This window comes from Pituophis catenifer, unplaced genomic scaffold (assembly GCF_029215685.1).
Source record: "Pituophis catenifer annectens isolate HBS135680 unplaced genomic scaffold, rPitCat1.0.hap2 SCAF_6, whole genome shotgun sequence".
Taxonomy (NCBI): domain Eukaryota; kingdom Metazoa; phylum Chordata; class Lepidosauria; order Squamata; family Colubridae; genus Pituophis; species Pituophis catenifer.
In genome coordinates this window covers 43,027,552-43,315,909 of record NW_027256886.1, presented here as the reverse complement: position 1 = coordinate 43,315,909, position 288,358 = coordinate 43,027,552, and the positions used below count along the sequence as shown (strand labels likewise).

Sequence of the window (288,358 nt, the reverse complement as noted above, 5' to 3'; positions counted from 1 at the left end):
GGAGAGCTCAAACTCATCCTCTATGCTGTCTGCAGGAGAAAGAAGAACCTCAGAAGTATAGTAAGACACAACCTCAGTCCCTTTCTCCTTTCCCTCACTCCATCTTATTTCCTCTTGAAAATACTGGATTTTTCCAATTCTCACACTGACACAAAAGGGCTCATTACATTTGACTGAACATAAGAATAAATTTCTCTTTAATTTTCTAATAGAAGAATGTATTTCAAATATGTATGCATGCTACAGAACCTCTGTAGATACAGTTTTAAAATAGAGGCACAGTCAGAAATTCAAAGCCCCAGTGATCACATCCTAGGCTAGAGGAAGAGTAGACTTCTTGTCTATTCATAATAGAGCTATATCAACCAAGTTCTCCTGTTTATTATGCTTAAAAGGAATCAAAATGAGAAAAATAAATTTCAGGACAAGTTTATATGGCAACTGGAGGCTATAGCTGACCCTATCATCCATGAGAATAAGAAATAAATAATATATGCATAAAAAACTTGGAATGTTTTTAGACTATCTAAGGCATATATATCTACAAACAAGTGGGAGAAATATTTATAGTGGGCAGCAAAGCTATAAATATGCTTTGGCTACTCAAAGAACTGTTGCACCTAAAAGATATTCCTGCATTATCCAACTCTGCACTAAGGCCAAACTCAAAAGTCTCTTAGTGATTTAATGCAGACAAAAAAATGAAATTTCTCACCTTCTAAGACAAAGGGTAGAAAGTTTCAGGCATTAAAACATTCAGTCTTTTTGTTAAATTGCTGATAGATCATTTATTAGTTGCAAGGCAAGTAAAACCATAAACTAATTAATGATAGCCAAGAGAATAAATGTTAGAGGCAACACACAAGCATTGCTACATATGTCTCCACCAGTTTTCTAGGCTCAAATACAAATATGTAAATAGAAATCTGAAGCTGTGGAACTCTAATGCTTATCCTTTACTCGCTATGCATATTGACATCTGTAAATCACAGAGATTCTCAAGGCTATTTAGTCAATCACAGCAATGAACTTAATAAGCTATTGAAAATTGCAAAAGAACCCTTGTATTTTCAGTTTAAGACAATCTTCAGTATATTACTTGCAGTATATATGGAAGGAAAATGTGTGAGTGCAGATAAATACATATACAATAGATATATTGCAAAGCTCCCTAATGAGTTAATATTTTTCCTACGGGCTAGGATAAAAAAGTGTTTAAAAATCAGAAAAGAGTGGAAAGAAAAACAGTTTATTTTTTATCATTTGGACTATTTAAACTTTGCACAAATCACCAAAACATCCTGGAAGAATAGGCCAGGCTTTGACAGTAGCATACAACTATTATTACTGGCAATGAGTTGAGCAATCTGCTGAATGTGGACGTTAAGCACATTCTTAACTTGTATCTGGCATGATGTTAATAAATAACACAACAAACCTGTCTACGAAGCTTGGTTTACAAATAGGCAAAGGAAAGGATCCACCTCACAGCAACAGTTAGCCAGTAGTTTAGGATTAAATACACAACCTTGATGCCATAATGGTTCTGCATACTGTAGTAAGCACTTGCAGCATGTAACAAAGACCCAATTCCACCTCAAAGCAATGGTACAATATTAGTGGCTCAAATCTGAAAATCTGCCTTGGGTATCCATTTTGTATCTTAGGTATTACTAGCGTATCATTATTATACAATATAGATTTGATCTCAAGTTTGTTTTAAGAAAAGAACTATCTAAGGATTTTATATAAATTCTATACAGAGGGAATCTTTTCTCCCCCTTCCTGGATATTATAATGTCACAGCACAGAGAGCATAAAGAGGCACAAAGTATCACTTGCTTTCGCTGATTGAGGGGATGGATTTAGGCTGGCGGCAGCAGGGGAGCAGCTTGAGGAACCGCTGCTTCAGGGCTTTTTTAGCATGACCAGATGGATTGCCTGGAAAAAAATGACAATCGCCACAAGGAATTAACATATCACAGCATCTTTTATCTACCCCAATCATTCCCTAAGTGTCAGTCATAATAAACATGGAATAAATCAGAAAAGACAAGCATGCATAATATCAGTGCTGCCAAAAAAAAAAAAAGTCCAACTCGGTTACAGCACAAAATTCCCTTAAAACAAATAATTATTCCTCTCAATCAAAATGGATTGTAGGAAATTGTACAGTAAAAAGATAAGAAAGGAAGGAGCACAGATGTTTATGTATCCTCTTTTCTCCCAGTCGCATTTAGAAGTCACAATTTAACAGCCTCAAATCCACTTACTGTGCATGCAGTGACATCATGAAAAAACTTTATATCTGGGCACCACTAAGAGTAATACATTCGAACAGATTTTGTGGAATCAAGGAATTGATACTTGGAAACATACTGTTATGCCCTGCTGCATAACTGCTAGATAGTTAATAAAATTAATAATATAGTTGAATCCTGCCACATTCTCAGATCAAGCATGAAAATTAAACAATTGCAAGGTGACTTTTTGCTTATTTATTCATTTCTTCCTGCCATTTGTAGTGTTGTACATTAAGGAGGCACAAAACTGCATTTGTGTCCATACTGATGCAGGTCTTAGTTTTAAAATGTACAGTAATTCTAAATCTGAGAAAACTAAACTAAAAGGCAGTTAGAAATATATGCATGTTTGGAGCAGGTGTAAAAAAGTAGAAACAAAAATTAGAAAAGAACATAGTAATTTGAGCAAAAGCACTGAGAATGCAGCAACTGATCATGCATTTCAAAAGAATAAGTGGTATAGGAAACCACTAACACTGTGTTTCGTTTGTTTTTGCTGTCCTGGCTTTCATTAGTTCATTACCTACTCTCTTGGCAGCTACTTCAAATAATAATTGCACTTGAAATAATAACTTTAAAAACTAGTCACTCTCTTTCACACGTGCACACATTTTTGTCCTTGTTAAGATCTAATGCACATATTAAACTGGTTGATTTTTATCACAATATTAACTAGAAAGAGACAGATGATTCCTACACAGAATATATATATCATTTATCACCCTTTTATAAGCACACACCTGGAAAGCTTAGCTGCATTTGCAACAGTTGATGAGCACACAGCTTTATGAAATTGCCCAGAAAATAACCTCTAAATGGATAATAAATAATAAATCAGCCCAGAAGCAAATATAGCTTCATTCTGGTTGGCATTTTCTAGATAAAAAGTACTGCATAAGAATCTGCCAATTTCACTTTCCATGGTTAGAGTTCCTGTAAGTTGCTTAATAACTTATGTAGGGACATCTTAAAAGAGTATCAAGCATGACTTTGGCGAGCCTTTTTTTTTTTTTTGCTACTATATCTTTAATTTTCAGAAATGGCTACAAGAGCTAAATTATCCCTTTACTATCTTGAACAGAAGTCTACCACATGCCTTTATCTGTCCATCACTTGGGTTTGGACAGATTCCTTGATAATCCTGGAAACATATTTCCACCCCATTTCTTAGCAGTAACCTGAATAACAGAACCTGAATAGCAGAAGCTTCTTACTTTGGCCTGTTCTTTCATGCCATTTTTTTCTATCTTGATCCTTTGTTTAGCATCCTGTAATGCTCCCCAGATGTTAGCTCTGGTGACTGGACCAGAGGATCGCTTTCAGTTTTGATATGTTACTCTTACATTTAATGTGTGGGAGGGAGGCATTATCCCTTTCTGATACATGCTACTATATCCTATTATAGGATTGTTTGCCTCATGGCAATAGACTTTAAACTCTCAGCTAACCTGAATTCTCTGTTCACCTTCTTAAAAAGTAATCATATGAAAAAATATTATCAGTGGGACCATATCAAAAACTAATCACCAGCTTAAAGGAAGCTGGGATGCCAAATGTAGAATTTACTATAAAACTTCAGAAGGAACACAGCTATGTAAGTATCTGAACATTCTGAGTTATAATCAAATCACTTTCAATGAAACTGAAATTCTCCTAAGGAGAATTTGCTTTATAAAAGAGATAAAGCCATTGTAGTTCAGTGGTTAAAGTGTGAATTAGCACCAAGGAGACCCACATTCAAGGCCATCCTTAGCTATGGAAACTCACAGGATGATTTTCAGCCAGTCCTCCTCTCTTAGCTTAACCTACAGTATCTCAAATGCTGTTATGGGAATAAAATGAAGGGAAATTCCCAGGTAAACTGCCTTGAGCTCTGGGTGGAAAATGGATAGAATTCTAACTAATTAATAATATATGACCTTCTGAACAGTTATTATAGTCCCTTTGAGGTCAGCCATTAAAAATGTAATTTACCCCAGAAAATATGTTCAAAGAATAGAGTGGATTAAATTTACTGTAATACTGTGCTGATTTTCCTCCTTTCTCCAGGGTCAATACCAATCAGTGGTGATTGGGGTGAGCCTGCTCTCAACTCCTACTGTGTGAGGTGCTGTAGGGTTCACTGCTATCTCCATTCCTATTTATATTTATAGAAAGCCACTGGATAAGCTCATCCATCATCATGGGGTGAAGTATCATCATTTCCCTGATGATACTCAGTTATACATGTCTGCCCCTGGCAAACTGAGAAATTCTGTTGATGTCATATCCTGATGCCTGGGGATGACAAGAGTCTGGATAAGGCACAAAAGACTTCAGTGGAACCCTGGCAAGATTGAGTGGGTGTGGGTTTGGGACCTGCCAATTTGGGGACTATATCATCTTTCCTCCTGAGTAGAGTTGCACTGCCCAAAACAGACCCAGTGCACAATTTGGGGGCCTACTTGGAGGTCATCCTGAACTCGGGACTCCTGTTTGAAGAACAGGTGACAGTCATGACTAGGAGGGCCTTTGCACAACTTCATGTTGTGCACCCATGTCTGGATTGGGAGGCTTTGCTTATGATTACTTATGCTCTGGTCAACTCCTGGATAGACTACTGTATGGGGCTTTCTTTGAAGAGTATCTGGAAGCTTCAGCTGGTACAGAATGCTATGATGCAGGCAGTTACAGGTGGCCCTAGACTGGCATTTGTTATACCTCTGCTCTGTGAGTTGCACTAGTATCCAGTTTGCTTCTGGGTCCAATGCAAGGTGCTACTTTTAACTTTTAAAGCCTTTCATGTTGTTAGGTTAAGTTATTTGAGGGACCACTCTTCCTGATTAAATCTGCCAAGCCCATCAGGTCTAGCAGAAGCATATTGTTGGTCCTTGTCTTTTAGGGCATTATATTTGATGGGACTCAGGAGACGAGCATTTTGTATTCTGGCACCTGCTCTGTGGTACCTTAAACTCTAGTACTGAAACTGCTGGTAATTTTCATTCAGACATGTTGTATGGGCGGTGTGGTCTTATAGGTTACTCAGTTGATTCATATTATAGCTTCCAAGCAATTGAGTATAATTTATTGACACTAAATTTAGCACCTATTTTTAATGCCAGATAAAGACACTATGATTCTCAAATGCTTTAAATTGCTATCACTATGCGTTCAACTATTTTATTGCTTCTGTCATTGCCCCCTTATTTTTATATTAAGAATTTATATTTTAAATATATTTTAAATGACAGACTATTCTGATGACTATAAATGAACATGTTAAAATACATAAAGCATATGTATAAAATATTAGAGAAAAAGAAAGGAAGATCGCTCCAAACAATGGAATAGAAGAGATAAGTTACTCCAGTTTTTCTGCAGCATTTATAAGTCCCTTAAGCTTCCACTTGTGACTTCAACCCTGAAAATATAAACTAATGATTATCCCATTTATATCTAAATGAGGATTCATGCCTCTTGCTGTCTATATTACAATTGTATTTCATTTTTTTTTCTGCATTAACTTTTATTCTAGTGACAGGTTTCTTCTGTTTCACACCACTTATGGCTGGCGAAAAGCATTATGTCTCTATATTTTTACACTACTGGAAAGGGCAAAATTACTTTAAATCCTAAAGAAATGTTATATCACTAACATTGGTCAGTACCCTTACAAAACATCTAATACTGCTGTAAGGATCAGATTATACAGAATAGGTGACACCAAGGGGTTCCCTAAATGAACCCTTGCAAAACTGTTCATCTGATGGCAGGTAGTGTGATAGACAAAGAAGAGAAATATACTGCTGAGAAATTGATAAGACTAAAATAAACTGACATCTCAGAGTAAGCAAATGAGAACAAACCTGGAATGTGTATAGTTTTCATTATCTTGTTTAAAATTCTCATTGTTGCTTTGGCTCTTTGCAACTGGGCTTGGCAGCTTTTTGATATGGGTAAAAATTCCTCTTTGAAGTGTATGTGAGTTCTCAGTAATTATATGCTGCATTTGCAAAACAAGATGAGAAAGGTATTTTTTAATATTTTAGTTCATTTTCCATGAAAATAAATTCCGAAGAGTGGACATGAAACAAATAGGAAGCATCAAAACGGCTAAAAGCCTTGTCACTCTAGCTGACAATGGTGTTTTTGATAAATGTATGTGCTTTTCTTTTAAAGAGAAGCTTAGTCTACCCTAAAATTTACTAAATTTATAGTTTGGATTTCATTGCAGGCATTACAAGAGGAAGCTGCTTCACAGTGTGGATCAAGTTATTCTCAGAAGCTCCATAGTGCCTAATATAGCAATAGCACTTAGACTTAGACTTATTTATTTATTTATTTATTTATTTATTTATTTATTTATTTATTTATTTATTTATTTATTTATTTATTTATTGGTTCTATTTATATGCCGCCCTTCTCTGGAGACTCAGGGCGGCTTACAATGCGTTAAGTAATAGCCTTCATCTTTTGTATATACCTGCTTATTAGGGCTTTCAGCCCCCACTAAATGGTGTTTTTTTTTTTTATACAAAGTCAGCTTATCGCTCCCACAAGATGGGTCCTCATTTTACCTACCTCGAAAGGATGGAAGGCTGAGTCAACCGTGAGCCTGGTGAGATCTGAACTTGCAGTAATTGCAGGCAGCTGGTGCTACTTTAACAGCTTGTAGTCAACTGCGCCACCAAAGCTCTTGGATATAGCGCTTTACAGTGCTTTACAAGCCCTCTCTAAGGAGTCAGCATATTGCCTCCAACAATTTGGGACCTCATTTTACCCACCTTGGAAGGATAGAAGACTGAGTCAACCTTATTATAAATGTTTATGTTGAACATGAACCCAAGCAAGAAAGCGGCATTTTAAAAACAAGGCAGGTCCTGGAAGCGCCTCCTCTGATCTCTCCAGCAAGTGATTGATATATGCCAGCGTTCCCATTCCTTATCCAAGATGTTTTGAAAGTTGCTGGGAAGTGTAAAGGGGGGAAGATCAACCCCTGATTAGTGGTAGCTTCTTACCACCTTTATTCACATTTTTATCCCACAGCTGGCTCTTTAATTGTGCCCCTTCTTCTTAGTGCACAGAATCACCCTGTCAATTTCAATCAGGACTTTTGTCTAGTATCCATGATAGACTTGATTATGTGCAAACTTCTTGTAGTTGGACTTTTATCTTTTCTTTCCTCCCTGCAACTCTGTCACATCCTCACTTAGGCACACACTTACTCTGTTTCCTGCCAGTTTTTCTTCTGAATTATTGATGCCAGCATTTTAAGAGCCACAATCAATAACACCAGATTTTCAACCTGCCCTATAGTCCCTCTTTTTTCCTATTAATATGTCAGGTTTTGGACCACCAATGAGTTAGCCAGTTTGTGGCTTCTGGATAGTAGGAAAGATGGCAATGTCCTTCAGAACAATGGGTTCCAAGACAGCACTCCAGATACCATTAATCCCTGGCGTTACATGGCATGGTTTGTGGTGAAGCCTCCCTAAACTATTAAAACACAACATTTTTGTATCTATTTAAAAAAAGTTTTTATCAGAAGTTGTGTAAAGTTAGTATTTTTGTGTGATTAGTTTACACTCACAGCTTGCCTATTAAAGAACTCGTAGTAGTCCTTGATTTATGACCAGTCACTTAACCATTAAAGTTATGACATACCTCCCCAAAACTACTTACAACCTATTTTTAAGTTATGAACGCCCCCACACAACATGGTCATATGATTGCATATCTGGTTGCTTGGCAACTGACTACTTTTACAACTGTCTGCAGTGTCCTGTGATCACATGAATGTGATTTGCAATGTGTTTTGCTGATTTCTGGTATTTACTTTCTGTTTCTGGCAAAAAATACACACCTTGATTCATTTAACAACCATGGCATTCACTTAATGATTATGCCATTCACTTAATGACCATCAAAGATAAAAAAAAATGGTCCAGTCAAGTGATTTCTTGACTTATAACTTCTATTACCTATGACTGTAATTCCAGACTCAATTAAGGTCATAAATCAAGGATTACCTGAATAGCTTTTCAGCAGCTATTGTAAGCGATGACTATCTAACAAACTAAACTTCCTTTTAGTAATTTCATCTTAGACCTCTTTCATCTCCATCCAGTATATAAAAAATGCAGTGAGAAAATCTATTGTTCAATAATCTGGCAATGACAATTGTACTATTTTCTCTCTGAATTAATAGATTGGTAGAGAAAAGAAAGACATTGGGAAGATCTGGAAAAAGTTTTTTGTATAATAAAGTCTCTTTTGCTTATAATGATTACAGTAAAGGTTTACGGTGTATTCTTTCCCAGAGTAGTGCCTTCCAGATGAAATACAACTTCCATTATTTTCTGATAGTATGATTATATCATGTCAGCCCTGTGAACTACACTATATAAAGTTTTCAAGCTATATTTAAAATAATGAACAGAAAGAAATCAGACATCAGACATGATAATTCATGTCTGGCCTAACTTTTAAATTTGAATTTTAAATGGGGGATTTTAACTGTCGGGCCAAATTGCTTAATATATTTTTAAATTGTTCTTAAATTTTGTATTGTATGTTTTTTATCTATGGCTGTTCACCGCCCTGAGTCCTTCGGGAGAAGGGCGGTATATAAATTTAAATATTAAATTAAATTAAATTAAATAATTAAAAAAAAAATCAACGAGAGAACATTTTACTAGCCCAGAACACTTCCTTGTTGCTGGCTTCAAGATGGTCATTCTTTGGGGGGGGGGGAACCCATAAGACACATTATGTAGCTGAACTCAATTTATTAAGGAAAACAATAACAGAGTTGGAAGGGACCTTGGAGGTCTTCTAGTCCAACTCCCTGCTTAGGCAGGAAATCCTATACCACTTCAGACAAATGGTTTTCCAATATCTTCTTAAAAACTTCCAGTGTTGGAACATTCACAACTTCTGGAGGCAAGTTGTTCCACTGATTAATTATTCTGTCAGGAAATTTCTCCTTAATTCTAGATTGCTTCTCTCCTTGATTAGTTCCACCCATTGCTTCTTGTCCTGCTCTCGGGTACTTTGGAGAATAGCTTGACTCCTTCTTTTTGTGGCAGCCCCTGAGATATTGGAACACTGCTAGGAGTTTAACAACTATTTCTTAATCACCATAATCTTTAGCACTGTTGCTTGCTACATCTCAGTAGTGGGTTTCAATTTCGAGCACTACTGGTTCGCTCTTGGGCGTGGGTGCGTGCTTCTGCGCACGTGATGCTTTTGCGCATGTGCAGAAGCTTCTGTGCATGCGCAGAGATGTCTGGGTAGGTGGGCGGAGCCTCCCGCTGCCACTGCTACTGGTTCGCCCGAGCTGGGGCAAACCGGTAGCAACCCACTACTGATACATATGTTAATTAACCTATTCAAGATTGCCTATCAGTGTTTCTCAACCTTGGCAACTTTACGATGTGCGGACTTCAACTCCCAGAATTCCTCAGCCAATGGGATTGAGAAGCACTGGTGTATATTATGTTGAACAATTGTTTTGTGAATGACAACTATCAATAAATAAATGACTAATTTTCTGTTCTCATTTTATTTTCCTGTGTTTTTTCTTTTACTCCCCACCTCTCCATCTCTCATGAGCCATGAAAGCTTATGCTATAATAAATGTATCAGTTTTAAAATGCATCAGATTAACTCAAAGAATTCTCTGGAAACTTGTAGTATAGGAAGATGATTGGTTGTTTTCCTTTTTTTTTTCATGCTGCATCAACAGTCTCCTGATTCAGCAACTCTCACCTTCCTCATTTTGTCCCTTTTTCTGTTGGGCAGCAGTCAAGAAAAAAATAAAAACAGCCCACTCTTTGGCACAACCACAGATATAGGGTGATTGATTGTGGTGGGCTGATGAAGGGATTCTATCCATTAAAGTCTGTAAGCCACTAGAGGATTTTATTTCACTAGGGAGCATGATGCAGCAATGCTTAGGAACACCCTTATGGTCAAAAATAACACGGGGAAAGAGGCAGAGACAGTTTTGAGTGCCGGAGACATGAGAATCAGTTTGGGCACAGTTGCAGGGACTGACCTACAAGAGTGTTCCTTAAACCGCTCCAACAATGTGCTTCCTTGTTGGGAAGAAGGAAGTCCATATATGCCATAGAAATCTGGAGCATCGATATATATATTCGGTTCTGGGCTTTTTTCTTTTCTAACAGCTAGCAAGCTCTTACTGCTACAAAAAACCTTGGTTACGTAGGGAAAACCTGACTAGAAGAAAAACACACATAAACCCTACGAAGAAGTAAGAAAATTGATACTGTACCTTTACAGGGAGGATACATAAGATATGGGTGTGGCCTACTGATGAAAGCAAACGAGCTAGAAATGGATCTATTTAGGTCTCTCACCTAGCAGTAAGAGCTTGCTAGCTGTTAGAAAAGAAAAAAGCCCAGAACTGAGTGGATGTGATTCTACTGAGCTGGAGCTACAAAAAACCTTGGTTACGTAGGGAAAACCTGGCTAGAAGAAAAACACACATAAACCCTACGAAGAAGTAAGAAAATTGATACTGTACCTTTACAGGGAGGATACATAAGATATGGGTGTGGCCTACTGATGAAAGCAAACGAGCTAGAAATGGATCTATTTAGGTCTCTCACCTAGCAGTAAGAGCTTGCTAGCTGTTAGAAAAGAAAAAAGCCCAGAACCGAGTGGATGTGATTCTACTGAGCTGGAGCTACAAAAAACCTTGGTTACGTAGGGAAAACCTGGCTAGAAGAAAAACACACATAAACCCTACGAAGAAGTAAGAAAATTGATACTGTACCTTTACAGGGAGGATACATAAGATATGGGTGTGGCCTACTGATGAAAGCAAACGAGCTAGAAATGGATCTATTTAGGTCTCCCACCTAGCAGTAAGAGCTTGCTAGCTGTTAGAAAAGAAAAAAGCCCAGAACCGAGTGGATGTGATTCTACTGAGCTGCAGCTACAAAAAACCTTGGTTACGTAGGGAAAACCTGGCTAGAAGAAAAACATACACATACATACATACATATATACATTATACATATATACATATATACATATATATACATATATACATATATATATATAATAAAAAACACATACAAAAATTGGAAAGGGTCTTGACTGGCACTTCTCCTTCCTCAACAGGTCTTCTGGGGAAATGCACAGTTTTGTTCTAACTCTGGTAAAAAGAGAATCAACAGAATTCACCAACTAGGGATTCAGTCTCTCAGATAAACTTATCAGGCTAATGTTTACCAGGAAAAAAATAATGCAGAAGAAAGCAATTCTGCCAAGTTTAGGAGTGAATAAAGCTTTGATCTCTCCTAATACAGTGAGGTTTTAGGCTATATTTATGGTATCGTAAATAGTATCTCAAGTTGACTTTGGCTGGACTAACACAACATATTTTGAAAGTGGACCAAATGTCACACTAAATCCATACTCAGAAGCCAACCTGACTAGCAGCTGATATTTGTTTCAGTACTGATGCTTGTTTCAAACACCCTACAAAGCACCTGATTAAACTGGATGATAACACAACCCTATCACGCATCCTTCCCCTACGTGCCCAACAGAGTATTTGAACCATGAGGAGACATCATTCTGTCTAATGACAGGCAGAATCATACAATTCAAAGAAGTCATTTAGATTATCAGATCCAGCCCCCAGCTCAATAAAGTAATCCAGATTAAAGCAAGAGATGATTGTCTAACCTACCCCAAAGTATGTGGGTAATTAAATTCCAGTGAAGGAAAGTAGACTGCTTCTCAGGACAATTGATTCCAGAATCAAACTTGTTTTAGCAATGTTTTCTTAACATTGAAACTACCTTTTTCTTCTTACAGTTTGAGTCTGTTAGTCTGAATCTTGCATATTCTATTCTGATTTATATTATCTATTTATAAAATTTATATAGTTGCCCATCTCACTGAAGCAACTTGCGGCGGTGCACAACAAATGAGTAAAACCACGTATTAAAAAAGCCCACAGAAAAAACATAACAATTTTATTAAAAATATAAAAATCACATTAACAGTAAATATTATAAAATAGAGAAGCGGAGAATGGATTCTGACTCTTTTCTATAGCACAATGTTTAATTTATTATCCCGTCATCTGAATACTACCCATTTCACTCAGCATCTTATCACCAGATTTAGTTTTCAGTCCTCTGACCAACCGTTACCTTTGTCTGAACCTTCTTAACATAAATAGCTGGAAGCATACACAATACCTGAGGTGCAGTCTAGCTAATGCAATGTAGAGTGGAAAAATAATTTCCTATGCTTTAGAAACTGATCTTTTATTAAAGCAATTAAGTTGTATTTGCCATTTTTTGCAGTTATATCACACTGCTGATTCATTTTCAGTTTATAATTGCCTACAGTTCCAAGATCCATTTCATAGCTATTGTTACCTAATCTTGTACCCTTTGTATCTATCTGTGCATTTTATTTTATTTTTCCTTGAAGAGCTTTTAAATAATTCTTTGGAAATGTGGAACCCTTCTATTCAAGAACAATATACCTTTGGTCATCAGTGTTGGGAAGAGAAAATAAGAAATGGACAGATATTGTCTTTCTATTTCACTTGTGAGTTTTTAGATTGGACTTTACCATGGTGTGCTAAACCAGTCCTTATGGCATACTTCTTATTCAGTGTTCAAGCCTTGTTCTGCCATTTTTAGAAAACAGAGAGACTGATATTGATGAATATCCCTTCTTAACCTTTGTACACCTGACAAAAATTCAAGTACCAAGTGCTCTTCTTTCAATGGACGTATCTTTTGAGTATTTGGTGGAGAACATACACACACAAACTAGACCAGTGATCGCTAACCTTTTCTGGACTGAGTGCCCAATGCATTTCCTAACCCCCAAAATGCAATGCATGCGCAGCCCCGGTGCATGCATGTGCCCCCCGCACACATCCTGTGCATGCATGCAGGGCCCCCCATATGTGCCCCGTGCATGCACGTGCAGCTCCTACCCGTGCCCCACCCCCATGTATGGGCATGTGGACCTCCGCATGCCCCCTGCCCCCTGTGCATGCGCGGCAGAGACCTGAAGACCAGCTGGCTGGCGGGAGGCGCACGCGCAAGCACGGCGGAGCTGAATTGGGGTGACAGCTTTCATGCCCACAGAGAGGGCACTACGTGCTACCTCTGGCACACGTGCCATAGGTTCGCCATCACGGCACTAGACCAATGTTTCTCAACTTCAGAATGTTAAGATGTGTGTTGAACTATACCCATTTAAAAATTGTTGAGGTTGAGAAACACTGCAATAGACAGTTCTTCTGATTACTTGGCAAAACTCAATTTCACCTGATTTGGAAATTGCTCCTGTTCCCACTGCTTTTTTTCTTGTACATGGTCAATCTATTTCTCTGTTTAGGAAATATTTCTAAAAGGATGATCCAGCAGGTCGTGGGTTATCTAATTTGCTTTAAAACCCTATTGCAAAGAACTTAAAGAATCAGGTATGAATAAATTAATCTCCTTTGGAATGTCCAGGGCTTACCTTCTGAAATTTGCAACTGCTTGTTCCCTCTTCTCTAAATAAAGGCACCACCTGCCCTTTTGCTGAGGTTAGCAGGAAGTGCAGGTCCACACTGTGTTTAATTAATTATAGTCTGATTCAAGAAGGAAACCCCTGGAAGTTCTTTTTAGAAAACTGGCTGGGAGATGGGGGACAGATTCAAGAAGCTGTGAAGACTTTTTGCTTTTCAGACTCTTTCTAACTGTATTTTCAACCTGACAATTCTAAATATGTCAAATTGCTATTCCTTTCACTCCCAACTATCCTAATCTACATAAATTAAAGTTATTGGTAACTCAGTATGATGAAGTCCAAGATAACTACATAAAATCAAGTTAGAAAAGGCTGATCTGCAGCCATGGATGTCTGTAATTACAAAGGCATATGAACCAACTCATATAGTAGTGTCATAAAGATGCATAAGAAAAAAGAATGAATCTCTGCAGCAGGATTTGTATCCCCATCTAGAAATGCAAATTTTCTATATCTTCTACTGTGTTATAAAGAAATGTGCATATCAGACTAAATGGGAGGGTGGATACTTTTGCACTTCTATGTCCAAATTTGTGTGTTCATGCTTTATAGAAAATTCAAATTCTCTCATCACTTGTGCTGAAAAACCGTACCATAACTCTCATCATTCTCAAAAAGAATAGCTGTAAGCATGCTGGTTGGGGATGATGGGGAGTACAATGCAACTCCTCTCAGGGCATCAGGTTGGGTAATGCTGCCATGTGCACATAATGAACAACTGCATTCATTTTGGTATAAAACTTATCTAAGAAACCCTGAAGATAAAGTCTGGCTTAGTCCACACCTTGTTTCCACTAGTTAAATCAACTGGAAGTGACTGGAAGTTCTTTTCCAGCAGACAAATGTCTGGAAAATTCCAATGTCAAAATAACCAATAGGATTCTGGGGAAAAAACTATGACCAAGATGTGCATAAAGATATAATAGCACAAAACCCAATGCTAGAGGCAAAGGGGAGGTCTTATTGTCCCAGTAAAACATAATCTGTTTTCATGGAACTTGAATTGATGCCAATAGTACAAAAAGTCACATAGAATCTAAATTCATACAGGTATTAATGGGCAAGCAAAATGTAAACTGGCCTAGAACCTTCTCATTTACCCAATTGTTTGGTACTAAATTGCTTCTTTAATTTTATTTAAAGATTTTAGATCATGTCCATAATAAGCAATTGTCTAAATCACTGGCAGGAACATAAAAGCAGACCATCATTAGAGAAAATGTATGCGCTAATTCTTTATTTACCCCATATCTTATTCCTGTGCTAAAGAAAATAAATAGATTCACTTAATTATGTAGAGATCATACATTCTATAATGTCTCTAGCCCTCCAGTAAAAGAACCAGTGAGGACACCCATTCTTTGCCTATGTCCTAGAAGTTCTAACTAAAAAAAAGATGCTTTCCTGATCTTTCTGAAAAAAAGAAAAGAAAAAGAGGACAAAAATGAAAAAGGGAAGGGTATAGAGATCTCAGCAAACTTTCAGCAATGTATACAGATTTGCCTCCTACTAATTAACATATATTATAGAAAACTCCCTCTGGACAGTCAGTCCAACTACTCTACATCTCTAACAAAATGAAAACATGCATATAAAAAACCATTATTTTCACCATATACTTCACCTATTCCTATTCCTACACAGTCCATTTATCCTTAAACATGTATACCATACCAGAAATATTTTTCACATGTGCATGAACACAAGCAAAAAAGGACCAATTTGGCATGCCTATTCACATACCAGGTACAGAGTTAGAGAAGATACTGACACCAAGTACAGCCCTAAAAGTTTGCCACGACTGGTGCCTGTTTGACGGACCTGCCTGCTTTGAAATTTTGTTTACTCCAAGCTATTTCAATCCTCAAATGAACACTGAATAGCAAGAAAATACCATGGCTTCCATTTCTCTCATCCAAGACTGGCTTTGCTGCTTATTCCCAGAGTATGCATCCAAAATCATGTCCTTTGGCTGCTTCCACCCCATATGGGCTGTGCTCTGTGCCCCATTTCTATATCCTTTAGCATCCATTTAAAGTCCTCCAGCAGAACCTCTGCAAGTATCGTCACTATGTAATAAAATATTTAACTACTCATTATTCTGATTAGAATGATCATTTTCACTAAGTAAAGCAGACTCTGATACCAGCCCTGGAAGTATGGAATTACTTCCCTCTCCCTCCCACTTTCCCTGTACATTACCTTCCAAGGAGACAGGCTCAAAGAGCCCAAATTGCTCCAGCACTTTAATGAAGAGGACCAGAACCACCAAAACAGCGATCATCTCCAGACCTTCCAGGTTCATGGTGAAAAGGACTCATGGCATCCAGCCCCCAGCCCAACCCAATCTGTTCCCTCACCCCAAGTTAGCCAGGGCTACCCACACGGTTGTGGATTCTTGCATCCTATGCCTCTGCTTTCAATCCTGCTGTGTAAGATCACTCTGCATCAGAATCTGTACTAGGGCATCTCTGGCCCTCCCCAAAGGACTTTGCCTAAAGAAGTCACAGAGGAGAAGAAGAAGAGGGAGTTTGCCCTTATTAGCTCAGAGGCTTGGACTCTAAGCTACATTTGCTTGGCTTACAAAGAAGAAAAAAGGCGGGAGGGAGTGTGGCAGACCAAAGAAAGCTTATATGAACAGAAGGGAAGCGAGATGTGCAGCAGGAGCCCTGCCCTCCCATCCCATTCCAATGACACCAACTAAATCGATTTGCTTAATGCAGTTGCTAAGGAGATGGGAGAGTTAAGAGGATCTTGGCTTACATTCAGGGAGGTGGAGTATAATTGGGGAGGGAGTGTTATGCAGAGTCCCTCCCTTGTGTGACACCTCAGTATATCAAATCCCAGCTCTCCACTGAGAAGAGACTTGGGCCTAGATTGACTGCTCTGGTACAACTCCTGGGGCAAAGGAAAGAACTTAATGTCCTGCAAACTTTCAGAACAGTCTCAGCACTCTGCTCATCATCCATAATTCCTTCATACCCAGCCTACCCAGACACCGATATCTTATTACATGTGGCCTCTTCCCAATACTTCTTCCTGTTGTTCTTCATAATCCTTTTAGACAAATTCTCCATTATTTCAAGTATTTTTGCTATCTCACCTGGGGGAGAGACAACAATACTAGTACTTCAAACTAGTTAAAATAAAATAAAGTAAAATCCATCAAAGTCAAAGTATCAATGATAAACACAGAGGAAACCCCAGCAGACTTTTTTAAAGAACTGACCTCTATGGAAATACTGCAGATTTCAGGGTTTCCTCTTCAAAAATGTTTCATTAACAGTTAAAGGGATAACTGACTGGGGGAAGATGTTATAAATGGCAATAGGGAGATATATTTCTTCATGTTGCTTCAGCTGCTATCTGTAAATTAATATACAAAATACACAATACCAAAAATTTAAAAGCTGCCACTTCTGCAGCATGGTTAAAGGAAATTGCCAAAAAAAAAAAAAAAATAGCGTTCGTCAATTCTTTAAGCACAAAATGTGCCAAACATTTGTAAGATTCCCTTCTTGTTCACCTGCCAATTACTTCTATTTCAATTTTTTACAGCGTGATAGGAAAAACATAAATTGTTGTTATTGTATGGCTCCAGATGTACCGAAGTGTCTGCAGTCCCAAGATTTTCTAATTACCAGCCTAACTGACACCTGATTCAGTATGCTGAAGGATCTGCCTGCATCAAAGTCAAGAAAAATGCCAGGCCTGGTGCCAGGATTCAGAAAAAGGAGGAGGCTCTACCCAGACTATGCACATCACTCAGATAAACATAGCCCAGGGGAAGCTGCCAGGCTGGCATTGGCGTCAGCTCTGCAGGCAGAAGAAACTTAAAACAAGAGCCCCAACTCTGGAAGGCAGGAAGAAGGCAATGGTGCCCCACATCACAAAAGCTGACTTCAGTTGGTTATTATCTCTTGAATAGTTTTACTCTCCGGTTACTAACACATTACAAAAAACACAAAAATAGGAGGAAGAGGAGGAGGAAGAATGGAGTAGAAGTGACGATGCTGGCCTAGAAATAGGGAGATTGTGAGTTCTAGTCCCACCATAGGCCTGATGAGAGTCAGTTTGGTGACTTTGGGCCAGTCACTCTCTCTCAGCCCAACCTACCTCACATAGGAAGAGGAAAGAGTATTAGGTACACGTTCATACCTTTGAATTACCGATAAAGTAATAAAGACTGGATTTTAAAAAATCTTTAAACATGCCTTTAAACATTGGAAAAATGAGTGACCGGATAAGTAGGTAGGTAGGTAGATCTTCACTTTGTTTTTTGCCAAATTTTTTAGATGTTCCAATATCAAGAATTGGATGTTACATTGACGAACTTGGCTGATGAAGCCAAAGGAAAGCCATATGTGAAAAACATAAACTGAGATATAGTAAATTTTAAATATATGCAGAATAATTATAATAACCATACCTGTATGGAAGATGCAGCAGATAGCATGTTAGAATAAGTAAAATAGGAATGTAAACCTGGAGCATCAATAGTTATAAAACTTAAGTTTGAGGAAGCAGGCCTTTTTGCCTGGAAGATGAATACTGAATTGGTACTGAAAGATGTCGGAACACCTGATTTTCTACCTAGTGCACAATAGCAGTGCAAACATGTCTTTACTACAATAAAGCAGCTTGTTTTCTGTTCCTTTGCAACACTCGTTACGTTATTTAATTTTAATCCTATGTAGTGACGTAAGGTACACGATATAAGTATAAAACATCCACAGTAATTCTAATCATAAAACCAAATGAAAACAGGGACTTCTTACATAAAGTAAAAATAAAAATGCTGCCTACCTTCTACATTTTTCATGAATTGCAATTTCCAAATACTTTTAAAGAGTTGCTCCATTTACAGCTTATTCTGGTAATCAAGAAAGGAAGTAAAGAAAGCATGAAACTTAATGGAGTCTTAATAGTTTCATTTAAGGGATTCTGAGTCTTTGTATCTTCCGCCCCCCCCAGCTGCTTTTTCTGTGGATTTCTTGGTATTCTCTGAGCTTGGTTGTTTGCTTGCAAATGTTTTGTTACCAGACTAGGTAACATCTTCAGTGATAGAAATGAGTGGGGTTTGCTCTCTGTTTATATACCGCAACCTGCTGTTAGTGTTGATGGGGTGCTGCTTTCTCCTTGGTAGTTCCTTCATTAGGCTGTTGTTTACTGCTTGAGCTACGTATGTTCTCTGCTATTTCTTTTCCTGTACCAGTTTTGGCTAAGGTCGAGGGAGATGTAGAAGATGGCATGAACAGCAAGAGTCAATGTTGCAGCACAGAAAGATCATTGCCCCTGCATTCTAGTCCCTTCTGTCCTATCTGACTTTTCTTCTTGTTCCCATTGCTGACCAAGCACGCTCAGCCTGGTCCTTTCTGAGGCAGCTGCCGGCCACGGGAGGCTTTCTTCCCCATGAAGATGACCTCACATGACCAGCAGTTGCTTTGCAAAGGGCTAGGGCAGGCACGCCTGTCAGCAGCAGGAGCAATAACACAGCAAAATTCAGCTGGGGAGGCCGAACGCAGGGTGGTGAGGATGACTGGGACTGGGCTGGGGCTTTCCAAGGTGGATGTGGCTTTGTGCCATGCTGCTGGGGCTGGCTGAGGCTTTCTGAAGAGGCTGCAGCTTTGTTCCGTGCTGTTGGAATGGTTGGAGCTTCCCACAACAGCTGCGTGTTTTGTGCCATTGCTGTTGGGGAAGGCTGAAGTTTCCAGGGGTGGCTGTGATTTTGCACCACACTGCTGGGGTGCGCTGAGATTTCTTGGGGCAGCTGCAGCTTTGTATCATGTTGCTGGGGTAGGCTGGGGCTTCCCAGAGTGACTGCAATTTTGCACCCTGCTGCTAGGACAGCAGGGGCTTCTTGGGGTGACCACAGTTTTGCACTGTGCTACAATTTAGGGGCTTTTTGTACCTCCAGATTAGCAGCACACTAAGAAACCACTGATCCTCAGTAAGCAAACAGCTCCAGAGCCATGCAGGAAGAGATGACGGGGAGGGGGTAGAATAGGCAGTTTGGGGGATTTCAAAAGTAAACAGTCCCTTATCTTTCTCAGGGCTGAGAGAGGCCAAGCTGGAAATGGCTTGGATTGGAGTGAGTCCTTGCCTAAATAGTGGTAGAATTGGGTTAACAATGGGCAACAGGAAGTGCCAGGATTGTTGTCACTAAGTGATGCGATTACATGACATTGCACTTTAACACTGCATCACCTAGCAATGGAAATGTGGATCCCAATTGTGGTCATAAATTAAGGACTACCTATAGAGGAAGGGGATTACAGAATAAGATCTAAAAAGTTGCATGTTGTATGTACCACAGACAAAAGAAATTTAGACATAATGGCTGCATTCAAACAACAAAGAAAGCCAGTTTGGTCTATGGTTAAGGCACCAGCCTACAAACCCTTAGGCATGAAAGCTGGGCCAAGTGATTTTTGGGCCAGTCGCTGTCTTTCAGAATAACTCGCCTCATAGGATTGTTGCAGGGAAAATAGGAGGAAGAAGGTGTACTGGGTATGTTTACCATCTTGAATTATTTATGGAAGTAATAAAGGTTGGATAAAAATAAAATTTAAAAAATCCTGATCATGAAATTAATCTATTTTTTAGATTCACAAAACACATTGAAAATAACTAACCAGATATGCCAAATTTATAGAACAATTAAAGTGTTAACTATAAATTAAAACACAAATCCAGCAATAGCATTAATCAAATTTAGCATATTGTACAAATGTAGCTGCTAGGGAATCCTTTGGTCCAGAAATACCTGAGCAACTTGTGATATATTATTGCAATACTGTCTATCCTGACAGGTTATCCCATGGTAACTGATTGCTGTTTGTTAGAGTCAGCAAACAGCAAATACTGTTTATTACTAAACAGTAATAAGCTAGCTCTTAATGTTTCATTCTTCAGCTATTTATACTATCAATATCGCATCTGGATTCTGTACCAGGGAAACAGGTACATAGAGATATATCTAGAGCAGGGTGGCCTCTTGTGGCCATCTGGCAGAGCCAGATGCAAGATGAGCAAGAAAAATTAGTGGTTTGGAAAAAAGATAACTGCTTAAAATAGAAAAGGAAGGTAATTGCTATCTATCCACACCGTATCATTTATTCCTCCACATTTTTTATTCAGGCTGCAGTTTTATACTATTTATCTATCCTGGGAGAAGTGGAAAAACTAGAAAGCCTGCTTTCTTCTCAATAGGTATGCATAGGAATGAATGCCTGTAAATCCAGACTGCAATTCAAAACTCAGTTACTCAAAAGTAGGTAGAGGTGAATTCTAAGTAGACCTGTGGATGATTGGGCTAGTGCTAGAATTTCATCTAGGTACAAATTGCAGTTGGCTTATGAGAATAAAGAAGCAAGCAACCAGTGATTTTCTGTTTTCAGAAATATAAAATGCAGCCATTTATCTAGTACCAGCAGGCTTACAAGTGTAATTCAAGATGCTGGCTGTCACCTCATGGCCTAAGAACCGGTTATCTAAGGGACCGTGTGTTTCCATAGTTTCTGCCTGACCTGCATGATCAGGCAGAGTTGGCATGTTCCTGGTCCCATCTGTTAAACAGTGTCATCTGATAGGATCTAGGAAGCATGTCTTTTCTGTTCCAGCACCTGCCCTCTGGAAAAACATTTCCTCTGAGTTCCATCTGGCTACCACCCTGTTCATGTTTAGCTCTGCCTCAGGACTTTGATTACATTGAATGGTGGATTCTGTATACTGTACTGTTTTTAGAATGGATGATTGCTTTTCTTCCCAACACCCGTGTTTTTTTATATATATAATTTTTGGTAAAGATTTCATTATTTCTATCATTCGGAATGATTCTAAAGTTGGATAGCCTTATAAAATACATACATACATACAACTTCTGATGTTATGAAATTACCTTGGAGCTCTTCTAGTGCAGCTTCCTGCTTTGAGTAGGTATTTTTATACTATCCTAAACAAATAGCTATCCAAACTTTGCTTGAAAACCTGCAATGATTGAGGACTCAAAACTCCAGTAGGTAGGCTGTCCACTGTTCAATAGATCTTGCAGCCAGGAAATTCTTCCTTATTTTAAGTTTTGATCTCTGTCTGTAAAGCTTCTACCCATGATTCTTGTCCTCAGGAATCATGGAGAATGGTCTATATCTTCTACCTTGTGACAGTCCTTCAAGTATTTGAAAATTACTATCACATCTCTCCTTAGCCTTTAGGCTAAGTATATCTAGTTTCTTAAACAGTTCTTCATAGGAGCCTCCAAACCCCTCACAATCTTTCATCATGTTTTATTGTATTTTCATGACCAGATCTGGAACCCTGCATTCCATATGTTAGTTAGTTCCATAACTGAGGCTTAAAATTTAAAGAATAATAATTGTGCTATGCAAGTCTTGTTGATGGGACAATTGAAAGAGACTTAGAGGCAGTGTCTCGCCCCCAAACAGCAGAGGTCCTCTTGGCCTAGCCCTGCTATTAGCACAGGCACAGGAGGCAGAAAGAAATTCAGAATTATATATAAGAAGTATCCCATCAAACAGTCACATAACCTTTTGTACATGATTCATCCATTCTACACTCCCAGGAGGAGAAACTTTTGCAAAATATTGCACAGAATATACAAGGAAGGCATAAAGAAGGTATCAACATGAAATTACTTGTATCAAACAGCAGGGCTTACGACCAAAATTGAGCCCAAAATTTATGTTGCTAAGTGAGACATTTGTTATCATTGTCTCAGTTATATTTGTTAAAATTAAGTGAATTTTACCCCATTTTACAACCTTTCTTGCCACAGTTGTTAAGTGAATCACTGCAGTAGTTAAGTTAGTAACATGGTTGTTGAATCTGGCTTTCCCATTGATTTTGCTTGTCAAAAGGCCGCAAAAGGGGATCACATGACTTTGAGACACTGTGACTGTCATAAATATCAGTCAGTTGTCAAGCATCTGAATTTTGATCAGGTGATTATGGGGAAGCTAATGGTCATAAGTGTGAAAACTGGACATAAATCAGTTTTTTCAGTGCCATTGTAACTTTGAATGGTCACTAAATGAATAATTGTAAATTGAGGACTACCTTTACAATACCCTCTACTCAGTGGTAAAATCCTCCGCAGGTTTCCACCGGTTTGCTGCCCACGCATGCGCAGTGCACCCCAAATGCACGCTTCGTGCGCATGCGCACTGTGCACCAGACACATGCTGTGCATGCATGCGCAGTGCACGCCAAATGCATGCTTCATGCAGGAAAAGGAGCCTTTTGAAGGTAAGTAGAACAGCGAGGGGAGGGAACAGCTGTGCCGCGTGATTTAGATTAGCTAGAAAGCAGGATTTCCTGCTTTCTAGCAAATATAAATCGTGCGGCACAGCTGATCATCGGAAATACCAGTTTGGATGAACCGGTAGCTTTTTTTTACTACCGGTTCACCCGAACTGGCTCGAACCGGTAGCATTTCACCCCTGCCTCTACTGGCCTAAAAAGAGAGTCACTTTAAAAAAGAGTTACAAAGTATAGCAGGTACCTAAACTAGGCTGATTTTTTAGCCATGATGTCCACAAGGAAATCTGAAGTTTTGAACCAGTTACTTAATAGACTAGACTAATTTAGAATCAGATTTAATATTCAACACCCAATAATGGACCAAATCTTGAACCATCTCTGCAAAGATGAATCTCCTATAGCTATTCATATCCCCAGCCATACAAGAACAAAAAATGGACGATTCTAAGACTTCAGAATTAATGAACCTCTCTTAAGAGCAGATTCAGCTTTGAAACTTTTTAAAAACTTTGATTGCAAATGTTTGCTACAATAATAATTATTCTAGTAGAAATAGTTAACAGTTAATTTGATCTGTACTACTTTCAAAAAGTTCATTTTGCATCTTCCCACCCCAAAGTCAGATTACTCATACTGTTCTAAGCACTTCTTAAAAGTTTTCATACAGTGATGTAGCTTCTTTAGGGCCCTTGGACATAGCAGAGCAATCACCAATCTGCTTGCAGAATGAGAATTCTGTAACTTTGGTTTGCTAATAATATAATACTATTTAATAAACTAGATATATTCCACAAAAATTTTAATATAATCTAATTGAATACATTGGTTTTTAATATAAGCTCCTGTAGTTATAAATAAAATAATTTAAGTCTTTAGCCACCCATAAAAGTATGATTTTACCATTGTTATAATGATTGTAGGAAAGTTAAAGCATTTAAGATAATAACATACTTTTTACAATTTCTTTCTGAATATAAATAAGTTTCAAATTTTATCAATGTTTCTTTTCTCCATTTTAACGCTTATTATGTTCAAAAATTATGCAAAAAGATTATGTTTCAAAGAAAGGTCTTGGATTGTGATTAAAAATAGTTAAACATTTCAACTTCCATTAGTATAATGGTATGTGGGAATGATCTTGAGAGACAGAGGAAAGAGATGCTGCCTAGGGAATGATTAGATAAGAGGATGCACAGTCCACAGCTACATAATGGGCAGAAAGGCACTTCCCTAACTTCTCAGGCTGAAAAAGAGACAGCAGGATATTTGTACTATCAGACTTGAAAGATTCCATTAATGTAGCCTTACAATAATGTAGGATTAGCTCATCTGGTCAGTTTCCCTTCTGGACTATCTAAGAAGGCTGACAATTATACAGCACTGTACAGTGTGCAGCAGATGAAGTGTCCAGGGTGCTGAAACTGTTGTTCATACCTGTTCGAGGGACAAGATTCGATACTTTGATAACACAGCTACCTGAATAATAAACAGTATTAAGTTGAAAGAAGTTGCGTTTATTTTATACCTTCTAAAAATTCACCTCCTCTTGTGAAAGACATGACACTGCAGGAGACACAAACATTAGCACAAACATTTTCAACTCCAATGGACTAGAAACCAGGGCGCATTACTGGTAATAAGGACACATTTCTTTCTATCTCTCCCTCCTTTCATTCAGATTGAGTGCAATAGGATATTTTGGTCTGACTGGTGTAACCATCAAATCATGCCTGATAGGATATATATAAACTCGTGTTAACCATGAGTTTCCTGATTAAATTGCAATCGCATAGGAAGGAAAACAGAAATAGCCCAGAAATGAGATCACAACTGCAATACACAGGGCTGAAAAGTTTTATTTATACATTTGTTAAATGTATATCTTCTTTGAGGATATCAACGTAGCATACATACCATTCTTCTTCCAATATGTACCCAGGGCAACCCTATGAAATACAATAGGTCAGACTGCGAGAAAGTGACTGACTCAAAGTCAAAATAAAAAGGCTATTAAAGAGGAAACTTTGTTTCAGAAGAGAAATTTGTTTTTCATACTACAAGTTAAAATGCACAAAATTGTCACCATAGTATCAATATTAATTGTGTTCACACTGGCATCTTATTTATGAGTTATGCTATATCCTTGCCCACATATAAAACCTTAGTAGATAAATCTACTGTATCATATTAATGCATATAAGTAAAGTTCCTGATGTTAAGTGAAAGCTAAGCAGAATTTTCTCATTTAACAAAATAATATCACATTTATCTCACTGCCCACTACTTCAAAATCTATATTTAAATCATGTGTATAAAGCAGTTGGAGACGTATGTGTGTTAAATTTCATATTCCTATTTTCAGGTATAATTAGTAATTTCATGAGTCAAGTGCCTGTAGAAACTGTCAAGACAGTCTTATAAAACTGCAAATTAGAACAAAAGACTGCACAAGGAAGACATTTCTTAATTAGCATTCATTAGGAACTAGATTTAAACAGCCATTGAATTTACAGTAAACAGAGACAATAAAAAGAACATATCTGATAAGCTCAGATTTTGCAGTTTTTTACTCAGTTCTACTTTCAAGATGGCTTCATTTTGATTATGGAAATGACCATAATTACCATAATATAAAATTGAGCACATGTTTTTATGATGCTTGACCTTTACATATGAGGATTTAGCTGATTCTAATTATTAAGTTGGAATTGATGGCAATCTAAACACAGTGGACAAGCTATCAGTAGAGGCATCAAGAAATATTTTATATTGGCCATGCTAACTGCAAATTCTGGGAACTGTAGTTCTAGTGTTATCTAGAGTGTTGTCTAATTGGGAAAGTCTGGTATAGATCATTAGTAAAAAGCAATTCCATATGTGCCTTTACTTTATATACTTTGTACATATAACATTAAGGTCATTGAAGCAAAAATGAATAAGCAACATTACATCAGTGCCACTGGTTTATTTCAACATGTTCAGGAGTCCATGGAAAAGAAAAGAATGGATGGATGGATTTCTATAGCCGCCCATCTCAACAAGTGACTTTGGGCAGCATACATTATAATGTAACATGGAGCAAGGTGGCTATGTGTTTACAAATTGTTCCTTTTTTTGCATGGAATATGAGTAGAGAAGCACAATGACTTATATTGGTGCAATACATACAGCAGCTCAGGGCAGGGCAATAATTTTTGCTCCTTATTCTCATCATTTCAATGCCAGTAGGTCAATTCTGATTGCAGAAAATCTTCAAATTATTTTCTAGAATTGGGGAACAGAACTGACAGTGTGAATGTGCCCTATATCATTTATGAAAATGAATGCATATTAATTCTATCTTTAAAAAAGGTCTAACATGCATTGTTGCCTCTAGACAAATTGAGCAGCACATATAAATCTAATAAATAAATTGTCCTTTGTGTACATGCTAAATAAATAATACACATTACAATAGTAACGACTTTAGAATACCATCTAGATCAGAGATCTTCAAACTTGACAGCTTTAAGACTTGTGGACTTCAACTCCCAGAATTCTCCATGCTCCATGCTCTATGCTGGCTGGAGAATTCTGGGAGTTGAAGTCCACAAGTCTTAAAGCTGCCAAGTTTGAGGAACTCTGATCTAGATAGAAATAACCTGCTGTCCTTGAATCCATCAAACCCAGAATACAAAGGTTTTAGCTACAACAACATAGGACTTTATATAACATGGTAGAATGAGATCACCTAATCTAGTTCCCTGCTCAGTACAGGAATCCCCAGAAAGAAATAACATTGGATGAACACAAAAAAGTTGGCAGCACATGGTAGTGATTTCCTTCCTTAAGCTCTGCTCATGAAATACTGTATAAGGCCTTGTCTTAATTGTTTCCAGAATCACTGACTCTGTACTCTATACGCAGCTCTGTGTTTCCTGCTACATCTGTCTTTTGGACAGCTACATGCTGATTAGAAATGAATGACTACAAGGTACATAAGGATCTGTATTACTCCTTCTTTTTTGGCAGTTCCTCTGGACTCAGTCAAAGGGATATAATTTAGGATAGTGACACTCATACAGTTTCTCCCCAAAAGCTGAAACTAGAAGCAAGGCATAAAGATTTACTAAATTCCCCCACTGAAGCTCACTTTTTTTCTTTTCCATTATATGGTACCTCAGAATTTTTCTACTACTAAGATGGACTATGCATTAACATTCAAAAGGAAGAGATAATTCCAGTTCCATTACATACAATTATAAGAGTGTTCCTGGCACAGGAGCTAGTTACAGGACTATCCCATTAAAACATCTGCATTTTCTCTCATGCAGAAATATCTTTGGTCTCAGATTCCCATCCTTATAATGGAAGTGATAATGACTTTCTTCACAGAGATATTTGAAGCAATGAGATAATGAACAGTAAAATACTTGGCACATTGAAACTGTGAACGAATTATTTATAATGAGTGACATTACTCTGAATGTTTTACACCAGATTCATAAAGAAATTATCAACAAATATCTCCAATAATGTGGAACACACAATCTACAAATTAGGTAGGATGAGATAAGACTCTAAAATGACCTTGGTAGTTTTTTAAACAGTTTTTTGTTTTAACAAAAACAAATAAATCACATTTGTTTTCCTATTTATACCTGGTCTCCTGGTCTGACTTGATTTCTTAGCAGCCTTGAGTATCACTGATCATTAAATTTTTCTGAGCTACAGGTAGTTGCAAGGAATGGGGGGGGGAAACAGTGTTTTGATGTGCTTTTCTCTTCTGAGTGGTCAGTCTAATCAGTAGGGATAGTAAGGAGAAGTCAAGCCATCAGGAAATCTGCCAAATGATCTCATAGGCCTTGGTTCTCAGTCTTCTGTTGTTTAATACCTTCATGAAGCTGCTAGAAGAAACCAACCATCAGCTTTTGGTAAGGCATTGTCAGCGTACTGATAATACTCATTTATACATCTGAACTCTGGGCCAGGCAGACTTGAGGAGCCAGTGCTTTGAGGATGTTAGAATCTGAATGGGGAGAAACAAAACTGAATCTCAATCACTTGTCATGATGATGGATTTGAAAGACAGTTATTTCCATGGCTAGGCAGTGGAGTTCGTTCTCCAAGTCAGAGGTTGTTGTGACTCCGACCTCCGAGCCCATCTTATCGGAGGGAGAAGACTCCGAAAATGAAGGAGAGGAGTTGGCAAGGCCTCCCTCTCCAGGAGCCTCCTCTCTGGCAATGCCTCAGGTGTCTTCCAAAGGAGAAGAGATAGGCCAGGAGCCAGGCACTTCCGAGCAGCCGCAGTTAGACAGCAACGGAGATAAGTCTTGGCTGGATCCCCAACAGCGTTGGAAAGACAAGCGCACACAGCAGAGAAGGAGGCGTGCCAGAAATTAAGCTGAGTCACTGGACCACACCCCACAGTGGATAAAAGGGGGTGTGTTGGCCATTCAGGCTTTGTGATGGACAAAACTGAAAGCTAGAAAGTCATTCTGCATTTCTGGAACTTTGTTATATGCTCTGCTTGGACTGATTTTGTGGACTGGACTTGACTATTCTTTGGCTTTTGTGGACTTTGATGTTTTCGGTCGGAGGAGATAAACCTCCCTTTGTAAGTAAAGACTGTTGGCAAGCAGCCACTGGGTTGCTGCCAATTCTGTTATCAAAGGAAATTCTTGTCTGCTGGTTTATTTTAACTCTTAGTTGACTGCTGGTGTGCGTGTGTGAGACGGGGACAGAACAGAAGTGAACTGCAATCCAGGGATTCACTTGGATTCATAGCTTGATCAGCAAATGAAAGCTGTGGCCAGGAGACCCTTTATACAGTTGTATCTTGTGCACCACTTGCACCTATGTGTGGAATAGGTTTGCTTTAGTTGTTTTGTTGCTTTAACTCATTCCCCACTGTGTTACCCACAAAGACTATTTGGACGTTTCAACTAGTCCATCATGTTGTGGCCCAAGTAATCATATACATATCTAGGTTTGTGGCGACATATTCATTGACCCTTATTGATTGTAGTTTATTTTTTAAAAAATTTGATTTATATGCCGCCCTTCTCAGGAGACTCAGGGCAGCTTACAATGCGCTAAGCAATAGCCTTCATCTTTTTGTATATTTATACAAAGTCAGCTTATTGCCCCCACAAACTGGGTCCTCAATTTACCTACCTTAGAAAGGATGGAAGGCTGAGTCAACCTTGAGCCTTGGCGAGATTCGAACCTGCAGTAATTGCAGGCAGCTGGTCTTAATAAACAGCTTAATAACAGGGTGCCTTAGACCACTGTACTACCAAGACTGTTTAATAATTCAATAAACTGTGGTGATAAAAACTATGATTTAACATGATGTGTGTGTGGAGTCTTAAAATGGCATGTTTTTCCTGGATTCACAGTGTTTTTCATTACTTGGGCAAGAAATTAGTGGTAGTTTAGCTGTGGACAGGAATTCAGGGATGTTTTAAAAACAGAAAGTGATGGTAATTTCAACAACTGTACTGGTTAAATCAGTGTGGTGTACTGTTGGGTCATTTTCTTGGTGCTGAATGACAATGGCTGAGAGAAGGCAGTAGCCATATGCCAATAATCTGGTTCCTTCTGATAATTTGAATAGAGTCATAATAACTCATTATTTTACTAATGCAGTAACTTCTTTTGAGCCCTATAGCCCCTCAATTTACTGAACATAGATCTCTCTTTGGGAAATGAGGTATCTTCTTGATGCAGAAGATAACCTTCCACTCTCCAATTAATTGACAATTTAAATAGGTACAATTCTTCCAAGCAAATCTCTCAAAAAATTCCCTTATATTCAGAAGGGAATACAGCTAGAAAATAGAGGCATCTCTCTGGTTCAGCCTTCAATGAAGATCATTCAGCATCCATTTAAAATTGCTGTTCATTCCTGTCCTGGAGATACTGCCTCAGACTATGTCCAATCTCTAAATAGTAATGTTTCACTTCACTGTTCCATATGTGTGTATGTTCATGTGTACAAAATTGTACTGTAAAATAAAATGGTAAAAAGAAAACTCGGTCAAAGCTTCTGCAATTTGTTATGCAATAATAAAGAATTAGGAGCTGCTTCAAAGAATGGAGAGCAAAGGGACACACCTCCCCTCTCCAATATTGCTAGCATCACAGACATTAGCATGACGGAAGAAGAGATTATGGCAACTCTCTGTAAAGTGTCAGCTAAAGCAACCCTGGAAAATTGATACAATTGTAGTCCCATCTCTAGGGTTTTACAGACGTTATGGCAAATAATATCTACAAGTCTCAATTTTACAGGCAAACTGTTGGAAACAAAAACTATGTTTTTTATTTCCCTAACAAAGTGAACAGACAGTTGTATATGATGCATATAGTTCAGTCTGTCCAGTTCCAGGAGTTGAATAAGAAAGCATTAAATTCAGAAGCTAAGCTTATTTAACACACATAACACAGTCATTAATAACTAAGGAGGGCATATTCAGAATGCTTCACCCTACACCCCCACCCCCATGGCAACTGATACTGGAATTTAGATTTCAAGGTTTTCAGAACAAAAGAAGGAACTGAGTTCCACAAATTCTAAATGCAGAAATTTAGATGCAGAGAATGTCCATCAGACCATAGATCAGTTTGGCATGAGGGTTTTTTTTTTTTAAAGGGAATTGTGCTGGTTTAGAAGGAAGGCCACCATAGCCCAGTATTTTATTCCCACTATGACCAGTCAGAAAAATCTATAAAATACGGTATAAGTAAAATAGCCTCCTATTAAGGATGCACTTTTGCAACTATAGCAAGAAGAACATTGCTTTCAACACAAAACACTGATGCACGATCATTATCTGATCATTATCAGAAGTCATCAATATCCCTGAAAAAAAATTAAGTCCTTGTGGATCATTAGCTTCCTATATGGTGGGGATATTCCCAAGAAAATGGGTACCTGAGAAAGAGTAGATGCTACTGAAGACAAGTAGTTTATGCAAGATATATGCTGATAGTTCAGAATGGAAAAAAGACTAAAAACAAGGGAAAGAAACCAAGAGTGAAGGAGGTTGGGGGGCCCTTCTCCCACTTTCACAGACATGTCTGTCTGCCTGCCTGCCTATTTGTCTGCTATGAAAGAAGCCATTCCTTTCTGCCCACTGCCAGGTCCTCCCAGCCCACACCTACCTTCAATGCCACTGAGGATCTTGAAGCATTTTGTAGTGAACCAGTAGGATATGATCAGGAGAATGATGATTAGGGAGGCATACAGGAGGCTGTCACTATGGGGGGATTCCTTCTCCATATCGCCATGCCAGGTATGTCCCCTCTTCTCCTTTTGCCTGGGCTCCCTGAGTCTCTGTTACATTAGCTTCTCCAAGGCAATCTAGAGCTCTCAGCCATGCACATGAACCTGGCTCCCCTGACCAATTACGTTAATTGCTCTCCTCCAACACATGGCGCCTATCTAAAAATAACTGGCTGGCCCGAGGGGAGCTGGGGGGGGGGCGTACAAGAGATAGGAAGAGAAGATATGTTATTGGATCAAGATTGGGCCCTGTTCCACTGACACTTCCTCCATGAATTGGCTGCCATTCTTATTTCTCTAATGCTTGAGCCTTTTTCTGTTCCACAGCAATCATTTCTGCCTGGCTGATCAGAATTTCCCCCTTTGTTTTTAGTGAGCTTTAATAATAATGAATTGGAAAATCTTAAACTGTACTTAATGATACTACATGTATTCAGTGATTACAAATGTTTGGCCGTTAGTGGGTTTTTCTTATTTTTCTTCGGCCTTTCTGGGAGACAGTGTAACTCTCCCCTCTGGGCAATATTGTCCTTCAGGAGTGTGAAGATAAGGAGCCAGAACCCCAGTGGTGGATTTCTACCGGTTCGCCCCGGTTCGGGTGAACTGGTAGTGGCAGTGGCAGGAGGCTCTGCCCACCCACCCAGACGTCATGTGTGTGCAGAAGCGCCCGCTTCCGATTCCGAACCGGTAGCAAACATAAGTGGAACCCTCTACTGCAGAACCCTAGCTATATAATCTCAATTTTCTCTTGTATTCATATTTGATTCTTCCTCATATAGTCCTTCCTTTAATACTATAGCCTACAGCTCAGGATAGTGAGTTGGTTCACTATCCTAAATCCAGAGATTAATACTTTCTTCTTATTTAGTCCAGAAAGCCATAAAAGGTTGCCTATGACACCCTCAACATAGCTTGAGAACATGTGATGCTGCTAATTTCCTAAGCTAACAGGCACGGAATTGGTCAGCAGTTGTAATATCATGTGTATAGTGCTCTGAAATTCATGGTTGTAGAAAGGGGGAATCTAAATTTATTAAACAAAGAGATTCTATCAAGTTAGACCAATGTTTTAACTAGCTCAGTAGTAGTAATATATGTCTATGATTTCTTTCTCAGCCATATCTAGAGAACGGATAGAATCTCATATCAGTTGCTAGTGCAGTTATATTGAAATTACAAATTCAGAAGAATTATTTTGCAAAGTTACATGTGCAAATATATTTATACACAGAGTCATTTAATTTTCACTCACCTCCAAATATCTAAAACATTTGCATCTAAGTACAACAATTAAACAAATGGACAAAAACAGTTCAATAAAGAATAAAAACATCAGTTATGTGAATTGTGATAGATCACTGGCATCCTTCAGTCTCAAGAGACTATGATATCGTGCTCTGGAAAGAGGTCCTAAAACAGCATCTAGTGTGACTAAAAAGGCCAATTTGAGAGTGGCAATCCCTTCCACACTGAGGGCAGATACATTCTGTCTCCTGCCCAGCCCCCAGATTTTGCTGGTTCCGGGACTGCCTCTTTGCCTCAGCCTGCCGAACAAGTGTCTCTTCGAATCGGAGAAGGCCATGCTGTGTCTTTAGCCTCCAAGCTGAACAATCAGAGGTCAAGTTCTTAATGTCCATTCCCAGGGCCTTTAAGTCCCTCTTGCAGATATCTTTATATCACAGCTGTGGTCTCCATCTGAGGTGCTTTCCCTGCACAACAATACAGGAGATCTTTCGGAATCCGACCATCAGCCATTCTCATGACATGCCCCAGCCAGTCTAGACATCTGGGATATTATTGTGATAGTAGCTCTATCAAAGTAATTCTCCTGTCTTATGTTTACAATCATTCATCAAGCTTTCGTATCGCATAGATGTCTTTCTTCTGGCATGTGTTCAGCGATAATGATAATCAATCTAGCAGATACTTAAAAGGGTCACGAGAGAACTTCAGCAATAACACCAATATTTGTTTGCATAGCAAATATCTTGGATATTTAATATCTTGGATACTTAAACACCATGGATCAGTCCACAAGACTAAATAGTCTTATCACTTTCTCCTTTGCTCACAGAAACACAGCATTTGTATTACACTAATGCTCTTTATTTCATTGTGGCTGCAGTGAAAGGCAGTTAATCTCTATGAAGATACAAACTATTGTCTAAAATGATCATTTCAAGAAATGTGCATGGTAAAATAAGGAGAAATAAGGCCAAGAATAAATGGGTGCTAAATGAAGGTGGACTAAATACAAAAGTGAAAGAAGTACGGAAGAAAATGTGTTAGAGATGGTTTAGTCATATAGAAAAAAATGAGTGGAGATCAAACTTCAATGCACATCTGTGAAGAAAAGAATGAATGACTTAAGAAGAAGGGATAATCAAGGAATTTCACATATCTAGTAATATTAATTTTGAGTTTAATACTACAGGGGTTTGAATTTGTGCTCTTTTAACTCATTATTTTTCTGGATATTTTATTCTGTGTTTCTGTATTATTTTTAATGCTGTTAGTTGCATAGAGTTCCTTGTGCATAGGCAGCAATATGGATTGAAAGAAAAATTTTAAAATATGGGACAGATCCTAAAAAATACAGTAGTGAGCATTTTTAGGAAGAAAAGACAACGTATGTAATAATGGACAAATGTAGTAAAAGCAAGAATGGTTTGCTAAGACAGAAACGTATTTGTTGTTGTTAATTGCGAAGTCGTGTCCGACCTATTGCGACCCCATGGACAACGTTTCTCCAGCCCTTCCTGTCCTCTGCCATCCTCTGGAGTCCATTTAAGCTCAAGCCGACTGCTTCAGTGACTCCATCCAGCCACCTCATTCTCTGTCGTCCCTTTCTTCTTTTGCCCTCAATCTTTCCCAGCATTAGGCTCTTCTCCAGTGCGTCCTTCCTTCTCATTATGTGGCCAAAGTATTTGAGTTTCATCTTCAGGATCTGGCCTTCTAAAGAGCAGTCAGGGTTGATCTCCTTTAGGACTGACCAGTTTGATCGCCTTGCAGTCCAAGGGACTCGCAGGAGTCTTCTCCAGCACCAGAGTTCAAAGGCCTCAATTCTTTGGCGCTCAGCCTTTCTTATGGTCCAACTTTCACAGCCATACATTGCAACTGGGAAAACCATAGCCTTAACTATACACACTTTTGTTGGCAGGGTAATGTCTCTGCTTTTTAGAATGCTATCTAGATTTGCCATAGCTTTCCTCCCCAGGAGCAAACATTTTTTAATTTCTTGGCTGCAGTCCCCATCTGCGGTGATCTTGGAGCCCAGGAAAATAAAATCTGTCACTACCTCCATTTCTTCCCCATCTATTTGCCAGGAATTGAGAAGGCCAGATGCCATCTTAGTTTTCTTAATATTGAGTTTCAAGCCAACTTTTGCACTCTCCTTCTTCACCAGCATCAAGAGGTTCTTTAGTTCCTCTTCACTTACTGCCATTAGCGTGGTATCATCTGCATATCTGAGGTTGTTGATATTTCTCCCGGCAATCTCAATTCCAACTTTTGATTCATCTAGCCCCGCCTTTCTCATGATGTGCTCTGCATATAAGTTAAATAGGCAGGGTGACAGTATACAGCCTTACCAGACTCCTTTCCCAATTTTGAACCAATCAGTGGTTCCGTGTCCAGTTCTCACTGTTACTTCTTGACCTGCATATAGGTTTCTCAAGGGACAAATAAGATGGTCTGGTAGTCCCATCTCTTTAAGAACTTGCCACAATTTGTTGTGATCCACACAATCAAAGGCTTTAGCATAGTCAATGAAGCAGATGTAGATGTTTTTCTGGAACTCCCAGCTTTCTCCATGATCCAGCGTATGTTGGCAATTTGTTGCTATACCTCTTGTACAATGTTGCTAACCTCCATCCATAATTCTTCAGGCACTCTGTCTATCAGGTCTAATTCATTAAATCTATTTGTCACCTCTACTGTATATTCATCAGGGATATGATTTAGTTCATACTAGAGTGGCCTAGTGCTTTTCCCTACTTTCTTCAATTTAAGCCTAAATTTTGCAATGAGAAGCTCATGATCTGAGCCACAATCAGCTCCTGGTCTTGTTTTTACTGACTGTATAGAGCTTCTCCATCTTTGGCTGCAGAACACATAGTCAATCTGATTTCTGTGTTGACTGTCTGGTGATTTCCATGTGTAGAGACGTCTCTTGGGTTGTTGGAAAAGAGTGTTTGCTATGACCATCGTATTCTTTTGACAAAATTCTATCAGCCTGTGCCCTGCTTCATTTTGTACTCCATGGCCAAACTTGCCTGTTATTCTGGTTATCTTTTGGCTTCCTACTTTAGCATTCCAATCCCCCATGATGATAAGGATTTTTTGATGTTAATTCTATAAGGTGCTGTAGGGCTTCACAGAACCGGTCAATTTCATCCTCTTCAGCACCAGTGGTTGGGGCATAGACTTGGATTACTGTGATATTGAATGGTTTGCCTTGGATTCAAACTGAGATCATTCTGTCATTTTGAGGATTGCATCCCAGTATTGCTTTTCGTATTCTTTTATTGATTATGAAGGCTACTCCATTTCTTCTGAGGGATTCTTGCCTGCAGTAGTATACCTGATGGTCATCTGAATTATATTCACCCATTCGTGTCCATTTTAGTTAGCTGATTCTTAAGATGTCAATGTTCAGTCTTGTCATCTCTTGTTTGACCACATCCAGCTTGCCTTGATTCATGGATCTTATATTCTAGGTTTCTATGGAGAAAGAATCTTTACAGCATCGAACTTTCCTTTCACCACCAGATGCATCCACAGCTGAGCATCCTTTCGGCTTTGGCCCAGTCACTTCATTCTTTCTGGTGCTACTAGTACTAGCCCTCTGCTTTTCCCCAGTAGCATATTGGACACCTTCCGACCTGAGAGGCTCATCTTCTAGTGTCATATCTTTTTGCCTTTTGATACTGTCCATGGGGTTTTCATGGCAAAGATACTGGAGTGGGTTGCCATTTCCTTCTCCAGTGGATCATATTTTGTCAGAACTCTCTGCTATGACCTGTCCATCTTGGGTGGCCCTGTATGGCATAGCTCATAGCTTCATTGAGCTATGCAAGCCCCTTCGCCACGACAAGGCAGTAATCCATGAAGGGGCAGAAACATATAGACAGATATAATGAGTACTATTGATATAAATACAGGTGTAACTGCATTCTCTTTCCATTTTTTATTAAATGCCAATAATTTTTGGAGATACTAATTCTTCCTTCTTTTCCACAAAATGTCCTGGAAAGGAATAGCAGGAGACCACATATATATGTATGCAATTCTACTGAGGTGTATACAATACATATTTAATATGCTAGATGTAGGCAAAAGAGCTAAATTCATTAGAATTTAGCTAAATTCATTAGAAAATTTATTAGATAGAAATGTTACTAAATAGATAGAAATGTCTATTGATCTAAAAAAGTAGTGAAAACCTCTCCTGGAATGATACTCATTTCCAAACAAAATAATGATTATGTTGAGTAAGTTGAATATTTTACAACTGAAGTTAATATATAGTACTATCATATATTTCTACAATTGTAGAAATGTAAGATAATGACATCTAGAGTGTATACATTTATGTTACTGTACCACTGAACACATCTAAGTTTGAAGAGCTTGGGATAAGTCATGTGATACCTGTGCTTCTTGCTTGCCTCTACCTTTTAGTCACCTGCTTTTAGTTGCCACTTAACTGCCATTAAGCAGAGTGAGGCAGTTGCTTCACTCTGCATAATGAAAGAGTTGGCCCTACTATCCTACTATACAATAACCTCAAAACCAAAAACCTCAAAACCAAGTGGAGAATTGTGACCCTCCAGTACTGCAGAACTAAACTCTCAGCAACCCCAGCAATGGGTGAGGATTACAGAAGTTGTATTTATGCAGCATTAGTTTCCCCAATCCTACATGCAGTTAATATTATTATTCCATTCAGTGCAGGTGGCAGGATTGAAGTTCAGAGAGAACTGATGAGCTAACACTACAAAACTAGCTCATGGAAGAAATAGTATTTGACCCACGGGCCCCTAGATTCCTAGTACAGTCTTTCAGTCACTTTTAGCCAACTCCTTCTGCATCCCCTTTCTGTTTAGAGAAGCCTAACAGTCACGAAATAAATTTAATCAAATTTTTCTTTTTCCTTGTATTGCAACAAAATAATTTCTGTCCATCCTTACATAGAGCTCAAGCCCAAGAACCAGGTGCTACTGTCTCTCTTTTCTCACTTCATCTGTAAAATATAGCTAAGCACGTATTCACTTTCTTTCTCACATATATACACTCAGCCACCCACCAGTTCCCTGGCAAGACAGCACTGGCATAGAGCTAAAATTAGCCAGTCACCCACCTGTCTGGGTATAAATAGAAAATTAAAGCAGCACATAAGCAAGGTTTCAAACTCTCTGAGCCCCAGCTGGGTACCACAATGCTTGATGCCTACCCTAGACTGCATTGAAAGCCAGTCCCTCCTGTCAGAGAGGCACAGGCATTTTGAGTCAAAGCCATTGCTATTAAATATAAAAGTCAAACAGAGCATGGGTTTCCATCCAGCACTTATAAGAATCCTGCTTAAATATTCTCCACCCAAACAAGTGTTATCTAGACTCAGTGGACTGTAACCCTGGCTAGCCACCAGCTCTGATCCTCTTTGCTAGTTAGAGACAGGAGTCTTAGTCCATCTCATTCTGACAATGCCAGATGGAGAGAGGATCAGCTAAAGATGCTAAACAATTGATTATCCTACTGACAAACTCATAGCTTTTGGTATGGCTCCACAGTGGCCTCTAGAACATCTGGTAAGTTATTCCAAGTTGAATGATTGGAATTTGTAAGTCTGTGCAGGGAATAACAGAAACCTTATTCCCAAAGGTTCAGATACAAAAGAGTTAAGAGAAAGAGAAAAAAGAGTTAAAAGAACCTCAGAATCTAACCTGTCAATCTTAAGTAGGAGGTAGAATCTATCAGAGACCAGGAAAACTGAATGCTACATAGCCAGATAGAAGCAAGAATCTCAGCTTTTAAAACAAGATCAAACTCATGTGTTGCCTTTTCTGTCTGGCTCAAAGCCATATAGACACTGATGTAGTGGTTAATGCATAAGGCTAGAAACTGTGAGTTTTAGTCCTGCTCTGAGCATGAAACCAGCTGGGTTACCTTGGACCAGTCTCTTTCTCTTGGCTCTAGGAAGGAGGCAATGGCAAACCCTTTCTGAAAAACCTTGCCAAGAAAACTGCTCAGGCAGTCTTTAAGAATGGAACACAATTGAATAGAAGGGGGTTGGGGGGGGAATCCAAGGAGAGGAATTGGAGATCCGGGAAATGTATAGCAATCCAAGTGGAAACTGGATGCTGAATTTTATTTTATGGAGAATGATCTGAGTTGTGTTTCCTTTATTATTCATTGCTTTATTTTGTTCTACCTGGGTTCTGCATATATGCATTCTTGGCTGGAGAAGCAGCCACTGAGATAAACCTTAATGACTTCTCTCTTTCTTTTTTTCCACAGCTTCATTTTCCATTTAGCTTGTTAATCCTGATGTTTATAATAAAATCACACATTTTTTTTTCATGAATCTGCCCTTTCATCCCAGGAATTTAGCCTTCATCACATGATCCAAGTACCATAGGCTACAGAAAAAAGAAGAAAAGCAGAAGCTAGTAGCAGCATTTATTGATTAAGCTCTTCCCCCAGAAATAGTGAGAAGGGGCAATGAGTTTATGAATGGAGGATCCAAAGAACCCATAATGGGATCCAGGCAACCTGGTTTATCAAATTCCTGTTGATGCATGTACCAGCATGTCTCATTGCAGCCTGATTAGATGGAATACAGCTTTTGTTTCCCTAAGAAGCCTCTTCCATATATTCCCATTTATACAATGACAAACTAGACTCTCTCTTTCTAACTCTAAGTTTCTTTTAATAACCAAGTCATTATGAAGTCATTAACTTTAGCCACCAGACAATTCTTGACTTCTTTGGCTAGAGATACATAGAGATACATAGCTTCCTTACTTAGACAAAAGAGCTCAGTTTCTCCAAAGGGAGTGTAAGGGTACCTTGTGGAAGGGGAGGAAGGGAAGAGACGGTTTTATTGAAATCCAGGCTGGAGAACCAGAGGGTCTTTGTGAAACTATCCTTTGCAAACTCCAAACACATCCTGATATCCAAGAGCTGATTCAAGCACATAATAAATAACTGGTTTAGGCAGGCTGACTGTAGATTTTACAATCATATAGATTGGGTCAGTATATAAACAAGTGAAATAAATAAGAATTTGGAATTCTTTGTCTTTCTTACATTCCCCTTTTCACACTAAATCCCTTTTCTACAGATTTGCAGTCATTGATTTAATAAGAGAATTTCTCGTTAAAATCTTCTCACGTGAAACAGTATGGTTTTTTTTAGCTATCCCTTGTCTTTCATGATTGCCACATTTATTTCTGTCCCCCCCCCCGAAGGATGAACTGAAGAGAGAAATTTTGGTAGAATAGCTAAAAATGAAGGTAGACTGACTAGGGAGTGTGAGGAAGTTCTATTCACTGGGGGTAGTTTGTCATAAACATATTTTATTGCGCAGCTCTGGGAAGAAATGATCCTCCCTCTAAATCTGTAACAACCTCAAATTTTCATAATCTGACCCTCAGGCTCTATTCAGAAAGAAAACCCAAAGAAGTGAATTGCGTGTGCACATGACTGCTCACAGACAGAGAACGACAGGACAACTTGTTTCATAATACAAGAATATCTCAAAGAGGATATTGCAGTATATACATCATTTTATAATTTATATAATGGCAATGGATTCTGTAGAAAGTCCTCAGTTGCAACATGGATCAAGACTTAGTGACACTATAACTGCTTGAATACTGTATCCTGCTTTGGCCATAGTTAGCTCATCCTTCTCCATTATGCTACCTTCGATATATGTTGGCTTCCATGTCCCATGGTTGTCAACTATTATGATGAATATGTTAGGAAGGAATGACTGGGGTGGAATTCCATAACCTCTACAAGGCATTATGTTAGGACGGGCAGGCACTGTTGTTGTGAGCCTCTTTTCTCAGAGATGCTCATTCAGCCAGATTATTTTCTTTGCTAAGGTGATCTAATGAAGTATTATCATTTTTAGTTTTTTTTTAATCTGTCCATTATCACAGTTAAATTTAGGTCACTGACAGTTGAATCTTATTATAGAACTACTGATCAGAGTGAAAGTCGATTATTAATAAAAGTACATCCAAATATTGGCAAAAGGCTATTTTTGGCCACTGGTGTTTCTGCTTCAATCTGGTTATTTAATTAAGAATCTTTTCTCTTTGTCCAATGTCACCTATTCTAAGCAATTTGCAGGATACAAGACTGCCTGGACTATGAAATACCAGGAAAACTGGTTGCCATTGAACACGTAATATGTGAATGTATACTAAGAAAAATGCAGAGGTTTTTTTAAATTCACTATAAAGTGAATGAGACTTTGGTTAAATAAGATTTCCTGAAAAAAATCCTACTACAAAAAAAGAACTGAGTATTAAACTTATTTGACTGTTAGCAACTCTGAAGCTCTTTTAACAGATAAGTAAAAGATGTAATTATAAAGTAAGAATGCAACCGTGAAGAAAAATATGTTTCAGAAAATTATGTTCAAATAAGCTATGTAATAATTACATTTAAACAAGCTGGTTATTTTGGATGGCACACTGCTTACGTTTTTAAATCTCTGAGTCTACCACATTACTCTAGTATGATCAATCCTACAAACAGGACAGACATCTGTTGCTAATGGTAGCCCCTTTTAATAAGTCAAGTCTTCTTTCGGAAAAAGAAAGACAGGAATTTAGGACAGAATCCATGGTATCTTCAGGCGTGTAACCAATAGGAGCAAAGTGCATCTGAAAAATCACTTTGCACTTTATGTAGTCTGTAGTTTAAAGGAGATTGAAGATTACAGAAGATCAAGGGATATCTGTGTCAATTCTGGTACCACCCTTCTCCACACTAAATATATAGCTTTTAATCAAGTGCCTGAAGATGTATCTTTGCCTTTTACAAATTGCTCTCATTCACAACTGCAACTCAATTCTCTGTGAGCACAACCTCAAGAGGTCTGTCCTAATTCACATGTCTTGGTGTCAGGTAGGCAAGATCAGGAACACTTCCCTACAAAAACAAGTATTTAAGGGTGCAGAGCCAAAGGAAAAAAGTTTAGAGGCTTTCCCATTGTTTCCAGAATGCAGAGAAGTTCTGGGGAGAAATCCTAACCCAGCAATGGCATTCCTGAGGCACTTAAAAGCTTTCTCAAAGGTGATACCTAGGTTTCCAAATGTCCCTCCCATATATTAAAAACTGGATTATAGTACACTGAGCTGCTCATACATTATATAGTTTTATATCCAGTTTATGCTTTGTGATTCATGTGCCATGAATTTTGTTCATACTAGGTGTTCTCTGCAGGGGTTTTCCTCATATGAAACAGTCTGTCCCCATCTCCCTCCCCCAGGAATGGAAAGCCCCATCTTTTAGAAGTTCTAGGAATTAAATGCTGTATTTCTCGTATGCTTTGGCTTTTGTATACCTCTTGTATACTGGCTTTTTAAGGGTTAGGGTTGCTTTAGACGGGTGTCAAACTCGCTGCATCATGTTGTCGTCATGTGACATTTCACAGCATTTTTTCAATTCGCGGACTCGGGTGTGCCTGCAGTTTGACACCCCTGCTTTAGAGGCCTACAAAGAGCATAAATGCAAAGATTGGTGGCAAAGTTACTTCTTCATCTCAATTGTAACTGTGCATCGTTTCTCTACAGGCGGTCACTAAATGAGGACTATTTGTTTTTTCACACATGCTATACTTCATGTACTAATCACATTCAACTTAATACTTTCACAAAATACTTCATACTTTGAGCCTGTTAAGTTTATCTTAAAGATCTTTTCTAAGGCAACAAACTCGCAATATACTTCCTTTCTCACCTTTCTATGTGTTTCTCAATGACTTTCTGAAGAGTAAAAATCTGATGTGTACACCTTGTATCCTTATAAAGTTGAACTCTCCTTCCCAAATTTTATTCACTGAATCCCCTTGTAGCTCTTGTGCTTTTTTTTGCTTATGAATTGAAATAGAATAATTCTGCTGTTCCACTTCACAAAAGAAAAAAGAAAATTGCACTGGCCTGACAATCCCCCCCAATGATTCAGAGCATGCCTGCTACTTGACTGAGAACAGGATGCCCAATCTTTTGAGGACAGGAAGGCACATTTGGCTTTTGAGTGATATGCTGGGGGCCACTTCCCCCAAAGTGGCCAGCTGGGATCAGGGCACCTATTATAGCATGGTGTGTGTGTGTTCTTAAAATGACAGCAACTACAATTCTTAGTCAAGGTGATTTCCCGTGTATTTGATTATATTTTTTTACTGTATGTCTTTCAGGGGCTGCATTTGGCTCTGAGGTTTCAGTAGTAGGAAAATCAAGGCATTACTCTAGGAGGACTTTAGGTAATAAACAATACAGTAACAGGTCTAACATGCTCCTTTCAGAGTTTGTGGTCCTGGCAAAGGAACACCCTAAATGATTAAAACCACATTTTTGAACATTCAGTTACCATTTGAGCACTAAGCAAGCAGTGGCATGGATACAGACAAAGTAGAATAAATTGCAGGTTTATTCTAGTTCAACTGTAAAGCACGCTATGAGATCAATAGGACACAAGGCAGGAAATTTTCTTTGCGATATTGAATTAAGCACTTTGCTAACACATTTCAACATGATGCTGCCTGACAGTGCATTGATGATCAGCATAAATTTCTCTATGAGCACATATGCAGCCGGAGATATCATCATCATTTAGACTTTCCATTTCACTCTCCGGATCCTGGGAATTAACTTAAAATAGCCCTCATGATAAATTGGAGTTAGTAACTCCACAAGATAAAACACAGATAAATTGTATATATAACTAATACATCAAACATATATATTACTTCTATTGTTTGTTCATATTTGGAATAAAATAAACATTGTATACTAAAGTTAGAGCTGAGAGACACTGCAGATGGATGATTAGGCTTCCAACAGAAGAAACACACACACACACACACACACACACACACACACACACACACACACAGAGTTGCCCTTCAGTTTTTCAAGTAACAGTCTTCAGCACCATACTATGTGCGTGTGACACAAGTTTGCCCATGATATGGTTTCCTGACTTAACCCAGTTTCCTCTGTTAATATGGTACTCTAGACACAACATCACCATATCAACTGGGTTCACACATAATCTAGGACTAACATGTGCTATAGCATGGGTGTCAAACTGGTGGTCCATGGGCTGGATATGTCACACGCAGGTTATGCCCACCCCAGCTCCACAAAGGGGAAAAACGTCACAAAACGTCAAACACATTGATGGCAATGTGACGCGGTGTGTTTGACACCCTTGTGCTATAGTATATCATACTATAAATATGTAAAAATAACCCATTGGGCCTGGGCCTGGATAGGTCAAAGTCCATTGGTCCAGAACCATACTCATTTATGCAGCCATGAAACATTAGGTCCCTCTATAGATAACAGAGCAGAAAAGTGATCAAATAGTTTGCCATTCCTTTACAAGATGGAGGATGCATGATTAAGCCATGGAGAATCTTTGAAAATTACCAAACAGTCTGGGGAGAAAAAACCAGGGTGTAAGAGTGCAATGATTCTGCAGATCAGGATAAAGATAGATTAATACAAAGGAAACATGCAGCATTAAATGATAAAGTAGGTCAGAGGACAGACTAATATATTTCCCAACAACTGCCTCCTTCAATTTGGGGATTAGAGGCAGAGGGTTATGGGAATTGTAGCCCAATGCATCTATAAAACACCAGGTTGGAAGAAAGCTAAAGTAAGGCTAATCTGTTCTAGCTCCTCTTCTTTTCCCTGATACAAATAAAAGTATGGACTACTGAATGAAAACTCAAAGGAGGGGAGCTCCAACCCAAAGACTGGATCCATGAGTTCTTTAACCTGGCTCTCCTCCCAGAACATCTCTTGAGTAGATGCAATTCCATTTAAGCAGCAAAGCTTTGTCTCTCAGTGAAGAAGTTGACTAATTGCTTTGTAGAGAATGGTATGGAGAAAGGACATGGGAGCCAACACAACAGTTCTCTCAGTATGGAAAGAAGAATTCTGAAATAGGGTGTGATGCTTAACTACCAAGTTATCAGTTGACCCTGGTGATCTCAAGCCAAATGTAGTCTGGTACTGAATCACAACAGAAATATGCCTATTATCTAAATCCAATGTAATTCAGTTCCATAATTTTCTCCCTATGGTCTCCATATAATGTCTACTGTATGCTGTTTTCTTCCTTCTCTGAAGAACCACAATAACCTACAACTGCAATGGGGGTACTGGACAAGCTACAGCACTTTCCCATTCTATTGCTTGTGGAGCTCAGGTATTTTTTTAAGGCCCACCACACAAACACAAAAGATGTGTAGGCTCTCACCATCCCTGTACCTGCTATGCCAACCACACATGTCCCAATCCATCCCCCCTCCCGAATGCTGGGAACTCCTACCTTGATATAAGGTCCCGGTTACAAACTGGTAGAAGAAACGGATCGCTCGCCCCAGCTGCTTCTTGCATCGTTGCTGGCAATGAGCCATGGCATTAACAATACAGTGGCAGGGGGGATACCTGGCTGTGGGCCCCCAGGTTCTCAGGACCAGGTGAAACCTAGTAGAACTTGGAGAGAAGAGTGTCTTTTGCTCTCCGCTATCACACAGTCAGTATTCAGGCAAGAAAGTCAGAGCCACCATTGAAGGCAGAGAGCTCTGATCTCTAACATGAAAGTTTGGACTGGATTGAAAAGATCCAGCTGAGATCGGTGGCTGGCTGAAGGCTTCGGGAACGCTAGAAGAGCAGAGATGACCAGCCAACAAACAGACACGCCCAGAGCCAAAGCTGGGGTGAGCTCCCACCAAGGCGAGAAGATCGCAGTGCGCTCCAACCTTTGGGGCGAAGGCAGGGACTAGCAGCGGCCGTCGTTTCAGTCTAGGCGATCCTTTCAGCTCGACGAGCCTTTCCAGGACGCTCTGTTGAGCTGGAATTTCCAGCAAAGTTGCAACGAAGAGCGGACAGCGAAGCTGGAGCTGCACCAACAACGCAGCGGTTAATCGGCCGTCCTGGTTGCTCGAAGCGGGCAGCATCCAGCAGTTTCCCACCCCAGGCGGATGCCTTTTCGGATCCTTGGTCGCTTTGCCTGGCATGACATCTTTCTCCGCCACACCCAGTTCTCCATAAGGCAGCTGCCAGGAAACCAGAGGCAGTACTAGGTTGGCATGGCAATGGTCTGACTCCACAGGTCCTGCTGACCAATGGGGGTGCTGCTTTCCCCCCCTCCTCCTCCCGGCTCTTCTAACTGGAGCCTCCCTGGATGTTCCTTCCAAAGCACTCACTCAACTGCTCTGGACAACAATGGAGCAAAGTGACTTCTCCAACTCTCCGGCTGAGCAGAGGAAGAAGCCACAGATGGCGCAAACAAAACGGCCGCGGGAGGCATTTGCGAACGATCAAAGCACTCTGTGTCTGAAAAAAGGGCCAACATCACGCGAAATTTGCACTGGCAACATTTGCAGGAACGGCTGGCACAGCCGGAGCTCTGCCCCCTGAGCTGGAATAATTTAGAGAGGTCTGCATTTTTTTTTAAGGGAGGAAAAGGGAGTTGAAGAACTTACCTGAGTGGTTTCTGAAAATAAGATGTAAGAAAGGGATTTGGTCTGGGCATGAAAGAGAGAAGACTACAGGAATCAGAAACGAGGAGCTGGCTAAAACATGATTTGCCTGCTCAGATGCTGCTCACTTTTTGAAATTAACAAAAAATGCAGAAAACCCCAATAACTTGGATGAAGGCAAACACTCTCTCTTAAATGCTCTATTTCCTGGAAACTACATGGAGGAAGCCTCTTGTCATTTACATTTCAGAATGTATTTCTAACTTCCCAGTCTAGCTCCGAGCCCTGACATTTCCTGGTATTTTCCCATCCAAGTTCTAACCAGGTTCAATGCTTAACTTTTTAAAGATCAGCCAAAATCACATGGTCCTACCAACTTGTGGTTTTACTGATATTATCTAACATATAGGTATGGTTTCACATGTAACATTAAGCCATGTACATATATGTAAATCCAGACACACATTATGGCTGAGTATTATCTGTGGCCCAGGCCACTTTGTAAAGTATATCAACCCATCCTTTTTAAAACCCCAGTTTAGCACTGTATATGAACTCAGCCAAAGACATCTAGATCAGGGGTCTCCAACCTTGGCAACTTTAAGCCTGGCGGACTTCAACTCCCAGAATTCCCCAGCCAGCAAAGCTGGCAGTTGAAGTCCACCATGCTTAAAGTTGCCAAGGTTGGAGACCCCTGATCTAGATGTCTTTGGTTGAGTTCATAGATAGATGATGATAGATAGATCTAGATAGATGATCTAGATAGTTAAAAAGAAAGTAGATAAATTCTAAATATTATAATTTAGCACAATGGCAAAGTATTGTGACTCCTGTTGGTCTAGATAAAAATTATTTCTTGCCTTGGGGGGATTTGTTTCAAAAAATAAGGCATATAATTTTTCTTTGAATATGCTACATAGAGGAGCTGGAATGATCAGTTAACTTTCTATATCCAACAAGCACTCAGCAGAATCGACAGAACACTCCTTTCTAGTTATTAAGAAGCTAATTAAGAAAGTGATGGAGAAAAGGGACATCTAGTGGCAATTCATGGAAGTCCTACTCCTTTTTTCATAAGTGATTATTTCCTTGTGTTACAATTACAGGATTCAAGCTTAGGAACATTTCCAAGCTGAAGGCTCAGTCATTCATACCTTGGTCACCTCCCTGCTTGGATTACCGCAATGCAATGCACTCTACATTGGGCTGCAGTTGAAGAATATTTGGAAGCTTCAATTAGCACAAAATGTGGCAACTCAGGAAATTATGGGCACCTATTGTTTGGCACCTCTGCTCCATGACTGTACTGGCTGCAGGTCTGCTTCCAGGTATAATACAAAGTGCTAGTGGTTACTTTTAAAGCCTGTTATGACTTGGAGCCGGATTATTTACAGCAGGGGTCTCCAACCTTCACAACTTTAAGACTTGTGGATTTCAACTCCCAGAATTCCCCAGCCAGCAAAGCTGGGAGTTGAAGTCCACAAGTCTTAAAGTTGCCAAAGTTGGAGACCCCTGATTTACAAAACCACCTTTCCCTTGTAGTCTCCCTCCCTCCCTCTGAAAGATCTGGCAGAAAAGACATGCTTCAGATCCTATCCAGGCAGGAATGTCACTTGGCAGGAGCCAAAAAGAGCCTTTTCAGTTGTGACACACTCTGGAACCTCTTATACCCATAGGTCAAATTTGCTCCAATCCTGCTGATGTATTGCAAATTATTTAAGACATGGTTTTGCTATTTATGGTATGACAAGGTTAAAGTAAATGTTGATTTTAATAACCATTTTATTAGACATGCTATCCTAAGAGTTTGTAATAAGTATAAAACAAGGTTCTCTGTGAAGATGCCTCTTTGGGTGTGTCCCCCGGGAAACTATTTTTTTTAGAAAAAAAAATGGTGGTGAAGCCAAACTGATGGACTTATGGTCAATTAATACTGTGTTTCCCCGAATCGGAAACCTCTCCAGATAATAAGCCCAATCGGGCTTTTCAGCGCATGTGTTGAAATAAGACCCCCACCAATAAGCCCCCCGCCAACTACTTACATGCATGCACAGCTGGTCCTGCCATTTCCTCTGGTTTCTTGCTGCGCAACCAAAATGAGTTGAGGAGGCGATGCCGGAGGGGGGAAAAAGGGGGAGGAACATACCCTCCCCTCCCTGTTCTTCACGCTGGCAGAGCGGCTAGCCGCCACTGCCCTGACATGTCACTGCCTCATGGAGCAGGACTCTGCAAGGCTTGTTGTGCCATTGCACGCATGAACTGCAGCACCACCACGAGCTTCATCATACTGGCACAACTGGCATCCTGCCGCTTGCAGTTGTGCCAGTATGTCAAACCTCGCGGCAGTGCTGCCATTCATGCATGCAAGGGCACAAGCCTTGCAGAGTCCTGTTGCATGAGGCAGCGGTGGCAGCGCAATGAGTTTCACAAAGACTCATTTCTGACAGGTGGGATGGGGGAGAAGCGAGACGCGTGGAGCGAGACATGGCTCCCTTGCCGTCTCTTCTCCCTCCCCCCACCTTGCTGGGTATGGCAAGGCTCCTGCTCCTTGCTTAGCCACATGCCCCCTTTAGGGATGCAATTTGGGGGTGGCAAGTGGGGTGGGTGAGAAGCGGGATGTGCGTCTTACCTTTCCAGCTCCGTGTCATTCCTCGCCATTGTGTCCAGGAAACACGTTGTAAAAGAAAACTTCTCAAGAGTTTGAGAAGTTTGACTGAACTCGTGAGAAGGTCTTTATCTCTTAAGTGTTGGCATCTGCTCTGGGCTATTAAGAAAGAGTTGGGGGCTGCTTCCTGCTTCTAAAAAACATGTTTCTCCATTTCTCATTTAGGGAAATATAATATTCTGCCGTTTTTAATATTTCCCAAAATATTTTCATTCTTTGGGTGGGGGTGGGGGGCTTCCCACAACATCTTAATACAGAAGATTCTGAAAGTGAATATAACAATAAAACCAGAAATTCTTCTTTTGGGTTTAATGGATAAAGACATGGGGGGGGAAATGGAACTTTGACGTTATAAATGTTGACTGCAGCAAGATTATTTTATGCACAAAAATCGAAGGATGTTTTGATTCTCACAATGGATGAATGGCTGCAAAAGTTGATGGCGTTAGCAGAGATGACTAAACTGACTGCTTTGATTAAAGAAAAAAAAACTACAATTACTTTTGTTTCTACTTGGAAATTGTTTCTGGATTTTGTGCTTCAGGTGAAAAAAAAATGAAACATGGATTTTAGATTTTACCGATTAGATAGGTTGGTTGTTATAGAAATGGCCAACTTATATTACTATGTAAAAGTAAAAAGTTGAGATTTAATGCTATTATCTTATTCTATTGCACCAAAGGGAGTTTTCTTTCTTTTTTCCTTTCCCCTTTCTCTCCCTTACTTTCCCACAATTTTTTTTGTAATTTTTTTGCATTTTATATTATAAACCAATAAAAAATAAAAAATAAAAAAGACATGGTTTTGATGGAATCCTGGAATCCTGATAATTAGGGCAAGCTTGTTTCTTGGCATATTGATTGTGGATGTTTCTTATGTATCATTGCTTGGCTGCTATTTTGTTTGTTTCTTTGTTATATGTAGTTTTGTTTATTGTTTTACTGTTTTAATTGTTAGCTGTTCAGAGCAATGGTGAAATCCATTTTTTTTTACTACCGGTACTGTGGGTGTGGCTTAATGGGCATGGTGTGGCTTGGTGGGCATGACAGGCAATGGGGATTTTGATACTGCAAAATCCTCATTCCCTCCCCACTCCTGGGGAAGAATACTGCAAAATCTCCATTCCCACCCCATTCTGGCCCAGCCAGAGGTGGTATTTGCCGGTTCTCTAAACTACTCAAAATTTCCACTACCGGTTCTCCAGAACCTGTCAGAAACTGCTGGATTTCACCCCTGGTTCAGAGTCATGCATCTAAGATTGGCAGCCATATAAATTTAATGAATAAATATCTATCTTGTTCACCAATTACAACCTATTCTGGGTTGGACAGCCATTCTTATGTAGGGTTCGCAAATATCTGAATAGACAAAGGAGGACATGGACAATTGGAAAGGAAGACGCGGGGGACACAGTAACTTTTTCTTTAACTTTTTAAGCATCTGCAACAAAAATTAGTGTGAAAAACAGTAAAATATGTACTTAGGCCTACATGTTTATGAAATTACTTTTTCCAGCATCAGAAAGACTAGTTTTTTCAATTACAATATTTTTCCAACAAATCTTTATTTTCAAAAACTTATGCTAGTGACCATAGAGAATCAATGACAAAGTGCTTTTTAAATTTCACCATAGAAATGTATGATGAATCATGTGATTTGCAGACTACAGTGACCATAGATTTGAAGGGGTGGATTGAAGCTGATTGTTGAATCAGGAAATAAATAACATAAATCAATCTCTATTGATTGGTAACTCACAGAATTGGTAACCCACAGGTATTACCAGTGCAACACATATAAAAAGGAATATGTTGTAAAAGGCTGCTCTCATTATATTTATAATGCTCAAATATGGGAAAAGCCATTCAGAATCCCCTAGAACCATAAGATGGGTGGCAGATAAATTTAATAATAAAAAACACATGAACTTAAATTATTTTATTACAGAAAGATATCTGTTTCTGTAGATCACGTGAAGTGTTAATACCACTTTATAATGCCTTGGTAAGGCCACACTTGGAAAATTGCATTCAGTTTTGGTCACCACGATGTAAAAAAGATGTTGAGACTCTAGAAAGAGTACAGAGAAGAGCAACAAAGATGATTAGGGGACTGGAGGCTAAACATATGAAGAACGGTTGCAGGTACTGGGTATATCTAGTTTAATGAAGAGAAGGACTAGGGGAGACATGATAGCAGTGTTCCAATATCTCAGGGGTTGCCACAAAGAAGAGAAAGTCAAACTATTTTTCAAAGCACCTGAGGGTAGAACAAGAAGCAATGGGTGGAAACTAATCAAGGAGAGAAGCAATTTAGAACTAAGGAGAAATTTCCTGACAGTTAGAACAATTAATCAGTGGAACAACTTGCCTGCAGAAGTTGTGAATGCTCCAACACTGGAAATTTTTAAGAAGATGTTGGATAATCATTTGTCTGAAGTGGTGTAGGGTTTCCTGCCTGGGCAGGGGGTTGGACTAGAAGACCTCCAAGGTCCCTTCCAACTCTATTATTTTATTCTATTCTATGTTTGGTGTGTGTGTGATTTCATAGGTACAATAAAGAATGGGATGGTTCTCATGGTTGGTATACAAATTAAGGACAAATATAACTGGACACCGATAAGAACTCTGAATAGGTCTATTCCTCTACATCTAGAGAAGGCCATTCAGCAGTCTTAAAGAGACCCACTCCTAGGGAAATTTGGATTGGAAGAACTGTCACTGGATCATTCTGAGGAATTTGTTCATCATTTGGAAGAAAAAAATATGTTGCCCCCATATACAGAATTGGATGTCAGTTGGCAGATCCAGTTGAGGTGACAGACAATAGTAACCTTTCACAGCTATTAGTCTGAGGCGATGATTTCTGAAAACTGGCTCATAATTTGTAGGAAGTCCTGCTTTCTGTGGCCAGGAGTACTTCATCACAATTGCAACTGGTGCATTAATAATGATTATTTGTGGTACAGGTAGTCCTTGGGTTACAAAATTGGGACTGGGAACTCCATTACTAAGCAATGTTGTTATGAAGTATGATATCTCGTTCCCACGTTGCTTAGTAATGGCAATCCCACCAGTCCCAGTTGCTATAAATAAACGAGAATCATGAGAGTTGTTAAGCAAGGTTCACATGCGACTGCAATTTCTGATTACATGCCAACTTCTTCATTGGTTTGCTTGTGGGAAGATGGCAGGGAACATTGGAGATCGAGATCATGTGACTGTGGAGAAACTGTGTCAAAGGAGTGACAAACTGTGCTATAGAATTCCTAGAAGCCATCATAACCCCCCCCCCTTGTTCAGTGCCATTATAATTTTGAACAGTTGCTGAATGAATAGTTGTAATCCAAGGACTATCTGTACAGGAAGCACTGAACATGGTCACACATGCCCTTGTCACTTCATGATTGGATTATTGCAATTCGCTCTATGTGGGGCTGCCCTTGAAGACTAGCTAGAAATGTAAACTGGTTCAGCAAGCAGTAGTCTAGGTCGTGTCAAGTATTTGGAGATTTGCTGAGGTAACACTTTTATTCCAGGAGTGACAACTAGTGACTACTGGCTGTGGGAGACTTCATTGGAAGATAAAAGTTTTGTTTTGTTTTGTTTTTAGATCTAACTCTGCTGATTAGTGCTATAATGAAATATATTGCTTCTTATTATTTGGGTTTTTTATCCACTATTATCTGTTGTATGCCACTTGGAAAGTGGCTTAGAAATACTAATAAATAAATAAATAAATAAATAAATAAATAAATAAATAAATAAATAAATAAATAATAACATTTAAAAAAAAACCTTCTCCATAGATGATAGAAAAGATGGACAGATGTAAAGATAATTGCAGGAAGACCATGAATGAGGAAAAAATCAACCAAGACTCCATTGACCAAGAGAGCATTATCTACCACCAAACTCCAGATTCCAGGAATTCTGCTACAGTAAGATGAGAGACATCATTATTTATGGGTCCTGGTTAATGTTGCAATAAAATTGAGTAGTGTTAGAATTACACATCTTGGCCAGCCTGCATTTCTCAATCTCTTTCTCAAAATAACCTCACACATGAATTTGATCAATGCAAATCCAGGGATTCTTTAAGGAAATGTTAACTGAATAAGAGAAGATCTAGAAACCGTAGGGAAAAGTGGCTTAATAATACTTGAATTTTTATTAAGAAAAAGCTGACAGTAATCAAGTTCATAGCCTGGATTTCATAAAAGCAGATTTTAATAAACTCAGAGCAATGATTAATATGATTCCATGCTAGGAGAAGCTAATGAGAAGAAAAGATCAACATGGCTGAAGTTCCTTTAAAGAGGAGATATTAAAAATGTAGTTGGAAACAATTCCAGTGGGGGTATAAGGAAAATACCAGAAGAAACTAATTTGGCTTCACTAATGCAAAAATTTGGAACTCAAACATACATGAAGAAGAAAGGGGGAACAAATCACTTGAGAGGAATACATATGTAGATTATACCAGAATTGTTATGTAAATTGTTGAGAAAGCTAAAGTTAAAAAGAACACGAGGTTAGAAAGGATGTACCAACAATAAGTTTATTTAGATGTCTACAAATTAAAAGGAAGAGGGGGGAAAATCAAAGAACCTGTGGTCAGTGAATGCAGCAAAAGGGTATCAGATAACAGAAAAATCAGAATTACGGAGCTTATATTTTAATTCAGCCTTCTCTAATAAAAAAAGGTATGGGTTCTATTAAGATGGTTGAAAGTATGGCATGATACATAACAAAGGAATGCTTATTACTTTGAATAGATTCAGTTCCTCAAGGCCAAATTATTTAATTTGGTTATGTACAACCTTCCTGAAGTTTGAAGGCTGAAATTTTATGTATTACCTTTAAGAAATTTTGGAGAATGGCTAAAGTATTAGGATGACTGGAGGAGAGAATATTTTGTCCCTTTTTTCAAAATGGAGAAAAACAAAAAACCAGAAAACCAGGTAATTTGACATCAATATTTGAGAAGTTTCTAGTACAGATTATAAAATAATTGAGCTGTAAAGGTCTTTTAAAAAAGCAGTGATTATTAGAAGTCAGAATGGATTCATTGTCAAATTAATCATATTTCATTTCTGATTGAGTAGTTTTCTTAGCAGTCTATGTAATAAACACTGTACAATCTTATATATTGTTTTTAATAAAAAGCATTTCACAAACTACCTCATGTTTGATTAACAGTTAGCATGGGTTGGATGGCATGAAAATTAAATGGCTGAAAAAGAATAGTGATGGAGTTCTCATCAAAGATATCTCTTCAAACTAGAATAGACCATATTGCTACAGCATTCAGTCCTGGATCTTCTAAACATTTTTATTAATAACTTGGATAAAGAGGTAGAAGGAATGCTTTTTAGATCTGCAGGTGACAAAAAAAAAATGGTGAGTTTGATAACACCCTAGGAGAGGGAGATAAAACTGAGAACAATCTGAACAGGTTACAGAAACAGATTTTTAAAAATGAAATTTTACACTGATAAATACAGAATTCTTCAATTAGTAAACAAAAATCAGATGCAAAGATAAAGGGTAAAGGAAGCATTGTTTTCAGGGGTGGAATTCAGCATATTCGGTCCGGTTCGGGCAAGCCGGTCGCTCTGACGATCAGCTGATTGCCACACCTCAGCTGTTTTTAGTGCTTTTAACACTGCTTGTAATGGTCTTTTCTAATGGACAGCGTGTGTGTGCAAGGCACACGCTCAGTGAACCGGTTGTTACACTGGTTGAATCCCACCACTGATTGTTTTATAATATAATTGTCTAATATAGTTGTCTTATATTTGGGAAAAGCTGCTGGAATGGACGTTGACTAGAAACTAGAGACGGATGGAATTTTAAGATTATCAGCATTTGTATGGTTTCCAAACCACAGGAAGGCAGACACCCCCCACCCCCAATATTATCTTGCACTGGATGGACCTCATTTGCAGTACTGTAAGGATACAGACAAAATAAAATGATAAAAGATTGTCAAATTTGAAAACCAAACCATAGGAAGAGATAGGACTGGGACTGTTTTGGTTTGAGAAGACTAAAGGAAAATAATCCACATTATAGGATGTGGAACAATAGTAAAAAGTAATTTTTCTATGCAATAGTAACAAATAGTAAAAAAAAAAAAAATAGTTCATTAGATTTCAGTTCTATAGTCCACCTGATAAGTGGACAACTTGATTTAGATGCCTTTTGTCTGCAAATTAATGTGGGGGGGGGAGAAGAAGGAGGTGGAAAAAACACTTAGAGCTTTTTCTTTTGAAGTGATTGTACATTATAGACTGAAGAGACATAATACGACCACAAAGGGGCACTAACATTCAAGAAACTGAAACAGTTAGATGGCTAAAAACAAACCATAAAAGCACAAATAATATTGGGCATCTGACAGCAATAAAAAGAAGCAATGATTATATAGTGTTCTTTCAAGATTTCACAGTACTGTGCAATGTTTCCTGACTTTCAGTTCCATAGGTGTTATGGTAGCTGCTTTGTTCTCTTCAGTAAGAAAGCAAGTGGTATGTTTCTGAACTAATGTAGATAATTTACTAACAGAAATTATAATACAGAAATCCTTGCATCCACTTTTTTATTGCTATTTAAAGATGCAAATATAATTTCTAAGTGTTTTTATTTTCCCCATAATAACTTCATCCTCCCAGGATCTCTTTCAATCAAAATATCTTCCAGCCTTTCTTCTTTTCTTACTGGTTCTATGAAGGAGTGAAATCCAGCAGGTTCTGACAGGTTCTGGAGAACAGGTAGTGGAAATTTTGAGCAGTTCAGAGAACCGGCAAATACCACCTCTGGCTGGCCCCAGAGTGGGGTGGGAATGGAGATTTTGCTATATCCTTCCCCCAAAAGTGGGGAGGGAATGGGGATTTTGCAGTATCCCTCTCCTGCCATGCCCACCAAGCCACGCCCACAGAACCGGTAGTAAAAAAAATTGGATTTCACTACAGGTTTTATGACAATAGTACTCCAAGATGAGCAATTTGTCATTCACCTATCTAATGAGGAAACTTAACAAAGCTAAAGCCATTGAATATCTTTTACAAATTCAAAGGTATGTTAAGAAGGCACATTAAGATAAAACAAGTGGTAAGGGACATTAATCATGTTGACATCCAATGGGAGACAAACTCTCTCAAATGTGGTACTTCCAGGAAATTAACATAGATCAACATAGGGAGGAATTTCTTAAAAAATATATACTAAATGGGTTAAATAAAGAAGACAATAGCAAAAGAAGCCAATTTAAACATACTTCAGTTCAGAAGAACTGAAAACAAAAATGACATTTATAGGAGGTGGACAGTAACAGATCAATATAAAAGAACACATATAGATAGCCCAGAAATGTGCAAATAGTGCCAAGAGAATGAACCTTATTGTAGAACAATGTGAACAACAACAAAAAGAGCATGTAGCATAAGTTCAAAATAAAATGATGAGAAAGAATCAGGAATTCTACTAGTTCAGTCTTTTCCACCAAGAAAGTATGTGTTGTACATGGCAATTCTAACGAGCAAAGAGGAAGAGCAGACCACTGAAAATATCAGGGTCATAGAATAATTATTTTTTTTAATGTGTTTAAATTTTCTAGACCAGATTAATTCCTGATGGTTAAACAGTGTCTATTAATTTTGAAGTAGCCTGGAGAACTAGCGATTTATCAGGATTGAAGAAAAAAAATGCTTATCTTCAAAGAGAGAGGGAGGGGGACGAGAGAAAAGAGAGAATGATCTGGAAAATTATATAATATTTTGTAAAGTTCTATAGAAGTTTTAGCTGTAAAACATCTTGCTGTATTATCCGAAATCAGCCCTGATTTTTCAGTACTAAGTATTGCCTATCAAATTTATCTCCTTGTCATTGAGTAACTTATTTAACAGATTTAGGAAATGCAATGCATGAGAGAGTGAATTCAACAAAGTATTTCACAAAGTACTCCATGATATTCTGATTAAGTAGCTATTTGACTGTGGGCTAGATAGCATGAGAATTAAAGTGTATAGGTGGCTTGAAAATTATATTCAGAGAATGATCATTAATGGTTACTCACAGGTGCCTGAAGGCTGTTGGGACCTGCATTGGGAGAAAAAGACGCAAGGTCATCCTGGGGAGACCAAGTAGCTGTGAGTCCTTGTCTACCTGGCTCCAGGGACTTATCATTTTTGGTCCAGAATAGAGCTATCTTTTTCCGTTCAGAACATGTGTGTAATCTGAGCATCCTCCTGGACTCTCACAACTTATTGAAATGGATGGGGACGATCAAAGAACTAATGTAAAATATCTGAAGGGCACCAGGTTGGTTCAACCTGATTTAAGAGATTCCTCAATTTCAGTAGTTGCCTAATTTTGCCTTATTAGTACAGAATCCAACTATGTGCCGAGGTGGAACAGTGGTTAGAGTACAGTACTGCAGGCTACTTAAGCTGACTGCTAGCTGCAGTTCAGCAGATCTAATTTCACCAGCTCAAGGTTGACTCAGCATTCCATTCATCCGAGATGGGTAAAATGAGGACCCAGATTGTTGGGGGCAATATGCTGACTCTGTAAACCACGTAGAGAGGGTTGTAAAAGCACTATGAAGCAGTATATAAGTCTAAGTGCTATTGCTATTGCTATTGCTATTGCTATTGCTATTGCTATTGCTATTGCTATTGCTATTGCTATTGCTATTGCTATTGCTATTGCTATTGCTATTGCTATACAAGTATTCCTCTCACCAATATGGAACCTGAATCTCACACTTCCCTTAACATTCTAGAGTAGAGAGAGCATGACCTGTCTATGTTTCCTCTTCTCGCAGAACACACATTGGATAATGGTAAGACTTTTGTGAACTAGAGTAGCACTTAGGGACTCAGAATTTTGCCATTCTTCTCTTTCCCTATCATCCTTTCCTTTCTCTTATTATCTAAAATGGATGCTGGGCATGTTTTCTCAGATACCGTATACAGAACTACATAGAAGAACAGACCTTGTCCTTAGACTAAGACCTTATACCAAGACCTTGTTTTCTATGGGATATCCTTTGAAACTCTTGTCAAGGGTGTTGCCTTTGCCAAGAGAAATACTTGGCAAAGAACCAATTTTCCTAATACAGAAGCATCTGGGCTAGTGCTAAACAAAAGTATCCTGATAGCATAGGGAATTCATAATTTCTGCTAGCAATGAAATGCGTATTAGCACATCTGGTAAGAGCAGCAGCAGGAAAAAAAAGTGTGGAAAGGTAGGGCTATCAGGGATTAAGTGCTATAAACAAGGCTGTCAACATTATCCAGAAATTCAGGCAAGGATCTTGCCTCTGAAACTACATGGGAACATCAGATACAGCTCAAAATAATGTCACAACTTTATGCATTAAATAACCCAAATAAACTGAAGTTAAGAAGGAAAGAGAAGGACTAATATGCATCCTGTTTTCTTGTGCCAAACATTTAATAAACATAATAAATAGCATACATAATAGATTAATATTTAGTCTCAATTTGCTGAGCTAAAGAATATTTATATACAGCAGCAACACAGCACTGAAGCTTTTAATTTCATAAAAAAATAGCTGATACCCACCAAAGAGGGAATTGCACAAAATTTCTGCCTTAAAAACTACATGCAAACTATGCCAATGACTCTGGGACTGGCCACCCAGCTTCTTTGAAGACTTTCGTTGAGCAAGAGTATGCATTTGCTTCCAAAGATAATATGCTTTAGTCACAGAGGTTTTCCTTACTTGAGGCACTCCAAATGTATTGGATTCTAACTCTCATAATCCCTAGCTGATATTATGGTAGCCTGGGAGCACAAAGGGTTTCTAAATCAGGCAGAAAAAAAATCTAGGTAAAATGATTAAGATCTGTCAAATGTCTCATACTGTGAAAAATTTAAATTTATATCTTCATGAAAAGTACATCATTATTTGCTTTCATACCTGCAGTTGTGAAATTCAAAACCATTATATAAAATAATAAAAAGAGCCATCATTTCATTTATTCTATTGATGAAAAATGTATTTTGCATGTACTTAATTTTATGAAATTTTCTAAAAAGGAGCCATTTGGACTGGGATTTTAAGAGTCAAGAGCAGGAATCTGGAGCTATTTATATTTCCAATTTTGCAATTAGTTCTGCCTCTGAACTCCATGCTTTCCTACTGCTCTTTGCTTTCATCAAAACATTTCAAAGTTCTTTAAAAACAAACAAACAAACAATGAGTTGCCTAATTGAACCAAACCAAGATATCTTCCGTAATTTAGTAGAAGCACAGAACTAATGTTTTCAAAAGATTGGTTAAATCCAAAGTTAGGACGCACATTCATATTGCTGGGACTGTTTTCTCTGTGGTTGTTGAGGGGGGGGGCTATTCCAGCAGTGGTATATTTTGGTCCAGATCATTCAGATCATCCAGTAAGACCAAAAGCTCAAAGAAAGTACTATTCATAGAGTCAAAGTGCAGCATCTAAAAACCTTTGAGAAATGATCTACACAGGCAGAAGATATTTGTCAGCAAGGACAGATATGTTCTTGAGTAACCTCAGGACAGCAATTGTAACACCATCTTCCATCCCCCCAAGAATGACAGCTAAAAAACCTCAATTAAATGAAGAAGGTGTAAGGCTAAGAAAATAAATAGGGCAGATAACAAGGTTATTTGCATAGCTATTAGCCTCCAGGATTTGCAATCATTTTGATGCTGGGTGTGCTGTCATTACATGTCATGTCATCATATGCAGGTTGGGAATTAATCATGGCTCTCTTCTCTACATTTGTAGAGAAAGCTGCAACCATTACTTTGCAAAAGGTGCTCTGAACATAATAGATAATTAAGTCAATTGTGCAGCAAGCTCATTAGTTTACTACTCAACCTCTCCTGACAGACACATCACTTCACCACACATTTTTTGCACTCATTGGGATTTGCTGGTTATTGCAGGAAGTCTCCAGCTGCTCACAAAAAGCAAGAAATCCTATGGTAGCTATCAGCTTCTCTTTTCGTCTAATTCAGCCTTTAAGCTTCTGCCCTTGAAATGTGCTAGGACTACAGTTCTCTAAGCTGGCCTATGAGAGTTGCAGTTTGAGAGTAGCAGAGTTAGGGAAGGAGACAGAACTAAGTATACTTGTTGTTATTACATAAAGCAAAGAGAACATGTGAAACTATTGCATCGTGAGTCTGGAAGTGTTTCTATAGATGAATCCTTCTCACATTTGGATCCAGTGATGTGAGAGAAACTAGCCACAGTCTCTTGGTTCTGCATTCAGACTATGCACCATTAAGTGCATTCAGCCCCAAGCATGAACAGTCAAAATAAGAATGCTTCTAATTGCACTGTAACATCAATTACATAGAACTAAAACACCCCTGGCACCATGTTGCTGAAGATTATTCTATATGCTTTGCTCAGATTAAAAGACTGAAAGTTTCTATGCTACTAAAAATGTCTGTTCAATAATCAAAAATGAAGGAGACTGGGACAAAACAGCTGAAAATAGAATATCAGAAAATAATGATTTAATCAAAATAAATTTGATATGTATGAAAACAAAACTTAAACAGTTATACAGTCTGATAGCTAGGAATAGAAAAGAGTATGGTGTCAAATAGAAAAATGGGAAATACTTTTCTCCTTAAAATATTGGAACAAATACTCCAAAACAGGGATAATCTCATCTTTTTTCCTCTACAGACCACTCAAAGAATAATTGAATACAAATATGATAATCATTTTCAGATTTATGAAGAATAGTCACAAAAGGATAGGTAAACAACCTCTTTTCTGTTGCTCCACTAGGTTCAAATTACAAGACAGACTTAACAAAACATTAATATGAAGAATTCTCTGATAGGACTGGCTGTTTAGCAATGAACTAATGTTAGAGGTCTTTAAGAGCTGAGGTGGTGCAGTGGTTAGAGTGCAGCACTGCAGGCTACTTCTGCTGACTGCTGGAGCTTGCAGTTTGGCAGTTCAAATCTCACCGGCTCAAGGTTGACTCAGCCTTCCATCCTTCCAAGGTCGGTAAAATGAGAACCCAGATTGTTGGAGGCAATATGCTGACTCTGTAAACCACTTAGAGAGGGCTGTAAAAACAGTATGAAGCAGTATATAAGTCTAAGTGCTATTGCTATTGCTATTAAGCATAGACAACTGGCCCGTAATCAAGAATGCTGGAGCAGCAGATCTCTCTACCTCAATGTGATTTTAAGGTCCTTTAGTTGTTTAGCAGCTCCTCTCCCCAGTTAAAAAGTTGCCAATACATCTCTCAACTACTACTGAGTTTTTGTTTTCTTGATGAATTATATAAAACCATTCAGCAGTTATATCTTCTTTAATTTGTTTTGTAAAAACCCAGGGAGTCATGGGAGTCATAAGCATGTCTCTATGGACACGTAGTCCCCAAATCTCCTCTTCCGAAACAGTGCTGGGATGACAATTGCTGATGGACCAAGATGAAAATTAAACATCCTTCATTCTCCATCTTCCCAAAGCTTTTGCATATTATTTCCCTGGACCTGGTTTGTTCCTGCTTTAATCCTCCAAATATTTTTCTCCAGAAGAGAAACTTTCACCAAACTTAGCAATTGAAAATGTGGTCTGATATTTCTTTAATATCTAGAGAAAATCAAGAGTATAACTACCAAAATATTATAGACCTCTTTCATTTTTTGAATAGTGATTATAAACTTGTTAATACAGTTTTACCTGAGAGACTGAAGAAGTATATACCACAGATTATTCATAAAGATCAGTGTGGATTTGTACTTAATAGACAAATGAGAGACAATGTTAGATGTGTTTTAAATGTTTTAGAGTATTTAGAGGTTAACAATGAAAAAAGCAGCTTTGTTCTTTTTTAAATGCTGAGAAAGTTTCAACAATTTGAACTCAAAATTTCTATTTAAGATGATGGAATATATGAAATTTAGACAAAACTCCATGACATGGATAAGAGCAATATAAGCTCTTTGCAATAAGCTCTAGTGGCTGTGAATGAGTAATTATCCAAACTAGGCATGATTCCGAAACGAACCAGACAAGGTGGTCCCATTTCACCACTCCTACTCAAAATAGTTTTAGAAGCCTTGCTAAAAAAGCAACAGGGCCAGAGAATACAAGGGATAAAAATTAGCCAACAAAGTTATAAATGAAGAGCTTATGTGTTATGCCGTGACAGAAACCACAGAAAAGGAAGTTTTTTCACAGCCCTTGGTCCTAGTTTTCTCCAGTCCCGCCAAGTTCTTCCTGTTCTTTAAAAACTAAACTATTTCTATCTCAAGCAGAAGGAGGGTGTGTGTGGGTAAGTTTGTTTGTGACCTAGAAAAACTCTTTCAGATAGGATGTATGTGTAGATGGTCTGGCAGGAGGGGCAATTCTTGGAGTCATAGAATGTTAGTGACTGGGCTTCTGCCTGCTGTTTTTTGGGCAAAAGAGCCAATTGTATGGGCATCTAATCAAAAGTCCTGTCTTATCAAGATGGCTTGCATGGTCTTTCTAGTTAGCACAAACATTAATCAATTTCAGATATTTAGCCCTAAGCAAATTGCTCACTTGCTCATATGTGTAAAGGTATTTGGTCACAATTAATATGACATGTTACAAAATATAAGATAATACTGAGAAATGTGTATTTCTACAATAATCTATATTTCGAGTCTGGAGAGAAGTTGCATCAGGATCCCAAGAGCTACTTAGTAAATTAGGAAGGATGAGGATTGCTTCTGTAATAATATCCAACCCCAAATGCTTAAAAACAGTAACTACATTATCCATTTGGAAAGCAATTAAAACTTTTATTACGTGGTGCTTAAATTAAGAAATCTAATTGTGGTACTAAGTTAGACTTCTGTCAGTGTCCATTCTCTAATTATGCTATTCCCTTTCCCAAAATATTAACATTCTTCCCCTCACACACACATTTTCAACATTTTGTCTTGAACAAACATAGATCTAAACACAGGGATACAATCTTTTAGGTAAAACCTCCAGATCAAAACATGCAGTTTTACTTATCCAGAAATTAAAACAAAAAGAATGATGATAGAGTTGTTACCAGACACTTGTTACTGGGAAAATAAAAAAGAGTACTTGAGTATAACAGTTATCTAAGGAATTGGAGTTTTTAAAAACACAAAACCACAAGACTAACAAATTTTTAAACAGCTAAAAATTGAGTTTATAAAGCCAAGACAGCTTCCATAAAAGGCATCTCAAAACTAACATTGGGAGCTCAAAATTTGTCAACACTCTTTCTCCTTCTGTCCTGGCCACTTTTTACAGAGGCATGATTGAGAGCATTTTAACAAACTGCATCACTGTTTGGTTTGGTGGCTGCAGTGCCTCAAATAGAAAGTCCATTCAGAGTGTGGTAAGGACAGCCAAGAAAATTATAGGAAGCTCGTTTCCTGTCATTCAGGATACTGCTTATAAGCGCTATGTGCTTAGAGCTCAAAGCATTGTTAGAGACCCACTTCACAGACTGTTTCTGTTGCTCCCCTCTGAGAGGAGGTTTCGAAGTATCTCTAGCAGAACTACCAGATTCTGTAACAGCTTTGTTCCCTATGCCATCCGTCTGGTAAATTTGCAAGATTCGTTTCTCTTGCCGTGAACATATATACATCTGAACTAGACTGTATTGTTTCTCCGTGTCATATAATATATATGGGTATATCTTTATGTATGTATGTATGTATGTATGTATGTATGTATGTATGTATGTATGTATGTATGTTTATATAGTGTATATTAGAGCTGGAGACCCTTTCAGAGCTGTATGGAATGAAATTTCATTTTAATGTATGCTGCTTAGTGTACATTCAAAGCAGGGGTGAAATGCGCCCAATCCGGTAGCGATTGAGGCGGGTGGTTCAGAGAACCGGTAGCAAAAATCCCTGCCCCCCCCATGCCCAGCTGAGCCGCACGATCATCAGAGGCTTTTTTTTTTTATTTTTAAAAGTATTTTTTCTACAATCTCTTCGGCTGAAAAAATGCTTTTAAAAGTAAAAAAAAAGCCTCTGATGATCGCGCGGCTCAGCTGGTATCATCAGATGCTTTTAAAAGCATTTTTTCTACAACTTCTTCGGCTGAAGAGGTTGTAGAAAAAAATGCTTTTAAAAGCCTCTGACGATCCCAGCTGACTTGCCTGATCGGCAGAGGCTTTTTTTTCTTTTAAAAGCCTCTGACGATCCCAGCTGAGTTGCCTGATCGACAGAGGCTTTTTTTTCTTTTGATGTGCATTCTAGATAATTTCTCTGGAATCATGTACCAATCATACTTCATGTTATAAAACTTCTCTTTAAGGCATTTTCATAAAACAACATAAATTTCAAACACTTTAACCACATATTTTCCCATTGATTCATCTGTATTTTATAACTAAAATTATTAGCCTGCTTTATCATACATACAAGTAGCACATTACACAAAGCCGTGCAAAGGCCCTCCTAGCCACATTTGTAACCTGTTATTTAAGCAAGTTGTGACTGTAGGAGAACCCCAATCTGTTCAGGGTAGCATAACCTGATCCAGCACCAAAAATTCCATAGTCCCAGAACCGGTTGGTCTCCAAACCCAAAGCCACTCTGTCTTTCCAGGGTCAGCTGAAGCCTGTGCTGGAGCCCATCAAGATCTCCACAGCCTCCAGGCACAGAATAAGACAACTACAGAATAGCTTGATTTGCCCAGGACAGAAATGAAGAATCAGTGTACTGATGATATCTTATCCATGGTGACAGATGAGGTCAGCCAGAGACATTATGTACATTATGTACAAGTGGTCAAAATAGGAAGCGTTCTATTAAATCCTGTACCTGTTAATAGTGGTGTTCCCCAAGGCAGTGTTTTAGGTCTAACACTCTTCATACTTTACATAAATGACCTTTGCAATCATATTAAAAGTAACCGTGTTCTCTTCGTTGATGATGTTAAACTATTCAACACCACTGACAATGCAACTACCCTTCAAAAAGACCTTGATTATGTGTCAGATTGGTTTAACAAGTGGCAACTTCAAATCTCAACCAACAAATGCTCTATCTTGCACATTGGCAAAAAAAATCAAAACATAAAATACGAATTAGATAGACATGACCTTGTAGATGACCCTCACTCTGTCAAGGACCTTGGAGTACTCATTTCTAAATATCTAAGTGCCAAAGCCCACTGTCACAACATTGCCAAAAAGGCATTAAGAGTTGTTAACCTAATCTTGCATAGCTTCTTCTTTGGTAATATTGTACTACTAACTAGAGCATACAAAACATTTGCTAGACCAATTCTCAAATACATCTGCCTGGAACCCGCACTATATACTGGACATAAGTACAATTGAGAGAGTCCAGAGATATTTTACAAGAAGAGTCCTCCATTCCTCTACCAGCAATAAAATACCTTATGCCACCAGACTTCAAATTTTGGGTTTAGACAACTTAGAACTACGCTGACTTCGGTCTGACCTAAGCGTAGTACATAAAATTATCTGCCACAATGTCCTACCTGTCAATGACTACTTCAGCTTCAACCACAACAATACACGAGCAAATAATAGATACAATATAAGAGCCTGGTGGCACAGCAGACTAATAGCCTGTTATTAACATTCAGCTGCCTGCAATTACTGCAAGTTCGAATCTCCCCAGGCTCAAGGTTGACTCAGCCTTCCATCCTTTCTAAGGTAGGTAAATTGAGGACCCAGTTTATGGGGGCAATAAGCTGACTTTGTATAAATATACAAAAGTATGAAGGCTATTGCTTAACACATTGTAAGCCGCCCTGAGTTTCCGGAGAAGGGCGGCATATAAATCAAATTAAAAAACAAACAAACAAACAAACTCAAGGTAAACTGCTCCAAACTCAATTGCAGAAAATGCGACTTCCGTAACAGAGTGGTCAATGCCTGGAATGCACTACCTGACTCTGTGGTTTCTTCCCCAAACCCCCAAAACTTTAACCTTAAACTGTCTACTGTTGACCTCACCCCATTCCTAAGAGGTCTGTAAGGGGCGTGCATAAATGCACCAGCGTGCCTACCATCCCTGTCCTAATATTCCTTTTTACTCTTACTCTTTTCATGTATTCAAATTATACATTTACCTATTATCTTATATATGCTTGACAAATAAATAAATAAATAAATAAATAAATAAATAAATAAATAAATAAATAAATAAATAAATAAATACATACATGTTTAACAGGAAGGGAGAAAGCACCAAATCCTAAAACACTCCACACAGTATGGACCAAAAGTGAGACCTCTTGTCCGCAAACTCTCCCTACTTTGCTTTGCTTTGCTTTGCTTTGCTTTGCTTTGCTTTGCTTTGCTTTTGCTTTTGCTTTTGCTTTTGCTTCTTACTTTCATGGGAAAGCATTTGTCAGGCAACAATTTGTTCCTTTTTGCTCCTTATGGCCTAGAAGAATTCCTTCTGCAAATTCTAATGATAACAGACTTCTGCTTTCAGATCAGCTGTTGCCTTTTGTCAGCATTCCACAATAGCCATGAGACCAATCACTCCATGTTTTGGTCTATAGAACAGTACTACACCACTGACATTGCTTAAGCATTCTGATTACCTACCTAAGTAGACCTGTCCCTTGCAAAAACATTCCCATAACCCGAAATTTCCCTCAATAATACTTTCTCATGCTCAGAATTCCCCTCCTAGCAAAACATTAGCCTTTAAGTCCTGAACAGCTTCCACAAACATTTTGAGACAGCCCCCAATTTAATAGGGTGTGCAAATATAATTCTTGTTCCCATCCATCAGCATTTTTAAAGGGTATTATCATTATTTAGGGGCTCCTAAAAGTAGTTTGTAACATCTTCTCATTGTGTACAACAGGACCACAGGAATCCAGCTCAGAGTTGTCAGTGGCATCTTTATTGAATTTCCTCAGTTCCATTGCATAGACACAGGTTGATCCAATTCTATGGTAGTGTGCTTTTTGTACAGTATTTCTCAAGTATATTATATTGAATTTGGGGCTAAACTTTTGCCAAGCTGCTCTGTGTAATGGGATGTTTGTATGCATTTGACAAAAGGAACATGATATTCTATCTGAGAACTACTCTCTTAATTTGTTTACTTGAGTTACTTCATTGTTCTAAAAGGATCTTTTTTTTCATTCATTGCATCTATATTTTGCCATGCCTATAAAATGTCCCAAAAGTATACAGCGATGAATCACAATGTTACCTTAATTATATCCTGAAACTATCTTGCTTAGAATTATTTTCATTACTTTCTTCCTGTTCCTCCTGCAATGGGGAGTGGGATATGAATTCATTTATTTTACACTACATCTATTTCTACACATGCAGAGAGAATTAATAGAGACAAATATGAATGCCACTGAAGAAGCTGCTCCCCCCTCCACACTTTCAAATTCTTGAATATGGAGTAACATCTGCTTTAAGGCTGAAGGCCAGCATCATTTTTGGTTGCTTGAACACTTGGCAGCTGCACTCTCTGGGATATAGTTCCCATGACTTTCAATGTCCCCCTTATAGGTGTGATAACATTATAGCATTCCATCAGGGGGGTCAGATGCCAAATGCCTCCACTTCTTCCCTCTGCCACAGATTAAAGAATCCTTTATCTGATGGCTGAGTATGACAACCTCACCAACGGTATAGCCTCTGTACTTTCTTCCCTTATTGGTGAGACTTCCAGGCTGGATTGCAGATGGCTGCATCTTCGGTTCTTTTGCATCCATCTGGCTGGTACCCAAAGCATCATACATATCTCAACAAACTATGTAGATTTATGTGATGGAAAGTCTAACAAATGCTGGGGACATGGAGTGGGGAGCAAGATCTGTACAAGAAGAGCCATTATAACGGGAAAAAAAGATTTCTTAGTTTAGGAGAGGAAGGGGGAAGTGAGAAAGACACTCAGAGTAGTTCCACTTTAATTATGTTAGGTAAAAATTGATCTGGATAATTGCTTTGGCAGGCTTTCAAGATTGATGTCAAGCCCTTTGAGGCTGACAAACTTGTGAGAAAAAAAATCACTTCAATTTCTGGAATTAATATTATTACTAACAGGGTAACATCATACCTGAGCCTCTGAAAGTCCCTCAAGACTTTGTTGTGCATCAAGTCCAGGGACTCCAGGGGAGTGGTAGACTGACTTTGTTATTATTAACATCCCTTTGCTTATTATTTCATTGTCTTCACTTGGTTTTTACAGTTTAATAATAATCAAGATTACAATTGTTTTAGGCATTTATTAATTGTTTTAGCTTTCTTGTACATCTCCCAGAGACACTTGTTTTGTGAAATGGGTGGTCATATAAATTAGATAAATAAATAAAAATAAAACAAAATCTGCTTCACTGAAAAGGATGTGCTTGTTCTTTGTCCTTCACTTCTGAAAGTGTTGGATACTCACATCAGAATTCTCCAAATGGATAAAAAACATTGTTAGTTGAACAGACCAAGCTTGGCATCCAAAACGTTTGAGGCCTATTTCAACATCTGCAGCTTTCCTTAGTCAGAGTTTTGCTGGTCAATTGCCTTCTATATTTTTTTCAAAGCTGTCATTTGTCCAAGCCCAGATAGATGCAGCCTAACAACTCATTGAGTTGCTGACTGTAACTAAAGATATTAGATCATCATCTGTAAATTCATACAGCCAGCCTTCAGGCTCCACTTGGTGACATATAATACCTGGGTTTCTTGCTATCAGATCCATTACATTGGCCTCAGAAACTGTTAGCAAGAGGCATGCATAATCATGCATGCTATGTGCGGTAGGCAGAACTCCTGTCAAAAATCTGCTTGCAACAGGAGATGTAGAATGAAATCTGTGCAAGTGTATAATTCATATGTATGAATTCACATATGATTTGTTGCAATATTTTCAGGATCAGACTCAATAAATTTAGTAAGAGTTAAAGGTTTAAATATTTCTCCTTTTATTTACATTAGGCATTCTATATTCACTGAATATTCACAGATAGAAGCAAGGAAAATGGGTGCATACAGCTCCTTATATATACAATGGGTGGAGCTAGATATGGGAATGGTGAATTATGAATACATTAAGAAGTGAAGAATAAATTAACCCCTGATACCCCGTTCATATACTATTTACACATTAGAGAATAAGGCATTTACATCTGACAAATCCCCCTCTAAATGCCGATTCGTTATGCTACACCAATTACATTCAGATTCAGGACAGTACAAAACATATAACTTAGAAGTCAAGTATTTATGCTGCTTAGAAGGTAAAGGCTTTGTCAATATGTCAGCTAATTGTTCTGAAGTTTCACAATGCACTGCTTTAATAAATCCATCCTGAGATAATTGTCTCACATGTTTAAATTTTATATCTATGTGTCTGGACCTTTGCCCAATGGCGTCAGATCTAGATATTTCAATAGCTGCTTTATTGTCTTCATGCATAACAAAAGGTAAAGCAGGTTTTTTCCAAACATCTGAAATTAAATCATTAAACCATACAAGGTTATTTGCAGCTTTAGATAAACAAACATATTCTGCTTCTGTCGTTGAAGTGGCCACTAATTCTTGTTTACCAGTGTACCAGTAAACTGGACAGTCATTTAAGAGGAATATATAACCAGATGTACTTTTTCTACATGAGGTGTCTCCAGCCCAATCCGCATCTGCGTAACATGTGAGCTTTGGTTCTTTATTATTGTTAGGTTCTAACATTAAACAAAAGTCTAATGTATTTTTCAGATATCTTAATATTCTTTTAACAGCTTCCCAGTGGTACATTGTTGGCTTGCTGACATGTCTGGATAATAAATTGAGGGGTAAAGCGATATCAGGTCTTGTCCAATTAGATATATAAAGAAGTGAACCTATGACTGATCTATAAAATGTGTTATCTTTGAATTCAGGGGATGATTCATCAGCATTTCTTAGGAAGTCAGTCTGCATAGGAGTATCACAAGGTTTGGCATCACTTAGATTGCATTTGTTTAAGAGCTCTATGATCTTATCTCTCTGAGTAAGTTTGAATCCTCTTTTAGTCTTATTAATTTGAACACCAAGATACTTATTTACTTTGCCTAAAGATTTCAATGAGAAATGTTCATTTAGCTTAGTTACAAATGTTTCTCTTCTCTCTTTATGTTTTCCTATGTATAAAATGTCATCCACATAGATCAATACAAACTCTATGTAATCATCACCCTTTTTGACAAAGAAACAATTATCAGCGGTGGTGGCATTGAAGTCCATAGTTTTAAGTACTTTTACTAAACAATCATACCATCGTTTACCAGATTGTTTTAACCCGTATAAACTCTTGTTTAACAACTAAGTCTCATTCTTGTTTGTGTATTGACTGTGAGGTGCTCTTACATATATTTCCTTATCTAGTTTTGCGTGTAGATACGCAGTCTGTATGTCATATTGGAATACATCGAGATTGAGTGCTGATGCTACTACTAGAGCTGTTTTGACACTCTCAGTTCTTACTGTGGGGGAATATGTGTCAGTATAGTCCTCCGGATATTTCTGTGCATAACCTTGTGCAACTAGTCTAGCTTTGTATAGGGTATTGCCTCCCTCTAAGTTTTTAATTTTATATATCCATCTAGTACCAATAATTGTTTTATCTTTTGGTGCAATTGCAGGTGTAAATACGTTTAATCCTTGTAAACTTTCCATCTCCTTTTTCATTGCTAATTCCCATTTTTCTTTTTCTTTACGAGGAAGTTTTAACACTTCCTCATATGTATTAGGTGTAGTTGACTCACCATCCATATGCATTATGTAATCTTTGTATTTATTTGGCATCTGATTTCTGGTGTTTCTAATTGTTTTTTCAGGTTTACTATTATTATCATGCAAATATCTTGCTTCCTTTTTTGTTAGTGTATCTGTCTTTATTTTGTGTTGGCTATTTGTCCATGTTTTGGTTTTGTTTCTATGTTTGTTGATATTTTGCTTTTCTATAGTCCCTTTCTCTTGAGATTTTGTATCTTTGTTGTTACTTGGAAATATTTCATTAAGATGTATTTTAGACCAGTTGGCCTGCTCATGGAACACAGCTGTTCTGGAAACTATAAATTTGTTATTATTATCAATGAATCTGTACCCTTTAGTGCCTGTCTCATATCCCATAAATCTGAGTCTTCTGGACACGTTTTCTCCCTTTCTTCTTAATTGCTTAGGTATGTGTACGTCTGCAGTGACTCCAAATATGTGCATGTGTGCCAATTTTGGTTTCCTGTTATACATCACTTCATATGGTGTCTTATTTACAATGCTGGACCAGGTTCTATTCTGTGTGTAATTGGAATAATGTAGGGCTTCTGACCAGAATTGTTTGCTTAAGCCAGCATCTTCCAATGTGCATCTAATCATGGTTTGTAATGTTGAGTTCTTCCTCTCTACAATTCCGTTCTGAAACGCAGAAAATGGACTAGATGTGTAATGTAACATTCCTTTGTCCTTCAACCATTGGGAGAATTCTTTAGACATGAATTCACATCCCCTATCTGTCATGATTTGTTTTATTTTGATATTGTGTTGTGTTTCTATGCGTTTATAAAATTCTTTAAATTTCTGAAAGGTTTCATCTTTGTGTTTTAATGTATAAACAAATCCATAGCGACTATAATCGTCCACTATGGTCAAGAAGTAACGTTTTCTATAAGTGATTGATGGAGTTAGTGGACCAACTAAGTCCATGTGTACTAAATCAAAAATTTTGTTGGTTGACCTAGTAGATTTTTTTGGCCTGGGGCTAGTTTTTAGTTTTGTAGATTTACATACTGAGCATTCCAAATAGTTTTCACAATTTTTTATTTTAACACCTTCTGCGTGTTCAGTCATTTTTTGTACTACAGGAAAACTGGCATGTCCTAACTTCCTATGTAAGATGTGAGCACACTCATCATGAATTGGCTTACCTATTTTTGGTTTTTTTTCATTATGTGCATCTTTGTGATCATGAGATATTTTACATTCATCATTGTCACTGTTGCTAATGTTTTCATCATCTACTTCAATACAATCTTCCATATTTGAATCAATGTTGTGCAACCATTTTTCCTTTGTTATTAGATAAGGTAGGCCTCCTTTAATCATCACAGTGCCTATATCTAATTTATTTTTCTCCAAAGTCGCTTTTCCTTTAGAAAAAACAATGTTAATATCAGAATCCCTGCTTAGTTTTATGGCACTTAGTATGTTATGAGGTATTTCAGGTATTAGTAATACCCCCTCTATTTTTCCTAGGCCAGGTAAGGTTACATTCCCTCTACCTAATACTTGAACCTTTTCTTGGTTAGCTACCTTTATTACAAATTTATCTTCTACAAATGAAGATAATATATTTTTGTTATTAGTGGTGTGATTAGTTGCTCCAGAATCAATAAGCCAATTATTGTTCTCATTCTGCTGTATGTTAATGTTGTCTTGTTTATTTAACCCATTCAGTGAACCAGATTTTCTATCCTTTGAATTATCTCTGCCCCCTCTATTCTCTTTGTAATTTGGTGGGCTTCTATATCTATGTCTATCCATGGAAGGCTGTCTATAATTGTATTTGTTTCTATATTCTGACCTATGTCTTTCTTTTGAAATTTTGGGGCAATCTCTTCTATTGTGTTCCCTGGATCCGCAGTTGTGACATCTAAAAGTCTCATTATATTTTTCTTGAAAAGCTACTTTTCTATATGGTTTGTGTTCTATGTGATTGTTAGAACGATTCCTTCTTGAATTGTCTTCTGCTATTAACTTATTGGATAGACTTTCTATGGATAAGTATCCTAGATTGATTGTGTCTAAGTGTGACATATAATTATCCCATGATGGGTCAAGTGAGTTGATGATAACACTTTTCATTGTTTGGTCTGAAATCACCTCCCCCCTTAAATGCAGTTCAGCTCTTATTTTGTTTAAAGATATTAAGTGCTCACTTATGGAAACCCCTGGTTTTATCCTAGATGAAAAGAAATCTTTAGACATCCTTGTGGTGGTAGCTACACTGTCACTGTGAAACAAATTGAACATGCATTGAATAATTTCTGAAACAGTCAGATTTTGCTTAATGCTGTGATACATTGCAGGAGATACACTAGAAATTAATAAGAAAAATGCTCTATGGTGTAAACAGTCTAATTTTAGAGTCCAAGGTCTTTTTGGGGGACTAGTGATAAAAAACAGCAAGTTTTCTTTCATAAAGGCAACCTGGAGTTGCTGATACCACTCTTGCAAATTAATGCCATCAATTCTAAGTTTTGGAAAATCGCTAGGTAAGTCCCCAGTATTGTTATCCCCACTACTTACAACTGGGGGTAGTCCATGGTCTCGTAAGTGTTGAAAGTCACAGGATGGAGTGGGTATTCTGTGCATTAGTCTGAGTGGTCTTTCCTCTTCATAATGTCCTCTGTAGTTCTCTGTATTCATCTGCGCATGTGCGTTGTTCATTTCTCTGTCGAAGCTGCCAGGGGAAGCCTTTGTCGCTGCAGTTTCTTCGTAAGGTTCCTCCTCCGACGATTCGGTCTCCGTCTCTACCTTGATCGTTTTGCTGATAGCTGATGCTTGCTTCCTTTCGCCAAAGTCGCTCCGCTTGAAGCTCTCCACCTCTGGAACCGTCTGCGGCGTGGGAGAAAACCTGCAGGGTCCTCTGGGCTCAGGTGTTGTCATTCTTTCTGCACGAATTGAGCTGGATATGTTCTGGTTTGTCTGTTTGCTTGCTTGCCTTTTTGTTTTTGGATCATTGACTTCCGTTGATTTTTTTGCCATTTTTAAATTTGAATCAGAAGTTTTAAATAGTTGTCTCTTGGTTGCTTCGACTTTCAGTTTAATAGATGTTTCTTCTGCGTCCGTATCTGATTCTTCTGAAAAATAAAGATTTTCTTTACTATTTTTTGTACTGTGTGATTCTTTTCGCGCCAGAGATTTTGAATGGTGTATCATGATTGGTTCTGCTTTGCTTGTCTCAGTGGCCGGTTGAAAACAAGATGGCTGCCATTCGAAATTTTGAGCGGGATCTCTGTTCTTTCTTCTTGTTATTTTTTCTTTTATAGATGGCTCGCTCACCGTTTTTGTTTCTTTGAATTCAGCTGTCTCGATGCTATTCTCTCTCGCTGCTCCGCTTTCTTTCAAGAAGTTTCGAAGGTCCGCGATGAGATCGTAGTCATCCTTTTGTTTTTTTAGTATTCTCAGTATCTCTGATCTGAGATTGTTGCTTTCTATTTCTTTATCATTTTTGGAGTTTTCTTTCTTATACATGTTTATTTTATTGAGTCAATTAACCATCCTCTGCTACCAGCTTGTTGCAATATTTTCAGGATCAGACTCAATAAATTTAGTAAGAGTTAAAGGTTTAAATATTTCTCCTTTTATTTACATTAGGCATTCTATATTCACTGAATATTCACAGATAGAAGCAAGGAAAATGGGTGCATACAGCTCCTTATATATACAATGGGTGGAGCTAGATATGGGAGTGGTGAATTATGAATACATTAAGAAGTGAAGAATAAATTAACCCCTGATACCCCGTTCATATACTATTTACACATTAGAGAATAAGGCATTTACATCTGACATGATTAATAAAAGAACTTCAGTTACCAATAAGTAACCAGTTCTTCTTGCACTTATTTAATAACAAGGTAGAGTAAGGGAAGAATATAAATATATATTTGTTTGCAGTTATTTAGTTGCATTCTGATGAGCCTTGGTAGTACAGTGGTTTAATGCACCCTGTAATTAACACAGCTGCCTGCAATTTCTGCAGGTTCGAATCTTACCAGGCTCAAGGTTGACTCAGCCTTCCATCCTTTCTAAGGTAGGTTAAATGAGGACCCAGTTTGTGGGGGCAATAAACTGACTTTGTATAAATATACAAAAGTATGAAGGCTATTGCTTAACGCATTGTAAGCCGCCCTGAGTCTCCGGAGAAGGGCGGCATATAAATCAAATTAAAAAAAAAAATGGGTGTGAATTTTTCATTATGCCTCAATTTAATCCCAAGAGAAGAGAAGAGAAGAGAAGAGAAGAGAAGAGAAGAGAAGAGAATTCTTTATTGGCCAAGTGTGATTGGACACACAAGGAATTTGTCTTGGTGCATATGCTCTTGGAGTACATAAAAGAAAAGATACATTCATCAAGAATCATAAGGTACAACACTTAATGATAGTCATAGGGAAACAGTCAATATAAATCTTAAGGATACCAGCAACAAGGTTACAGTCATACAGTCATAAATGGGAGGAGATGGGTGATAGGAACGATGAGAAGATTAATAGTAGTGCAGACTTAGTAACTACTTTGACAGTGTTGAGGGAATTATTTGTTTAGCAGAGTGATGGTGTTCGGGAAAACACTGTTCTTGTGTCTAGTTGTTCTGGTATGCAGTGCTCTACAATGTCGTTTTGAGGGTAGGAGTTGAAACAGTTTATGTCCAGGATGTGAGGGGTCTGTAAATATTTTCACAGCCCTCTTTTTGACTTGTGCAGTATACAAGTCCTCAATGGAAGGCAGGTTGGTAGCAATTGTTTTTTCTGCAGTTCTAATTATCCTCTGAAGTCTGTGTCTGTCTTGTTGGGTTGCAGAACCAAATCAGACAGTTATAGAGGTGCAAATGGCAGAGTCAATAATTCCTTTGTAGAACTGTATCAGCAGCTCTTTGGGCAGTTTGATATCATGAGGAAAGCCTTCCCAGAGTGAGTGAAGAACAAGTAACAGAGGACAAAACAGATAGAAATTCCTTCCATCACATCCAATTATAAAGTATGTTCAAGAACTTAGACAAATTCAAAAGAAATGTATAAGCATATTGAGAAAAAAAATAAAAAAGAGAAGATTCTTTTACATAGAAAGAAAGCTTTTGAGAAAAGATAACACAAATTTTGGCACAGCACTAAGCAGAATCCTAATGAATCTGGACGTCCACTGAACACAGTTGAGAATTGATTACTTTATAGGTATAACTATATCAAAATTCACACTGATCTCTAATCCAAACTAGTGCCATCATTAAAGAACACATTACATTAAAGTGGATCAGATTTTTGGTTGGCTAATACCAAAGAATGACACAACTAGGATAAAAACTTTTATAGGTCAGCAAACTTCTTTGTATCATCATTGACAAGAGTATTTGATACATAGAGTCAAAAAGCATACGTCCCTTCTCATTGTTTCTTCACTCCCTATGTAGACTACTTTACAATAGTTCATTGCAGAGATGACCAGGGCATGAGTAAATGTGAGTAGAGCCTCACAATCCAGAAATGGGTACAACTAGCATACAACTTGAAGTTATACAAAGGACCTCCTAGCTACAACTACCAACTGCTCCAAGTTGTACACCAGGTCTGCTTGGGGCAGTGCTGTCCCATTCAGCACCAAAGGTGGTAAAGACCTGGATTCAAAAGGCCTAAGACCCAAGGCTACTCATTCTTGCCAGGGTTCATTTAAAATTGTTATTCTCCATCCATAGCTCCACAGCCTCCAGACCCCAGGACAAGACTTCAACAGGATCACTTAATTCACCAGGGGGTGTAGATGTATAAAAGAATATCATTAGCATACTGATGATACCTCACCCCATAAATCTGGAAGGGAAGTGCTTCCTCAAAATGCAGATGGAATGTGCATTAAATTGTTCATCCATTACAAAACATCCTTGCATGCAGAAAGCAATTGCTAGTTTTTTATTTGGTCTTTTTCCCTCAAGATTAATGCTTCCTGTACATATTGGTTGTACTATATTAATTTTCTGAACATTAGGTTGGCTCAAAGCATAACACCAGGACTTGAAACAGCGCTGTCCCTTTGTGCACAATTACATGACTAACTTCTGACAATACTCCAACCGAAGTCTTTTGATTCATGAGTTCAGAACCGGTATTGTGAAACCATCATACACTACAGAGAGGTAAAAAAGCTAATTCTGATTGTACAAGTAGTCCACACCAAAATAGAATTCCCATCTGTTGATCTAATGGAAAGCCAGGCTGCCACTACTAATCTTTTTCTTTAAATCCTGGTTAACTGTGATGCCATGCTAAAAATGGACAGTTGATATCATGCTAAAAATGGCCAGTCCAATGTTCTTTCTGGTTTGGAAAATTTTGGCCTATCCAAATGCCACTTCTGAATATAAAACTATGAAACATTATCAAGTGCTTTAAGAAACCCCCCCCATAGAAAAGTAGGGTTTAAAGTGGGTTTAAACTTTAATTTTAAACAGCTGATATTTCATATTTAAAAATTTGGGGAACAAGGAAACAGGAAAACATATCTGGCTTTTAAAACAAGCTCTGTAATATTTTCTGATCCAATGGGAACATTTCAGGTACTATACTGTCCTACAATTATTCAATTACATCACTAATATTTTATAGATCCTACCCAGCTAAGATTCTGTCCAGTTGACCTGGGTGTTCCCCAGCCTTCTTTTCCTGCTTTCAAGATTCCACACGGAATCCTGAATGAGTTTTCAGATAGGTAAAATATTTGGAAGACAAGCCAAATTAAAGTCTGTGTCCTACCAGCATAATATTATGCTTGTTTTCTTCAGTTTTGCAGATAAGCATGCAAATAAGCATGTTAATAATCACCAAGCAGGGAGCCATTGCTCGACTAGAGGCCTCAGGGGTCCAATTAGTGGCACAGTTGTCCTGCCCCTTGGTGCTTGGGTGAGACACATTAAGGTTCCAGAGGAAGCAGAATCAGAACTATAATTATCCCCTGAGATATACGTGGATAATCTGCATATTGCTTGTCACTCAGCAGATAGAATGGTTGTTGGGTGACATTTGAATTTCCCAAGTGCAATTGATGTAAGTCAACAACAACAAAGCAAAAAAAAAAATACAGGTAATGTACTAGCAGGATGCTATATTTCACTGAAAAACAAGAAAGAAGTTAGGTCTTCAACAAATGCTGGCCATTACATTCACTAACTTCAGCTGGATTTGGAGAAGACACTTACTGTATGTTCTTGTAAGTTTTCTGATGGTTGATTTCTCTAGAATTGCCAAATAGCTAGATATGCTGGCACAAGGGCATCCCTTGTGACAAAGGATGAATCATCCTTCACACCGTGCAAGGCTATTTATAAATTTAGTGCATAAAGCTATAAAATCACATCTTTTGGATAATAAAAGTGAAGCTGGGCAACAGATTTGGGATGATAACTTCTCCAAATTTCTCTAGAGGGAAGAGAAATTTTCCAGCCATTCCTCAAGGGTAAGAATCCCCCGCCCAGTGATAACAATATAATCACTACTAAGCAAAGAAACAAACAAGCAACAACAACATGGACACATGGGAGAATTTCCCTAACAATGTAGGGATGTAGGGAATTTAGGTTGTAGAGAAGATGTGAAAAACCAGGGCAACTGCAAGCCAATGGAAAGAAAACAATACATCCTTAATGGAGCTCCTCAGAGATGGGTAGTCAGATGTTATTCTATGGGATTCAAACCCTCTGTCAGGAACTGAACTCACAGACCTTCACACAGATAATTATATACAGTGCATTAACTTCAGAAACTATCCAGGTTTTAGTGCTTGGTGGATACAGCAAGGCATACGCTAAAAGATTGTCAGAATGGTTTAGACAGCCCATCCGCCCTTAAGCTCTTAGACTAGAGAGAGCAGTTGTTACATTAAATCATGCCCCTGTGTATGGGCTTTTAATGGACTTTTTTTTCACAGTGCATATCCCATGTGATATTTTTTCAATTATACTGACTATTGGAAAGCGCCATGTAACCAGTTTCTTCCTTACTGGGACTGTGGATATGACAATTTCTAAAACAACTTAAAAGTCTATGCATTTAGAGAGAAAGTTTGAACCCCATAGAATAATATCTAGCTACCTATATCTGAGGAGTCCTAGTCATGCAATGTCTCCTGGAGACCAGTATAACCAAAAATACCATACAGGGTATACATTGTGTAAAAATAAAGAAAGTTCCCTCTTCTTCAAGAGGTGGTATTGTACATGGGAGCATGACATTGTGTAATATCTGCATCTCTCTGCAATGACAGCTTAAGGGAAGATGTATTGTGTATTGTGTACAGTATACCATTCTGATAAAGCTTAGACAGTTGAGATGATTAGCTGAAAGTTAATTAGCTCAACTCCTGCTCCAGAGGAAATGCTGTGATAATTTCACTGAGCTGCCCCTAGGCCTATGGAGTGGGCAGTTTCTTATCAAAAGGAACTCCTGCCTTGCCTCCTCTTGCATCCTGGGGTGTCCCCTCCCTCTATCAGCCAAAATGTTAGGGCCCCTCGGTGCTCTCAATATGCCACACTTGCATTCTTTGCTTGTTATCTTCTTCCCTAGGGATAGCAGGCAAGATGAGATGAATATGGAGAAAGGGGTAGGATGCTGGCCACCACTGCTGGCCACCACTGCTCTGTTCTGCAGACAAGTAGCTTAATAGTGAGCCACAGAGAATATTTATATGATATTGTGGAAATAAGGTGGAATTAATAGGATGAAGCCAAGGGGGCAAACTTCTCGCATAGAAACAACCTCAGGCAGTGACAGTAAAACACAAACACCATTGCTAAATTCACATGGAGATTGTGCCTGAATAAATTGAAAGGAGTTGGAGTCATACTTTTACAGTATAGGAGGAAATATATTCATGACTTTAGTTGGAATAGAAAAGGATGGTTCAGAGATGGAGATGTTTTTAATAAAGAGTGTATGACTCATAAGAATTGGAGGGGGGGGTTACATTTAAAGGAGCATCTATTTAGAATTCAAATTATCCTTCCTGCTATAACAGCAAGCTAGTATGTTGTGTTCATGTAAATCTAACCAGAGTTAAACATACATTAAGTGGAGAGCCTCAATTAGAGATCTGATATTCAGCAAAGCTCATCAAGCTTGAGAGCTTCATCAAGTGAGGCTCAGGGTCCCTACTCTCAGTGAACAATTGAACTATTACACTATCCCAATGATTTTGAATAGTCTGCAAAATTTTCTTATTCAACAAGTAGAAACAAGGCTTCTAGTTGTTCTAATTGTAGCCTGTATATATAATTACATCAGAACATCTGAGAAGAAATATAAAGAGGGGATTCAATAGCTGTAGTGTATATGAAATAGATGTGCACCCTTCCCGTGGTTCCATTGCTTGATCCTCACTGGGATAATCCCTATATGGGATTAAAATTATGCTGGGCGTTCTGATCACAAAATTTTAGTCTAAGGTATATAGTTCTGTTCTAGAATAGTTTGATAAAACCACAAAACTATTAGTCCAGTCCTTTAGTCATCTTCTTGGGATGCCCCAACAACCAGCCACAGAGAACATCATTGGGTCTGTCTGTCTGTCTGTCTGTCTCTCTCTCTCTCTCTCTCTCTCTTACACACACACACACACACACACACACACACACACACACACACACACACACACACACACACACCATTCTATCTCATCCTCCCATAACATTTACAGTCTTGGAGGACCATAAAGAAGCTGGACCACAAAGAGGCGTTTCTTTTTCTGCAAAATCATTCAGGACTTCTTAAGGATTTCCTGAAACCTGGATCAGGACACTAGGAAGAGAGCAGTAGGGGAAGTGTCCAATGGAAGGATGTGGTTGCTCCTGTTCAGACTGAATATTTTTCAAGCTGTTGCAAGAATATCTCTTTACAGGCAGACTTTCCTTAAATTGGCTCAGGATCAAACCAACATAAGCATAGGCCAGGAGCAGCTTAAATAGGAAATGAGGATATGCTACTAGTTGCATTCCTGCACTTAGTTTACCTGGTATTAATAGGTCATGGCCTATTTCTAATGATCTGCCTGGAGAGCCAGATGTTTTCAGATTCAGAGAGTCCCTTCCATTTGTCTAATAAAATGATAACTTATCATGACAAAATGCCTCAACCAAGAGACAGAAATATTTTAGTTTTAGAAAATAAGATAGCAAACAACTAAATTGAGACTTCCTTTGAACTCCAGGCTCAGGCTAAATGGATCTCCTTGCTCATGCTTCTGGATTGGCTAGTGCATCACAAGCTCAAAATTCAATGTGAGCAGAGACAGGTGTATTTCTGCAAGAACTTCTGAGGAATCATAAAAGATTCCTCAAGATAAGAAAATTGATGAACACAGACTAAATTACCAGTGAGCACCATTTAGAATTGATAAACTGAAAAAAGTCTACTAATGATGATGACATAGTCAGTACCTCATCCTAACCTCACTGGCTTAGATCTTGTTTCCAAATCCAATTCAGGTTAGCAATACTGGCATAAAATCCTAAATCGGTTAGGACATGGTATTTGGAAAACTATCACCTTGCACACAAAGCAGTGTATAGGTGACAAACTTCTAAGAAGGCTAGATGTTTTTCTGTACAGCATTTTGATTCCCCAAATAAGATAAGGGAATAAAGTATGCTAGATTTTTTTTTTTTAAAAAAAAGAACCTACTTCTATACTTCCTTTAGGTTTTAGAATGTGGCAGTGTGATTTTGGTCTCCTGGCAAGATTTCATTTTATTCTCTTTTAATCTGCAGAATTGATTAAATTTAATCTAATGGTGTGTCATATATATGGCAATTATTTCAGAAACTGATTCTGACTTTGAAGAAGATGCTCCAGCAGAATCTGTGGAATGTTAGCTTCAGGAGACAGAAAATCAAGAGTGACATGAAGTAATCAAAACCAGACACCACAAGGACAGTTGGAACAGTCAGATCAGGATAACATAAGACAGGGGTGTTAAACTCGCATCATCACGGCATCGTCATGTGACGTATAGTGACTCCCCTCCGCTAAACCGGGCTGCGAGTTTGACAGCCCTGACATAAGACCTCCCAGCCACCACTTCCAGCAAGTAGAGTGCAGAGCAAAAATGTTCTGTGAGGTTTCTTGCCAAGTAAGAGAGTAAATCTCTTGATTAGCAATAACTGACTGCAGCCTGATTTAAAACCCATGTTGTTGTTTTTTCTGGAAACAATCATTTGATTTCTGGTTCCTATGTGACAATGTGTATGGACTCTGCCTGTGAAATTCTGACCTTTGGGCTGGCTGACAAACCTGACCTGTCTCTTGGAAGCTTGGAATAATTTTGGACTATTTTTTCGCATGCTTCTCTTTAAAAAAGCTAACCATTCAGACAAGCATCTGTCAGAGACTTTGTTTTGGTTTGCATGCTTTGACTGTTGTTATCTCTTTGACCTTGAGTAACTGTAAACTACCATAGGAACAGTCCAGGACTGTTTTTACTGGTTTGCTCGTGGGTGCTCTCTCTGTCTTGCGTGCAACGCTTCTGCACTCCCGCCACCGCCGCTACCAGTTCACCTGATCCGGGGCAAACCGGTAGCAACCCATCACTGGAACAGTTAATATTTGAAATCAGACAGGTTCAACAGCAGAATAGTTATGGCCAAAAGGATACTCTATACCTTGTTAATTATGTTATAAATATTAAATGCATATTAATATGGAGGCCTCAGAACTGCTTGCAATCCACTTTAAGGCACTAAGACTTTCATCATTAATCTATTAATGAACAGCTATAGGGAACAAGACTTAGACTGTGATACATACCTTTCTAAAAAGATTTCCTTATTCTTCTCATCATTTTTATCAGCTTTTAATTATCCCAGCAGGCAATTTTCAGCCAGGATTTTAAAGAATATTTTAATTTGCTGATATTATATATAGTTATGTGGATGAGAGGAAATTTAACTAGTATAAAGAGTAAGTTAAAGGTTAAACTCTCCCTTTCAAATGTAACAGACCCACGTCAGATTCCTTGAGACTGTTATTTTTAAACTGGAAATACCTGCACAGTAATCTATTTGTGCATAGTATATATAATCTCCTTTGGCTCTAACTGCCATTGTGGAATTCATTAGAGGTGTGTAGCTTCAAGGATTTTACAAGGAGGTAAAATGCAGAGGACAATTTGCTGTCAGGCACTGGATTTCAGGAGGCAATATCCTGAAATGAACTGTATTTTTCATGGAATTTCAACAGCAATTCAACCTCAGATACAGCTTTAGAAGCAGGAAGCAAACAGCTGAAAGGTTCAGGAAAGAACACAGGAAAACTAGAGGCAGAAGAAAGTATACATTGTATGTGTTGTTTAGCTCCTACTACATTACTGCAATTGTGGTGAATACCAGTAGCTCGGGTGTAGGATGAGGATAAAGACCCATCAAAAGACCCATCACACTGATGACTCACAGCTGATCCATCACAAGACCCTTACTTGACACACCCACACCTGAAGATGTTACCTAGCCTGGTAACAAAATGTTCAGAAACGGACCCACAAGCTCGGAGAACAAACCTTCACCCTCCTGGGAACAGGTCCTGAGTCACAAACTGGAAGCATGGACACTTCATTCACTAAAGTGTGTGACAGCCACATTTAACAAGAGGCCATAAGCTATTCTCAGCTGTTGCCAAGGTGCCAGCTATTCTCTACGGTGTCCCTTTTGATCATTCAGCTGTTCACAAGCCATTCAGTCCCTTGGTCCCATTTCTTATTTGAAATTTTAAGTGACTTCTCAGCAACATTTTCTTTCTTTTTAATATCTAGGAGTGGGAATTATAACATTCTGCATTAACCCTTTGCTGGGAGGCCCTGTCTGCATGCTTTCCCCCTTCTTTCTGAGTTAATTACAGTCTTCCAGAATTCCCAGGGCCATAAGGTTTGCTTTTACAGCCAGCTAATTAAATAACTGGGGAAGTGTGAGACCATAAGCACTTCATTAGCTAGAGTTAATCACATTATTTAGTAAGCCAGGAAGCAGAGATGACTGGAGTACCAAGGGGCTACTAGTGCACCCAGGTCAAAAGGAGATAATAGTCCAAGATGGTGAAGAGCTGACTCACCCTTTTGTAGCCCAACCTAGTATTTTTTTTAAAAAATGGGACATTTATTACGTTATATGTTGTGCCTTTGGAATCTTTTCTAGCAGGAATCCCTCCTCCTTCTAGGGCTGTTGTATTTTGGTTGTGTGAATTTGGATGATCCCCAAGATAGCAACAGGGAAGAGCAGCCTTCTGACAATACCTGGATTTATCAGCCCAGACACGGTAGTCCCATCTCCTGCCTTTCTCTGCATTCCTGCCACTTCTTTCCCAAACAAACAACCCACCATGAAGCTACTGAACCTCTGGGTTGATACCACTTAGGTATCAACATTGCCTAAGGAGATACATTATCTGGCAAGCTGGGGCTGTTATTTGATGAGCCAGGCCAGGACCATGGAGTCAATGATAATATGCTGATGGTAAAATGATGGGGATACAGAAATCCAGGCAACATCATTTAATCGTATGGCCTCCATTTTGTATGTGCGTGCACGTGTGTGTGAAAAGTCAAGATGGAGATTGCAAAAGTGGAAGCCCTTTGAGTTCTGCAGTTCAAATTCACACAGATGCCACAGACACTTGTAGTTGGGCAAATTAATTTCTTTGGGGAACATTTAAAATCTGAAGATATCCAGATTCAAGTCCACTGACACTCGCGAACCTTTCTGGGTGGCTTTAGCCAAGTTCATTCTTCCCAGCCCAGTCTACCTCACAAGATTGTAATAATGAGGAAATACAAGAGAGGGGGTAGGGAGGGAGGGGGAGAGAAGGAGAGAGAGAGGGAGAGAGAAGTAGGTATACTACCTTGGGCTCCTGATGGAAACCAACAAACAAGCAAACAAGCATGTTCACCATTAACAGAATCTTCCATCTGAAACACAGATGCATATACCCCAGTAGCAGTTCAGGCAGTGGTGGGATTCAGCCAGTTCGCACCACTTCGGGAGAACCAGTTGTTAACTTTCTGAGCAGTTTGGCACACTGGTTGTTGGAAGAAATCATTAGGGCAGAGAACCGGTTGTTAAATTTATTTATTTATTTATTTATTTATTTATTTATTTATTTATTTATTTATTTATTTATTTATTTAAAATTTCTATACCACCCTTCTCCTTTCGGACTCAGGGCGGTGAACAGCCAAGTAAAACTCTTTATATACAAAAGTTAAAATAGATTTAAAATAATTAAATAATTTGGCCCATAATTAAAACATTTCAATTTAAAACCAATTTCAAATTTTAAAAACCCCATCATAAAATCAGGACAGCCCGGCTAACTGAAAGAGGTAGGTTTTAAAAGTCCGGAGGTCTGGGATCACTCGTATCTCTGGGGGTAGATTGTTCCAGAGGGTAGGTGCCACCACAGAGAAGGCTCTCCCCCTGGGGGTCGCCAGCTGACATTGTCTGGCCGACGGCACCCTGAGGAGGCCCTCTCTGTGGGAGCGAACTGGCCGGTGGGAGGCAATTGGTGGCAGAAGATGGTCCCGTAAGTACCCCGGCCCTAAGCCATGGAGCGCTTTAAAGGTGATCACCAACACCTTGAAGTGCACCCGGAAGTCCACCGGAAGCCAATGCAGCTCGCACAGAAGAGGAGTCACATGGGAGCGCCCCGTCGCTCCCATAATCCCCTGCGCGGCTGCATTCTGCACCAGTTGGAGCCTCCAGGTGCACCCCAAGGGGAGCCCCATGTAGAGAGCGTTACAATAGTCCAGATGAGAAGTGATGAGTGCTTGAGTGATTGTGCGTAGGGAGTCCCGATCCAGAAAAGGGCGCAACTGGCGTATCAGGCGAACCTGATAGAAAGCCCCCCTGGCCACGGCCATCATATGCTCTTCTAAAGACAGCCGTGCATCCAGGAGGATGCCCAAGTTGCGGGCCCGTTCCGTGGGGGCCAATGATTCGCCCCCAATAACCAGCGATGGCATCAGCTGGCTATACCGGGACGCCGGCAGCCACAGCCACTCGGTCTTGGAAGGGTTGAGTTGAAGCCTGTTTCTCCCCATCCAGACCCACACGGCCTCCAGGCACTGGGACATCACTTCCAAGGCATTGTTGGGATGGTCTGGGGTGGAGATGTACAGCTGAGTATCATCAGCGTACTGATGGAACTCCACCCCAAAACCACGGATGATCTCACCCAGCAGCTTCACATAAATGTTGAACAGAAGGGGCGAGAGGACCAACCCTTGTGGCACCCCACAAACAAGGCGCCTCGGGGTCGACCGCTGCCCCCCTGTCAACACAGATTGCGACCGGTCAGAGAGATAGGAGGAGAACCACCACAAAACGGTGCCCCCCACTCCCAATCCCTCCAGCCGGCACAACATGATACCATCGTCGATGGTATCAAAAGCCGCTGAGAGATCTAACAGGACCAGGATAGAGGAATAACCCCTACCCCAAGCCCTCCAGAGATCATCCACCAATGTGACCAATGCTGTTTACGTGCTGTACCCAGGTCTGAAACCGGACTGGAGCGGATCTAAATAGACAGCTTCATCCAGGTACTGGGGAAGCTGTTGCGCCACCACACTCTCAACAACCTTCGCAATAAAGTGAAGGTTGGAAACTGGACGATAGTTAGCCAAAACAGCCGGGTCCAGGGAAGGCTTCTTGAGGAGGGGCCTCACAACTGCCTCTTTTAAGGTGGCCGGCAAGACACCCTCACTCAAAGAAGCGTTAATAATCCCCTGGAGCCAGCCTCGTGTAACCTCCCGGGAAGCCAGCACCAACCAGGAGGGACACGGGTCCAATAAACATGTGGTCGCGTTCAGCCATCCCAAGATCCTGTCCACGTCCTCGGGACCCACAGGATCGAACTCCTCCCAGATAACACTCTCAAGGCCTGCCTCAGTCATCTCGTCTGAGCTAACCCAGTCAGCAGCCAAGTCTTCCCGAATCTGAGTTATTTTATCATCCAGATACTGTACAAAATCCTCAGCTCGGCCCTGCAAGGGGTCATCCCGCACTCCCAGATGGAGAAGGGAGTGGGTCACCCTAAACAGGGTGGCTGGGCGGTTATCTGATGACGCGATAAGAGCGGCAAAATAGCTAGATTTCGCCGCTTTTATCGCCACTAGGTAGGTCTTAATATGAGACCTTACCAGTGTCAAGTCAGATTCGGATTGGCTGGCCCTCCAACTGCTCTCTAGGCGTCTTTTCCGGCGCTTCATCTCCCTCAGCTCCTCGGAGAATCAAGAAGCTAAGTGAGTTCGGTGCCGGGTCAGAGGCCGCAAAGGCACGACTCGATTCAAAGCCCCAGTGGCCGCACTATCCCAGGCGGCCACTAGGTCTTCAGCTGAGTCATGAGCCAGAGTCTCAGGAAATGGCCCAAGCTCCATCTGGAACCTATCAGAATCCATCAGGTGCCTGGGGCGGAACCACCTGGTCGGCTCCGCCTCTCTGCGACGGGATGCGGCGGTCAGAAAGTCAAGTCGAAGAAGCGAGTGGTCAGACCATGACAAGGGTTCAATGCCTATATCCCCTGTATCAAGGCCACTCAACCACTGACCAGAGAGAAAAACTAAGTCCAGAGTGTGTCCACCTATGTGAGTAGGGCCATGAATTACTTGGGTCAGTTCCATGGCCATCATGGAAGCCATGAACTCCCGAGCTACCTCAGACGTTTCACCGATAGATGGCAGGTTGAAATCCCCCATGACCACAAGTCTAGGGGTATCAGCCGCCACCTCGGCTATGATGTTGACGAGTTCGGGCAGGGTCGTTGCCACGTGGCAGGGAGCCAGGTACATGATCAACAGACCCATCTGGACCCCACGACCCCACTTCACAAAAAGAGACTCACATCCGGCTATCTGAGGTACAGTGGTCTCCCTCGGATCAAGACCTTCTTTTAGAATGACCGCTACCCCCCCCGCCCCTGCCCTGAGCTCTCGGCTGATGAAATGCACGGAAGCCTGGAGGGCACATATCCATGAGGGGAACCTCCCCCTCATGGCCCAACCAGGTTTCCGTAATACCTGCCAGGTCCGCTCCCCCCTCCTGAATTACCTGAATCCCACCACTGAGTTCAGGTACTATAAATGGAGAACAGGTCAGGAGCAGCATTTGCTCCAAACAGGGAACTACTTTGGAAGAATGCAGTGAGGGGGAAAGCAGACCCAGTATTCAGGAATCAGCATTACAATAGAAAAGGAAGCTTTCTGAGTAGGAGAATGGAGGGTTAGGCAGTTGCTAGGCTACACATACTGTTATCAAGCTAGTGCTGCAAAGCAACTTCATTGTACAGAGTAACAACCCCTAGCAAACTGCCAGGATGGTGGCTCTGCAGGTGATGCTCTGCCTTGCTGTCTGGAAGGGCAGGAGAGAGCAAAACCCTCGACTCTGCAGCTGCCTCATTTAGGCTGCGAGAATAAGTGGTAGCACTGGTCGTGAGGCCATTTCTCAGGGCAAACAGCATTTCCCATGCCCAACAAGAGCATGGCACTTATCCTGCTAAGAGAGGGATTGTTCCTTGTGCATGATTTAACACAAATGCTTTCAGAAGAAAAAAACCAGCACATTTATGGCAGGTACAATATGAGTATGTGTGAAAAGCCAATTGATTTTTTGTGGAAAAAACTGGTTCTGGCTACAATCTACAAAATGTGACTTTAAGATGTGGTTCAGTCCTAAGGTCTTAGATAGGACATAGCAGGAGAGAAAGCTGGCTATATGACTCGGTTTGCAGCCTTGGCTAACATTGCTTATCTCCCGAGTCTTTTGCTCCTTTCTTTATTAATGTAGGAGCCCTACCAGCGCAGTGGTTAGAATGCAGTATTGCAGGCTAACTCTGCCCACAGCCAGGAGTTTGATCCTTACCAACTGAAGGTTGACTCAGCCTTCTATCCTTCTGAGGTCAGTAAAATGAGGCCTAGGTTGTTGGGGGAAATACGCTGAAATTGTAAACTGTCCAGAGAGTGCTATAAAAGCACAGTGGAGCAGTATACAAGTCTAAGTGCTGTTTCTATTTATTTTGAGGCAAGGAAAAGCAGGGTTTTCTCCGGCAGAATTCAAAGCTCTACCTAACCAAACAAGCAAGCTAATAAACATGTTTACCATTAACAAAACCCTCCCGTTGAAACATGGATGCATATACCCTAGGAGCAGTTCAGGTACCACAAATGGAGTACAGGTCAGGCCCGACATTTGTTATAAAGAGGAAACTACTTTGGAAGAAAGCAGTGAGGAGGATAAGCCTTGGGATTCAGAAAAACATCCACAAGAAAAAGCCTGCAGGTAAAAAACTAATCAAAGCTGTAGAGCTTTGCTGACCTTTTTAGTTATATAACAAACTAGCTCTGAACCACATTAACAAATTGAGAGGAGAGCATAGAGATCCTCCGGCATATCACGGGGCTTAAGAAGCAACAGAGGAAGAAGAGCTCATAACCAGCAATAAAAAAACATGCTGGGAAGAAGCTGGGCTCATTCAACATGCAAGTATTAAGTGAAATAGGTAATATGCCTGTGGCTTTTCACATTTCCCCCCCAAACTCAAGCACTGTCAAGCAGAAAATAAAGAGCATGTAATAGATCCACAGAGACCATGGATTTAGCATGTGAGGAGTAACCTACCTCTGCAAATTAACATCACTGCCACCTCCCTATCCATCATATCTCATCTCCAGCAAAGCAGATGTATGGAGTGGCAAATTCTTAAATCTGCTATTTCCTTGGTACCATTACAAGTGGGAAAATTCTGCCCTGAATCTTTGCTTCTGGAGGCGAAGGCGCTCCCAAGCATCTCCATCTCTTTGCCTTCAGAATGGCCTAGCAGGGTATTCTCCATATTACTAGTATCCACTGGCAAATGTTATTAAGATGCACAAAGCATCTTGCTTTACTACAGAAACAGAGGAAGCAACCTCTCACTTTTGAAATAACCTTTGAACTGGCCCTTGGCTGGGTTGCCTTCTGCTGGAGTGTATTTCTTCTATTCCTTTATGTCCTCAGCTGACAGTCAAAATTGGAGCATTACAATTTTCAAGAAGATTTCACATCTTCATTGCTGCAGAGTATTGGGGCCATTCTCAAGGCAATTCAAACTTTCATCATTGGAACTCATGCCATTTGGAATTCATTGACACTTCATTGGAAAAAATGAAAGAGTGAGCATATCTGGCTTGAATATCAAATGAACCCAGCTTTTTTCCAGCAACTTCTGGGAGGTTGCAGTGTGGCATAGCTGAACAGGTCAGGGAGGAAGAGCAGTTTCTGGAACAGCAGGTGCAATCTAGGATTGTAAAATTGCCTGGATTACAGCTTTACAGGGATCTCCAAAGTTACAGGCTTTTGAGAAAGACTGACAATATAACGTGAATACAAAAATCTAGAAAAGGGCCACATGATTATCCACATGGAGGTTAATTTATTTAATCTAGCTAAGATTCAAACTCTGGTGCTGACCAAATGGTAGTTGGGAAATAACTTGCTGGGGGGAGTTGTGGACTTCTTAGGCCCCTCAAATTAGCTTGGGGTGAGAGAATTAAAAATTGATCCATACATTAGTTAGGCATTAGGAGGAAGTTAGGCTAATTTACATTGCCTTCTCTACTGTTTGCATTATTTGTTCTCTTTGCATGAGGTGAAGAACAGCTATTCTGAAATATTTGCTGTATGGCCATAAAACAACCAGTTGCTAAGGACAGTTGTGTATGTAATTCTATGGGACACACAATATTGACACAGCGAAGTAAGTGGACCTGTAGATGAAAAGGTAAATAACACCACTATAAATCTGGTTTAAAGTGCAATTGAAGCATGTGGAACTGGAAGCAGCCTTAGATTACTTCTCTGTTTATTCCTGCTTTCCCCCTTTTTCAACATTTATTTCTCTTCTGCTGAATTTTACATTGTAAATTCCTTCAGGCAGATTTGGGAAACCAAATGACTACTTTTGATACTATATTAATAAGGACGTGTTAAAATTATGACTGAAAGGGAAAAAATCCTCATATTATGTTAAATGTTTTTTTTAATAGTACATGCTCAGTCAGCTAAAATAAAGGGTTGAAGTGCATTTCTTGCAATGATTTAATGGAAAATAGTTGTAATAATTGTCTATGGAAGCAATCTAATTTCTCCTTCGGTTATTGGCAATGATGCCACATTAAATAGGATTCAATGGACTAAATAATAAGAACACAAATGCTCTCATATTGTTAGAGACTCTTCAAAGGATATGGCTAGGATGTGCACATAGGATTTGCAAAAGAGACTCAAAGGAAATCATAGTTTTTCAAAAGGAGGCTAAAGCTAAAGTCTTGAGCTATATTGTGGTCCTGGAATCCATCTCTTATTGCATAATTCCCAAGAATGCAGTAAGAGTAAATCCAGTCAGAAATCCAGTATTGCTCAGAAGAGCACCAGTTGGGTGCCAGAAAGCAATATCACCAAAGCAGGGGTGAAATCCAGCAGGTTCTGACAGGTTCTGGAGAACCGGTAGTGGAAATCTTGAGTAGTTCGGAGCTAGCAAATACCACCTTTGGCTAGCTCCAGGATGAGGTGGGAATGGAGATTTTGCAATATCCCTGCCCCAGGAGGGAATGGGGATTTTGCAGTATACTTCCCCTGCCATGCCCACCAAGCCACACCACGCCCACCAAGCCATACCCACAGAACCGGTAGTAAAAAAATTTGTATTTCACCACTGCACCAAAGGCCTCCTCATGAGAAAAGAATTAATCATCTTCTGAGAATGAAAGAGAGATATCAGTTCACAGTGACCAAATGAAGTTCAGGAAGCCCTGAGAGGGGCGGGATATATAAAGCCAACACCCTCCACTGAGGTTTGGTTCTATTAAGGTCCATCGTTTGCCTGTTTCTGTTCTCCAGTACTCTTCCTGTGTCCTAGATGTAGCTCCAGGTTTCCAAAGCTCCATTTTAGTCCTAATTTCCACATTAGGTATGGTCCTGAACATGCATACATGTATTTCAGAGCCAGATATTGTCTAAAATAAAAATTTAGATGCTACCAAATCCTTCGGTAGTAATCAAAAATGGGATTGGCCAGTTCCTTGGCATGTGGCAGATGGCACAATATTTTTGCTTATGTATTTTCAGTTCATTACTTCTGCCAGGTCAACAAATTTATAGACATAAGTCATTCCTAGCTACTCTGGAAAGTGCTGCATCTCTACCAGACCATGCTACAAATATTCACTCTTTCAAATTTCCAGTTATTTCTGTACTTGAGTCATTCCAGCTTTTAACTCAAATAGGTTTGTTGCATCCCTTTTGCTGGAAAGAAATTTCTATCTTCAAGTAACCAATGCCAAAAACATGTCTGCACTAGAAAACAAAAGTGGATTGAGAAAAAATATCCCTGGTCATCTTTTTGTTCATCCAATTCTAGCAAGTTTCTCAGCCAAAACATACTGGTACCTCATATCCCCTTGCTGGATTTGATTACATGAGTTCACTCCCAAAGGAGCTTTTTCAAAAGGCAATTGGATTTTGTTTTTCCTTGAAGATGTTTCACTTCTCATCCAAGAAGCTTCTTCAGTAGAACAGCCATGACCTGGATGTCTGATAATCTCCGTAACATGCATGTTTTGGCAACTTGTTTAAATGGGATATGAAGAGCAAGCATCCTTGAAGAGCTAAGTGAAATAAATTGTTATTCCTAAAAGTGTTCAAAAAACAGTATCTGACAAGACAAATCATTCAGGCCTAACGATTTGAGCAATCTGAATTATTATATGCACTCAATTTCTGGGTCTCAGCCATCAATTTCCAAAGAAATGGATTAATTCTGTTTCCCAAGAACCTTAACCAATGCCAACTGCAACCATTCCATAGTTTTCTCCTGCTGTTCTCTCTGCAGCCTAACTTCAAGGACATGATAACTTTCAAATGTAGTGAAAGCAAAAGTACAGGGAGTAGATTCTTAGGATTATAAGAAGCTCCAACTTTATGTTTGCATTTTTTTTCCTGTTCTTATAATGGTCTCTTTCCAGCATTACAGAAAAAAATATATCATAAAGCTTTCCAGGATAAAAGTGGGTTAGCAACGAATGAGCCAGCTGCCTTCAATTTTGAGGCTATGCCTTTCTAGTAAGTTGATCTATGCATCCAATAACCTTTAGGCAATATAGCCAAAAGTTGGTATAGGGTTGGAGAAGCCTGCCATAGTAGTAGCACAACATCCATTCCATAGGCAATATATTTATTAGACCAATAGATATTTTGCAGAGAAATTATAAAGTTTTTTAGTTTGCAAGAATACATCAAGCAAGATTGTTTGAAGTCAAGGGACAGCAAGACATGGACTGCAGATCTTTGAGCCAATTCTGTACACAGCTATATTCTAAAATGGTATGAGGGATTGTCTCCAGATATTCAAACTGGGTTTGATCAATTACATGTGGTGCTGTATGACACTAGACCCTCCAAAGTTTACTAGAAAAAAGAATAAATTCCTCATTTTGAAAAATATAAATTACAGCTCAAGGGCTAGGCTAAATACTAATTTTGAATAATATTAAAATGCAAACTCCCATTTTTCAGATTCAAGGAGACAGAAATTAGAAATTATGGTATCAGAAAAGTATCAAATATCTTCTCAAAGAGGCAATTTTCATCTCTGAAGCTATATCTTTCCAATGAGCCCATGCTGATTTTTGGCATTTTTATGCAACCCTGACAGGATTCATTACTTTTATTATGAACGTTTTGGCCCATTGCCTTAAGTACCAACTTGTCATTGTTGCACATGGATGTTTTGGCTACAAAGAGAATCTAGACCCACTGAATTATCACCACAAATTTAGCAAATGGTAGGAGGAGGATGCTGTTCAGCAGTCAAGTTGGCTTCCATTTCATTTATCCTCAAAATAACTCAATAAAATAAAATAGATTGGGTTGAGCTAAGAAAACTATTTGTTCAATACTGTGTGAGCATTATCATAGCACAGGTTTCCTATGTTTGATCCAAGGTAGGCAGCCTAGACCACAGAAAAATGCAGGGATAGAGAAGGCTAATTGATCATTCAAGGTATGAGCCCTAGATCTATATTATGGTCATTACAGTACATATTTCTTGAATGTCTTTATTTGCAGGCACAAATTATAGAAAAGAAAGAGGAAACAAAAGAAAATGCATTTTGTTAGCTTAAAGCAGATGAGTACCTTACTACGAAGAAATCCAAAACAAAGAAACAAAGGATTTTAAAATTTTTCTTTCACTAACATATTTTCCAACTGAAAGACACCTGGTAATGCATTTGCTAAGAAGCTCTGTTTCCTCCATTCTATATATATGGAACTATCATTTTAAAGTAAGATGAAAATTGATCCTAAACAGGTTGTATAACAAAAAGTCCATTTGAAACACAGTGATGTCTCCATTAAATTTTTAATGCTGTTTAATTGGACATTGATTTATAAAATAAAATATATTTTTTAAAAAGTTAATTTCTGAAGTATTGTGATTGAACATTATAAATCTCTTGCAAAAGAATAAAATCAAGTGGCTAGGAAGAACTATTCTATAAAGATAATTGATTCAGGAATTTATATGAGTTGTTGAATTTTTGATGTGAGTTCATAAAAAATAACTGGTATGAGTTTGGCTTAAATTCTCTTTATATGGTCAATGTAAATGCAATATTTTTTTGAATGAGTAGTAGACAAACATATGGTAAGGGAAACATAATATAGAGGACCAAACATTGCAACTACCAAATTTGATATGCCAATATTAAAATATGATATAGTTTTAGCTATAAGAATTTAAATACTCTGTTTACAGGCTGTTCTGTGGACAATTTGCTGAGGTCATAAGTTGAGGACTATCTATATAGTTCTCAAGGGAAGAGCTTTTTTCCAAAACTTAAGATATGAAGTTTAATTAGTAGAAATGAAACCCTTAACAACACATTGATGAATGTCCTATTCAGAATGCCTGCCAGGTCATTCTATACCCAGTCTACTCCCAACCCCACTAGAGTTGAATTATATAACCTACTTAACAATAGTTCATCAAGCCACAATTGAATGGGATTGTATCACCTCCTAAACCATAAACCATCACTTACAAATCTTGTGATTGTGTTCACATGATACCATGGTGAACCTTGGTGGCGCAGTGATTAGAATGCAGTACTGCAGGCTACTTCTGCTGCCTGGTGATTGCCTGCAATTTAGCAGTTCGAATCTCACCAGGCTTAAGGTTGATTCAGCCTTCCATCCATCCGAAGTCAGTAAAATGAGGACCCAGATTGTTGGGAGCAATATGCTGACTCTGTAAACTGCTTAGAGTGAGCTGTAAAATACTGTGAAGCAGTCTTCTTCTTCTTGTTGTGCCATGTCCATCATCAGACGTTGGCAATCATGTTGGCAATCCTATTTTTGTCAACAGCCATATGAAAAAGTGCTGCTGAGTTTTGTCCAAAGCAGTCCCTTAGGTTTTGAAGCCATGATGTTCTTCTTCTGCCTGGGCCTCGTTTGCCTTCAATTTTTCCCTGGAGGATTAAGTGAAGGATGCCATATTTTTCTGGGTGTCGCATCACATGTCCAAAATACTCTAACTTTCGCTTTTTAATGACTTTGATTATTTCCCTTTGCTTTCCCAGGCGGCTTATCACCTCCTCATTTTGTTAACCCAGCTTATACGTAACAGCCATCTGTAAATCCACATTTCAAATGCTTCTAGTTTCTTCAAGTGATTTTCTGTCAGAGACTAACTCTCTACTCCATAAAGCAGGATAAAAAATATGTAACATCTGACAAGCCTGATTTTCAGTCTTAGGCTTATGTCGTGACTGCAGAAGACTTTTTTCATTTTGAAGAATACTCTTCGAGCTTTCTCTATCCTTGTCTTTACTTCACTGATCATGTCCCATAATCATATACTGTATATATACATTATATTCTGTGAAGCAGTATATAAGTCTAAATCAGGGGTGAAATGCTCCCGGTTCAGACCGGATCGCCTGATCCGGTAGCAATGGAGGCAGGTGGTTCGGAGAACCGATAGCAAAAATCCCTGCACCCCCCATGCCCAGCTGAGCCGTGCAATCATCAGAGGCTTTTTTTTAGTTTTTAAAAGCATTTTTTCTACAACCTCTTCAGTCAAAAAAGTGCTTTTAAAAGTAAAAAAAAAGCCTCTGATGATCACGTGGCTCAGTTGGGATCGTCAAAGGCTCTTAAAAGCATTTTTTCTACAACCTCTTCAGAGATTGTAGAAAAAAATGCTTTTAAGAGCCTCTGACGATCCAAGCTGAGTTGCCTGATCGGCAGAGGCTTTTTTTCTTTTAAATGACTTTTTCATTTAAATGACTTAAATGACGATCAGGCAACTCAGCTGGGATTGTCAGAGCCTTTTGAAAGCATTTTTTTACAACCTCTTCACCGAAGAGGTTGAGGAAAAAATGGTTTTAAAAGTAAAAAAAAAAATTGGCCACACCCACACAGTCACATCCTCCTTCTACTAAGCCACGCCCACAGAACCGGTAGTAACAAATTTTAGATTTCACCACTGGTCTAAATGCTATTGCTATACCTAGAGCCAAAATCAAACCTTTGCAATACATTTGTGTGATATGAACTCAAGGACGTTTAGCACGTTTGCATCATATCAGACTATGTTTCTTGTGATTTTCTGGTTAGGTATTTTTGTATTTCTACAAACCTTGCCTCACTCCTAGCCTACGTATACCTTTCTTTGTAATCTGACAGTACTACTTTAGCTTTGCCACTTCAATTGCTTCTGAGCACTCTAAATGTTTCCGTAATGTTAATGTCAGCTTCTACTTCTTTAAAAGGGGGGTGCTAGTTATCCCTGTATACAGAATGAGCAAATCATAGCTTGTCAATAGTTGATGAGCTAAAATCTCATCAGTCCTGCTGAGAAGCTGATGAGATTTTAGTTCAAGAACAATGGACAAGATTATGATTATGAGAGATGATGGAAATGAACATTTAATAAGAACTGGATGTCACAGATCACCCAATCTTGCACAGATCCTTTACCTGCCTGGCAGTGGTGGGTTCCTCCTGGTTCGGTCCAGTTCGGCCGAGCCGTTAGCGGTGACGATATGATGTCACCGAACCGGTTCTCCCCCACGCCCTCCCACCCCACCCACCCACGTTATTCTTACCTTTTATTTGGTCCCACCCCCAATCTATTGCTGCCTCCTGAGTCCCAGCTGATGACTAGAGGGAAAAAAACTGTTTAAACTCTTGCCGCGGGGCTTCAAAGGGCCGTCCTACAGCTGATCAGTGTTAAAAAGCAAACAAATGAGTCGGGTCGTAGGTACGAGGACTGGTCGTAAGTGCGAGGACCTTCCAGAAATGACTCTGACCAGCTAGCCATGCCCATCTAGTCACATGACCTCCAAGCCACACCCACAAAATAAGCCACGCCCACAGAACCGGTAGTAAAAAAAATTAGAACCCACCCCTGCTGCCTGGTGTCCACCAGTTCTGTTGAACTACAATTACCATAACCTTTATCCAGCAGATCTGAGCATGAAGGAAGTTGTAGCCAACAGATCTAGTGAGCACCAGATAAGGAAACTCTGTATCATGATATATTAAAATTGTGTACAGCATAGGCATATTAATTGATTGGATAATGAAATCATCTTATAAATCTTAACGAACTAAGCTATAAATATATATTCTGTGCATATAACCACAAAACTAGAAAAATGAGGAGGAAAATCTTTGCTTAGAATGTTATCATGTAAAAGACAGTGAAACATAGCTATGATTTCAGAAAGCAGAAAAATTACACATAGCCTCTTCATCCTATGAAAGGTGCATATTAATGAGCATATGCTTTCTTTCTTCACTACAGTACATACATACACACATACAAATATACATAAATGCATACATACATAAAATACTAACTTCTTCATAGTGCAGATTCAGTCCTACATAAATATTGGAGAAGGTTGTTCCTCAAGCAATTTTGCTTGCGAAGTGTCCCATGATCTTAACCTTATAAGAACTCTGTAATCATTTTTCCTGTTCAGCAGAATTATAAATTTGGAAGAGACAATTTAGGACATCAAGTCCATTCCAGATCAGTTCAGGAATCAAATTAAGACACGTTCAACAGATGGCAGTGTCTACTCGAACAATTCAACAAAGGAAAATTCACCACCAACCTCAACAATTAATTTAGCTGTCAGACTGCTCTTACAGTCAAGGATTTCTTTCTTCACATCAATCTAAAATCTGTCCTCCCTTTACTTAAGATCATGATTCCATGTCTTGCTCGCTAACACAACTGAAAATAGATCTTGATATTTTGTGCAGAGAATGAAGATATCTTTTAAATCTTAACCTGCTAAGCATTTTTCAGGTACTGAAAAATTAGTTACAATCTCCCACTGCCCAGTGATTTGACTTCCCTTCAAGATTAACAATACTCAGTTCCTACAATCTGTCAGTATAAGACGTAATTTCTAGTAGTCTGCTGATTATTCTACTTGTTCTTCCTTATGACTGTTACAGTTTCTCTGAATTTTTCTTAAAATATCTGGAACTGGACACAAGAGTAGTCTGATTAATGCAGAACATAGTGAAACTATGACTTTCCATGATTTGGAAACTGAATATTGATGCAGTCTAAAATTCATCCATCCATCCATCCAAATATGATTCCATATGAACTTTAGTGGATTACAAGAGCCCACATAAAATCAGAAGTCACAATGCAAATTCAGTCAATAAGCAATCGATGTGTTTAAAACCCCGGAATAATCATAATATTGCACATTAACAATTCTGCAGAAAAAAACTATTTTGACTCCCTTCCTAAACATCATCAGGGAGGGCACCATCCTTAAGTGCATTCCTCATTTTTGGCAATACAACACTGCTGACACATACGTATTCAGCTTGTGATCAGCCACGATTCCAATATCCTTTTACAGAGACTATTCCCCAGACCTGTGGCAATGAGCTTTTCCTCTTGTTTCCCAGTTGATTGGAAAAACTGCTGCCTCAGCAGCTTAACTCTTGCTGTGCCTCTGGAATGAGGTCAGCCAACATGCAGCCTTCTTCAAGGGGGATTGGGGAGGAATCCTGCTGGAAGGAAAATGTGCACCTTGACAAAAATCCTTTCCTCCCCCCCACAGCTGTTAAAATGATAATGATAACGATGTAACAATAACAATAATATTGCAGACCTAGTCAATATTATGCAATTTAATATATTCTATTAGGTTATTAGCTATCCCTTCAATTTGTGTCATTTACAAATTCAGTAACGTTCTTTCCACTTCTTTATCTAAGTTATTAATGAGTACCAGGCCAGGGGCATCTCAGCTGATATCTCACTCCAGTTTGATGACAGACGATTGATTAGCACTCTTTGACTATGGTTTTCAAGCATCATTAACTGTAGATTCATCTAACAGATATGCCATCCAGCCCATAATTAACAAGTTTGCTGATCAGCATGACAGGGAGTCTTTTTCAAATGTTTTGCCAAAGTCAAAATATAAATTGAAAGCACTTCTATAATCTGTGAAGGAAATTATCCTTTCAAAAAATGAGATAAAGAAAGGCTAGCAACACTTGTTCTTGAAAACCTTTGCTGATTTCTAGTAATTGGTGGAGTGTATTTAAGATGCTTGCAGATTCATCCAGACCATGAGCAACCTCTTTAGTACTGAAAGATGTAAACTATGCAGCCCTGAGACCTGAACTCACACATAATTGCCTGGTAGAATGCATCTCCTCTTCCTACAGAACACTGACCCAAAATAGGATTTGTCTTATTATTTCTTACAGTTTGCCATTTTCACTGATCAGATGGTATGCCGTTTCCTTTTTCCTTCCTTTAGTTTTGAAAAGGTACAATCCTTCTGTAATCTCTCTTCATTCTGAGCTTTAGCTTTTCCAACACCAAATCTATAAATTTGGACTACTCGATGGATCTTTACTTGATGATCTTCTTCCCCGCCCCCCCATCTTTTACATATGTGACATTTTTGATTTTTAGATTTTTGCTGAGCTTTTTGTGCATCCAGATTGTCTTGGTCTCCTATCTGGAAACATTTATCCTTCTGCTCTTAGCATTCCTTCCTCCTCTTTTAAGGAACCCTGTTAAAAATCCTATTGAGACTTAACAGGTATGTAAACATGAATTAAGGGATGCGGTGGCTCAGTGGCTAAGACGCTAAGAGATTGTCAATTGAAAGGTTGGCAGTTCAGCAGTTCAAATCCCTAGTGCCGCATAGCAGGGTGAGCTCCTGTTACTTGTCCCAGCTTATGCCAACCTAGCAGTTCGAAAGCACGTAAAAAATACAAGTAGAAAAATAGGGACCTCCTTTGGTGGGAAGGTAACAGCGTTCCGTGCACCTTTGGCGTTTAGTCATGCCGGTCACATGACCACGGAGATGTCTTCAGACAGCGCTGGCTGTTCGGCTTTGAAACAGAGATGCGCATCGCCCCCTAGAATCAGGAACGACTAGTACATAGTGTGAGGGGAACCCTTACCCTTACCTTAAAATGACTTAAGAAAGAATTGTCACCCTTTGTAGGTTTCCTAAATTTTGCCCCCAGCCCCCTGGTTTATAGGATTACAATACAACAGTCCCCCAGTTGAATTGCTGAATGAACAACAGTCATTCAGCAATTCAACAGCCCCCCAGTTGAATTACAACAGTCTCCCAGTTGAATTGAATTGCTACTACCTATCCCAGGAAGATGTAACTCCACTGACCATTTGTATTATACTGCTATCCTGACTCTGGAGTCATCTTCTTGCAAATGGACATTCCCTGCAATTTCTGATCAGTAAGGGCAGCCTACAGTCTCAATTATATTAATAGCATCTCCAGTTTCCAGGATGCCACCAAATTTGTCTACAATTGTTCCAGAGTCCAACAATCTTTGAAGCCCCTTTCAGCATTTACTATATAAAATAAATTTTATACTGTAAAAAGAGAAGCTATCAACCCAGTTGATTAATCACCAGCTTTTCAGGGTAGCAATCTGCCTTAAACCAAACTAAAAGCACTTTGTTTAATGAAACCATTGCTGATAAAAAAAGAAAAGCAGGAAAGGTGGGGGAGGGGTGGGATAAAATGCCATTCATTAGAAAAACCAATCTGCCTTTACTTTAATCTGACCCAAAGTTCCCCAATGGGTAATTCTCATTTTAATAATCTCATTTAATAATATTTTAGAAATTCTTTTCCAAAATTGTTGGTACTCTTTAAAGGCTACATATACAGAAACAAGTCAATCAGAGTTGAGATGAGAGGACATACCTCCCAGAAAAATCAATCATTCTATATTTGTCCTTGCTGTTCACCCATTATTTGAATCAAAGGATTTCACTCACCAGATTTTAAAGTGAATATGAATTTATGCAACACAACCTCTAAAAAACACATCTGCAATTATGCTTAGAGTTGCTCTTTCTCAAGATTTGCTATGTTCCTAATATTGTAATTGTATTGCAAAATTTACTTAACAAATGTCTTGCTTAGTGACAGAAATTTAGGGCTCAATTGTGGTTGTAACTTGAGACTACCCGTACTTTGCATGGAGCAATTTGCAGAAGTCAAGACAGGTTGCAACATGTTGTGCATAATTATCACTAAGTCCAGCAGGTTCAGGAACAGTCAGGGCTGGCAAGTGAGCCATAGTAGCACAGATCCACCCCTTGCCACCCCTCTCTCACTATCTCCTATTCCCAATTAATTCCTTTCCCTTCACTATAGCCTCTTCGCTTTTCCTTCTGTTTCTAACTTACCTGAAAAGATTTTTGTTGTTGTTTGGGGCACTTCCCACAAGCCTCACCTTAGCTTTCTGACACAGTTCCCCACAGTATTTGGTGACAGTCTTTTATCTTTAGTTCTTTATCCAAATAGAAGAAATCAAATCAATCTTTATTATGGACATAAATCAGCATAATGAGGGTGGGATACAGTCAATTAAATCCACTGCAAATCCACTGACAGCTGGAGCCAGAGTCAACTAATGTTTCCTTACTCTCTTCTTTCTGAAAGACTGCAACTTCATCCAAGAAAGGCCTCACTTTCCTTGAGTTCAGCTTTTTCATTACTGAAAGAGCATCTTCATTTTATTCTGCCCCATCCGGTTCATTATTGGGATTAAGCAACATTCAAGGATAATGATTGCTTTTTTAGAGATCACCTTGACAGAAATATGGAAGTACTGTTGCCAGGATGATGAGGGGTAAAGCATAGTTTAAATCCACAGCAGACAGATGATATTCAGAAAGACTCAGGCAGATGCTTCCCTAATTCACTGAACCATAAGAAGCAGGAGGACCTACAACACAATCAGACACACAAGACTCTGATATTATAGTCAAACTCAATAAAAGTAGTTTTAGTCTTTCTATGAAGTTGATTTCTTGATCTGATCTACCTCTGCTGGGCAAGTGCTACAAAGCTAGATATCATTTGCGTATTAGTATCACCCTACTCCAAAGCTCTGAAGGACCTCATCCAGCACTTACATGTTTAAACCAAATAGCATGGGGAACAATAAAAATTAATGTCCTGGGTTCAAACATAAATCCTGACAAGAAGCACTGGAATTTGTAAAACTCTACCTCCACTAGATAACCCAGAATGATACCATGACACTATGAAAAGTTGCTGAAAGGTCCAGGAGAAATAGGCTTTTCCCACCTAATTTCAGAATCAGGTTATTCAAGACAACCAAAACAATCTCAGCACTACTATATTAGCAATATAATTGAAATGGGTCAATTTAGAGTTGCAAAGCTATCACTTTTTCAGTCACTTTATCCAAGAATGGAATATTTGAGATCAGCCTATAGTTACAGGGACTTTTTGAAGTAAGGGAGGGCTGTTCAGTGGAATTCTTAAAATTGTCTAAAGAAGGCACAGATTATGAGTTGAGTTTATTTAATCATCTGGGAATAGCAAAAGATCAAGCAAGAAGGTGACAAATCTCATCTCTCCAGATACTCTGTACACATCCTCAGGATCTACAAGCTGAAAAGAATCTCAACAAGAAAATGCCAAAAATTACATTCCCTAATAATGGAAGCCAAATTGAGGCAATCTTTATCCACAAAGAACAAGTACTACTTACAATGAGCTTTTGACTGCATTAGACTCACTTCCTCAGAAACAGTATTAAGACTCTCTTCCTCCTTGATGTAGGAGAAACCGTAGGATATGAAAAAGAATTGCTGGCCTATTTGGTGCAGATGCAGTCAGGGGACAGATTTAGGCCCTCTTTGATGCATCCACTGCCATGGAGCAGGACTTCATATGGGCCTCAAAACATTTCTGTCTTGCATTTGTGGATTCCTCACAAACAAAAATGCTCGAGCAAAGAGAGTGCTTAGGAGAAATAGTGTTCATTATCCAAGCCATTTCCATGTTCAGAGCAACAGGGCTTCGTCAATATTACCAACAGTCAAAACAGGAAATTCTCCAAGCCCATTTGAGAATTTTTCTAGAAATATCAAGAACCTGCAGCACATTATTAAACTGATTTTCCGGCTCTGCAGAGATTTATAATAACTACCAATCTGAAACTCATTAGAAAGTGATCTGTCCATGACAATGGAGTTACAGAAAACTCCTCCTCTTTCAGACCACTAGCTCCACCCACCCAGAAAACCAAATCCAGTTTGCATTTTACTGCATAGGAGCATGAAATCCTGAGCCCCTCCCGACTGGGCAACTTCAGCCTAGACAATAAATTCCCAAGACACTCAAAGCACTGCCATGATAGGGATAGTATCTGAAAAAGACATTATTATACAGGAGAGTAGACAGTACTCAGCGCTTTAATCCCATATGATGAAAGTCTCTTTGGGTTTGGTCAGACATGAAAAAATTAATCCCTTCAGACAGATAACAGGGACAGGGAAAACAGCTGATTCTGCTAATTTTGAATTTCCTCAGAATTGCTCATTAAGTTTGCATAAGCAGCAATGCAGATATTCTTTTTTTTTTTTAAAGTTTTTATTGTTAAGGAATTATAGTACAATTCCACCTTTCTGGTTTCATGGTGTTAAGAGATGGAGATACCATTGAATTAGAACCAAAAATATTTCTCCTGGGAATCTTGAAGACAGAATTTGTATCTTGTCACACATATAATAACAGCAGCAAGAATCTCCTATGCTCAACATTGGAAAGAGAAAAAGTTGCCATCCAAAGAGCACGTAATTAGGAAAATAATGGAATGTGACGAAATGAACAAGCTGACGTTAGAAATTAATGATAGAGAGGAAACTGACTACTACAGCGTGTGGGATATGTGGTATGAGTGGTTAGAGAAAAGAAAATTGAAGTGAAGACTGAGAGAGATAAAGTTCAATTTGATGATTAACTAAATGAGTATATTGAAAGGAGTCGTACTACCGGCAGTAGGAAATAAAATGGAGTAAAGATGCAAGTTTATGTAAATAAAATGTAATAATATGTATTAAGGATAACATAAGTAAGAAATCCTACGGGCAGTACCTTTTAAATTAAGATAACGAAGCTATACCATGTAAATAATAAGCAAATATTATGTATGTGTATATGTATGTGTATATTAACAGCAATGCAGATATTCTTATTATTCTCCTCCCTAATCTCCAGATGAAGGAAACTGAAGCAGCCATTTTGTTCAAAGTTTGGCCATGTAGACTGGAAATTAAGGAAACCAAGGACCAATACTTCAAAAAGAAATCAAACTATGGAAAGCTGAAATTAGACTTCTTTTTATTCTATTTTTCAGAATTTACACAGTACTATATTCCCAATGTAAATAAAATAGCACAAGCTGCTCTCACACCTCATATCAAATTTGTTGCTGGAGCAATATTTTCTCATTTATTTTTTTGTTTCTCCAAATGGAGAGATCCTGATTAAGATGTCTTGTTCAATTTTTGCCCAACTCAGACAGACTGAACATTGGAAAGCAGAAACAGAAAATACAAAATATTGTCCTCCCCATGTCTTGAATAATTCAAATGTTTTACATCACAAAAACAGCCTTCAGTACTCAATTGCACGCATACAGTACATCTGCCCACTAGAAAAATGAACATCTCATTTGAAATTGAAACCAATTCAATTTGGGTTAAATTGTGAGATTGAGATTGAGCAACAAGAGAGTTTCCAAGCCAGGAAAGCAAAAGAGACCATAGTCTCAGAAATAGACAAAACACATAGAAAGAAAGCGATAGGCACAGAATACATATATCTCTATAATCTGCACAGGGCAAATTTTAGTTCACAAGATGCAGCATCCCCAATTACAGCAAACTATTTGGCCCTTGAAATCTCAAAGTCAGCAAGATAATGAAGAGTGAGATCATTGAATAGTCCTGTCAGCATCCAGAAGTTGCCCAGAAATCACCTCCATCATGAGCAAGTGGTGGAAAGCTCTCTGTACATGAGAACCATTATCCCCACAGACTTCAAGGTGTGAAACCAGACAGTTTATGTGAGAATTGGCAAGATTTTACCAGTGACCAAAGCCTCTTACAAACACATACACATGTGTACACGTGCAAACACACACACCACCCTCATATATATGCAAGGTATCATAGAACTAGCAATACTTCATACCACCTTGCTTTCTAAATATGTGTGTAATTGTATATTTAATACAGTTACATCATGGATACAGTGATCAGAGCTCTTCTTTTTAGGCCATAGAAAGGAAGATGACCCTTCAAAATATGCCACTTTAGTTAAGAGGCAAGTAGATGGAACACCAGGTCCATGATGCTGTGATCTGGTAGCCAAACTGTATGTGAAATACTGTAATTTTAATTGCTTCCTCCTGGGCAGAGAAACAGTTGAAAGTGATTATCACGCCTCCATTTCTTTGTCTTCACAGTGACAGGACCATACTCCATGCTTGGCCTACAGTACATAATGGTACGTGGGAATGTCCTTGGGAGACAGGAGGAAGAGTTGCACACTGGACAACGAATGTGTGAAGATATTTCAGCTCACCGAAAGAGAAGCATTTCAGAAGAGGCCCCCTCAGGTTTTCCAGAGAGTAAAAGGAAAGGAGGAGGGAAATGCCTTCAATCTTGCTAGATGCTGTTAAGGTAACTTTACAAAAAGGTAGAGCCAGTGGTGGGCTGCTACCGGTTAGGACTGGTTCAGGTGAATCAGTAGTTCCGACCTGGGCTGGCCCCGCCCACCTGCCCTAGTGCTATCACGTCCTATATAATTGCTGGGTTTTTTTATGCCATGCATGTGTGCGGAAGGCATGCACTCACATTTTTTGTTCCGGTTCTTACAACTGGCAGCAGCCCACTCCTGGGTAGAGCTAGTACTCCTGCTTGTGCTTCTTGTCTGAGCTACCTTGCAGGGCTAACAGGCTTTGAACCACAGTTTTGCTATGAGGAAATTCAGGACAGATACTTTGCTACCTTATACATAAGCCTGCGCAGCATTCCCAGTTTTGAAAGAAGCAACATGACTTACAGTAGCTCTTTACCTGTCACTGTAAGGGGGTGAAGTAAACGTAGGCCTTGTCAGCATCCCAAGTGCATTGCAGGCTGTTTCTATAGTGATCATTCACCCACTGCCAAATGCAACTGTCTTTGCACCAGCTGTTCAGCAGCAACTGCATGACAAAGAAGTTGCAAGGTAGCTGGCTGAACACTCTGGGGAAATCAAGGCACACTGGTGGTGAAGTGGCTACCAAAATAGAAATGTATGCACCTAGGATGAAGACCAGCTTTTTCCTTTCCCATGTGTAGCTGAGATTGTCTAAAGGTCACGAGGGATCAGGACTTGGGAACTAATGTCCAAGCCACAGGTCATATCTTATCTTCCTTCACTATTAACCTTTAAACTATCAGCTGAAGAAAAAGGTTATATTTAGTGATATACCTTTTGTGTGCTACAGATTTAGATCGTACTAGGGGAGGCTTAAGATGGGGTCAATCAATCATTTTCATGAAGTTTGAAGACAATGTGATTCAGTCATTGCTGCCTGTAATGTAGTCTTATTTATTCACTGCTTCACTGTTATTTTGGCTAGAAGAGGCTCTACCGATGCTTATATTGCATTGAAAGCTTTAAGAAATACAATATCCCCTAGGACTATAGAAAGAGAAAAGAAAAAGGAAACACTAGCAGTACTATAACACCTTCAAGTTAGAAAACAAAAACATACCACTTCCAATATTACTAATGAGTGGCATTCAATTAAATCACTGTATAATAATAACCTTATTGTTATAAATTAACATCTTGAGTTAGATTTGTATTGCATTAATGCTTATAGATTCTTCTTCATGCATGCAGCAATGTTTTTTAGCATTTCCATTGCTTACAGGACCACTTCGAGAGCTTGTGGATTTTCAGGTGGTACTACTGAAAGGCTATTCATATGAATAAACTGCACAGCTATTTCTGCAAATGCTTATCATCCTGTTTTAACCCACTGCAAGGTGCCTCTTCCCCTAAATATGTACCCTATAATGTACTAAAAAAAATAGCCAAGTATTCATTACAATGGTTGCATATATACAGAAAAATACTCTGTACAGTTGTTTACAAAGAATATTCAGTCTGTTTTTACAATAGCTGCAAATGACTATAAATGAAAACAACAACAGTACCTATTTTATAGCTTATTTTAAGATTTAGTAACAAGATAAGATGTTGTTACTAACATTCTCTTGAAAAAGCAGATTGTTGCTTAGCCAGATGTAATGCTGAAAGTGAACTGCATTTTCAATTGGCATTATTGTAATGCCATATTTAGACTCTAAGCAGAGTGAGGGATATGAACACAAGATTTTCCTGACCACCAGACTGTTTTTTAGAGAATCTTAAGGCCAATACCAAGAAGTTGACAGCTAGGGCTAAGAATCATTTCTGAAATTATTTACTTCAGGAGGACTACATAAACACAAATTGCTGTGTTTGCCTATTCTGTATCAATTCACACAACCATCCTTAGGATTTTAATAAACTTGGATTAACTTTTTTTATTTCAGACTTGTTACTTAAAGCTTTTTACATAGACAATTGGCATAAAACATCTCTGCTTTCTTGGAAAACCTTTATAAAAGGGATTTACAAATGAAGCTTGGCCAAGCCTCAATGTAGACTTGATTGGTGAAGAAAACAGTTCTCTTATTTGTCTATGGAGATTCTCAGTCATCCAGGTCATAGTTATCCCAAAGGTGATTTTTCAAGAGGCAACTGGACTTTCTTGTTTTTCTTTGAAGATGTTTCGCTTCTCATCCAAGAAGCTTCTTTAGCTGTCTTCAGAGCCGAAGACAGCTGAAGAAGCTCCAAGAAGCTTCTTGGATGAGAAGTAAAACATCTTCAAAGAAAAACAAGGAAGTCCAGTTGCCTCTTGAAAAATCACCTTTGGGACAATTTTCCTATTTGCACACATCACTTCATTTCATGAGATTGACAAAGATGTCTGACAAAACAAAAAAAGATAACAAAACTGAATAAACTGCTGAAGTTAAGTATTGTTTCCCAAAAGATTGTTGGGTTTTTATTAGTCCTTGACTTATGACCACAGTTGGGAACTTCCATCACTAAGCCCTGTACTTCAATGAATTGCATCTGATTTTATGAACTTTTGTGCCACAAACATTAAACAAATCGCATGGCTGTTAAGTGAATCCAGCTTCCCCTGTTGATTTTGCTTGCTACCCAACCCATGGAAGGTCATAAATGGCAATCACATGATCTTGCGATGCTGCAACAAAATACATGCTGGTTGCCATGCACCTGAATTTTGATTGTGACCGTGGGAATGCTGTGACAATTGTAAGTGCAAAGCCCAGCGATCATTCACTTTTTTTCAGCATTACTGCAATTATTTCTTTTGCGTTACAGTAAATACAATATAACAATGATAGATTTAGAAGAGGAAAAAAACCAGAATTAAAAGTAGAGTCAAAACATGAACAACTTGAAATTTGTAGGTAGGCATCACTTTGTTACCCCAAAGTAAAGAGGATTTAATTTATTATGAGAAAGAAATAGAAAATGGGAAATCCAGATACATCTCAACCAGCATGCTGAGTGAACTGATAGCTGTGAAGGGGAAAGGCACTTCTGTTTTCTTAACCTTAAGGTGGAGAGTGTGCTCAAGAAAAGATTAATCCTAGGAAGTAAGACAATGCAAAACTTAGACTTGATTATGAAGACTAAGGATAATTCAATAACAACAAAAATTAGAAAAGTTAAAGCAACAATATTTCAAGCTGCAATATTCAGCTTTGAAAAGTAGACACTGAGAAAGGAAAGGGAAAGAATATAGGTATTTCAAATTATGGATTTTGAGAAGGTTACAAGGGGTGTCACAGATTGTAAGAAGGATCAATGCATCACATCTGGATCAAATAAAGGCTCACTGATTTCTTGAGACAAAAATAAATAAAATTACTCATTTTGGCATGTGACACAGGTGGATAATGAATTAGAAATAGTATCCTAATATCCTAATTAGAAATTAGGATAATGAATTAGTGTTAGGTAAGACTGAAGGAAATAGAAGAAGGGAAAGATGATCAATAAATTAGCTGTAGGGGTTTGAAAATGGAGCTGGAAATTTGAGAAAAGGGTACTCTGGAACAGCATCCCACTAAATATACCAATGGTGCCCTCTCTCCTCAGGTTCTGAAAAGTCTTTAAAATCTGGATTGGGTCCCAGATCTGAGATTAATGTATATGGGGTGGGGGTGGGGATATTCTGCTTTGTTTTAATGATTGTTTTTAGTTCAAACTGTTCAACTTCATTTTATGTTTTTAATTGCTTATGTTAATTCTTATGTTAATTGTCCACTGGAACAATAACAATAACAATAACAATAACAATAACAATAACAATAACAATAACAATAACAATAACAATAACAATAACAATAACAATAACAATAACAAGATGCTGGCAGCAACCCATATCAACCATTAGCACCAGTCAATTGTATTTGTGACACATTTTTAAATGTTCAGTTGACTGAGTTTCATGTTTAACGAGTAAAAGAGATGATGATGATGATGATGATGATGATATCACTATAATATCAGATCTGCAAGTTATTGCAATAATAATAATAATCAAGCATACCTTGATAGCACCCAGGTAGTTCTTGGCGTACTATTATAAAGAAACACAGGAGTATAGGAATTTTAGAATGCTATCAGTTTATTGTTTTCAGCTGTGTTCCTCACTTTTGCACATATAAGAGGCTGGAACTTGGACTCTTGGAAGAAATATCCATTTCCAATACTATCAATAGGAGATAAATATTTACAGAATTTTCTTTACAGCTCAATTGGGAAATATTTTCTATAATCCAAGTAATACCAAATAATAAATGCATGTGGTCTTCAGAAGCCATGGTTTAAGTTTTCATAAGTATTTTGTTGTATTTCATGGTCTCTCATTAAGTCTCTGGATTAGCTATCTCTTTTCCCAGTGCATGCATAAGAGCTGTACATAACAAGCTGCAATGAAGATGAATGTGAATGATTCAACGGAACTTAATAGCAAGGTAATGTGTGTTGACAGAGAGAAGGTTGACCAAAAATAAAGAAAATGGGAAATGGCACTAGAGCAAAAATCACATATATTCTTTTCTGCAGTTACGATGTGAACTTTAGCTGCAAGAGAGAATTTATCCAGTTGTAAATGGAAATGAAGAGATGATCAAAATATAACATGTAGACATTCACTTCATGTGTGCTGCATAACTGAGTGTCCAGCATTTCATTAGACAGTAAGTTTATTATTATGTTATTTTTATTCATTTGCCCCACAAATGTACAAGAATTGTGATCAGTAGCTGTCTGTTGTTTATTGTTTATAACTTTATCTTAAAAATAAAACTATAGGAAAAATTAAAAAAGAAAAAGAGAGGAGTAGTAAATTTATGGTATCAAAAGCCAACCAGGGATAAATGGCTTTATTGAGTGTGTGGAAGGGAGAGTTGAAAAACACAAGAATTCTTGACTTTAATTCTGCTTCGGTTCTCTTCAGATAAAAAGGGTATACGGAAATCCGAAGACTGATGAAAAGCAAAGCTCTTACTGGGCAGAAAAATATGAATGGCACAAGATCAGGAGGTCCCACAATTAAAGGTCACAACTGGGAGGAACCCAAGTTCCTTTTCACTTCATTTTGATTTTAAATCATATTGATGCGTTGAAGTCACTTGAGAGACAAGAAAATCATGTGGGCTCTGAATTTCTACTGAGCTCAAAATATCTCTGTGGCTGAAGAGCCAATTTTGCAGGCATCAAATCGCTTGAATGACGTTCAGGGGCAACAGAGAGAGAAAATTGCTCTGCCGTGCAGAGGAGAGCCCAGCAGCACTGACAAACTCCAGCACCGTGGACAGTACCAGATTTGAAGGGATTTTGTTAGTTCTGGGAAGAAGGAAGGCATCTCGCCTACTAGCCTTCTATATAGATATGGGGTCTATGCTTTTTGTAGTGGGCTAAGATCCTCTAATAAATAATACCTATTTATTAAATTTCCATGCCGCCCATCTCTCTGGTACAGAACAGAGGCAGCAGAAAGACGTGGATAAATTCCTTCTGATTTGAATTTTATTTTATTTTTTTAAATTGAGGACTTCATTGTCCATCTCAAGGGGATCTTGTCCAACTTCTACATTGGTTTACAGACTTTAGACACAGGAGTAAGTTCATTAAGATCTCCTTAGAGTCTTAGGGGAAGGCATCGCAGCCAACATTAGCTCCAGATCCTGGACTATTTTAAGGAGCCAGGCAATGAAAGGTTCCGTTCTCCAGCCTGTAAAATCCATTCAGTCATGCATACCACAGACATAAACCTTCACCTACTTTGAAATGTCCAGGGACAAAATCGGCGCCGTAACCCAACCCCCTCTCCTCGGCACCATCACTTTGTGCAAGTTTGGTTCAGAAATGGACTAAAGAACCCCTCCCTGGATGGTGAGAAGAATGCACGAAGGAAAACCCCACCTTTGGCAGGTGGCGGTGGGTCGACAACAGTTACTGTGTGGGACCTCTTTCACACTCCACCCAGTTTGCTGTTAAAGGGATGCTGCATCTTCCTAGCCCTCCCCCTCCCTGCCCCTCCTCAAGCCACGGCGGCGGCTCTCAGCAGAACGAGCTGCCAGCTCGGGGTGAACTCACCGGTTAGTTGATCGTAGGAACCATCGAGGTCCCGGGAATCGGAAAGGCTCTCTTTTCTGTTCTTGCCGCGCATCTTGCGGAGCGGAGACGCCCCGAGGATCCGGGACAGGACGGGACCTGGCTGCACACCTCCCTTCGCTTTACAGCTTCTCTTTCTTGCCAGGTGGGGCGCCCGGGGCGCCCGGTGCCGATGCCTCCCTCCCTCCCCCTCTGCAGATCCTCCTGGCGGGGGCGCGGGACGGGCAGGGGCAGCCGGCGTCCAGTTCCCCGGCAACAGAAGAAGCGCAAGCGCCTTCTTTCCCAGCCGCCGAGCTGCTCCCCCACCTCGCCCGCCAGCTTCTGTGCACCGCCGCTTGTTTGCTTTTCCGGGCGGGCTTCTTCTCTGACCGCCTGTAGCTGAGGCGAAAGGAGAAGAGCCAGACTCCGTTCCCGGGCTGTGTGCCTTTCTCCCCGGGACCGCCTTGAGCTCCCTCTCGCACCAGAAGGGTTTAGTCCCGTGCGCCAGTCCGGGGCAGAGTGTGAAGCGCTCCCTGGCACTCGACTCAGGGGCAAGAGGGGCTCCCTCAGGGGGAAAAAAAGAGAGAGAGTTTCCCTCAGACACGTGTCTTCATGGGCTGGGAGACACGTGCACCTGTACACAAACGCGCACGCCGGCGTCGTTGAGAAACTGGCGCAAGAATAAACGTCCTCCCACACTTCTGGCGGAGCCAGAGACTCGCGGGGGGCAGGAGCCACCCCAGCGCTACCCACTCGGCCTCGCGCGGAGATCCCTGAGTACAGGAGACGGGGCATGGAGGTGGGGGGAGGGGTGCTTCACCCAGGACTGAACGAATCACGCCAACAAGTGCTTGCGCTTCCTAACACACCTCTCACGCTCCTGAAGGATCCGTGCCGGCCAACTGACACGCTCCACTGAACCTTCCTCTACCTCCAGAAGAGCAGGTTAGCACCCACCCACCCCCCACACATAACCTGCTGTGAACCAGTTCTTAGGAGAGGGTGTTTGTCATTTTATTTAACAAGCTATGTCGTTATCCACTCAGCCAAGCCTGGCTATAATGGAGATACTGAGATGCAAACACCTCATCTGTTGAATTTCTGTCTCTGGAAGCTGCTAAAAACAGAGGAGGCCTGGCAAGGGGTGTGGGGTGGGGGGAGGCAAGTCCTGGGTCCAACTGAAAGGAGGAGGGGGTGAGAGGGAAGGGAACTGTTGCTGGAGGAAAAGAATCTGAGAAAGCCAGAAGGCTGGCAGAATTGGCCAATGGCTACTAGAGAGCCTGTGGTCCTATAGGTTTTCCACATCCAACTGTACAGGATAAGGACATCTCTGAATCAGCTCCTCTGAAAACAAACAAAACTGGCTGGGAATGAGTTCTGATCCAATGTATCTGGAGGGCTGTTGATCTGAGGGAGCTTCTTCTCCAGATGTTCTCCAGAAGTCAGAGACCCAACCTTTAATGTATTCTGTTCCTATTGAACACACGAACAGGATCACAATTTCCTCTGGGTTCATGCCCACTACTCCTATAATGAGGAATAATTGGCACTGTTATCCTCTACTCTACAGCATTCTGAGGAAAAAAACATTCATTTGGATAGGGTTCCTAGAACCAGTATCCCAAAGGCCCATTAATAGCCTGATGACCACTCCTCCCCCCCACTTTCCATAAGTAGAAAAGGAGGTAGAAGTGACTTGCCTGCTGTATCACAGAACCAATTTCATTTTGTCTTCTTTATCATTCATTCTGGCAATTTTGCTCTTCTTAAATTACGAAAGTATAGCTTGAAAATGCAGCCATAACATCTTAATTTCCCTTAATTCAAATGATCAATCTCAGTGCATAAATACTATACATTCTCTGACCTTTGCTGTTCTGTTTAAATGCCAGCCCATTGATACGCAGCACTAAGCCCCTATGTGACATTATGGTGGGTAAAATTGCTCAGATGTTCTTTCCTAGCAGTGGCAAACCAGGAAAAAAAGATGGTAGGTATGGCAGAATATCTCTATGGCTGAATAAATGCCAGAGTAATCCAGTAAATTCCTTGGCCAAACTCCAGTGTTTTTGCATTGACCTTTGTTTGCGCCAACCATATCTTCATTAGGATCACATTCATCACTGATAAAGCCAGATGAGATTGACAGGGACTGCCTTGAACAATATGTTCTTCTTTCCGTACAGGTAGTCCTTGTTTAGCAACTGCCTCAATTAGCAATCATTCATAGTTAGAATGGTAATGAAAAAGAACTTTATGGCCAATCCTTGCATTTATGACTTTCATAAAGCAAAAGAAAGCTGAAGTAAGATCATAAGCAGAGTCACAATTTCACTTAGCAGACACTTCAATTAAGAATTGAGTTGCTAGTACCAATTATGGTCACCAAATGAGGATTACCTGTATTTGTTTTCTTGGAAGTGGAAAATAATTTTGTAAACTTCTCTACCGAACTTGGGAGAAAACTACAAATCACTTCACCAATATTTGGGCAATAAACATTTCTTAGATATCAAGTTACACTTATCTGAGGAATTCACACTTCACATAATTGAGCATTTGTTTGTGAAGTGCTATAATAGAGATAATTCATATAATTAATTTTTTTCCCATTGTTTCCCAAGTGGAAACAGTGACCAACACCACTGTTGATGACCAACACTATAGTTCTACATATGAACATAAAGAGGAGACAGTAAGCTTTAAGGGTCTTATTTCACAAAAGTGGGACCAAATGACTTCAACTAATGGCAAATTTTGGCTGTTTTGAGATTGAAAATGGCCTCTAATATAAAGGGAAGATTCAGCTGCTTGAAGCAAATCTGAAAACATTATAGAATAAAAGCCATGGTGGTGCATGGTGGTTAGAATGTGGTCTTGCAGGCTAACTCTGCCCACTGCCAGGAGTTCAATCCCAACAGGCTCAAGGTTGACTCAGCCTTCCATCTTTCTGTGGTCAGTAAAATGAGGACCCAGATTGTTGGGGGCAATATGCTGACAATATTGCTTAGAAGGTGCTGTAAAGCACCATGAAGCAGTATTTAAGTCTAAGTGTTATTGTTATAAATGGACAACTAGAAATGCTCTAGTTAATAATAATAATAATAATAATAATAATAATAATAATAATAATAACATTATTATTGACAATTGAGGGAGTAAAAATAGTTCCTAGAAGAAGGGATGTCTCAAGATTTGCTAACTGCTGCTTATAGATAATTCAGAAACCATGATACTTTATCTGTTATTCAGTTATTAACTTTGTTTTATGTTTTGATAAGCACTTGAGGAGTCTTATATTAATTAAAATACAATAAAATTAAATTTAAATCACCAGCTATAGTTCAGTCATTAACTGTAATTTGGTTAATTGTTTTTATTCAGATTTTAATTGTAAACTGCCCAGAATAATGTACTGGTGATGAGAAGCAAGGGTTAGGGTTAGGGTTGCATTCATATGATCTGAGAACATGATTTTCATATCATTTCTATCCTGGTAGCCACTTCACCTTAATTTCCTCTGGTCATTCAGCAAACTATCTTTTTTTTTTGCAAATGGTTTGCCATTGAGTGGATAGATACCAAACAATTGATTCATTCAACTCTAAAGACAAAGATAACTGCATTTAGGCAAAGAAATGCAAATTTCTTTGGGGCAAATTTAAGGGTATGATTTATGAGCAAGAAATCATCCATTGTATTTTGTTATAATGTACATTTTATCACCCTGGTTCAGAGAATAAGTCTAATGGTATTCTGCCTCTGGGATTAAATTGCTTCTGGAGAGAAAGGAAACAGGCAGCAATTCTGCTCAGACTTTTGGGAAAGAGTAACAGCTCCTCAGAGCTAAGGTTTTCTCAATTCTCCATAAACACTTAAGCAAATTTAACAGAACAGAAGAAAAGGAAAGTTTGTGTATGTGTGTTATACTCCTCCTGCTGTTGGAAATTTATAGAGAAGGGATTAAACAGAAAGCTGTATTCCCCCTGAAAAGTGAAAATGCAAGTACCGACTAAATTCTGCTAAGCTTGAGAAATGTCACTCTTAATTTCATTTGATGGACTGAGTGTTTCAGAGGGAGTTATACTATCATACTGACAGCTGTCTGTCTGAAGGGCACATACATTAGAGGCTGCAGGGAGAGCTATTTATCAGATCCACTGTCTGATTGAGATTATGGCATTTATTTTCTCTAATGAATTCAGAAGCTGAATGCCAATTCATTCCACTTGAGAGTTTCAGTCTATATCAGTTCATCTATTCAGCTAATCTGTGATTAGAATTAGAAGTGATACAGATTCTCCTTTATATAATCTACAGCCTGCCTATTTCCAGAATTACAAACAAGTTACTGACCACCTGACAAAGACATTCTCATGCTTTCTGGGGTCAAAAGCAGGCATTTACTATTGTTACAAAGCTGCAATGTACTCTAAATTCCTTACTGAAAAATGCAAGTCTAAAGAAAAAGCTAAATTTAGATCAATCTTGGGGGAAAAAAGTCCAGTCTATCCTGGATGCATATGAAGAGATCAAGCTAAAAAGATCAGCAACACTGAACAAGACTTTCTTACTAATATTAAACCCTTGTCATGTTTATTTTTGTACACCAATGCCAAGCCCAAGTGGCTTCGGGTTGCCTTGGGGACCCTGAGTGTCCAGTAAAAGGGAATTTAATAATTTGGGTGGGGGTGGCAGGATGAAGACTTCTAGGATGTGCACTGAATAATCTCTATATCCAAGTTGTTTTGGCCTTGGCAAATATCAGTATCCTTCCCAATCAGCCAACAATCTTTCAGCACTTTCCGTGTTCAAAGAAGGAAGAAGTATACTTTTTCTTTTCACCCTCACATCTTACCATCTAAATAGATCAGACGTCTCTTCCACATTTCCTTGTTCAGAAAGCCAAGATGGAAAGATCCCTGCATGTTAGAAGAGGCCACACATATGTGGGAAATCACATATGTGGGAAATCACATGTGGGAAATCAGGCCGCAAAGCCAGAATCCAGAAAACAGGAAAACACTCCCTGCTTCTTTGGGTCTACTTGACTTTTATGTCTTTCCGTCCCCTTTCTCAGATTGTTGCCTTTCTTATAAAAATATATTTCTAATCTTGCATGAAAATGATTACGCTGAGGTTTTCCCTGCTCTCATTTTAAATCCCGAGTAAGGAGTTCAGCGGCATCAGCTGCAAGTCATGTGCACATTTGACACTTAAGAGACTTTGCTCTCCTCCTCGAAGGGGTCTGATACTGAACTGGTTGATCATGAATGCCAAGTGCAGAGTGGACAGAGAACTATGAAATAACTCTTGCCAATAACCTTTAAAAGGCAGCAAATGATCACAGGAGGAAACCGTAAAAAGCAGAAGAAAGATGGGATGGCTGGACTCAGAAGGATTCAGCTGAGATATTTGGGAGGCAAGGCAAGACTAGAGTGGAAAATGTCAGGAAAAAAAGAATTTTCAATCAATCAATAGCTCAATTTTTATTACGGTCACAGACAGGGGTGGGATTCAGCCAGTTTGGACAGGTTCGGGTGAAAAAGATATTAATTTTAATCTGGTTCACCGAACTGGTTGTTGCAAGGACTGGCTGACCCCACACCCACCCCTCCCCGCCCCTCCCAGGAGTCTCCATGAAGTCCATTTTGCATGCCAGGTAAATGCAGGGCCAGGTTGGCGGCTCTGGGAGGGCAAAAAACGGGCCTACCAGAAGTTCCGGAAGTCTGGAAATGGGCCTGTTTCCTGCCTCCCGAGTGCCTCCAGAGCCCGGGGGAGGCTGTTTTTGCCCTCCCAGAAGCTTGAGGAAAGCCTATGGAGCCTGGGGAGGGCAAAAAATGGGCCTACCAGAAGTATCGGAAGTCCGAAAATGGGCCTGTTTCTGGCCTCCCGGGGAGGCCATTTTTGCCCTCCTGGAGGCTCAAAGAAAGCCTCCGGAGTCTGGGAAGAGCATAAACACCCCTCCCCATGGTGCAGGAGGCGGAGTAGGCCATGCCCACCATGGCCACGCCCACCCAGCCACCGGGCAGAGAACCAGTTGCTAAAATTTCTGAATCCCACCCCTGGTAACAGACCAGCATTAAAAATGAATTTTACATATTAGATGTGATGGACTAGAGCAGGGGTGTCAAACTGGATTTCTTCAAGGGCCGGATCAGCACTGTAGTTCTCTGTGGGCTGGTGGGGGTGGGAAGATGGGACGGATTACTCCTGAAGCACCCTGCCAGCCAAAATGGGGCATGTGGGGAGTGGGGGCAGGTGCAGTCTTCTCTGCCCTGTTTTTGGCCTGAACGGCCTCATGCAGTACTCTGCCAGCCAAAAGTGGAACACGCAGAGGCCTCACTGGGCTTCTGCATGGCCATTTTTGTCCGGCAGAGTGCTGCTGGAGGCTGGGGAGGCTGAAAATGGGCTGTGGGAGGCCCACATGCAGCCTGTTTTGGCTGGCAGAGACACCGCAGGCCAGTCCTTTGATATTTTCAGGCCAGCCCTACAGGCTGGATTTAAGCACCCCATAGGCCGGATCCAGCCCACGGGCCTTGAGTTTGACACCCCTGGACTAGAGCAACAAATGATGGCAGGCTAGAAAATCAAATCATTGCTCAGTAAAGGCTGAAACTGAGGACCATGAATGCAAATGGTGCCAGATTATTGGATGTAGGTTTAGGGCCAATAAATTCCTCAAATTAGCAAAATCAGCAGAAGTACTGCTGTCTAATATGCAGGGAGGGAATAAGAAAAAGTGTATCAAGAGGAAGGGAAGAGTAGGAGCTGTTGGAGTTCTTGTAAGTTCAACAACAATCCATTACTGTAGGTTTGTAGAATTTAGTCTAATCGCTTTTGGGGGAGAAATCAGTTCTTAAAAATTAAATTTATGGTAAAACAATGAAACAATTTGTTAAGGACAAAATAAGGAATACATGCAAAGATGTACTAATGAAGTACATTTTATTGTTCACATTTTATCCACATTGTATGATAGTGAAGTATGATTTCCCCCCCAAATGATACTTCTCATCCTAAAATGGAATTTTGTTATCTCCAAACTTCCTTTTCTATGAACAAATCTATCTCTAGGCTATCTTTATTTGTAACAAGGTGGAATAACCTCATGTTAAACTAATTAGCAATTAATAAGTATTTTTTTCTTAGAATAAATGTTTCTACAGGTTTATACTCCATGTTTTTATTAATATACGAATGGGAAGATTTCAGTTTGTGAAATATTTGTTTTGCATTGAATATCCAAGATCCACTAACTAGAATCAGAGACAAGAGTTGTACTAATAAGAATGAAAGTGACTCTGAGCATTTGCTAAGTTCAGGAAAACATGATAAATACCGTTATCAAGCATAGAAGCCTTTTTACACTGAAAAATGACATGTTACTGGATATCCTCCAAGCACTCTTTTAGAGCAATGTAAATTGTGAGGAAAACAGTTTTAATTATTAATCTTAAGTGATTGAAAATGAACAGCACTTGACTATGAATTCAAAATCATCTAAATAATTGTTAATGCTAATTATTATTACACATTATTTCTTCAAGATAATCTATAGTTTCGATCTTGGAATTAATGCAAATCAAATCAAATTTATTATTCCTAAATGCATATCAGATAAATTTCTAATGATACTGAGGAATCATATTAAATGTTTTGTATGGATTTGGACATCAAATAATGGAGGGCATGTTTTCTGACCATGTTGGGTGGCTTGCTTCTTCCATGTTCTCTCCTATCATGTCAAACAAGTCAGCTGACCTACTTTCCCCGTTGTGTACATACACACAGGACTCTATACATCTCACTTAGACTGGGATGTTCAAGGTTTGCCCCCCAAATAATCTAGTTCTGTTCCAAGCATAGTTACAATATTCTTTTCCCATCCTTCTTGACATTTGTTGGACAGGATATGGCTCTCTTAGGGATGTCAAGAAAATAGAACCAGATGTTGGTGGGAATTAGTCATCATCACTCTCAAATTCCTTTCCTGTTCAGATTCTGGCATCCAGAGTTTCATCTTATATATTTAATGCATTTACACAACAGACTAGGCAAGAATACACTGGGTTGGGTAGTTTATGGTTCACTACATTTTGGAAACACAATCATTGTCTTACACAAAGTAGCCATCAAATTTTGAAACATGATTAACTTACGTGAACATGGCATTAACCCAACAGTGTTTAGCATAAGCTTTAAAAGGAGGTTGCTTTATTATCAGGCCATCCATTAAACTGGTTATGGAATGCATATTTCTGCTTGCAGACCCCTTGCTGTAAAAATAGGTTCTCTTGAAACAGGAATATGGATGGAATTGAAACATGCTCCATCTCTAGCATAGCAGTTGGTAAAAATTCTGTCATGCTGCATCACTTAAAACTTAAAACAAACTCATGGCCCGCAGGCCAGATGCGTCACATACTGGCCATGCCCACCCCTGGTTTAGCGAAGGGGGGAAAAGTTGTGATATGTCACATGACGATGCGAGTTTGACACCCCTGCCTTAAAACAACAATATGGTCATTATGTTTGCCACGGACATGATTTGTTTTTTACTTTCATCTGGGATGTTTGTGGAGCTCAATCTTGTGTACAACCCTGGATTTCCTAGAAGTCTCTTATCCAGTTCTAAACAGATCAGATCCTGCTCAGCCTTTTGAAGATCAACTCAGGTTGGCAACATATCAACAGCCTTGAGTCAGTGCAAATATAAACAGTACATTTTATTACACTGTTGACACTTGTGTTAAGATATTTTTTTCACACTTTTCTACTTCAAAACCACTCGACATGACTAACTAATTAAAAATAGGATTAAAGTTGGAATTTAAGACATGAATACCAAATGCAGCATCATGTTTGCTGATTGGTCTTTTGCCCTTCATTGCCTGTTCTGTTTTTCCTGGCAATAAGAGATGCATGTACCCATTTAAAGCCACCTTCCATCTGGTTTGCTGGAGAGGCTAATTTTATTGTCCTGGTGATGACATGACACAGCATTTCCCCTGCATTTTCTTCTATGAGTTCCAGTGCTGGAAATTTGGCAAACCGCTAACAGAGGGTGGTATAACTCATATGTTTCTTTTTAAATTCCAAGACAATTTTTAGAAGCCAAAGTAATCTCTGCCCAGAGAGACTGGAGGACAGAAACTTGTTTTGAGTCATACTTTAATATCCAAAATAACTTTCCACATAATAAAATTCCAATGCTGATGTCTACTTGATTTAGCCTTAGGTGGAGAATTTTATAAAACCTTAAAGCTTACTTAATTTAGGAAAGCCTGATGTGTTGACATGGTAAAGCCAAACAAGCAACAATGTGCACTTATGTGCATTTGGGATCCATGGGATAGAGAGAAAGATTTGGAACATTAATAACAAAACAATGCTGGGAAGAACTAATTAGCCCCTTCACCGTTCCTTGCACTGGAAACAGTCAATTTAATGAATGCGAATACAAGACCCTTGATTAATAGTATTGACCAGAAAAAAGACTAAGGTTTTAGGCAAAGAATCCAACACTTACCTTGATTTCAAATAAGTTATTAGTATGGCAAAACTCTTGACCTTTTCCCTCCTGTTTTTCCCCTCCCAGAGGACTGGAAGCCAGCCTCTTGGGTGGAAGTGGGGCAGTCTGTTTAGCTAGTTTCAATCATTGTGAGAAAGAACTCTCATATTCCAAAGGAGGGAACAGTTGCAAGAGAAAAGGTTGAAACCATACCCTTTTCATAATAAGTAAACTGAATCTAGTCCATGTTTCTAAAGTTGTTCCTCTCTTTTAGGGAAAGAAATAAAATTGATATGGATTGAACTATGATTACTCACATGTGGCAGAGAGCAGAGAAAAAGTCCAGCAGATACATATCAGAAAAGAGTCAATCTCTCAACATGCTTACCATATGCTTACAAAAGCATTATACTCAGAGTTTACTTCTAAAAGTCTAAAGCTATGATTTTCAAACTTGACAGCTTTAAGATATGTGGACTTCAACTCCCAGAATTCCTCAGCCAGCATGCTAGCTGAGGATTTCTAGGAATTAAACATATATTATAAAGCACCCAAGATGGAAATTAATGGGATTTTTTATTACAAGTTACAAAATCTATGATTTGGGTAAAAAAATATGACTGGTGGCAGCAGACATTATGGTGCACCAACTATTGAGTCTCATCTGTATAAGTCTCATGTTCAAGTTGCAGTGACTTTGTAATGCAAAAGTCAGCAAAAGAATAACAATTTGGATGCTTTATTGATTAATCACATTTAACAATGTCAGTCATAAGAAAAGCAAAATATGCCAATTCTAGATTGGAGCACTTTACTTCATCAGTACAAAGTATTTCTTCCAGTCACAATATAGCTTGGTCTATCCTTGGAGGGATACAAATTAGCAACTCATTAGGCAAATATAGATCATTGATCTCTTTTATTGTGGATTAATTGCATATTCCCATGGTTGAATTCTTGACTGAATTCTTTGGGACAAGTCAAGCAAACATTCTAGATGTCAGCACTGAAATTTAATTCTGAATCCCCTCAAGATTTGTGCTATCTGCAAATTTGATGATTATATTTTCTAATCCCTCATTCAAATCATTTATGAATATGGGGAAGAGGATCTAGAAAGCAGCCTTATGTTATACCATTCCATACCTAACTTCTATTCTGTCATGGATTCAGATATATGCTTATTGGGTATAACCCCTCAATCAACTATGTATAATTGAGCCTGCATTTTGCTGTCTCCCATACAAAGACCTTTTGGGAAACTTTGTCATATGCTTTATTGACCATATGCCCATTACATTTCTGAGGACAACAAGCAGAAATGATCACCAATTCTCAGGAAGTATCATTCTATCAAATAAAGAGATCAGGTTGGTTTGGAATGCAACCGAGTCATGATGCTTACTGCCAAACAATGTATTTTCTAAATTTTCATAATAATTGGTTCCAGAGTTTTGCCTGGATTTCAGGATGACTGGTCTGTAACCATACAGTTCCTCTCAAACCCCACACTTTTTATGATAGGAACAGCATTTGCTTTGTTCCAGTCATCTGGCACATCTACACAAGTTCTCAAATACCACGGAAAGTAGCTCTGAGATGACATTTACAACCTTCTTCAAACTCAAGAGTAATTGATCTGGTTCTGGAGATTTACTCCTTCATGGCAGTGGGACCCTCCCTGATTACAGCATCTCTTCACTCATCTTGTGTTACCATTTCCTTTTTTCAATTCTGCTTAGGTCCAGTTTAATTTCCTTTAGGGGAAAACACTGAAGAAAAGTAGGAGTTAAGAAACTGAGAAGTTCTACTCTCTCTCCATCACCTAGTATTGTCTTCAAGCAATGGACCCACTTTTTTCTGTACTACTGAAATAGACTCCAAACCCCTTTTTGTTGCTTTAGCTTTTTCTTGCAAGCTTAAATTCCTTTTGCACTTCAATCTTTCTGACTTGATTACATCCATCTTTCATTTTGTATATATGGTCCCTTTAACTCCTGGCTCAGTCAAAAGCATCCTATGCATCAGTAATTATTTCTTAACCTGCCCTCATTTTTCTTCACATTGAAGTAATGTGCAGTTGTATTTCCCAGTGTCTTTATTTTTCAGAAAATGCCAAGTCTCCAGCACACCCATCAAACTGAGGATTTCTGCCCACCTTAGTCCACCTATTATTTATTTAAGTTTATTGAAATTGGGTCCTCTGAAATCTAAAATATGCAACCATTCATCCTTTTCTCTTTCTGCAGTATCTTAAAAAACCATTTGATGATTCTTCCATTCTTCCCAAAGTTATTGCTGCTTTTCTCTTTTTAACAAGCAATTCCCTATGGTAAGAATCAGCTATAGGATAATTTCTAATTCTCTGGAAAATGAAACAGCCAGCCAGACCATTAAGTTTTTTGAATCCTGCAGACTGGACGAATTGGTTTTCATGAACACCAATTCAGCTTTGAATATGTTTGTGAATAAAAAATATAGACCTTTTGGAATATATTGTAATCTATCAGGGACTGGATAAATTAAGTAGGTTAGCTGGATAGTTTAGTCCTGTTCTTGTGTAGTTTTGAGGGAAATCTTTGAGGGAAGATTTAAGCTTTAAGAGTTCAGTACGATTTCTTTAAGAGTTAATATCAACTGGATGCCACTCCACACACAGAGGGAGAGAAGCACTGCACCATGGTTCGGTGTAGCAGCCATGTGGATCATGAGGTTAGGAAGCTCTCCATTAAGCCAGAAAGTGGTTTGCTTGGTTTTGACCTTTTTTTTTTTTTTTTTTGTATCCTGCCATTGCAGTTCATCAAACTCATTATTTATGACTAAGTATAATGTGTGAATACAATCGGTTGTGGCTTTTTTAATCATTACAATTGATCACAATTTAACCACTCAGTACATTTTTGTTCCTCTTTTTAAGACGTGACTATTGAGGCTGATTGCCTCATATTTGAGCAAATTAAGTTTCTCTTGTCCTAGAATTACCAGAACCGAGCTGCAAAGTCTTCTATTGCACTTTGCTGTCAAGTGATCATCCAGATTTCTCGAGTTCAGCTCTTGTTTAGTTTCCCATTGTAGCACATGGGAGAGTTAGGCATTCCCTAAAGCTGTTGTATTGGAGAAGGAACCAAACCGGGCATAACAACATAGGAGATAAAAGTAGGTTACAGGCTACTGAATCCAAGGCCAACGGTGATAGCAAAGTAATTATTTTTTTTTGAATGCCACCTAAAACACCATTGGTTGAAATGTTCAAGTCCCAAGTGCTGTAAGAGTCTCAGTGCCATGGTGCTTGCAGTTGATGTTGCAGAGATTTAATGATAAGAAGTGTCTTGGGCTTCCCAAGTTTTCAGTTCATTAAAAATTCAGAAAACTAAAGCACAGTATGAGGGAAAGACGAGTAGAGGTGGCTATGCTGAAGTCAGACAGCATGGCTAATTATCCATAAATTGCCTAGGAAAATCAGAAGATTCTGCCTTGGGTAAGATAAGAGTCTGAGGAGAGAGAAGCCATCATGCTTTCCCAGCAGGAGCTGCTGGAAGATCAGAGATGAACCAGTAAGCAAAAGGCTAGCTGAGATGAAGCAAGGATTAAGGCTCAGGGGAAAGTAAAGGCTTGGCCAGAAGAGATGCTTTCTTGTTTGGGGAAAATCTCATTGCTTCCATGGCTGTGAATTCTATTCGGATGCATGCCCAGCTCATTTAATCTAGCCAACTGTATTTACTTTTCCATCCATTTAATTCAATTAGCCCAGAAGGGCTGAAGGAGAAAGTCAGGCAAATAATCAGTAACTATGCAGTCTGAAGAGGAATTGTTCAGGGACATTCCATTTCTAGGAATTGAAGCAAAGTTCAGAGATGTATGTCAGGCAGGACAACTGGCAAACACAGTTGGGTTCAGAATATTTAATAAGGTGTGGTAGAAAACTCATTTGTTTTGGGCATCAAATGTTTTGAGGCTCAAAGCTACCTCAAAAATCAGCACAAGCAATTTAAGAAAAAGACCCCTTTTTTTAAAAAAAATGTTTTTATTAAAAGATTTTTACATACCTAATAAATACATTCAGTAAAGTAAGTGTGAAAGAGAAAAAAGGAAAGGAAAAGACAAATTAAAAAGGAGATTAAAAAAAATAAAAGAACAAAAAACATGAATGAATACACACACAGAAACACACACACACACAGAGGCGTTCAATCTTTCTCTTAGCAGTTACATACAATTCTAATTAAACCTCTATAAGATTGTGCCATATTTCTTCTTTCTGTAGCCCATTCTTTGTAATTATCAAAACTATGTCATCATTTTTTAAAAAAGAAATTCATAAGAAGTTTCTAGTCATTGATGAATATTAATACTGTAACGACCTTTCTCTAATCAAAGAAGTTAGCTTGTCCATCTCAGCAAGTTCTGTCAATTTCACCAAACATTCCTACATGGCGGATAATATTGAATGTTTCCATTTTTGTGCACATAGTAAATCTCACAACAGTAAGTATATATTGAAACAATCTTCCATGGATCTTTTCTATCTGTTTATGCAACTGAAAGGGAAAAATTAGGGTTTTAATTGAATATCAATTTTATATATCAGTGTGTATATTGGAATCACTTTTTAAGCTTTTTACATGCCACCAAGCATGATAAAATGTCCCTTCATATAGTTCATATTTTCAACATACATTTGAAATGTCTTTATATATTCAAAATACTCTAGTATCATGTACCAACAATACACCATTTTATAAAAATTTTCTTTAAGATCATAATATAATAAACTCTTTTAACCACGTATTTTCTCTTTGATTCATCTGCACATTATAACCAAAATTCTTAGTCAACTTTATCATACAATATTTAACCTTGTTCTTCTTGTTTCAAATTTCAACAAAATTTGGTACATTTTAGCAATTACATATTCACCCCTGGTATACCATTGCACTTTACGTTCTGTCCTAGTTTATTTCATAAGATTTTTAAATACATTTTAAATATTTCTGATAATTATAAATAGAAAACCATTGACAACTAGTTACCATGATTTAATTTTATTATTTATTTTATTTATTAATTTTTCATTCAGAAAATTTTACAAATTGTGTATAGATCCTATAACCTTATAATCTCTGCCTCTGTGTCATCTTCATCCCAATCCAAAAAGTTAGAGATTTAACAATCTCTTTTCTCTAATATCTTCCCCATGGTCTTCTGGCTTTTGTTTAAGAATCTTAAACAAAATGTTTATCTCTCAGTTCTAATAATGCAAAGTTATCAAAATATTTCTCCATCTCTCTCTATAACTTACTTTACTTTCTTACTTTTGAAGAAACTTGCACTTTGTCATCAATTTGTTTTATGTGAACTGGATGATATTTTATTTATTTATCAAATTTCTGCACTGCCCATCTCACCTAAGTGACTGTAGTAAACTGTAATGGTTAGACTCGCACAACACACTGAGACCCAGTCAACCAACTGTATTTCAACTTAGTGAGTTGTGCAAACTTAACCATATAAATTATGGTTAATATCTTGGTATGTTGCACAAGCTATTCCTATTCACAAACTATAGTTCAACAAACAATGGTTTAATTCAGGGGTGAAATCCAGCTGGTTCTATCCGGCTTGGGTGAACTGGTAGCGGCGCGTGTGGGAGGCTCCGCCCACCCACGCGGATGTCATGACATAGCTTTTTTCGACATTTTAAGCCTCTGCATATGTGAGGCTTTGTGCATGCGCAGACGATGACGTGCATATGTGGTGCACGCACATTGGTGAACCGGTAGGGAAGGTAAGTAAATTTCACCCCTGGTTTAATTGTATGTATTAACAGGCCACAGGATAATTTTAGTGCTGAAAGTTTCTCATTCTAAATGATGTTGCTTTCTGACCACAGTATGAAAGATGCTTACTGGAAAGCTACTGGTTAAACAAATTATATCCAATTACCCAAAGTCCAACATTTATAGGAGATATGATAGTTTTGAGCCAAGATCAGAAACTTTGTTTCTGCGCCAACAGAATGAAATATGTTTTGCCACATGGTGGCTTACATTTAGACCAGAAGGGAATGAGAATAAACATTTGCCAAGCTGATCTCAGATAGATATTATTGGTCCATCACTAAGTGCACCATATTATTGGTCCATCACTAAGTAGAAAGCTTATCCCCTAATTATTGTTCTGTTGGGGATATATACTTTCCTACAGCCAAACAAGAACCGTAAGCTCTTTTATATAAAGCAGAAACAATATTCTCCATTGCTTTTTTATAACAGTTTGAATCATACTCTTTAGTTAATCACCCCCTTCAAAGCTTGTGAGGTTCATAAGGCAGAACAAGAGCAAACAGAAGAAAACTGCAAAAATGGGTAGTAAGTTCTATGGAAGACAGGCCAAAAGCTGCTCAAAGGTCCCAGCTCACTCTGAAAAAAACATCCAAGTACTATTTTATTTTTGGAATATCTCAGCAATCAAGCGGCAAACATTCAGGAACACACATTTCTGGAAACTGATTGGCTCACAGCATTCTAGGAAAGCACATAAATTGTGCTATCTCCCTGCATATCTCTGGGTAGTTGGGCATCTGGCCATATGTGTCCAAAGAGTTTTCAAATTAGTCCTGTATTTATTTTTGAATACCTTATATAATATGTAGGCAGTAATACTACCATGCATATTCAGTAAGCTGCCATTCAACGATTAAGGACCAGTTGTTTCTGCATTAAATTCAAGTACTGCAAATGCCTTAAGCAACGACTGTTTAATACATCACTTTTATTCAATACAGAGACATTGAAATATCAGCTTCAGGATGTTTTAGTAAATTCCTGTAGTTGTAAATTTAAGCTGATTGGGCTGTGATCTGATATGTAAGATATGTTAGTCCTTTCTATTGGATTAGTTAAAAAGCTAAAAAAATAATGAAATTGAAAAATTTTCTGATGTCACACTGAGCAAAAAGTAAACTCCCATTGTTTGGGGTGTCATAAATCCAAGGCTGAATCAAAAGTATTCCATCTATGTATGATCTCATCACAGGTAGTTCTCAACGTTTGACTGGTTTTAGTAACCGTTCCAAATTATAATGGCTCTGAAAAAAATGACTTAAAACTGATCCTTGCACTTAACAACTGTTGCAGTGTCCCTGCAGTCATGTGATCAAAATTTGGATCACATGAAAATTTTCAATCTTCAATCGGCTGAAGAGGTTGTAGAAAAAAAAATGCTTTTAAAAGCCTCTGACAATCCCAGCTGAGTTGCCTGATCATCAGAGGCTTCTAAAAGCATTTTTTTCTGCAACCTCTTCGGCCGAAAAGGTTGTAGAAAAACTGCTTTTAAAAGTAAAAAAAAAAGAAAAAAGTTGGCCACGCCCACCCAGTCACATTAACCCCCTCCCACACCAAGCCATGCCCACAGAACCGGTAGTAACAAATTTTATATTTCACCCCTGGACTAAAGTATATCTTTATGTGTATACAATATAAAGCATTCTTAAAGTATAAAAATAAATCTTGCATTCAGAGTTGTGCATTAACACAACCCTGAAAGCAAGATTTATTTTTATACTTTTAAGAATGTTTTTTTTTTTTTTTTGCTTTAATTTATATGCCGCCCTTCTCTGGAGACTCAGGGTGGCTTACAATGTGTTAAGCAATAGCCTTCATACTTTTCTATATTTATACAAAGTCAGCTTATTGCCCCCACAATCTGGGTCCTTTTATATTGTATACACACAAAGATATACTTTAGTCCCATAAAAGATTGGTATTCAGCATTAACAACTGAAATCTTGGTAGTACAGTGGTTGGTACTACAGTGGTTTAATGCACCCTGTTATTAACACAGCTGCCTGCAATTTCTGCAGGTTCGAATCTTACCAGGCTCAAGGTTGACTCAGCCTTCCATCCTTTCTAAGGTAGGTTAAATGAAGACCCAGTTTGTGGGGGCAATAAGCTGACTTTGTATAAATATACAAAAGTATGAAGGCTATTGCTTAACGCATTGTAAGCCGCCCTGAGTCTCCGGAGAAGGGCGGCATATAAATCAAATTAAAAAAAAAAATCCACTTGAATACAAAGTGGGCATACAATATGTACATATGTATATGTATAGATCAGCAGGCTACAGATACACACACACACACAAAGCAATATACATTATTATTACAAGGACAAAATTTTATTTCTTCCTTTGACTGGAGTAGGCATTGCTGCTTAGATCATCTGGATCAAAGGACTAGCCTGTTTTGTCATATCTAATTAAATTAGTAACCATTTAGTCACACTGTGTAACTAAAATCGGATGTGCCTTTAATGGAATTCTTTCTTGGCATGTCATATGGATTGATGATAAATTTGTACAAACCTGTCATAATGTGTTTAGTATGTATATAAGTAGCACTTCTTCAAGAATAAAGTGTTGAGATCCACAGCCAACAAACATAAAAGAAGCAATGCACAGTGCAAATCATGGCAATCCCCTATGACTTCTATACATGTAGTTTGCTCCATGTTTGTTTCATCCCCCACAAACCATGAAGGAGGAACTCTAGCTTCAATCTTGTACTGTACTGCAAATATTTTGTAGAGTAGTAGGAACACCTTAAGAGTTGTGTTTAATAAATTGCTAATTATTTAATTTATTCATGTTACTTGAACAACTCTTGCCTTTACATTGGTCAGACTAGGCACTAGCAAGACTGTTATCTGGTTGGCCATTATAGTCTGCTTTTGCTTTCTTTGGGCTCAAGAGGATGATGGAAAACAAGAGGCTCCCTCCTTAGAATAAGAGTGTACAGAGGTTATCTCTATTTGTATATTCAAACCCAAAGTTACAGTGTGGACTTATTTATTATTCTCAGTTGCTATCATCATTTGTGCCCAATGAAAACAAAGAAGTAACACAGAATAATATATGGCAGGCTTCAACAGCTACTTACTGTACAGAAGAGCATTTCCTAGTAATGGCTAATCTTTTTGCCGTTGCGTGCAAAAGCAGGGGGAGCGCGGGGAGGGGGTGTCGCACACGTGCGTGCCCACACCCACAATTCAATCCGTGCATGCATGCACAACCCCCCCCTGTGCTCCCTGTTTTTGGCAGGCGATGGCCCGGTGGGCCCGTTTTTTTGCCCTCCCCAGGCCCCAGAGGCTTTCTAGGAGTGAAAACGGCCTTCCCCACCCCCCTGGAGGCTGGAAACGGCCCATTTGCCAAACTTCCAGTGTGCCTGAAAGGCCCGAAAATCAGTTGGCTTGCGCACTCATGTACGCTGCAGCTGAGCTAGGGCAATGCTCGCGTGCCGACCAATATAGCTCCACATGCCATCTGTTGCACACATGCCATAGGTTCGCCATCATGGTCCTAGACCATCTATTGTCCTAATAGCTGTCCATAGGTATGTGCATATGGGAAAGATATACCTAATTATTTTACATGGGAGCCACCAAAAATGCTGTAATCTAGCAATGCCATGTACAAGTTATAGCAAAGTTTTGATTGGTAGGGTCCAGGAAGAGAGCCTTCTCTGTCAACACCCATACCCTTTAAATATTCTCCTCCCTCCTCAGGATGAGGTGGGCTCCACTCACTTGGCCTTTGGGAAGTATATGCTGACTTGCTTAAGGCTCACAAGGAGCACACAAGTTTAGGGTTGATTAGCACCTTGAAAACCCTCCAGCCACCTTTTTAATTTAAATTATTCTATTCTTCTTAACTGTTTCCTACTGGTATATATTTATGTGGTTTTGATGTTTTTAATCACCCCTAGATGATATGGGTGACAGTTAAGTCTAATAAATAAATAAATAAATAATTGTACACTGTCAGATGTCTATGGAGATTCTCAATCATCTAGGTCAGTGGTCCCCAACCTTTTTATCGCCGCGGACCAATCAGCCTTTGATAATTTTACCGTGGCCCGCTGAGCGCGCGCAGGAGCTTTTGCGCACGGCCCAGGAGCCTTTGCGCTGCAGCGTTCATGTCCCCCGGCCGCTGCGCGGCCCGGTGCCAGGTACTCCACGGCCCGGCACCGGTCCGCGGACTGGGGGTTGGGGACCACTGATCTAGGTCATAGTTGTCCCAAAGGTGCTTTTTCAAAAGGCCACTGGACTTTCTTTGTTCTTCCTTAAAGATGTTTCAGTTCTCATCTAAAAAGCTTCTTCAGAACTAAAGAAGCTTCTTGGATGACAAGTGAAATGTCTTCAACGAAAAACAAAGGAAGCCCAGTTGCTTTTTGAAAAAGCACCTTTGGGATGTACAATGCCATAGTTGTTCTGTAAGTGAGGGATTTCTAAATTTGATAGATAAATTAATAATAGAAAAATGAGTCCTTTCTCGCACCCCAAATGTTAATGCAGCATTTGTCTGCAAATGTTGACATTTTCCTAAAATGAATATCAAGCCTATATATGCCATCTTTATGCATGGGCAAAGAGCCATTTGAAATAATGGCACTTAAGCAAGCAGAACAAAACATAGCCACAACCCACCCATCTTATACTGAATCCAGTATATAAGCAGATCATCTGCAAAATCAGAGCTGATGGATTTCTCCTTAAAGTAGTGCTTCCCAAGCCTGGGTAAATTATCCAAAGCTGGGTATAAGTGGTTTTTCTTTTGAGTAACAACATATGAACCCATTACCCCATCACAATAGGGACATTTAAGTTGACTAAAAGCTTTGACCTACATTGGGTATAAAGGCCTTTTTGATAAGCAGTTTTGGGTAATGGAGGAAAGTCTTTGGGAAGCACAGCCTTAAAGTGTGGATAGTAAACAATGTTTTGGGCTAGCTCAGGGGTGAAATCCAGCAGGTTCTGACAGGTTCTGAAGAACCGGTAGCAGAAATTTTGAGCAGTTCAGAGAACCGGTAGCAAAAATTTTGAGTTGTTCGGAGAACCGGCAAATACTACCTCTGGCTGACCCGAGTGGGGTGGGAATGGAGATTTTGCAATATCCTTCCCCCAGGAGTGGGGAGGGAATGGGGATTTTGCAGTATCCTTCCCCTGGAGTGGGGAGGAAATGGAGATTTTGCAGTATCCTTCCCTTGCCACGCCCACCAAGCCACACCCACCAAACCGGTAGTAAAAAAAAATTGGATTTCAGCACTGGGCTAGCTGGTATATTTTACTACCAGATCCAGTATTCATAGAAGAGCTACTGCACAGTAAAGAGGATGAATTCTTATTTGATTTTTATCCAACCTTTATTACTTTATTGTCACACACACCTAATACTCCTCCCTCCTATTTTCCCTGCAACAACAACCCGGTGAGGTGAGGTGAGGTGAGAGTGTGTGAGTGCCCCAAAATCACCCATCTGGCTTTCAAACCCAAGGCAGGAGTAGAGTATCTAGTCCAGCAATTTTACCATTACATTAAGCTGGCTCTTCTTGATTCTTATTCTTCACTGTGAAACATGATCTCCTCTCCAGTATGAATCATGTTCCAAATTTGTGTTTTGTAATAAGTTTTGGGATGTGTAGTGGGTATTGCAAGAATGGTATTGTGCTAGGCAAGTTTCCATCAGAGAAAACAGTGTTTAAATTCTGCCCTTGGGGGAAAGTTATTGAACAGATAAATATGCAGAAGACTATAAGCTAAATGCTAATCGCTATCATAAAGGCAGCCAAGAAAGCACATTCAAGCTTATAATGAGAATAGGCCTAATGTCTTATGGTTAATAGAGAGCGCTTATTTCCTGAGTACTTATATAGTGGAAAATCTGCCCAGTTTTGCAGGGAAATTTGGCCACATTCACATTCTACACAGTTGAAGACAAGACATCGTTTTACATTCCTTGTCACTTCCTCGCCCGGAGGCTTACAATATGAAAGGAACCCATCATACTGGAAAAAAGAGGAGAGAAAAAAGAATGCAGACCCTGAAAATATGCTAATCGATTTGGCTCAAGCACCCTCACTCCAAGAAGTTACATGGTTGCTGCAACTAGATAATCAAAATAATTGTTTTAGGCTATGTGTGATGAAACCTATTGGATTCCTGCTCCCAAATGCTTATAACTTTAGCTAGGCAGTATATCTTTCAATATACTGCCAGATTACAGGATTGGAAGTCACCCATTGACTGAAAAAAAATCTCCGGATAAATATATGTAGGAAGGCATGAATCCTGGTAATGCTACATAAAAACTGGAATGAAACCTGGCTTGTAGATTAATGACTATGCTGAGACTTATTTGGCCTCAAAAACTGCCTTACCTAATGGATTTTATATCCAACAAAAAAGTTTTTAAAAATCTAGAAAAAGAAGCAGTAACAGAGATTTGCAAATCATCATGCCAACTATAGAAGACTGATTCTTGCAAGCAATGTGGATTTTTTTCCATTTGGGTCATCACTATAGTTTGGACTCCAATTAATACTTTTGTAGTTTACTAGAATACTGCAGACCTCAAATTTTGCTACAGAAATTTCTAGAACTATAGGTGAATAACCAAATGTTAGCAGTTTAAATGCTTTGTTTCAAGATGTTATGAAACTGGCAACTGTCTTTATGATCAGTGATAATTATGCCTCCATTACTGCATACAGCAGTTTAGATTTTGTTGAGAATGCGAGGATATTTCAGGGATATCCTTAGTGCTGATTTAGAGAAAACCCAAAGTAAGTTTTTTATGCTATAAGGTTTCAAACTTCCCATTTGTACCTACAATTCAACTAAAGGTGAATTTGAACATGTCTTATTTTTTTAAAAAAATTGAAGTTTCTCAAGCGGGAAAAAAAGGGCCAATAATCACATCTACCCATCCTATTAGGTCCAATAGAAAGGAGTTATTTTGGGTCCTATTCATGAAAGAATCTCATCTGAGGGGACCCAGGGCAAGAATCTACTCTGCCATGGCAACCACCCTCTGGAACATCATTCCTGAGGTCAGAGTAGTCAGTTTTCTTGGCCTTCTGGAAAGACCTGAAGACATGGCTTTGCCATCCTACCTGGGGATGTGTAGTAGTGCTGTGGAGCTTGCAGAGTGTTAGAACAATTGATTGTGCTCTCTTGTAGATGATGTTTGTTTGGCTTTAATAATTTTGATATTTTTGGGGGGTCCTTGTTATGATCCTGGTTATTTTTTGTATTATTTTAGTGCTTTTAATATTGTAAGCCACCCAGAGTCATATATGTGAAATGGGTGGTTATATTAAACAAACAAACAAACAGAATGATTAGGTTGTAGTAACAGAACTATAGGCGGAGAAGCTGATGTGTGCATGTGTGCATTTGTGTGCATGCATGTCAATGAGGATCTTTCACCTGAAATTAAAAAAAATCTTATACTAAAATACAGTCATGTTGGATGGGGAGAAGCTATATAAATTAAATTAAATTAAATAGCCCAAGCCTTTTCTTTAGCCAACCACTCACAGACAGGTTTAGTCATTATTGATTAATATATTTGTGTCCTGACACCTATCATTCCATTTACCTAGTACTGTAGCACCTCAGAAAAACTTAAGACCAATTGTGAGGGCAGCTATAAATTAATAATTTTAAGACTTATTCAGGTGTTCAAATAGATCTGTGGAAGTTCTAAACCACATCCCATCTTAGTCTCTCATTACCATTAAATATACCACCCCCACCCCCAGTCTGAACCTCTATCAGAAGAAGTCAATGCAGTAGCATGTGATAATGCAATGAAAATGCAATGTAGCTGAAATAGGCAACTCTCAGCTTGTGAAACAAATGCTGATTCAAATGCCATTACCCTATTTACTGTTCGTCAGCTAAATTGCGGCAACAAAAAATCCAATATTTTGGCAGCATGTTTTATTTTAATTTACAAATTAAAATAGAATGGGAATAGAAGGTCTTTAACTACTGAATTTAAAGAAGGCCTGAATTTCCCATTTTTCAGAATGATTTTAGCCTTTGTGGTGAGGAGGAAGAAGGAAGCAGACCATTTTTTTCTTCAAACCCTAAAAGCAATCTCAGTTTAGTCGGGAAATGGCAAGGGTGGGGCATTTTTCAAGGTTTGGGGGATGAGTGGGTTTAAAGATAGAAGTAGGAGCAGAGGTCCCAGAAGCTTCTACTGCTATATTCATCCTTAAAACTCGGAAAAATATTGGCCTCATTTTTTTCCACATTATCAGAAGGGTTTCTACAAACCGTCTGAAAGTTGGAATACTGAACTTTGGAGGAGGAGGGAGTAAATGCTGCAACTGCCTTTATTCCAAAGACAGGGCTACTTTGGGGAAGAGTGGTAGACATCCCATGTTAAAGTCAGAGGGTACTGATATTCTTCTTCCAAGCTAGCTGAGGCCCAGTTCAAGTCACCTGGGAGAAAATGGATACAATAGCAATTTATACAGAAATCTTGGATTAATTGAAAAATTCTAAAAGTTTGGAATTGAAACATTTTCAACTCCATTTTCTCTCCAACACAAATGTTCAAGTCTAGGCTTTCATTACATGTTAAGGGTCCTAAAATAAAGATTATGCAATCTGCGTCCATATAACAGCTATGATATACTGGATATACTAGCTTTGTACCAAGGAAATATAACTAGTAGCAGTAGTAATATTACTGCCCAAATGATTCACAAAAAATACATTGCATGCACAAAAGCCATGGATATTGTAACCCCTTCCAACTCTTAACTGAGTACCAACAATAGCCTTTTGAAGGTGCTGTTCAGCAACACAACGTCTGTAGTCTTTCTTCTAGAAGAAGTCATTTGCATCTCTGAACTCATAATTCAATACTGAATTCAATATTGCTGAGCACATTGTAAGCCGCCCTGAGTCTTCAGAGAAGGGCGGCATATAAATCAAATTAAAAAAAAAAAATACTAGGAATAGATGAGTTCATCAGTGGGTGAGAGAAGGGCACAGGGTTTTCTCCAATCTGTTCTTAAGAACAAAGATTTACCCCAAATGACACTCATCTCTGAATTGAAATATCTCTGGCTATCATTCTGTTAGTATGAATGGCCAAATTTAGATGCATTTATGTATGTTCATCCAATCATATTTATTTCTAGTGGCAGTGGTTTGGGAAGAAAGAAGATAATATGGATTTGGGGAAATACTGCACCTCAACCCCCAAAGGAATAGTGGCTCAACACTAACATTACCATATGTTATAGATCTAAGAATAGATCTATAAATGGTGCACAATGCCAGAATCATAGCCAACTTTTAATTTTCGAACAAAGCCCAGTTGTGTGAATTCCTTCTATATAAGGCAAAAAATTAAGCGCCTTAGTTATCATTTTCATTAAAAATGGCTCAAAAAATAAATCCTGCAAAATAATGAGAAAAAATTGACAGAATAATTATGCAGCTCTAGTTCGTATGAGTTATTTCATTGGATGGACAGGAGTATAGAATGACTATAAATATATTTCCCCTCCCAAATAAATATTTCTTTAAAATAAGTAAGAAGTGATAAAGTAGACAAATTATTGTTTTAATTCTGAATTTCCAATGCAGTACTTTATTGGAATACATAAAGTGTGAACTGACTTAAACAGTTGCAATCACTGTGGAATTCACAGAGGTTATTTTTGATAGAAAGGACAGTGACAAGCCTGACAAGAACACTCAGTTACCCTACCAGTATGTAGAGAATCCAAGGCTGACAGGCCAGTAAAAAGTGAAGGACTTCAGGGCAGGAGCTCAGTCAACCTTCTGGGTACAGGAGGAACTAGCTTGTTTTGATGCACGAGAATGGTGGACGTAAAACCATACAATGTTTTCCCTTATTGCTCCTTTGGGGAGAAAAATCACTGATACATCTTAATATCCTCATTCCCAAGGTTTTAAAGCATGGCACAGTGGAATAGTAAGAATAAACTCATAGAGATAATCTCTCAATTAAGAAACCCCAGACAGAAAGAGGGTTAGGTTGGGCACCAAGACCATCCTGAGGTGGAGTTCTGGCAAGACCATTAGAATAGGAGGCCTTGTGCAGAATGAAGACAGAGCCCATAGTGTTAATTTCAGCACCAACTAAAATGGACCTAACAATATACATGAACCGCAGATTCAAAGCATCCAAGTATAAATGTACATAAAATAAGTGTTCAGCCAGACTGTTCCATATTATTAAGATCTTGGTTCCTGTGCCCCTTTCTCACTTCAGGCTTCAGCAGTCTTCAGAGAACCATTAAGTATGAACTCCCTAAGCAATACTCTTCTGCTCTATTCTTGCTCACTCAGTAAACAATTCTTATCCCTACACAACAGTTGTCACAAAGAAATTAAAAAAGAGAAATAACCCTGCCCCTTCTTTCCCACTCCCAATGCAGTCTATATTGTTAATTCTCTATCCTCAAGAGTATGAGACAAGTCCAGGCCTTCCCTTGATCTTCTCTTTAAAAACAAAACAAAACACAAACAAAACCACACAGTAGAGTTAGACTGTTCCACATCCGGGAGCTATTCTGCAGGAGGTGATATGGTAATACCAGAACTAGTTATGAAGCAAGAAGACAGCTTCAGGAGATGGTTGAAAACTCTTTTAGCAGGGCTTCCTGGCTAAGAGTGTTGAATGCCAGATTTCGCCGTACGTTGATGCTGATGGACCGGACCTGTAGGAGACAGAACAATCACTATGATATCACTTTCGCCGTACATTTTGGCCAATACTCCAGCAATAAGAAGGCCTTGAATAGACTAGTGTTCAATACAGTAAACTGTTTTGTGTGGAAGTCCATATTTGTTAGATGCAGTTTATATTACTACTAGATGCAAAAAGTGAACTTATGTGATTATACTGTATCATAAACCGCATAAAAAAAATCTATATGAAAAAAGAAACATAATCCAGTGTCAAGTCTACAAGTCCAGACATGACAAGAAGGCATTCCCATCCTGAGCAACAATGAATTTATCAATCCTTTCCTATACTTATAACAACAGACAAATATTTTCATTCCTTTCACCAGGTACTTTCCATACCATGATATTAATTTTTTTCTTCAATTTACTAGTTCCACATGCCTGCCCCTGAATGAAAGACGCTATCCAAGGGCAAGCATATTATGGTTCCATTACCAAGGAAAATTCTTATTCTTATTTGCATACCAATTAAACAACCAGTTTGAATATTCTAATAAGCCACTTCGTTTGTTAACCCTAAGCCATGTCTATCAGTGGTTCGTTCATTCAAGAAGTTAATAGACTCTTCAAGAGAAAATAGAAAGGCAAATAAGAGAATTCAACTAGAACATAGTTTTTTTTTAAGTGATCAAATTTTTAAAGTTTTGTAAGTTACGGGATCTGGCCTATTTTAAAAAGTTAGTTTTGTACAGCTGTTTGTATCAATCTTAGTTACCTACCTATGTCCATGATTGCAGGACTTTTACAAGCTGTGGGCCAGACTCTTGGTATATGATTACTTCCTGAATTTATCTCTATGTGATTCTGCTCATTTCCCCAAAACTCTGCTTCATACTGTGGGTTCCCTGAAATGTGTGGCCAAGCAGAGTTTTGGGGAAATGAGAAGAATCACATAGAGGTAAATTCAGGAAGTAGCCATATGCCATGTCTGGCCCTCAGGTTGTAAAAGTCCTGCAATCATGGAAATTGGTAGATGACTAAGACTGACACAAACATCTATACATTGGAAGAAGAGTGAGGAGGCAGCTTTTGCATTTGTCTATTATGCTGTCATTCTGCACATTTTTTATTTATGTTGTTTCCACATTGGTTTTTCCTCCTGGGGAGCCCATAGTGCTTTACGAGAGAACAATGAAAAACAATCTTAAATAAAATCGTCACAATAAATAAATTAGAAAAGTACACTTTGTACAAAAGGTAAACAGTAGAAGAGAGATCCACATACTTTGATCTTAGTTAACAACCTATGTGACAAAATCTTATGAAAATATATATTCTAGAAAAGGTGCTTGGTATTTGTGAACCTAAAAGAAAAAACATTGTAATGGTAAAAAGAGAAGTAAAGTATTTTGTCAGCAGAGGGTTACACCGGATCAGCTTGATTCCTTTCTTCTACTTTGAAAGTAAACTCAGGAAATGAGGTTGTAGCTTTCAGTAAAGGGTTGGCTTGGATGAGGCTAAATTAGTCTCTAGGGAAATAGAGATAAATATTCCCCTATAAATAAATTAAACTGGTTGATGTTTAATCACCAACTGAAAAATAATGAAAAAGGCTTCCCGGTCCTCATTTGGGCATGTCACATATTGAGAATGAGAGAGAGAAAGAGACTTTTGTTGGAAGTGACATGAATTATTCTCAGTGATAAAGAATTGAACTATTAGTGTTTATCAGGATAGTTTCTTCAAAGAACAATTTCCACGAATTAGGAAAAACAATGTCCTCATTTTAATCAAAACAAAGATAAAGCCTAATGAATAAAAGAATATAGAAAAAATAGTGACAGTGGCCAAGGGAAAAAAGAGAGAACAGAGGCAGCGTATTTGCTCCCTCCTAACCTCAAATACAGCGTTTGAGGGTAACAGTGTACGTGCTACACATGTAATTTAGAAAAAGGTCACTATCATGATACTTGTATTTTACAGATGAAAAACATTAATGGTTGCTAGCAGCTATTGTATATTTACAATGAGGAATATAGGGATAGCCTGGCAAAGAATGCCCAATAAAACACAGGAATAAGTTCAAGTGGGAAAAAAACTTTTTGAAGCGGTGGGGGAATAAGAAATTAAGCTGCATCTATCAATGAAGGTTTGGTGAAGTATCTCCTTGAAGCTGCTTCCCAAAGCAGCACAATTCCTCCTGACTAAAGTGACTTTTGCAAATGCCAGAAGGTATAAGGGCATCATGCCCAGGCAATTCCTGTTGCCACTTCATCTCAGTGAGGTAAATGGCCTCATTTCCATAGTGCAAAGCATCTTGTCAAAATGTATTAAGGCTGCTTGCACAAGTCCAATAAGCAGTCAGCTCTTGGTATGTACAACTAGTGAGAATAGGATATCCTAACAGAGTATTTCAAATTACAGCATAAAGTCTGCTTGGGGAGAAAACATTTTTATTTCTGCTTCCTCAATAGATCTGTTGTAAAATGCTGAACTAGTAAGCATGGGATATCTCTGCCTTTGGAGAAAAGTCTTCATGTGCATATAAAAGAATGTTTTTAAAAAAGCTCTCTTAGACCTATCTCCATCTTTCTTCAAGAATTCAAGGAATCCCAAAACAAGCAAAGATAAAACATGTATTTAAGTATACTTGTCTACCATACAATGGAAATAATGATCAGGCTTCTACAGTGATATCGTGTTTCTTTTGACCCCCGAAATATGGCCTTGGCCTTATCGGGGGTCTTATCCCTGAAACGGGATAAGACGTGGCCAGTTATTGCCTGCAGCATTGCTGGCAAGAATCGGGTCACAAAAAAAACCCTAAGTTCTTGTGGGCAAATCGGGTGCAAAGGAGAACTTTAAAGCGCTTTAAAGACCTTACTATTTCACCAGGCGGGCCTGGCCTAATTTTCTCCCTCTTTTATAAAAGATTTTTAATTTTTAAATATCTTTTAGTATTTTATATATTCAATTTTAAATTGGTTTTAAAAGTTTGGGGTTTTAAATTTGTCGGGGCCAAAATTATTTAATTTGATTTTATTCTACTTTTAAATTTTGTATGTATGTGTTTTGTTGTTTGGCTGTGCACCGCCCTGAGTCCTTCGGGAATAGGGCGGTATAGAAATAAAAAAATAAATAAAAAATAAAAAATAATAAATAAATAAATAAATAAATAACTCTCCGCAGGGAGCAAGAAGGGCCAAGCGATGGTTTCCCAACAGGTCCCAATGAAGCCTTGCAAGAAAGGCGGCCACAACTGGAGGACTTGAAACTAGGCGCGACCGGAGCCCTCCTCTACTTCGGGATTTTTAGTGTGTTGGGGCAGGCACCCCCGGGATGCTGCTGGGGCACCTCTCGGTGTGGTTCCTGAGCTGTTCGATCAGCTTGTGCCACGGCTATTTCAACGGCCCACTTTATCCAGAGATGACCAATGGGACGTTGCATCACTATTTCGTACCCGCCAACTCAGAGAAATCACTGACGGAGCTGGAAAAAAAGTTTTGGCAGGGCCAGGAGAGAAGAGCCATGAGGAGAGCTGCCTCGATGATTTCCTGGGAATGCTGATGCATGCATGGGCCCTCCTCAAGGAGATGCTGACTGTCTTGGCCGGCCTGCGGGAAAGTACCAGCTGCTTACGCTCACCGTCCAGAGCCACAGTGCCCGTCTCAAGACAGAGTATCTCAAGGGCTGAGCTGGAGCAGGCATCTCAGTGGGCTTCGAGCGACCCTCTCCCCCCCCCCCATGGCCATGCTGGCAGGATTCTTGCTGCCCATGCTTCCCCACAGAGGGACGGATTTTCCTCCATCGCATACCAATCGGGCATGGCAGGAGCTGGAAGTCAGGTAAGACACGTCTCTCGCTTCTAGCTCCTGCCATGCCCAGCAAGGGGGGGAGAAGAGACAGCAAGGGCAGCCCCATGTCGTTCCATGAATCTTGCTTCTCCGCCACCCCACCCCTCCCTACCTGCTGCTCCCCCTCACTGGCCAAGATCAGTAAGCCAGATTTGGGGATTGAATGCACTGCCACCACCACACCTCACAGAGCCTTCTCTCTCTTCTTCTTCTCCCGAGTGACAGCGGTGTGTTCGGCTCACCGAATCTGGCCTGCTGATTTCGGGTGGCAGTGGCTCTGATATTCCCCCTCCCTTTCCCCCTGCACATGAGGGGCTTATTTTCAGGGGGGTTTATTTTAGTGTATGCACTCGAAAGCTCAATTGGGCTTATTATTGGGACATGTCTTGGTTTTGGGGAAACATGGTATAATTCATACATTTTGTGAATATACAGCCAGTTTTTGCTGCATTATTGCTGCAACTGTAACCTGGATCATGAGCCAATTATATGACCCTTTTATGAGAGTTAAAACTCACCAGCTCTTTAAAGAAAGAGGCTTCTTTGTGTTGTTCTGAGTAGCGCTCATACTGGTCAAGCCCATCCTGTAATTTTAAGGTAAGTGTATCATAGTTGGAGCGCACCACTTCCAAAACCTGCATCCCAAAAACACAATGGAAATGAAACATCAACATGCTGAGTACTATTATATCTGAAATACATAACCTCAACATCATACAGTTTTCTACTGGGAACTCAATTCCAAGATTACAAAAGTCTCAAAACTGCTGAAACAAAGAGAGCAAATGATTACAATTATATTAATTAAAGTAATTAATTCAATTAGATATACAGTATGTGTAAAAGATACATTATGGTTTCCATTTCCAATTTGATTTGTGGTCCATGGCATTAGAAATGCTCCCATCCTCATCAGTAAGTCTATTGGAGACTAAATTGAGAGGTTAGGGACTCTCAAATTCAGTTAATCAAATTAAAAGCCTGAAATCCTATGAAGCGTCCAACATAATGAAACAAGAAAAGTTAGGAAAGACAGATCAGAAGATGGAACCTATTTAAAATGTACTTTTATATTGTCTTTCAAAGGTATGTGGAGATATTCCTACAACTATTCTACCTTATTTATGTTTTCCACATGCATAATTTCATAAAGGTATTCTCCAGATGAACCTTTTATCAGAGGCATTATGAAAGAAAAGCTTAATTGCAGGAGAAAGAGTATTTTAGCAATAGTTTCTTGGCACCTATGCTGCAATCTTTCAATGCCGACAGAATTGTTTATAATTACACTTTTAAAATTATTTTTTTACTTAGTTTTAAATCTATTTTCTGATTTGTTTGTGTTAATTGCATATTGTTTTGAAATGTCAAAAAAACTGATGCATAAATATATAATTAACTCTACTCTAAAATTGCAGAAGTAATTATTTTGCGAAATAATAACCTATCAGTACCCTGATTCAAACATAGCCTGCAAATATCTAGCCCTCTGGAAAGGCTCCGATCCTGGGAAAGGAGGAAAGAAAAAAGATGACCAAGCAGCAAGATGGATGGACTCCATTACAATGGCAATGAGTATAGCAGCGGAACAGCTGAAGGTCCAGGTTAAGGACAGATTATCATGGAGAAAATCTATCTATATGGACACTAAGAGTCGGCACCAAGTTGAGAACATACATGCAATCAATCAATCCCATGAAAAGCAACATACAGTAATAGCAGATAGCACCACTTTATCTCAGAATGATAGAATTTTATATCTGCTTTCCTAAGAGATAAATACAAGAGAAAACGAGACTTCTCAGATTAAGTCAGGTAAACCTTAAAGCCTACTCAAGTGAATGCAAATGTCTGTCTCTATTTCAGAATGCTGGATCACATAAAGAGAAAATTTTTTTTTTAGTAATTTAGGAACAAGCGTACTTTAATTATGAAAGGGCTGCTAAATGTTAACGCCTCCTGTCATTATGAAGGCCCATAGGTCCTTATTGGCTGACATGAAGTACATGCCTGACCTGAAAAACAGACAAGTTTGCCCATTTAAGGAACTTCCAGTTTCCTACTATGCCATTCTCTGCCAAGCAGCAGTTACTGATAAAAGGAATACATGTCTGGATATAAACATATCCAGACTTCCCTACTCTTGCCATAGACTTCAACAGGATATTGCCAAATAGAATGTGCTGCCTAATACCCACACTGCACTCCATTTCCCAAACAATGCACAGACACAAAGAAATGAATAATTATCATTAATTATCAAAGATAGTTATTTTATTTATATCACAAAATCCAACTACAGTTTAATTAACTTTGTCTAAATAATACTAATACCAACTTTGAAGTTAATATAATATATATCAATTGACTTAAGATTAATCTCTTTTTTTTTTTTCTTTCCCTTCTTTATTATTCTATGGTTCCCCACCCCACTGAAATAAGATAATAGATTTTATAGTAATATATTGATTAAGAGAATTATATTGGGTATTGATTGGAAATTTAGATATTAACATAGACATTGTAAAGAGACTGTTATAGATAATATTAAGGAATAATAAGGAATAATAATTGTGATAATTAATATAAGTACTACATATTGGCAACTGTAATATAACTTAAATATATATAGAACCTAATAGAATATTTTATACGATTTATAGGGAATCTTAGACTACATAGGCTTATTACATAAAGGTATACATGAATTGTTTAGGCTTGAAGTGAATTTAAGTATTGGGAATAAGTATGATCATTAATGTGATTCAGTATTAATATAAATTGGCATTTAAACATTGACGATATTATACTGCTTAGGAATAAGAATAGGAAAATGAATTGCTAAAACATTGTATTTCCCCTTAACCCCACTGAATTAATCAATTTGACTTCTATATAACGATATTTCAAATACCCCCAATCAGTGTATGAAAATTTGGAAAAAAATAATACAAAAAACGATGGCAACATCCTCAATAACAATAACTAAACAAGGGAAAAAACCAGCACCCACACAATCTTCACCTGCACAACAAAAAACCATAGACACGATGCTAACTACAGACAAGGATAAAGCTGCTACTGCACACAACATACAGAATATACAATCTATATTGGCTATGATTCAGGAGGGGATGAATAAGACCCAAGAAACAATTGCGAATAACCATGAAGAAACAAAAAAGAATCATGAGGAACTGAAATTAGAAGTAGGACAAATAAACGACAATATAAAAAAAATGGACGATAAGATTGAAAGAATACAACAAAACATAGTTAAAAACGAAGAACGAATTCAAAATATGGAAGCCAAAATGGTCCAATCGGAGAAGAAGATGGATAACATCGAACAAAATCAAATGGAGGTAAACAGAGAACTTGAAGAATCAATTACCCATTTAGAATTAGAAAAGGCATCTTTCTTTTTACGGTTTCAAAATATTGCAGAAACAAAGGGAGAAGATCTAAGAGACCTGATGACAGAGATATTAGTTGAGGCTTCCCAAAAGGAAAAAAATGATATTAGTAGGGAAATCGACGAAATTTATAGAGTGCATACGAATTATGCCCGTAGGCACAAACTACCTGGAGAAATACATGTCAGATTTGCACGTAAAACTGTAAAAGAAGAGATTTATACACTAATGAGAGAGGAGAAACCATGCTACAAAGGGAAAGAAATAATAACTTTAAAACAAGTTCCAAGAAGAATAAGAGAATATAGGAAAAACTACAATTTTTTGACAACCCTACTGAACCAACATAAAATAATGTTCCGCTGGCTGGTGCCAGAGGGAATTTTAATATCCTGGGATGACAAAAAATATAAAATTGATACGATAGAGAAGGCACAAGAATTTTTTGACACACATTTCATAATAGAAGAAGAACAGGAAACTAGGTGTGACTCAGATAATACAAACCAGGACCACCTCACGGGGGAAACAAAAAAAGGAAAGGAAGAAAAGGAGTCTAGGGAAAGGGAGAAGATTGAAAGAGAAGGGGCTAGGGGGAAAACACAAATGGTAACAAGAAACACAAGTAAACTCAAACTAACAAAGGGAAACTAAAGGAAATGGGACAAGAGTTGAAATTAATTTCAATTAACATAAATGGCCTTAATTTACCAACCAAAAGAACACATACCTTTAAAAAACTCCAAAAATTAGATACAGACATTATCAATTTACAAGAAGTACATATTAAAAAACAACACAAACAATTATTAGAAAACAGAAAACTTGGATCATTATTTACCTCATTATCAGACCAAAAAAAAAGAGGCATTGCAATATACATTAAAAACCATATTCAGGCAAAACAAATTTACACAGATGGAGATGGTAGGATATTAATGGTCAACATCAAGACGGAGGCCCGAAATATGCTACTAGTATCAATATACGCTCCAAACGGGAACCAAAAAGAATACTTCAAAAGGCTACACGACAAAATTAAAGAATTAGACTACGAACACATATGTATAATAGGGGACTATAACGCAATTGTAGATATGGACTATGACTACCAAAGTAACAAAAAAAACAAATCTAAGAAAAAGACACTACCGGACACTTTTAGGGACATGACTCAAGAGTTACAACTGAAAGATGCCTGGAGAGAATTGAATAAAACTAAAAAACAGTATACATATTATTCAAATCCCCATCAGTCTTGGTCCAGACTAGACATGGCCTGGATGACGGCAGAACTAAGAGAAAGCATAAAAGAAATTGAAATCACACCGAACATATGGGCGGACCACAGTCCTATAACAATAGTCTGGAAAGGCCGGTTAAAGAGAGGAAGATGGATGATGGATAGAGAAATTATCCAAGACAAAGAATACATAGAGATGATAAAGAAAGAGATGGAGATATTTTTTCAAATAAACAAAAAGGAACATACATCATTACAAACTCTATGGGATGCCACAAAAGCATATATAAGAGGATTAACAATTTCATTCAAGGTGAAGAAAAACAGAGAGAAACAGCAAAGAAGGAATAACCTAATGACTGAGCTCGGAAAACAAGAAGCAGAATTACAGAATAGACCAGATGGGAAAGAGATTAAGGAAAAAATAAACCATATCAAACATGAAATAAATTTAATAACAACAACAGAAATAGCTAGGAAGATTAGAATGGCAAAGCAAAACCAATTTGAATTCGCTAATAAAACAGGACGTTGGTTGGCATATAAACTAAAGAAAGAAAAGGAGAAAAGACTAATACACCAACTACAAGACGAACAAGGGCAACTACAGCATATGAATGAGGCAAAAAAGCGAATTGTAAGGAATTTCTATCAGGAACTATATACGCAGGAAGAAATCCAATTGGAGAAAGTAAAAGAATATATAAACAAAGCCAATATCCAGGAAATAAAAGAAACTCAAAGAGAACTCTTGAACAGACCAATATCGATGTTAGAATTAATTGAAGCGAAGAAGAAGCAGAACAACAATAAAACACCAGGCCCAGATGGCATCCCGGCAGAATTCTACAAAATCGAGAATCACCCAATGGATGACATTCTATTACAAGTCCTGAACGAAGCGATTTTAGAAGCGAAAATTCCTAAATCATGGATAGAGACAATCATTACACTGATACCTAAAGAAGACTCAGACCTAACTCAAACTAAAAACTACAGACCCATATCACTTCTAAACGCAGACTATAAATTATTTACATCGATCATGGCTCAGAGAATGAAGAGAATTATTGTGAACTATATCCATCCAGACCAAAATGGTTTTATTCCAAATAGGCAAATTAACAAGAACACAAGAACAATAATTAATATACTGGAATATTATGAGCAAAAATCAGATGAAAAGATGGCATTACTCTTCCTCGACGCACAGAAAGCCTTCGACAATCTTAACTGGGGGTTCTTAATATTGCAACTAGAAAAAATGGGAACTGGCGAGAAATTTCTTAATATGATCAAAACAATATATTCAGATCAAATTGCAAGAATATGGATAAATGGAGAGACAACAGACCAATTTAAAATATCCAAAGGAGTGAGACAAGGATGCCCCCTCTCTCCTATACTATACATATTAGCACTAGAGCCCCTACTGAACGAAATTAGGAATGACAATGAAATAAAAGGATTAAGAACCAAAAACCAGGAATATAAACTACAAGCATTCGCGGATGACGTAGTATTTATATTAGAGCAACCGAAACATTCAGGATTGAATTTATTAAGGAAGATAGAACAATATGGCGAAGTGGCAGGTTTGAAAATTAATAGACAAAAAACTAAATTACTAACTAAAAATTTGACAAAACCCCAGGAGGAAGAGCTGGAAGAGGCATTAGGAATACAAACAACAACCAAAATAAAATATTTAGGAATTTGGCTCACCAATAAAGTATCATCATTAAAAGAAGATAACTACATTAAATTGCTTAAACAGATACAGAAGGACTTAGAGGCATGGAGTAAATTAAAACTATCATTATTAGGCAAAATTGCTTCAATTAAAATCACTATTCTACCAAAAATGTTATATTTATTCAGAACAATACCGATAAATCCGGGGAAAACATATTTTAAAGACCTCGATAAAATGATATCCAAATATATATGGCAGGGGAAGAGAGCCAGGATTAAATTGAAACACCTGCAAGATACCAAAGAAAGAGGCGGCCTGGGATTGCCAGATTGGCAAACATATTACATTGCAACAGCCCTAACTTGGATCAAGGATTGGATGACACTCAAAGACAAACGAATATTAGCTCTAGAAGGATTCGATCTGTTCAAAGGTTGGCACGCATTCCTATGGGAGGAAAAGCCCAGACAGCATGAGCACTTTAGGAGACACTACATTAGAGGAGCACTGGCAAAAATCTGGATTGAAATAAGAAGGAAACATTATGATAAAATTCCAAGATGGATATCAACCATGGAAGCACAAATCTACCCGAACACAATGGATATGAATAAAATGAAGACCTATGACGAATTGCTGAATACAGAGGGAGATATAAAAACAACAGAGGAATTGAGACAACAGGGCACGGACATTGATTGGTGGACGTATTTACAGATAAAATCAAGATATAAAAGCGATATGAAAAAATTTGGAATCCAAAAAGAAAGAAATGAATTAGACAAAATCATAATGCAATCAGATGATAAATTAATAACTAAAATATACAATTATTTGCTTAAATACAAACTGGAAGAAGAAGTGGTGAAGGAAAATATGATTATTTGGGCTAAAAATTTTGGATATAATATCAATCTAGAAAAATGGGAAAAAATGTGGAAAGTCAATATTAAACTGACAATGTCCGTGCCCTATAAGGAAAATACATATAAGATGTTTTACAGATGGCATCTCCCCCCTGCACGGCTGGCAAAGATGTTCCCCAATACTAATCAGAACTGCTGGAAATGCAAAACACAGAAGGGGACCTACTACCACATGTGGTGGTCATGTCCAAAAGTTAAAAAATTTTGGAAAACAATTCAAAGCCAGTTGGAAGAAATCACCACCCAAAAAGTACCCCTTAGACCGGAAACATACTTATTAGGAATACTCACAAAAGATTATAAAAAAGAGACACAATACCTAATTATACACATCCTAACCGCTGCCAGAATCGCCTTTGCACAGATGTGGAAATTGGAAAATACGCCAACAGAGGAAAAAGTAATACAAAAAACAATGGAATGTGCGGAAATGGATAAACTGACCAAAGAAATTCAGGGAAAAGAAGACTCAGACTATTACTTAATTTGGCAAAAATGGTATAACTGGTTAGAAAAAAAGGACACGAATTAAGGAAATACCATCCAACTATATCCAAATACAGAAATAAAATGAAATATCATTATATAAATACTGATATATGATGAAGTATAATATGTACAGATATATTGATATATAATTACCGATGTAACTCTACTTCAAAGCTCAAGTCCCAGGACTTGATTTTATTGTATAGTTAGTTTATGTATAGTTTGTTTAAATGTCTGTGTTTGTCTGTGTATGTTGGACTATAATAAAAAATTAAAAAAAAAAAAAGAAATGAATAAAAGTTGATACACTGCATGATTATTTTTGAATAGTTTGTCAACAATCCTGCTGCAGGAGAATATGCTGCCCGCTTCGCAAGCAGGCTCATTTAATTCTGTTGTCAGTTTTATTGGCAATGAAAAAATTACCCAGTAAAAACCACTATGCCTAAATTCAATTGACCATTTTCTTGCATATCTGCTGAGACTGTGGTAGGAATAGGAATAGTAACTTACAGTGAAATGCAACTACCCATGAGAGACTAAGCATAATAAATAACACTCTCCACCAAACAATAAAATAGCAGGCTATCACCAGAACTTCCATGAATCACATCTCTGTCCTTTTGTCAAACAGAGAGCTTCGGATAATAAGCAATAAGCCTCAGAGCGGAGGGAAAATAGATCTAAAAGGCCAGGGGAACTCTGGCAGAATTCTTCTGGAGTTATCCTTTAAGACTACAAACTGGCCTGGCCTGGCATGCCTATAGATGGCATAAGGTTAAAGCTTAATGTTGATTTTAGAAATCAACTTTGTTAAGGTGAGCCATTTTGAGAATTTGGAATAAATATGAGACTATGCCCAAAAATACCTTTACGGCTTTCTCTCCCCAAAATATATTATAGAAAAGGTCAGAAAAGGTGTTGTAGATGTATTGGAACACTCCACAGATGATACTAAATTAAAATCCAGAGAATACTTGACACTAAAAGGTTGCAACTGTCAATGGTTTTCATATTTGCAACTCACAGATTTTAAAGTTGGTAAGAAACTGTACAATTTCAAACATAATAAAACGTATCTTTGAAGTGGAACAGTGTACAAATTATGGCCACCTTATCACTAAAATATATAAATGTTAAAATCAGAAATAGAAGATGAATTATTTAAAAATTGTATAACAAGCTGGGCAAAAGCAATTCAAACTAAAATACCAATTGATCAATGGGAAAATATGTAGATAAAGGAACTGAAAATTACCTTATGCTTTAATCTCAAAAAAGGATTTCTATAAAATGATGTATAGATGGTATTGGTATCCCCAGATATAATGGCTAAAATGTATACCCAAATAGTTGCTGGAAATGTCAACACTCAAATAGGAATCTTTTATTACCTCTGGTGGATTTGTGAAGGAGTTAAACAATACTGGATAGAAATAAGTAATGTAATTCAAAAAAAATTGAACATTAATGTACAATTTAGACTAGAAGCTTTTTTTGTTAGGTGCTATAGACAAAACATTGAAAAAAATCACATATCATTGGTGATTTATTGTTATATATAAAAAACAATAAACTTGGAAAGATCCTATGATACCCACAATAGAGGAATAGTTAATAAAGGTGACAGAATTGGCAATGAAGGCCAAGTTAATGGCCCTCGTGAGAGAAAAGTCACTGAAAAAAAATCATCTATAATTAGAAGTCCTCAGTGGACATTTTGCAGGAGATGGGAAAAAATACATTTTTGATCTATAATTCTTAAATTTAAAAAAAGAGAAAAAAGGTTTTTTTTAATTTCCACTTTTCTTTTTATGTGTGTGGAAAATAAGACATTTTATTATAGTCTTAAACTAAGAGTTGAATGTGTTCTTTATATCCTTGAAAAAAGACATTCTTTATATATATTTGTTTTCTTTTCTTTTTCTCTATACCTTTTCACACTTCTATTCCTATTCTCTCTTTACCATTTCTCCTGATTCATTGTTTACGTTGTTTTTAGGTGTATTCTTTGTAAAACAGAAATCCAACAGGACATCAGGAAATGACTAAATGTTACGATAGACTCATAAATGCCGTAAGAAAAGTGTTCCTAAGTACTAACCTAAGTTCTCACCGTGTCAAACTTCAAAATATTCTGATAATCTGGTTTTAAAGTTTGAACCTAAGAGATGGCAAGAATTAAATTTGAATGCAGAGTTTTCTAGTTGCATTTTAATTGCTTTCTCACTCTGTCCTCGTTCAAAGTTCCTGATATCATCTTTGAGCAGAAGTACATGCTAGTCTCCTCTACCAGCTTGCAACGAGTCTTGGAAAATGGGGGAGGGAAATAGAGAGACTGAACAATACAAAAATGAAGAGACTAAACTTGTTTCTTTCTTTTATAAACTGTCTTTTCAAGGTGAATTATTTTTGCCCAGCTTATCATACAATTTTTTAAAAAATAATCTTTTGTTTCTGATTTTAACAAAAGCTTATATATTTTAGTGATAAGGTAATCATCATTTGTACACAATTCCATTTCAAAGATAGCAGTTAAAAAACCAGTAGAATCTTGGCAACAAGATAGACAGAGGAGTTTGGAAAACCTAACACAGGTTTTAGATAACAATTTTACAAGGAATACTTCTTTATAGATTTAAAACCCCCATTCTTGGCTGAAGATCATCATTTGAACTATTATGATTAAAAACTGCTATTTTCCCTGGTGTTGCTGCACTCTGCCTAAATGAGCATCACTTTAACTCAACAATTGTGATTCGTTAATCACATAGTTTAATTACATTTGAACAAAACATAATTCCAATTCCTAAGAGTCCCAACAAGCAAAAGAAGTAATGATAGTGAGAGTTCTAGTTCAGCAACATCTGAAGCATTATCCATCCCTTGCCCATTGAAGTTCTACAGCCTTCATGTCCTATAGCCTATTTTGTCTTATTTAATAAGACTTGCACTTTTTGAATACCTGTGAATTGTGGTCTCTAATTGGAAGAGTATGGCATATGAAGAGAATAATTGAACTGCTTTTGTGATAAGTTCTTGCCCTAAGGAAGAATTTACTCCCTATCTTTCACCATGATACCACTGAACAGACCTTCATTCCTTGATCTCTTTATAGATTTAGTTGAAGAAAAAAATTAATGTACCCCACTGCAAGAAAATAATTGTAACTCTGGGGACTGTGAAACAGCATATATGGAAATACCAACAATTACACTTCAGTTGCTATGTTGGAAATAAAAACATTATTTCATTCCAATTTTGCTTTTCCTAATATCTCCCATAGTTTGAGCATGCACAGAAAGTCATATGAACTAGCAATTAGCCTTCTAGATAATTAGTTATCTTGCTTTTCCTCGTCATAACCGTTGTGATGTTATTCCCTGATTATCTGCAAAGAGGAGAGCAAATTAGCATTAATTAATTAATTTGTAAGCTGCCCAGAGTTGTCTTAGAACAAGATGGGCAAAATTTTGCCTATCTTGTCCAGAGACAACTCTGGGCAGCTTACAAATCTATTAGTTTCTTCTGAAACTGGCAATATATACTATCTTCCATAAAAGCAAGTGTCCTGATGGGGAATGTTTGGTCTCACTAGTGCTGAGAGTTCGCTCCAAATCCTAAGCTTTTGATTCAGATCTTCAGTAGGTGGATGAGTCAGTTCTGAACAGCACTCGCAGATTTGCTAATTTATACTGAAGGAGATAAATAAATAGGTGATAAATAAAGACATATTTGACATGAAGAGGAATCTGAAAGGGGGAAAAAATGTTCCTGCATTTTACAGAATCTTAACAGAAACCCAAAGAAATGCATACAGGGAATTCTCAATTTATAACCCCGATTGAACCCAAAATTTATGTTGTTAATTGAGACATTTGTTAAGTGAGTTTTGCCCCATTTTACGACTTTTCTTGCCACAGTTGTTAAGTGAATCATTGCAGCTGTTAAGTTAGTAACATGATTGTTAAGTGAATCTGGCTTCCCCATTGACTTTGCTTGTCAGAAGGTCGCAAAAGCTCATCATATGACTGGAAGACTGCAACTGTCATAAATATGAATCAGTTCCCAAGCATCCAAAATTTGATCACGTGACCATGGGGAAGCTGCAACACTCATAAGTGTGAAAAAATGGTCATAAGTCACTTTTTTCAGTCCTGTTGTAACTTTGAACCGTCATTCAACAAACTGTTGTAAGTCAAGGACTACCTGTATAGGTAGTGTATGGGAGACTGCACCTGTTATTTTTCATTTGTTTCTCCAAACCAGGGTCTCAAACTCATCAGTTCAAGTGCTGCACAAGGATTATTTCATTAGCTCAAGGATCACAACACTGAAAACTTTTCATACACAGGTGCAAAAGGTACCTAATGTTAATAATTAACTTTTTAAATGTGGCCATTCAAATGTGGTTGAATTGCCTTGGCCACTGCGCTCAGGTTGCAAGATTCTGGACACTGTAGACCAACAGCTTTAGAAGGCTTGCAGACAGACCATATTTCAGAGGGAAACCTTCCAAAGAAGTCACATTTATTTCCAGTCCGCTTACTCCCATTTCTAAATCTTTTTTTATGGAGGCAGCTGAGAAAGAAGTACAGGATTTTTCAACAGCTCCAATATTTGCAGGTACTTTAGCCAAAGTTGTTGCAGTCCAGTCCTTCTGCCTCCACAGCTTTGAGTCACAGCATGGTGACTCAAAATTGCCTCTTTCTAGCTCTCACCTTATAGGCACAATTTGTCTCTTTGGCCTAATCCCACAGAAAGACTTAAGACTTAAATCTGTATTGTGTTTCTTCACTCTGATCTATTTTTCGATACTCCATGGGCCTAACCTGGGGCAAAGCGGCTTGGAATGGTGCCGCAAGTTTCCTCCTGTGTTCATTCTTTTTCCTTTCTTTTGGAAAGGAGGGGGACTTGTTCCCAAAATGATTTAATTTTCTCAAAGTCCAGTGTGAAGGGTAATCATAATACTTTGCTCCTCAAGAAAGCAAGGAGAAAGGATGGAAGAAGACCTAAAAAGAGGTGGGCTGGCCTGTCAATTTATGTACCATATTTGAAAATGCACTTCTGATCCACTCTGGATTTCATGACTTCACTTATTTCTTCTCTTTGTGGTGATTGGGAAAATGACACCACTGCTTCTACTTTGCTCAGGAGCCAAATTTTGCCCAGGAGCCAGATTTCTGGCAGTAGCTGCAATTTTAAAGCTGTCTCTGTTGTAGACCAATATATAAGGACAAAATAGGGGGGAAATGCATATCTCATGACAGCTTATTTGAATCGGATCAAGAAATCCCATATTTACTATGTCAATCTATTGTTCACAAAGATCTCCTTTGTGGATAATATTAGCTGCTTATGGAATTACTTTATCTGAAAGATTTATTCATTTTAACTGTTACTGCATTTTAATATAAAGGAAAAACTAATGTAGAGACTATCATAGTATATGTTATCATTAAAATGGAAAAGGGTAAAAATTGTACCAGGGTCTGCAAACCACTTCTTGAGATTTTGCTGATGTAGCTAGAATACTTATTAGAATTAATTCCCAGTAGCAGCAAGGACAAAGTAGGTATCAAGGTAATTGGTTGTTAAATAAAAACAAAATACTCGGCATCTTTTATTAACCTTTATTAGAATTCTGGCCAAAATATTCCTTCTTGCTTGGTATCCTCAGTATATTTCCATTTCATTCCATTCCATTTCTATTCAAATCCCATTTTTTCTCCAAGCAAAAACAAAAGATATATTTGTGTATTTCTTGTCTCTTGCAGTATTTGCTATTCACTTATATACAAAGCATTTAAATAAATCTGACAAAAGGAAGAAAGCAAGACTGGAGAGGAAGAACAGTGGTTATACAAACTATTCATTATTAAAATAGTAATTTTATTAAAGTCTACAATTCTACAAAGAAAAAGAAAATATATAGCATAGAATCATAGGGCTTCAAGGTCTTTTAGTTCAACTCCTTGCCAAAGCAGGAGACCATCCCAAACAATTCTCCAATCTGTGTCCAATCAATTCTGACTTCCCTCTTCATCACAACTATTCACATAGTCCTTGACTTATGAACATAATGGAGCCTGCCCATTAAGGTTATAAGTCATGACATCATGTGACCAACCCTATTTTACTGTCTTTCTTGCAGCAGTCAAGCAAATAATCATGATCATTAAGAGAATCCATAATTGTTAAATTATTATTATTTATTATTTATTTATTTTTTATTAATCAAATTTCTATACCGCCCTACTCCCGAAGGACTCAGGGCGGTGAACAGCCAAGATAAAATACAGATAATACAAATATTAAAAAATCCCTTAAAATTATTAAATATACTACTACCACCAATAGCCTCCCACCGGCCAGTACGCTCTCATAGAGAGGGACTCCTCCGGGTGCCGTCAGCCAAACAATGTCGGCTGGCGACCCCTAGGGGGAGAGCCTTCTCTGTGGGGGCACCTACCGTCTGGAATGAGCTCCCCCCAGAGATACGGAGGATCCCGGATCTGCGCACCTTCCGCCGCGCTGTGAAGACTCTTTTATTCCATCAAGCAGGCTTGGCCTAATCTCCTCCCTCTTTTAATATATAAATTTTAAATCTGTTCTTAAATTATTGGGGTGTTTTAATTTGTCTGGGCCAAAAAATGATTTAATTCGATTTTAACTGGTTTTTTAAATTTTTGTATTTATGTATCTTATTGCTTGGCTGTTCACCGCCCTGAGTCCTTCGGGAGTAGGGCGGTATACAAATCAAATAAATAAATAAATAAATAAATAAATAAATATTTCGGCCGAAACACAGATTAAAACACCCAATTTGTAAAATCACAAATTAAAAAATTTAAAAATTTAAAAGATGGGAGTTAGGCCAGGCCAGCTTGCTGAAATAGAAAAGTTTTGAGAGCACGGCGAAACGTGCGCAGGTCCGGGATCTTCCGTATCTCTGGGGGGAGCTCGTTCCAGATGGTAGGTGCCCCCACAGAGAAGGCTCTCCCCCTGGGGGCCGCCAGTCGACACTGTTTGGCCGACGGCACCCTGAGGAGCCCCTCTCTATGGGAGCGTACTGGTCGGTGAGAGGCTATTGGTAGCAGAAGGCGGTCTCGTAGATACCCCGGTCCGATGCCATGGAGCGCTCTAAAGGTGGTAACCAAAACCTTGAAGCGCACCCGGAAGACCACCGGGAGCCAGTGCAGCTCGCGCAGGAGGGGGGTCACATGGGAGCGCCACGTCGCTTCCATAACCACCCGCGCGGCCGCATTCTGGACCAGCTGGAGCCTCCGGGTGCTCCTCAAGGGGAGCCCCATGTAGAGAGCATTGCAGTAGTCCAAGCGGGAAGTAACGAGAGCATGAGTGACCGTATTTAACGAGTCCCGATCCAGAAAGGGACGCAACTGGCGAATCAGGCGGACCTGATAAAAAGTCCCCCTGGCCACGGCCGTCATGTGCTCTTCTAAAGACAGCCGTGAGTCCAGGAGGACACCCAAGTTGCGAACCCTCTCCGTAGGGGCCAGTGACTCGCCCCCAATAGTCAGTGATGGCACCAACTGACTATATCGGGATGTCGGAAACCACAGCCACTCGGTCTTGGATGGGTTGAGCCTGAGTCTGTTTCTCCCCATCCAGATCCGCACGGCCTCCAGGCACTGGGACATCACTTCAAGGGCAACATTGGGGTGGTCCGGGGTGGAGATGTACAGCTGAGTATCATCAGCGTACTGGTGGTACTTTACCCCGAAACCACGGATGATCTCACCCAGCGGCTTCACATAAATGTTGAACAGAAGGGGCGAGAGGACCGACCCTTGTGGCACCCCACATACAAGGGGCCTTGGGGTTGACCTCTGCCCCCCTGTCAACACAGACTGCGACCGATCAGAGAGAAAGGAGGAGAACCACCGTAGGACGGTGCCCCCCCCCCTAACTCCTCTAGCCGGTGCAGCATGATACCATGGTCGATGGTATCAAAAGCCGCTGAGAGGTCTAATAGGACCAGGACAGAGGAACAACCCCTGTCCCGAGCCCTCCAGAGATCATCAACCAACCAAATGAATATGATTAAGCAACCCAAGGTTCACTATGGGGTGTTTTTGTCAAAATTGGAAATAAAAGCTGGTTTTCAGCAAAACATTATAAATTGCAGTCATGTGATTGCAGTTGCCAGGAACCCAAAATAATGTGGTCCAGTGACCGGGGGAGGGGGTGTGTGGCCTTTGGAACCAGATTGCAAGTACCTTTGAGGACAAAGATCAAAACTTCAAATTGAACTTCCATTTATATAGCCTGATGCCCTTTCTCAGTTTTTAGAGCAGGGGTGTCAAATTCGCGACAACACATTGTCATGTGACATATCACTTTTTTCCTCTTTGCTAAAATGGGGGTGGGCATGGCCAGCGCATGATGCATCAGGCCGCAGGCTGCGAGTTTGACATCCCTGTTTTAGAGCATGCATTCCATGCATAAAAGGAATTTCTGTAGGAGATATGCCAAGAAGAACACCAATCTCAATGCTCATGTCCCTCTAATGGCTTGCATAGCTCTAATAAATCTGAATATTGGACAGGGACAGGAAGGTTGGATGGATGCCTATGTATGCATTTGTGTGTGTGTGCGTGTGTGTGTGTGTTTCTTTTTACGAACTGTTAATCCTTTTATCAGGGTGGAGTCAGGGTGATTAAATGGAGCTGACATATATATTTATATTTATATATTCAGCCTTTCTGTCCAAATTATCTTAATTTCAAGATCAATAATTTGTCTTTATTTTCTTCAGTCAATTTAGTTTTTATTGTTATTTTATTTTATTTAAATCACCATCCACATTGCTTTTCTAGTGAATGACATTAGGCAGTATATCAATAAGGAACAATTAAAAAAAAACAATGCAGAGAAAGAATGACAACCAAGAATAATCTATCAACAATAAACTATCAATACCTCATGGGGTCAACTAATGTCCTGACCCACACAAGTGGGAGAACAACCCAGCCTTAAGTATTTTTTGAAAGGCCAGCTGGACCTGATGACAAATGCACACATACTACACAAATCCTCACTCCTATAACCTTTAACTGGGTGAAACAGTGCATCATAGGGCAACAATATTTGAACCAAGGTATCTCAAATGGGCTAAGTTACAAAATGCACCCAAAATCCTGAAGACCTGAACCCAAGTTTCCCATGAAGTTGAAATTTGACAAATTTTATTAAACATTTTATGATGTAAGAATTATCATAAAACAGTTTACGATAGAATAAAAAGTTCAACATGAACATGATATAAGTGAATATTTCCCTGAATTTTTGAGAACTTTTGAAGCATATCAGAAGTTCTGCCTTTTTATAGGCATTGAGGAACCGGGTAAGGAATAATTACCTAGAAGGTCACTAGTTGTCTAGTAAATTCCTATAATCTAATTATCCAAAGTAAAAATCTATCAAATGTCATCAATCCAATCTTCTGTCATGCACTATTCATTACACAATACCATTTCAAGAATAGCTCTGCATGCTTGAATTTTGCACAATTCCTTGAGGTCAGACCTGGACATCTCATTTAAAATACTCTAACACATGTCATTTAAAGTCAGAATAGAGCTGAAAGGGACTTTACGGGTCTTCTAGTCGAACCCCCAGCTCAAGCAGGAGACCTTATACCAGGGGTCGGCAACCTTAAACACTCAAGGAGCCACAAGGTCCTAACTGGAAGCCCCTGTTCAATTCTGGAGCCAACCAGAAGTTCAGTTCCCCTATCACAGTCTCCTCCTAGCGCGGCATCCTTTTTCCTCTATCTATCCTAACCGTAAGCCCTATCAATTGTGGAGCTGACCAGCAACAGGGAGCCGCAACAGAGGGATGAAAGAGCCACATACGGCTCCAGAGCCACAGGTTACTGATCCCTGCCCTATACCATTTCAGACAGATGGCTCTCCAGTCTTTTCTTAAAAAGTTGACGCCGTACAGCCATCAAACATACTATGCGAAGACCAAGTGCCATCTTTGGCTCGAAAAAGCTACTATACTTCTTTCTTTATGGAAATAGTAATGGTACAGACATTACTGTTCATTAGCTTTGAAATAAGTAGCTGTAAATTGATCTTTTTAAAAATTAATTACTACTTTATTCTCTGTTTTTACTATGTATACTATTGCATAATTGAAATAAATTGTTTAGCTTTATATTGTATGGAAAGAGAGGATATACATTTAAAAAAGCAAAGTACCATAGTGATCCCAATTGGACTAAACTCAATATGCACAGTAGTTGCTTAGTTACAACCTGATCACTCAGATGTGATGTACTGTAGAGAGACTCTTAGCCGCAGTTTCCATCATAGGACATTTTTTTTTTAAATTTGATTTATATGCCGCCCTTCTCCAGAGACTCAGGGCGGCTTACAATGCGTTAAGCAATAGCCTTCATACTTTTGTATATTTATACAAAGTCAGCTTATTGCCCCTACAAACTGGGTTCTAATTTAACCTACCTTAGAAAGGATGGAAGGCTGAGTCAACCTTGAGCCTGGTAAGATTCGAACCTGCAGTAATTGCAGGCAGCTGTGTTAATAACAGGGTGCCTTAAACCACTGTACTACCAAGGCTCTATTTAAGACCAGGATTTGAACTGGGAGATCCCTTCTCCATACCCAGAGGAACCCAACAAAGAAATATATGCAACATCATTAAATGTGCTGTGGTTCATTAATAAGCGTCCTTTTATTTGTACAGTAATGCCACTTCTGAAAATCAGTTGTTATTTCGGGATAAACCTCAAAATCAAACTAGACAGGTTCATTGAAACAGATGGTGCTATCATTTGGGAGAGTCATCACATTCAAAGCTCTTCAAATATAGATTCACATGCAGAACTGAAACTAGGCCCAGTTAACGCCCCCCCCCTTAAAATTTCATGATGGCCATGGTACATGGAAGATTGCATAAATAAAGAAGCAATTTAAAAAAAAATAACAAAATTAACATAAAACGTACATTAACAGATAGAATTAATGAAAGAAAATGGGTATATTCTGTTTCTATGAAATTAAGAGGAAGAACATAATAGAGCTGAATCCAGGTGGTGTGCGAAGTGTCATATACAGTACAGGTAGTTGTCAACTTATTCGAGCAACTGGGATCAGAATTTCCGACACTAAGCAATACAGTTCTAACGTGCAACCTCATCACTTAAAAATGGCAATCTCTGTAGTCCTGCTTGCCACTGTTAACCAAACCCCAGTCTTTAGATCCCACAGTCCTCATGCAAGGCAGCAAACCGCTTAGAGAGGGCTGTAAAGCACTATGAAGCAGTGTATAAGTCTAAGTGCTATTGATATTCTTGCTGGCTTCTCACAGCCAAAGTCATTGGGGAAGCCAGCAGAAGTTAAGTAGCTTCTGTCAGATGGGGAGGAAGGAGGGAGTATTTGAGCGTACAGAACAGGGGCTACATTGCAAAGGGCAAAGAGGCAGCAAAGCTTTGATAGTTTGGTTGGCAGAAAGGCAATTAAAAAGGCACCTCCCTAGCAATTATTTGAGTTATTTGCAAAAATAATAAAGGTGGGCGTGGGACACAAACCAACAAATAATATGAATTTGCTTGCAGACTGACATGCAATCTACACTGATCATAACAGGTAATTCGGCTTCTATTCTATCCATTGAAATAAACTCATTGATCTAAAAAAATTAATGATATGAAGTAGAAAGGATTTTCTTTTTAATTTTTACATCTTTGCAGTCTACATCTATTTTTAGAAATATATTGCTATATGCAATTTGTTATAACTCAATGCATAAAGTTTAAATAAAGCCAGGCAAGTGGGATAGAGAGAATGCTTGTCAAATATAAATTGTTGGTTGCAATTAATTTTTTTCCAATTGACTATTACCAATTCCTCTTCATGGAGCATTACTTGTAACGATAAACAGCTTACACACCCTATAATGCATGCTATAAGAGAGTGCACAGTCTAAAAAGGTCACCCATGAGGGCAGATCATACAAAATAAAACCTACTGGTAAAGAAAATGGCATCCCACTCCAGTATTTTGCTAAAAAACCAAACAGAGATTAATAATAGGGTAATGAAAACATTATACAATACTGAAATAGAATCCTCTAAATTGGAAGATATTGGAACTGGACAACAGCGAATGGCAAAAGGAAGGTTTGATAATGCAAACATTGAATATGGAATGTCAAAATCATGAATCAAGACAAACGTGATGATGTCAAAACAGAACTATCAAGATCGAACATTAATATTCTACAAATCAGTAAACTCAAATGGCTTGTGATGAGTCACTTCACATTAGAAGAGCATCATATCTTCTAGCATAGACACATAAATATCATTAACAGAATGCTGTCGAAGTCACTCCTTGGAGACAACTCAGACAACAATAGAATGGTCTCAATTTGAGTCCAAGGCAAGCCATAAAATTATAGCTCTAACAACAGGAGACATAGCAGAAGTTAAACAAGTCTATGGCAAACTGAAGTATCTTATCAACACATAAAAACCCCCAATGTTATAGTAATTATAGGACATTGGAAGTGAATGCTAAAGTTGGAAATAATATAGCATCTGGACTAATCAGAATATTTGGCCTCAGTATATAAATTAAAGCAGGACACAGATGAACAATTCCACCAAAAATATCAATGTTTATAAGAAATGTGTCCTTCCAACAACATAAAGGACAATTATACATGGAAAATGCTAAAATCAATTTGGCTATACACTCTGCAAACAAAGTCTTTAAGTCAGTTCAGCAAAAAAACAGCCGTGGTGCTAATTGTACCTCAGGTCAAATTCCTCCTTGCAAAATTACGACTAAAGAAAATTAATACAATAAACAGACAAATAAGATATGACCTCAGCAATATTTCATATGAGTATGCAATAAGTAATGCAGTAAACGTATTGCTAACATACGCTGGATCATGAAGAAAGCTAAGGAGTTCCAGAAAAACATCTACTTCTGCTTCATTGACTATGCTAAAGCCTTTGATTGTGTGGATCACAACAAATTATGGCAAGTTCTTAAAGAGATGGGAGTACCAGACCATCTTATTTGTCTCTTGAGAAACCTATATGTGGGTTAAGAAGCAACAATGAGAACTGGACACGGAACTACTAATTGGTTCAAAATTGGGAAAGGAGTCCGGCAAGGCTGTATATTGTCGCCCTGTCTATTTAACTTATATGCTTATCATGAGAAAGGCGGGGCTAGATGAATCAAAAATTGGAATTAAGATTGCCGGGAGAAATATCAACCACCTCAGATAGGAAGAAATGCAACCTGGACTTATACTTGCTAAGTAAACATTGAACACCTCAAATATGCTGATGATTTTGATGACTGAAGATGAAGAAGACTTAAAGAACTATGACCCTGCTAGGGGATGTCTTCTGATGAAGAAGATAGGGAAGAAACGGAGCCAGAAATACCACCAGCATTGCAGCCAATGACTCCACTCTGATTCTGACAGGCCCCTCAGACTCAAAAGTTCAGATATTTGAGCCCAGGTAGAAGTATTGAATGAAGATCCTGGGCTCATCATTTCAACTTCCTTGTCCCTTGCTTCTCCTTTGGGTTCATCATAGTTTCCCAGTCTCAGTCTGTATCTTGCTTATGGAACCATGAATACTGTCTGTCCTCAAAGATACTGTGAAAGGACTTTCGAAAGACTGCTTTACTTCTGTTAGTTCTTTTTTTTTTTAATTTTAAAAATAAATTTTATTAAACATATAAAAGCAAAATAATATACCATGTGTACACAAAACACATATATATCAATATAAACAACACTACATAAAAAGAAAAAGTGACTAATCACATATCTTATTGATGGTGCATTTTTTAAAAAAATTTGTTATCATTCAGAATTTTGCATTTTCCTCATTTCTCCGAGTTATCAAATCATACCATCTATTCCATACCATACCATATTTTAGGTCTGCCTTATCTTTCAATTCGAATGTTAATTTATCCATTTCCACACAATTATAGATTTTTTGAATTATCAGTTGGTCTTTTGGCAGTTGATCAGTTTCCCAAAATTGAGCTAGGGCCAATCTGGCTGCAGTGACTATATGTAGTATTAAATACTTTATTTCTTATAATTTTTTTTAATCATCCCTAGTAAAAAAAATTCTGGTTTGAGTTCTATTTTTTCCGATGTTATTTCTATTAGCCAAATCCTTATTTTTTCCCAATACTTCCTAATTTTTGGGAAGAGCCACCAGACATGGAAAAAAGTGCCCTGTGCCTGCTTGCATTTCCAGCAAGTTGGACTTAAGTTCGAATACATTTTTGCTAACCGCGAAGGGGCCAGATACCATCTATACCACATTTTATACTGGTTCTCTTTATAAACCACTGATTTTGTCATAATATAATTATTTTCCCACACTCTTTCCCAGTCCTCCAGTTCTATGTTATGTCCAATGTTTCTTGCCCATGCTATCATTTCTCCCTTTACTAATTCTTCTGCCAAATCAAATTCCAATAAATATTTATAAATTTTTGAAATCAATTTTTCCTCCGTGGCTTCTAAAAGTTTATCCAACCGATTTGGTTTTAATTCAATTCTTCCTTCCTCTTGGTCTTTTTTGTATCTTGTTTTTATCTGTAAATAGGGGCCACCAGTCTATCTGAATTCCTTGCTCTCCGAGCTCCTCTTGTGTTTTTAATATTCTCTGGGATCTAATATTTCACTATATCTTACCATTTTTTGAATTGCCAAGGTATTGGGGTGTGTCATCACCTCCATTGTGGATAGCCATTCAGGAAGTTTCATACAGTGTTTGCTTTTAATTTCTTGCCATGTATGAATTAATGAATCTCTTAAAATATGATTACAAAAATACCTATGTGTTTTGTTCCTGGTGTTCCATAAGAAGGCGTGCCACCCCATCATCAAATCATGTCCCTCCAAGGTTCGCAATCTTTGATTTTTCAAATTACCCATTCCCTAATCCATGTAAAACTGATTGCTTTATAATATGTTTCCCATGCTGGTAATCCAAATCCACCTCTGGCTCTGTCATCTTGCAGTATACTTAATTTAATTCTTGCCTTTTTTTCCTTACCATACAAATTTTGTGGTTATTTTATTCAGATTTACAAAAAAAAAATTGTCCAATTTTACTGGAATTGTCTGAAATAAAGCAGCCTCGACAGAACGTTCATTTTTATCGCTGCTATTCTCCCTAGTAATGATAATTTCAGTTTCCCCCATTTTTCAAAATCCTCTTTTATTTGTTGAACTAAAGTTACATAATTATTCTCCTTTATGGTTCCGCATCTGTCTGTCAAACATATACCTAAATATTTCACCTTTTTTACTACCTGTAATCCTAATTCTTTAATTAATTCCTCTATTTGTTTTCCTGTTATATTTTTCGTTAACATTTTGGTCTTATCTTTATTAATTTTTAAACCAGCTACCTCTGCTAGTTCTGATAGAGCCTGAGCTTGCTTACATCTGGTTTGTAGAAATTTATTGCCTCCTTATTTACTGTTTGGCAGGCAGCCAGGTTGGCACAGAAAACAAGGAATCCCTTGTTAAAGATAAAAGATGCAAGTGCTAAAGTCAGTCTGCTGCTCTATTTAAAAAAAAAAAGAAATAAAGAAAAGAAACCCTAAGAATATATCAACAGGCAATCCTAATCTAACATAAATAGACGGAGATGAACTTGAAGCAGTAACAGACTTTATCTTCTTAAAATCAAAAATTAATATGGATGATTAATGTAGATATGGGAAAAAGACTGTTACATATCTAGACAAAATATCAAAGTGCAGGGACATCAGACTGACAACAAAAGTGTGCACCATATTGTCAAAGCCATGATTCCCCCAAAATCTGCTCACTGGAAGCAATAATAAATCTAAGACTTAATTATCCTTTATATACAACGTAAAGCAATTGTCACTGGAGGAGACATGATGCTTGGAGAAATGTAAGATTACTTGGAAGTTTTCAAGGAATCAAATATATAATTACTGACATACTTAGAGAAATGATGTCTGTTGCGTTGAAAAAGACTGGCAAATGACAATGAACAATGGAGATGCAAAAATCCCTTAAAAGGAAATACATTTATGTACACCTTTCAGGGCTTTTCAAAATAAGATTAACAGTTTTCAATGTTTTCCATTTTTTCTTAAAATCTAGAGTAGGAGAAGTGAATGCTGTAGAATTATAATGGAGAAACTTTGCTTTGAACTGTGGTATTACAACTGAAATTGTACTGATAAAATATTTTTGCTTCTAAAAAGCATCTAATAGGACATTTGCATGTTGGTTTTGTTTAATGCTAAGAATGATTTTAAAAATCTGAAGGATGCTGAAGGCAGTTTTAGTAGGATGCCTCTCTCAGAAAGTCAGCCCACATCCTTCAAAGGTATTAGTGATAGAGATGCTGCTGCTGTCCAGTTTATTTTTAGTATTTGCTCTTCCATCCCCACCCCTGTAATTTGAATTTTAATATTCTGTATTAAATGAAAATTAAAAAAATAATAGAAGTTAAATAATTAAGGAACATGGTTGGGGAATGTTCTGGAACACTGATTTTGTAGTAAATGAATGGAAACTTCTAAGATGATTCCCCACAGAATGCTGAGGGTGGGAAAAGGAGTTGCAAATGGGGCACAGGAGAAGTATTAATAGGAACTTTCCAGGAGCTTTCCCTTAGAAAGATGGCAAATAGAGTAATACTGAAATGGTGGACGAACAGCCAGTCCAGGTCCCCTGTGGACACATACGTAGTTGCCTAAATGACTTGGGCAGTTACCTTCCATCAGCAGATGCTACTTCATACAACTGTTGTAAAGGTAAGTTTAGGGAAACTTCCATATACATCACCTACAGTTTTCACAGAAGAACTGAAATATAAACACAGTCAATCAGGTATTACTGAACTGTTCAACAAAATAGTAGCAGGAACTCATGATTAAATAAATGGGACTTACTTACTTTTTCGGAGTGAAAATTTAGGTGCGTCTTATACACCGAATGTAACCCTGCCCACCCACTGGCCCCCACCCTTTGGCCTCTGCGTCGCAGCAATTACCTCCTTGCAAGCAAACAGCAACAAAAAACAGCTCCTTTCAGCTTCGGCACAGCCTAATTAGCACAAGTTGATTGGATCGGCCTCCCGACTCTCAGCTGATTTGCTCGCAGCTGTTTTGCGCAGGGCTCTGCTGCTTGCTGCAAAGAGGTAAATTGCTGGAGCAGATTTTTTTTTCCCTTGTGCTAATCAAGCTATGCTGAAAACAAAAATGAAAGTAAAGCAGGCTGTTTGCTGCAACGAGGCAAAATTGCTCAGAGGCAGAGGGAGATTTCTTTTTCTTCTTTTCCTCACCAAAAAAGGTAGGTGCGTCTTACACTCTGAAAAATACGATACTTCTACTAATGTTAATTTTCTAAATAATAAGAAATAAGCTAATTCTGTATATAAAATCCAAAATAAAATCTTTGTTTTTTGTGATATACTCAATAAACTAAAGGTGCAGACACTACTCAGAAAATTAATATCTGAATTACAAATATTGGATTGTTTGTTTGTTTGTTTGTTTGTTTGTTTGTTTGTTTGTTTGTTTGTTAATCACATCCAGGGCTACTCTTCAAGCCAATTCTGGTCAATTTCCATCACAATAATTGATGCCAAGTTCCTAAAGTGTTCCCTGCAGATTCAATCAGCGGAGCAATTCATTACTATTTCTAATTTGATATCACTGCCATACCAATATAGAACATCTGCAATACTCCACCCAAGAGGCTGCTGAAGGCCATACATGCAGATGATATTCACCAATAAATTTTATTGAAATTTATCTTCATTTAAAAATAAATAAATTAGTATAAACCTTAATTCTAAATAGTACAATAAAAAGCAAATATTTTGCTGTTACAAATCCAATAGCTGCTGAGTCACTTACAACCAGTGCTATTTTTTAATGTTTGTACTCTGAACTAGGTATGTAGTAGTACTGGCAATTCTACTTGATGGTAATGCAAAAGCACACAATTCAAGCTATTATGGATTAAAGAGAGAGAGAGAGGGAGGGAGGGAGGGAGGGAGGGAGGGAGGGAGGGAGAGAGAGACAGACAGACACAGAGAGAGAGAGGGCGACATAGGAGCACGCCTTCCGACCCTCCAGCACTCAGCCCACAACTCTCTGTGCTCCTCCAGGTCCGGTTTGCTGAGGAGGGGGGGGAGCAGCTCTGATGCCTCCGCTGCTGTCCCACAGCCCCAGCCATCACTGCCTGGCTTCATCAAAGGCATGGGGTATGGTGGCAGCTCACATTTGCAGGTGCCGAACAGTGTTCCGCTGCGAGAGCCAGGTGTCTCTACTGTCCGATTCGCCAATGGCGGCGTTTCTGTTGGGCCACCCCCACAGGCTTTTGTGCTTGGCACTCAGCCGGGGGAGGGGAGTGCTTACCCACGCTGCCCCCTTCTTTCTCTTGGCCCCACCTAGGGAAGAGGAAGGCCAAGCTTCAGCCTCCACCCCACAAGAGCCGCCCTGCCATTTTCTCCCAGCCCTCTTTGCTGGCGGCAACAGCAAAGGTACTATGACGAAGGTGGAATGCTGTTGTTGCACAAAGACAAGTGCAGGGGCACTTCGTTCCCGCACTAAGGCTTCGCCCATTGCCACTGCTCAGGGCGACAGCTCTTTCATCCCTCTGCCGTGACAGGGCAACTGGGAGCCGCAGCAGAGGGGTGAAAGAGCTGCATGGGTTGCATTGTGACTCCGTGTCGTAATGGGCTTCAGAAGGAGGATAGGACCTTACCCCCCAACCCATTGTGAAGCGCATGAATGAAAAAGTTCACTCAATCAATTCCAACTTCTCAAGATCTTTTTCTTTCGTGAGAAGTTGGAATTGATTGAGTGAAACACGATGGAGAAAAGCGATTGGAGGTGGGCTGGAGCAATGGTGTGCGTGCCCACAGAGAAGGCTCTGCATGCCAATCTGGCACACATGCCATAGGTCCACCATCACGGCTCTAGAAAGACTGCAGAGAAGAACAAGAAAGATGAATAGGGAACTGGAAGCTAAAACATAAGAAGAACCGTTTCAGGAATTGGGTATGTCTAGTTTAATGAAAAGAAGGAGTAGGGGTGATATGATAGCTGTGTTCCAATATCTAAGGGGCTGCTAGAAAGAAGAGGCAGTCAACTCCCTCAATTCTCCAAAGCACCTGAAGGGAGAACAAGAAAGCAATGGATAGAAACTAATCAAGGAGAGAACTAATCAAGGAGAGAATTTCCTAATAGAACAATTAATCAGTGGAATAGCTTACCTTCAGAAGTTATGAGTGCTCCATCACTGGAGCTTTTTAAGAAGAGATATAGTTGTCTGAAATGGTATAGGGTCTCCTGATTGAGTGGGGGGGGGGGGGTGTTGGACTAGAAGACCTTCCAACTCTGTTATTCTGTTATCTACTAGTCAGTAAAACTAATCAAGCAAGCAAGCAAGCAAGTGCCAGCCCCAGTCTGATAAGGAATATATAAAAGCTAAGAACTTCCTAGCTGAATGTTTTAAATTATATAAGACTAAAGGCTTTTTGCAATTCCTGAAATCTCTTCAGAAGCAAAAAAAGGGAGTATAAAACTCTATGGAAAAAAGAGATGTGCAGAAAGCTTTCTGGGGAAAAAATGATTCGGGTCACCAACATCAGAGATAACAACACATTTTGGCACATCACCTCTGACTATGTGAGTGAAACTAGCCCTAAATCCAATTACAGTTTGCACATGGGAAGTTTAATACTGATCATTTTATGCTTCTTAAAGTTGTAACCCTATAATCACCAAAAGGTTCAGGAGAAGCTAAAGTATTAGCCTGTCACTCCAACTAAAATCTCCAAACTAGTCACACAACTGAAAAATGGAAAACCCCCTGGGAGAGACATCATCCCTACGGACCTGATTGAACTAAGCATTGACTGATAGGCATGAATCTAGGAATTCAGTTTAAAGCTGTAACTCCTACATTAAAAATACCCGAATGGAATATCTCTATTATTGTCCCTATATTTAAAACTTGAAGACATTGGGCCCATCCAATCATAATTCAATTAGCCTACTAAGCATTATCAGAAAACTCTAGATATATTTATTGAAATAAATGAACTGGTTGGAAGAAACCATTCTTGTGGAAGAACACACGGTTCAGGAAAGGGAAATCAACCATGGAATAGTGCTTGGTGCTACATCTGAATGAGAAATATATATATATATTGGATGGACCATCTCTCCAGTTTGTGGCCACCAACATTCTCTGGAGAGTGATTGAAAGCTGTTTTGAAATCAATAAAATTCACATACAAAGTTCCCCTGGATAGAAGGGTATTTCAATCACTCTCCAGAGAATGTTGGTGGCCACAAACTGGAGAGATGTTCTATTGATAGATACTGGTTAGCACTCATTAAAATGCTACATAACTATACTTATATCCAAATAAGACTTGACAACAACCAAGGACGTCTTTCTGACATGGTGCCTATTTAAGGGTATAAAAAGGTTGTATTCTACCCCCCCTTAATTTCTATATCAATGATATGGTGGTTATGTCTCACAAAATTAGAACCTCCTCCTCCAAACCTGGCTGATTGAGCTAGTGCATGTTTCCTGTATGCAGATGATGTAGTTATTATTTCCACTTCACCCACAGATTTGAAGAGAGCCCCAATATAAAAACTGCCCCCTATTACACAGAGAATGATTTTTCCAGCCGCATTTGTTCACTTTGTATCTCTGGGCCACATTTTGGTAACTCTTGCAATATATCAAACTTTTTTCATTATTATTAAGATGATGATTAGCAATTTTAGCAATAAAGTATTTTTTAGTAAAGGTACATACATGTTTAAGACATAATGCTATTGCACACTTACTAGGCTATAAGATAGCATAAATGTAACTTTTATATGCACTGGGAAACCCAAAAATTCATATCACTTTATTGTGATATTTGCTTTATTGCAATGGTCTGGAACCAAGCCTTCAATATCTCCAAGGTATGCCTTGTATAGAATTTCAGCATTTATATGAGAAGCCATTCATTTTTTAAGAAACATCTTAGAGAGATAGCCAAGGATTCAGAACTGATTAATAAATGGAAAGGTGGATCTGACCTGGCAGTGTGTGAAAACAGAGTTAATGGAAAGGCAATGAGAAAAGGCTACTTTTCGCACACTGGGAAATTAGATATGATCCATTATGTGACAGTGACGTTTGTTCAATTTCCATTATGAATTTCCTCTACATAAATTCAATTCAGAAGGAAAAAGTCTCTGTTAAAATCTATCTGGAGCAATGAAAGATGATATATATGTACAGTGATGCATAGGGTTAGCATACTGTACAATATTTCAATGTATGCATTTAGCTCCCACTCCTCAAACAGAAGTCAGACAAATACAATCAGATATACTGTACAGCATGCACAGCATATACTGTACCATCTTAATGAGTTTTTTATTCATGTAAAGTTCTCTGGGCTGTCCGGTTAATTTCTACTGATTACAGAGCAATGTACAGAGCAATCAAATCAGCATACAGTGAAGCTGCTCTCTAGTTTCTTGAGAAAGAATAGGTCCAGATTCCTCTGCAGGAGGTCAAGGGACTAGTTCATACCAATGAGGGTTTCTCAGTAGCAGACCCTACGTTATGTAACTTGCATCTTCTGAAGGGTGCAAATGGTCTCTACCTTTCTTGCATTCAGGAAGGTCCTTGAGATCATGTTAGCTCAGTGAGCTTTGGGCTTTCTGTCTTGCCCTACACGTTTATTATTATTTTCTTCTAGTGTTATAATGAATACAAATTTGATTTAAATTATTTAGATAGTCTATAGTTGGTTTGCCAGGTATACAACCAAGAGTTGGTCAAATGGTTGTGCTTTAGTAATTGATTGTCAAATAAAGAAATAAGGAACTAGTCTATAGCCTCAAGCAATAAGCAGCACTTAGCCAACCTTGGCTGATCTTGGAAATTAAGCAGGATTGACTGCAGTTGGTACTTGGATACAGGGCTAGCTGGGAATTCCACATTCGTTAGCTATGCTATCATGTTTTTAAAAAATCCTGAAAGATGGCAGTGATGAATTATTTCCCTAATACTGCCAAGAAAACAGCATGGATGCTGCCAGTCATCAAGAGTCAAACTTGAGGATGTCCTTATTGATTTACTTGATTGGCATGCAGCAGTAGCATAAGGCAGCTGAAAGACTCTAACAAACCAAAGGAAGAGCTGCTTATAAAGACAGTACTGATGGTTTCCACATGAGAGACTAAACAAAAAGTGAACACAATTTTGTTTGAGATGTCCTAATATCCTTCTCCAAATTTGTTGCAATGGTGGTTGGGTGGGGGAGAAAAAATATCACAGGTAAAAACTTCACAGAACAATCAAATAAAGATATTCTATTGTGCAATAGTTCATTTATATGATCATAAATATGGATGGAACAAGCTAATTTCACCTATTACAAGGCAAATGGTATAGCATGCAGGTAGAGAGGAAAGAGATAGCAAACAACTTTACAGAAGGTCCCACCTGCAGAAAGCTTATTTCCATATCTGATATTTGTGGATCCAAAAAAAAAGGCAGAATGATCTATATAATTTTTAAATCATGCATTATTTCATGGTTTTATTGCAGATACTGTTTTATATTGTATATAATGTTTGATTTAATTGTGGTTGTCCTTAGTTATAAATAAAATTATTATTTCTGTATCTATCATTTTCATAAATGATTTTGCTCAACATACATATAAGTAAAGCAATTGTGACAGACCAACAGCGGTATAATTTTTTTCATTTACAGGAAAGAAATATCAGACTGTCTCCACTATAGCACTTTATACTAATCTCTTATGTATGGATTAAAAAAAGTGAATACAAAGGCAGAGATGGAAGTGGAATTTCCAGAACTTGTTGAATTACAGCTCCTAATACTGGTTCCTTTCCATTAACTATATTAGTAGGGATAACTGGTAAGTGTAGTTTAGCAACATCTGCAGAACATAAGCTCCCCAATCTTGCTTTTTGCAAAAACAATCTGACTAGGGACTTAATCAACTGTCACTCATAGTACACAATGGATAGTTCAAGGCAGTCAAAAGATTTGTAGTTCAATAATTAAGTGAACCAATTAATGATAATATCCAGTATGTACAACATAGAAGTGCTCTGCATGAAATTACAGCTGTTTATGAAAACACCATTAAATGTATGTTGAATTACAGATGCTGAAAATATATGTATCCAGCAGTTTTATGTTGCCTGCAACTAAACCATAATAAAAGCAAGTTATTGGGAATTTCTCACACAGGAATATTTTAATAAACTTGTTTTGCACACAGGTTCATATGGTTCTTATTTTTTATTCCAACTGCCATGGCCCTTTAGTGACATCAGTTTCTTAACATCATCAATTTAGGTTTACAGTAAATTTTGTCCCATTAAGCCCTATAAGTATAGATCTGAGAAATACAGAAAATTGATAGTGGAGGTTCTTTTTCTAGAAATTGATGAATCTTTATTCTGCCTTCTAACCATGGGATAGAATTATTCTAAGCCTAAAGGTTGCACTAACTAAAAGAGGGATAAAAATGATCCTGAGTGGTGCTTTCAGCCAACAAACATGTAGCAAACTTTCTGGAGGCTACAACATGGCTGGAACTGCAATTCTAGAAGGGAAGAAATTAGTCCCAGATGCTATATCCACTATCCAGATGCTTTAAGGGTGCTCCTGTATCCTTAAAGGAACATTTCTAAAATTGAATCTGAAAGACCTACTATTTATAATTTTATATAGAGAAACAAAACTGTTTACATTTGTTCATTAAACACTTATAAAATGGTGAAGGCAAAAAGCTTTTACTGAGGCAATGTAGAGTGTTAAACAAAAGTGCTATGGATGTAGAAAAACAATTACATTTGTTGGATTTCCCTAGAGATTTTTTTAAAAATAGCCCAGTCCTTTGTTTGTTAAAGGACATTTAACCTAAATATCTATTCCTAAATTTAAAAGGGCTCTAAGTCTTAACAATTTTTTAAAAAAATCTAAGAGCCATTCTTGAAGGAAAATTCAAGAAAACCCTTCATTCTTTGAGACTCTCTCCTACTAGCAAAAGAGCTGTTGAAAATTCAATTCAAGTACGATTGCATTAATTATTTTATTTAAAAAATATTCTTAAGTAAATTTCCAGGTCATTCAGATTTACTTTATGTACAGTTGTTATTAGATGATCAGTATGACTGAGTTGTTGAAATACTGAGACTCTAAAAAGAGTGAAGAAGAGCAACAAGATGATTAGGAGGAAGTGGAGGCTAAAAATATGAATAATGGTTGCAGGAACTGAGTATGTCTAGTCTAATGAAGAGAAGGATTAGGGGGTGACATGATAGCAGTCTTCCAATATATAAGGGGCTGCCATAAAAAAGAATGGGGTCAACCTATTATCCAAAGCATCTGAAGGCAGGACAAGAAACAATGGATGGAAACTTATCAAAGAGAGATCCAACCTTGTGAAAACAATTAAGCAGTGGAACCGCTTGTCTTCAGAAGTTGTGGGTGCTCCATCTTTGGAGGTTTTAAAGAAGAGATTGGCAGCTATTTGATTTACATGACATACGGTCACCTGCTTGAGCAGGCGGTTAGACTAAAAGACCTCCAAGGTCCCTTCCAACTCTGTTATTCTGAGTTGCTTTGAAAGTGGCCAAATTTTATTTTATTATCCGTCAAACTCACTGCAACCAATTATATTGGTTACCTAATTATTGTTATTTTATCTTTTACTTTGTAAGTTTTAATTTTGTGACTGACCATAATAAAGGACTCACTAACTGACATAAGGAATTAATGGTGGAAACAGAAAAGCATTTTGCTCATTTCAATGAATTACCATAGCCCATCCTAATTTATATACTCAAACACAAATAAAAACAAATAATACATACATAATTAGATTTAATAATCCTTCATGACTTTGAAAAATCATACTTTGTAAATCCAAGTATATTTAAATATATTTTAAGGCTATTTTCAAGAGTATAGTTCTTAAAATATCTTATATAGTTAAAGAGAAAAAGAAAACAACCACCAACTTTTTTTTAAAAAATAGATGCTTCAAAGCACAATATTTATTTATTCATTTATTTGATATTCACATAAAACAGATTATGATTAATGTTCACAAGCAAGAAAGGATTCTGAACTACAGTTTTATTAGCCCAAGGATAAAAATAATTACCAAGCCACTTTTTAACAATATAACTGAGTCTTTACCATTAACTGTTTAATTTCCAGCTATTTCAGTTAGAGAACAGCACTGTATTACGAGATTCAAGACTGGAGCTTTTAATTATTATTGGGCACATAACCAATGCTTCTGAGAACTAAAATAAGAGCTTCTAATAATTTCCAGAAAGCTTTGTCTGCTCATATCCTCTACAGTAAGTTTATTTCTATCAACTAGTGGACCAAAGTAGCAAGCCACTTTACACTTGTGGTTTAAAGTTCAAGGCTGGAAACCAGGAGACCAGGAGTTCTTTGGCACAAAGCTAACTTGGTGACCTTGGGCAAGTCACTCTTTCTCAGCCCTAGGCAGCAGGCAATGGAAAGCACTTCTGAAATCTTGCCAAGAAAACTGCAGGTACATTTCACCAGGAGTAAGGCTGACTTGAAGGCATAGGAGAAGACGTGAACTAAAATGCCCAACTCAACATGTCATTTCTGGATTCTAACCCATCTTATTTCTAATAGAAACTTAAATCTTCCCTTTTCAGTATAGAATTGTTACACTAGTTCTTGTTTGCTAACTGCAAAAAGTTTTATAATGTTTTCAACCTGCTGAACCTGCCAGTGATACAGTAATTGTTATAGGTCTTGAAATGAAAACTTCCACGGAAAAGGGAGCCCATCAAAAAGGTCTCTGCCTTCTTCTCTAGCAAACAAGAACTAGTGTAATAATTCTATACTGATAAGGGAAGATTTAAGTTTCTATTGGGCCTGTTAGGTTTTGCTGATGACACCTTACACTTCAACTTGTAGCATTAGAAAATCAGAGGGAAACTAACCACAAAGGCAGCACTCATAGCTTTCATGCAATTTTACTGTCTGTGCCTCTTTTGGAAAGACAAGTAGATGACACATTGATGGATTTGCTACCATTTTTGCCCTACTTTATCACTTCAGAAAAAGATTGTCATCAATGCAGGCTGAATAATCTAGGACAAAGCAATAAGAGGCAAAGAACCAGTCTCTATTGAAATGTCCCAAATGTACTGAAAAAAATCATAATCACAATATATTTAAGCCTCGGTAATGAAGAAAATAGTCTGCATATAATATCTTCAAGCTTGGAGCTTGGAAGCGTCTGGTATCTACTGTTGCCTTAACTTCAGGGAAGATTTAAAAGAGAAAAAAATACACTGAAAAGGCAGATAATTAAAAGTTTTAATCTTAAATCTAATAAATTGTAAATTAATCTCTCTTAAATGCAGACTATTTTGATTTTATTTCACTAATCCAGAGACACAATAGCTCAATGCAGAAGACACTTAATGGCAAGGCTGACCAACAGCATACTTTTGTACTTGTACAAATATTCTGTTTGGTTTTTTTTAAAGTCTCAATATATACCACAAATTCCACAACATTAACTCATGATACTAGGAAAGATAATTTCTCATTAAGAAATGTACTTTAGGAGATTATTAGGATTTTTTTTTTAAAATGAGCAGTCACTAACCATCTCAAAAAACAATAACAATAACTCAACTTGATGTGTGGGAATCACTGGCCCACAACCCGGTGCTTCTTTTACTTAAAAACTGCTAAGAAATTCTTAATTTTCTATTTGGGCAGTAGCAATTTTATTGGTGCTGGATCTTTCCTCAGAAGTTACAACATGTATTATTTAGATATAAATATTAAAAGTAAGAATATTTAGCAAGGGAAATGTAGAAGTAGCTAGTACTTGGATCTATGCTCTACTTCTCTGATTATCAGTACTTTTTAAAAAATAATTATTACACTAACATTGCTACTAGACTAAGAGAGCCAATTTCACCTAGTGATTAAGCCAGGAATCAGGAGTCTGTGAGTCCCATTTTAGCAGTGAAAGCTGGCTGGGTGATATTGGCCAAGTACTTTCTCTCAACCCAATTCACTTCATAGGGTGGTTGTTGTGGGGCAAAGAAAGGAGAAGAAAGGATGTTGGCTGCCTTGAGTAAATTTATAAAAATTATGAAGACAGGATTTAAAAAGCTTGTATATGTTTTCTAATTGGCAAAATTAAGTCCTATCCTTTTCTCTTTGATATATGCAAATCACCTTGAACAATTTAAAAAATATATTACTATAAATAGCCACAATGTTTTATGTAGTTAATACATAGCTGAAACAATTAGGAGAACAGTGGCATGATTGGGATCATTTCTTCCTAGCAAATAAAAATGAAATTCCTCCTGGTACACCATAAACAATCTTAGCTCAGAAATGGTTCTTTTGCCCATTTCATTCTGTTCCACTGACATTTGTTTTAATGCATTTGGCACATTAAATTTAATGGAAATCACTAAAATGCACTAAAATAATTACTCTCTCCCTCTCCTGTTAAGGAAGTATATTTCCTGGATACAATTAGTGTTGTCATGAGTATGCTCCAAAGCAATCAAAATATATTACTAAATTTGAATGTGCTACCACAACTGTAAATGAGCACTATGCATACTATAAATAAATATATATGCACAACTGCTACTTCAGCAGTTCAACACAATCAGTTAGTCTGGTATTTAAACCCTGATGACAAAGGTTAAGATTCTAATAATGTCTTCATACTTCATGAAAACCAGACACTTATGAAATTTTGATAGGTGTAAGGACAGGATATAGTTAATAATGAGTGCCAACTTCTTCCTGCATTTGTTTCCATGTATTGAATATGTCTGAATAATGTAATTTATTAATGGAATCAATACATATTTTATAAAGAGACATACCTACATATATAGTGTGCATGAAGACTCAATCAAAATACAATTGGTTTATAGCCATGCTAATTTCTGCTTAAACCATCCAAGAGGTACTTAGTACAATTGTTTCATTTTTACCTATTTCTATCAGGGGCCTTTGTACATTCCCAGCTCAGTATAGAACAGTGGAGAATCTGGCTACAATAGCAGTTTTGCAAACAAAGTTCTGGAAAGGGTTTTTTTGGGGTGAGGTATGTTTGAAATAAAAGAATAAAAGCAAATGGATAAAAACTTTAAAAAGTGCTAGTGCTACATACGAAAAACAGACGATTGAGAGTAATAGAACTCTCACAACATAACAATAAACAGTGACTAATTAAGAAACACATCAGATCAATAAGTGTAGCAGAAGAAATTAAACATTGCTATTAAATAGCCTGGAAAGGAAAAATGTTATGCAAAATTAACCACTCCTGGACATCTTTCTTACTTTACCTTCAGTTACTTTAGTTGTATTGCTGTAAAAATGGATATAGACAAATATGGTCTGTATGCATATTTAAAGGCTGTCGAGTATCTAATGTTCTGCTATTATACAATTACATGATTTCACCATCCTCTGAGAAAAGAAAACTGATCAACAAACTCACCAAGTCATTCTTAGAATCAAACTCAATTACTCTGCCATGAGCACTCTACCAGAATGCAGAAGGGGGGAAGAGGCAACCAAAGATACACAATGACCCATATATTATGTAACTGAAAAAGTCTGCACTGTGAACATAGTGGAGATGATTGGAAGCAATTCTTAATATGAAGTTCAGAAACATGAATATAATTTAGGACAAGTTCCCTAGCCAGAAAAATTAGACTATTTCAGTGGAATATGAGGAATCACTTAAAGGCTTGATGGTTAATAATTCAATTATTTACATAACTTTTCTTATCACTGTTCCCACAATGGCATGTGGAAAACCAAATAGAACTGCAATTATAATTACCTAGGCCTAACTGAATAGACAGCATGCAAATAACTGTAAACAAACAAATAAATATTGAATTAGATTTCATTTGCAGGAAGTAGACAGATCAGTGGGTAAATGCGAGGGTTCTCACAGCATGGAGGAAGTGTGGAAGTTGATTTTTTATTTGATTCTTTCCCTTTAAACCTCAAGGTCAAAGTTCATTTAGAAACAAGCTAGTTCCTTGTAAAAGTTTTGGTTTTATAACTAACAAACAGAATGCCAAAGGGGAATAGGAAAAATAAAACAAAGAATAACTTAGGTACAAGGCTTCAGAATCTTTTTATAACAAAATTCTACAGGTTGTCTTCTAACTTATAAACTTGATACACTGACTCCAACTAAGAAGTTTTAATGTCCAATTGAAGGTGTTTGATAGATTTTATAATACAAAATAGGAAAATCCTGGAGGAGTTTGATCAACAAAGGCAGATTAGAATTCCTAATTTTTTTCTACACTGAATACAGGAGCAGGATTTTTCAACTACTGCATGGCAATGTCAAGTTCTTTCTCTGAAATCTGATTTCTCTATGCCTGCCCTTCCTTCTTAATTAGACGCTCTATCAAGCACCAAGTGATACTTTCTCTTTGATGATTTACAGAATTATAACAGAACAGAGTTGGAAGGGACCCTGGAGGTCTTCTAGTCCAACCCCCTGCCCAGGCAGGAAACCCTACACCACTTCAGACAAATGGTTATTCAACATCTTCTTTAAAACTTCCAGTGTTGGAACATTCACAACTTCTGGAGGCAAGTTGTTCCACTGATTAATTGTTCTAACTGTCAGGACATTTCTCCTTAGTTCTAGGTTGCTTCTCTCCTTGATTAGTTTCCACCCATTGCTTCTTGTCCTGCCCTCAGGTGCTTTGGAGAATAGCTTGACTCTTCTTTGTGGCAGCCCCTGAGATATTGGGACACTGCTATCATGTCACCCCTGGTCCTTCTTTTCCTTAAACTAAACATTCCCAGTTCCTGCAAGCATTCTTCATATGTTTTAACCTCCAGTTCCCTAATCAACTTTGTTGCTCTTTTCTGCACTCTTTCTACAGTCTCCGCATCTTTTTTACTTACTTACTTATTTACTTACTTACTTTATTTGATTTATATACTGCCCTACTCCCGAAGGACTCAGGGTGGTGAACAGCCAAACAGTAAAAATACATAGATACAAAATTTAAAAACAAAGTAAAATCGAATTAAACAATTTGGCCCAGACAGATTAAAACACCCCAATCATTTAAAAACCGATTAAAATTTGCATAATTTACATTGTGGCGACCAAAACTGGATACAGTATTCCAAGTGATCTTGATTCTATGCCTCTGTTTATGCAGCCTAGAACTGTGTTGCCTTTTTTGGCAGCTGCTGCACACTGCTGGCTCATATTTAAATGGTTGTCCACTAGGACTCCAAGATCCCTCTCACAATTACTACTATTGAGTCAGGTACTACATATACTGTACCTGTGCATTTTGTTTTCCTTGCCTAAATGTAGAACCTTACTTTTTTCACCATTGAATTTCATTTTGTTAGATAGCACCCAATGTACAAGTCTGTCAAGATCCTTCTGTATCTTAAGACTATCGTCCGAAGTGTTGGCTATTCCTGCTAGCCTGGTGTCATCTGCAACTTTGATGAGTTGGCTCATAAACCCATGTTGGCTTTTGGTTATTACTTGGTTTGCTTCTAAGTGTTCGCTGATTCATTGCTTATCTTTTCCAGAATCTTCCCTGGTATTGAGGTCAGGCTGATAGGTCTGTAGTTTCCTTTTTTTCCTTTTTTGAAGATTGGATCTACATCAGCTCTTTTCCAGTCCTCTGGCAGTTCCCCAGTGCTCCAGGATCTTTGAAAGATATAGTTCAGTGGTACTGAGATCTTGTCTGCCAGTTCCTTCAGAACCTTGGGGTGTCGTACATCTAGTCCTGGTGATTTGAACTTGTTTAGGGTAGACAGGTGCTCACTTACCATTTTTCCCCCTTTTTTAAACTTGTGTTCCTAATCTGTTTTTTGTGGTGGTGTTTTTGATAGGTTGGACTGTTTTTTCCCTTTGTGTAAAGACAGATGCAAAAAATGAGTTAAATAGTTCTGCTTTCTCCCTAATGCTTGTCACCTTCTTGCCACTTTCTCCCAGCAATGAATCAATTGTTTTCTTGACTTTTTTCGTGTTTTTAACATGTTGGAAGAAGCTTTTTTTGTTATTTTTTACTTTTGTCGCAAGCTTTTGTTCATTGTGAACCTTAGCTTTCCTCACTTCAGCTTTGCAGGCTTGGGCTATTTGCTGATATTATTATCAATTTGTTTCCAAATTGCCCAGCTAGGTATGCTAAAACCTGTATGAAACAGGTTAAAGAGAATTCACACTTCATAAGTAAAGTGGTGTTTGACTTCATCACAATTAACTATTTTGTTAGAATTGATGCAGTAACATAAATTACAAACTATTCACATAGTCAACCTATAGCACAAAATACCATGATATATATTTTAATGCAATTTAAATCAAGTGGCTGGTTAAAGTTTAATCATTACTTAAAATACAGCTTGGTCCTATATCCAGGATTACAGTGCTAGATACAGATCTAAGGCTCTTGTAAGATGATTATCTAGATTAGAGTTTGGTGGGGGGAGAGAAGAGGATGGGTGAGTCAGGCTCTCAAAACTATCCAACAACTGCAAAATATAGCCATTCTTTTTTCAATGATTCCTGTGATGACGTTGGAAAGGGACTTCAAAATCTGAGTATGTAATATCTTCCAATGAATCTTCCAGGTAGTTTTGTTAACTCAGCAACCAGGATTAAATTCCTTCTTTTGTCACCCAAGTTTGCTAAGCAAGGAACCCAGTTGACTAAATGTATCCTAACATTCTTGTCATCTATATACAACTAAATTTTTTGTGTTTGTTTGTAACCTTCACTTGGGCAAAACAGTGCATCATAGGAAATCAGTTATTGAGCTAACATAGTTCAAATGGCTTAACTTACAGAATGTGTCCAAAATCAGAGATCCTTCACTCATATAGGATTGAAATTTGGCAAATTAACAATTGTTTCAGCACCGCTATGCCTTCTGACTACACTTCTTATAAACCTGTAGGTTGCATGATGCAACGACACATGAAATGGTGTATCCCTGCCCTGTTTCTTGCCTCCCTTTGCCCCTGCACCCCATCGAGGGGTGGTGAGGCCTGATGGTGAGCAGTGGGCTGCTTTGGAACTGTGGCCAAACTGTGGCTCTTAACAGGGTGAGCAGTAAGGGAAGGGAGAGACAATGATTTGGATGTCTGCTAGCAAGGTGGGTCTGGTGCTCAATGAGCGAACTCTCTTTTTCCCTGAACAGAGGGGTCCTTGGGCACACGAGGATGGAGAGAAGGGATTCAGTTTTCCTCACAGTACACAGTTCCCCTGTTCTCCTCTGTCCAGCAAAGTGACAGGCAGTTCCTTGACATAACCATGGAGACAGATGCATGATTTTCACACTCCCTCTCACCTTCCCAGAAGTAATATCAATAGGGAAGTCGGCAGAAAAACTGAAGTCGTTCCCACTCCCACTATTTTTTTTGCTTGTTTGTGGTCATACCCTTTCTCTGTTTAGGTAAGTGTTTCTGAAAGGATGACCCAATGGGTCACAGGTTGTCTAGTTTATTCTGTAACTGTCTGCTTGCTAGTTTTTAAAAAGGTGGTTTAAAACAAATATGTTCCAAGTTAGGAATCAAATTACACGTACATGAAATGGAAGATAATGTAAGAAAAATAGACACTTCTATATTTGGTTAAAATTTGGCACCTAAGACAAAGCTTTAATTTGCAAAACCAAAGCTGGCTACCACTTAACATTGCTCTAGCTTAATTCCTCTCTTCCTTGGTTATTGGTTTATGGATTTTTTTTTACTTCTTTAAGCATTTCTGCCAATTTAAGATAATACTTCTCTTTGAAATAGGAAGCCAAACTGTTTCTCTGCTTCCTAATAATCTCTCCTCAAACTGTTCTATGTATCAAAGCTGATTTCATTACCTGCCACCTGCTGCTGCTGCTACTGCTGATGGTTTTATTTAAAGCACAGGCATATGGCGAAGAAAGAATTCAGCCTGACCTCCCTGAACTACTGCAGATGAATGCTGTACTGTAGTGACAGAGAGAAGCTGCTGCTGCTCTTTCTTACAACTAGGCGTCTAAACCAAATAATGGTAAGGAAACCTCCCACGTTCAGTCTTTGCCACCCTTCCTCCCAGCCATTTTCAAATACTAAAAATAATTAAAGGGTTTTTTTAAAGGCTTCTCTGAGCATGAATTAAGATACAATATATGAGGTTCGGTTAAATGTAACATCATTGAAAACAGTACTAGGACCAGCAAATTTTGCCAGAAAAATTGAGTTGGCAAATTAAGTATCTTAAATTTTCATGAAAAAGCATGCTGGAGGTTAACCTATAAAGTTGGGAGGGAGGAGGGGGGATCCCAAAGGTAACAATGAGAACTCATGTTCATATTATTACAAACAAACTCTATGTGTACTTTTCCACAAAACCACCAGGAATAAAGTTTGGCTCAAAAAAAAAGCCTTCCCTTTTTTATTTGTTCTGAATGGCAACTCCATAAACTGAACCCATCAGGAATGAGGATCTGCCATCAACTGCCTTTTACTTTATTCACTTCCTGTAGAACACGGGTGTCAAACTCAATCGCATCACATGACATACCATGATGTATCGTGACTTTTTTGCCTTTGCAGAGCCAGGGTGGGCGTGGCCTGCGTGTGACGCATCTGGCCCATAGGCTGCCAGTTTGACACTCCTGTTGTAGAACATCTCAATCATTAATTACAGTAAAGTTGAGCTGGCCTATGACAAGTAGCTGCCTTAGTCTGCAATTCACAAAACCCCATTCCTTTTCTACAGATGGTATTTCAACACAGTTGCCAATTTTTTCTTCTCTCAACTTATTTTACTTTCTCCCATTGGGCAGGGAGAAAAGAAACCAAAAGAGGCCAAATTATGAAAAAACCAAACAGTAATCCCAATTACTTTTGTCTCAGCTAGATGGGGGAATAGTTCTTTCTAGACTACAGTGTATAATCAAGAATGACCTGGGTTATCACTAGAAAAGAAGTATGCAACTCACCTGTTCTTCAGAGAGCTGTGAGATGTGATTAACAGCAGCATAGGACTCTATCTTTGGATTGAAGTGGTTGATAATAGCCCTGAAAGGCAGAAGAATGTTATGCTATATGTGAAGGTTATAAAGGGCCAATAGAAATATTTTAATCCACAGTGGCATATTAGCAACTAAAACTTAAAGTGAACAGTTGAAGGAATATATGGCTCTAAATAGAAAAATGGGAACAAAATTGAATCATTCATTTGTCACCCAGCTTTCTTTTCATTTTATATTTAAAACTGATCCATTTTTGGACTTTGCCTAGAATTGAAACTATGAAGTTTGTTTAGAAACGACATAGGCACAAGCATGTACACACTGTTTCTTTGTGGGTATACAGTTATTGGAATATTTACATTTCAGAGAACTTTTTCTCTTGTTTCACAGCGAAAAATGACAACTTAGCAATTAAAACCCAATAGAAAACGCTTTCATCATTGATTTAAGAACAGCCAAAAGGCATTCCTTACTTTTCAAAGTCAAAACGTACACAGATACATGGTTAGAGATAGCTTTCCAACCGCCCCGTCACCAACTTCATAGTTATTTAACTTAACGACTAAGAGAACTCCATGGCCAATTTGTGATATACATCTTGTGCTTTATATGAAATGTATTTACCGAGTAGATTGTGGCAGATGGGATAATCTGAATACAGATGTTCCTATAATTTTTAATCTACCAATTAAATGTTAGACACGATGCAATGCTATTTGGGAGGTTAAGATAATGTATAATAGGAAGTTAAGATTATGAGGACAATGGAATACTGCTCAAAAAAGATCTCATAAATTTCTTGTATTTAAAAAAATCAGGATCTATCGCTATAGAAACCATCCATTATCTTTTTCAAGATTTGTTTTTATGGTAAACGTGATAATAGTTCTTATCTCTATAGAGTTAAAAAAAACCCGAAAATAAAGGCACAATTTCATATAGTGCAAGAACTTCGCCAGAGGGAAAAATTAAAAGTAGCACATTCTAAAATAAATAGGTTTCCTCATTTGTAAGAGGTTAACAGCTAAACAAACATATTTCAGAAAATATGCAAATATATTTTATGTAATATAAGTCCAAAGATATAGGGTAAGTTCTTTATATGCAAAGGAATTATTTTACCTCTATTTTATTTGAAACTGAAGGAATTAAAGTTTCAAGCCTAATAATGGTCTGATTTATTCTCTCAATTTCTCTATGCTCTATCATTAGTTTAAGGGATAAATAAATGAAATGTGTATAACCAGCAGATTAGAAAATGAATCATATCTGAGATCATTTGTCACACAAGAACCCCATTTGTTTGTTGTCTATCTGTCTGTCTGTCTGTCTATCTGTAACTGTATTGGGAAAGTGGGCAAAAAGACACCGGCAAGGGAACAGTCAAAGAGACAGCATAGCCCACACCTGGATAGTGGATGGGGCAACAGGATCAGAAGAGACACTCCCTAGTTTTTTTGAGACTGAGTTGGGTGGTGGCGGCAAGAATTGTATCTTTAGACTTGCAAGATTGATATTTACGAGGTAAACCAGAAAAGAAACACAACCAGATGAGTTAATTCTATTTTATTGTAAAGCTACATTAATAGACTCTTGCAAGACTAAAATGAAAAAAAATCTCCACTGTCTTCTTTATATCATCAAACAATTTACAACTATTGCGCACAATTACATCCATATTCCTGTACCCAACAACAAGGCACACTAGAGTTTGAGTAACTGGGATTGTTGCACAAGAGAATTTTATCCAAATGAGGCGGCAGCAACCAATCTTTGTAGCTTCGCTTCCCTACCTACCTACCTACCTCCCCCCCCTCTCATTCACACACAGTCGATTAGTGGTCATGTCACTTGACAAACATTTCACCAGAATGTACCGCAGTTTTCTATTGTTTCAAGTTACTTTCTCTGTAAGCTTCCTCCAAATTGAACCTTTAAAATTAATTATATTCTTTAACTTCTACAGAACATTTGCAGAAGTTATTTACTTTTAATGATTTCATTTTATCAAACAGTTGCAGAGTACAATTCAATATTCCATAATGAGAAAAAAGGACAAGCAAAACCAATTTTAAACAGACAATTCTGCTTATCTGCAAAAAGTAACTCTCAATTATTCTTTATCAAGAAAATGAATAAGAAAAATGTCTGACTATAAAGTCTTATTTGTGATAATAAACTTTGGATTAAAACACCACTTAATTCTATAGAAAGGATGAGAACACAAATTTGTTTCCTTATTTTCCTTATGTGTCATTGTAAAGATGGATCCATTGAATTCATTGGCCATTTTATTCCATTGCGTAACTTCTATAAGGAGGCAAGACCCTCTTCCATATCGCTCCGACTATCCGGTTCATTTTATATAAAGCTACTTTATAGCTTTATATAACATATATAAAGCTATATATGTATATAACTTTATATAACTATATATATATATAACTTTATATAACTATATATAACAAAATTTTGTTATATTGTATCTTGATTGCCTCAATTCTTTAATTACAATGTTATGTTTCTGATTTATTTTACTTGAAATAGAAAGTGTTTAATTATTTTGTTAACATTCAGAATTCTGGAGAGAGAAAGGGAGGGAGGGAGGGAGGGAGGGAGAGAGGGAGGGAGGGAGAGAGGGAGGAAGGAAGGAAGGAAGAAGGAAGGAAGGAAGGAAGGAAGGAAAAATTACTTTTCCTCTTAATTTTTTAAAGAATATATTAAAATTATCCTCAACCTGAAACAGCAGGAAGAACAACTGAATCAAAAATATATTGCTTTCCTCCACCTACTGAAGATGTAAGATTTCACTTAGCCTAACCCAGCATCATAATGCAGTTCTAATGTAGTGTAGGAGCAAAAAAATAATTAACTTTTCTGAGGCTTGGTACTTATAAAAGTTACTGATTTCTTATAAGCTACATCAAGCATGATCTTTTTTCCTACTGTGCTAGCATTTGGAGAGGGAATATTTGTTATTCATAAATTTCTGGTAAGGAGCTCCTTCATTAAAAATAACATGTGATTGAGAGAATATTTCAATCCATCCTTGCCACACATTCTTAGTTCACCTAAGCTATTTGTTGGAGAACAGAGCATTTGCTGTACACCCCCCCCCCCCATATATAAGTGATATATTTGTCGCTTATATCTAATCTCATTATCAGCCTACCTATCTCACACTAAACCGTCATAATCCCATATATATTGGAGATATTAGAGACCAGACTGTGAACAAGGCAACTAACCAGCCAGAAAATGTATTAATCAATCAATCAATCAATCAATCAATCAATCAATTAAATTTATATGCTGTCCATCTCATAGTGTGTGTCTCTGGATAGGGAAATAGAAGCCTACCACACCTGACAAACCAGGGAATACTGTAACAGTGGTTTGTTTGTTTTTTTAACTGGGATCTTCTGAGAAGACACAGAGAATAGGGTTCCTTGTTCATTCCTTAGTATAAATTACCAACCTAAGTAGTCTAACTGGTTGGTAATTTGGACCCAGAGCATGCCCACTTTAGCTAATTTCACCAGATGGGAAGAAACATATTGAGACTGGGAGTCCCTCAATCATGCCATTACGCTATTTTAAATGTACGACCTTGTCCCCGAATTAAAGACCTAATTTATAATTTTTGAAACATAATTTGCCTCTGAGCAGATGTAATAAATCATTTATTGATCATGCTCATACAAATTCTATGTAATCTACAAGTGCACAACCTGTGGCCCTATTAGCAATATGCAGGTCCCATTGCTTTTAACTTCCAAGAGAGTCCAAACACAGGATAGAACAAAAAGAAAACTCTTTTGTAACTACTTTGTATTCTCTCTAGGTTTTTTTTTTTTAAGAAGATAATTTGTCACAAAAATAGAAGAACATTTCGATTCCCACCATGGACGAATGGCTACAGAAGCTGATGGAGTTGGCAGAGATGGCTAAATTGACTGATCAAAGAAAAGAATGTAAGTTTGTTGCTACATGGAGACTGCTTCTGGACTTTGTGCTTGAGGGGGGGAAAATGAAACTTTGATTTTAGGTTTTACTGATTAGATTGACTTGTTGTTATAGAAATGATTAGTTTATATTATTATGGAAAAGTAAAAAGTTGAAGTTCGATGTTAATGCTTTAGTCTACTGCAACAGAGGGAATCGGAAGTCAGTGCTTTTTTCTCCCTCCTCCCCTCACTTTTCTTTCCCCTTTTCCTCCCTACAGTGTCTTCTTATTTGCTTTTGTATTTTTGCATTTTATTTTATAAGTTTAAAAAATGTTGAGAAAAAAAAATAAGAATACAATTTGTTTTTCATTTGCTCTTAATTTCAGTCTCAGTAAACTACAGTACCAGTTTGAATCCTAACTTTTAACTGTTGAGCATGGGAGAAAATTGTTATGTTGGGTGTGTGTGTGTGTGTGTGTTAGCTTTAGAAAGATACCTTGTTCTTGATAACTAAGGTATTAAATCTTCCTGCCTACCCTTTATGACCAGTTACTTTAGAGCTACACAATGTGTCCTCTGACCCTCAAGATTTCATATTCATTAAGGTGGACAAAACTTTAGACAAAACTTGTCTAAAGCAACATGCTTTCCAACATCTTCCTTGGAAAAATTCAGACTAGAAAATATTTAACCATGTTATGTTTTATTTTGGAATGTATTTCAGAGATATGAGAATTAAAAAATAAATCATTTTTAAATAAATAAATAAATAAAAGGGTCCAAAAACCAGAATAAAAAATATGTAGGTAGTTATTCCAGGGGAAAGAAGACCTCCATTTGCTGGCAGTCACCCCTTCCAGTCCTGTCAACCTCATCCTGGGGACTAGGTGGTTTGCTGGCACCAATGGCCTGAAGGTCCTGGTAGTTAATGCCAAATCTGTTTGCCATAAATGCATCATCATCCATGATTATGTATCACCTTTTCAATAAGGGTTCAAGCCCTATCTTTGGACAGAAACAATATTAGTCACTGAACTGGATTTTGTCATGACCTGGGTAGAAGAAGTGCAGCCTATCTGTTCTTGTTAGTTCTTTGGGCAGCTTTTGTTACCGGTGACCATGGTATTCCTTTGGGCTGCATGTGAGGGCTAAGGGTTGGGGGCATTGCCTTGCAGTGATTCCACTCATTCCTAAATGGGTGGTTGCAATCTTCGTTAGTAGGAGAGGAGAGGTAAACCCTAATTCAAGAAGCTTGGACTGTTTAGCCTTGAAAAGCTAACTGAGGAGGAATAAGACACAACATTCAACCTACCATGGTTGCCAAAATCCAGCCTACCATGACATTTACATTAAAAATCTCAATAGAAACAATAATGTTTCCCAAGAAAATCTTCATCTGATGGTTAGATGGAAATCTTCATCTAACCATAAGAGAGGGCATTATCCATATCTTAGTAGAATATTCCACAGGAACAGAGCACATACTGAAAAAAAATTCTCTCATGCCCAACAGTCTCACACTGAGGGACTGTAAATATCCCAGCCTGAAAATAATGCACCGAATGCAATGAATCTACATGTAGGTGATAAATCTGCAGATACCCAAATGCCAAGTCAAAAGGGGCTTTTATACCTTTAAAGTTTAAATTATCACTACCTGAAGATTACTGGAAGCCAAAGGAGTTCCCATAGTTCCAGTAAAATATAACACTATATTTTACAGGAGCCTGGATAGCTGTGCAGACTAAAGCACTGTAATTTAACACCAGCTGTCTGCAATTAAAGTAAGTTCAAATCTTGCCAGGCTCAAGGTTGACTCCATCCTTTCTAAGGTAGGTAAATTGAGGACCCAGTTTGTGGGGGCAATAAGCTGACTTTGTATAAAATATACAAAAGTATGAAGGCTATTACTTAACGCACTGTAAGCCGCCCTGAGTCTCCAGAGAAGGGCGGCATATAAATCAAATTAAAAAAAAAAAAACACTGCTCCCAATCTTTTTGGCATCAGGGACTGGTTTCGGGGAAGACCGGGGGGAGGGGGGTGTTCGGTTTTGCTCGCTTGCCTGCCATCCGCCTTCAGCTGTGCAGCCCAGCTCCTAACAGGCCACAGATCGTTACTGGTCTGTGGCCTGTGGATTGGGGACCCCTGCACTAGAGGTTCTCAGTAATAAGTATGTTAGCCACCAGAGTTTGCATTAAATGCAGCTTCTGAGTAGGCTTCTAAGGCAGCCCCATGTAGATCTGTTATTTCTCATGCCAGAATACAAAACAAGGTATAATGGACTTAAGGTACAAGGAAGAATAACCTTCCCTGAATTTTAGAAAAAAAAACTTTCCAGCAATAAGAACAACTATACAGTGATTAGTTAAAGTGATGGTAGATCACCTTCACTGGATGCATTAATTAATGGCTAAGCAACTACCTATCTGGATGCTCCTGCAAAAGGTTGGACTCAACAACCTAAATGGCCTTTTCCCCACTCTGTAATTTTATAATTCTACCTATTCCCCTCCCCCACGTGTTTCTGCTATTGCATATGCAATCTCATGTATTTGTGTCAAGCAAACTATTAAAAAAGAGGCAGACAGGATTCTCCTTCTAGCCAGGCTTTAATCATGCAACCTCTTCCTTTGAACAAGTTTTTTTCTCCTCTTTCAGTAATAAATATAAAGTGGTGGGGTCACAGGTTAAAAGAGAACCTCTAGTAGACATACAAATAAACTGAATGAGCAAAGCTAAACAAAGGGATAGTTTAATCTGAGAGCAAAAGTGCAATTCATTTTTCAGCCTGTGGGAAAAGATATGAGTCAAAAGCATTGTGAGATGATAACAGAATACGTCTTTCATACCTGTTCATTTCCATCAAATATGGATATATCCTTTGTGTAGCTGTTGTGGGAAGATGGAGGAGGAGGAAATGTCAGTCTGCTTGGGCAAGCTGAGGCTTCAATAGCTTTTTAAGCTTTTTCCCTTTTATCTGCTCCTGGCCTGCTTGCAAGAGGGAAGACACTGAATGCTTTTGATTTCTTCCCTGGCACATAATTTTCTGTATCTCATCACATTCTAGATACCAAGCAAATGGGCCTATCTCCTGGATTTGAAGAATGAGCTAATTTTCTGCTACATTTCACAGCTGTAGATTTAAGATGAGTAAGGAGTCAGAGTACTCTTATTCCAATTCTGCTAAATCACTGTTCTTTGACTCCTTGGCTATGGCAAAAAGCAGAGGGGCAGAGATTAAATGTCTCAGTATGACCATTTTTCATTTATCACTAACACTGCATACAATCAGTGTTAGAATCTAGAAACATTTTACAGTGCACATCTGCCATATGACAGCAAGCGCTTTCTTAAGAAGATGAAAAGATGGACAAATATCTATGGATTATAGTACTGATTACTTAGCTAGGCAAAAACATAAAGACTGTAATTGACGGTTTTTACAATGCAATTGTTAATTATTGTTGTTACTGTTAATAATAGGGAATTAATCTAATAAACACTACAGCAGTCTCATTCAATCAACTATTCCCAGATTCATTGTTCTCTGAAATATAAAATTCAAAATAGTGTTTTAAGTGAATAAATGCAGTTGCCTTTATATTAGACAAATATCCTCTATTCAGTCTAAAGTGAACAGAGCTGAGAGCTGTTTAAGGACTCAAAGACATGAATCTTAAATAACCCTTCTCATATTTTTTTGAATCAAATTTTCTGTGGTCCTTATTCGGAGTACAGCACTATATTTTAAATTTCTTTTAAAGCCTGTTTCTAAAGCTTGATAATCAAATATTCAAAATTCACAAAAATTGTGAATAATGTGTATCTCTCCTATAATGAAGTTTTCATGAGTTATATCATCATTGATTATTGTGTATCATGGATAATATAAAATATGCGTATAAATACAATTCTCAAAGGTTAGGTTAGATATTTGGTATCTTTTTTAGCCCTGTATAATGATGCTGAATTTGTCTGCCTTCTTGAAATGTTATTTACCTCATTAATATATAAAAAAAATCACATTTTGAACCATCCATCTACTTTGAAGAGGAAAATAGATAAGTGAAGGTAAATCTACTTTAATATGTAGATATATCTTTAATGTTACATTTAGTTCAACTTGCAAACAGTATTAGTTCACTAATCAAGAGTTACACAACAGGAGTTACACAACAGGAATGTCTTATTTTTTTAAAAAAGAATTTTTTATAAAATCGGATGCTATATTATAGTTTCCTAGCCATGCTTTTTAGCAAGTACTGATTTAACTTCTATAATTGAGATTATATAGGGGCTATAATTTTTCTCAAAATTTTCTTTGCTTCAAAATAGAATAGATTTTTGAGAATAGATTTTGATTCTGGTCCTCTAACATTTAAAATTGTTTCAGGGCTTGGCAATGGCAAAAAGTGAAAATATTTTAATCATACTTAGTAATCTAATTAGCCATTTCATTACATGCTTTTCTCATTTAAAAAGCAAGATGCATCTTGGTTCCTGTTAGAGACATCTTCTGTGAATCATACCTAGTTTCCAAAAGTACAACAAAATATGTGTTTATTCTTTATATTAGATGCCCTTTCTAATGAAAAAGAACATTTGCTAAATCAATTTAAAGGATGGCATCTTCAAATGAATTTAAAAAATGAAATATAGAATTATGTAAATAAGAGATGTTTTCCTCTTATATATCATATATGGCTTCTATATCTATCATATATAGTCCAGAAATGATTACAGCTAAGAACTTAGGCAATTAGTTTTAAAGGACAATTAAACTCACAGTGAAAATTTTGCTTTATTACCTGGTCTAGAATTAAGCTTCTAAATTCTTAAACTTTACTTTTCTGTTTAATGTTACATTATCAAGAGCCAAACTAGATGTATTGTATAATTCACCATGCTGGCCAATTGTTTTTAATTATTTATTTTTTAAATAGGATGTCATCAAGATCAGTGAAATTTGATGGGATATAGATTGGCATATAGCTGTGGAAGCTACGTCTTACTCAAAAGAAAAAGACTTAACAGAAAGAAAAAAGGTATTTTGAAGTATATCACTGTAGAGATGGAAGATAGATATCTTTGATAAAAATATGCAAGAACTGTTACATAAGCAAAGAAAGCAGATACATTAGACCTTCCCATAATTTGCTATCCTATTAGACTAGAATTCTTTTCCAGTACATATACTGGAAAACAATAAACTTGTTTATTGTTTCTTCTAAACAATAAACTTGCTACCAAACTAACATTGCTTATTTGCAAATAGGTTCTTCTCTGTGTCTCTATAAATCACTATACTTCCAGTTCCTAAAATAATCATAAGAAACAGTGATATGCTTGCATAAAATCTAGGACAGAGACATAATCATATTTTTAAAGTATAAAAGATAGTGAATATAGAGTCAAACCACAAAGTCACAAAAGAAGCAGAGGACTCTTATGATGTTATATCTATAATTTTAATATATACATTCAATTCATACTCTGCACTAAGCCACTGTATGTTTATTCATGGCATTTTGAACATGCACAATTGAGATATAACACTGAATTGTATGCCACAGTTTATAAACATAATAGTTGGATTCACACTTCTCACAAAGTCAAACCAAACTACCTATGGCTTAATATGATGAATACGTTAAAATACACATACTGTAAGCATGAAGAGCACAGGATCAGATACCCCAAATTCCATATACATCTACTATTCAAACTGGAAAAAGCTGAGACACCTACAAAGTGCCATATTTTTCAGTAAGACACTTAGAAAATAATTATCACAAGCTATGTAAATCTGTAAATACATTTTGATACTTTCCATAATGGTTAAAACATAAATGCTATCTCAAAAATATGTTAAGTTGCCACATTGAGTCAATTGTAGAAAAAAGTGATAACAAATTTTCTGGTAACTTAAAAGCTATTATAGCAATAGCAATAGGACTTAAACTTATATACTGCTTCACAGTGCTTTACAGCCCTCTCTAAGCGGTTTACAGATTCAGCATATTGCCCCCAACATACTGGGTCCTCATTTAACTCACCTCGGAAGGATGGAAGGTGAGTCAACCTTGAGCCTGGTGAGATTTGAATTGCCAAACTGCAGTCAGCCGGCAGTCAGCAGAAGTAGTTTGCAGTACTGCACTCTAACCACTGTGCCACCATGGCTCATTATGGCAAAGTTTATAGCAAAGTATTCATGAATTACATTTGCTCATCAGTTATACCTGATGATTAGAATATAATCTATAAACATTTCTACTATAACAAATTGAAGGGGCCACAAGTCTATACTTTATACAAAAGTACAATTATATATTAGGATACATTTTAGAATAAAAATTAGGTCCTAAGTTACAGAAATACTTAAGCAACCTGATTTTCCAGGTTCTGCATCCTGATGAGGCTCCAATTCCACCATGGTAATAATTATGGTTGTAAAATGTCTTTTGGGTGTTTATAACTGGTAAGGAGAATGCATGTTCCTCAGCAATTCTCAAGTGCTTATTTAGAAGACTGATTGCTGTAATGTGTAACTAAAACCAATTAGACATACATTTTGCACTTCTGAACAATGGGAAAAAGTCTTTCCATTGTAAAATACTTAATGTATAAAACTTCTTCCTTCATAGGTTGCCTTGATCCTTCCTGATTTGAACATTTAGTTGGGATGTTATTGCAACAAAGGTCAGCATTAATTAGATCCCGTTTTATCATCTGCTAGTTCTGTAAAAAACACTGATTTTGATTTTCTCCTATCTTTCTATTGCATATTTTTAATATTATTATACTTATTAACTGACTTGAGGAGAAAAAGCTAATCAGTATTTTTAAACATTTATTTACCAGCCAGGATCTTTTAATAGAAGATATTAAAATATTATTGATGGTAAAGTTACAAGAAATTATTACCCTAGCCAGTGTTAGATTGCTACTGGTTCTTCCCGGTTCAGGAGAGCTGGTAGCAGAAATGTTGATGTGAGAGCAAACTGGTTCGCTCCGACCATCAGCTGGGCCCTCCCGTCTGCCCCTTCGCTATACCTACCTTTATTCCTTCATTTTTAGCCCAGCTGAAAAGCACGGCAGAGCGGACTGCCATGCCTCAGCTGTTATGGAATTCAATGCATTTGCACAAAGCGCAAATATGCACCGATCGCACGCAAAGTGTGTGCGTGAAGCGAACCGGTGGTAATACTGGTTAGAACCCACCACTGACCCTAACCCTAATCCTAACCCTTCCTGCTGCATTCTGTAAAGTAATTTCTGCTCTTTGCTAAGCATATCATTAAGTTTAAAAAGAAAAGAAAGGGAATGGAGATTTTAAAGGAGCAGCCAACAAATATAAAGCCAAAACATGCTGTGCAAGTATTAATAATCATTAAAAGTACAGAATAAACTAGTGTAATTAACATACAAAACTGTGGACTGGTCTAACTAATCATGCCATGACGAATTTGAATTTTAAAAAGTATGCACTTTTATGAAGCAATTTAGTAGGGCAAGCAATTAATCCTCAAAGTACTAAATCAAATGAAAAGATTTCCCTTTAAGAAGATCACATTTATCATTACTAATGTATTCTAAGCGATTTATCAGATGACAACAGAATTTTACAAGAGGAACCTTCTTCGCAAAACATAATTTTTTGTTCACCACCAACGAAGGCAACAGTCAGGGGTGTCCACAAGGTATAGTAAAAAAAGTCAAGGTGAGAATCATGATAGAGTGATTGATGCTCTGCCTGACAACAATAAATGTTTATGTGCAACATCAATAAAAAAACAGATAGAACTTTGATTGCACCATCATGGACGCCATTTTGACTTCTTAAATCATACACTGCAAATATTCCCGCATTTAATTATATATATACTGTATAATTATCAGTTCAATTATCATAATTTCAAACGAAATTATCAGTTTTTCTGGCAAGAATTTTTATCTGTCCACAACACACACTTTCTTTCCCTTTTCATGCATCTAGAGTTTTAGCAGTTGAGCTATTGCACTTTACCTATGTATACATGTAGGGAAGAAAAGACAATTGCAAATTAAGGAGTGCACATCAGAAGCCAGGAAGTTACTGACCTTAGAATTACTGGAAACTGACCACATCCTGCCTAGGATGTTGAAGATAAAACAAAAAAAGCAACAAAATAGCTCTGTCATTTGGCCTTGATTTCATCATCTCTGGTATTTGCCACACCAATTATTGATCTACACCCCAAATTAAGGGATTACAGGGTCGTAAAAAGGGAATATAGCAGTTTACCTATAGTGCATATGGACTCTTGAAATAAGGTACAGGTAGTCCTTGACTTGTGACAATCGATCCCAAAATTTCTATTGCTAAGTGATACACTTGTTAAGTGGGTTTTTGCACCATCTTGTCATAGTTGTTAAGTGAATCACTGCAGTTGTTAAATTAGTAAGAGCCGTGGTGATGCAATGATTAGAATGCAGTACTGCAGGCTAACTCACTGCTCACTTGCAAAAGGGTTCTCCCATGGAAGAGAGAGAACATCTGATCACTTCAATTGAAGTGCTCTGCTCTGGACGTTGGTGGAGGCGAGGGGGCAGCAGCCAATTGTTACTGACATTGACGGGTGGTGAGAGGCAAATAGCCAACAGCCTGGACCTGTTAGGGGCTGGCTTTTATGGGCCCGTTTCCTGGAGGAATCCGGAGGCCCCCTGAATTGGGCTGCAGACTGGGGGTATAAATGACCAAAGACCGGGGAGTGGGAGAGGTTGGAGGATGGCCGAGGGCTGGTTTTGGGTTGCCTTGGGCCATACCGCCCCACCCCTTTTTTGGCCCATGCAGGCCTCATTATGGTCATTACCCCAGCTGCCTTTTTGCCTCGTAAGCCATTTTTTTTTTCAATGCTGTTGTAACTTTGAACAGTTATTCAACAAATGGTTGTTAAGCCGAGGATTACCTGTACTGACTTCTCTACAGTAGCAATGGATCACAGAGGGTTCTAAGAGGCAGGCATACTATTCTTTTTGAGCACATACTACCATCCTGGAGTTAACTGCTAATCACTATTAGAGAAGTATTTGATGGAACAGATTGCAAGAATCATAAGAATTGTACTTTATTCTAGTAGGGAATTTTATTGTTAATTTATATATAGTAAAATATACTAAAAAAATTTGGAAAGCCTGATATTTCTCTCTGCCACCTCTTATACCAAACAGAGTCTATTCTGAGTTTCTTTCTCTCATCTTCCCCTTTCCCAGGACAGTTGTCTATTTTCTTTTCCTTTTTAATGGCTCTTGCATACTTTTACCAAAGTTATCTCTGCACTGTATTACATTTTGCCAGAACAGCTGCAGAAATCATTTTCCCCCTTAGGGTCACTCTCACATCTTGCTATCCAGCAGATGCTCTGCTGTTCTTAAAAAGACCTAATTTCATCATCACTTTCAATTGATTCTTAGGCCATTACATTTACGTTTATCTCTGTTATTTTGGTGTAAAATGTAATGTTTTGCAGCTTCTTCTGATACAACCTTTGCTATAAGTTCAGCCTAAGTGCTTAAAGGGAGTACTTATCTGGGCACATTACAAACCCAGGTTTACAGCTCTATTGGACAACAAAGCAGTAATAGATTTTCCTTTTAAAAAAAGAATGAGTGTATCTTTGCATGTGGATAGTAGCAAAACTAGAATCGAAAAAGAGAAACTGAATTAACTGCTATGGTAGGCTGGTGGACAAGAGAATGTTGTTTTCCCTCATCTGTTTGCTCTTTCCTTGTGCTAATTTCACTCCCAATCCTAACAGGAGAATCTGGACCAGGAAGGAGAGTGGTAGAGTTGATCAAGTGATAGGTGGGCTACTTAGGGTCATGATTTTTTAATGGAATAATGCTATTTTTGGAATAGCAGTAAACCCATGTTCAAAAACAGCTAATGGAATATAGTAATGAAAAGCATTTGTGCAAAATCAGAACAAAGTTTAACAGATAGGTAAATTTATTGATTTACCCATCTGTCAAAATATGCCTCATTACCAGTCCATGTTAAAAAGAATGAGTATTGAATGTTTTGGGATGTAAAAAACTTTTAATAGCATAAAGCAACTCTTATATAAAAACTGAGTAATAGTACAGGTAGTCCTCAACTTACAACTATTTGTTTAACAAGGGTCCAGAATTACAACAGCCATAGAAGAGGTGGTTTGCCACCTGTAAAACTCTTTCATTTGTTGCAAAACTTTTCACTACATCCCTCTGTGATTGAGATCTGGGTGCTTAGCAACCTGTTTGCATTTATGGCTGTTGCCAAGCACCCCGCGATTATGTATTTCCATTTGCAATCTTCTCTGCCAGCTTCCCCAGAAAGTCAGTGGGGAAGCTGGCAGGGAAGGCTGCAAACTGCTGTCACCTGCTGCAGAGCTGAGATTCCTTCCCGACAGGAGCTCTTTCAAGAAGGAGGCAGCCAGGAGGGAATCTCAGCTTCTTGTGGCTGAGGTCAGATCCCAAAAATCTGAGCTCTGTTCCTGCAAGCCTTTGGAGGAGTTCCCTTCCATGCACAGAAGGGAGTTGAACTCAACAGGCAACTCTTTCACTTCACTCTAGGAGCCATGGTGGCACACTGGATAGAATGCAGTATGGGAGGCTAATTCAGTTCACTGCCAGGAGTTTGATCCTCACAGCTTAAGGCTGACTCAACCTTCCATCCTTCCAAAGTCAGTAAAATGAGGACCTAAATTGTTGGGGGCAGTATGCTGACTTGGTAATCTGCTTAGAGAGGGCTGTAAAGCACTATGGTATATTGTTATTGCTATTGTTTTTAATGACCTAGGAGATTGCTGAACAACTGCAACCAGAATACCAGGATTGCAATCGTTGCCCAAAGCATTCACATGGGCATCAGCTTAACAACAGCTTTGCTCAAAGACCGAGTTTCTCTCCCAATTGTGTTCACAAGTGGTGGACTACCTTTGTTGGTGAACCCTGTTCTGTCCCCAACCCCACGCACACACCCCAACAGACATTCAAGAGTTAAAGACCAAACCAGCCGGCAAAATCCTTTTCCTTATGATAACGGAACTTGGCAACAACCTAGTGGCTGCCTGCCAAGAGTTTATTATTTACAAAGAGGAGAGATAACTTCTTCCCACTTCTGATACATCAAAAGAAACAGCTCAATAATTACGGAGTCAAATCAAGTCCAGAGATAATCCAGTAAAGTCTTATAGCCAAAAGTCCCGCAATGCAGAATGGCATGGAAGCTTTCAGCTTTGTTCGTCACAAAGTTTGACTGGCCTTTTATATCCTGTGGGGTGTGGTCCAGTGACTCAGCCTAATCTCAGGCACGTCTTTTCTTCTGTTGCGCGCGCTTATCTCTGCAATGCTGGCGTGGATCCAGCCAAGACTCATTACCCTCATCACTGTCCATCTGTGGCTGCGTGGACGTGCTTGGCCCCGGCCCTATCTCTTGCCCTTCAGCGGACACCGAAGGCATTGCAAGAGAGGAGGGTCCTGGAGAGGGAGGCCTTGCCAACTCCTCTCCTTCACTCTCTGAGTCCTCTCCTGCCGATGACACAGGCTCAGATAACGGAGCCACAACAAACCCTTACTGAACTCTTGTAAGAAATTCTAACTTTCCATTTCTTGGTGTTCTTGTTGACCAAATCAACTATGCTTCCATTAAAATAATCTGTTCTGCTGCGACTAGCATGTAGTACTAGCGTGTTTCCTTGAAAATAAGACATGTCCTGATAATAAGCCCAATTGGGCTTTCGAGCGCACGCACTATAAGCCCACCCAAAAAATAAGCCCCCCCAAAAAACTTATACGCATGCGCAGCTGCTGTGCAAACAGCATGAGGTGAGGAGGGGGGCGAACGATGGGGGAACATGCCCCACGCGCACCTGCCATCCACTTGGAATGGCCTCGTGGAGGCCGCTCCTGCAAATCATAGCTTGCGCACCCCTTCTCTTAGTGGCGGCCACAAAGAGCAGCCACAAACAAACTCTTGCAGCCTTAGCCCTGTCGACCTGGGGGGAGCGGTACTGGTGCTTGGGCTCCGAGCAGTGGCTGGTGTGGGCTGTCTGCGTAGCCATGAAGTAGGATCTGCATGGCCAGTTCTTGCCTGCAGCATTGCCAGCGAGGATCAGGTCAGAGCTGCTGCCACCCGAGATCAGCAGGCCAGATTCGGTGAGCTAGACGCATCGCTGCCACTCAGGAGAAGAGAGACAGGAGGCCGCCACTAAGACAAGGGGCACGGAAGCTACGATTTGCGGGAGCGGCCTCTGCGAGGCCATTCCGGGTGGATGGCAGGTGCGGATGGGGCATGTTTCCCCACCGTTCGCTCCCCCCACCTCATCTCACCTCGTGCTGTTTGCACGGGAAGCAAATTAAAAGCTGCCACGATTGCTGGAGGCAGTGGCCTGAGCGGAACTGGCAAAGCAGCTGGTCGGTGCTCTGGCGCCAGTCCCCCTGCAGCAGGCCTATGTTTAGGGGCCTCCTGAACCTGAAAAATAATAACCCCCCCCCCCCGATAATAAGGCCAAGGCCATATTTCGGGGATCAAAAGAAAATAAGACCCTCTCTTATTTTCGGGAAAACACGGTATTTGTGTTATTGTCAGTTTAAGCTACATTATTTCTCTGATATCTACTTTGTTTTAGAGTTAAATCAATTTAAATGTGATCTCACACTGATAGGACAATTATTCATCTACAGCACAAACCTAATCCTATGTTCCCATCCATATTACAACATTGCAATACATCTTGTTATAATGGATTAATCTGAAGAGTGTTCAATAAATTCATCTGAGAGACACCAAATATGAAGAAAACTGCAAAAACATTACACAACTTCCATCCCTTTCTCTGTGGTCCACAATTACTCTAAAATGTTTCAAAAGATAAATTCTTGGAATCTCAAATTAGCCAAAGAAAAACGATAATAAACAGAAATAAATTATTTGTGGGGTATTCAGGTCAAAGGGGGTGCAGGAAAAATTCAACATAATAGAGGGACAGAGAGGAAACCTGGAAATCATCTAGTTCAATTCCCTGTTCAATTCAAGAACAGCAATAGAGGATTCTATTATCCCCAATAGATAACTGCCCAGTACTTCCACAGGCCTGCCTATCCTCCCTATGACAGACTGTACAGCTCTTACAAGAAATTTCTACTAACAGTTATTCAAAAATCTGTTTTCCTACAATTGCTACCCACTAATCCTATACCAACTCTCTGGTGTAATGGAGAACAATTCTGCTTCTTGTTATTCATTACAGAACTACCAACATTTCAAGGCTGTGATTCACCTCCGCTTAATCTCCTCAACTTCAGGTTAAACATATCCAGCTGTTTCAATTTCTTCTCCTATGGCTTGTTTCTAAACCCAATTGTCATAGTGCTAGTTCGTCTCTGGACAAACAAGATGCAAATCCACAGAAGAGCGCATTTTCAAATTGCTATTTCTAATGGAGAATTTACCTTGCCCAACTAGAAGAGGTTAATTTATTTGGCCATTAATCCACAGTGCATTTTTATGGAACATTAACTGGAAATGTTAACACATTCTGTTTCAGACAGACAGCAATGAGTCTTTCCCAGATAGATACACAGTGGAAATGCAATATTCTGTTTGCAAGTCAACTGGGAGCTCCCCGTCCAGATTGTCAGGCAGAGCATTAATCATACTCAAGCTCATTTTCTCACACAAAGTGACTATTTTCAAAAATGGAAATCATTCGCAAGAGACAGTGTACCGACTTCATTGATAACAAGTAGAACTGGGGCAGCTGCTTCTGGGCTTAGGCTCCTAAGTATTTTTTCTTATTATTATTAACCAGAAATTATTTGAAAAACGCTATATTAGCTAATTTAAATTCAGTTTATTAGGTCTGGATTTATGGCAGACTAGCAGAATTTCAAACTAAAAAGCCGAGGTGGCACAGTGGTTAGAGTGCAGTACTGCAGCTACTTCAGCTGACTGCTAGTTCAGCAGATCAGCGGATCAAATCTCACCGGCTCAAGGTTGACTCAGCCTTCCATCCTTCCGAGGTGGGTAAAATGAAGACCCAGATTGTTGGGGGCAATATGCTATTTAGTATACTGTCTTTGGTGTAAGCCGCCCAGAGTCCTCGGAGAGTGGGCGGCATAGAAATATGACTAATAAATTAATTAATTAATTAATTAATACTCTTAAATCTGTTCCAGTGCAAAAGGGAGACCTCCTTGCTTAAGATGTTTTACAATAATACTATATCTCAAAGACCAGAAATAAGTAAGGCTAAATTATAGTTCTGAAATATCCCAGTTCATTGTTAATCCTTATCACCTCCCTCAAAAACCATACGGTTCATCCTTAAGGTTGTCAACAGTTTTATAAATAAGCGATTAACTTGAAATGGTGCAATAGTACCCCAAATCCACAAATGGCTTTGTTTTTCAATAGGACATAATGTACATGAATTTAAATAAAAACCCCACAAATCAGAAATAACAACCTTACATCTTTTCACAGTGGCATGAAATAATTTTCGATCTATAAGAATAACAACAGTGCATCAAAGAACATTGTGGCAAGGTACCCTATGCTCTGCAATATGTATACATAATGTTTCAGGCTATTCTCATGTGGAAAAAATAGTCCTTTTATCAAAAGAATTAAAATTAAACATTTTGACCTCCTGGCTCATCCCCTTCCTGTATACCTTCAATTGAACCCAATGTGCAATGAAAACAAGACTTTTGTACTTGCAATTATCTTGATGTGTTCTCAAAAGCATCAAGACTATTTCAATACTGAACAATCACAACAATAACAACTAGCATATGATAGACATATCCTGAAAAACATGGAACACACTTGCATCACACCGGCTTGCCTCAGACAAGGATGAAAAGTTAATGCAAAAAAATCAGAATCTGAAGGAGGCACTAAGCAAAAAAGCAAGGTCTTAAATAATTAATCAGAGGAAGAAAGTGTATATAATGAAAATACCTCTGCTTTGCTGATCCACTATCTGTGGCCCTATAGAAACTCAGCAAAACAGGTAACAGAGATAAATCATGAGACTTATGACACCAGCCTGTTTTAACACAAATAAAAATTACACTGATTTGAAAAACAAAAAACTCTTAAGGTACAGGTTAGTTGCATTTCCCCTTTATTCCAAATCAGAGACCTGTGATTATTCTAGTATTTGTGTGTCAAAATTATTGTTCCTAGCAGTCTGTACCACCTACTTCATTTCCTATAAATAATAACAGGATTTCAGACTTAACCTAGGCAATTATTTCTTTCCAAGTTCAAGAGCTGGATTATATTCTTTTCTGACAAACATGGCAGGTTCTAAAAATATTAGAAGCTTCATAATTTAAGCGAAGGGGGCAAAGAGTTACAGTAATTAATGCATGAAATGATGGCTGTTGACTAATTAATCATTCATCAACAGCGAGAAAACTATATTCCTTTGACAAAGTCTCATGAAAATAAATAAGCAGACTCTTCTGATAGACCAAGTATAAAATCATATAAAAATGTAATTTTCATACCAAGCTTCAATCCTAACAGTCCCTAATCATAGTCTATATAGAGCATTCAAAATATGTTACGGAAAACAACATATATTCCAATATTTAGGACTTACAATAAAGCCTATTTCCACAATTTCCACAGGCTGCTTCAATATATATATTCTGCTGTGTATGATTCAGAAATGGCCCTTCTTCTGATTATTACTAAATGTCCACATATCAATTTCATCATTGTACATTGTACATAACAGCAGCTTCTATGTGAGTTCTTTGAATAGCGTACATCTTCCGTAAGTACATATTGTAAGAATGTTTACCATATGTATTTTATTCTAAAGATTTGTATATTATTGATGCAATATATACCAATAAAGCATGGAATAGTTTCTTTAAAAGTGTGAAAAAAGTACAAAACTATTCAAATAAAATAAAAATTAAATAATGTTTAAATTTATTACAAAGATAGAAAACTAATCCAAACTAAGTTAAATTAAAAAGTAAAGAAAAAAGAAGTATAAGGAGATAGAAAAAAGAGAAGAAATAAAATATATATAAAAGATGATTCCCCCTCCAGACAAATATTAACACCTTCTCTAATATTTCAATTTAAAATATCTTTTTCTCAGACCTCATTCCTTATCAATAATCAAATTATAAAAGCTCAGCATTCGATCCTAATAGCAAAAGTCTATTAAAATCTTCTAGAAACAGTAGCACATATATTTTAAGCTTAGTGAAATAAATCCATATTGTATTCCAATTTATCACTTTCTCTAAGAAACAAAGCAAAAAACCCCCCACCTCTCCTCATTTATAAGTAGGTCTTTAAAGCCTCATCATCCAGTTCTGCTCACACAAAAACACAAAAAAATCCATTAATACTACCAGAAACCACAACACATGTATTTTAACCCTGGTAAAAAAAGCTCGCTTTATACTTCTGTTTACTTTTTAAAAGCTTGATCTTTAATCTCATCAAATAATATCCCACAAGTTGATTTCTTATCACTTTGTCTTTGTCTCCTTTCAGGAACAATTTTAGTAGTATAACATGTCCCCTTTATAAATGCAAGATAAGAAGGCTTTCCACATCATTCTTCTGATTTATTATTTGTATGTCTTCTTTAGTTGTTAAGATATCAGTCAGTTTCAAATGTAAATCCACTGTGGCATTCTTTCTAATATCATTCTTGTAGATTGGCATTTCTAAATCCTTTTCAAATCGACAGTATCTTTTTTCACATCGCTCTTGCAGTCTAGCATTTTTTTCAATTCATTTTAAAATTCCCATTCAAATCAACCTCAGTCCCTGTTTTATCTAGTAAAATCTGTTCTTCTTCTATATCCTGTTAATTCCATTTTCATAGTATTAAACGATTTTGTAAGTAAGCCAACTCAGTATGGGGCAAACTGATATGGAAACATATGCTTTTATAGATTTACAAGTCAAACTGGCTGATGGTCTTAATGATTGGTCTTAATGATTAAAGGAAATTACAAATAATATATTAGAAGAGTGACTTGGAAAGCCTTCTTACTTGAGATTTACAAAAGAGACATGTTAAAGTACCGTATTTTCCGGCGTATAAGATGACTTTTTAACACATGAAAATCTTCTCAAAAGTTGGGGGTCGTCTTATACGCTGGGTGTCGTTCTCCTGTAATCAGGTAGACCAGCCTGAAAGGCTCTGACGAGCCTTAAATGGCTCTGGCGATCCAAGCTCTGACGATCTGCTAATCAGGCAACTCAACTGGGATCGCCAGAGCCATGTAAAAGGAAAAAAGTTTTCCCCCTCCAGCTTGCTTACCTTAGCTGCTAGTCGCAACGCTTGCCTTGCTTCTCTTGCCTGAATCCAAGCAACTCCCTGCCTGCAATCAAGCAGGCAGGGAGTTGTGGACTTCAACTCCCAGAATTCTTCAGCCAGCAAAACAAAACTGGCTGAGGAATTCTGGGAGTTGAAGTCTACAAGTCTTAAAGTTGCCAAGGTTGGAGACCCCTGTTCTATTGGGTAAGTTTTTTTCCCCTTTGGAATCTTTAAAAAAAATAGTTAATTGGGTTTTTTTTTAGTTGTTCTTTTTTAGACCTAGCCATTTAAAGTTTAGGAAGTTTTAAATTTAGCTTTCTTATAAAAATAAAAATAAAATAAAATAATATTTGTGCAGCTTTTTGAGATTTAGTGTGTTTTTGTAATGTTTCACTCTAACTACACAAACACACAAAATCTCACAAAGCTGTATGTGGAATTTTGTGTGTGTAAAGTGTGAACGTTGTTTTTTTGGGCTTTTTGTCGCTGTGTGAGGTTCCTGCTTGTTGCAGGGGCCATTTTGGGTCTAGCACAGCTGCTTTTACATTGTGAGTGAGCCAGTTGATGTTTTTTTATTTTTATTTGGTGTGCGTTGGAAGAGGGGTAGTCTTATACGGTGAGTATAGCCCAAACCCTATATTTTAACAGGAAAATTCAGGGGTCGTCTTATATGCCCAGTCGTTTTATACGCCGGAAAATATGGTACTGAAGTTATTCATGAGAGGGGACAAATGATTAGAAATTAACTTGGGAGACATTGGTTGATGGATTAAGGATCAAGCTTTTAAAAGTAAATGGAAGGAATATAAAGTGGGTTTATTCAACCACAGTTAAAATATATATGATGTGGTTTCTGGGAAGTGTTAGTGGATTTTTTTTTTTACCAGAACTGGATGGTGCTTTAAAGATTTATGTATAAATAGGAAAATATTTCATTGCTTTATATTGCAGAGAAAATGATAACTTGGAACACAAAATGGATTTATTTGATAAATGTTAAAATATATAGTTACTATTTTTGGCTGCTCTTTTGCTGATTAAGATTGAAGTTACGCACTTTCCGCCATGCCCTCAAGACCTTTTTATTTCAACAGGCTGGCCTGGCCTAACTTCCTTTTAATTGTTATTTTAAATCTGTTTTAAGACAATGGGGTGTTTTAATTTGTTTGGGCCAAATTATTTAATGTGTTTTTACATTGTTTTTTAAATTTTGTATTATGTGTGTTTTATCTTTTGGCTGTTCACCGCCCTGAGTCCTTCGGGAGTAGGGCGGTATATAAATCCAAAATAAAGTAAAGTAAAAAGTAAAGAATAATGAGACTTTACAATTTGTTTATTGATAAGAGATGATTGATCACATGGTTGCAATTTGATATTTTTTTAAACAAGCCCCCACCTCCACTCTTGGATGTCCTTAGTAACCTTTTGGAATTTAGCATTGGCAAAAAAAGGCAAGAAAGGATGTATAATAGAAATAGCAAGGCAGCAATTGCTACCTATACATTAAGAAAAGTCAAATGAGAATCAAAATGATAGAGTATATCATTTTGAGAGAGATTTAAGAGAAAGAGAGAGATTTAAGAAAGAAAAAGCAGCAGATTGTAAGTAAATATAATTATCCTATTGAAAAGTAACAAAAGCATAAAGGACATCACTTATATTTTGGATACTTCAAATATGCAACACAGGACGAAGTAGAACTTAAACTAGGGAGATGGGTTTCTCTATAGACACAAATTACATTGCAGAATTTTTAAAAAAACAAACATGGCAAGAAACAAAGTAAACTAATGCGGGGGGGGGGGATAGAACTTGCTAAACAGTTATCCCCAAAAGTTGAAAAAACTGATTAAACAGTGGTGTGTGAATTAAGCTTTAGCTGCAGGTCCCTCAAAATGCTCTAAATTTCTTGCTAGATCACCAATCACCATTTGCCTTAAATCAAGAAACTTATCCCCATAAAGCATGAACAAATAAAAGCAGGGAGCTCAGACATTTAGCTACATCATATTTGAAGGCAGAATGTCGACTATCTGCACAAGACAAACATGTCTCCAAAGGCAACAGTTTAAGACAAAGAGGGAGAGTTTGCTTTAGAGATGTGGGGCAGGCGTCTAACAGAGTAAAGGCAACACTAGAAAAAGATTACCTTGTTGGTTTATGGGGTTCAAGCAAACTCTGGGTTTATGTAACTGAGCTCATAACGTAACTTGTTATGTATCTAAACAAAACAAAAGAGTAAATATCACACTGAAAGGAAAGTTATAAACTCCCTCCAAAATATGGTCCTGGGAAATAGAGGGAGTTTGCAGATTACTTGATTGAATTCAAATTGATTGCACAATATAATAAATACTACAAAATCTACATTGCCACTAGTAAGCACAATAAAAGTTATGAGTACTCTGACTGTAATTTAGGGCAATAAGAATGTTTTAGGACTGAGCCATTCTTCCTGCTCCAGCTTATTTTGTTCATTTTGCTACTATGCCAGTTGGGCAACACTTGGATTAATAGCATTTACTATACACACATCTGCAACTTTGCTGAAGTTTAATCAAGAAAAAATTCAAAGAGAAATATATTGTGAAATTTACAGCCATTAATAAGCAAACTCTCATTCTGCTGTCCCAAAGGTACTTTTTCAAATGGCAACTGGACTTTATTTGGAAAAACAAAGTTCAGTTGCTTTTTGAAAAAGCACCTTTGGGACAACCATGACCTGGATGACTAAGAATCTTAATAGACACTCTCATTCTGCTGCTTTTCCCCGAAAATAATGGATTTCTGAGGCAAAGTGTCAAAATAATGTTAAGGGAGGGAAGGAAGCATCTAAACCCATAACTAGAGGATCAATCTATCAGTGCACTGTGCATTTTTGCAACAAATACACAAATACACTTGCTCCTATTACAAAACAGAAATCTCAGAAATGGGCCACTGACTCCAGTTGATCTAGAATTGGCTCAGACTGAATCTTTTCTTCATACAATAGTATTTGTAGACAGACAGATGGTAACATGACTTAAGTGGTATTTTCTGCGATGGAAAACATTGACTCGTTTAATTTGCATTCTAATCTCTGTCCATCAGTGGTCATTTTGGTGATAGTATATTCCCTGTTGTATCATTTTCTGAATGACACTGCATTCACTATCCAGTTCTAACCAATAAGCTATATCTTTGCACTGTGCAGTGTCCCCGAGGATATGAATGGTAATCTTTACTTTTAGCTCAGGATTCTTTTCTTGTTATATTCTTAACCTCTCAGGAATTGGAGCTCTGCCAGTCTCTATAATCACTGTTTTATCTGGCAATGAAGGTAGGCACTTTGTTACCTTAATGATCAGATGTACTTAATGAGCTGATGCTTTATTAATTCAGTCCTAAAGGAAAAAAATCAAAAATGAGAATTTGTTTCCTCAGTAAAACAACTCTCACCTCAATTTTATTACCTATTAATTAAAACATTAATGGATTTTGGAGTATCTCTTATTCAATAAATTAAAGTCTTAAAGTACCAAGACTAAAATAATTATACTTCCCACATCAGGAATAAATCACTTTGTTGTCCTGCTGACATCTAGAGGGATACAATAAAATTTTTAAGTTTATATTCAAAGCATTTAAACTGTTGGATCAAGAACACAGACCTTCCTTCAGTCATCTTAAGATATCGGTTATGAATCTGCCTACCTGATGAACATTCTCAATACATTTAATATATTCCCCATAGGGAGAGAGCCCCTTTGTCGCATACAATCCTAGTCTCTTCCCTTAAACATTGTCATCTTATGGGATCCAGGCAATGTACCTCTTCTATGGCAGCCCCTGCTCTATAGAACACCCTTGCTTTTGCGTCTACCCGCCTAGCCTTGCAAAAAAGGACTTAACACTTGGGTTTTCTGCCAAGTGGCAGGTCAGGTGAAGCGAATGAGATAATTTAACAAGGAAGTTGAAAGCTTAACTTTGGTACTTGGCTTTTAATGTTTATGGTTTTAGTATGTATATGTATTATGATATTTTTGACTGACATTGTCTTAATTGTTGATCAGGAGCCACTCAATAAGCTAGGCAGCTGTAATTGTTTAACCAATAGAAGACAATATTTGTAGCTATATTTAGATAGCGTATGTTTTAAATAAACCAACAAAGAACATGATTTGATGAAAGACAAAATGTGATTTTGGTTATTTTCAAATAGAATTCTTTATAGAATAGAATAGAATTCTTTATTGGCCAAGTATGATTGGACACACAAGGTGTCTTGGTGCATACGCTCTCAGAGTACATAAAATAAAAGATACATTCGTCAAGAATCATAAGGTACAACACTTAATGATAGTCATAGGGAAACAGTAAATATAAATCTATTATTTATATATATATATATATATATATATATATATATATATATATATGTGTGTGTGTGTGTGTGTGTGTGTGTGTGTGTGTGTGTGTGTGTGTGTGTAGGTCTTTGGTTATTCGGGTCTTCTCCCACGTAAAATTGGAAGTGTCTTGGCGACGTTTCGACAAAGTCTCATTCGTCATCTTCAGGCTGGTGTTCTCGGCTTCGTGCTTCCAGGAGCACGAAGCCGAGAACACCAGCCTGAAGATGACAAATGAGACTTTGTCGAAACGTCACCAAAACACTTCCAATTTTACGTGGGAGAAGACCCGAATAACCAAACACCTACATACAAACACCCGCGAAAACCTGAGAAAACATATATATATATATATTAGAGCAGAATTACAGAGAAGTTAGGGAAAGAAGCTGGGTGAAGAATAGGAGCTTCCTTTCCCAACAGCCAAGGATAAGGTAGAACCAAGAAGCTGGAGTAATCCAGGAAACTTGTAGCAAAGTATGATTTTGTTTCAGGAAAATATTCTGTTTCTGTTGAAACAGGTAGGCTGTCCAGCCTGGAGTATTGTGTTAGGTTTAACATTTGATCCTGGATATGATGTTAAATCAAGTCTCCTGTTCATAATTTTATGCAAACTGGTGAATTCACCTTATGACAGAAATCCTTGTACAGAGTGAGGTGGGAAGCTGATCAGAAAAAATGGAAAAGAAATGCTGCATTCCCCAAAGATGTAAAGAACTTGATAAAAGTTATTCTTCTCAGTTTCTTGAACACTGGGGATACAGTTTGGAAACAGAAATAGACTCTTTGGAGCCTCAGATGTCCAGATCTGAAAGTAGTGATCAAAATAAAAAGCCATTCTGGCAATAGCAGTTTGAGGCTTTTCTTCTGCTCTCTCACCAACTGTCTCAATAGGCCCTCCAGCTTCAGCTGTACATGTGTAGGCAGTGCTCTGCTTGCATGGTCTCTGTTTTACTTTTCTTCCTCCTGACATTACAGCTTGAGGAAACAGCTCTATTCTCAGGCTAATCAGTAGGTTGTTTCAAGGCCATGCAGCATAGAAATATGGGAGAAATTATTTGTACAAATCTGAAAAGATTAGTCCAACAAAGTTTTTTTTTTTTTTAGTTTTTTCCTGCTGATCACTAGCATCTGCCATCACCATCTCAGCCTTCTTCTCCAACCTCCCACCCCACTCCAGTTCTCCTAAGATGTAAGGTAGCATGGGATACTGAAAAATATCCTGAAAGATGGCAGTGATAAACCATACTATTCTGTTGCCTTGAAGGCTACACGGTTATATTCACATAGTCATCAGGAATCAAGTGTGTCTTTGTCTTCAAAGAAATCAAATAAAAGAAAAACAGATGTTCTCATAATATGGGCTTGAACAAACACCTTTCTTTACAACAGGGGTGTCAAACTCACGTTGTCATGGCTGCGTCATGTGACGTATCAGAACTTTTTTCCCCTTTACTAAACCGGGTGTGGGCGTGGCCAGTGCATGATGCATCCGGCCTGAAGGCTGGGAGTTTGACAGCCCTGCTTTAGAAAAAGAGGAAACTGTTGCCTCATTATTCTAATCCCCCTAAACCATAGTTCCCCCTCATTAATAACTTGACTATCAAGAGATTCTATGAGATTTGACAAGAGAAACAGTAATAGAATTATTGCATTTGGTAATAGCATCCAGGCAGGGTGCTTTAGGTAGCTCCCCGAAAAACTCAACTAAAGCAAATGGCAAGCACAAAATTCAAGGCCTGTTCTTCTTCACGGAAATCTGAAGCAAGGAAAGTATTCTTCTCAGTGATTAGTGAATCTGATAGATTGCAATAATTTCAGCTGAGCCATCCTGCAGTGGCTGCTGAGACTTTTTCACATGTTCATCAACGATTTATCCCCATGGAAAAGGGTATGCCAGGATGAGTTATAATTTTGGCTACACTACAGTAGAGACAAGCAAAATTGGCCAGCATTTAGTGTAGCTCTGGGAAACTTCCATTAAATAACTAATTTGTCAGCTGCTCCATTAAGGAATAGATATACTGTTTACTGTCATGGCTCGAGTTCCCACCACTCAAGGCAAGACCTTGCAGACTGAGAAAAATAAGTTGCAAGAAACCATTTAAATCTCCAACCTGAGGATTAGGAACTCTCACAGGGATCCCTATTCAATACTATGAAGCAGAAAATAATATTTTTCCTTTAGACTCTGAGCAAGATACTAACAAACAGCACCTGTGAAGCAAAAGACCACAGGAGCCCTTTGAGTAGCAAAATCTTGTTCATGAAAGTGAAGATACCTTCTCTTGGCTGGAGTCAGGAAAAAAAGCATCTATTCACTCAATCACTTCCAATTCTAAAATTATTTGCTAGTCTACTGATTAATTCTTTAGCTCAAACAATTTTCTTAGGACTAACAAACTTATTTTCCTTCTGTCCCCAGTGCTGTTGCTTTGCCCTTTGATTGTAAACTTTGCAATATCAGTCTCATTTTCTTGTCACTGTCTTCCTGGACTCTGATTCTGAATGGTTCAGCTTTGCTTTACATGTTCTAAACCAGGGATGAATAAACTTTATGCAGCTAGAGGTCTCACATTTAATACTTTATTCAGCTGCTAAGGGCCCCAAGGAATGCAGCTAGTGACATGGTGAAGTGGTGGAACAGAATTGAAAATGATTGTGCTTTTTGGTTTTTTATTACTTTTGGCGTTTAGTGGCAGGGATAAAGTTGTAAAATAATTCAACTAAGCCTTATAGTAATGTTCAATATCTTTGGGGAGCTACAACTCACCATGTTTCCCCACTAAAAAGGAGCAGTTTTGTTATTGAAGCTTGCCACTATGTTGTTTTGGCATGCAAAAATGAGACTGGAAGGTGACTACAAGTAATGGTTTTCCCAGTAATACACCGTCTGCCTCATTTCAATCAAACACTTGATGCTAAAAAAAAAAAGCGGACTGAAGACTTGTAAAGATGAAAGACAAGATGAAAGAAGTTAAGATGGATGAAAGAAGCTAAAATGGGTAGCTGTGTAAAACAAGTGTCTGGAGATATAAAACAAATCGATAAAATGAAAATTTTGGATGGAAGTTGAAGCCAATTTGGTGTAATTCCTTTCTCTGCAAATTGCTCAAGCAATCCTCTCCAACTCTCTATTTTTGGCCCTTTTCTGTTGATTGCCATTATGATATTATAAATGAAATAAATGAATGAGGTATATAAATAAATAAAGGTAGATAGAGAGACAGACAGACAGACAGACAGATAAAAGTAAGTCAAAAATGGAAGTTTCAAATAAGGGAAAAAGCAAAGGCAACTTTCCCACTTTCAATTTTTCTCCTTTATTTTCCTGTGCTTTCATCTGTTTTAATATTTTCATCTCTAATAGCACAGTCAGGATCACAGTCCATATTTCCACAGTTATAATCAGCATCACAATCTGGCTCATATTACCCTGATCTTTTGGTTTGTAAAATCCATCAATTTTTTACACTCTTTAATAATAAAAATTATTCCACAAAAGTCCAATTCATTTGTCTAATTTAATTTCAATTTGTTCAAAAGCTCTTTCATCAATAATTAAATAATAATCTTTCAAAATAACTGTCCCTTTTATCTATTTTAAACTTTCTTACTTGCCTTCTTCAGTTTTTTGGCAAAAGTTCTTAAGTCTTTAAAACTTTTTAAAATTCCTTTGTAATCCATGAAAACCAATAACTCACCAAGTGGAATCTTAATCTATTGCTTAGAAAAATCTAACTATAAATTAATTACGTCCAAAAATAGTTATGAAATGAGGCTCTTGTGAACTTTGTATCCATATAGGTTACATTATGGCTGTGAGTTTGATTGAACCCTTCACATTATTCTGTCTGATCAGCATATCATGGTAAATGACTGGCACTACCCAGAGCTCTTACTATTGAAAAAAAATATACAGCATTTCTATGTAGCTTTAATTATAATCCTGTTTCTGAGAATCTTTCTCAATATATTTAGATCAGTATCATTTCCTTTAAAGCTTATACTTCATAGGATTCCTTTTAATGTACAAACATTTATCAGAACCATAGTCTAGCTGCCTACAGAATTCAGTGAAACAGATGTGATATCATTGAACAGAGTGAGGACAGAGAGATGTCACACATACTCTATGTGAACAGATTTAATCTACTTTATACTCCTGGGAGAACATCACACTGCTTCAGCACGAAAAACAGGCTGATTGTCTAGCAAACACTGTAACAGGAAGACCCTCAAGGCAAGTTATGAATTTTTATGTTTAAGTTTATATTGGCAAAGATAAGGATATAAATATATGAGAAAGGGAGTCCCCTGTGGATTTTACCCCTCTAGTTATTGCTGGCTAGAGGGGGTGGTGTTCATCTCTGTTTCAAGGCTATTGAACCAGCTGTCTGAAGACATTTCTGTGGTCATGTGGCCAGCATGACATCACGGAGTACTGTTACCTACCCATCAAAGTGGTACCTATTTCTCTACTTGCATTTACATGCTTCCCTAGTGTTAGGTGAGCAGGAGCTGGGAAGAGGAGGGGAGCTCACCCCGCCATGTGGCACTCAGGTCTCGAACCTGGGCTGCTAAATTTCCAGCCGACAAGCCCAGCATTTTAACCACGGAGCCACCGCCCCGCCCCAAACATATGAGTAGAGATATAAATATAATCAAAGTTCCACCACTGCAATTTAAAGAGCTACTTTAGATAAGAAGAGCATCCTACATATTTTCTTGCTCCTACTGACCAGCAGAGTCCTACACCCCCATGTAACAAAAATTATTTAAGTAATTTATCAGAAAGGCTGTTCTTCATAGTATATGGCATTAGACAAATGGAGAAATGGCACATTCCTTGGATCCTAGCATATACTACCTTGGTGAGCAAGACTGTTTCTTGAAAGATTACTGCTTACTCCTTCATTTCATCAACTTCAAAATGGTGCATGAATTCCTGTTGCCTATCTTAGGAATCATAAATCTTATAACTGTGATTGTAAATTATGATGTCTGCTTATCAAGATTTGGGGGGAAAGAGTTCTAATTTATTGTTAACCTGAATTAAGATTCTGAGCAGAACTAAGAATATGTATTTATTGTAGGAGTATCTGAATTTGGGAAGATGCCAAAGGCCTGCAATTCCACAAAGGCAGTACAGGTAGTCCTCAATTCACCACAATTGAGCCCAAAATTTCAGTTGCTAAGTGAGACATTTGTTAAGTTAATTTTGCCCATTTTATGACCTTTCCTGCCTCAGTTGTTAAGTGAATCACTGCAGTTGATAAGTTAGTAACCTGGTTCTTAAATGAATCTGGCTTCCCCATTGACTTTGCTCGCCAGAAGATCGCAAAAGGTGATCACATGATCTTGGGACACTGCAACACTCAAAAATATGAACCAGTTGCCCAGTATCTGAATTTTGATCACATGATCATGGAGATGCTACAAAGGTTGTAACTGTGAAAAATGGTCATAAATCACTTTTTATGGTGCTTTTGTAACATTGAACAGTCACTAAATGAACTGTTATAAGTCAAAGACTACCTGTATGTAAATATTGTGTTTCACAGTGAAGGAATGTAGAGAGAAATGGCTGAACAAAAATATTTTTTCAGATCCATTACGCCTAAGCGATCGTTAAATGCAAACTATCTACTACCTTTTTTTCCCCTCAAGAAAAGAAGGAAGGAGGGGAGCGGGGGAGGGGGAGGAGAAGAAAGAAGATTTTCTCCTCCTCTTTCCTTTTCCTGAAAAATAATACATACTCTGGGATGTTGGTATTCCCTATAGGTTTGTTTTATAAACAGTAAAAACAAGAAAATGATATCTGTAAATTTTCTAACAGAAAACGTCTTCAATTTCAGAAAAAAATGTTCTGTATCTTATAAATTTAATAGCATTTAAGAACCTGTTCTGGACACAATCTCAACCATAATTTTTAGAAGGTTAAAAGCAATACTAACCAGGGCAGCATTTTAGCTTTTTGGCTGTTCTTTGTTACTCTACAGTTTGAGTTCAGCCTGAGTTGATTAGCAGTGACAGTATGCCAGAGATCATTACTGTTAAAAGTATATCTCAGTGAACAATTGCTGCTACTAAGTGAAGTTGATTAAAGGGATATAATTATCAACGTTGATCAAACTGAAAAGCAAACATAAAACAAGGCCTCTATACAGCAGGACACTGGGCTACGTATGAAACAGGAAAGTGCTACTGTATATACTTAATTTTTTTCAGAGCATCACTAACAATTGTACATACAGAAATAATTTCCCTAATTCAGACTTTTAACATGTCTAATAGGTACAGCTTTTGATATATGTGTATCTTAATATATGATCTTTTTTTGCCCCACTATAATTTGGTGAACTCACAAGTTCTTCAGGATAAATTACTTGAAAATTAACTTAAATGTCAAGAGAATCATAACCCTACTGTCAACATAACTTGACAACTAAAGATCTATTATAAACATGCAGAAGTGCTCAAAGAACAGTCTCTATTTTATCTCTTTTACAACAGCAGTCCCTTCTGTATAAAAGGGCAACCAGAGCAGAATGAATCTGAGTTTGAGATGAAAAATCAAATAGAAATGACTATGCAAAGAGGAATATGATTGCTGAAGTAATTAATATATTACCCCAGGTTGAATGATAAAGACTTTATTAGCCAATTTTATGTTCTATAACAAAAATAAAATAAAATGGCACAAAAATGATGACACTGCCCTATAGTAATAACGGAGCAATTGTATCTATTAATCATAGGGTTAATTAAGTTAATCACCTTCAAAACATTACTGATTAGAAGAAAGTCCATTAAAAGAATTAAATGTTTCAGATGCCACCTCCTTCATTTAGCAAGTAATCAGAGAATGCCTCTTCAAATTTTGCATTAATAAAGATCTCATTAAGTGCAAACCTGCAAGAATTAAGTAAAGATCTTATTAACCTGGAAAAAATGCTTGCCTTGAAAGTTGGTTATTTCTTTACAGAAGTGAAGGTCAATTATACAGTTACCGATTGTCTCTGAGCTGGTATTTACATGGCAAATCATCACTTGATTAACATAGATGATTTGAGAAAGGGCAAGTGTAGCAGAGCCAAGTCTAAATGGAAGCTTCAACTGCAAAGAAAGAGGTTTGTTTCATTGGCCAAGTTTATGAGATAGACCAGTGGGGTGTATTCTTTAAACTATCAATTAATAAACTGTTATGAGATTAAATTATCAGATGTTACAGTGGTTTTGGGATGTGGTGGCTGAGTGGCTAAGACACTGAGCTTGTCGATCAAAAGGTCAGCAGTTCAGCAGTTCGAATCCCTAGTGCCACGTAACAGAGTGTGCTCCTGTTACTTGTCCCAGCTTCTGCCAACCTAGCAGTTCGAAAGCATGTAAAAAATGCAAGTAGAAAAATAGGGACCACCTTTGGTGGGAAGGTAATAGCATTCAGTGTAACTTTGGCATTTAGTCATGCCAGCCACATGACCACGGAGACGCCTTCGGACAGTGCTGGCTCTTCGCCTTTGAAACGGAGATGAGTACCACCCCCTAGAGTCGGGAACGACTAACACGTATGTGCGAGGGGAACCTTTACTTTACAGTAGGTATTAATTTAGTCCTGACTTCAATCCTATGCTCTCACAGGGGCACACACATGAGTTGGTGTTTCAACCAACTACCGTAATTCGTGCAATATTACTCTTGGGCTTGCCATGATAGTTCCATAATATCTCCAGAGGAAATTTTGAGAACTTTTAAAACAATATATCAAATACGTATCTGGAGAGCAAACAACCAGCAAATCCCAGAAGTATTGGCTAGACTGGATAATGAAAAAAAACCCATCCCGAAAGTGGACAGTAGCAAGCCAATATTATCAACACATATATATCCATTAAGTTACTAGGAGCTAAATTTGATCCAAGAGAGACTTGATTTTAGTATATTGTCAGGACTGGGCCTTCTGCTATTCACTTTCCTCCCATAATTTCAGTAAGTGGAAAAAACTTGTTCAGGAACCAACACTTAAGTCCTAGTCTATTTCAGAGCTTCTCTCAAATGAAAATTTTGGATTTGACTAATAGAAGTAAGTACATTTAACTTGTGTGGCTAAAAAGGCAGTGAGATTAACTGTTCCTTCTGTTCTCTAATCAAAGCACAGAAAGAATACATTTCTATTTCAACTTCTTAGGAACTGAATTATAGAAACTTCTCATTATCCTTTAGACGAGAAAATGAAATACAGGAATAAAGAAAAGATTTTGACTTTTTTTCTGACAAACTATATTAAATTTCATGTCTGCAAGCTAGAAAACTTGTGAAAATACCTATTTATCAATGTTCTGGTTCATTCCCAGTGTCAGGTCACCAAGTTGTTTTGTTTAGTGTGTTACATTAATTTTGCATCTATAGTACAGCTGATTGCTATAGCTTATTCAACACAGACTAATTTAAAAATCCCTGGTTTGGGATTATATGCAATACTTCTTGAAAAGTGCACCTTCTATTTTTAGCAAAAGAGAAAAAGCAATTCAAATTAGCTCAAAAACAGGACAGGCTGAATATGCTTGCATTGCTTCATTAACTTCTTAAAATATTCATTTAGATATGTTCAGCTTTGTCTCTAAATACAGGAGAACCAGTAATGTCATCTATTGGATACTATGCCCATTACAGTACTCACTAATATGCAGATACAATACAACTGATTATTTTAACTGGGAATTCACTGTATATAACTTCATGGATCTTCACCATGTTGTTTGTTGGACCATCATATTTATTACCATGTTTCCCCGAAAATAAGATCCTGTCTTATATTTTTTTGATCCCCGAAATAAGGGGTGGCCTTATTATCGGGGGGAAGATGTCTTATTATTTTGGGGGTGCAGGAGGTGGCGAGCGTGGCCACCTCATGGCTGCTGCTGTAGCAGCGCAACACAGCCATTCGTGTTCTGCCCCAGCTACGGACCCCAAAGAACGCAGCACATAACGAAGTCCGTTCAAACCTTAGTTTACTAAATAAACCAGTTTTTTACAACAACGGCTGTTAATTAATTGCATTAACAGCCATCAAGAATTCAAAGAATAATACTGAAAGCTTACTGTGGTTGGCAGAATGCCCAGAAGCAATTTGCAGGAAGCTGATAAGATAAGCAAGACAAGACACGAAGGTGTGTGAACAAAGTTATTCCCTGCAAATTGCTTCAGTCGGCGTTCCTCCTTAAATAGGCTAAGGGAGTGGCCAATTAGCCCCAAGCCTTACTCTTGAGGACATCTCCTCCTGAGGAGCCACTCCTGCCTTTTGGCAGCTCTGTGCACCCGTGCATCAAGAAGAGGATCCTCCTTTTCGTCCTCTTCACTTAAGGGAGCTTCTGGAGCTTCTGAAGGCCCTGGCTGAATCCCCGCCTCTGGCACCACATCTTCTCCAGCCTCCTCATTGTCTGACTCGAGTGCCAGCTGCACAGGCTGCTGGCGTAGCATGACACCAGCCTCCTCGCTGTCGGAATCAGCAACTAGCTGCACAGGCCGCTGACGGGCCACAACAGCTTGTCAGCTGTTTGCTGGGACAACCAAAGGTGGGAATCTCCCCAGCATTCTTGGCACTCGCCTGCCTCCCATCCATACATCCATCCCCCTCATCTGTAAACTCCCACCCCGCTCCTGCCTCTCCGCCAGGCAACCCCCGGCAGCCCCAGATGCCCAAAGCCTGTGCCCGTCCGGCTTCCTTTTCCAAAGCACCCAGCTCTTTATTGAAGGGGGTGGCATGTGGTAGGGGGGAAGCAAGATGCGTGGAGAGTGATGGGGCTCCTCTTGCCATCTCTTCGCCCCCCTCCTCGCCGGGCATGGCAGGGCTTCTCACATCTCCCTGGCCCCACCCCTCCCCACCTGCCACCCCCAAATTGCATCCAATTTGGGCAGGGGCAAGAAGCCCTGCCATGCCCAGCGAGGGGGGGGAGAAGAGATGGCAAGAGGAGCAAGCCCTGTCTCGCTCCATGCATCTCGCTTCTCCCCCACCCCACCTGCCACCGCCCTCTGGAAAAGGGCACTGTGGAAAAGGGAATCGGGCCGGCGCTCACTTTGGGTGTCTGGGGCTGCTGGGGGTCGCCCAGCAGAGAGGCAGGAGTGGGGTGGGAGTTTGCAAGCGATTACTTCTCCTTTGACTTCTCTCCCAAAAGCGTTCCTCAGGTGCAGCCACTTCTGCAGCAGGAAACTCGCGCCTCGCGCCGGCCTTCCGAAAGGTAATGTAACAGCAGCTATCCACAATTTTTTAACCCTTATTTCATCCCGACCCACGTGGCCCAGTATGATTGGGATGAAATAAGGGTATAAAAATTGTGGATAGCTGCTGCTACAGTACCCTTCAGAAGACCGGCGCGAGGCACATCGCTTGGCCTCCTGCTGCAGAAGTGGCCGCAATCAATGGCAAAAGTGGCTGAGCTTGCTGGAGGCACCAGCCGGAGTAGCACCCATGAGGCAGCTGTTCCGTGGATGGAATTGCCTGCTGTGTCACCATTAGGTAAGGAGGGTGCAAGGCATGTAGGGTGTGTCACTTGGCCTCTGGCTTCTTTTGCAGCCTCAATTGGCTGCAAAAGTGGCCGCGCTTGCTGGAAGTAGCAGCCTGAGCAGCACCTGTGAATCAGCTGTTTTGTGAATGGTGGCCTGAGTGGCTCAGCTGATCCGATTAAGGGGCTAAGAAGCCCAGAGGTGACCGGGGAAGGGAAGGGATGCCTCCTGTGCCGGCTACGCCCACCCATTCACTAAAGCTTATTTTTGGGGGAAGGCATATATTTACGCCCACCCCAAAAATCAGGCTTGGCCTCATTTTCAGGACATGTCGCATTTTCAGGGAAACACAGTACATGATTTTTGGTTAGATGAAATTACTGTATGCAGTAAAGACTATACATTAAAGGTTTTTGTTTTCTATTTTTAAGCATAGCACTATTTTTAAGAATAGCACTAAAGCATATACTGAGGAAACTAAATGGATGCAAAATATATATTTAGATTTTTAAAGTTTTTTTTAAAAAAGAAAACTATAGCTTAATGGCAAATTTTTACACTTTGACTTTAGTATTAACAAAATTAAAGAATGTAAGTAAATTAGCATCGACACAGAATATCAATGAGAAAAAATGAGAATAAGATAATTGTGAAGCAATAAGCAACAAGAACCAATTTTCTGTTAATTTTACCATTATATTTAAAATGTATAGATGTATAAGTATTTTCTCATATCCAACAGAAACAGTATCAAATGACTTTCTATATTAATAAGAAAAAAGAATTCAAATAATAGATTATTAAACATGAAATAATACCCAATGGCTAATTAAATTTAAACTAATTTTCTTAAAAAAATAATAGAAAGCATATTTGTATTATCTATAACACTGGAGGAATATTAACCTAAAACAAGCAAGCCAAAAAACAAAAGAATTATCTGTGTCTGCAGAAGCAATATGGAATCTGTAGCTCAGTTTTGCAAAACCAGCCAGGGAAAGTCCAATATAATCTAAAGAGCACTGAAATAAAGAATTTGATCCCTTTGTTAGTAGGACAGGTAAGATAAAGGAGGTCATAATAAATTCTGCCCTAATGGCAGAAGCCATGACATCTCAGTTGCACTAAGGTGAAATGTTGTTTCTGTTCATCTTATCTGGGGAAAAGAGCACATACCTCAAATCCTTTAAATCAGACTGCTGTGAGTCTCCATAGTACCTCCAGAATAGTCATAATTGTTTTGGGAAAAGGAGAAGATATGGATAAAAAATATTCAGCCAGTTGAAAATCATCAATGCTTTGCTATGCAGGTGATATTATATTATTTTGCTGCTTTAAATTAATTTCAAAGTAATGAATGGATACAACCTCACCAGTGGTGAAATCCAAATTTTTTTTACTACTGGTTCTGTGGGCGCGGCTTGGTGGACGTGGTGTGGCTTGGTGGGCGTGGCTTGGTGGCCATGGTAGGGGAAGGATACTGCAAAATCCCCATTCCCTCCCCACTCCTGGGGGAAGGATATTGTAAAATCTCCATTCCTACCCCATTCTGGGGCCAGCCATAGGTGGTATTTGCTGGTTCTCCAAATTACTCAAAATTTCTGCTACCAGTTCTCCAGAACCTGTCAGAACCTGCTGGATTTCATCCCTGAACCTCACCACTCACAATTTTTTTTAAAGTGAGGGGACAAATATAAGGCAGACCTCATCACCAAAATGCAATTTCTATATCCATTTTAATTTTAGAAACAATTAAGTCGATATCATTTCCTAGTAAGATCCTCGACAGGTATTGGTCTTTAGCTCTGCTTATTTCTTCTAAGTTGATATTCCTTATTTGGAATGGTTGGTCTGAGAGTTCTATATGCTAAGTCCTTAGGTGGACTGTTTTCCTGAGGTCTTCTCATAGTAATGGATTTTTAGTCAGGAGATCTGGTATCCAGAGTCTAGGACAATTTACTGCCGCTTGTGTGCTGCTACCAGCTCACCCCAGCTGATTTGGTGCAGGACAACTCACTGCGGGAGAATGCCAGAGATGAGGTGAACCTCCTCCTCTCCTCCTTTGCGAAGGCTTGAAGAAATGTTATGATTTAAATCTTTAGGTCTTTGGGTTCGTGGGCATAGTCCATGCCCACAAAAGGTATTTAAAGGCAGGGGGTTGTCTGTGGTGAAGAAAAGGTTGAGAACCACTGTTATAAGCAACAGGCTTTGCTCCACACATCCACTCACTAAGACAGCCAGAAACGTGCTGGATAACAACTTCAATTTGCTTCAGGCCTTGATGTAAGAATGGTTCTCTATTTCTCCTCCAGAGTGTCGTAACATTCCCTGCTTTACAGTTGAACCAAAAGGTTTCAATCTACTCCGTAAATCCTGGTCAATCCTTATTAAGATTGGGACTCAGCACGGCAGGTGTGCTAGTCTCTTCCATAAATGGGGAAATCTCTCCTTTTCAGAATGTAGCTGTGGTGCTCCAAAGCTGACAGTCAAATATATTGTGGAACAGTGCCCTCTGAGCGCATATCAAGGAAACCCCAGAGACTTTCTTTATGCAACTCCATCATCTATATAGTCAGTCTACCTTTGAATTTGTAAATGGAGTAAATAATTTCATATTCACTCAATGAAAATATAATTGTGATGTGCTTTTTAACATTTTTTGCCAGGCGTTAAATATTAGAAACTATAGTAACTGCAGAATTTAAATGCATTAGCAATTGCCTTATTCAAAAGAACTAAGAATCAAATCTTAAATGCACAAATAGCATCTATTTATTCTATCTTGCAACATGAAAAACACACTCAATAAGAATCTGTTAATTCACAAAAGTCATAGTTAAAAATCAAGTTCTCATTCAAATCACATTAAGCAGTTAATTGTTACTGTGGTGGTGATAGCAATTAGATTCCTGATGTAGAATGAAAAGAATTGGGCATAATGCTCAAATTAGCATTTTATACTATTAAAAGATCTATCCTTTACTATTGAATTGTGTAGGGGGGGGGGAGTTGCCGTATATTTTTAATGTCTGCTTTCCCATTGCCAAAGAGATAATCAATTATTATAAACCAATATCAGTGAAACTACTGTAGAGAGAAAAAAGCAGTCTAGACTGTTTTTTGAACATTCCTCTGGCAAACACCCTTCACTTTGCTTTGACTCCCTATTCTAGCAACATTTCCATGGAAAGGTTCTGTTCCCTGGCTTGAACTTGGCATACGCTAACAAACACTTTACAGTCACTCAGCACCTTTTATTGTATACAAGGACACGTCCACTTTAAACAGTTGATTGCCCTCTGCCAACATGAACACTGTTCCTACACCCACAACAGTTAATTATTGTGCTTCTTTTTTATGCTTTTTATATAGCTTGACTACTATAGTACATTTTTTCTTACATTCCATCATGTCCAATTCTCAAAAATTGTCCAGGCAAGTCCCTGCAATTTTCTTGGCATGATTTCCTCAGAAATGGTTTGCCATTGCCTCCTTCCTAGGGCTGAGAGAAGCTGACTGGCCCAAGGTCACCCAGCTAGCTTTGTGCCCAAGGCAAGGCAAGAATTTATGGTCTCCTGATTTCTAGCTTGATACCTTAACCATTACACCAAATTGACTCTCACTGTGATTCTTAGCCTTGTGTTTTTAAATTTTGGAGTTAGGTTAAGCTAAGTAATTAGTAGTGGTTGACATAATTAGTATTTCTGCCCTAAGAAATTCTAGTTCTACATCCTTCTCCTCTCAATTCTTTACCTACTTCCCCTCTATATGTCTGGAAGGAACAATGATCCACCTCCTCTTTCTCTGGTCTCAAAGACGCAGATAAGGGAGACATTCTTCCGTTCTTCATCTCTGTGGAGATTGGAGACTTTGATTCCAAAGTCAAAGCAACAATTGTTGGTAACTTCCCCTCCCCTTCAGACAGATGCCTGATGATGCAGTTTCTTTCAACCTATATCTGTCGTTCTCTTCTTGACCAATTCTACCTGTCTTACTCACCCCACCCCAATAAATCCCCAATCTTACCAGGGTCAGAATCACTGGCAGTTGTAAAAATATTATTGTGCAACCAGATGGCTTTGGATTGTAAAGGCATTGTAACTGGAAATGGTGAAGATGGAAAGCTTACATGCATATAATTCACTGCCTCACAGAAACATTTAGTATCCAGAGAGTCCTTTCCAATAAATCAGCTTTTTAAACCAAGTCATCCTATGCTGAATCCAAAAAGCATTTTATCTCAAGTTGTTCCTTGCCATGTCTCAGGATGAGAAATGGTGGCAGAGATAAGATGTGTTAAGGGGAATGAAACAGTGTAAAAGCAAGTTTATTTTCAGCATATCCAAAAGCTGCAATCAAATGCTGCTTGTGTTACCGTGGGGAATCCAATACACTTGGCATCTAGCTTGACTGAGAACACATGGTGTATAAACACACAAAATAAATATTAAAATGATAGTGTAAACAGATGAAAGCCACATGTGATCCCTTGGGGAAAGGGGGAGCTTCCAGATAGTGATGGTTGGCAGAGTACTTTCAGGTAAATTTACTAGATCTAGCTGCTCTTTTAAGGATGTGTTGAGCTATAAATTTATCTTTTCAATGTTTACGACCATAATTTGATTTGATTATCTCTCCAAAGTGAAAGGACTGAGAGTGACAGAGTGACACTATTAGCCATTAGCCTAAAAGAATGGCAACTGATTTCATTCATAAGCAAATGCTGTCACGGGCCAATTGTCTTGCGAGTTACTATAGCAACAAAGATATTGCTCTGAGGTATCCTTCCTTCTTGAATACATAAATGTATGGCTCAACACCTCCTTAAAAAGCAGCTAGATTACTCAGGGGCCACCTACAAATAGTTTGCTAAGCATCACCATCTGAAAAGTTTCATGTATTCTTCAGGAATGCGTTTGATTTGAGGATGTTTTTACAGTATAACATAGTAACATATGACCATTATGAAAGAGTCACATGAATTATTATATTCCAATTTGCTCCAAGCAAATTAGCAATACTAGTTGCCAGTTTTTTTACAATAAAACCCAAAAAAACTCTCAACTCCCAAACTACTAGCCAAGATACTTGCTAATAAGGAGAAATATGTAGCCATTTATTCACATTTAAAATTACAGAAAATAAACATAATGTTACATGCATACAATGTTATCTTTCACTTATCTCAACTTGAGTTGAGAAATCTAAAATGTGCCTTGTTGGTTAAAAAAAATTGTAAAAATGAAAGAGCATAGAGTTAAAGAAAAAATATGCAATTTTTTCCCCCTTTCTTACCGTATGTTGACCAACGCATGAGTCACCTTACTGGCCGGCTCCTTCCACTGGCCAGCATTAGTAGAAAGCCTCAGAACTGAAAGAAAGAAAAAAAAATATTCTGTGATACCTATTTGACTGCAGTTCAAGAGTTTCCAATTTTTTGTGGGACTGCATTTCCTCCCGCCCCATTTTTTTTTAACTGTCTCAGCATTCACAGGGCAATAAGATATGTTATTATTGGAGAAGATGGGGACAGGATATTCAATCTTTTATACTTTATGGGCAATTGGATGGGAAGAAACCTGGCATTTAAAAGTAACTAAGACAACCCGTGCAGTGTTGGGTCATTATTTCAGAGATATTTCTTTACTTAAACAGAGAAACAAAATCACCAGAATGGGTCATTGGTAGTATGAGTGAGTTCCAACTTCCTGTCCGCTTCCCTGTTTTCCTTGTGGAAATCTAGCAAGCAGAATCATAAATCTTCCTTCCTTCCTCCCTCCCTCCCTCCCTCGCAGGGAGGTAAGTGGCTGATGCTGGATGGTAGAGAGACTGGCTTAGAAACTGTCACAGAATGTTGAAAATGATCATCTCTCAGCAGCCATTAGCACTGAAGGAGCCACCACTTTCCCAAATTTGATTCCCTCAGGACTCATGGGTTGCAGATTTTGGACACATTCTCTAAGTTAGTTTATTTGAGGTACCTTGGTTCAATAATTATTGCCCTATGATGCACTATTTTGCCCAATTAAAGGTTATGATGAGAGTTTTAATAGAATACAGATGGTGTCTTAAAGCTACTAAAGTCTTAATATACTATTTTTTTCTGTTTCTTGTTAAACAGCAGAAAATTGTGATGTTCCATGTGATAGCTTTGCTGGCTAATTTCAGAAACACATTCTTGGGAAATTTCAGGAACAGTAAAAAAAAAAAAAGTAACATTCGGGTTCATGTGTATTTTGTGTATTGTTCATCCCCAATATGAATGCATCCATCATAGACAGATCTTATCTCTTTCCAAATATGTCTGGATACATAAAACACAAAGCATGCTTTCTATGCTACATATAGAAGACAAGCTTGCTGAAAATATAAATTATTAAATTAGTTATTAAGCTACTATCTTCTTAATAATCTAAATTAGAGGAACCATATTTTTCTTTAAACTGGCATACAGTTTTCTTGGCAGCCAGGAAATGGGAAGCTAGTTATAGAATTCTTAACTTCTACTGTGCCCTACCATTATATTTCAACATCCCAATACAAATACATCTAAACTCACTTAGAATTCTCAATGCAACCTCTGAAGGAGGTGCAATGGAAGTACAAAGATAGTAGTGTACATAGAACATAGAATCATAGGGTTGGAAGACACTTTGAAGGTCTTCTAGTCTAACCTCTTCCTCAAGGCAGGAGACCTTATACCATCTCAGTCAAATGGTTGTCCAATCTATTTTTGAAAACTTTCATAACTCCGGAAGGTAAACTATTCCATAATTAATTGAACAGAAAATTTCTCCTTACTTCTAAATTGGATTTCATTTTAACAGGTTTCCATCCATTATTTCTTGTTTATTTCTGCCTTCTGGTGCTTTGGAGAATATGTCAATCCCTTTTCTATGACATTCTTTCAAGTACAGTTATCATATCCCTCCTAATCTGTCTCTTTGATAGGCTAGACATACCTAGCTCTCTCAACTGTTCATCACATGATTTAGCCTACACACCTGTATCATCTTTGTTGCTCTTCTCTGCACACTTTCTAGGGTCTCAACATCTTCAATTACAGAAAAACTGTCCCCCCCATCAATAGTAAATGCCCTGCTCTACCATCTCCACTTCATTATCCAAAAATATTATTTCTGGATAGCCTTGGTTTTTTGCCTTTCAAATTTACACAAGCTGTTTTCTGATTACATTTCTTTGAAGCACTGACCTGGTTCCATGACGCGCTTTATCTTCTTTGGAGACAATTTCTTATTGTGCTTTCATCAGAATAAGATGAAAGTACAACTTCCTGTTTTCACTTCATGTTTACAATGAGTCTTCCCTGCAGCTAAATGGTTCTGGGAGCTTGGCTTACTCTCTGATCTGAGATTAAGGCATAGTTTCCCAACTGGGATCATTCTACACATACAAAAAAGGATCATCCTAAATGAACTTGCTACTATTTAATTATTATACGCCAGGAGACAACAGCAAGCATACTTCACATGTAACAGACATATCGGTGTGCTAGGTGATCCTCTTATTCCTGGACTATATTATTTATATATTACTATATTATTTACTATTATTTATATAAGCTTAAGGAAGAGCCATTTTTAAACATCTCTTTAGCCTAGAATGTCTTTTAAAGGGTTATTTCACAGTCATGTATTAAAGGTTAATTAAAATTATATGACAAATATGTATTGAAGAGCAATAATACATACATGTAACATTTGTATAAGTGTGGCTAAGAGCAAATAATAATTTGCTCTTAGCCACACTTATACAAATGTTACATTAACATAAAGTCAAGTCACCTAATGCTACTTACCCATGGAATATAGGTTATCAAAACTCTGGTGCATCCTGATTATTTCATAATATAGCTCATCGTAGCTGCTAGGAGTTGGAAGAAAGGTATCTCCATAAGTGATGAACATATTAAACAGGTTTATCACCTTAAAAAAAAGATTATAGGCATTACTGAATAAAACTATATTCATTTTATTATTTAATCAAACAGAAATAGGAATTCTCTGGGCAAATTAAAAGGTTATTAAATAAATAAAAATACTAACACATCTAAACCAACATATCCTAACGTTAAACGTATCAAAGCGATCACTTAGCTTTCATATCTAAAAAGTGTACTTTCTTTCCCTGACAAATTAATCAGGACCTGACTGTTATTAAGCAAGTGAAAACTACAGTCACCCATGACAACAGCGAGAGCAAATATCATTCACCAAAACGGCAAATTTGCATGATTGAATGTGTACCAGCTTAGAAGTAAAATGAAATCATTAAAAAAAACCAGGCAAGCTGTTTCTATATATTCAAGAGTTACTTAAGGAACATACAATTATGTAAAAGCATAAATCAAAAGCCAAAATTAAAGACATTTCAAAATGTCAAGAAAAACATCTAAGAACAGTTGTACCCTTATTGTTAATTGTGTGGGAAACAAATGGATAATCCATTTCTTCAACTCTCTAATTTTCTCTGGATCTCCCAGACTACACGTGGCCCCTAAGCTTCTGAAATTCCCTCACTATAGAATTGCTGTACATGAGTGGCTATTTTCCACCATTTTAATTCTAGTAAGCACTTTAGAAAGGAAAGTTTGGAGCTTGAGCATCTCTGCTGTGAAATAAAAAAATAAAATAAAAATAAAATAAAAAAAATACCTCCACTGTCAGCAATAAATAGAAATATTTCAAGAGAAAAAAATAAAATGACATTCTCCAATTTACTACTATTCAAAGTGTACCTTCTTGGCTGCCCAGCTATGAAACATTTGGATTTTCAGGCTAGCAATCAACATTTTAAAGACAAATCACCGCAATATGTTCTTTCCTCATTTACAAGCTCCAAACAGAATTCCAAAGTTTCATTTCCAGTCTGTCTAGAGCAGGCGTGTCAAACTTGTGTCGTCATGTCATCACATGACATATCGCGACTTTTCCCCCCTTCGCTAAAACGGGGGTGGGCATGGCCAATGCGTGAATGCATCTGGCCCCCAGGCTGTGAGTTTGACATCCTTGGCCTAGAGCTACTAGAAGAAGAACTGGAATATTTTTTAATGGGTTCCAAAGTTCCAACATAAAAAACACAGCTCTCCATAATATGGCACTCAATTCAGTACACATTAAAACATTTCTTCTTCTCTATACATTCCAAAAAGTATCTGGAGGGAATATTCTATCCTGGATCCAATTCTGTCTCCAGGCTTTTAACAGCAATGACTGATGTTTTTTTCTTCCTTTCTGTTTCCCTTTGGTTCGGTTTTTTGTCATTGCTCTTTTGTCTTGCACTGTTATTGTTCTTTGTTTTTAAATGTTTTAACAACTGTAAATTGCCCAGACTTGCTGGGAGTCGGGGGCATATAAATGTAATAAATTATTACTCATTGTCTTTAAACCATCTACATGAGACTCATATAAGTATTATAATAGAGAACACAAATTCCTAAACTGAACTAAAATAACATAAAATATAACGTAATATTCTTAATCTGATTTTGCCCAGGATTTGTATATATCTATGTATGTGATTTATTAACCTCATCACTTGAGAGCCTCCACAAAGTGTACAATATAATAAAAATAAAACTGTAAGCAGTAATAAATAAATGTGCCATGGTTCTTCCTCCAGCAGCTAATCAACTAAGGCCTTCCAGAAATCCAGGGTTTAGCTATTTTGAGATAAGCCATCCTTTTCACAGAGGTAAACAGTTCTAAAGAATGGAATCAGTCACTAAAAATACCTATCTCTGTGCCCCATCAGGTAAAACATCCTGATAGGAGGGGACCTTTAGCAGGCCCTCCCTATTCATGCAGGGACAATTTACTTGGGATAAATGATTTCTAGGATATTCAGATCCCAAAAGCTCCTTGAGAAACTTGGAATCAGTAACCAATGTAGCTCTATCAGCAGCGGAATAACATGGCAGTATATTGGGATTGCCCAGTAAGCACATGGCCACTGCATTTTGCATCATTTGAAATTTTCAGATAGTCCTCAAGGATGGGCCCATTAGAGTTTTCATATATATAATTAGTTTATGAAAGACAGCCCCATTAGAATGAGCTGCAATAATTCAATACAAGGAGATAAGGGTGTACATAACCTAGTCTTGTTCTGGCTGAGACATTATACCAACTGCACTGGACAAAGGCTAGCAGAAACCATATATCCAGAAGGATCCCCGGATTGTGAGTCTGGTCTTTCAGGGTGGAGCAGAAACCCATCAAGTGCCAAGGCTGATATCACTCCAGTATCAGTTGATTACTGAACCAGCAACTATTCTATCTTCACTGGTTTGAGTCTGAGCCCATTTCTCCCCATCTATCTAGGCCATGAAAGCCTCCATTTTCCATTTACCCTGTGGCAGCATAGTAGGGTATCATCAACATATTGATAATAACTCATTCAATGCCAGCAGCTTCATGTACATGTTAAAAGGTTCCCCTAAAAATAAAATAAAAATCAAGAGTTGTTTATGGTGGCACAGTGCTTAGAATGCAGTACTGCAGGCTACTTCTGCTGATCACTGGCTGTCAGCAGTTTGGCAGTTCGGGTCTCACTGGCTCAAGGTTGGCTCAGCCTTCCATCCTTCCAAGGTTGGTAAAATGAGGACCCAATATGTTGGGGGCAATATGCTGACTCTGTAAACAGTTTAGAGAGGGCTAAGCGGTATATAAGTGCTATTGCTATTGCTATCCTTGGTAGGGTTCATTTCTTTCCATACTCACCATCAGAGCTAAGGTAAAGATGTTATATTTTGCCAGCAAAACTGTTTCATTAGACATGAGGAACTTCAACAGATTAATCAGAGCTAAAGGAAGAATTTAAAAAAATAAATACAGTTTTATTCGCATAAATCAATACTTATAACCAATGTAAATAAGAAACTGAACTTCATTTATTAAAAACCTATACTTCACAGGCAAGAAAACTTCTGTTTTAATTCATCAATAAAAACAGGGATTTTTCCCGTTACTGATCACTTTAAGTAGGAACAAGAGTATGAAAAATGAATTGTCTTCAGCATAAAAATCAACAAATCAATATTAGATGTCACTTTTGCTGATGGTACACAAAGCAGAACCACGTGCGGTTCAATTTGCAACAGCTTGGCTAGGTTCACTTAGTGTATTATATTTATTTGGATACAATACATGTTATGTCAAGTTACTTAGGACAGGACAGATCACTTTGGATTCATGATCTCAGAAGCATTGCCTGCAGACCAAAGTACGGTATATTAACATCCTTGATTATGTATCTTCTTTTAAATTTCTTTTCAGCTAAACAGAGTAACCAAGGTAGTAAAAGCTGGGAACACAAATAGCTGGAGGCAAAAATGTATATCTGACAGCACTATTACAATCACAAAATAAAGTAGAAAATAATTTCCGAACAAAGATATTTATATTTTACTTGATGTTTCTGAATATGTGAACTTTAGATTGAACATTTTAAGTTCTTAATAAGGAAATTCAGGTCCAATGCCCACATTTCACAGCTAGAAACTGTCCAGTTTAAGTCCATTTAGAAACTTGAGAACAGAGTTCACCGTTGTTATAGAACAATATTAACACATGAGATACACTGCTGGGTACATGAAATTATCATAAACTATAGGAGGAAACAATGATTGTCGACTACCTACTGATCATCTTGATTAAAAAGTCATGCTAGAATGATCAGTTTATATGAAGATGTGACTAATGAAAGGAGTTGTGCCAGATTGACCAGGAAGAATCCTATTTTAGATCAGCATTTTTGTATCAAAGATAGGCACATACTGGCTTGGAGGACATGAAAAATGAGACCAAGGGACTGCAAAACAAACTAACAGTAAACAACAGCCCAATCAAGGAATCACCAAGACTAATCATACCAACACTAATAGGGCAAGTCACTAATAAATGAAATGAGAGCAAACCCCACTTCCTACTAGCACTGATATTACCTAGTTTGTTAATGAAACATCTTCAAGGAAACAACAAATCTCAAACAGCCTCAAAAGCCCCGCAAATGGGACCTACACAAAACACATTTCAGACATAATTTTCTGGAGATTTGGGGGAAAAAACAAGTTGGAACATCAGGGAGGGATTTAAAATTTAAAATTGTAATAATGATTGGATTTGGCTAAATTGGAAATTGCCAATCGAAGTCCAACTTGCTGTTCTGCTAAGAAGAAAGGAGGAATAAGGTCTCATTAATTCATTTCCTTACTTGACTTTCTCTGTAACAGCTTTCTCTTTAGCTACTAACACCCTTCCAATGTTCTTCCAATGGGAGGGAATTTGACTGTCTATCAACCCTTCTTAAACTTGTACCTAAACTTATTGTCTTGTGGCTCATTCTCCAAAGGCAAATTATATTTGCCCAAGCACTATGGGAGGAGAAATACTTTGTAGATGGTGGGACTGAATGGATAAAGAGTGATAAATTGTAATATTCCATTTGTTTTTTCTGAGTTGACTTTTATTTTTTCTTATATTAATTTACACTAACCTAAGCATGACTCCTTCATATAACAGAAATACAATAGAGCACATTTTTACCAGTTCAACCAATTAGGACATGGTTGTCTCCCCATTTGCTTCTCTGAAAAGTTATGTATCAGCTATAATGATCTCTGGACAGTTTGTACCAGGCTTGAGAGACATATTAAAGGGGAAATTGTAGGAGAAATATGAATCAATAAACTTATGCAACTGGGTTTGAAACATATTCTATTTCCTTTTGTGGCTGGTGTGCCCATGGGGAGCAGAAAGCCAAAATTGTCCTAAAGTTAGCCAGCTCAACTCATATAACTACATTGTTAATTATTTTAACCAGGGGCAGAGGATTGGCTACTTTGACAGCATGGCTGCCATATAATGTTTCTTTGAAAGAATTTCAAATAATCTTGATTTCGCAAACGTGAGACTATAAATTAACTTTTGACTTCTGTTAAGGAGTTCATTTGTGGCTCACTGTTTTTGTTTGTTCTGGTGTTTTTTAGCTTGTTTTTATTGTTTGTTTAAGAATAAATGCTTTCTCTCTGGAAGATTTGAATATGTCGTGACTTATTTTGTGTTGCTGGTCAGAATCATCACAATAACGAGACAGAAAACTAAATATATATAGACCACAGAAGAATGTATTCGTTATACATGCATATTTAGCTATTCAGAATGGTTTCAGTCTCTGATCATTAACAACTGGCAGTATGAAAGAAGACAAGAAGAAGAAACATAATCACAGTAGTGACAGTTGCTGGTATTCTTTGAACTTTTAAAAATATCTAACATACTAAGAGGAATCTAAAGTGATCTGAAAAGTCAGTGGGAGGATAAGAAGGATCCCATATTCTAGATATAGATATTGCTATAAATTAAGTAATCATATAAGTAACAGACAAAATAACCAAAAACAGTTAAATCACCTTAATTCAAAACATCATTTGAGTAAACATAACCAAGGAGAGAGATACAAATATAATAACAGACAAGATTGTGATTAGAAAATCACAAGCAAACAAATACCACATTTCATCCTCACATGTGGAGAACAGAGTATCACCCTCTGAGCATAGTGTGTTCATAGCAACATTAATTTGCACAAATGGATACAGGATAATACTGTGTCACACAGAGCACTATGCTCTTCTCATCAATATATCCAATTTGATTTAAATGCTTACGATTGTGAATAAGACCTTAATACCATATTGATTCAGGTCAAAATAGATTTTTGCTCGTATTGTGCTTAAAGACATCAGACTTCAAAGCAAAACAGCAATTCCAAATAGTCTCTCCATATAGCAAAGATGCAGTTAAAACATGTTTCCAAGGTAACTAAGCTTCCATAGCAAACGTTGCCATCCAAGGCAATCACTACTTGGGACTAAGACAGCTGCCCTGAGTCTCTGTGATAGCAGTTTATTGGGAACTTCTCCCAGTGGTAGACATTAGGTATGTTTTATTCAATGGTTTAGCTTAAAAAAATTCATTGTCAAATCATTCAGCCAAAGAGTTGGAATGCTTCATATTCTACAATCAATAGAAACTTTTCTTCCTTCCATTCATATTTTTAACAATTTGCTTCCAGCAATTATCCAATAGACAGAAATCACAGGCTGATAATTTGTTCTAATCCAGTGTTGGAGAAATTCTGTCACATGAAACTTCTGGATCGCAAAGTAATGTCTAAGGAATACTCTTTTATCTGTGCTCAGTTTGGTTCATGCTTCATTTTCCTCCAGCAACATTTTAGGCATTCCATCTCCTGAAGCAAATCTGATAAACAATTGACCCCTCCGGGGATTCATACATGATCCAATCCAAGGCCACTGTTGCCATCTCACTCCAAGTGGTGATTATGGCCTTAGTTGAGCTATGTACTAGAGCCTCAGGGAAAATCCCAAGCTCTCCCTGAAATCCTACTTGGTCCATCAGGGACCTAGGCTAAACTGATCAATTCAGAGAACACAAAGGAAAAGGATATACCTTCAAACTTTTATTAAAAAATAGTCCCAACATAATTAAGAGCTGAATACACCGTTCTTGTGGATTTAGTGAAGAGAGAAAAAAATGTGATAGCATTAGAAATTGGGAAATATCTTTCAGATACAGTTTAATGTAATCCGGACTAATTGTCCTGATGGCTTTGGAAATACACTTCTATTCTATTTGTTCCCAGTGTCTCTACCACCTATTTGCTTCAAGGCTGAACTCATGGAAGAGACTTTGAGCACGAGAAACCTACTCTTTGTATGCTCCCTTCTTTGAAGGGTGTAATTGCAAAAGGAAGCAGCAATTTTTGTTACAGAAGAAAACAAGGACCTTGGAGTCCTTTGATGCAATATTCTTTCATTCCCCCCCGCACACGCCCTGCCGCCTGCACATGAGAAGCAGAGACCCAATGATCAGCTGGCCAGTGGGAGGCACACACTCACGCATGGCGGAGCTGAACTGGGGCAACAGCTCGCGTGCCCACAGTTCTAGAGTCTCCAGGTTCCAATCCTTTATGGATATAGCCCCATAGTTCCTGAACAAGCCTGTAAGAGGGATTAAAAAATATGTCTTTATTAGATTAATATTTTAGGATGTGTTCTGGTTGCTGTAGATTAAGATTTGCTTTAAATTATGGATGAATATGTGCTCAGTCCTGATCTGAGATATTATTTTAAATATACTGTTTGTTAGTTGTTTTAGTCTTATTAAAAGGAGTCTGAGCTAATTTCATTGTATTGCATTGATTTGTATTCTTTCATAATAAGAATTATCTAATAAGGGCAGCAAAAATACTTTTCTATCAAAAGTATGTTTTAATTTATTTAAGGCGATCTGGTCGCTCTAGGTAGATAGGGCTCAGGGGAAGATTTACAGGGCTGCTGTGTGGACTATGCTGGCAGCTGTCAGATAAAGTGACTCAGATTCATTCTGAGTGGTAGTCTAGCTGTTCACGTCATATGGAGGCACCTGTGGTGCAGTTTTCACAGTTATCTGTGACTTTATTAGTCCTGATGAAATGGACTGAGTCCTTCAAGCTGTGAGTTCAATTACCTGTGGTACAGATACATGTCTCTTCTGGATGGTTAAGGCTTCCCAGGAGTGAAATGTAATTGGAGCCATGAAATATTTAATGCATCCTTGTGGGAGGGTGTGATGTCTACAGGAAGCAATCATCCACCCTTTTGAGACCATTGATGTACCCAATGGAACTGGACACTTTTCATCTAGCCTCCAAACTTACAGTTATGGGAAACGTTATTGAAAACCTGGCTGGTTTGAAGTTTTAGAAGGTCCTAGAAGAAACACATTATATGGACTTCTTTCAGACTTGCTGATAATACTGAGATGGCACTGGTGGTCCTCACAATAACTTCTGAGATGAGGCTGTACATCCATACTGGGCCTCCTTAATGTCTCAGAAGATTTACCATCAATTATGTCATCTTTTGGCGGCAGCTCAGGGGACTGGATGTGAAAGGTAAATTATTGTTCTAGTACTTTTCCTCCTAATCTCCCAGCAATGGCTTTCATAGGTAACCATACTGCTATCAAGGCTAATAACCATTAATTCACACGTCTTCCATGAAGTCACCCAACCATTTTTGAAGCCAGCTAAGCTAGAAGCCAGTACCACATCTTATGGTAAAGCAAGAAAAATTTGTAGAAGGTAATGGGCCCACATAGGAAGCTGTGGTATTTAGTTTAATTGAATTAATTACATCTCTTATCCAATTTCCTTTTGCTGTGATAATGCCAGAGGATAGAATACAAAATAGCTAGTTTTTCAGTCAGTTGTTATCCATAGATTTTTATTTTTTAAAAAATTGAGATTGCTACAAACTTTGGACTAATTTATAGATGGGCACTTCCCGTTTAGCACAAAGGGACTTTTCCGTTTACAAATATGTACTATCTCTCAGCACCAACCATTCAGGAAAGCAATACTGAAGTCTTGTCTCTTTCAATAAAATGACCTAGGAAAACAATATTTTTTTCCAACTGCTATTCTTTCTAATTTTGCAACACTATCCTAAACTGAAATACATAAATCAGCATCACATTTCTTTGTAGCATGAAATTACTATTTTGTTATATTACACAGATAAATGTCCACCACAAAAGAAACATAAATGTTATACATCTTCTGTATGCAAGATAGGTTATATACAGCAGAATTCAGAGGATATATCCTGCTTTTTTTCTTCTAAGCATCAGATTAAAATTTTGGTATAGTCAAATGCAGATCAGATAGAAAGCTCTGCTGAAAAGATTTCGTGTAGAAATATGGTTTAAAAATTTAGCTGCAGTGAACCCTGGGGATAAAGCAAGCTAACATTAAGTATTAAGCTACTGGATGCTGTGTCTCTTAATGCAACTTCCTCATAAAATCCTGTGGAAAGATTTTCTGCTTGCTTCTTGAAAATCACACTCCAGAGTTCTTACTCATATAGATGCCCTACATCTTGAAGTATGAAAATACAAGGTGGCAAAAGCAGGAAGCTAGACTCTGAAAAGTTTTTACCTAATCTATGCCTCAAAACTTACATCAAGTCAGCTGTTGCCTTAGGCCACACTCACCTATTAGGGAAAAAAATGAAATCTTCCTAAATGTATTCTGCCCATGATTTATTAATAAACACTTCAGCTGAGAAGAGGATGAGGGAAGGAACACCACAGTAATTGACTGTGCAGTTTTTTTAAAAAATTGCCATCTTATTCAAAAAGGCACAAGACACTGACTAATAAAAAAGTTATAAAAATCCAGATTCTGGCTGAATATTAAGAAAAAAAGCAAGAGCAGATCACAAACCCCAAACGAAGATCTCTGCACTGAACACAAAAACTTGAAGATCTAAATGGCTGTCTGCAACCCTATGATTCTATGAAAAAGTAGAAGTCAGAGAAAGGCCCAAAAAATATAATGGGAGAAAGGTTAGACCTGAAATGTGTCAATAAGATTAATTGCTTGAAGTAGTAGCATTTGTTTTGAGGTCTCGCCAAGTCAAGAGAAGGAAGTTAAAGCATAAGAAGCAAGCCGACATGGATGTCAACTGGATTATGCCAGCAAAAGGACCATTTGACCATTATATTCAGGCATTTAAAGAGATATGCATAGAATCAGAAAGCATCAAGTTTAAATACTGTTAAAAAGTACTACTTTTTCTCTCTTATGACAATAATTACTAAAAATTTGCGTGGTATTGTTTTTAGCAACTCTAGGGCAAGAAACACATGAAAATTGAAAGTCCTTATATAGGCTTAAAACAGTTGTGGAGAAGTGGGGAAAACAAAAATAAAGATAGAACTCTTCAAAATCCAAAGAAAGAAATGCAAAAATCTAAGATCTATTCCTGCAATTTTTAAGCTCTGCCTAAACACGAAATGCTGCTTCTAAAAATTTGCCCACTTCAGTCTAAATAGGACAAGATCTCACAGATAATGCAGTAATCACATTAAACTGGATGACTCAGATCATAGGGCATATATTGCCTAGAAATGTTCATTGAATTAAGAAGCAGTAATCAAGGCTAATAGTTCTGAAAACTAAAAAAGGTTCATTATTAAATCAAATTAATTTATTATAATGAACAACTTTTTAGCAAAGTTAATATTTCAATGCTTGCATTTACATTGGTTAAGACAACCACTACTAAAAGGTAGAAAAGAGAAAGGTGCAGAAATAAATGAAGTTCCTAAGGGAATAATAGGGATTTGTTGGGATACAAGAACTAGCTACACTGAACCCCAAATTGCTATGTAAGTGTTCAAAAACACTGGCTGAGAGGGGATTATTTACAAATTGGGCCAAGCATCAACCACATCCTACAGGAAGAAAATCAGACTATCAGCTTCTTTCTTATGAATAAGGGCATCAAACCTTCCCAAGGAACAACTTACCACAGATCCAGAGAGACAGCAGGCAATTAGGACAGTTTACACTGGCAGGCTGATTGTCAATTGATCAAGAAAGCAAAGACATTTTGCCAAAGGTGAGTTGAGAACTGATTTTAAATCAACACATCCAAACATATCTTATAAACTAAAGCTGAGACACACTTGGCCATATAGCTTTGGAGGCAGGAAAAAGTTACCTTTGTTATGGATTACCAGATAAGTGTAAGAAAAGGACGTATGAGTGCGAAACGTGACGGCTCCATGTAAAATGCAACTGAACCAGTAACTCCACTGATAATCTGGTGTACTGGGGGCTTCCATGTAAGGCAATAAAGCTAATTGAAGCCCAGGCTTAATTGTAGCTTTTATTACATGTTAGATATCATGTTCTAGAATGCTTCAAACTACAGATAGCCCTCAACCTACAACTGGTTGCATAACAACTACTCAAAATTATGATGGACTTCAAAAATAACATGTCCTTGAAATTATAACTATAACATTACCCTCATGGTCATGTGATCGCATTTGGTCATGTGATTGGCAACTGGCTCACAAAACCAGCTGCAGCATGCTGCAGTCGTGTGACAGAGATGATACCATTTTTAAAATGGTTTTGATTAAAAAAATGCCAAAAACTAGCTATTGGTATACTGGATTTGCTTAATGACTGCAGTGACTCACTTTACGGCTGTCATAAAAATGGTCACAAAATCGAATCCAGTCATGTTGCACCTTGATTTACGAATGCAACAACTTATAACCAGAATTCAGAACTCCATCATGGTCATAAGTTGAGAACTACAGTAGCTGTATGCTGTCTACACCCTTTTTTGCTTTTTCTTGTTTCTATAAATCTCAGTCTCGCAAACCATCCATCATAAAATCATAGAAATATGTGTTCCTGACAGAGAAATATTAGAACAGATTGGAAATTCTGCTGATACAGAAGCCAGCACAAAATATCAGAGTCAATACTCAGGCTAGCCAAAACAGTTTCTATGATGACACATTGCTTATTTATTCTAATTTGTTAAATGTTGCTTTCCGATTAGAAAAAAATATCTAAAGCAATTCACAATCAAACAATGGATTAGTCCCACAATTATGTGAATAAACCTCTACCTGATAAACATTTCCAAGGATCTGTAGTTTTTCTAATGGAGGAGATTGTAAAGCATCTTGATTGTTTTATATCTAAGTGTTAGTCTCCTAGCAGAAATTCCTGATTCCTCTTGTCTCCTGATCTTAGCCCAGAACTCTATTCTCATATCTTGGTATAAAGCAAGGCCTGTACAGAGCCCCATTTGAGCCATTCCAAATTACTGGTCCTTGTGTTTCAAGGCCTCTGCCAGTCACAATCTCCTGTCTGTCTTTATTTCTCCCTACAATTTTCTCTTTAAGTTGGTCTAAACACAGCCTTCTTCCTGTTCTGTCTCTAGGGCAGTGATGGCTAACTTTTTCCAGACCAAGAGCCCAAAACGTGCATGCGCGAATGTGCATGCACATGCCCGAACCCCCAAAATGCAATGTGCACATGGCCCAGTGCATGGGCCCCACCCCGTGCATGTGTGCGCCCTCCCGCACACGCCCTGCCGCCTGCACATGAGAAGCAGAGACCCAATGATCAGCTGGCCAGTGGGAGGCACACACGCGCGCATGGCGGAGCTGAACTGGGGCAACAGCTCACGTGCCCACAGTTCTAGGGTCTCCAGGTTCCAGTCCTTTATGGATATAGCCCCATAGTTCCTGAACAAGCCTGTAAGAGGGATTAAAAAATATGTCTTTATTAGATTAATATTTTAGGATGTGTTCTGGTTGCTGTAGATTAAGATTTGCTTTAAATTATGGATGAATATGTGCTCAGTCCTGATCTGAGATATTATTTTAAATATACTGTTTGTTAGTTGTTTTAGTTTTATTAAAAGGAGTCTGAGCTAATTTCATTATATTGCATTGATTTGTAATTATTGTATTTTTGTTTTCTTCAATGCCTTGATAAGTGCATTTATTATTATTCATATATTATTCCAAAAAGTTATGGCTATCTTGGCAAAGAATGTTGAATGAATTACCAACAAAATGCAATCTACTAAAAGGTATAACATTAAAGTTAAAATAGCTGTTATTTACATACTTTAAATAGAAATAAATCTGGTATATCACCAGAAATACAATTTTTAAAAGCCTGCATAAATAGAAAAGATCTACATACATTAACAAGCATACCTTAATAATAAAAAAACAAATGAGATTCTACCACCAAAAAGGCCCTCTTCTCAATAACTATCTTACTTATGTCTCAGCACAAGGTAAATTAAAAAAACCTTTGAAGCAGATCTGAGAAATTAAGCAGGTTAATTAACTGAACTGTTTTCAATCTTAGTTTATTTTCTAAATTCTTTATTCACACACATTCATACACAATTTGAATAAAAGTATATACAATAAAATACAAAATAAATAACATACATAAACCTTTAAATTCAATTAAAACAGAATTAAAAGCCAGCTAAAAGCCTGGAAAAATAAATTGGTTTTCCACCTGTAATTAAAAAGATGCTAGAATGGATGCCAGTCAAGACTCTCTAGGAGGGAATTCCATAAATGGGGTATACAACAGAAAGAGCTCTGCCCCCCACCCGCCCGCCGTAGAGATTCACCTCAACTCATTTGGTGAGGGAACTTGATAGAGGGTCTCTCATTAGATGTTCTTAGGATCCAGGCACAGTGCTACCTGTATGCAAAGCTTCATGCAACCATCCAAACAAAAAAGTCTATCTGATCTAGATTCTTCCTGGCCAAACTAAACTCAATGACTCAGTGTTAGGCCACTGTTTAATGAGCGTAACTAAGATGTCAGAATTTTATCCATTCATTACTCCAATACAAATGCTATGAAATGTTTTGAACCTTAGAAATTAAGTAATTATGAAGAAAGCCAGCACAATCCATACTTTCTGATCAATGATATGACATGGTATCAGCTTTTTAGAGAGAAATGGAATAATCAGTACTTAAATCCAGTATTTTACAGAAAACTACTATAAATTTCAACAATGAGACACAAAAGGAACATCTACATCCAGTTGTCTAAATACAGATAATTTTTGTCCTATGGCTATTAAATCCTATTATTTCATTATTCTATACTCCTTACATATTTGTTGTGTAAAGTATGCATTCACTTAGCTTTAACTTAGAATTAGATTCTGCAAAAACTACTTTAGCTACCATTAAATATAGCAACATCTTATATTTATCTTATACATCTTATACTTTTTATCTCTAATATTTAGAGATGTGAACTGTGATGCAACATTATCTTATCAGTTATATCATTATCCTAAGGCAACTAACAGAGGGCAGCAGGGAATAAAAGGCAACAATTATAGAGTTCCCAGAAAATCCAGTTCAAACATCAGTTCTATCAACTAGCTTCCCAATAATATGCACAGAATACATGTAGAAACCTGCTAAAGGAAATATTCACAAAGGAAATATTAATTAACTTATGTAGATCAGAATATGGCAGCAGTTTCATCTATTTGTACAGAGTTCCCATAAGAGAGACTGCTAGCCAGCTATCCACAGTATTTTTAAGAACAAAGCTTTCGAAAAGCACTACCAGGAAGAAATTCACTGAAAACCTAAATTACAAGTATAACGTACAGTTCCTTAAACATAGGCAGAATGTCTGGGCTTTTTGAGAAAAACTTAATTAAATCATGGAAGACTTTTGTAAAGACAGAACAGTTAGTTGTACTCAAAAACTTGTACTACAGCAAGGAACAATGACACAAAATAAGAGACTAGCTAAATCTACTGGAGCAATCTAATTCATTTCCAAAATACCTGCTAATCTCTGAGAATTAAGTTTTAATATCCCCCATCTCACTGAATGGAAAACATCCATTCAGAGCATAGTATTTGACAGAATTGCTAGACAAAAGCCTGCTTGCATCCCTTTGTAGTTTTCCATATCTTTGAATATGCTGCCAACAATAAAACAGAAAATATGTCATATTAAAATGTCAGAATACAAAATCAGGAAATTTCCTTTTCCAACTAATCAATTTTAAGAAACAGGATAAACTTTCATGAACTACAATTCACTTCATCCTATACCTGCAGCTCATAAAACTTTATGCTTTTTCCTAAAACGGATAGATTAGAAAATGTACTACCAGGTTCCTTCTGATTTTTTGCCACCATAGGTTAACATGGCTCTCCTCCTGCCATGTCAGAACACAGATTCAGTATGCTGAAAACACACACAGGAAAAGAGCCTAACAAAACTGCCATCAAAATGGGAGCTCTGTGTTGAGGTGAAACAACTACAGCATTTCGATTCTAAAATATGAAACTTATCACAGTAGATCCCATAAAAAGGTTTCTCTACATGGAAAACAGTCTCGGCATTAACAAAAAACAAAGCTAGAATTTAAAAATATTATTTCATTTTCCTTGACTCTCCAAATTGCGTTTACAGGTGAAATTACCTACAGTCAAGTACTGGAATGTAGCATATATTAGCATTGCATTTAACGCTTATTTTAAAACTATGAGCACTGACCCTATGAAGGAATATGTCAGCCCTTATGACGATAAGACTAAAAACGTACCTGACCAGAGTTCCCTCCAAGTGTAATGAAGTCTCACTCTGCACTTTTTCTGGTAGCAAAGCAGCTTGTGTACTATTTGAATACAGCATCTGGAGCAAAAAGAAAGGAATCCATAACATAATCATGAGCGAAGAATTGGGAGTGATCCCAATTACCTGTAAAACAGTACCTCAAATTATCAGTATGGAATATTCAGGATACCAGTATAGCACTGATACATGTGGAGTTATTAAATTTAGTTAGTATTTAGTTGGAAATCTGAAATCTAAAGAGGGTTGAAATGTGTACTTGAACAATATTCCACACAAATAATCTTAATTCCAAGAAAAGTTAAATGAAATATATTTAACAGCTTTTTTTTTTTGAAATTTGGAATTCAAATCAATCAAACCAAGAATAGTGCTTCCAACTAGACTGGAGATAATATTAATTGGGTTCACATCAAATGCAAAATATGATTTTTATTATTTTGGCTACATGTATTGCATGAACCCAACCATTAATATTTGCAAATCATGATTTATGGATTAATATGTTCCCTGAACTTAATCAAAAATCGTTTGTTCAATAAATCATGATTACCAAACTGAGGCTTAGCACATTATACTAACCAGATCATTTAGATTAACAAAATCTATGCCCATTTATGGAGGTTTAAAAGCTACAGCACTCTAATACATCACAATATCATATACTCAAGAGTTACTAGAAAATCACCCTGGTTCACCTATAATGCTAAACTGTAGCATTGCTTGTTTATTTAGGCTTAATGTGATATAGGATCCACTGGGGTGAAATGCTACCGGTTCGCACTGGTTCGGGCAAACCAGTAGTAAAAAAAAAAGCTAAATCCTGCACAGCTGTTCTTCCCACCCTCGCTGTTCTACTTACCTTGCTAAGCCTCCTTTTCCTGCACAAAGCGCATATTTGGTGTGCATTGTGCATGAGTGTGCAGCATGCATTTGGTTGTAATGTGCATGCGTGTGCGTGCTTTTGGCCCGCACTGCACATGTGCGGGCGCACTATGTGCTTTTGGCACACACTGTGCATGCACATGCAAAGCGTGCATTTGGCGTGCATCATGCATGCGCGGGCAGCGAACTGATGGCAACCTGCAGAGGATTTCACCACTGGGATCCACTCATTATGGCCTAAAATTATGTTATATGAAAATTACTGAATATCTGTAGGGAATCTCAAAGATGCAATACATGCAAAGATTCTAAGAATATTTTTGAACTAGAGGATTTTGAAGGATAGAGTGGAAAAAAGTTCCAAAAGCAAAAATAAAAAGAGCTTTAGCTAGCTGCAGTATAGGAAACGCTTGTAAACTATTATTTCTGCCAAGGGGATATTAAAAAATACTGAATGAAAGCCTGTCAAAACTTCTGCGCCTGCCATATTCAGTTTTCCTTATTTTGAAAAATCTACACATAAATAGAAAGTGTGCATTCCATTTTCCAGAAAGGTGTCATGTTTAATTTTGTACCAAGGAGAGGATATATCAGCTTCTGTTTACTTAGGGATGCATTGAAACATAACATTTGACCAGAGAAGATAACAACTATCATATTACGTTAAATAATTTAGGAAAGAAAAATGGGGACTCAAATCATTTTTCTTAATTTTTTGATGGATTGAACAGAAACATCATTGTTTGGAATTTTGAAGAGCTCTTAAAGTTAATTAGAATTTCATGTAGTTGTTACTTACACATAGAGATCCATGGGAAATTCTTTCATCATGTGCGTTATTATGAATTCCACCATCAGATCTACAAAAAAGTGATACAAATATTTAAAAATACAGGATTTATAATTAGTTGCCATTCTAACTGAATTAACTAAATTCTAAGTTATAACATTCTTGGCTAGTGTTATCCACTGTTAACAATGGCCTAGATATAACATTATGTACAATGATTCCAAGCTATACTTGTTGGGAAGAGAGAAATCCTACAGCGTGTGCAGTAAGGAACTAAGGGACAGGAAATATAACTATAATTTGGAAGAGCGGAAGACTTTCCACATCACCTATACTCAGAAACATTTTACTCCAATATACAAACACAATATATTTATTCTAAGTTGACAAAATAACCCAAATAGCTTTGCTAGTTTTCCTCTATCAGTATTTTAAAAACTATAAAATAGAGGAGATCCTAAGGATCCTTGCATTCAGTCCTCCATAAAACCTTTTCTACTTTATTGTATTTATATACAGCACTTGCCTCATATAAAAGAATTTAACCAGTTATTCCATTACGATCTAACAGTCTTTCAAAATAAATATATTCTCTCACCCTTCAATTAGTTTGGAATGGATTTGTCTAGAAAAGCTTTTACTTCTTGGCAAAAGAAGGAAGCAACACAGAACTGCATTATATTGGTAAATGAAATACATTTCAGAATTGCCTTATAAATATTTTCCCTCCTGTACCAATCCTTAACACTCCCCCCCCAAATCTGTGAAGAAGCTGTTGACAAAATCTGGCAGGTAGACTTACCCAGCACTGCACAAACTAGAGGTCGACAGGGAAGATTCTTATCAGCGGCTTTCTTCCTGTGTCTCATAGGCTTCAAACACATGAAGATGAATTAGTCAGAAGGAATAAAGCAGTGATTACCAAAACTACTAGTATTTTCCATATAAATCAAACTGCTCAGAAAAGGATGGTTTCATCCTCTCGTATAGGTATCCATAGCTGATCACAACAGGGGAAAAATCATTATGTTCATATGATGACATCATCATGCAAATCCAGTTTTTATCTGTTAGCATCCTGATGTCAGATGCAAGTATGTAATTTTGGGAATTTCTGTGATAACATCATGCTGCATATTACTTCACTTCCTCTCCCTGCAGACACTGATATGCTCTTCTACCCCACATCAGTTATTTTGTTCATTAAGCTTTAAAGCAAAAAGGTAGCTTAGGTAATTGCAATATCAATCAGAGTAGAGACAAAATACTGAGATAGTTGGACAGATTTTCATGTAATCATTATATCTTTATCTATCAGCTGGAAAAATAGAAAAAGCAGGTATTCAAACAAGATACATACAGGCTGCCTTTGCCCAATACACTTTGATTAGCTGACTCAGAGAGGCTTTAACATAACCCAGTCAGTGAGTTAGAATACATTAGATCTAGTTCAAAACAGCTCAGGGTTGTTTGTGCTAAAACTCACTTTCCTTTGTCAGTTGTGTTGTAAGAATACCAGAGAGTGTTAACAAAGGCTTAACTTTCTTTGTCTATTGCTGAAACAAAATTAAATCCTACAGTTGCTCTAAAAATGAGTGCTTTAGGAATTTCCACTCTTTCTCCATTCTGTTTTTAACTTTTTCTTCCTGCAGTCACATAGTATAGGATGAAACAGGGAAAGAAATTAATAGGGTTAATAAGTGTCCCAACTGCTTCGAAAAATGGTAAGAACAGCAGAAAGTGACACCCGAAATAGCCGGGAACCCATGAAAAAATCCCATGGGATAGCAGTTGATTCCATCAGCCATATCAATTTAACTCAGCCTTGAAAATATACATACATATATATTATTCCCTAATATCTCTGTAAATATAGTTGTCTCTCATTGCCTCAATGCAAATTGCTCTCCACTGTGTTCTACAAGCTCACCCCACTCAAGAAATCTTGATGAGGCTGCTTGACCATGACTATGAGCCAGTCTTGCACTCTGCAATGAACTACTGGAATAGGGGTGGGAAGATTAAGAAAAATAAGACCAGAACACCAAGTACACTGAACATTCACCAGAAATTTTAGTTCAGATATTTACCAACATCACCATGTAAATGCTTAATACCAAAGCATCTGTTTTATTTATTTATCCAATTTATATGGCTAAACATCAACAAGTGACTCTGTGTGGCAAACAGAATTAAATTAAAATTAAAAAAACCCAAACTAACAAAGATTAAAATACAAAGCAGCTGAAAAACATCAAACCCAAATCACCAATACAACCAAGAAGTGAAAGAGAGAAAAAAACCCAAGGCTGACTTTGACCTAACAGAGTTCCTGATCAAGACAACTTACCATTCTGTGGAGGTTTACACGAAAATTCATATTGTCATCATGCAGAAAAGCATTAGCATACTGGTCCTATGGAAAAAGAAAAATAACCAAAGTTAAGCAAGATCACACATTTTAACATCAAAGTAGTATTGAAAGACAACATTTATGAATGAAACAATCAGAAACATTACTCCTGGCAGATAATTCAAATGTATTTCTCATCTAGTTGACTAATTATGATTGTTCAAGTTGGTTAACGATCACACGGATCTCCTCCAGAATTTCCGTCCCAACCTGGTCCTTCAGGCTTTCCTGCAATACATCCATCTCCACTGCAACTGGATGTACCCACCTTGCTCCTGGTTATCCTCTTCTTCTCTTTCCTCCCACCTTTCCCAGTATTATAGACTTCTCAAGAGAGCTAGATGTTTGCATAGTATATTAAAGTATAAATTGAGCCTGGTCATCTGCAGCTGAAGTGAAAACCCTGAATTGATTTTTCTATGAATTAAGTTTGTTTTCTTAATAATCCTTGGAATTCTCAGGAGTCCTCTCCAATATCAAAATTCAAAAATGTCAATACTCTTTTCTACTTCTTCAAATATCAAATTCTGCTTTCATAAATGGGGGAAACCATTGCCTTCATAATTTTGATATTTGTAGGAATAGACATATCACACATCCACTACTTCAGTGTATCTTTATTGACAGTTCTAAGACAGGTTGCAGTACTTGTCATTAGCTTGGTCTTCTTTAGTATATAATTTTAGTCACATTTTTTTTACTGTACTTGCCTTTTATTACTAGTGTTATCAGATTATTTACATCTTGTGCTACTACATTAATGTCATCAGCATAATGCAGGTTTATCGATATTTCTTTCTCCATTTTCTTCCTCCAGTATTTCTTCCAGTATTTTGTGAGAGAAAGAGTATTTGAATATGAACAAATACTCTTTCTCTCATAAAAATGGAAAGAGGAAAGCACCATTATACTTCAGAAGTTTCCCATTTCTTACTGTAAGTTTCCTTTCCCAAGCCTCCTTATCTAATAAGGTGAAAAGAGGACCTCCTTTTATATGTGAAAAACAAACAACGGTGTCCAATATTACAGTCTTGATTTTTATCCTAATAAAAGTTGTAGCCAGATGGGAAGTATGTTTTCAGTTAGCCAAATCTCACCAAGTGATTACTTTTCAAAACTGCAGTGATTATCGTTCAGTTTCAGAGATGGAGGAAGATAAAGGAATGCATAAATCCTAAGGGACTGATTTTTACATGTGCTATTAAGATGGAGGAAAAACTTACCTCTGCTATGCAGGTTAAGATAATCAGGCAGAGCTTTCCACTATGGAGTCGGTGTTCATCTGCAAATGAATATGAGGACACATATAAGCCATCATTCCTTAGCATGTGAAAAGATCAATATGAGAATCAAAAATCACAGAAATCTATAAGCACAACAGAGCAAGAGGGGATACAACATAGGACTTCAAAGCTATTACCTAGGATCCCACAATAACAAGGATTTTGTTATTTTTGCTTTTAACCCTGGAACTATCTTCTTTTTATAGTCTTCAGCGCTAGTATTTTCCACTGTTGAAGAGTTGAGGAGTCTCTTGACTATCAAACAATACCCAGCATTGCTGTTGGCACCATACTACCGTAGGAACAGGTTCTCAATGACCCACCCAAATGAATCCTGATTTAATAAACCGGGAATTACATGACTTTCATACATTTGCACACTGCTGTTTTGCTCTAGTCTTCCTGCTGAGAAAGCAGACTACCAATCTATATTAATCATAACTTCCTTAGACAATCTTAATTTGTTGCAACATCTGGATCATTTTCTACGAATACATGTGACTGTAAAGCTGTATATAGGCACCTTTAAATATCACTAACACACCTGACCTCCACTGATGACAACTGAAAAACAAGCTAAAATGCTCTTTTCCCAGGAACAGCAGCTCGAGAGATCCATAATACTTTAGAGTCTTGTTATCTTTTCACTGCAAAATCCAGAGATTTACTGCCCAGGTGTCACAGTTAAATCTCATCCTTGGGGATTACACTGCATGCATTATTCCTTCATGCCAAGCATTTAACTTTAGATTCCTGCAGTTACATACTAGTGATATGTTTATTTACCAGCATTTTCTTAGCTACTGTACATAACTGCTTTAAGCAGTGCAATGCTTTGTGCTTCAGCACTGAAGCAACTTTCCAAGTCTTAAATGCATTATACAATAGCATCCTTAGCACAAGTCCCCTAAAAACAATGGCAATTTTGACCCTTTCTTATGGGTGAGAAGAAACAGTGCAGACTATTCTATGTAGTTACGTATTTGACTAGAATTTCCTTTTTCTCATTGTCAAACAAAGTAAAGACTATTAACAAATAAAAAACACCAACATGATAATAGTAATTAGAGGATTCATTATAAAATATTGCCATACTAAATATTTCAAGAATTGAACTAAGCATCAATTTTGAAAACTCCAACCATCGTGGCAGTCACTCCCACTTTTCAATATTGTACAGTTTTCAATACTGAACTATTATCATACTCCCAATTAATAGAAAAAAGCACAAATAGAATTTATAAGCATTCTGCATTTAAACAGAGAGCAAATGAAAACTTGAAAATAAAATTTAAAGCAACCCATGACTTGCAGAAATTACTGTTATAACACAATATAGAGAAAAATGTTTATGTCTACATACATAGTTATTCAAACTGCAATGCAAATGTAAAAGGAACTGCATAATGCTACCTTGGTAAGTTTGGGGACTCATCACATCTACTTCTATTATTTAATTCAATGGTGTAGCCTGGACATTACAAATCAGGATTGGTTTAACCAAAGTGGGGTAAATCAGAATGTTCAAAAACACTACAAGCAGTAACTCATAGTTAACTTTCTAGAAATCAACCAGTCTGAATCTATGATTTCAGATGGTTTATAATTCCCATTTTAATGATACAATATCACATATCCCAAAATCCTGGTGTGGTTTTATAATTAGATCACCAACGCATGATGGTGCAAAACAAAAACAACCAAAATGCAAACAATTAAAAAACATGCTTCAAGCTTATCCACCCAGATTTGCTTTCTCCTTCCATCTCATCCTTCTTGGCAATATTTTTTCCATGACCACTAATGTCTATTTCAACTCAAAAGTGCAAAGCAGACGGGACAATCTGACCGCATATGAAAAAAAAATAAGCATAAACTTTTATAGGAATTTCATAGAAAAGCAAATGTGATTCTCTAAAACAAAACCCCCAAGGAGAACATATACTACTTTTTTAGCAACAATCAGAGTGATTGTTCACAAATCCAACATTACTGAACAGTAGTAAAAAAATTATTTTTGAACAACACGCATACTTAACAAGTAAATTTTTGCATCTGAGCAATGCATGCCAGAGTGAGAAAAATAACAAAGAGAACTTTTGTCTAATTGAAATAGCAGCAACCAGAAGTCTCTCTTTTTCTCTTTGTCATATGGTTCATTTAGGGACTTTTTTGCTTAACAACAAAGGTGCTGGCATAGGTTGTAGTCATTAAATGAGGACTGGCTGAATTCTACATAAACATTCACCATTTATTCTGAAAAATGTAGATTCAGTAAGGAAACAGACACATATCCCACTAAAAATGCTGACACAAAAAATGCTGACACAATATCCACAGAAACTGTCCCGGGGGGGGGGGGGGGGGACGGGACACAGACTTGAACAGATATCCCCCAAAAGACATAAAAGGCAAAAGAAATTTCATTACTATATGCATATATTGGCATAGACAAACACATATATTACTACAGACTGTGTGTGTGTATAATACACATGCGCACATAGATGTAGAAGTATTGGATTGAAGAGGTGAAGTAAAAACCCAAGAATTGAGAACTTTACTTCTCTGAAGGACTATTCGCCTTATTCAACAAACAATCAAAATAATATATGAATACAGCCAACATAACATAAAAACTGTAAGTTTGCCTGTGCATGTTTGTGCACAGGCCATTGTGGTTTAGCCAGTTAAATGAATACATAGTTATCCATCCACAACATATAAGATGTGAATCACCATTTTACACATTTTCTTCTATATTTGGGTTTTCTCTCCTTCAGCATCAAAGCTCCTTGATTTCTTATAATTGTCATCTGGCAATAAAAAATCAGTTCATACTGTCAGTCTGAAGAAATTTATCATCCATGATGAATTAACTAGATTGTTTTATGCAGTCAAATTAGTAACAAGCTTTTTCCCCCCAACTGATTTCAGAAATGCAAATCTGTATTGATACAGCTGCCTACCTTTGGTATCCTGCATGACAATAGAACTGTATTTTAAGAAGGTTATCAGCAGGTTGCTTGTCTGCACGTCAGCATCCAAGGGCAGCTCTACAGTGCTTATGACTGGGAAAAATCAAAGAAGGTTTGCTCATCAGTAAAACTGAACCATCCTGAAATCCCTCCGAGTGGAGGCAAAGCAACATGTTTCTATTATTAAATATTACAAACATTTCTCTTTGCTTTATCGATTGTTTATGACATCAGGCAGAATCATTGTAGATTATTAACTTGGAAGTAAGAAAAATCAAGCAACATTGCCATTGGAACCCACAAACAATGAAATGGGGTCACTCCCAAATAAAGCACATTCTCTTGGACAGGAATTTTGTTATGGTTGTTTCTTGGCATTTGTGAAGTTATTTATTATTTTGTAATGCTTATATGGTTATATTTAATTTTACAGTTATTACTGCTCTGGAGGCTGCTCAAAAATTAGATATGATTAGAGCAACATAAGCCCAGCATAAATGTGTCACAAATAGATACTATTTGTGGGACTGCCTGTCTCTGAGGCAAAGTCATCTGATGGGACCTAGGAGGTGTGGTTTTCTGGGACAGCACCTGCCCTTCGAATAATTCTGTCCCCCACCCCATCCCCCAATTTGGATGAGTCCAACTTTGTTAGTCTTCCAGAAAGCTTTAAAAACCTGGTTTCTCCCCAGGCAATGGGGCAGGATTTCATATGAAGCCATCTTCTGGGAGATGGTATGCATGTTAGATAACCCAGGCTGTTTGTGGTCTAATATATTGGTTATGGCTTTTGTTTCTTTTTTGTATATTTCTTTTAATTCTAATTATTATTTTGGGGGGGGGTGTTTACTTGATGTGTGCCAACTGAAACTGTAATTGCACAGATTTGGAGCGCACAATAAATCTTCTAAATAAATATTATTAACCGTTATTAATGTGTGGTACAAGTCAAAACAATGTAACTAATCCCTGGCAGCAGTTAAAGTACTGAGGATCGCAAGTACTCTGGGCTATATTCTTCAAGATATAAACTGCCCTTTGACTTTGAAACGGCCATATCTAATATAAACTGTAAAGCAAAATATTGCTTTATTCATCTGCATTTTTATGGCACAGTATAAGTGAGAATCATCCTGGCATGCTTTTTTTTTTTTAAAGGGAAGTAAGAAATACTGGGGAGTCAGAAAATGTGAACACATTCATTGGGTCCCTGAAAGTACAGAAAAAGGATGAAAACCATAAATAAACTCTATATTGAAACAAATAAGAATTCCTTTTACAACATTAATTAATCTCCAGGAAATAGGAAAGTAGCACTCTCTGTGCATATTTACAACAATTTGGATTTGTCTATGTTAGAAAATGAGAGGAAACGAGAGTTGAAGGTATGCACACAAATTTTGCCTGCTGCATTAAAAAGAAGTGTGTGGGCAGATATATTTGCAATGAATAATATGAAAGAAGCTTAAGCAGCTCTCAACCCTTAGCATCATATAGAATACGTACAGAGAGAAGTAGAAGACAGAATTCTTTTTCAAAAAAACCTTAGGCTTTTGATATCCATGGCAACGAAGAATTTATCTTCTCAGAGAAGAATACTCTTCTACCAGGATGCCAGAGTGACCTTAATAGCAGCTATTACAGGATAAGATTCCATTCTCACTTAAATGCTTATAAAGTTTTATGAAATATATCTTATTTTTCCATTAAGATATCTGTAACACATAAAGCAGTCAACACGCACAGGGCAACTACGCAATCGGATACAGACAACTGATCCTATTATCTAGGATGGCCATCCACCTTTTCATATGCACAACTGTGTATGTGCTGCCAGACTAAGGGCAATGTCTTATCACATAAAAATAACATTCATAGAGAGTTTCTTATTTGGGATTCTTAATCACAATTCATGATTAAGCCAGGTAATATCATGCTTCTGTAAGCTATTCCTGACAAGGATTTCTGCTAGGATTCCAGGATCTATAAGCCCTTATGCTTTTCTGTATAAAAGGGCCACTTGTTCTCTTCCCTAGAGTACAGAAATGCAACAAGCATGTATAGAAAATAGAACGGCTCACCATCAGAAGAAGGTGGTGTGGTTCCAAGTGGAGTAACGGGTGTCGTTGGAACTGGGCTTTCTGGCATAGTCACTAAACCAATTTCAGGATGACTCTAGGAATTAAACATATATCCGAATAAATTTACATTCAGTGATGCCTGTACTACCTTAAATATCCTTTAGTGCAATTTCACCCCATTCCTGATATTGCAGCTATTTTTCTTCTACTATCTTATCACACCTGCAATCCTTGCTAGAATCTGACATTATTTTCATGCGTATAAGAAATTACTGAAAAGCTTTTTAAAAGTTAAAAGTCTCTTAAAATTAATCTTCTTACAAAAGTTGCTATGAAAGCAATATTTCCTTCCCTCTTCTTCCATTCCCTCTCTTAATATATTCCTGATTATACAGCAAGTCAATGCATCATGTTGCTACCCTGCTGCTTAACCCAGGTGTTTTCAGGAGAACACAAGGCTATACAAATATTATTACTGTTACCTGTTCTGCCTGCCTGCTTCTACTAGTTCTTTCTACATTTCATCTCAGCCAGGAGCTCCTCATCTAATTGCTGATTTAACTATAGGGTTCCATTTGTAATACTGTCATCCATAAAAACAGGCAAGACTTTACATCAGCATACTATTCTACTTTATGCTCAACTGTGAAATAATGAAGTCTGTTTTACAGAGTACCTTTCATATCAACATATTTCCAAATGTTCTCTCAGCAGCAAGCAGATTTGAAATGCATTTTGGAATTACCAATCTGTTTTTAATGGTGCAATATTTCATGTAAGTTCACACAGGGGCCTGCTACGGCAGAAATTTTGAAAGCTGGGTTTATTAATGGATTCTGCACTTATAAGGATTAACTAACATTTTCTCAATTTTTGAAATTAACCTCTGAGGCTAACTTTGAAATAAGCTGTCCATTGAAAATAATGCACACAAATGATTCCATTTCAATAGTTTAATGACTTGGGTTCTCTTATAATCAGGTTTTATAACTCTTCTTCCAGCTAAGTGTAACAGCACCGCCTAGCAGCAAGATACTGGTGTGGCAATTCTGAAATTTAAGCTTGCACTAACTGCAGCAATTCCTATATTGCTCAACTGAAAAAGCTTTACCCGACGTGTATCCTGCACAGCATTGCTTTAAAACATCCAGGTCATACAAAAATGAATAAGCTGAACAAAGCAACTCTCATACATAAATTATTATCTTCATCATAGCTATGATCCCAACATCAAACAAAACATGTATGTAAACTACTCACATCTTTATGCTAGATTTATTATTTATGATACAGAGTTTCTTTTTAAAATGACACAGTACATCTTGAAATATTTATTTGGAGCAACATAAGTACACTAGCAGCATGATTGCATTTTGATTTTATTCAGACTCATTTAAACCAGATTTGAACCAATATTCACCACATATAAACATCAGCTAAAAGCACCCAAGAACAAAACTCAGAATGGCAAATTTAAAAAAAAACTATTTTTGCAAGCTTCCACAAACTCTGCATAAATAAAAGAAAAATAGTGGAAATTGATCCCTACCAGAATTTTGAAAGCACTTTAAATGAAGGAGAAAATATTGTATAGTTTTGGATTTTAATCAGCTGACAGATAGCTTGAATCAAGACATTCACGACTATGTATGATATTCTTGACTTGACTTAGGGACAATTTTATATGTTCCTGGTCTAATTATCTTCCCTTACTTTCATAAACATGACCTGAAGAATTCAAAAGGGAGTGAAGTACCATTCTGTACAACACTGGCTTGTTGTGTAACATATTATAGCATACATGCTAGCCAAATTAGTAAATAAATTCAAAACTAACTTCTTTCTTGATTCAGTAATTCATCATGATATTTGTTAGATTGAAATCTCATCTTTTGTACAGAAATACAAAACAATACTGTATACTGAATGCATCTTTTTCCTATTTATCCCCACAACAGAACCCCGTGAGACAGTTTGAGCCGAGACAAAGTGCCTGGCCAAAATCACTCCCTGATTTTCCACAGCTGAAGTGGGACTAGAACCTAAGTCTCATGGGGCCACTCCAACACTACAATCTCTAGACTACGCTGGTTGACCCACCCCATTTTGGGCTGATAGCTGCATAGATACTTGATCAGCCTCCTGTCTTGGGGTGGGGGGGGGGCAAACAGGAATGCTTTAAATATATTTTCCAACTTCCAAATCGAAATATTAGCAAGTTACTGAGATCAAACAGAGCACTTAACAAATACACAAACAGGATGAGTTTAAATCTCTGTTAAAGCAGCTATCTTCAAAGGTCTAAGCCACTGATGGCAAACCTATGGCACGCGTGCCAGAGGTGGCACCCAGCACCCTCTCTGATGGCACACGAGCTGTTGCCCCAGTTCAGGTCTGCTTGCATACACGCACACCTCCTGCCAGCCAGCTGGTCTTCAGTTCTCTGTCACACATGCGCAGGGGTGGAGCTCATGCAGGGTGTGCACGCATGCACAGGGCGGGATGCATCAGGGGGCCATGCACACATGCGTGGAGGGCAGGGCACATTTGCAGAGACCAGGCATTTGCATTGCATTTTGGGGATTCAGGCACTTTGGGCACTCGGTCCGGAAAAGGTTAGCCATCACTGGTCTAAGCTATTTTTCAATTTGGATTCTACAGACTCCTCAGACGTACAAAAGTGAATTGTACTACACCTGTGCCAATACAGTGATAAAGTTTCGATTCAAGTGAACAGCTTCATAAAGCGCCAAAAGGATAGCTTCATTAGTTCTACAAAAAAGAACAGAAGAGAAACACATTTACTGTGGTAATGGAATTTTTTGGAACACTTTGCCAAATTACAGTAAGGGGAAGACATCATTTTGGACACTCAGACTGACAAAACAAAAGAACCCACAAATCAGAAACATGAATCATTTCAGAGTGTTTTCTCATATTTATTATAATGTTAATTAGTCATTTTGTCATACAACATAATAAACAGTATTGTGTAAAAATAGTCTTTACATGGTGAATCAAAACATTTAAGAGATACAATAAAATACATTATGAACCTACCTAGATCAATTAAAATAACCCTGTACTTAAATAGGAATTTGTTATAAAGTATGTTAATTTGTGATAAGAAAGAAGCAAATAATGCATTTTATATATAGTGGGCAGAACTGGTACTGGAAATGACTGCAAAAAGCTGTAACAATATGGAGGAAATCAGTGTGAAATCAGTTCTGTCTTTCATGCTAACCAACAGTTCGAACATTTTTGGTTTTATAAACCAATCAACACTTTGAATTGGAATCAGAAACACAGTGACAACTAGTGCATTTATGCAGAATTAGTGAGATGTTCTATTGTTCCCACCATCATCTCAGCATACTATACAGGTAGTCCTTGATTTATGACCACAATTGAGCCCAAAATTTCCATTACTAATTAAAACACTTGTTAAATGAATTTTGCCCCATTTTACAACCTTTCTTGTCACAGTTGCAATCACTGCAATTGCTAAATTAGTAAGCCATTTGTTAAGTGCTTCCCCATCGATTTCGCTTGTCAGAAGGTGGCAAAAGGTGATCACATGACCCCAGGACACTGCAACCGTCATAAATATGAGTCAGTTGTCAAGTGCCCCAATTTTGATCCCGTGACCATTGAAATGCTGCAACACTCAAAAGTGTTCAAAACGGTCATAAGTCACTTTTTTCAGTGCCTTTGTAACTTTTAATGGTCATTAAACAAATGACTATATGATGAGGATTACCTACATATCAAATTACTGGAAAATCTTCAGAGGCAGCAACCAAACAAAAGGCTTTACCACAATCTAACCTCAATATTCCAGAAATGTGGTAGTCCTCTACTCATTCATTTAGTGACCATTTGAAGTTTAAAATGCACTGAAAAAAAAAAAGTGACTTGGGACCATTTTTCACCCTTACAAACTTTGCATATCGCCATTGTCACATGATCCAACTTTGGATGTTTGGCAACTGGCAGGAATTTATGATGGTTCCAAAGTCCTAGGATCATGTGATCACTTTTTGTGACCTTCTGACAAGCAAAGTCTATGGGGAAGCCAGATTCACTTAACAATCATGTTACTAAGTTAACAACTGCAGTGATTCGCTTAACAATTGTGGCAACAAAAGTCATAAAATGGCTTTTTTAAAATGAACAAATTTCTCACTCAGCAACATAAATTCTGGGTTCAATTGTGGTCGTAAATTGAGGACTACCTATATGTGCATTTTCAAAAGTAGTACAGGTAGTCCCCAACTTACAACAGTTCATTTATTGACTGTTCAAAGTTGCAACGACACTGAAAAATATGACATTACTGTTTTTCACAGTAATGGTCAAAAGTGTGAAAAATTGTCGTAAGTCACTTTTTTCAGCGTCATTGTAACTTTGAACTGTCGCTAAGCGAACTGTTGTAAATTGAGGACTACCTGGATAGGATTCATCTGCATTCTTCAACTCATTTACTTATTAAGAGTGCTCTGCTGAAATTACCATGTTTTGAGAGAGACAACAACTGTCTTACTTAGCAATGGAAATTTTGAGCTCAATTGTGGCCATAAGTCGAGGATTACATGCATTTTGAAATTAAAGTGAAACTGAAAGATTTCTCATCCAAGAAGCAGATCAGGCCTTAACAGATCAGGTTCAAATTCCAATGTGCTTAGTTATATTTGGGGTGCTGGATTAAGGTGACTGCCTCTTTTTTCATGCACATTCAGCAATAACTATATAGCAACAACTATTCATAGATATAGCTCTCCAAGCTGGAAATGATAATGATGAAGATGTTATCCATTCAGTCATGTCCGACTCTTGGTGATTTAGTAGGCCAGTTCTCTCCACATCTTCCTACCTTGTACTATTTCTCTGAGCTGTTCTATGTTCTGGCTGGTGTCAGCTTTGATGGTGTCCAACTACCGGGTTCTTAGGTGACCTGGTTTCCTTTTACTGCTAACTCTTCCAAACATAATTGCTTTCTCCAATGAATTCCCCCACATGACATGGCCAAAATAGGTGAGATACAGTTTGGTGGATAAGTTAGAAATACATGCATGCAATGAATTTAGCTAGCCTAGAAAGAAAAGAATTCTCTTCTGTTTCTTTTGACTTACCAAAATTCATACATTTCTTCATAACAGGAATGGAAAAGAGATGTGATTCTAACATACTGAACTCAAAAGAACACTGATCTGACATTTATGTGTACCTGTGACTAAAACAGAATGAGAAATAGATCTGATTCAAGAATTGACTCACTCCTTATATCCTTGGTGGTAAGGAGAAGCTGGGAAGGGTGGTAAGCCTGCATCATCCAAACAATTTATCTGTATTCCGACTGCATAAACTGGTAAGTACCGTATTTTTCAGACTATAAGACGCACCGGTGTATAAGACGCACCAAGATTTCAAAGAGATAAGTAAGAAAAAAAAGGTTTTTGCCCTCCCCAGCCCCCAGGAGCACTCTGCAGGCATCCCAAATCCTCTCGGCACCCCATTTTTTGCAAAAATGGGCTTGTTTTTTGGCCGTTTTTGCAAAAAACAGGGCACACAGAGGGTTTGGGAGGCCTGCAGAGTGCTCTTGGGGGCTGGGGGAGGGCAAGAATGGCTCTGTTTTTGCGAAAAATGGGCCTGTTTTTCGGAAAAAAGGGGGTGTTTTTGCTCTCCCCCAGCCCCCAGGAGCACTCTGCAGGCCTCCTAAACCTTCTGTGCATGCTGTTTTTGCGAAAACAGGCTCATTTTTTGCAAAAATGGGACGAGTGGGGCGGGGCTTCAGGTGGTCAAAATGGCTGTATTCATTGTATAAGACACACCAACATTTCCATTTTCTTTTAAGACGGAAAAAAGTGTGTCTTATACTCCAAAAAATACAGTATATATAAAAATACAGTGGTACTCTCACTGACTTTTCTAAACCATAACGTCTGATATTTCAAATTTGTTGGTTTTTATCTACAAAATGTAAGACTACCACAACAAGATGTTCTAAGCCTTTACAAGACCTTTAACATTTAATTATTTTAAACAGCTCCACCGGTCTATATTGCGTAGATGCAGGAGTAGCAAGGGGCAGCCAAGCAAGCCTTCTTTGCCATTGCCACAGAATATGTCAGTAAATCAGGTCTTATCTGGTTTTATTATCCTGTGAGCTTTCATTAACTGCATTTAGCCATTAATCCAGGGGTGAAATGCTCCCGGTTCGGACCGAATCGCGATGGCGGTGGGTGGTTCAGAGAACCGGTAGCAAAAATCCCTGCACCCCCCGCCCCCCACCATGCCCAGCTGAGCTGAAGGATCATCAGAGGCTTTTTTTTTTTTTTACTTTTACTTTTAAAAGCATTTTTTCTACAACCTCTTCCAACAAAAAAATGCTTTTAAAAGTTAAAAAAAAAAGTCTCTAATGATCGCGCGGCTCAGCTGGGATAGTCAGGGGCTTTTTTCTGCAACCTCTTGGCCAAAGAGTTGGTAAAAAAAAATGCTGTTGTTAAGTTAATGACACTGTTGTTAAGTGAATCTGGCTTCCCCATTCCCTTTGCTTGTCAGAAGGGTGCAAAAGGAGATCACATGACCCCAGGACACTGCAACTGTCATAAATGTGAATAAACTGTCAAGCATCCAAATGTAAATCACATGACCAGGGGGATGCTGCAACGGTCACAAGTGTGAAAAATGGTCATAAGTTACTTTTTTCAGTGCCGTTATAACTTCAAACGGTCACTAAGTGAACTGTTGTAAGTCGAGGACTATCTGTAGTGTCCTGGACTTAGCTTTTAGATATGAACTATTATGGGCCGAAGGATGCTCCTGTTCCTAAATAATGCTAGCTTAGTCAACTGTGTATTGCAATTCTTTCTACTTGTTCTTTGTATTTCCAATGAATAAGAGCAAAAAAACCCTTGGCTTAAACAAATTCAAAATGCAAATGCAGCATCTGCTAGTTTGCCCATATTCTAGATTTGTGATGGCGAACCTATGGCACTTGTGCCACAGGTGGCACGCAGAGCCATATCAGTGTGCACGCGAGCTCAGCGCCAGCCAGCTGATTTTTGGGCCTTCTGGGCCCACAGGAAGTAGAGAAACAGGCTGTTTCCTGCCTCTGGAGGGCCTAGGGGTATGGGGAAGGCCCATTTTTTGCTCTCCCCAGGCTCCAGACCCTTTCTAGGATCCTGGGGAGGGTGAAAACCGTCTTTTCCACTCTCCGGGAGGCCGTCCGGAAGCCCGAAACAGCCCATTTGCTGACTTCCAGTGCGACCAGAAGGTCTGTTTTTTGCTCTCTCCAGGCTCCAGAGCCTCTCTAGGAGCCTGGAGAGGGTGAAAACAGCCTTGCCCACCCCCTCCCCGGAGGCCTTCCGAAGGCCCGAAACCGCCCGCTTGCCAACATCGGTTGGAAGGCCTCCAGAGGAGTGGGGAAGGAGCCTGGGGAGAGCAAAAAACGGGCCTTCCAGTCCCACCGTACCAAAAGCCGAGCGCAGGGGGATCACATGTGCATGTGTGGGGGGCAAGGGGCATAGAATTATAAGTGTGGGCATGTGTGTGCGCACCCCCCCCCACGCTCTCCATGCTTTTGGCACCCGATGGCAAAAAGGTTAGCCATCTCTGTTCTAGATAGTATTTATGCTATTATCTCCAGTACCGATTGCTGAGCTAGAAGATTAGGTGCAAGTTCTACTAAACAATAGATTATATTTTAGACTTCTAAACCAAAGAATTAAATTTGTCATCTGATGGATGTACTTACTGGACGGAGATTTTTTCATCAGCATCAGCAATGAACATACTGCCCACCTATGGAAAAAAGCAGTATTGCATAACTTTTATAGGATATACTGAAGTCTTCCACTAACCTATCTGGTCCACAGGGCTAAAAGTAGTAGAGAAGCCAGGTATTTTATATAGTCAGAATTTAAACCCATTATAACATGTACAGAAAGATTCTACATCTCCTCCTGCAAATCTCTTAGACCGGGCTCCTTGCATGACAAGCACTGACTGACAACAGAGTCACTGATTTCTTACCATGTTGGTCAAGGCTGAGAAAAACCCGCTCTGATGTTCTTCTTCTTTGTCTCTGAACTGTCTGAACAAGAACAGCAGTGGGAGATAAAACAATAGAAGTTGCCATGAGCATCATTACAGAGCAAGAAAAATCTGTTCTTTTAATTATGACATAAACATTTTTTTAAAAAATACAGGTCCTCCAAATGACGTCTGGATTTATTTTAAAGGAAAGAAATAACATTAGATGCCAATGAAAAATACAAAAACTTACCTTTCTAACAAACTTGATAATGAAAGATATCTAAGAACATGATTTATAAAAGCTTTCTGAATGAAATGTTCCATCCATCCCAATGCTGCCTGTTATACAAAATATGCTTCGAGTTCTTTGTTTATTTCTATATTGATTTGCCTTCATTTTCTCATGCAGAAAAAAGCTTTTTCTATTTCTCAGCAGCACTGATCAACAAGATGCTTCAACAGAGAAATCTCAAAGATACAATTGGGAACTTTCCATGTAAATTAGCTGCCTTATAGCTCCCTCTCGGGTATTTTATTTATTTTATTTAACTTTATTTAACTTAATAAAAATAAATAAAATTTTAAAAAGTCTAAGCTAGCTTCCTTTACTCTTCTTTCTTGTGCACTCTTTTCCTCTCACTACTGAGACACCAAACCAAATGGAGTTGCAATTTGCAAAAAGTGCATTTCAATTTCTGGGCGGTTCTCTTACAACAGTGAATTATTGCTAGCATAGTGATGAAAAGGCAGAGGATGTCATTGTACATCAACCTGAAGAAAAGTCCTGTAACCTTCAAAAAAGTAAGACTGGAAACCAACTAGTGTTTACAACATGGTCTTTCCTGATAGAAATGATATTCAGTTCTTTCCTTCAAGCAATTCACACTGGTTGATATCAGGACATCTGAACATTAAATGAAGAGGACCAAGATTTAGCTAGTCTATAGTACCAGTTTCTAATTTAAACTGCTTTCACCCAAACTGATTTTTGACAGAACTAAATGATATACAGGGCATAAAAAATTGCAAATAAATCTGTTATGTGAAGCCTAGCCTGTGTATATATATATATAAAAAAGAATGCCATAAATAAGCATTTCAAAAATCCATTTATTTCACAACTTTGCTCATACAAATTGCCGGTAGGAATATGAATATATTTTCTCATTTAATCCACCAACATTCTTTAATGTTACTTACCGGTTGTATTCTGACAATGCCTGGGCAACTACAAGGCCCATTCCCTGCAAGAAGAAAAAAAGAGAAAGGTCCATATAAATTAGGGCAGAGGTGAACTCTCTGCTCCCAAAATTTTTTAGATAATTCACAATAACACTTTAAACACTGGTTAGTGAACTAAAGGCTGTGTTTTATGCAAGATTCTGACTATTTGCCAAGTAAGTTATATAAGTAATGCTTCCCAAGAAGCCTCATTCCAACTGGACTCAGTCTGGTATATTGACTAGATTATAAGAGTAATTATATGAAAATAATCACTGTCAATATTTTTGATTAAGTTCCCTAAGTGATCTTAGCAGTTTAACCTCACTTAAAAGTTTGTTATGAGGATTCAATGTACAATATTCTGACTTGAATTGGGGTGGGGGGAATGCAGGATATAAAATGCCATAAAAATGAGATAAACATTTTAAATCATATTAGCAATTCTCCTGAAAGAGTCAAAACAATTTAACCACAGGCTTGAATCTGTTTTTTTTTTAAATCATGGGATCTTCAAAAGCCAGAAAGAGTTTGGAATAATAGAAATAAGCTTTTTTTTCAGATGTGATATGGAACCTAAAGCACCTTTGAGCATCCTTTTTAATTCATTTTCATTTCTCACTTTATTCCTACCATTCTATCACACAAAATTTACAACGTCATACTCACATTGAGTGTAGCTTCATCATCTATAATAGACAGTTTTACTATATAAGGATTCACAGACTGCAAGAGGAAAAAGAAAGTCACGGGCTAATTTAATTATCAACAAAGTTAACAACCTCATTCAAACCTTGCTCATTTTTTCATTACAGTAAATTCATACAATTTCTATTAAAATGGTAGTTTTCTACTTTTCTGCATGTAACTCAAGATTTCACCCTTGGCATGAAAGTATTTTCTGAAAGAAGAATTATTGCAACATTTCTATCACATGTATGTTTTGTAGTCACTGGATAGTTAGACCACAGGCAGAGTTCAGAGACATATATTTTATACTTACATAACGAAGAAGAAAAAATTAATTGCAGATAAGAGAAGTGGATGGAACTGTGAGAGATCTCTTTAAAATCACAAATATATAAATCATATATATATATATATATATATATATATATATATATATATATATATATATATATATATATATATTAGATGTAGATAACTTAAACTGAACTCTGTAGGGCTGATTTCTGAGTGCATATATCTAATACTGCATTAATTTAAACCTCATAGCAGCCTGCTTTGTTTGATTATAGAAGGGGAGCTGTTCTAAACAAATTTTCCTATACAATTTTCTTAGAGCTAAATGATGCACCAAATCATGGGCTAGCAATGTTTGAAAGCATAAGTTCATATTCCTTAGCTTGGTTTTTAGTCTTACCATTTAAGATAATTAATGCTGTGGGTCTTTAAAAAACAAACCGGTTCATGTAAACTTACCGGCACATTAGAAGTTTAAAGTAACAACAGCCATTTCTTAGTTTATGACTAATTATTGTATTGAATTAGTATTTCAGAAGCCTGATGTTCACAACTGAATATCAAAGACTTCTGAGCCAAAAAAATGTGTAATCAATAATGACAAGGAATGCCCGTCACCTATGAAGCTGCCCCTTTATGGTCAATAAAGTCAAATAGTTATAAAGAAGGTCCTTGGTGGTAGCAGCAAAGCTCTCAGCCTGACAATAAACTGAAATTCTGTACTAGTTTGGACAATTTCTATAAATCAGAATGATTTGGTAGTAAAAACTAAAAGGACCATGTGGATCAATAATAAACACCAGAACAGTTGTTTCATTAAATATGGAATATGTCTAAAACTTTATAGAAAATAAAACACTAACATCATAAAACATAAATTATATTCAGTGAAATTACTTTTTTAACCTAATGGAACAACTTAACCACCTTCAAGATTCTGGAAAAAACAGTATGATTAGCAACAGTAGCAACTAAATTAAAAGGATCCAAGAAAGCAAATAAAAATGCATACACACATATTTATACATATGAGCACCAAGAAAAGTTTTTCATTGTTGCAAACAGGATGCACAAAACAATAACAGAATTCTATCTATTGTAAGAATGTTTCCCATGCCTGATTAAAAGAAAGGAATATCTATTTTTTAAAAATATGTCTCTTTTTAGCATTATATATACTATCTGAAAATTATTGCAACTTCAAAGCAAAGCAAAAAATAAATACTTAGAAAAAAGTAAACCTTATGCAAAGGGCTTCAAAAGATTTTTTTCTATCAGATAAGTCATTAAAGATGCCAAATTTGCCAAAAATACAATAATATTTTATGCTTATTTCCCTTTTATGCATTTTGTGCTGACTACAGATAGCATTACTATCCCAAAGGAACCACAGAAGTTAAAGAAGTTTAATAGACTTTGCTTCTTCAGTCAGAAAATTATAGATTTCAGCAACTTTTAGAAAACAATGAAACTCATGCCCTAGAAATTCATCAAAAGCTGAAGGTTATTAAAATATTAGGTGCCACCTGCAAACTAGAGAGAAGGGGGAGAGGAGAATAGTTTAAGAATAACAGAATCTCAAATAAACCTTTCCTTTAGAAAGACCAAAAAACTTGTTTCCAGATTAATAATAAACTTGTTTCTAAAGGAGAAAGGAAATTTATATCTACTTAATAAAATACTTATTTTATTAAAAAAAAAGTTTCATCTATTTTATTTATTTCTATGCTGCTCACTTTCAAAATTCAAAGCGGTTTGCTAAAAATGTATGTAGTACAATAACTTCATATGAACAAAGATAACAGCCAAACCAAGTCACATAAATCAAAATCAATGAAAGTCAGCTTAGTATCCCCTGTCATCTATCAAATGCCAGCTGAAAAATGAGTCTTTGCAGCTAATAGGTTGGGGGCTTTAAGCTTGTTGTTGTTGTTGGAGTATGTTGTTCCACAGAGTACCAGGGCTTCCCTCAGGACCCTATCTTTTTAATTTCCCCATCTGCCCTCAGTCAAAACACAGAGTATCTATTTCACTGAAAGATTACTTTATAAATCCACAGAGATTAAGCCATGTAGAACTTTCTAGATTAAAACCATCACTTTGTTCTGGGCTTGGAAACGAATATGGTAACCAGAGCACTGGAGTTATATTGCTACACCTGTTTGTTTCATTGGCATACTGGCCATTGCATTTTGAACCATCTACAGTTCATGAACATTACAGTTACATTACAGTTCATGAACATTATTTTCAGAGGCTGCCCCACACAATGTCTGTTGCAACAGCATAAAATATTTTTGAAACATACAGAAAATATAGTAGAAGCATATCTCATATTTTTAACATGATAGCACAATCACTTTGTTATTAAACATCAGGATATAGGTCCTCAGTTCTCCTTGGGACTATATTTTATCACCATCAATTGAATGAAGCAATCTATATCTTGTTTGCCAACTTTTAATCTACAGAAAGGAGCAAATTAATTTCCCATTGTAACTTGTATGATTGTTCGTATTTGTGAAACGTAACACAATGATGAGAATGATCCTTCTCTCCGGTTATGTTTTGCTATACAATGTTGTTACTGTAGTTCTGAAACATACCCAAAACAAGCAAATAGGAATCCCAGCACGGAAAGAGACCACTCTGCAGTAACAACATATTTTCAAGGAACAAGGAAATGTAACAACCTCCAATCCAGTGTCAGCTCCAATCTGGAAGAAAGAGCTTGGGCTATTTTTCACAGTGAGCTTCGAAGAAATTTAGTATGCCTCTAATAGGCAAAACTATTGCTGGAAATAGTCCTCACATGAATATTTACCGCCAAGGAACAGCGAGATACCAAGAACAAGAGTCCTTTCCATTGAGGGAAAGACAGAATATTTGTCCACAGTTTTTTGGTTTTACAGCTTTACCAGATTAATCGTATGTCAAGCACTCACCTCATACTTTCTGTAGTTCACTAATAATGCAAGCAGGACCACGGCCTCATAACCGTGTTCCCTGCGACTGGGAAGATTGGAAAGGATCTAAAAATAAGACAAGCAAAGCTTCGATTAATCAAAACAATGCATTTCAAGGAGTCATGGCTGGGAGATTCCAAAAACATGTAGCATGATGACCTGAAAATTTCCTATATCCAAAATGAATTTTGTAAGCTTAGAGTAAAATTAAATTATCTTCTTTCATGTAGAAATCACAAACTGAAACTAAATTCTTGCATGAAAAATAATTAACAGTTTTGAGGAAATAAACAAATCGGCATAGTCCTAGATGTCCCATCCAATTCTTGAAAATTAGATTCAATATCCTATGTGATTGCTCTTGCACAAAGTTATTAAATTACCTGGATGAAGAACTCTTAAAACCTACCAACGTGAAAATTGTTTTTACCGCATTACTTTCAATTATTCACATTTGCATTTAAGCAACAGGAAGGTAAAGTCTATGTATGATTATAGCAAGTGTGCTGGTAACCATTTCAGTCCTAAGGTCTTCATATGCTGCCAAGTTAGGGTCAATGGAAACAAAGCCACATAGTCATATGTATTACAAGGGTACTGCAGAAGAGAAGCCTTGTCACTCCTAAGAATCCTACTCTAGTTTCCTACTATGCCTACCCAGATGAAGCCTGAACAAAGTAGCCAAAAACGCATGTAGTCCATGGGTTACTCACAATGTATAGAAATGCTTTATCAAAGATTAGCGGCCCAGGGATAGAGGGTAATAAGGAGATTTACCTGTAAGATAGCTTCAAAAATACTATTAATCATCACATACTCCAGAATTGTGTTCTGACTGATATTATCTGTCACCTGAGCAGAATCAAAGAAATGGGTTTTTTTAGAGTTTTTAGTTCCAAAATAATTCAAACACGCTCTTATCACTTGCAAGCAATAAATCTGTGCATCTTAAAATCCAAGTTTGAAAAACAAGGCTCTCAATTATATCTTTTATTAAACTCTCCTGTAGAGTTCTTTAAATTAAGTGTTTCATACATATGTATTGTTATCCTAAGATTATGGATTTTGGGTACATTAAATACCATACAGATAAACATGTCGTTTAGCAGAAGGCTTACTTTGCCTTCATGGTACTATTTTCCTTAATGATTTGTTTCAGGCTTTAGTCTTATGAATGTTTTCTAAACAGCAAACTCTGAAACATTTCTTTGGTAATCGTGAGATCAATACTTAATATTGGAAATAAAGCCAGCAGAGTTCTTGTACTATTGAATAAAGGAAATGCTAAAGATTATTCAATTGAGCTGAAACCACATTAATGCTGTCTAATAACAATGAAGCTAAACTTCCTATATTTCCATTAGTTTTAGTTCACTTTAGTTATCACCAGTTGTGAAATTCAGCCGGCTCTATCTGGATCACGCAATCCGGTAGCGCCGGCGGCAGGAGACTCCGCCCACCAGCCCAGACGTCATCTTGTCCTGTTTTTGATCCTCTGCGCATGTGCAGAAGGCTGAGCACATGTGTGGAGGAGGCGCGCGGTCACATTTGCAAACCAGTAGCGAAGGTAAGTGAATGCCCCCCCGCCCCGGTTATCACCCACTTCTTTTTCTTCATAATTATTTCCATTTTCTTTTTGGTTTGCATGACCAAAATTGGGTGTTCAGTTCATATTGTATGCATTCATTTAAACACATTAAAGCAGGGTCTATATATGGAAACACCTTCATAACTGAAGCGGAAAAGGGACCTTCTCATTAATATATCTAATTCCATAGTTAGATCACAAAATCTTAATTTAGAAGGCTGTAATATTAAGTGCCCAAGATCACTAAGAATTGGGCAGGATGCAATTTAAATATATTATTTTATTTATTTTTAAAACTTGTTATACTGTACTGATTACCACAGAATCTCAACAGCTTATAATAGTTTAAAGGTACATTTTCCGTATTTTCAGAATAAATATTTTTCTATAGTTAACCAATCATTATATATTACTTACAGTTACCAAGCAAAGCAAAAGTTTCAGGCACAAAGTTTTGAGACTTTCAGAGCCTTCTGCGCAAAGTAATGCATCCAAACTTTCCATCAGATTCTAGAAAAGAGAAGAGTTATTATAATTTGTTGCAAGCTCAAGTTGCTTTTAACCTTCACTACTGCTGTGCTTCTATGGTCTACTGAATCCCTTTTTGTGGGATTTTATGTACAGTATTTTATGCAAGAGATGGTAAATATCTTAGTCAAGCTGATTAACTAATATATTTCTATTTCATTATTTATTTTGTGTTTAAAGAACAACTATATGCTACTCTGTGGTCCTGATATATTGTTAAAGAAGATACTTATTATCATGCTGTAATTTTCTGTTATTTCCTTGACACAGTCCAAATACATTTTGTCAGTATCTAAACTAGGAGCTATCAGGAAGCTAAGAAGAGAAAGAAGCATGTTATGCATGCTTCTATGCACAAGCTATTCTGCCAACTGAATACATGTCTAATTTTGAACAGCACACCACAACTTAAGTTAAGGGTAAGGAAAATCTAGCCTGGAAATCAAATAAAGCCAAATTTCTTCTCCAAGTGGGACTGCTTTTCTCTCCCTTGGGGCTGAGAAACTTTAGTCTCTGAGGACTGGGGGCTAGAAAAAATTTTTTTTGAGCTCTGGGTGACTTTTTTCTCTCTGTGCAGGAGCATACCATAAACAATGCCTCCTTCCATCCCACTCCTGCTTCTGCAGTAGGAGAAATGCAGCAATGAACAGTGGAGGAAGAACAGCCTCAGGCCACAGTGGGATTTTCAAGATGAATGGGGTTCTCCCTCCTCAAAATCCATGCCTTCCTGACATCATGTGACTAATTCAGAAGTCAACGTGACATACATGGTATTAGGATGAAAACAAAACCCGTTATTTCAATATAGCAAGCTCTCACCTTCATGCACAATTCAGCTTTGTCAAAACCCATTAGCATATTGATGATGTCAAAGCCAGATGTGGATTTGTTCTTCTGATGAACCCCACGGATCAGCGCACATAGTGTCTGCAGCAGAAAATACAAACTCACGCATGCAGGAATTGTGAGACAAAGCCTCCTGGGCAGTGAAAACTGCCATCACCGATGCAGAAATTTAAATTTATGGTATTTAGGTTTTTTAAAGTATGATGCCCTAGATTGCTTAGAGTGAATTACCATAAATCCAATAGGATGTGACCAGAAATTCATTTGTACTTTCTCTTTTCCACCAACAAGCAAACAAAAAAACAGACCTCCGAAGGCAGATAGGAAATATCTCACTAAGGGAAACTGTGACATCAGCAGAAGAATTTCACTGGCTTCACCTATCTTTCTTTCTGATATTTTATCAAAATGTATAACATATCAAGCTCTCTTGAATCATCTAACAATAAAAAAAGGAAAAGATGTTATCATTGCTTAAGATGTTAAAGTAATTAAGAAGGGATGCCTGATTCAGCATACTAAACCAACAGATATTTTAGTGACCAATTTTTGATCAATAATGCAAACTAATTCCTTCATTAGCACTAACGTAACTGATTATTAGTTGTCAGTTCATAAGTTTTGTTTAATGAAAGCCTAGGGAAATTCATAGCACCTGTAACGCGTTGACCACTCTGATTGGATGCTCTTCTCCTAACGCCCAGATGCAACGCTGGAACAAGCAATTAATGTTATCTTTTATCTTCACTAGCTCTTCACCATCCAAAGATTCCAGTTTTCCTTCCAGATATTCCAAATTCACCTGACAGGCAAGAGGTAGAGCTTAAGTCGATGGTGGAATTACTGAGGGCAAGAAAAACTAAAAATTGATAATTGTAAGAATAAACATAAAGAAACTGTTTCAATCTTTAGTATATTACCTTCATGAGGAAGAGCTCCTCCCAAAACCGAGGGTTGTATTTACTGGGATCTTCTGTCTGAAAGAGAATGGGATCACTATTACAGTCACGGCTATAAACTGAAGATAGCAAGTTTAGTTTTACATTATATTGTTAACAGTCTGCCCATGAAAGTAAAAACATGTCAAGATAATGTTTGATTAAGGAACGTTAGTCTTCCTTCTCATTCATACTACAAGACGTTATAATACTAGAATACCGAACTCTGTTATAATGAAAGAAAAATAAATCCAATGCTTACTGTGAAGATCTCATCATACATTAACACAACCTTCTCTTTCAAGGGTTTCTTACTAGATGAAGATTTCCGAAGTAATCCACCTTTTTTCTCAGATTGTGCCATGGCTTACAACCTGTGGATTGAAAGAAATGGTAGACATCAAAGAAATTGATCCTAAAAAAATTTCCACAACGCTTACATCTTTCTAATTTCTCCTAATTGTTTTTACAATTTCTCAGAACTCACCCATACTGTGAAGCAGGGGAGAAATGCTCCCAGTTCGGACCAGATCGCCCCATCCGGTAGCGATGGCAGCGGGTGGTTCCGAGAACCAGTAGCAAAAATCTCTGCCCCCCTCCCCCCGCCTATGCCCAGCTGAGCCGTGCGATCATCAGGGGCTTTTTTTTTTACTTTTAAAAGCATTTTTTCTTCGGCTGAAAAAATGCTTTTAAAAGTTAAAAAAAAAAGCCTCTGATGATCGCACGGCTCAGCTGGGATCGTTAGAGCCTTTTAAAACTATTTTTTCTACAACCTCTTCGGCCGAAGAGGTTGTAGAAAAAATGCTTTTAAAAGTTAAAAAAAAAAAAAGGCCACGCCCACCCAGTCACATTACCCCACCACCAAGCCACGCCTACAGAACCGATAGTAAATTTTACATTTCACCACTGCCTTGAAGGGTCTTTGGTGCTCTCTGAGTTTGGCTGTTTTCCTGCAGATGTTTCATTACCCAAACTAGGTAACATCAGCAGTGCTAGTGCTAATATTAGCTAGTGATAGTTACTGAAGCTAGCTAGCATCACTAGCACTGATGATGCTACCTAGTTTAGGTAATGAAATGTCTGCAAGAAAACAACCAAGCTTAAAAAGCTCCAAGGACCCTCATTTCAAATATTTGTTACAAATATTCTCCTTTATCAAAATCCATACTATACTTACTATATACTACAGTAACAACTATCATGACAATCAGTTTGGTGCAGTGGTTAATGCATCAGGCTAGAAACTGGGAAGTCATGAGTTCTAGTTCCACCTGAAACACAAAGCCAGCTTGGTGGCCTTGAGCCAGTCACTTTTTCTCAGGAAGGAGGCAACCACAAACCACTTCTGAAAAACCTTTCAAAGAAACCGGCAGAGACTTCTCCAGGCAGTCTCCAAGAATTGGATATGATTAAAAAGAAGAAAAAAAGAAAGTATGATAGATCTTAGCCTACTTCAGACGTATGTTTCCTACATGGAGTGCAAGGTACACAGAACAAAACCTAACTAAAATACATATGTTTTACATATCCAAAAAGGTGGACATAGAGTACTTAATGTTGACACTTTTTATACAGTGTAGGAATTCATTTGTAATGAAGAATCACGAGGGAAGTGTGTGTGCTTTTTTCCCAGCAAACAAGTTTGTGTGAAGCATTTGCATGACTTAAAAGAAAATTGAATGAAGGCTCAACTACCCACCCATGTAGCTCATTTAAGTATACATTTTATTTTTCATTTCACAAATGAAATTGTGAAATATACATAAGAATCATCACATTGTAGTGGTCTGTAAATAAGGCTGAGTCCTAATGGGTTAATAATCACTCATCACGCCAAGTAAAAAACAGATATTTTAATTTTATCTTGTTTTATTTAACTGGGTTTATACACTGCTCAAATCAATACCATGGGTATTAAGCCATCATGCTTTAAAAAGAAGGTTAAAACAACAGAGTAACAATTGCAATTATAACTTTGTGACACGCCAAGGAGCAATAAAATGCTATTAAGCAGACACCTCATTGGAAAAGGGAAGAGCCTCAGAACAGCCACATCTGTCCCTAAGAAAAAGCCAAGCTTAACGCCTTTCCCAAATCACAGCAGATAGAGGTCATTTGGATGGCAGGGGACCTGCTGTTTCAAAAAAAGAGAGTGATTGAAGGTCTGCCACCTGGGTCTCTGGTAATAGTATTCTTTGAGAAAGGGAACCTTAGGGAGCCCACCATTCCTAAGCTTAGTAGATGGGCATACGTAACTGGCAGTCCCAAAGGTATCCAAGTCCTGTAGGACTTAAAGGTGACATAAAAGATATTTAATTCCACAGAAGCTAGCTATTAATCCATGCAGCTCTGGAAATGGTTATATGGGTAAACGGAGACAAATCCATAACTACTCAAACTGCTACATCCTAGGCTAGATATATGTCCAACCTACAGGGAAAATTAATTTAATCCACATTTGGGTAGATCATAGAACTTTTCTTTCCATATCAGCTATCCAATTTCTAAGATTTACTAGAAGGCTCTTTCTTTTTACTTTTCTGTGGTAGTGACCTGATTAGGGTAGAATAAGAAGAAAGTCTATTCTAACTGGTCACAACCAAACTGTAGAATTGTCCATCCAATGAAATTCAGGTAGTCTCTCTTTTGCCATCTTGTACTAATCAATGAAGAATTTTTAAACATTTTATTTACTTGATAAATGTTTTTTACCATTAAAAATATTTCATATATTGTTTTATCATTATGAATTTATGGCTGTAAATATCCTGTAGGGTTCTTAGCACATGCATTTGAAAAGTTGTTCTATATAAATAAAACTTTGCATTGTATCTTCATTTCAACTCCAGTACATATAAATTATTGCCCATAAGCCAGCACATAGGTATATCTTGGACAATGTAAAGATCCTACACATGCACAGAGCCAATTTTGTGCACTTTTCCATTATATTGTGATAAAGTACAGTTAACATGTAATGCTTGTTTGGGAACTACTCAGTGTTTCCAGTGAAAAGATGAAATGTACTTTAGTGCATAAAAGATAATAAAGCAAGTGGCTCAGTATGCCCCAATTCACCCAATGCTAAAACTGATCCCCCTTCCTTGGATTTTCTATCATACCTCCCATCCAATCACCTGTGCTAATGTAGTAGTAAAGCAGAAGCGCAAGCGTTTATCTCCAGATACAATCTATAATATATTGAACAGCCTAGATATTGCAAAGTATGCAACAGTGCCTATAAACGTTAACAATTAATTTTGCAACTAAAGATGCAACAGTTACTTTTAAAAAAGAATAAATAGCACAACAATCCTATTTGGTAGAATTCTCAGTGGCTAACATCCATTTCAGACCATTGCCCAGAGATTTATTTTCTGCAAAACTCAGAAACAGGATATGCAATAAAGAGCACATTGTTGTAGTATATATATTGCATGACTTCAGGCAGGTCAGTCAGTTCATATACTGCCATTACGTTCTAGTTATTTAGACTTGCTGGTTTTGGCTCTAAGAACTTCTGGTAAATGCAAAATAATTTAAATCTCTATCACCAAAAGCTATTAAGTCATTCCATTGTCTGTTTTATGAGAAATATAATATCATCAATCAGAAAAGTAAAAAGGAAGAAGTTTTAACAGGGTAAAATAGCAATAGCACTTAGACATATACTGCATCACAGTGCTTTACTAAGCTGTTTACAGAGCCAGCATATTGCCCCCAACAATCTGGGGGCAATATTTTACCGATCTTGGAAGGATGGAAGGCTGAGTCAACCTTGAGCCAGTGAGAATTGAACTGCTGGCAGTTGGCAGTCAGCAGAATTAGCCTGCAATGCTGCATTCTAACCTCTGCACCACTACCACGGCTCTTCAAAACATCTTGAAATTGGGCATAAGGTGAAATCTAGATAGGCTTTCCCCTTCGCTATCAGAATCAAGTCTATTGAGAAGCAGCAGTAGCACAAAATTGGATACACCACGCAGAATATTCTGACTGGATTATTTATATCATAATGATAAAATACAGTAATATGCTTCTGGTGTGGTGGTGCCATCTTCTTTGAGTGACTTCTTTGTCATGCCTCCCTTATAAACCTTCCCAAATTTTCTTTCCGTTCAGTTTTCCAAAACTAATGCTTTCCAAATGTTTTGGGACTGAAATACCCACAAGAAATAGCAAGTCTTATCCTGGTTTGGGAAAACTGTTTTTGTTAGGGTCAGTGCAAGAAAATTTTCAGATCTGACTTAGGCTATAACCTAACTATTCTAAAAGTCACATTTTTCCCATTAAAACTACTGAAGCAAAAGCAAAATAATTCCATCAGGTATTAATGGAAATGCCAATGCTGCCATGTTAAATGAAAAGGAAGGTTGTGCTAGACACTGGATTTTTGTTAGAATTAGGTTAGCATAACTGGACTGGCAATCTTATTCTTATCTTTCCTGCACCCTCCCCTAGTACAGCAGCCTTAATCTTAACTTCAAAATCAGAGACATATTCAGACAATGCTACAGCATACAGGAGGTGTCATTTTTAGGTGTTAAGAAGAGCTTCAGGAGTGAGAAAAGCACTGGGAGACCTAATGTGGGCCCAACCCCACACTGCAGCATTCACTGGCTCACACATGGCTATCCCAAACCTCCCAAGGTCTCCCCTTTCCCCTGAGGCACTCCACTTCCTGTCCCTCAAGGGTCTGCTTTCCATCCCACTGGGTCCCACACCCTCCTCCTCACACACACCCCATCCTTGATTGGTCACTTGCCTTTTATTCTTGATCTCCTTCTGGAAGCGCCTGCTGCACTATGCAGCCTTCATACACAGTGGAGGCCCAACATTTTTGCCCCAGAAGAAGGCATCAAGTTGCAAACAGCCACAATAAATTGCAGCTCCTCCACAATGGCACCCACTTCCAGAATAGAGTTATATGGCCTGCAGGAAGGTCAAGGGATAGCTTTCTCAATACATCTCCAAAGACCGAGCAGAGCAGGATTGGGGAGGGGAGGATAGTCATGGGAGGCGCTGCAACGTATCTTCAGTTTGTTGTAAGCATTTGAATTTTGTTCATACAACTGTAGAGACACTTCAGTAGCCATAACATCAAACTCTGGCCATAAGTGGGGGAGGGGGGTTGTGGGGGGAGAGTCTGTCATAATTTTGAAGTCACTAAGCAAATAGTCATTAAGTCAAGGACCACCTTTATAACTAACTGGAAGAAACTAAAAAACAATTAATATGAGCAATATCTCAAAGAAGTATCTCAAAATAAGTCATAAAGCCACTCCCCAGTAATAAAAGGGAGTAAAGAGCATTTATATATCATCCTAATATCTACAACGAGTGTATCTACAGAATCAGAGTATCAAATTATTTTCTTCTGAGGGAAGTTTTTACTGTATTAAATATTAAGTTAAAAAAACCCTCCACCATCCCACTCTAAAAAATCCTGTCTGGTGTACTTTTCAACAATACAAGTTCCAACTGTAATGCAGCTATCTTCTGTAAAGTAATTGTTTGATTCTTTGATTATCTTAGGTTACAATAAAAGTTTATGACACCATGACTCTCTATGAAGCATCTGTTACATAAACAGGAAATAAAAGGAACAATCACATATAAAGCTGTTGTTTTCTTGTAATTCAATTTGCCTTAAGGTTTGATTTGAAAAACTCAACTCTTAAATTATCAATATTTAAAACTTAACCATCCACCATTCTAAACCTTCAGTAGCTCAAATTCTCAGATTTCTCCATCTGGAATTCCAACAGCCTGTCCTTATTACTTCTTCAAAATAGCAAAATAGAAATGTGTGAGCATATGTCTATGTGTATATAGAACACTAGTGAAGAGTTAATGGAAAAAACTAGCATGATTAAGCAAAACTATGTTTGAAGAATGGTAGACAAGATAGCAAGCCAACAGTGACTCACATCCAGCATATCAGTCACATACATGCAAACAAATCTTATTTGTGATACTTACAAGTGTTACTTGTAATGGCTGCTGTTCCTCAGTTCTTCAGAATGGCTTATATAAAGTTTTCGCATTTTACATTACCAATCCTGCAGTAAAATTGTTTTGTGTCTTTAGAATATTATATTGACCAATTTCTATTATATTAAAATGTAGGACTTTATGTCACACTAAGTCGTGGTTTGCTTAGCCACATTTTTTTTTTAAAAAAATGGCTAAAAATACAGTCACTGTGTATAAGCCATGTGGCTGGTTTCATGGAACATACTAAATTAAAGCCATATTTTAAAACATAGTATATGAACCAGACCCCCATCAAAATAGAAAACCAAATTTCAAGCAAGTTTTCAATGTAAGGTGATTCAGTAACATTATTTTTCAGATGCAATATAACTGCATTTAAATCTCTATTTATTATGAATACTGGCTGATTTTACCCTCATATTTGCAATTTTTAAAAGGGGATATTAATGATTATGTTCATGTAACTCACTTTTCCTTAATTGAACCAAGTTTTAGTCAACCATATTTCATGGATTTGTATGAAACATAAATCAGCCAGTGTGGCTGGATTTGCTAGGTTGAAATATGGTCTACTCCACACCCTCTTAAAAAATAAATAATGGGGGAATGGAGTGATTAGTAATCACAAACAGTAAATTCTATATTTTGATCAGAATATCTGGTTTCTTCTTCTGAAGAACAAGTAAAAAGCCTTTGATTCCTCATTAAGTGACTTGTACTGTATGTAAACTCCATTCCAAATTATATAAGGAGAGAAAAATTCTGCATTATGTTTAAAGATGTAGGAATAGATAGAAGTAAAATTATTCAGAGTTCTGCAAATAGAAGAACCATGTGAGTAGAAAAATATCTGGGCAATAGTTTGCATTCCTCCAGATTTGCATTCCTCCAAAACATCTTTCATCTTTTATAATAGAGTGGACAGTTTTTATACTTATGTATATTTTATTTTGATGAGAACCCTGCCCTCTATCAACTGCAGCACTGTAGGAAAGGCATGGGCTTAGAATGAACAGAGTTCAGGTCCAAGCATTTATTTTATTACTGTATCAGAACTTAGCAGAGTCCTTTTACATTCTCAGTTATACCCAGTAAACTTTCATTTCAAGAAAAATTCAGAGGGAGAAGAATTATCTTGCTGCTGTTACTCTGAAATAATTAGGAATGTGATTAACTGACTGCCAGTTACCTGGGGTCCTACAATAAATACATCCTTACCCTATACAGCAAAAGGGGCAGAAAACTGAAAGCCCCCAAAGAGGAAGGTATATTAAGCATCCTGACATCCATGCATATGTTTGGATTTCAACTCCCATAATTTCTGATCATCCTGGCTACAGCTTATGGGGTTCAAGACAGCTGGGAAGAAACATATAACAGTGTTTGGAGCACAGATTAAAGCCGGTGTCATCAATGGCACCAAACTATTCCACCTAGAAGACAATCAGGCTTTCCTCTTTCCGTCCCAGAAAAGTTTCTTAGCAATTAAGTATACAGAAATTGAGAATGAAAAACAGTCCGTCTTTCTCGCGAACATGGCACAAGCACCCACATTTTACTGAAATAATGCCTAGGTGCACCCCAATGCTTCCCCCCACCCTCTCCTCCACTCTCATTATACTTTGCGCCCTGATCCTTCTCGATCCCATCGCCGCCTCTAAGCTAGCCCCCGTTTTTCCCTCCCGCCTGGCTCTCCGCAGCAAGGGTGGCTGGAGCGCCGACCGGGGCACAAGGAAGGCCAGATTTTGAGGGGTGGGAAAGGATCATATCTGTTACCTGCGTGGGGCGATGCCTGGCAAAGCGCATGCGCCGACTAGAGCGCCTTGGCTCCACCTTCTTCAGACCACGCAGGCGCATAATCCATGATCGGCTCGGTTCAGCCTATGATCGCCTCGCGAATTCCCTTTTCCTGAGAGTTTCTAATGGGAGCGGGCCGCGGGGAAGAGGCTTAACTTTTGGAAGATACGTTTACGGGGTTATAAATGAAAATGAGTAATTTGTCGGTAGTATCTTTAATCTTTTGGGTTGCATAGATGGAAAGGAAGAATAACAATTGCAATTGTGGCACACATTTTCCTTGGCATTGAAATACCGGTAGTCTCAATGCAATGGAATTACTTCCAGAGAAAGCAAAAAAGATCGATTCAGCAGCACTTCACTGTAGGAATTTTAAGCCATTTTATGATCCGGGTTTTAATTAGCTGATCCTTTATCCCTAAGAAACGAATTGGCCTTATTTCACGGATCTCATTACTGTACAGTAGTGATATAGAGCTGGTTTTCAGTGATAGGTTTACAAAATGCATAATTCTTAACATGGTCAAATTCATTAGGAGCTGCCAAGCAGTGTGTAGTCAATTAGTGGTGTACACAACATGTATTTTTGGAGTGGCAAATTGATAGCATGGGGTTTCCTGCTTGTTGTAGACTGACAGGAATGGTCCTATTCATCTCTCAAGATTCTGCTCTGAATTCCCCAGAGTTGTTGGTAAATCTAGAGAAGGGGGAAACTCCAAGTAAAACAAAGGCTTTATTATGACAAATCAAAATGTTACTTACAGGAGAGTGAAGTTTTCATTTTCCTCAGAACTCTTCTTCAGGCCAGTGATTACAAATGCATCAAATGGAGAGAAAGAAGAGAATCCAAAAGTTGAGCCACATGTTTCAGAGTCACCCCAAAATAGATTGTGGCCTGAAAGCATTCTTCATTGCTGGGTATGGATATTTTAAACCCAGCTATCTTTGTCCCTCTTTGTTGCTTGCAGGCGCATTGACACTTCTGTGCTGGTTTCAAAACATTCTTAGCAAAACAAGAAGTCAGTAAATCCAGGTGCTTCTGTTTGATTTTCCACTGGCTTTGTCCTTCCATTGCTCATGCTTCACTGGAGAAGTAATAAGTAAATGAGTTGAAGAATGCAGATGAATCCTATACAGGTAGTCCTCAATTTACAACTGTTCACTTAGCAACAGTTCAAAGTTACAATGACACTGAAAAAAGTGACTTATGAACATTTTCCACACTTGTGACCATTATTGTGAAAAACAGTAATGTCACATTTTTCAGTGTCTTTGCAACTTTGAACAGTCAATAAATGAACTGTTGTAAGTTGAGGACTACCTGTACCACTTTTGAAAATGCACATACAGATAGTCAACTTATAACCACAATTGAGCCCAGAATTTATGTTGCTGAGTGAGAAATTTGTTCAGTGAGTTTTGCCCTTTTCATTTTATGACTTTTGTTGCCACAATTGTTAAGTGAATCACTGTGGTTGTTAAGTTAGGAACACGGTTGTTAAGTGAATCTGGCTTTCCCATTGACTTTGCTTGTTAGAAGGGCACAAAAGGGGACCACATGACTCTAGGACACAGCAATCATAAATGTAGGTCAGTTGTCAAGCATCTGAATTTTGATCATGGGGATGCTGCAACGGTCGTAAGTGTGAAAAACAATCATAAGTCACTTTTTTCAGTGCAGTTATAACTTCAAACGGTCACTAAACGAACTGCTGTAAATCGAGGACTACCTGTGTGCTAAAGCAGGTCTCCTGTTAATCTAATTGTCTTGAAAAAAGGCTACAGTGAAGCACATGTACTGCAATTGTTATAAGGAGGAAAACTTGTTAATCTTGAATGCAATTAAAGCAGCAGTGCTATGCATACTTTTGAAGAAAAATGTCATTAACCGGCATTTTAAGATGCAGGTAGAAAACAAGATATTTTTTTTCAGCAGATTCCAAAACTTGCACATAGTCCAAATCTTCCTTCTTCCTGGTAATTTGTTTCTGCATCTGGGATGGTATTACTAATTTTCCGAGTGATTTGGAATCCGTCCGTGTCTAGCTTTAATTAATCCAGGAGATTTAGTTGAGGGGAAGATTTTTTTTCCCTTCCTTTCGGTCTAAATACTTTTTTTGATTTAACAATAAAGCGCCGTTCAACCTTTTAGCACTAACAGCGAAATATACCCTCTTCTAGGCTGAACTCTTGTTTGCGCCTATATGTGCCCAGTCGCTGCTTCCCCGCCCTTCGACGCATCGTCCCTTTAACTCAAAAGAGTTCTCGTTTTCCTTTCGGCTACGAAAAGGCAGCTTAATTGGGGCGGCCAGGTTTTAACCTCATCGGGCAGGGACGGAAGTAGAAGAATTGCAGGGAGTTCGGATTTGGTGCCGAAGTACCGGAGGGGAGTGCCTCAGTCCGGAAACCAAAGACCTCGTGATTGCAATAAGGAATTCGGCGCTGGTTTACTTCTGGACTGCGGAGGGGCTGGTGGATTTCCTTGAGTGCTTCTTTGCGGAAGAAACGGCTAGAGCGAGCCGGAGAGCCTGGCCTTTGGCCTGTTCCGGGAGATCGAAGAAACAGCTACGCACCGTCTGAGCGCGAGTAGCTCAAGCGGAATTCCGCGCTCGTGTGAAACAGACACACAGAGAGAGAGAAATTGGGCAACTTGCAGACTTTCGTCGTATGAGAGTTGGAGCCCGAAACCGTAAGAGGCGATGGGAATAGAGAGCGGGGCGCGGCAACGTGGAAAGAGCGGGGTTTGAAAGCTTCGGCTAAGGCTACTGTAAAGCGAATGGTTATTAAAGGCTGGAAGGAAAGGCGTGGAATTGCTTTATACGCCTTTGTGGAGGGGGAAAAAAGGAGCGCGTAATAACGCAGATGCAGGAGCGCTAGAATCTTGGCGAGGGCCGAGTTTCTCCGCTGCAAGAAGCCAGGATAAAATAACCTCGCATTTGCCTCGGTGGGTCGGTGAAGTTTGGCCTAGTACAGCTCGTCAGCCTTTTTCCCGGCCGGCCCTATGTAGTCGGCAGCCGCTCGGGAAGTCCCGAAATGAAGGGAGCGGTGGAGCTTCGGCAGGTCTCGGTCTGGAGTGACTATGTGCGAGGCCGTTGGCTGCGGGAACTGCTGGATCAGCGTCGTTCCGGGGAGCCTCCCAGCCGCGTCCTAACCAGCCCCGACAAGCATCATCTGATTCTCCTGTGGAACCAGCTGGCTTCCCAGCCTCGACTGGTGGCTTTTCAGCGCCTGGGGCTCGATGGAGGGGACCTGGAGAAGACCTGGAAGCCGCCTCAGCCCCCAGTGGTGGAGCTGCTTTTCCTGGAAAGCCCTGCCACAACTGTCTCCTGGGTGTTGGCTATCATTTGGGAGCAAGGCAGGACTGAAATCTGGCGCTTTGTGCCCACCTCCGGATGGCACTTGCTGCAGAGCCTGGAACTGTGCCATGGAGCCCGGGCTCGGATTGTCTCCATTTGCAGCTTGGGGGACCAGCTTGTGTGGTGTGAAGAGAGGCCTCCTTTGGATGCTCAGCCGACTCCTGAGAGAAGAGCCTTCCAGTATTGTATTTGTGTTCGAGGCCTTCAGGTTGGAGAGCAGGAAGTCCAGCTGAGCCCTCTCAGGGTTATCTTGCACAATAGCCCTGTTTACCAAGTCTTGGCCAAACCCTGTGGAGTCTTTCTTGTCCCCACCCTAGCCACCTTCCCAAGAATAGCCAAGTTTGTCCTCATTTGGCGACCTGAAATGGCTGATATTGTTATTGCTGCGCCACACGGTCCGTGTGTTTCCATAAAAGCCTCGCATGCAGGCAGCGATATAGACTTCAAAAAGCTAGTGCTGAGTTACGTGGGGTTCTTGGAATCCATGAAAAATTTGGCTGTTCACAGCTGTGCCCTATCCAATTGTGGAGAACTGCTCTTGATCATGCGAACGGGCACCATCCAGGGAGTCCAACCTAATGGCGTGTGGCGACCTGTCTTTGACTTTGAGGGAGGCATTTTGTCTTCAGGAGAGCACGTCCAACTAAAGGTATTTGGGGACATCCTGGCTTGCTTGCTGAAGGATACTCTTTATCTTGTGGATTTGAACAATAGAGAACTGATAGAAAACAAAGTCCTGAGCACTGAAAGAGTACACTTTTTGGATTCTCCTACCATAGAAGAAGAAATCCAGCTCTTTGCTCAGGATGGCATTTACATTCTTGACTTCTCAGGCTCAGATCAAGGCTGCCAGTCTGAATCCAACCTGGTGCAGGTGGTGTTTGAAGAAGCCTGCAAATACTATCAAAGACGGAGTCTCAGTAGTTCCCAACTCACTGTGGAGAAACTGAAGAAGGGGGGAATGTTTCAGGCTCCTGTTGCACTGTCTTCCATCCTGTGCCATAGTCTTGATCCCAAAGGAAAAAAGCTCACGTCCCTCCCAGAATCTTATACCAAGCTCCTGAGCACAATGCAGTTAGAACTGCAAAATTATCAAGATCTGGAGTTCCTCAAGTTGCACGTGGTTCAAGCTTCAGAAAGTGAGGTAAAGAGCTATGGTGAAGCCCTGGTGGAGCAAGAACTTAGCCGCCTTCTACACTTGGACTTGAGCAGAGAGAACTTGGCATACCTGAATGTCATATTCACTGCCTTCCCTGGGGCTTTCTGGAAAGCTATCCAGAACCATCTCCAGCTACAAGAGAATGGGGATGGCATTTTGGTAGCTAGAGCCACTCCAGATGTATGGAAAAAAATTCTGGGGGGAGCTGCTCCTAGCCCAACTAAGCAAGAAGAAAGCCCTCCAAATGGAGTATTCCCCTTCTTTGAACTTGTCTGTCTTTCTCTTCTCGAGTTCAAGCCTAAATGGTTGCCTCACTTTGTGGAGCTATCCCAACAATATTTGGGTGCGTCTTGGACTTATAAAAGCAAAGAAGGGCCTGAGGGCGGTGTGCCCCTGTATAAGAGAGCACTGGCTGTACTGCCAAGGTGTGCTAGATGTCCAAGAGCAGATGGAGAAATGGAAATTGAGCTCTTGCTCTGTAGCCAGAGGCCCAAAGCAATCCTCCAAGCCATGGATCTCCTTATCCAATATGGGAAATGGCAGCATGTGATGGAGACAGCGGAGAAATTCTCCTTATTGAGCCCTTTGCTAAACAAAGAGATTTTTATTAACCTCCTGGGGGAGTTTTCCCGGCACCGGGCACTGGACCCCTATTTGGACAAGTTGTGGGAGCTCTGCCCGGCAGATATGAGTGCCGCTGATGTCCTGAGCATTATTCAGCGACACCTAGCATCAGTAGAGCTCAACCCATTTCCTTTTGCACAAGATGGATCATCCCAACTTACTATTGCCCTGCTTAAACCACTGTTGTACAGACTGGCACGAAGTGAAACATCCCAGAATGAAGTTTTTGGACATGTCTTACAAGTCCCAACCTTTCCCCCACCAACACCACCCAGGAACCATCAGTCTTTTCCAAAAGCAGACTCCCAGGAAGATCTAACCTTCTTTCAAAACCAAACGTAGTTTTTATTGTCCAGGCTTAGAACAAGAAACATGAGTCTTTATATTCCAAGCTCATCCAGCTAAAATGGGAAGTTAAATCACAGCATCATGTATTGTCAATGACTTTGTTTGGAAGAGTGTAGAGCTTCTAGGAATGATTGGAAACCTATCTTTAAACTAGGGTAAATAAAGCATCTCTTCCCTAACCTTTCCGATATATTGGGATCATAATTCTCAAAATGAGAATTCTGGATTGTACAGTATTTCTAGCACATCTGGAGGGCATCAGTTGGGGACAGCTGCATATCAAAATAACGCAATTGTTTCAGTAAAATTTGAAATGTTACTACTGATGTACTCCCGTCCCTTCATGAATAATAATATGGGACTGTTTGACATTCTGATAACATGCCAATCTGTATTCATCAACTATATTTGTATATGAGTTTCACTGAGGAGTAGCAGTGTTCTTTTGTGCTCAGAAGTAGTCTTCCTCCAAGGCTGTTATGTGGATAAGGGGTTGATTATTATAGACTAAGGCAGGGGTGTCAAAGTCGGGTCATGGTGGAGTCACGTGACGTATCAAGACCTTTTCCTCCGCTAAACCAGACGTGGGCATGGCCAGTGCATGACGCATCTGGGCCACGGGCCGCAAGTTTGACAGCCCTGGTCTAAGGCATCTAAGATTAGTTTAGAGAAGATTTCTCTAAACTCTTATTTTATTCTTGATAATAAGTCTAAAAGTTTCATTTACCAGCCTTACTTCCTCCTAATGCTTTTGAAACTCCCTAAATGTAATCAACAGCTGCTGTATCTCTGAAAATAATTACTACTCAGGTGTATCACAGATTTAAGCAATATTTATCTTAAGCAGGGGAAGCCCCGCTGTTTTGACTGCCTTTATCTATGCACCTTTGTCCACTGTACAGCCTTTATTTTTTGCTTTTTAGAGAAGTGGAAAAGATTCATTATAATAATTTATGCCATATTTCTTTGTAAGAAAGTATACTTCTCCTAATGCTGCATTTCATATTTAAGCAAATTCTTCTTTGCTTTAAAATGGCAAGATTTGAAACAAAGTGCTATTATAATACAACTCCTGACAATGCTCTTATTAATCCATTCTGCTTTTCCATTTAAGTAAAACTAGCCCTCTCCATCAGGGATGGAGAACTTTTGTCTTCCAAACATTGCTATACTTCAATTTCTGGCACCCTCATGTCCTACATGTATAATGATAGGGTCTTTTTCTACATAGATTTAACAGAAATAGAGGAATCCTTAAGTGGTCTAACCATGAATATTATTTACTATGTGTAGGTAGTTGGTGATACAGCATTGTTTTAATTCTCATGAAACTGACAGGATTGTTTTTAAAAATATTTTCCCTGATGTGATCCAAAAAGGAGGTAGCTTGTTGAATAAAAGCAAGGGCTATCCTACTTCAGTTCTCTGTTTTAGAATGCTTTTAATAGCTGCTTTGCTGCCAATGTTTGATTTAAAAGGCAATGGGATACACGTGAAAACTGTTAAGAGATGGAAATCTGAAGCCCTCACAAAATTGCTGAAATCTTTGGAATCCCAGTTTGATTAAGGCTCAGAAATGTTAGAAATTAACATTTCCCCACACAAGTTCCCCACCCATTTTGAAAAGATGGCTGTGAGCAGGTACTTTACCTACTGTTTCTTTCTGCTGTAATTCTGTTGTCCTGCCGTACAGCTTCAAAAGTTTTCTGAGTGATTGTTTAGTAGAAAAAGGCTCTGGTTACACAGGACCTAGCCTGATATCTGAGAAACATGAATGAAAGCTAATGTATCCATTGACTAGGCTTGAGTTGCCTTCACTGCCTTGGCGAACTGGGATTTTTAGTGTAAAGCAAATAGTTTTCTTTCCAGTTATGAGCTTCCCCTTTCTGGAATAGAAGATAGACATCTAGGAGAACTCAAGAGCTACTCTAAATCTCCCTTTAGTCTGTCAGAAGCAAACAAGGGTGATGAAAGAACACAAAACATTTGGCTCATACCAAACAGGCCATCCAAATGTACAATACTTTTACTTCCTATAGGTAACATTCTTCAGAAACCTCAAGCTTCCTCATTCCAGAGCCATTTTAAAGTTATTTTTTAAGAGTTGGAAATTACTGTAAATGCCCCTCTTGATTATAAAGAGGCAAGGTCCTTTCTACTGTCTACAAACTAATGGATTCTTCGCTAGTGCTGGATTTCAAACAGAGGTTGGATGTTTGTTCTCGTGAAGTAGGGGTGAAAAGGTAAGCAACCTTAAGATTTGCCTGGATGCTTTGTGGCATGCTTGTCTTGAGTACCTAGGTAGATAAATAGTAGGCCTTTAAGGCTATTTTTAATGAATAATTTTAATGAATAAGATTATATACTCCCAGCTGTATCTTCTATAGTATTTTCGTTGATTCAATCTGACTCCCTTGTTAATGGGGACCAACACTAGTAGATAATTCATAGTCTGACCTGAAAGAATGTCAGCTAAGAGAACAAATCATGTCTGGGAAGAAAAATTACAGCAAGCAAACTGCTAGCAGTGTCTCTTTGTCTATTGAGCCATAGCATAAGAGCTGTGATCTTAACTTCCCAGCTTCTAAAAAACCGGGAATATGCCTGCCTTTAGATTATCTAACTGGAATGTTCAGGGAAGAGTAAATTAAGAGTTAATTCAAATATTGCTAAGATCATTTAATCAACCTGAAATTAACTTTCATAATATGATGGGAGGGGACAAGTAATTATTTCTTAGATGTGTAAGCCTACAATTATTAATTTGGTGGAACAGTTATCTTGGTGAATTTTCTGGCTTGATCCGTCATTGAATTTTGAGGCAGGTATTCCTGTTGAATAAGCATTTGTCACACCATTGCAAAAATACATCAAAATTATATTTAATAGCAGCATTTGAAATTATAGTTCAATTAATTACAAATACTTCGAGTCCAACAAAACATAGCGTCCTGACCATCTTAGATTTCTTTCTTATACTGTGGCAGCCAGCTGGTTTTCAAGCAAGGTCCAAAACTGGTTTCATGATGATTTGTTCTTGATTTATGTTAATATTTAACATTGCAATTCCAGTAACAGCAAGATGGCATGTTTTGCGGACCTCATTCTTGGAGAACAGCAATTTATAAATGTTAAGTATCCAAGGCCTACCTCAAATCCTATAAAAGCCATGAAAAATGTAATTTCCTTGAATTTACAAATGAAAGACAAACAATACACCAATAAAAATTATATTCATTCAAATGAGAAGCAAAAGCATGTACACAGATTCAAGTATCTTTCTTGGTAAAGCAAGGAGGGGGAGGGGAGTTGAGTAATAATTTTCACTCTAGAGTAGTCTTTCAGTCCTGCTCCTTCGTAGAATCAAATAAATTTATTATATAATAGAAATCCAGGCAACTGAAGATATCTTTATCAAACTTAGTAGAAATAAGACATAATTTAAATAAGACAGAAGCTCCTAGGAACAATTAGTCCTAAACTAAGTGATAGCATGATAACAATCTTGAATTGGCCAGGAGAAGGTCAGTCTTAATGATATCCTAGCAGTGAGTGAGTAAAAATGAGAATGTGTACTGTACATTAAACTATGACTGCATGTTCGTTGCTCTGAAAGTTTGCAAATATGAGCCACTCCCCCACCCCCAATATCTGGATGAGATAAGAAAATGTTATATTTTATGTAAAGTTTTCGTTTTTCCTTGATTAATGAGGATTTCATTTCTTACTGTTGCTTTAAGTCATTCTTCACACATTCTTCTAAAAGCTAGATTAGAACCAGAAGCCTGAAAAATGATTTTGCTATTGCTGTTTCTGGAGCAAGAAAAATGTAGTGCAAAAGGTTTCTGCTACTGTGCTGGGAATCTGATTTAAATTTTATTATAAATACAAATTTAAAAGTTTTATATGCAAATTGAACAATAGAAAGTCAAGTAACAAATAATACCTACTATCCTAATATTTAATACTTTGAAGTAAAATATTTGTAATGCTACATTCAGACCAGCAATTAATTTATGAGCTATACTTTGAATTATTAGGTCTGTAACTCATTAGAAACACTACAGGTAGTCCTCGATTTACAGCCACAATTGAGCCCAAAATTTCTGTTGCTAAGAGAGACAGGTGTTAAGTGAATTTTGCCCCATTTTACGACTTTTCTTGCCACAATTGTTAAGTGTAACACTGCAGTTGTTAAATTAGTAGCATAATTGTTAAGTGAATCTGGTTGCCCCATTAACTTTACTTGTCAGAAGGTCACAAATGGTGATCACATGACCCCAGGATACTGCAATTGTCATAAATATGAATCGGTTGCCAAGTGTCTGAATTTTGATCACGTAACCATGGGGATGCTGGAATTGGTCATAAGTGAAAAGTCATGTCACTTTTTTCAATGCCATTGTAACTTTCAACAGTCACTAAGTGAATTGTTATAAATTGAGGACTACCTGTATTTTCTGCTACTAATCCAGTCCTTCCCTAAACTTCAAATTTCCAATGCTGACTAGGAATTATGTCACACATCTGGAGTGTTAGGTAAGACTAATCTGAAAGGAATAGAATCCTTATGTTCTTGGTTTATCGTATCAACTTTCATTATTGGAGTCATCTTCATTTTGCATTAATCTAAATGCATTCATATCTATTACTAATTTCTTAATAAATACTACTAAGTCTTTTCATCTCATGAAAAAATTTCCCCCATTCTGATGAGAGAATCATGTTTCTGACAAAATTCATGGT

The 288,358-nt window shown here is 38.0% G+C and overlaps 3 protein-coding genes across 7 annotated transcripts in view; 1 reads left to right on the top strand and 2 right to left on the bottom strand.

The window, feature by feature from the left end:
• Positions 1 to 111,815, bottom strand: part of KCNIP2 (potassium voltage-gated channel interacting protein 2) — a 120,872-nt gene extending 9,057 nt beyond the window's left edge. For 2 of the 5 annotated variants that reach the window (XM_070946514.1, XM_070946515.1), the window contains exons 1-2: positions 111,743 to 111,815; positions 1 to 29 (exon numbers count right to left, since the gene is read on the bottom strand). The exon at positions 1 to 29 is cut by the window's left edge and continues 96 nt beyond it. In XM_070946514.1, the coding sequence (XP_070802615.1) occupies positions 1 to 29; positions 111,743 to 111,815 (102 nt within the window). Of the gene's footprint in view, positions 30 to 1,842; positions 1,942 to 16,064; positions 16,168 to 44,994; positions 45,083 to 111,742 lie in introns of those variants that run through there. The other 3 variants (XM_070946511.1, XM_070946513.1, XM_070946512.1) reach the window with 3 other exon arrangements.
• A 24,837-nt stretch (positions 111,816 to 136,652) lies between these two features.
• ARMH3 (armadillo like helical domain containing 3) lies at positions 136,653 to 276,396 on the bottom strand. The gene is made up of 26 exons (XM_070945228.1): positions 276,314 to 276,396; positions 270,594 to 270,705; positions 270,314 to 270,370; positions 270,049 to 270,195; positions 269,367 to 269,474; positions 268,437 to 268,529; positions 267,209 to 267,283; positions 266,411 to 266,497; positions 263,151 to 263,207; positions 262,461 to 262,504; positions 261,258 to 261,318; positions 260,980 to 261,026; positions 255,917 to 255,992; positions 253,221 to 253,314; positions 251,131 to 251,232; positions 248,102 to 248,160; positions 246,816 to 246,881; positions 245,268 to 245,337; positions 244,475 to 244,535; positions 242,762 to 242,850; positions 230,481 to 230,563; positions 227,558 to 227,684; positions 225,034 to 225,109; positions 183,543 to 183,621; positions 142,140 to 142,256; positions 136,653 to 137,796 (listed from the first exon to the last, which is right to left on the bottom strand). Exons 2-26 carry the CDS (start codon positions 270,693 to 270,695, stop codon positions 137,704 to 137,706), a joined length of 2,070 nt encoding a protein of 689 aa, XP_070801329.1. The 5' UTR covers positions 270,696 to 270,705; positions 276,314 to 276,396; the 3' UTR covers positions 136,653 to 137,703.
• A 4,115-nt stretch (positions 276,397 to 280,511) lies between these two features.
• On the top strand, positions 280,512 to 285,032 carry HPS6 (HPS6 biogenesis of lysosomal organelles complex 2 subunit 3). Its single transcript, XM_070946066.1, has one exon. The coding sequence runs from the start codon at positions 281,159 to 281,161 to the stop codon at positions 283,604 to 283,606; it is 2,448 nt and encodes an 815-aa protein (XP_070802167.1). The 5' UTR covers positions 280,512 to 281,158; the 3' UTR covers positions 283,607 to 285,032.
• The last annotated feature ends 3,326 nt before the right edge of the window (positions 285,033 to 288,358 follow it).

Coding starts and splice junctions, on each gene's coding strand:
- ARMH3 (XM_070945228.1), bottom strand. CDS start 270,695: ATGGCACAATCTGAGAAAAAAGGTGGATTACTTCGGAAATCTTCATCT. Junction 261,027..261,257: donor TCTCAGCCTTGACCAACATG/GTAAGAAATCAG, acceptor TTTTTTCCATAG/GTGGGCAGTATGTTCATTGC. Junction 137,797..142,139: donor CCTCTTTCTTTAAAGAGCTG/GTGAGTTTTAAC, acceptor TGTCTCCTACAG/GTCCGGTCCATCAGCATCAA.
- HPS6 (XM_070946066.1), top strand. CDS start 281,159: ATGAAGGGAGCGGTGGAGCTTCGGCAGGTCTCGGTCTGGAGTGACTAT.